Here is a 288,358-nt window from a genome sequence, read left to right as displayed (position 1 = left end):
CATAATTATGTGATGCTAAGCCTGTCCCATAGGCCTCTGGGCTGGAATCCATCTTGGAAAAAAGTTCAGCGCGCGTGTTGGGGCGGCTCCGAGGGCAGGTCAGGTGTGGAAAAAGAAACCAGATGATTGGCCAAAGGTAAACAAAGACCCGGAAGACCTGCCCTATATAAATGACCTAACCGCCTCTTTACTGCACTCCTCCTCATTAGGGAGGACGCCCACACCCTTTCTGTCTGGGTGTGCATCTCTGCCCTGCTTCTGTCTTAACTAAACAAACTGTTTCTCTGTGTGCTCTCCCAGTTTTTGCCTCCGTGAGAAACGCATTTTTCACTGGGGGCAAGGGCCAGGGGGTGCAGTGGCTAAGATTCCTGGTTTTCATCCAGGCTACCCAGGTTCAACGCCTGGGCAGGGAATCAAGATCTCGCTTCAGGCCACCACTCACTGCTGCCTCTCCAAGATCACAACGGATAAGCCTCGCCTTGGATAAACCACCTACGTGATCCTGGTATCTCCCCTGCCAGGTCAGTATGAACCGAGGTTGACCCCAGCACTACCCGCGGCTGCGCACACCACCATAAGGCCTGGGTCACTCCTGAAAGGACTCCAATTGGCCTTTATCTTAGCGATCCAAGTAAACAGATTTTCGAACTATCTTAGTACTAGTAATAGATAATCAAGCACGTCTTTCCAGGAAACGCGGTTCCGAATGCCCTGTGTCTTTCATGGACCTACTCCACCTCCCGCCTTAGGTCCCGCGCAGCCCGGCAGGTCCGAGCCGGCAGCCGTGCCTCCTGTGGGCTGCTTCGGGAGGCCGCTTCCTCCAGCAACCAGCCCGACCAGGATACTTTCCTGACACAAACCCACCCCTCTCCCAAAGCTGGCGTAACTGAAGGTCACCGGATCTCCTTGTGTGGAGTCCCCTGGAGCAAACGGACGCGACAGAGCTTTTTAGTCGCCAGCCGACTTCAGCCGGCGTCCTTGCCTGGATCGCAACGCTCCATACCAGCCCCGCACCATTTCCTCCCGTTCCAAGAGCGGGAGGAGCAGAGCATGAATTCGAGAATATCCTGGCTACGTGCTAGCGGTTGGACTCCAATTCATGCTCACACTGCACGATTCGAGATAAGCTTCTAGCCTCTGAATCGGCTCCTCAGTTTGTACAGAATGAAGAGGAACCATCCAGTCAGATCTCCCACTCAGCTCAGCGCCCCGCCCCCGCCCAGGCTTTGTCTCCTGCCCCTGCTCCTGCCCTGTTAACACGCACCCACCCCACCTTCTGAGAATGGACAGTGTCCTCAGCGAACAGACAGGGTCCATTACTACCTTTCCCTCTGGAGTTTTTCTTTCTCCTGATCTCTGTGAGTTTCTCTTTTTCGCTAAGAGATATATGTGAAAAACCTGTTTTGTTGCTGTTCTATTCTCCCAGCATTTTATGTTTTGAACCAGGATTAAGTTTCTGTTAGCCTCCTGTCTACTTATTGCCAGAGAGGGCCGTCTGACCTCTCAGTTCACTAGACTCTTCACTCAAGATCCCATTTGACTCACTAGCCCCTCATCCACCCCCCCCCGGCCCACCATGCTGCAGCACAGCACACTTGCTCCGCCTGGCCCTAGATCCAGGACTCATCTCCTCTACACCCATTCTCCCCAGCACTGCTGGAGGAAGTTGTGATTCTCCCACTCCAGATTCATGCAAACTGCACCCACATCTTCACTGCTACTTGGCTTTCCTTTTATACATATCTTTTAAATTCCCTCAACCCTGATGTTTCAAACCTCTACCTAAACCAGTGGTTCTCAGTGACCATGCCACCACTCCCAAGGGGTAGTTTTGAAAATCTGTGGGGACATTTTTGTTTCCTTGTGTTGCCATGCCAAGCATTTACATATTAAAATATTTTACTGTAACATTTTATTTTTATTTCTCCTTTATATTACAGTTAGGACATTTATATCATTTGTGGGGGAAGTATATGTAGTTATATTTTCTAGGAACATCTTGAACATTCGTATTTTCTACGAAAATACTATGAATAATAAAGGAAACATTACTACTCGCCAAAGGGGACCCTAGGTTTGACAGAATTGAAAACCACAACTGTAATCCAATCATACCCATATATCCTCTTTGTAGGAGGGAGAATAATTTAGCTTCTTTTATTTCAAAAGTACAAATGAATGCTCTTTCCCATCATCTACTGAATCAATGTCTGGGTATGAGACCTGGGTGTGTGCACGTTTAACATGCTTTCCAGGTAATTCTTACACTGAAGTTTGAGAGCCACTGGGCCCAGCCTCTCTGTTGTGTCAGAGAAAGAGACATCGCCTTTCTTCTTAAGCCTCCCATTCCACATATGCTCCCAATCCCATCCTCTCTGATCTCAGCCCTTTCCATTGCCCTGGGTTTAGCACCTCTCCTTTCAAACATACAAAGGTGTCCCTTTATCCAGAAAAGGACAGACCCCCTACAGTACTATCCTCTTGCTTTCCATAGTCCCCCTACAGTACTATTCTCTTGCTCTCCTTTCTTGGATCTTAGGAGTTAATTCATTGGTTTAACATCACATTTATGGAATAGCTCCTACATGTCAAGACACTATTTTGTGGCTTTACAGATGTTATCTCATTCAATTCTCAACAATTCCTTTTTAGGTTGTGCAGACAAAAGAAGAGCAAAGAGTGTTTTGCTCAACATCGAATTCTGCAAAGATTAACCTGCTGCAGTCACTGACCAACAGTGCACTCTGTGCTTCAGACAGAAGAGATTAAGGCGATAAAAGGATGAAGCACTCTGTGCTCCAGTCTGAGGAAATTAAGACAATAAGAGGATGCTCTGTGCTTTGGACAAACAGGCTCTTAGATAGTTAGATGTATCTCAGGAAGAATTTTAATGAACCCAGCTTCTTGCATCTTCCCATACAGGGAAAAGAACTAAAATCATTAACTTGTGATGTATGTTCTTTGTGACTAGCAGTAACCTTTTACCAAGTTACATACCTGACTGCATGTGTTCCCCACCAAAAAAATCATATATAAACTAGCCTCTCCCTCACCTCTTCAGAGCAGTTTCTCAGAGCTACTGAGAGGCTATCTCCTGGGCTATAGTCCTCAGTAACACCCTGAAGCAAACTTAACTCACAATGTTTACATTGTGCATTTTTCTTTCTATTGGCAGTTGTCACTATTATTCCCCATTTTAGAGATGAAGAAAATGAGGTACAAGACAGTTAGCTAATTTACCTAAAACCACCCAGTTAGACAGTAGCAGAACAAGTGAGAGTCTATGTTCTTAACCTCTACACTCAGTGGCTTATAGACTGATACACAGTTGACCATTGATCAACACGGGTTTGAACTGCATGGATTCACTTATATGTGGATTTTTTTCCATAAATAAGTACTACAGGATCCAAGGGTGCAGATACAGAGGAACTGCAGATACAGAGGGCCACCTATAAATTACACACAGATTTTTGACTGCATGGAGGGTTGGTGCCCCTAATCCCCGCATTTTTCAAGGGTCAAAGCCTCATTATAGTCAGAGTCTACTAACCTGTGGAGAAAACATCAGGTTAGAAAGACTGGGAGAATTAATCTCCCGAGAGCAAAGCTGGAAAATCCTCCGAAACAATTAAAATCTCTTTGGCATCAGGGAACCTAAGAGAGCAAAGGATTAGGACCCTCTCAGCGTGATGTGGTCAAAGAAATAACGGAAGGTGTTCTCAAGCCCTGGAACTATGGGGAGTTTCCGAGATGTACTGATTGTTTAATTTGTAGACTGATTTCTTCTTCAGCTTCAAACTGAGCAACTTGGTCTTCTCCACTCCATTCACTAAAAGTTACTAATGTGGCCAACACATATTATACTTGTTTTCTTGCCATTTCCCCCTACTGCATCAAAAGCAGAAAATGACTGCAGTTTTTCAAAGCTCACTAATGACTACTGACTATGAAAGTGCTCACCTCTGCTCTCTCTCCAGCTTTTTTCAGGGGGGTTCCTTTTCCTTTCTTGTTCTCTAATTGAGGCAATTCTGCAAAGCCCAGTCCTTGACTGCTGTATTTTTCAGCTTGCATGCTCTTTCCTCAAAAATTGATCCCACCTTCCTGATGCCAAATATGATGTGAACTCAACTATTCAACTAGGCCCGTTCTATAGCTTGCTTCCAAATCTTCATCTCATACCTTTATGTCTCAACCCCAGCAGAAATTTATAAATAATACTCATATCCTGGGCTGCTGATTAACTGAATGGCCTGTCATCTCTCCAATATAAACAGCCAGTAGTAGACTCCAGACAAATGTGAGTTACTGGTAACTAAATACTGCTGGGAGTGGGAGTGGCAGAGCATCTTCTGGACTAGACTTTCGGTAGACCACAACAAAAAGAGAGCCTCTGCTGCCACAAACTATAATTGGAAGAGTCAGGGGGTGAGCTGCAAACTGGGAAACCAATTCTGTGATCTCTTCACAGCCACAGCTGCATGATCTGGGCTTTTACTACGTAACCTCCTCAGTAATCACCATACCTTGCCTATACTTTCCCCTCCATCCCCATTTACTCCTCACTTCCCAAAATACCTGTTGTTGGATTTACTTCTCCTTCAAGTAGCACAACCCCTTTAATATAGTAGCACATTTGATTTTTAAAGTAGAGACGTCATCCTAAAAGTAAAGGCTTTTAACTCACACAGCCTTTCATTTACATAATTACATCACAAGCTCCCAGCTGACACATAGTTCCCCCCAACCTCAAATTTAAAAGATAGGAAAACAAAAAAGCCAAACAAAAAAACATGTTTTGGGAAAGAAGTTCTGATTTTAAAAGTAACCATTCAGCCTTTGGGAAAACTGAAGAGTACAAAGGAAAAAAATCACGGCAAATTCTACATTTTATGGTGTTAAGTCTACCCGCCCGCTCCCCGCCGTGGTTTGTTCATTTATTGCCATTTCCCCACCCCCCCGGTTTTTTTTTTTCGGTACGCGGGCCTCTCACTCTTGTTGCCTCTCCCGTTGCGGAGCACAGGCTCAGCGGCCATGGCTCACGAGCCCAGCCGCTCCGCGGCATGTGGGATCTTCCTAGACCGGGACACGAACCCGTGTTCCCTGCATCGGCAGGCGGACTCTCAACCACTGCGCCACCAGGGAAGCCCGGAGTATTTGTCTTTATCTGACTTACTTCACTAACCATAATATGCTCTAGGTCGAGACTTCCCTGGCAGTCCAGTGGTTATTTTTGTTGTTGTTGTTAATATTTATTTATTTATTTATTTGGCTATATCAGGTCTTAGTTGCGGCACTCGGGATCTTCGTTGTGGCATGTGGGATGGATCTTTCATTGCAGTGTGCCGGCTCAGTTGCTCTGCAGCATGTGGCATCTTAGTTCCCTGACCAGGGATCGAACCCACATCCCCTGCATTGGAAGGCGGATTTTTAACCACTGGACCACCAGGGAAGTCCTGGTCCAGTGGTTAAGACTTCGCCTTCTAATGCAGGGGATGCGGGTTTGATCCCTAGTCAGGGAGCTAAGATCCCACATGCCTTGTGGCCAAAAAGCCAAAACATAAAACAGAAGCAATATTGTAACAAATTCAATAAAGACTTTAAAAATGGTCCCATCAAAAAAATTTTAAAAAGATTATAAACTTTAAAAAAATGCTCTAGGTCTATCCATGTTGTTGCAAATGGCAGAAATGCATTCTTTTTTATGGCTGGTTAATATTCCATTGTGTGTGTATATTTATATCTATATATCAATATATCTATATATCTTCTTTATCCATTCATCTGCTGATGGACACTTAGGTTGCTTCTATATATTAGCTATTGTATTAAACAATGCTGTTATGAACAACGGGGTGCATGTCATCTTTTTGAATTAGTGCTTTCATTTTTTTCGGATATATACTCAGGAGTGGAATTGCTGGATCATGTGGTAGTTCCATTTTTAATTTTTTTAGGACCCTTCATACTGTTTTCCACAGTGGTTGCACCAATTTACATTCCCACCAACAGTGTACAAGGATTCCCTTTTCTCCACATCCTCGCCAACATTTGTTATTTGTGGTCTTTTTGATGATAGCCATTCCGACAGGTATGAAAATCGTGGTTTTGATCTGCATTTCTCTGATGATTAGCAGTGTTGAGTATATTTTCACATGCCTGTTGGCCATCTGTATATCTTCTTTGGAAGAATATCTATTCATGTCTTCTGCCCATTTTTAAATTGGGGTTTTTTTTGATATTGAGTTGTATGAGCTGTTTGTATATTTTGGATATTAACCTCTTATCGGTCATACCATTTGTAAATATTTTCTCCCATTCATTAGGTTGTCTTTTTGTTTTGTCGATGGTTTCCTTTGCTGTGCAAAAGTTTGTAAGCTTAGTTAGGTCCCATTTACTTATTTTTGCTTTTGTTTCTTTTGCCTTAAGAGACATCTTAAAAAATATCAGTACGATTTTTTTTAAAGCATTTATTTATTTATTTGGTTGCGCCGGGTCTTAGTTGCGGCTCACGGGCTCCTTAGTTGTGGCATGCGAACTCTTAGTTGCGGCATGCATGTGGGATCTAGTTCCCTGACCAGGGATTGAACCCAGGCCCCCCACATTGGGAGCACAGAGTCTTAACCACTGTGCCACCAGGGAAGTCCCTCACTTATGATACATGCCAAAGAGTGTTCTGCTTTGTTCTTTTGTAGGAGCTTTATGGTTTCAGGTCTGAAATGACAGTTTTGAATGGATCAGCCTTAGGTTCTGAAATGGTTGTTTTTAAAAGGGGGGATTAAAAAAGCACACAGATTGAGTTGTTTCCATACTCTAGCAAAGTTAAACATCTATTCCCAGTAGTACAAGAGACTCCACCACAACTCAGAGAAAAAGTCTCTACAGACTGCAGCCTCTCTATTTTGTGCATGTGTGTGAAGTTTTTTACATCAGGCCATGAGCCAACACCTGCCTCAATCACTGGAGCCTAAAGTCACTTCTTTATCACTGCTTATCCATGGAACTAAGGGGATTGATTATAAACAGGGTGAAAAGAAGCCACCAGAACGACTAAGACAGCAGTATAACCCCGGTAAAATCATTTTGGAGTTGTACCAGAGATTGGCCTGGTTTCTGTCAGTCAGTTTTAGGACAGAATAACACCCGTGTGTGACCCTGAGCACAGTCTAGACTGTGCCTATATTACTGCCTCACTTTTTCTCTGCCTGGCATTCAGAGCTACTTCACCTACTAGACTGCAGGCCTCTAGAGCAGGGTTTTTCTTTTTTTTCTTTTTTTTCAGTAGTAATGATTTTGTGTATTTCATTCTATCTTTTTATTATTTTTTTAAACATCTTTATTGGTATAATGCAGGGCTTTTCTTGTTTGTTTCTTTTAAAATAGTTGGAATATGGGAATTCCCTGGCAGTCCAGTGGTTAAGACTCCGTGCTTCCACTGCAGGGGCCTGGGTTCGATCCCTGGTTGGGGAACTAAGATCCCACAAGCCACATGGCATGACCAGAAAAAAAAATAGTCAAAATAACACAACATATAATTACTACATATATTACTTTACCCATTAACTTCATACTCTCTTTAAAAACTTACAGGAAACATAATTTTATTATTATTTTTTTTTATTTTTTATTTTTTTTGCAGTACGCGGGCCTCTCACTGTCGTGGCCTAGACCGTTGCGGAGCACAGGCTCCGGACGCGCAGGCCCAGCGGCCATGGCTCATGGGCCCAGCGCTCTGCGGCATGTGGGATCTTCCCGGACCAGGGCACGAACCCGTGTCCCCTGCATCGGCAGGCGGACTCCCAACCACTGCACCACCAGGGAAGCACTAGGAAACATAATTTTAAATTTCTGCATGACAGTCCATCTTATGACTGGATTGTAATTCATATAATCATTCCCCTTATTACTGGACATTTAGGTTGGTTCAATTTTTCACTACTGTAAATAATTCTGGGCTCTGGATAGAGATGGTACATTGAACATCTATAAATTTCACTCCCTTCCAAAACCCCACAAAAACTTCGGAAAAGAAATTTTTAAAAGGCAACAACTTTCAAGGATGGAGAGGACAGAAGGGACATGAGCAACATATTTTTGACAGTTATAAATGAGAACTGACTGAACTAGACCAGGGACCCCCAAATCTTAAGCCAGTTCTGGGGAAAGCTGAAAACTAACCCAACTGACACTGCAGAGTACTCAAAAAACTCCAGATTTAACAGTGCCAGAACCTCTAGAACCAGGTGAAATGAGAGAATACTAAGAAACCAGGCTGATGGAAAGCTGTTTCAAAAGAGATGTCCAAACCCCTCTCTCCCCATGCTGCTGGATAACCGGCCCACCCTGGCACTATCTAGAGTGGTGAGAAAGACAGGAGGAAGGTACAACTGAGGTCCTCTGGAGAAGACCTGAAGCTCAGGTAAAAGTTTAAACAGTTACTGAAAAGAGGATGTACATATGCATTCCAAAGGCTAAATGCTGAGACCTCCTCCCTCTCATCCTCCATTTAGTTTCCAGAATGCTGGCAACCAAGCCTTTACCTTCCAGGATACTGAAAGATTCCTCTGAGTAATGTGAACACCCTAGAACAAAGTCCCAAAGATGTTGACATGGGCTTCCTCTACAAAGGTATAGGGAGATCACTGCAGGGAAGCAGAAAGACCGTACAGCCTCACCTTGGCCAGCTCCCTAATTGTTAAGAGGAGGAGACAATCATAATAGCAGCTCAACCAAACAACCAAAAGAAGACAATATGGAGGAGACAGACGATGCAAAAGGAAAAAAACTAAAAAAGAAAATAAAACACAATCATTAAACTCTTCAGAGATATGAGAAGATTTTGCATCTGAAAAATAAGTACAAGAAGTTATACAAAGCAGAAACTAAGAACAACAAAAAAAGAGGTCTTAAAGATATGATTGTAGAAATAAAAAAACAGAATACATGGGTTCAGCAAAAAAGATGAATAGATGGAAAATAGATTTTTTTTCCTAATTAGAGGACCATTGTAGGAGTTCTAATAACCAAATATGGAGAGTTCTAGAAAAATTAAAAACCAAGGGGAGTGGACTTCCCTGGTGGCACAGTGGTTAAGAATCCGCCTGCCAATGCAGGAGATTCGGGTTCGAGCCCTGGTCTGGGAAAATCCCACATGCTGTGGAACAACTAAGCCCATGTGCCACAACTACTGAGGCTGCGCTCTAGAACCCGTGAGCCACAACTACTGAGCCTGCATGCCACAACTACTGAAGCCCACGCACCTAGAGCCTGTGCTCCACAACGAGAAGCCACTGCAATGAGAAGCCTGCACACCGCAACGAAGAGTACCCCCCACTCGCCACAACTAGAGAAAGCCCGTGCACAGCAATAAAGACCCAATGCAGCCAAAAATTAATTAATTAATTAATTAATTTAATTAAATAACTATAATAAAAACCAAGGGGAGGAAATCACCAATGAAATAATTCAAGACAATTTCTCAACATGGAAGACTTTCTGGTCAAAAGGGCCAAGTGCCCCATACAATGAATGGCTATAAGATACACATCATTAGGAAATTACAAAAAATGAAAATAAAGAGATAATTCTTCAACTTTTCTGAAAATGAAAAGATCAGTCACATATGTCATGTAAACAGTATAAGGAATTAGAAAGTCTTCTCAATAGCTTCTAGAGGCTATAAGTCAAAAAAGTGATGTCCTTCAAATCATGAAGAAAAATTTAACTCCAACCTAGAATCTGATACCCATTTAAACTATTACACCTATGCAGCAATCTAAAAGAACAACGGGTTTAGGTAGAAGAAAAATAGAAGTAGATAGATCTCCAGAAGAAAAAAAAAACCCTGCATTTAAACTAATAAGACTACCTGATATGATTTACCCTATGGAAAAACCAGAGGCTATTGGAAAGTGTGGGAAGAATTAGGAATAGGTAAAAGAAAAGTAACCAAATGAAAAAAGGTAAAATTAAACAGAGGGGGAGAATTCCCTGGTGGTCCAGTGGTTAGGATTCCACGCTTCCACTGCAGGGGGCACAGGTTCAATCCCTGGTGGGGGAACTAAGATCCTGCATGCTGCACTGCATGGCCAAAAAAAACAAACAAAAAAAAACCACCAAAAGGGGAAAAAAACTAACCAGAGGAAAAATAAAATTAAAGGAAACAATGACATTCAATGACAATGCTCTGCTGTGAATAATGTTTGCCTAAGAATAATATGAACACTGAATACTGATTTAACCAAGTGATTTAACCAAATGGTTTTTAAACTAAATTAGGAAAAATAGAGAAGAAATGGTGGTGCAAGAGAGCTAAATCTTCATTTACATTATCAAAAATAGGCAATGTCAAAAATGGATGCATTAAAGGATAATATTTTAGATATTATTTAAATATCTAATTAGATATTATCTAAATATCTAGATATTTCTGGTTTAGAAACACAGAGGTTCATAAATTTCAGAAGAATCAAATTTTAGTTGTTTTTAGAGTGGAAAGTGTCTCCGTCTGAAGGGGACCTGGAGAACAGGAAGAAGTAGGCAAAGAACTTAGTTTAGAAACCTAAAAGGACTATTTGATTTTCTAAACGAAGTATATGTGTTATTTGGATACAAATTTTAAAAGCATGCTGCAAAATATCTGTACTTTGTGTCTCTCATGTTCAGTTTTAAACAAAGGCCCCAGAACAGCACTCAGGTAACTATCTTTATCAGGTGAGTACTTAAACTTAGAAGCCAACTGAGGGATCATATTTTTATATTTCAGGCCCTGGTCAGATTGCTGAGGGTCAGGAAGTGACTAAGTACAGATGGACAAGGATTTGTTCTAAAAGAGAAGCAGCAGGAACTGCTTTTACAAGACAGGTAAACATGAGTGTGAAGATCACTAGAAATCCTCAGAATAGCTAGATCTGGAAACTAGGAAGAACCAGAACACACCATACCCTGAAACTGAAACGCAAGCAATCAGCAGCACATACAGGAATAGCAGCTGTTTGCAGATATATTCTAGTTTACAGCAATCGATTCTCAAAGACACTAGTAGGGGACCTTTAAAAATACCCACATCCAATCCAGATGAAGCATTCATTATATAATAAATGAGAGACGGATCTATTAAAACGGTTCAAAACTCCCAAATTCAGGTACTGCAAAGAAAAATAGCTACTTAAGAGAAAAACATCCTGGTTATTTCAACGCCCTCAAGAACCTAGTTTTCAAATTGAAACTAAACCAATCAGAATTAAACCTTAATTCTCGTTTCTCACCGTACACAAAATCAGGAAAAAACCAAATAAAATTAACATTCATTTCACTGCCACAAGCTAAACGGGTCTCCTTGCTTTGAAAAAACACCGCGGAGCGTAAGTTAATCATCCCTTTGCCCAAAAGCGTAAAACTCACACTCTCCACCCTCATACCTCACACCAATATAAGACCCCATTAACTTGGACTCTACCTGCCTAGGAGACGTGGGTACATTCTAATCTCAGCGCCCTCTCTAAGAAACCACCAACTCCGATTTTTAACAATCACAGGCAAAGTAAGAAAAGAAATCTCCCCAGAGATAGAAAAACTGAAACAAATTTTTCCTTAGAACACTACCCCTAGCATGCCAGAAACTCCCCAACCCATAGAATGAAAACTCTACGATACGAAACTTCCTTTAATAAACAAAAGAAACAGGGGAGAGCGCGAACGCAGTCCCCCACTACCACAAATTATGCAGTCGAGTTTCCCACATTTGGGGAAATCGCAGGGGTCAGCACATCCGGAGTGCAATGGATAAGCCTCGCCCTGGGAAAACCACCTTCGTGATCATGGTGTCTCCCCTGCCAGGTAAGTATGAGATGCTAGCATTCGCTGGTACCTCACCCTCAGATTCAAATCACTCTAAAGATAGGGTCACTTTTCTCATGCATTTTACAACCCAACCCCCACTGCTGGAATACAGTTTCCAAACTATAATTACCATGCAGCAATATTTTGTATATCTAGATATTGCCAAATCTTAGGAAATACAATGCCTAGTGTAAGAATTACCGGCAGCCACTGCTCTTATCTACATGTTCCACACCCCTTTTGATGATCTCATTCACAGCGTCCTTTTCCTGGTATAGTTAGTGGAATGAAAAAGGCAAAGACGCTCTACGGATATAAAGGTAACAAATTCGTTCCTTCCTTCAAGGGCTTGGAGCTAATGACGTCGCTGTGATTCTGGCGCAGTTCAGCAAGCCGATATTCACGTAACAGAAAGAGCAAGTCTGAAAAGATGAAATTTGGCAAAAGTACATTAAAAAATTCAGTCCAGGAAGTGCTAAAAATAGGCTGTCAGTTCAAAGCTTCAAGCAAAAGTACAAAATATGCTCTTTCAAATATGCAGCATATGATCACCCTCACTTGCAAGAGCAGTTACACAAACACTAATTCTAAACCAAGTAAGTGGAAAACTCACAAAACGCTCCCTCCTACAGCAGGTATTTGGATAAGCCGTAGGGGGTCTGTTCAGCTGGAGTGTGATGACCCTCACCGTTGGAAATCACTTTTGTGATCAAGAGTGTCTCCTCTCCTAAGCAAGACTAAGTTGTGTTTCGATTTATCCTTAAACCCTGTTGTGCCCAACATTACAAGCACAGGGTCATTCGTTTGCTTTTTCATGGGTGTCTGAAATCCAAAACAAGACTACTGAAGAATCAATCTATCCTACAAGAAACTCTGGGGACTTCCCTGGTTGCACAGTGGTTGGGAACCCGCCTGCCAATGCAGGGGACAAGGGTTTGATCCCTGGTCCAGGAAGATCCCACATGCCGCGGAGCAACTAAGCCCGTGCACCACAACTACTGAGCCTGCGCTCTAGAGTCCTTGAGCCACAACTACTGAGCCCACGTGCCACAACTGCTGAGCCCGCAGCCACAACTACTGAAGCCCGCACACCTAGAGCCCGTGCTCTGCAACAAGAGAAGCCACCGCAGTGAGAAGCACGTGCACCGCAATGAAGAGTAGCTCCTGCTCGCTGCAACTAGAGAAAGCCCACACACAGCAACGAAGACCCAACGCAGCCAAAAATAAATAAATAAAATAAATTTAAAAAAAAAAAAAGAAACTCCTGGGCCCTCCTACACTATATTAGCCGCTTCAAAAAGGGCAAATCCCGTCTCAGGTAGTGGTTAATGTATCACATATTCCACATCCACATAATCAATATTATCATTCTTCTTAATCCTCTCCTTCCTGCGTCAGTGTATATTAGAATTGGAGTTTCCAAGTTTAACTGTTCTTCAGTTGTCTCTCCAAAATCACACTAGAACCACCCTACTTCCCAAGTCTTTTTATCCTACAGAAGGACTCTTCTGGTATTCTCTCCTCCATCAAAATAAATTAACCAGAGTTTTATATCTTTTTTTTTTTTTTTTTCCACCTGCGCCACACAGCTTTTGCAGGATCTTAGTTCCTCCACCAGGGGTGGATCCTGGGCCCACCGCAGTGAAAGCACTGGGTCCTAACCACTGGACCACCAGGGAATTCCCAAGTTTTGTATCTTTAAAACAGAAAGAAATAACACTATTTGTAAAAATTATCTTATTAAAAACCAGCAAGCAATAACTGAGAACACATAGGTATCTGAGATGGAAAGAGAAAAAAATACTGGGGTGGGTGGAAGAAGGAGGTCATGATGTGAACTGCAGCTATTCCTGAAGTCTGTCTACCAGTTTGATTTTTATAAACTCTCTCCTCCAAAGAAAGTATTATGTAACATATATACTCATATACACATATACATAAACATACATGCATATGTAATCTAGAAACAAAATATCTGCATTTTGTTTTGTGAAATAGAAGTTAGACATCTTGAAATCTGGTTGGGAACCACACACATAAGGGAAAAAAGTGGTATCTATGAAGTAGACTACTGTTATCACCAAACAACTCTTAAATTCAAAATGCCATTTTCAGAAGATCTGTGAGTAGCAGTGCTTTCTTTTTATTTATTTATAAAGTATAGTTGATTTAAAATATTGTGTTAGGTTTGGGTGTAGAACAAAGTGATTCAGTATATATATATATATATATATATATATATACACACACACACACACATATATTTTTTAGATTCTTTTCACCATAGGTTATTACAAGATATTGAATTTAGTACCCTGTGTTATATAGTAAGTCTTTATTGCTTATCTATTTTATGTATAGTAGTTTGTATCTGTTAATCCCATATTACTAATATTTCCCTCCCCCTGCCTCCTTTCCCCTTTGGTAACCATAAGTTTTCTATGACTGTGAGTCTGTTTCTGTTTTTTACATAGATTCATTTGTATTATTTTTTAGATTCTGTATTGTGATATCATATTGTATTTGTCTTTCTCTGTCTGACTTACTTCACATAGTATATTCTCCAGGTCCATCCATGTTGTTGCAAAAGGCAATAATTTCATTCTTTTTTATGGTTGAGTAATATTCCATTATATACATACATACATACATACACACACACACACACACACACACACACATACACACACTGACCACATCTCAAACCAGTCATCTGTTGATGGGCACTTGGGTTGTTTCCATGTCTTTGCTATTGTAATAGTGCTAACAGTGCTATTTTATTTTACTTTTCATTTCATTTCATTTCATTTCATTTTTTGGCTGCTCGGCTTGTGGGATGTTACTTCCCTGACCATGGAACAAACCCAAGCCCTTGGTGCAGTGAAAGTAACCACTGGACCACCAGGGAATTCCCTAGCAGCGCTTTCTTAAATAACAGAGTCCTTCCCAAGGCTAGTTTCAGTATTTCATGAGAACTTCATTGTTACTGACCTAGTTATCAAAATGTCTGTCCAAGACAGTCTGCCTTAGGGCAAAAGGTGACTGTCCATTCTCTTGTAGCTCAAGCACATTAAAACATTAATGCTACAATCCTCACAGAAGCCCTGCAGAGCTTAACATCCTTTGAGGAGAGCCACAACATTTCTTTGATGAGAAAAATATAAGGAAATACATGAGTTTATGTTAAATACTAACATAAGTTAGCATAGAAAAAGTAGAGAAGCTTCTTAGTTCATTTTACAAAGGTTGCAAAACTCTGCTGCCAGAAAGAGTATTATAGATGTAATCATCTCACAGATTAATCTTACTTATGAACAAAAATGCAAATCTCTTAACTAAGCCTATAAAATCTTTATGACCCGAATCTAATAGAATATTAAAAGAACATACACAATAACTAAATAGGTTTTATACCAGGAATATAGGACCTACGTACATAAAAGTATATGATAGGGACTTCCCCAGGTGGTCCAGTGGTCAAGAATCCGAGCTTCCACTGCAGGGGTTCGGGTTCGGGGAACTCAGATCCCTCATACTTTGCAGCGCGGCCAAAAAAAAAAAAAAAAGTATATGATAAAGGTAGCATTCCATACAGGTAGGGGAAAAGCTCAATTACCTAATAAAGAATACTTAGAAAATTGGCTCACCACTGGAAAGAAGGAAAAAAAATGCTTCCTTCCTTCCTCCTACTTTACATTTTAAAAAATCAGATAGATTAAAATATTCAAATTAAATCATAAACCATATGTAGAAAAAATACAGATGATTATGCTTATAATAATTTTGAAGAAAAGAAAGACTATTTTTTGGCTGAGCCTAATGGCTTGCAGGATCTTAGTTCCCTGCACCCCCTGCAGTGGAAGCCCAGAGTCCTAACCACTAGACCACCAGGGAATTCCCAAGAAAAGAAAGACTTCATAAGCATGTTACCAAAGTAAGAATTAAATGTAAGTTTGCATATACATAACCTCAATAAAATAGAAAACTTCATAAAGTTTAAATACACATGACAAAGTGGGAAGATATCTGCAGTGTACAGATTAGGTAAATAGCCTGTATGATACAATACGCATGTGAGAGAGAGTTGGCAGCATATGGATTTTGGTTTTTTGTGTTTTTTTCTTTTTGGCTGTATTGGGTCTTCTTTGCTGCACGCGGGCTTTCCTCTGGTTGCGGCGAGTGGGGGCTACTCTTCGTTGTGGTGCGCGGGCTTCTCATGCAGTGGCTTCTCTTGTTGTGGAGCACAGGCTCTAGGCGCGCGGGCTTCAGTAGTTGTGGCGCGTGGGCTCAGTAGTTGTGGCTCGCGGGCTCTAGAGCACAGGCTCAGTAGTTGTGGCACACGGGCTTCGTTGCTCTGTGGCATGTGGGATCTTCCCGGCCCAAGGCTCAAACCCATGTCCCCTGCCTTGGCAGGTGGATTCTTAACCACTGCGCCACCAGGGAAGCCCTTCTGTGTTTTTTTTTAAATTTATTTTTGGCTGCATCAGGTCTTCATTGCTGTGCATGGGCTTTCTCTAGTTGTGGCGAGCAGAGGCTACTCTTCATTGTGGTGTGAGGGCTTCTCATTGCGGTGGCTTCTCTTGTTGCAGAGGGCGGGCTCTAGGTGCACAGGCTTCAGTAGTTGTGGCACAAGGGCTCAGTAGTTGTGGCACGTGGGCTCTAGAGCACAGGCTCAGTAGTTGTGGTGCATGGGCTTAGCTGCTCTGCAGCATGTGGGATCTTCCTGGACCAGGGCTCGAACCCGTGTACCCTGCCTCGACAGGCAGATTCTTAACCAGTGCTCCACCACAGAAGTCCCTGGATTTCGGTTTTTAACATCAGACAAAACTGAGCAGAATGCTTGGCCTTTCATAATAAACATTAATTATTGTTTCTAATAATAAAAACATAGACCTATTACAAATACATATTTTAATTAAAAGTAGCCTAGTTAGAGACTTCCCTGGTGGTCCACTGAATTGCCAGAGAATTCCCAAAGATGGTAAATTTTATGTTATGTGTATCTTGCCACTATTAAAAATTAAAAGTGGGCAAATGATATAATGAGACAGTTACAATGATAAAATACACTTGGCTAATAAAATTATTATATGAAAAGATTTTTAACCTCTCTTAGTCATAAAAGATAATAATAACCATTTAAAGTCAATTATACCTCAATTTAAAAAAATCACCATTTAAAGACTGCTAAAGGCCAGTGCTAGGGTGGAGGCAGGAAAACCAGCCCTCATACACTGTTAGTAGGAGTGTAAGTCGTGCAAACATTTGGCAATGAGATTCAAAATGGGGAATTCCTTGGCGGTCCAGTGGTTAGGACTTAATGCTTTCACTGCCGTGGCCCAGGGTTCAATCCCTGGTCAGGGACCTAAGATCCTGCAAGCCATGCGGCCTAGCCAAAAAATAAAAAAAAGATTCAAAATGAAAATGTGCATACTTTTTGACCTAGGAATTCTACTGCCAGAAATGTATTGAGAGAGAGACAGAAAGAGAGCACGCGCTTGAGAGTAACCACAAGGGCACACATGGGCATCCTCGAAAAAGCGAGCACACAGTACCTCATCACAGCAAAAAACTGGAAATAATTCCACTGTCTTTATAGGCTACTGATTAGAAAGATGGGCCTTAGGACTGAATAATATCCAGCCATTAAACTTAATTTTAAAATAGTTTTTAATCATATGGAGAAAGTTTTTGACAAAATATTAAGTGAAAAACAAGATATATACATTTCTTCACAATTTGATCACAACTATCATAACTCAAATAAATGCATTATATGAAGTTATAAGAAGATTAAAATAAACCAAAATGTTAACACTATTATCTCTGAGTGAAACTGAGTCCCCTTAAAACTGAGTTCCTCTGCTGAGTTTATGATTAACCTCTCAATTCAGAACTTTATTCCCTTTCTTGTCCTGCACCTGTTTCCCCTCAAGACTGTGGGGTAGCAAAGAAAAGGGGGGGATTGTAACTGAGCAGGACCCTATGGGGCCTTCCCAGGACAGAACCCCTGTCCCCATGTCCTCTGCCTGCCTTTTGTTTGTAGAAAAACTTTAGCCTCCTAGGTCTTCCAAGAGTTCCAAAGAGTGAATTTAATCAGAGAAGTGAGAAAATGCAGAAACAAAAGAAAACAATCAAGCAAAACAAAATAATAATAGTTAATAGCCATTAAACAAAGTCAAGGAAGTTCAGCTCCTCCTTAAGGGCTATAGATAATATTCTGAGCCATATTCTTGGGCTGTTTTGCAGATACTGAAACCCCCACCAGGTGAAAGAAGTTAACTGCATGCTGACCACAAGTACATTGACCCCAGACAGGCTGGAACCAGAATGCTGATGATGTTGACTCTCAATGACCTCAGCACCAACCAATCAGAAGAATGTCCATGAGCTGATCAAGCACCCCACAACCATCTCTCTCATCCTGTCTTTAAGCCATTGGGGAGTTTGCGTCTTTTGATCATTAGCTGCCCATAGTCCTTGCTTGGCTTTACAATAAATGCTGTACTTTCCTTCACCACAACCCAGTGCCAGTAGATTGGCTTTACTGTGCATGGTGAGTCAACCCAAGTTTGGTTCAGTAACATGAACTGAAGAAAAGATCTATGAACATGGAAGCACCCTAAATGTCCATTGACAGACGAATGGATAAAGAAGATCTGGTATATATCTACACACACACACACACACACACACACACACACACACACACACACACACACATACACAATGACATATTATTCAGCCATAAAAAAGAATGAAATAATGCCATTTCCATGGATGGACCTAGGGATTATCATACTGAGTGAAGTAAGTCAGATAAAGACAAATATCATATGATATCACTTATATGTGGAATCTAAAAAATATGATACAAATGAACTTATTTACAAAAACAGAAACAGACTCACAGACATAGAAAACAAATTTATGGTTATCAAAGGGAAAAGGGCAGGGGGTTAAATTAGGAATTTGGGATTAACAGATAAACACTACTATAAATAAACTAGATAAACAACAAGGACCTATTGTAGAGCACAGGGAAGTATATTCAATATCTTATAATAGTGTATAATGAAAAGAATCTGAAAAAATATATATATATGTATAACTGAATCACTTTGCTATATACCTAAAACATTGTAAATCAATTATACTTCCATTAAAAAATGTTTAAATAACAAAATAAAATAAAAAAGAAAAGGTCTATAAATCAGTTTTATATTCTTTGTATTTTTGGTATTTTATTTGTTTTCTACTTCCTACACGTATATATTTCCCACCTACTTAAGAGTACAAAACAAAACAAAAATGAGAGAGGTCAATCACCTAATCATCCATTCTTTTAACAAATATATACTGAGCACCTCCTATAAGCCATACACTGGGCTAGGGGCTCTAGGAAAACGAGTAAAATCCACATGGTCCCTGTTCTACTGAATCTTTCATTCTAGTTGGGTAGACATATGCTAAATAACTGATCACACAAAGACATCTGGTGTTATGAGAGCCTTAAAGGGGAGATCTGACCTAGTTTCAAGGGGGCTTGTTGGAGGTAGAGGTTCAGAGTCAGAGAAGAGGTCAATGAATGCTGAGATTTGAAGGATAAATAAATAGTAGTTAATTGGGTGAAGCAGAGAGGCATGTTGTGGCACACACATGGAATTAAGACCAGAGTGGCTGGAGTGTAAAGAGTAAAGGTGAGACAGGACTTCCCTGGTGGTCCAGTGGGTGAGATTCCACACTCCCAATGCAGGGGGCCCAGGTTCGATTCCTGGTTGGGGAACTAGATCCTGCATGCATGCCGCAACTAAGAAGACTGCATGCTGCAACTAAGACCCGGGGCAGCCAAAATAAATAAATAGATAGATAGATAGATAGATAGATAGATTTTAAAAAAAAAAGAGTAAAGGGGAGAGGGAAAGGATGCAATTAAAGAGGTAAACAGGAGCCAGAACATGCAAGACTTTTTGTAAGTCTTATTAAGAAATTTGGTCTTTATCCCCAGAGCAAAATAGAGAGTTACAGGAAATGAAATATACTCTAGAAAGGACCCTGTCTGCAGCATGGGAGAACAGACTAGAGGGAAGGGGAAGACAAGATGCAGAGAGACCTGCTAAAAGGCTCTTGCAGTACCTATAAGAGAAATGGTGGGGACTTCCCTGGAGGTCTAGTGGTTAGACTTCACCTTCTAATGCAGGGGGTGTGGGTTTGATCCCTGACCCCTGGTCAGGTAACTAAGATCCCACATGCCTCACAGCCAAAAAACCAAAACATAAAACAGAAGCCGTACTGTAACAAATTCAATAAAGAATTTGAAAATGGTCCACATAAAAAAAATCTTCAAAAAACAAAAAAGAGAGAAATGGTGACAGCTTGGCCTAGAAAAAGAGACATGGACATGATCGAGATATTTTAGAGAGAAAATTGATAGGGTTTGCGGTTATAGTGAACATGGAGACTTAAAGGGAAGGAGGTGTGGAAGATTCCTAGGTTTCTGGTTTGTGCAGATGGAAGGATGGATATTCAGTTCACGGAGGTAGGGAATGCAGGAAGAGGACAAAAAGATTTTGGGATGGGCTGAAGATAATGAGTTAGGTTTAAGATAGGCTGAGTTGGAGATTTAGCACTGTGCTGTATGCTATTAGATATTTGCATCTGGAGGTCAGAGAACAGGTTAGAGCTAGAAAAATAAATTTACAAATTATTGGTGTATAGTCACTGAACTGTGAATGTGAATAAGAGAGGCAGAGAGAGAATGAAAGAACCAGAAAGGAGAGGAGACAACAGAACTGGATAGTCAGTGAAAGGTCAGCTATGGGGCCTTACAGTAACATTTCATGCCCTGGTTATGGAGGATAAAATTGTAAGCGAGTCAGAAAAGCCAGATGCCTAGGAATGAAATCAGAGATGTGGCATCACAGAAGTCAAGTGAGAACAATGTCTAAGAGTTTGGGGACAACAAATATTTTGAGCTCCCATTATGTACAAGGCCTTGTGAAATTGATATTGTTATTCCAAATATACATGTTTGAGGTCTTAAGCTTTATCACAACCATCTCTAAAGCTAAACCTTGATTCAGAGGTTTTTTCTTAGTCCAAACAGCACTCATTTATCTTTCCCATTCTCAAATTCACTTGAACACGCAAGGTCACCAGTTTTAAAAGTTCTATGTTCTTATGCTAAAAGAAAATAAACTTCTCAGCTATAACAGAAATATTCACATTATTCCTCTCCCACAGCTCTAGAAAATAGCCCACTCAGCATGAAAATGTGTCCTTATTTGAATACTTAATTATAGATATTGACAGCATATCGGTAACTCACGCCTACCCTTAGTATTGTATCTAGATTACAACACAAGTCAGAAAGGCAACACACTTCAATAATAATCCTGATTGATTAAGGCTCCATGAGGGCATAGATTCTTTTGTTAGTCCTGTCACCCTGCACAAAACTAGTGGTTAAATATTTAATGTTGCTTAAGTGATCCAATCTTCAATGTGCTAGTTTTAAATTGGGACCTGGGTAAACTGTTCACAGGATTACTATAAGGATCAAGTCAAATAAAATAAAATACGTAAAAGCACTTTTCTTTGGCACTTTACAACTGTAGGCATTGTTTTTCTTTTAAAGGCTCATAGCATTGGCACTCTGAGCTAGGTGTTCAATAAGGCTTTATTCGACTGAATATACATATTATATTTTTAAGTGGAGAAAAAACTTAAGATTTATTATGTACCTTTTCTGTGCTAAACACTTCATATTTGTTCATTTAATCTTTCTTACAACCCCTAATGGAAGAAATATTATCTTCCATTTGCAGGCGAGGAAACTGAGTAACTTGCTGAAAGTTTCACAGTTGGTTATTTCCCAAGATGTGATACAAACCCAAATTTGTATGACTCCAAAGCTCATGCTAGTTTCCCCATAACAGTACTTCTCAAAATCAAGTAACCCTAAATTGCAAAGGAAAATAATAACATACTCGCAGGAAAATCTAGGAGACTACTGAAATATCCAGTTTAAACTGGATCTTTCTTCAAACTATTATGTTTATCTTAAAATTTATACTTGCATTTTACTCTACAATATATTAATGCTTGTTTAACAGAAAATGTTTTAAATGGCTCACCACTTAACTCATTCAATTCTTCCCTCTCTAAAGAAATATTTGAGGAAACCTGACAGTATAGGAAGGTGCACCTTCCGTAAAAATCCCACAGCATTATTTCCTGGTGCCTGACCTCATAAAACTGGATCCCAGTTTGAAAGCCTGACTATAGAGCAAACTGCATTAAAGATATCTTAAGAATGATGATGAAAACAATAATTATTATAGCAGCTCAAGGGTCAGGATAAGATATTAATGATGCGTAACAGTATAACTACAGATAGAGTCGACTAGTTTAACTCCTCACTGCTAATGAAACAAAATTCTAACACGACCGATTCCACTGCGTTTCACTGAACGACCTGAAGAGCTATCCCTGAGTATGTTAACACCATCTCTTCTTCACCCAGGACCCTGGTTACTTGATAAGTATAAGCATGAATTCTCCCAGTGGAAAACATTTATGTAATGTTCCCTGTATGTCCAGATGTGTAACACACTAGAAGATAAGTAACGTACAGAGTGGCAAATAAACCACATTTTGACTAGTCCTACCAGACTTCTCCTGCCCTATCAAATGGGGGACACATACTTCTAGAATTTTCCCCCCACCCCCACTCCAAGAGCTACCTCACAATTTGGAGGTAGCTCAGGGAAGAAAAAAGGGTACTAGGTTTTAACTTTGGTTTCAAAAAAACTGCTCTGAGATTCCACGTCCTTATGCTCCTTGCGGCATGGCTGTGAGCATTGGAAATGTGTAGGATTTGCTAAAGCGGTCAGCACATTTCCTTCCTTAGAGCTTATGTACTTAAAGGGCTCTGATTTGCAATATTTAGGGAGTTCCTTTAAGCTAGGAAGAAAGGTCAAGGCTAAGAATCGTCGCCTAAAGGAACGGAATGAGTTTCTCCCTTAAATTATACTCTCCTGGGCAAGGAAAGACTTCACAAGCCACCTTCCAAACCGCCTCTCAATTCCCCCCCAAATTCTCTATTTTAGAAGTGGTCCCTTGCCAACTCAGTACCAGAATAGGAGCTCTGGCGTAGCCCAACTCCTCCCGCTCAAGGACCGGAGGAGCCCACGCCCAGCCCACTATGGGGACTATACTTGCTTACTTATCCAGCTACTTCTAGGCAGGCCGTGAAGAACTAACGGTCTCAAACCATCACGCTCCAGACTCGATTCGCGCGCGGCAAGACGTGGGTGGCTGCGGGGATTCGGCGCCGACCGCGCCCAGAGGCTCTGGGGGGCTGTCCCACAATCCCTCGCGAGAGCGAAGGCGGGAAAGGTGAGGGGGCCTAGCAAGGGGGACATCCGGCAAGAAGACCCAAGACCCTGGAACCCTATTACGACGATGGAGAGTATTCTTTATACGACTGTTCCGTACCCCAAACCGGTAACATGCCAGTGTCTGTGCGTATCTTAGCTCCCATTCGGGGAGATCATTCCTACTAACAACTCTGAGGCCTCCACCCAACAGGTCAGGGTGGAGGTGAGGAAATGTGGTAAGACCCACTGGGCCCGGCATTGCATCTTGCGGTCTCCATCCATCTTTTTATTGTCAGGATGCACGTTTGATATGCAAACTTTAAATGGGATTTGGAAGAATCACGATGGAAACGGGGCAACGTATGTAAGAGTGACCAGACTTCCGCACAGCCGCAGAGCCGCAGATCCCCAAAGCCCAAGGCCGCGTGCAGCCACGCCGCGGACCCCACCCTTCCGCCTTACGTCTGACGTCACGTGGCGTGGCGGGTGCGCGTGCGCGGGCTTGGCCGCTTCTGCGTCTGCGCAACTACGGGCGTAGGTGTTCGGCTTTGAAATGCAGCGGGATTTAGTGAGTTTGCCCTTGTCCCCAGCGGTGAGGGTGAAGTTGGTGTCTGCAGGTTTCCAGACTGCTGAGGAACTCCTAGAGGTGAAACCCTCCGAGCTCAGCAAAGGTAACGGACTCCCATTACAAGCTGAGGCACTCTGGCCACTGTCGGGGCCGCCTCCATCCCCGTTCTCGGCCAGATTTTGCCGCCGCCCACCGCCGCGTTTACACCGTGAAATAGCTCCTTGACTCCACTTAAGTGTGGTTTGAATGGTTAGAACTGTGGTCTTGGAAACATTCACCAGTTGCTTTCTCTGCCAGTGGCTGCTGAAGCCTCTGAGGATTATCTCATTTATACTCAAAGGAACCCTTTTAACGTGGACTATTATGTTCAGTATATAGATGAAGGAACTGATGCTTGGGAGGCTAAGTAACTTTTCATTATGAGTGGGCTAGGAAGTTGTGGAGGCAGGATTGAAATCCAGACAGGCTAATTTTCGCTGTTACAAAATCCAAGGGGCAGGGATTAAATTTAAGAAATGCACTGTTCGTGATAGGATGAGGTAAATTAAGAGTGACAAAGGGAGTAGAATCCCCAGAACCTGGAGAAAGCAGTAGAAAGAAGACATCGCTTCTCTTAATGTAATTCACTGAAAAACCCCAAACTCACATTCCAGAGCACTGTAGACTATATGTTGGTGGGAACCACTTCCTTTTGAGGTACACAAAAATGAAGCTGTCTGCAGTCACTCTCACTGTGCACATTACACTACAGTATGCCCAGAACTGTGTTATTAAGATAGAACAGAATTTTAAGTCATTTCCCTTAACGATTGAAAATAAGGTTTCAACTCTCCACTCAAGAACAAATGTTGTAAAGCCAATGTTAACTATTTGTCTTAAGTCTTATGCCAAAGACTGTATCCCCCAAAGTTTGATGGGCTCATTTTCTTTCAACAGGTTGGTTTTACAAAAAAGAAATGAGAGAATCTGAATGATAATAGTAGCTAACAATTATTAAGCATTTTGGATGGGCTTAGTGTTCTACCAAGGTTTTTATGTGTGTTGTTTCATTCCCATTTTGTAGAAGAAAAGTCTGAGGCATAAAGAAGTAACTTGCCCATGCGTAGTAACTACATAGTAAGTGGTGCGGTCAGGAATGAGAAACCTAGGTAATCAGACGAGTTAAGGCTCTTACATTGGATGGAATTTTCATTTCCTTAGCACCATTAATGTCTTTTGTTAGCACCAAATTTATAGTTCATATCCTTACCCAATCAAGCACTGATATATCAAACTCATAAGTAATATCCTCTCCATTATTTCTTCCATAAGCAGCTTGTTTTGTAATTTCCATTTTACTTCTTAGGCCATGTTGTCAGGAATGAAATTGTATAGTTGAGGAAGCATAAGTGTATTGTTTAAGCTATCGGTGCATCAAATAATTTTTCTTATTAAATAGTTTGCAGTGATCCATGAATTTTTCATTCCAATGTTTTCATGAATAATACATGCACATGCACTTCTTAAATCTGCATCTTGTTTTAGGCAGTTAAAGAGGCCATTTTTCATTCTTTTCTAAAAAATAATTTGTATACCTTATGAGAGCAAGTTTATTATGGCTTCATAAGACCAAAAGAGATAGTAAAAGACCAAAAGAGATAGTAAAAGGACCAAAAGGAAAAAAAAAAAGGACATTTTCATTTCTACCTTCTGAGATAGATACTCTTGTAGGTACTCAGAAATGCTTTAGAGGCTTAGGTTTCTCAATTCTGTTTCTGAGGCAATAGATAAATCTTTTAAGTATGTGAAGACTAAGAAAATATAGATAAATGCCTTTATTAGCTTGAAAAATTAAATAGTTAATCGAATGTTACATTTTTATGTTTCTGTACTCTTGGCATCATTCTTGTTATTTAAAAATTAAAGCTAATGAAGACAACTCAATAACATATGACTTTTAAATTTCTAAAATCAGATGTTTTTGTTTCTGTTTCTTACTTTCAGAAGTTGGGATATCTAAAGAGGAAGCCTTAGAAACTCTGCAAATTATAAGAAGAGAATGTCTCACAAATAAAACAAGTTATTCTGGTACAGCTGAGTCAGGCAAGAAGTGCACAGCACTGGAACTTCTTGAGCAGGAGCATACCCAGAGTTTCATAATTACCTTCTGTTCAGCACTAGATAATATTCTTGGGGGTGGCATACCCTTAACCAAAACAACAGAAATTTGTGGTGCACCAGGTGTTGGAAAAACACAATTATGGTAAAATAAAATGTTCTCCTCTTACATTTATGTAAGTAACAGAGTATTGTGTTGTGGGTATACAGTTAGGAGACCAAAAAAGGCATGTATGTGCTCTTAATTTTGTGTGTCTGTATGTGTGCATCAAACAAATCAACATTTGCCTTACTTCACCCCATCTTGATAAATTGATACAATTATTTTGATATTCAAAAGTGTTTCTTTTGCAACAGTATATTGTGGTCAGTGGGGTCAATAAGCAGTCTTCTACTTTATTATAGAATTAATTCCTGAGAATATATTTGAAAGCCAAATGTTTGAAGGTAGATTTTTGTATAATAAAGGGTTCCATTCCCAGAAGCCTAAAAACCACTAAAGAGTCCTTAATTGTGGTTTTATAGGCACACCCTCCCCCTAATCCATTCATCAATTGATTCACATATGTTTGGAGCCGTGGAGAGTCAACCATCTCTGTTACTTTGCAGAGTATATTTATACCTATAAAATATTTAGTGGTATCTAATGGGTTGTGATTTGGAGTTTGAAAAACACTGCCTTAGATGATCATGATAATGATTTGGTCATTTCAGTTCTTTCTCTTGACAGTATGCAGTTGGCAGTAGATGTGCAGATACCAGAATGTTTTGGAGGAGTGGAAGGTGAAGCAGTTTTTATTGATACAGAGGGGAGTTTTATGGTTGATAGAGTGGTAGACCTTGCTAATGCCTGCATTCAGCACCTGCAGCTTATAGCAGGAACACATATGGGAGAAGGTAAGTTGGCAAGTGCTCTTTTTTCTGTATAATAAAAGTAATTTTCATTTGTATCCATCTCAAGCAAGAGACCATTTGGAACGTGAAGCTTAATGACCGTGTACTAGTATTAAACTCTCATGCTTCTCTTACAAATTGAGAAATGCCACACCTGGGCTGGCCTTTTTGTCCCCTTTTATGGCCCTCACTTTTTACTGCAGGAGCTCTGGGACAAACCTATATTTCAATGTATGACTTCAAATCATCATGCTCTGGCCTGCCAGGTGTTAGCTAATGTTACTGGACACCTTACTGTGAGTGTTAAATGTTGTGTCAATGCATTCAGTGTATATTGACTTTCATACTGGTTTTTCCAAAAACCAAGGGTGGCCTTGAAAAATCATGTCTGGAAATGTTTGGAAAATTAGGCTGATTGACCTTATGTGGCTCTGAGTAGTAAGTAATTGACTTCACAACTATGTTAATTGTATTGTTAAAAGTGTTGGGAAGTTTTTCTGCGCTTATTATGTGGAAATAAAGTGTTAGATTAAAAAAGTTTTTTTTAAGGTAATTTGTTTTCTAGTTCTTGTCCTTCAGTTACTCATAAAATTAAATGGTTTCCGGTTTGACTGTTTTCTTTTGCTTTTCTTTTGCTTTATTGTATTTTATTTTTTGGATGTGCATTTTTTCTAGAAATGTTAAAAAACATAAAGCTTTTCCTAAGATGTTTGTATTCCCTTTAAATGAATATAATCAGCTGAATATTTTTATTTTCATTGTAGTACTAGGTGTCCTTTTTAACCAATGACCAGTATATCTATTGAAAGTCCTGTAAGCTATCCATGTCACAGGTGTAATTTGTAATAGTGTCTTAAGATCTTGTAAATATTGTGGATGTAGCACTGGAATATAGTTTTTAATGAGTGGTGTGTGATTAAGCTGTTGTTTTTTGGTTAAAAATGAACTGGTTAAATGTATATTTGTAATAGGAAATATTTTCTGAAATTTAATTTCTTGGTTTTTCTTTCAGCATTAAAACTTAAGTACGTTTTTAAATGCAATGATTTTTAACTTGTTTCTCTCTGAAATATGTCCACTTAAATACCAAATTATACTGTGGCATTTAAGGGAAAAATATGCTGCTTTTCAACATTTTTCCTTTTAACTTTTAATTTGGAGTCTTATGAAAAAAACAAGAAAGAAGTTCCATTGTGTTACTTCTATTCAATGGAAGCCAATAACTAGAAATATGAAAAGATAGACATTAAAACTCTAGTTGTGTATGTGCCTAAATTTCTAGTCTAGTATGTAAGGAAACAGTGGAAAAGGTGAAAATAAGAGGTCAGGAATTATGAAATGATAGTTTGTGAAATGACAGGTAAAACTATTTTAAAATTGTTTTGTTGTTTATTTCAGAGCACCCAAAAGCTTTGCAGGATTTCACTCTTGAAAATATTCTTTCCCATATTTATTATTTTCGTTGTCGTGACTACACAGAGCTACTGGCACAAGTTTATCTGCTTCCAGACTTCCTTTCAGAACACTCAAAGGTATGGCTCAATGTTTATCAGGTTGAGGAGGCTCTCTTTTATTCCTAATTAGTTGATTGTTTTTATCATGAAAGGTGTTGGGTTTTGTCAGATGCTTTTTCGGAATCAACTGAGACGATTATGTGGCTTTTTTCGCCCATCATTCTATTAATCTGGTGTGTTTCATTGATTGATTTTCATATTAAACCACCTTTGCATTCCTAGGATAAATCCCGCTTGATCATGATATATAATCCTTTTAATATACTACAAGATTCAGTTTCCTAGTATTTTATTGAGGATTTTTGCATCTGTAATTGGTCTGTGGTTTTCTTTGCTGGTGATGTCTTTGTCTGGCTTTGGTATCAGTGTAATGGCTTCATAAAATGAGTTAGGAAGTTCCCTTCTCTACTTTTCAGAATACTTTGAGAAAAATTGGTGTAAATTCTTTAAACATTTTATAGAATTCACTGGTGAAGCCATCTGGTCCTGATTTTTTCTTTGTTGAAAGGCTTTTGATTACTGATCCAATCTCTTGTTATAAATCTATTCAGATTTTCTGTGTCTTCAGTCAGTTTTGGTAGTTTGTGTCTTTCGATGAGTTTGTCCATTTCATCTAGGTTATCTGATTTTTTGGCATACAAATGTTCATTATATTCTCTTTGTTTTTTATTTCTATAAGATTAGTAGTAATGTCCTTACTTTCATTCCTGACTGGAGTGATTTGCACCTTCTCTCTTTTTCTTAGTCACTTCAGTTAAAGGCTTGTCAATTTTGTTGATCTTTTCAAAGAATCAACTTTTTTTCTTTTTCTTTTTTTTAAAAATCTCTCTCTTTTTAAAAAAACTAATTAATTAATTAATTTTATTTTTGGCTGCGTTGGGTCCTTCATAGCCGCGCGGGCTTTCTCTAGTTGTGGGGAGCAGGGGCTACTCTTCGTTGCAGTGCGTGGGCTTCTCATTGCGCTGGCTCCTCTTGCTGTGGAGCACGGGCTCTGGGCACGTGGGCTTCAGTAGTTGTGGCATGCAGGCTCAGTAGTTGTGGCGCACGGGCTTAGTTGCTCCACGGCATGTGGGATCTTCCCAGACTAGGGCTTGAACCTGTGTCCCCTGAACTGGCAGTCAGATTCTTAACCACTGCACCACCAGGGAAGTCCCTCAAAGAATCAACTTTTGATTTCAGTGATGTTTCCAATTGTTTGTCTCTTGTCTGTTTTGATTATTTCCACTTTAATTTTCATTACTTTCTTCTACTTTATTTGGGATTAGTTTGCTCTTCTTTTTCTGGTTCTTTTAAGTAGAATTTTAGGATATTGGTTTGAGATCTTTATTTCTTTTTAAAAAAACATTTATTTATTTGCTGCACCATGTGGCTTGTGGAATCTTAGTTCCCCAACCAGGGATTGAATCCAGGCCCTTGGCAATGAGAGTGTGCAGTCCTAACTGCTGGACTGCCAGGAAATTCCCTTTTTTTTAAAAATATAGTTGTTTAGAGCTGTACATTTTCCTCTGAGCACTGCTTTTACTGTATCCCATAAATTTTGGTATATTATTTTCTAATATTCATTTATCTTTAAGTACATTCAAATTTCCATTTTGAGTTCTTTGACTCTTTGTTTATTTAAGAGTGTGTTGGGCTTCCCTGGTGGCGCAGTTGTTGAGAGTCCGCCTGCCGATGCAGGGGACACGGGTTCATGCCCCGGTCCAGGAAGATCCCACATGCCGCAGAGCGGCTGGGCCCATGAGCCATGGCCTCTGAGCCTGCGCGTCCAGAGCCTGTGCTCCGCAACGGGAGAGGCCACAACAGTGAGAGGCCCACGTACCGCAAAAAAAAAAAAAAAAAGAGTGTGTTGTTTGATTTCCACATATTTGTGAATTTTTCACATGTCCTTTTGTTGGTTTCTAATTTTATTCCATTCTGGTCAGAGAAGATAACAATGATTCCATCTTTATAAATTTGAGACTTATTTTGTGACCTAACATCTGGTCTATGCAGGAGGACGTTCCATGTGCACTTGAGAAGAATGTGTAGTCTGCTGTTGAGTGGAGTGTTGTATGTATAGATCTGCTAATTCTAGTTGACTTATAGTGTTGTTAAGTTTTTTCTTTCCTTGTTTATCTTTTGTCCAGTTATATCCATCATTGAATATGAGCTGTTTGAAATTGCCAGTTATTACTGTAGAACTGTCTTGTTTCTTTCTTTGATTTAAAAAAAATTTATTTTTAAAAATTATTAATTAATTAATTTTTGCCTGCATTGGGTCTCCTTTGCTGCACGCGGGCCTTCTCTAGTTGCAGCAAGTGGGGGCTACTCTTCATTGAGGTGCGTGGGCTTCTCATTGCGGTGGCTTCTCTTGTTGAGGAGCACAGGCTCTAGGCATGCGGGCTTCAGTAGTTTTGGCTCGTGGGCTCTAGAGCTCAGGCTCAGTAGATGTGATGCACAGGCTTAGTTGCTCCAAGGCATGTGGGATCTTCCTTGACCAGAGCTCAAACCCATGTCCCCAGCATTGGCAGGTGGATTCTTAACCACTATGCCACCAGGAAAGTCCTCTTTCTTTAATTTTATCAGTTTTTGCTTTATATATTTTAGGGCTTTGTTGTTAGGTCTCTATATATTTATAATTGTTATATCTTCTTTTTGTTTTTTTTGGCTTTCGGGATCTTAGTTCCCTGACCAGGAATTGAACCCAGGCCATGGCAGTGAAAACACCAAGTCCTAACCACCGCACTGCCAGGGAATTCCCTATAATTGTTATATCTTCTTAATGGACTGACCCTTTTATTATTATACAGTGTCCTTCTTTGTCTCTTGTAACAGTATTTGTCTTAAAGTCTCTTTTCTCTGGCCACTCCAGCTCTCTTTGGTTACTGATTGCAGGGAATATCTTTTTCCATCCTTTCACACCTAACTTATATGTATCTTTGGACTTAAAGTGAGTTTCTTGTAGAAAGCCTACAGCTGGGTCATTTTTTAAATCCATTCTGCCAATCTCTGCCTTTTAATTGGAGAGTTTAATTCATTTACGTTTAACGTGCTTGCTCATAGGGAGGTACTTCTGCCATTTTGCTGTTTTTTTTTCTATATGTCTTATACCTTATTTCTCAATTTTTCCATTACTGCCTTCTTTTTTTTATTAGATAGTTATTTTCTAGTATACCATTTTGATTCCCTTGTTTCTTTTACTATATATTTTTTAATTATTAGTTGCAAAATTGCTGGATCATATGGTAATTCTATGTTTAACTTTTTGAGGCCTTGCAAAATTGTTTTTCACAGTTGCTGAACCATTTTACATTCCCACCACCAATGCAGTGGTAAATGGGATTGTTTCCTTAATTTCTCTTTCTGACCTTTTGTTGTTAGTGTATAGAAATGCAACAGATCTCTGTTTATTAATTTTGTATCCTGCAACTTTACCAAATTCATTGATGAGCTCTAGTTACCATTTATTTCTGGTTATAAATTATTTTCTGGGGAATTCCCTGGTGGTCCAGTAGTTAGGGCTCTGTGCTCTCACTGCCAAGGGCCTGAGTTCGATCCCTGGTCAGGGAACTAAAACCCCACAAGCCATGCGGTGTGGCTGTATATAAATAAATAAATTTCTGTATTTTCCTCAAAATATGGACCATAAGGTTGACTATTACAGAATTTTCTTGCATTTTGTTTACATCAGGATTTTTCCCTAAGAGGTTTTCATCAATTTGAACTTTGCTAAACTTATTTATCCATATCTGACCTATGCCATTATTTGGCAAAATTAAGCTACCAATAAGCACTTGATGGCTGTCCAATTCAGCAAAGAAGTTGCTCCCCTCACTGAGGAACAGGTACTGTTTTAACATAAACGCTGGTTGCTATTTTTGCTTACATTAACAAGCATGATGAAAGTGAAACAACAGAGGTGTATTTTTTTGCTGAATTGATTAGCTTCCTGTGTTACTGTTGTTGAGGAATTTGATGAATTTTTACCATTTCTGTTTTTCCTTTTTTTCTTCCCCAACCTCCTAATTTATCTCTCTCCTCCCACCTTTCCCCTTTGGTAGCCATAAGTTTGTTTTCTAAGTCTGTGAGTCTGCTTCTGTTTTGTAAATAAGTTTGTATCATTTTTTAGATTTCACATATAAGCGATACCATATGATATTTGTCTGTCTGGCTTACTTAGTATGGTAATCTTTAGGTCTATTCATGTTGCTGCAAATGGCATTATTTGATTCTTTTTTATGGCTGAGTAATATTCCCTTGTATATATGTACCACATCTTCTTTATCCATTCATCTGTTGATGGATATTTAGGTCGCTTCCATGTCCTGGTTATTGTAAATACTGCTCCAGTGAACATTTGGTGCATGTAAATATCTTTTCGAATTTTGGTTTTCTCCAGATTTATGCCCAGGAGTGCAATTGCTGGATCATATGGTAGCTCTATTTTTAGTTTTTTGAGGAACCTCCATATTGTTCTCCATAGTGCCTGTAACAATTTACATTCCCACCAACAGTGTAGGAGGGTTCCCTTTCCTCCACACCCTCTCCAGCATTTATTGTTTGTAGATTTTTTGATGATGGCCATTCTGACTGGTGTGAGGTGATACCTCACTGTAGTTTTGATTTGCATTTTTCCAATAATTAGCTATGTTGAGCATCTTTTCATGTGTTTGTTGGCCATCTGTATGTCTTCTTTGGAGAAATGTCTGTTTAGGTCTTCTGCCCATTTTTTGATTGGGTTGTTTGTTTTTTTGATACTGAGCTGCTTGTAAATTGTGGAGATTAATCTCTTGTCTGTTGCTTCATTTGCAAATATTTTCTCCCATACTGAGGGTTGTCTTTTTGTCTTGTTTATGGTTTACTTTGCTGTGCAAAAGCTTTTAAGTTTCATTAGGTCCCATTCATTTATTTTTGTTTTTATTTTCGTTACTCTAGGAAGTGGGTCAAAAAAGATCTTGCTGTGATTTATGTCAAAGAGTGTTCTGCCTATGTTTTCCTCTAAGAGTTTGATAGTGTCTGGTGTTACATTTAGGTCTTTAATCCATGTTGAGTTTATTTTTGTGTATGGTGTTCATTCTTTTTCATGTAGCTGTCCAGTTTTCCCAGCACCACTTACTGAGGATTTTTCCCTAAGAGGTGAAAAGACCAGAAATCTAGATGACTGGTTGTGACAGGAAGTACGTTCTTAAGTGCTTCTCACAATTTTTATGTTCTTATATTCTTTCTTTATGGGGTCTTTTTTTTTTTTTTTTGTGGTACTTGGGCCTCTCACTGTGGTGGCCTCTCCCATTGCGGAGCACAGGCTCTGGACGCGCAGGCTCAGCAGCTATGGCTCACGGGCCCAGCCACTCCGCGGCATGTGGGATCCTCCCGGACCGGGGCACGAACCCATGTCCCCTGCATCAGCAGACGGACCTTCAACCACTGCACCACCAGGGAAGCCCTATGGGGTCTTTATTGAGCCTTATTTTGTGAAAATGGAAAATATGGTTATTTTGCTGACATTACAGTATTTTGATACATCCTCAGTTTTTTCATTTTTCTACACTGAACAATTTATCTGTGATATGGGAAAGACCTCATATCTCTAATAAACCACTCTTAGTGTCAGTGAATAGTAAGAAAAGAAGGAATATCAAATGGAGTCATCCCATGATCCATTTACCCAAAATTTCTTCTTTGTTAGTTGCACAAAGGAAAGAACTGCTGGCAGAAGGGAATTACACTACACAAAATGTTTCTGAAACATAAAGAGTTTAAAACTCTCTTGGATTCCTAATTTTTATTTTAAAAAATTCACTTTGGAGGGAATTCCCTTCCAGTGGTTAGGACTCTGCACTTCCACTGCAGTGGGCATGAGTTTGATCCCTGGTCGAGGGGAGCTAAGTTTCCTACAAGCCACAGGGCATGAACAAAATAAAAATTCACGCTGGTAACTTTTTTTCTTTAAGATTTTTTTTCTTGATGTGGACCATTTTTATTTTATTTTATTTTACTTATTTATTTAAATGGTTCTTTTCTCATTTTTAAAAAGATTTTTATTATTTATGGCTGCGTTGAGTCTTCATTGCTGCATGCGGGCTTTCTCTCGTTGCAGTGAGGGGGGGCTACTCTTCGTTGCGGTGTGTGGGCTTCTTGTTGCAGTGGCTTCTCTTGTTGCAGAGCACAGGCTGTAGATGCGCAGGCTTCAGTAGTTGTGGCTCTGGGTCTCTAGAGCACAGACTCAGTAGTTGTGGCACACGGGCTTAGTTGCTCTGCGGCATGTGGGATATTCCCGGACCAGGGCTCGAACCCATGTCCCCTGCATTGGGAGGTGGATTTTTAACCACTGCACCACCAGGGAAGTCCCTGATATGTACCACTTTTAAAGTCCTTATTGAATTTGTTTCAACATTGCTTCTGTTTTATATTTTGGTTTTTTGGCCGCGAGGCATGTGGGATCTTAGCTTCCCGACCAGGGATCAAACCTGCACCCCCTGCATTGAAAGGTGAAGTCTTAACTACTGGACTGCAAGGGAAGTCCCATGTTGGTGACTTTTTAAGTTCAGCTTTTATGAGTTGAATGACAGTGCTTGTTTTTTGGTTTTTGTTTGTTTGTTTGTTTGACAATGCTTGTTTTATTCTACCCACTCAAACTCTGTACTTCATCGACTTTCTGTCATTCGGTATAATCTGCCTTTTGAGAGACCAAGGAAACTCACCAGAGAATATTCAGGAGCTTGCTCCCTAAACTTGGAGAAAAGCCATGAGTGTGACAGTTACCACTTAACAGAACGTCCAGATCTTTGTATTTCAGCCACTTTCAGTAAAATTTGTACTGTAGAGAGGAAAACAGCCTATTTCTATTCTTGCATTATAGGTTAGGCTGTATAGCTCCTCTGGTTTGAGCAGAGAGGTCCTTGGATGCCCTAGGTATTTGGGACTCGTTGCAAATACCCTAGGACCAAAACTTGCAATTATATAGTGTTTTCCCGTGGAGTATTCTTCTTCTTTTGATTTGAGTTAATGATCATTCCTAGTTATTGGATTCATTTTCCAAAAGTAGAAGCATATTTCCTCATTTTTTTGTGTAGTTCACAATGCGATGGATACAGACAGAACACTTCTAAAAAAATTTATTAAAGTATTGGTGATTTATAGTGTCTTGTTAATTTCTGCGGTACAGCAAAGTGATGCTTCCCTCCTTCACCCCCCTCCCCCTTGGCAACCACAAGTCTGTTCTCTACAGACACAACACATTTTTAAGGTCAATCTGATTATGACATTTTTTTCCCATCACTTTATTAAAAGTCTAGACAACCAGCAAAACAAATCAAGTCCTGATCTGTAACTGATTTGCTTGCTGATTTCCATGTAGTAAATACTAATATCGGGCTTCCCTGTTGGCGCAGTGGTTGAGAGTCCGCCTGCCGATGCAGGGGACACGGGTTCATGCCCCGGTCCGGCAGGATCCCACATGCCGCGGAGCGGCTGGGCCTGTGAGCCATGGCCGCTGGACCTGCGCGTCCGGAGCCTGTGCTCCACAACGGGAGAGGCCACAACAGTGAGAGGCCCGCATACCGCAAAAAAAACCCCCAAAAAACACAATGTTTGCACTATAAAGGTAAAATAGATGTAAATAACCTTAAAAGCATAGATAATAGTAAAATGTAGTAGGAATGAGTTTTCAGTATTTATTATCCATATTTTAATGTATATAGCTTAATTTTGCTAATGACTGTATTTAATGATGGATTTGTAAAATTTCTAAAAATTTAGCACTTGGCTCAGGAGCTTGTAGGATTTGGCCTCAGCACACCACTGATTCTTTCTGATGTAATTTCCTGCTGTTCCCCCTCACTACTTTTTTTCTGACTCTTTAAACATGCCAAACTTGTTTGTGTCTTACGGCCTTTGCCCTTCTTCATCCTTGTATGTGGGTTGTCTTTCCCTCCTAGAGGTTCTTATCCAGGACTCAGTTCTATTGAGTCCTTACGGATGCCTTCCTTACATCTAGTCTAAGGTAGCTTCCCTCTACCCCTTCACCTACTTATTCTTTGTCATTTCACCCAGTTTTAGTTTCTTTTTTGCTCCTATCATCATCAGAAATTACCTTATTCAGAGCTTCTGAGTTGGTGAACCCGTTGGGGTGCTAGGAGAATGGCTCTCGGAGAGAACATGGAAGCTCCGTGTCCCTTCCCCATACCTTCTCTATGCATCTCTTCCATCTGGCTGTTCCTGAGTTATATCCTTCTTTTTTTTTTTTTTTAATTGAAGTGTAGTTGATTTACAATGTTGTGTTAGTTTCTGGTATACAGCAAAGTGATTTGGTTATACATATATACGCATATTCTTTTTCATATTTTTTTTCCATTGTACTTTATCACAGGCTATTGAATATAGTTCCCTGTTCTGTACAATAGGACCTTGTTGTTTATCTATTTTATATATAGTAGTTTGTACCTGCTAATCCCAAACTGCTCATTTATCCCTCCCCCATCCCCTTTCCTCTTTAGTAACTACAAGTTTGTTTTCTATGTCTGTGAGTCTGTTTCTGTTTTGTAAATAAGTTCACTTGTGTCATATTTTAGATTCCACAGGTAAGTGATATCATATGTATTTGTCTTTCTCTGTCTGACTTACTTCACTTAGTATGATAATCTCTAGGTCCATCCATGTTGCTGCACATGGCACTATTTCATTCATCTTTATGGCTGAGTAGTATTCCATTGTGTATATATACCACAGTTTCTTTATCCCTTCATCTGTTGATGGACATTTAGGTTGCTTCCATGTCTTGGCTACCGTGAATAGTGCTGCTATGAACATTGGGGTGCATGTATCTTTTGAATTATAGTTTTCTCCAGATATATGTCCAGGAGTGGGATAGCTGGATCCTATGGCACTGAGTTATATCCTTTTATAATAAACTTGTAATTCATTGAATAAAAAAAAAAGAAATTATCTTATTCATATATTTGTTTGCACATTAATTGTCCCTTACTTCACTAGAACATAAGCTCCAAGAGAACAGGGATCTTATTTCTTGTTCCCCAATGCCTGGAACAGTGACTAGCGTATAGTAGGTGTCAATAAATATTTGTTGAATGAAGGAATGAATAAAAGATATAAAAATGTCTTACTAAAACAGTGCTTCACAAAAGCTTGTTCTTTAGCTTAGTCCTTATTAGGTAGAAAAATATATATAATCTTATAGTATTTTGTTCGTTTACATTTAGATTAGTTTCCAGATTCTATTTGTTCTTGGATCTTAGGTTATATATTATACTAATTTCACCATAGGAGCCATTATTTAGATCAGATTAGAAATGAAACTGTCATGAAAATGTTTATCATCTGTAAGTGAACTTTCTTGATTAGAATTCAAGACAAACCTGCCTCTTCCTGAACTCTGTCTTATGACAGATTCTGTAATGGTTAGTTGCCCTATAGTATGTTTTAAATTAAGAAGAAAAAGTATATCAAAAATTAAGCTTTTGGAAAAAAAAAAAAAAATGGAAGGGCTTCCCTGGTGGCGCAGTGGTTGAGAGTTCGCCCGCTGATGCAGGGGACACGGGTTCGTGCCCCAGTCCGGGAAGATCCCACATGCCGCGGAGCAGCTGCGCCCGTGAGCCATGGCTGCTGAGCCTGTGCGTCCGGAGCCTGTTGCTCCGCAACAGGAGAGGCCACAACGGTGAGAGGCCCATGTACCACAAAAAAAAAAAAAAAAATTAAGCTTTTGAAAAAGGTTTTATAATTTAATATTTGAGCGTTTGTTCTTTTTTTTCAACATAAAAAGAACCCTGAAGGTAAAATTGACATTTAGTTGAGAAATTGGTTTTGCTAAGATTTCAAGTGCTTTTCATCAATACACCTCTGTAAAGACTGGGTGTAGTGGCAAATTGCAAGAAAATTGTAATTGCCCCTTTTTCTTTTGTTGAATTACTTTTTTAAGATGATAAATTATCAAACCAGAGTACATTTTAACTTTTGGTGACTAGTGCAGAAAGCATTGAACAGATTTATACCTGACCAAAATGAAGCCTTTGGAGAGTTGGAAATAGAACCCTGGATTTTAAGGTTTTTTGTTTTGTGTTTTCCTGTGATGGACTCTGCTTTTTGGTTGCCATTTATTATTTTATTTTAAATACCAAACCTAATATCGTTATCTCTTCTTTATTTAGGTTCGATTAGTGATAGTGGATGGTATTGCTTTTCCTTTTCGTCATGACCTAGATGACCTATCCCTTCGTACTCGGTTACTAAATGGCCTAGCGCAGCAAATGATCAGCCTTGCAAATAACCACAGATTAGCTGTAAGTATTACTACTAAAGGGAGTTTTATTATAAAGTCAAGATTATATAAAATGTTAAAGTCTAGGGAATTCCCTGGCAGTCTAGTGGTTAGGATTTCATGCTTCCACTGTAAGGGGCACAGATTTGATCCCTGGTCGGGGAACTAAGATCCCGCATACCACACAGCATGACCAAACATAAATAAATAAATAAAAGTAAAAAAATAAAATGTTACAGTCTAGAAATAGCAAAAATAGAATTTGCTTGACTAAAAGCAAATAATACAGATATACAGTTCTGAATGTAGTTTTGTTTTGGTTTGGTTTCTATAAAAAATATTAAATCCAGTCATAAGTGTTGTATATCAGTTTTCCTGGCAAATGAAAAGCATAATCAAGATGCCATATTATAAAAATGGACTTTGATAAAGAAATGCCATCTTTGATAATTGCATTGTTTTCTTTGTAACATACGTAACGTTTTTCAGGTAAGCTCTTCCAACATCCCCATTTTTCTTTTACTCTTAAGGCTTTGATTATTACATAGTGTATAATCACAGACTCGGATAGAAAAATTACATAGTGTAAACAACCTAGATGTTTAGAGGTGGAGCTAACGCTTCTAGATTTGTAGTGTGAGGAGAGACATAAAGATAAGTTCAGAAGTAAAGAGATAAAAGGAGTGAGGTAGGGGATTCCCTGGTGGTCCAGTGGTTGGGACTCTGCACTTCCACTGCAGTGGGTGTGAATTCGATCCCTGGTCGGGGAACTGAGGTCCTGCGTGCTGTGTGTTTGTGGCCAAAAAAAACCAAAACGAAAACAAACAAAAAAAAGGAGTGAGGTAAAAACTTTTTTTTATTGCCTGTTTTCACTTCTCTCTTTGCAACCTCATCCTACCACTGACAAAATATACACACTTGTCTGGGAGGGAGATGGGAGAAGATCAAACTGCTTACCTTGATTTTCTTGTCTTCACTGCCAATTAGATAGAGTCCTTTGCACAAGGCTGTAATACATCATATGTAAATAACTCCTCAATAAAATAATTTCAAAACATACATTTTTTCTTTTGAGTTTTTAGATTTTTTTTGCCATATGCTGAAAACATAGTGTCCTGTCTTTGAATTATTTCTTGGCATTAATTTGTAATTTAGCATTCTGTTAATATCAGTGAAGAGTCCCCAGTAGGGGGCACTCAAGGCTAATGGGTTGCATAGTTCCTTAGGTTTTTGTTTTTTAACAGAAATAGCTTCATCTTTTCTGATTAAAAAAGTAATCTAGGGAGTTCCCTGGTGGTCTAGTGGTTAGGATTCCAGGCTTTCACTGCCATGGCCTGATTGGGGAACTGATATCCTGCAAGCTGTGCTGCACGGCTCAGCCAAAAAAAAAAAAAAAGTAATCTAAATAACAACATGGAATACTATGCAGTGTTTAAGAAGAGTAATGTAAATATACATGCACTAACATGGAAGAAGATATATCCAGATATATGAGTAAGTGAAAAAATTCAACTTACATAATAATATATTTAGTGTGATCCCAATTTTTTTTTTTTTTGCGGTACACGGGCCTCTCACTGTTGTGGCCTCTCCCGTTGTGGAGCAGAGGCTCCTGACGCGCAGACTCAGTGGCCAGGGCTCACGGGTCTAGCCACTCTGCGGCATGTGGGATCTTCCCGGACCGGGGCACAAACCCGTGTCCCCTGCATCAGCAGGCAGACTCTCAACCACTGCGCCACCAGGGAAGCCCTGTGATCCCAATTTTTGAAGAAAACAGAAGTTATATATGTGCATTTATATTTATACATATGAAGAAAAAGATCTGAAAGGACCAAAACATTTACAGTAGCTACTTCTAGAGGTAGGACTTTGTGGGTTGAGTGTATACTTTCTCCTCTTAGTTTATAAATTCTTCCTTACTTGATTTTTAATTTCCCAATTAGCATCTATAGAAGCATGTATGACCTTTGCTAATAAGTACATTTTACAATTTTAAGTTATATTTGCTTGCTGTAAAAAAAGTTTTAAGCAATCGAAAGTGTAGAAAGTAAGCAATTATATTATCTATTACCCAGAGTTGATTATTGTTGAGTTTGTTGTATATATTTTTCCAAACTTATTCTGTGTAAACATATACATATTTTTTAAGTGAAATCATATTAAAATCAATCAAGCAAACAGTTGTTTTGTACTTAATATACTATGAACCTCTTCCCATACATACTACTTTATAAATGTACCTTACCTTAACATCTGTATAGTATTCTACTGTATGGTTGTGGCATAGTTTTTTAACCACCTCTCTCTTTATTGATCGTCTTTAAAGTTAGCTCCAGTGTTTCACCGTGTAAAACACCATGTAAAACACTGGAGTCAACAACCTTATATATGCTTCTTTGTCCGTGTGTCCAGTCATTTCTGAAAGTGTTAAGCCAGTGAGATATCCCTATTTTTAAACTTTTTGTAATATATTATCAAATTGCCCTCAGAAAGCGTATCCCAAAGTATATTCTCTACAACAATGAATGGGAATCTTTTCTTTTTTTTTTTAGTTCAGTGGGAAAAAGATAGAATTTTATTTATTTTGTTGATTTGAATAGTATAAAGAACTCCCATATAACCTTTCCCAAGGTTTGCGTTTTCATTCTTATTCTCTCTCCCCACTCTCTTTCTATACATACACAAACACACACACAGAGTTTATGTATATATTTTTCTGAACACTTTGAAAAGAGTTGCATATATCATATCCTTTTATCTGACAATATTCAGTGTGTATTTCCTAAGAACAAGAAATATTCTCACATGTGTCCACAGTATAGTTATCAAATGTAGGAAATTTAATATTGATACAGCACTTTAGTATATAATCCATATTCCTGTTCTGTCAATTATCCCAATGATGTCCTTCACAGCAAATTTTTCCCGTTCTTTTTGCCAACTGGAATCGCATATTGCCTTTAGATGTTGTATCTCTTTAGTTGCCTTTCTTTGTTTTTGTGACATTGCTGTATTGAAGAATAGAAGCCAGTGATTTTAGAGATTATCTCTTAATTTTGGGTTTCTGTGGGGACTTCCCTGGCCGTCCAGTGGTTAAGACTCCATGCTCCCAATGCAGGGGCACAGGTTCAATCCCTGGTTGGGGAACTAAGATCCCACATGCCACATGGCTTGGCAAAAAAAAAAAAGTTACAATTTTGGGTTTCTGTGATGTTTCCTCTTGATTAGATTCCAATTATACTTTTTTTCTAAAATAGAAGATAGACTTTTTTTTGAGATATTTTGATTTACAATATTATGTTAATTTCATGTGTATAACATGCATGAGAATTCTTGTTTTCCCACTTCTTTACCAACTTTGAGTCTTTTAAGTCTTTGCAGACTGATATGGAGAGAGTCCTTCTAGAGATGCATTTATTTGATTATTATCAGAAAAAAATTTAACAGCTCTATTAGATATAATTAACATAGCATAAAATTAACCCTTTTAAATCATAGTTCAGTGCTTTTTAGTATATTTGCAGAGTTGTGCAACCATCACAGCTATCTAATTTTAGAACATTTCCGTCACCCCCAAAAAGAATTCCCTTACCCATTAACCATCATTCCCCATTGCACCCTCCCTTCAGCCACTAACAACAACTAGTCTGCTTTCTGTCTCTATGGATTTGTCTTTTTGGATATTTTATATAAATAGAATCATACAATATGTGGTCTTTTATGTCTGGCTTCTTTTTTTTTTTTTTTTTGCACTGTATGAGGGCCTCTCACTGTCGTGGCCTCTCCCGTTGCAGAGCACAGGCTCCGGATGCGCAGGCTCAGTGGCCATGGCCCGTGGGCCCAGCCGCTCCGCGGCATGTGGGATCTTCCCAGACCGGGGCATGAACCCGTGTCCCCTGCATTGGCAGGCAGACTCTCAACCACTGCACCACCAGGGAAGCCCACAGAAGTATTTTTAAAGCAGTGAAGTTTATAATTTTAAAGTGATTATTACTTCACTATTTTTTTTTAATTAATTAATTTATTTATTTTTGGCTGCGTTGGGTCTTCCTTGCTGCGCGCGGACTTTCTCTAGTTGCGTTGCTGTGCATGGACTTCTCATTGCGGTGGCTTCTCCCGTTGTGGAGCACCAGCTCTAGGCGTGCAGGCTCAGTAGTTGTGGCGCTCGGGCCTAGTTGCTCCGTGGTATGTGGGATCTTCCCAGACCAGGGCTCGGACCCTTGTTCCCTGCATTGGCATGCAGATTCTTAACCACTGCGCCACCAGGGAAGTCCCCACTTCACTATTTTAAGACCCATTTTTTTTTTTTTTTTTTAATTTTTTATTTATTTATTTTTGGCTGTGTTGGGTCTTCGTTGCTGCATGCGGATTTTCTCTAGTTGTGGCTTGCGGGCTCTAGAGCGCAGGCTCAGTAGTTGTGGCACACAGGCTCAGTTGCCTCGCGGCAAGTGGGATCTTCCCGGACCAGGGCTCGAACCCATGTCCTCTGCAATGGTAGGTGGATTCTTAACCACTGCACCACCAGGGAAGCCCAAGACCCATTCTTTTTTAATTTCTTTCGCCGTGCTGCGCAGCTTGCGGGATCTCAATTCCCCGACCAGGGATTGAACCCCGAGCCATGGCAGTGAAAGCCCATAATCCTATCCACTAGTCCACTAGGGAACTCCCAAGACTCATTCTTTAGGAGCTTGGAGTAATCACACAGTAATTTTCATTTATGTCATGGTAAACCCAACATTTTTGCAGAAATACTGTTAATTATAAGTATATGCTAACAATGCAAATTCTTATTTTGGGATTTTGAACAACTAGTAAGCCAGTATGTCTATTTACAATTTCCTCAAGATGTGTAATGGATAATGTGTAAGATGTGTAATATTCTCTAAGCCAATGCTGTCTGGTAGAGCTTTCTACAAAGAAGAAAATGCTCAGGACTTCCCTGGTGACACAGTAGTTTAGAATCCACCTGCCAATGCAGGGTACACGGGTTTGATCCCTGGCCTGAGAAGATCCCACATGTCATGGAGCAACTAAGCCTGTGTGCCACAACTACTGAGCCTGTGCTCTAGAGCCCACAAGCCACAACTACTGAGCCCACGTGCCGCAGCTACTGAAGCCTGCGCGCCTAGAGCCTGTGCTCTGCAACAGGAGAAACCACCGCAATGAGAAGCCCACCTACCGCAATGAGGAGTAGCCCCCGCTCGCTGCAACTAGAGAAAGCCTGAACACAGCAACAAAGACCCAATGCAACCAAAAAAAGAAAAAAAGATGAAAATGCTCAGTCTGATATAGTAGTTCCATGGGTGTTGAGCACTTGAAATGTGGCTAATGCTGCAGAGGAAGTGAATTTCTAATTTTAATTAATTTAGTTTTAAAAAGCTATATGTGGCTCATGGCTGCAGAATTGAATAGTGCACCTTTAACCAAAAAGTGTTGGTGTAAGTAAATATCCCAGTTGCTAAAGATTAAACACTTGACAGTGTGTAAAGAGTATTGTTCAACATGTTGTGGATGCCAGTAAGACATATATTTTAGTGAATTACCAATTTAAATTCCTGCTTAGCTTGTTCTGAGATACCTGGAATAAGGTAACACATGGGAAAACCACTATGGCACTTAAGGGGAGAGGAACTAAGAGGAAGTGCTGTCATCCAGTTTGTGCTTGACTGAGATCTAGATGGATCACAGATTTCTCCTTTGTAGATAAACAGAAACTTTAGGGTGTTGACCACTGTGGTGGGAACAGCCAAACAGCCTTTTCTTTTCAGTTTTCTTAAGAAATAGATGACTTTTTTAGAGTAGGTATCTTTTCTTATTGCTTTTCTTAGAAGTTCTTTATCAGTTTCAGCTTGAAGTAGTATCTGTCTTATTTCTGGAGGGAAGATCTGTATTGGAACAATATTTAAAATAACCATTTCTGGAGAATTTTAGATGAGAAGGTGCCAGATAATCTGACTTTTACTATATTAAGGTAGCCTTAAACACTTTCTTTATCTCTACTCTAAAATTACTATCTTTCGGTACTTCCCCGGAGGTCCAGTGGTTAAGACTCCGTGCTTCCACTGCAGGGGGCACGAATTCGATCCCTGGTTGAGGAACTAAGATCCCGCATGCCATGCGGTGTGGCCAAAGAATAAGTAAATAAAATAAAATTACTATCTTTCTAAACATGGAATCTTTTCTATAGCCCACTATTTAATCCAAAAGAATTAGCAATATTTTTAGCCTTGAGGGCATCTATGAGTAAGGCAACACCTATATCTCTATTACCAGCAGACTAGCATAGTCATAATTTTTGGGTCAGTTGATCTGTTACTGGGTTTTATCTTTTTCCAGTTCTTCTATTATACTGTGCTCTCTTTATGATTTTAGATCTCTTCTCATAATTCTTTGCCTCAGTTTTTTTTTTCTGTAAAATCATAAATGGTAATACTGTCTCTCCCCTAAAAGTATAAATATTGAGTTATTTATTAAGGATTTTATATTCCTTTGAGTAAATATATTCTAGAGAGGCAACAGTGGTAAAGAACACAGATTCCCATGTTTCCTGTGCTCCTAGTTACGAAGTTTTTACACATGGTCTCTTTAGACCTTTATGTATTATCTACTATATTTTTTTTCTTCCATTATCACAATAAGAACTTCTTTGTTCTAGTCTGTTAAAAAATGTTTTATATTCTGTAGAATCATGTATTCAGATAATTTTACTCATTTTTATGGGTAATATCTAAAAAATATATGAGAAAAGTTTTCATTACCTACATATATCTTTCTTTAAATTAGATTATATTCAGAATACTAAAATCACGTGACTATTTACTTGATAAATTTGGGAGGAGACTCACCTAATTTTCTCACATTTTGTTTTTGTAGGTAATTTTAACCAATCAGATGACAACAAAGATTGATAAAAATCAGGCCTTGCTGGTTCCTGCACTGGGTAGGCAATTAATCAAATAAACATTTTTAGTTAAATACATTTTTTTCTACCTCTTTCATTTGATGCTTGTTGAGTACTGTAAGCTCCATGAAAGTAGAGAAGACTGTCTTATTCACTGATAAATCTTAGTGTGGAGCACAGTGCCTTTAGATACTGACTCATCCTTTCAGTTGTTTAACATTACTGAGCATCTACTCTCTGGCAACTCTTGTGTCAGGTACTTAGCATATAAATATTCATAAGATGACTCCCTCAGAAAGCGCAGTCTTAGGAGGAGTGGTGAATCCATTTAAATACAAATCAAACTGTAATGAATAGGCTTATGACTCTAACCTTACTCGTGGCTTTGTTAGAACACAGTGCTTCAAGGTTTATTTGAACTAAAATCTTCAAGAATATTCTGTCAGAGCTTTTGCTTTTCTTCTGGTGGTCTGAAATATGTTAGTAAGCCTGCTGATAAGGAAGATTGACAAATATGTTGACTCAAACTACAAAGTTTTCTAAAAGCAAATAGAGGATAGTGATAATGATCTGCAGTATTGCCACAGATAGGTGAAAATCTATTAATCTCAGGATGTTACCCATGTACCAGGTTTTTTGAAACCAGATATACTTTTGTTATGTTAAATTAAGCAAAGTAAAACTGTATTTGGTCAGAGGCATTCTGAGAGACTTATAACTCAGTCAGTTACCATGTTCTTTTTCCCTCAGGGGAAAGTTGGGGGCATGCTGCTACAATACGACTAATCTTTCACTGGGACCAGAAGCAAAGGTCAGTATAGAAATAAGTTAAAAATTCTGAGTATTGGGTTAATTACACTGAACATTTATCAGTTTCTTAGAGCTAGTCCAGTGGATGAGATCTACAGTGCCCCATGAACTAAAGCTTTTGTTGCCTTCATTACCTAGAGCAAACATAGAAACATGTTGTTATACTGCACATTTAACTACCTAGGAAATTCTTCGGAATATTGAAATGATGGGGTGCTCCTGAAATGAGTAGGTGGCCAAAGAATGCTACCTTCTAAAGCTCTTTGAAATCAAGTACCATTTATTAACCATGCAGAGGGAGGTAGGTACTCTGTGTTCCTGGAAGGGATTGAAAGAAGAGTAAAATCAGGACAAAAGGAAAACTTTTGAGGTTATGTGGAAAATAGGATGGTTTTTCTTAGTTTGTTAATATATTTCCTGTGTGAAATTGTGTCTGTTTTTGTTTTCTTTTATATTTTCCTGTCCTACTTTTATTATCCAGTTACTTACTTGCCTTTCACAAGTATTGTTCTTTAAAATAAAACTGTGGCAGCATGAAACCTTTGTTTTTAAAGCTGCTGAGCAAGTGAACAAACCACCTTTCATTTTTTTTAAATAGGCAATTGAAAGCCGTGGAGTCTTTTATTCTATACTTCTAGAAACGTCAGATTTATGCCAACATCTCTGCTTTGAAGTTAATTGGTATAACCTAGAGAACTTGGTTTGGAAATACTCCAATAAAATATAGGGAAATTGAGACAGCATGTGGGCAAAAATGGAAAAAAGGATTGCTTAAAGATATATTGGGTCTGGTCAGAGATACTATCTATTTCTTTTTCTGCATTTCTTCATTCTTGTACAAAGTGAAAAAAATCAAGCCTGACCAAGTTAGGTTTTACTGACCCTGAGCTCATAGCTGACCCTATTATATTTGTATACATCTTTTATAACTAGTTAATGTAGTTTGTGTCTCTTTTAAAGCTGGCATTTCCAAAGACCTCAGGTAACTTTTTTCCTCCATAATACATAGTGCTTTACATTCAACTCCCATCCCTCCAATTCTGTAAATAAGTCATTGTGTACTGGATTCACAAAAGCAATTCTTTTCTCAGCAACAAACCCTATTGTAAAGATTGGCAGCAGTTCTCCAGATGAGAGTCTTTTGAACATATCGCTTATATTTTCCCAGATTTAGGTTTCTGGAAAGCACATCCCACTATTTAAGTGTTATTAGAAGTTCCCCTTGAGCTAGTATACAGTAGTAGTCTTCCACTATTATTCTAGTATTACATACTCACTAATAGAATACATCTAAGAAGTGAGAAAAATAATAGGAGCAGAGAAAGATGTTTCTTTCATCTTTTTATGCATTCGTCAGAAGGAGAAGTTTGCTGCCTTTGTCAAATTCTAGAAGTTAGCATTGGTTAGGCACCCATGAGATCAGAAAATCATGCTTACTTTCTTAAGAGTTAACCATTTTATGACTTCAGCTTCTTACTAATCTTTCCCAAGAAATTAGTGGCGTAGAACACTGACATTGAATAGATAGATTTAGGGGAAATGTGCAGTTCTATTAATTTTTACCTGTATTCCATACTATCATTTTAATAAGTGCTTGCTTGTGCTAGGTATTTAACTGGGCACCTTGTATACAACATTTCATATAATCCCTTCAACAACTATTTAAAAAAATTAAATATAGTTGATATACACTATTATGGAAGTTACAGGTATACAGTATAGTGATTCACAATTTTTAAAGGTTATGCTCCATTTATAGTTATTATAAAATATTGGCTATATTTGCTGTGTTGTATAGTGTATCCTTGTAGCTTATTTTATACATAGTAGTTTGTACCTCTTAATCCCCTACTCCTGTATTGCCCGCTCCTTCTCCCCACTGGTAACCACTAATTTATTCTCTATATCTGTGAGTCCTTCAATAACTCTTAGAAAACGCTGTACCAATTATCACTAGCAGTGAGAAGATCAAGGCACAGAAAGATTAAAAAGTAGTAAATAATAGCTACTATTTTTTTAATATTTATTAACTGTTCTTTATTATGCTAAGTGCTCTGTGTATGTATATATATAATTTCATTTTATTTTCCAAATAACTATGAAATAGGTGGTAGTATCCACATTTTTTAGCTGACTTTATAATAGAGTCCATTCCTTTTCTCCTATAATTGCTGTTTCTAGAATGTTATTATATTATTGCATTGATTGCCAGCGAATCTGAAGGTATAGCTCTTATCCTCCTTTTTAGGTAAAAACCTTTTCTCCAAACTGCTTTTTTCCCTAGGCTGTAGATATATGATAAGTAATGTACATACTTTATAGAATCAGAATAAGTTGACCTCATTTAATAAAATCAACATAGTTTTGTTCTTCATTGTTTGAAATCTGATATCTTTAAGTTATTAAAGTTGTATGAAATCTTGTATGTGTTTTAAAATTTAGTTTACCTTGAAAGGATGGAAATAGAAACTCATGCTGGGGGAAAATAGTTATAAAAATGAACACTTATAGTTTGAGCAGAAAACTAAAGACCTTGACTAGCCAAATTTACATGGAGAATTGAATTTAAGTGTTCCGCCTCATGCCCCAGTCCCCATCTTCACTAGAAACGCCTGATTTTTACCCTTTGATTAATAATGGAATAACATTCCAATAGTTATTAAGAGAAATACTTTTGTCTCTGTCCGGTATGTTGTGTGGGTTTTCCTCCAGTTTGCATATTCATGATAAGATGAGGCCAAGATTGTTCAGAATTATACCACTGTTTGCCAAGGAGATCTGGTGGTAGAGTGGAGTAATACATCAACACCCCCGCGCAGTGTTTCATATGTGTCTCAGTTTTAAAGCACAAATTGTGCTTCTGTCTTGTTTCTTCCTGACCTAAACTATGTAGTTCAGCCATATGTTAAGCTTCATCTCAGCTGGGGCCATGAGCCAAGTTATTCTTTGGTTTAGTTTGTTGTTTAAAAAGATCTCTTGAGGGCTTCCCTGGTGACGCAGTGGTTGAGAGTCCGCCTGCCGATGCAGGGGACACGGGTTCGTGCCCCGGTCCAGGAAGATCCCATATGCCGCGGAGTGGCTGGGCCTGTGGGCCATGGCCGCTGAGCCTGCACATCCGGAGCCTATGCTCCACAACGGGAGAGGCCACAGCAGTGAGAGGCCCGCGTACCACACACACACAAAAAATCTCTTGAGATGCAGACGTGAAATATAAATTTTATTTTTACCTAGAAATTTGAGGAAGATTTTCAACCTTAATACTTAATGCCCATTTGATGTTAGGATTATTAATAAACATATAAATGCTTCTTAAAATCTTATTTGCTTTTAATAATTTTCTCAGAAAAGTTGGATGTACTGGGTACATTTTTGGACATATGGTGATATGAGGTGATTTAGATACTACTTTTTCAGAAGGTTAGCTAATTTTTGTTTCATTGAATCAAAAAGTGTGATTTTTTTTTTGGGCTTCCCTGGTGGCGCAGTGGTTGAGAGTCCGCCTGCCAATGCAGGGGACACGGGTTCGTGCCCCGGTCCGGGAAGATCCCACATGCCGCGGAGCGGCTGGGCCCGTGAGCCATGGCCGCTGAGCCTGCGCGTCCGGAGCCTGTGCTCCGCAACGGGAGAGGCCACAACAGTGAGAGGCCCGCATACCGCAAAACAAACAAAACAAAAACAAAAGTGTGATTTTTTTAATAAGATAGATTTAAATACTCCATGCCTCTTTTTTCTGTTTTATTTTGCGTTAAAGATAGACCATCAGCCCTAAAGCATTGTAAAAGTTGATGATTTCACTCCCTAACACAATTATTCTTATATTACATATTACTTAACAGTTATTTTATTTATGCAGACAGTTGCTATTACAAAGATATGACATTTTGGATTCTTCTATTCTCATCCTGAAAGAACAAACCTAAAAGCTAATGGATGATGGTCTCTGATTGCTTCTCTTTTGAATTATGCCTGAGTAGGGGCCAATTTCAAAATTAAGAGAGTACCATCATAAACCAAGATGTCTTTTTGAATTATTTTTGAAAACAAATCAACATTATATGACATTTAAAGAAATGATCCGTTTAACTCTGAGAGGCTATGATTTTTCTCTAAGTTAGAATCCTTATTTTGTACAGTTATATCAGTTGTTTAAAATTGTGGTAAAGTAGGGAATTCCCTGGCGTCCAGTGGTTAGGACTCTGCACTTCCACTGTAGGGGGGCACAGGTTCGATCCCTGCTCAGGGAACTAAGATCCTGCATTCTGCGTGCTGCGGCCAAAAAAAAAATTGTGGTAAAGTATAGGTAACATAAAATTTACCATTTTAACCATTTAAGTGTACGATTCTGTGGCATGAAGTGCACTCATATTATTTTACAGTCATCACCACCATCCATCTCCAGACCTTTTTCATCTTCCCAAACTGAAACTCCATGCTTATTAAATACTAATTCCCCATCCTCCCCTCCTACCAGCCCCTGGGAACCACCATTCTACCTTCTGTCTCTATGAATTTGACTTCTCTAGGCACCTCATATAAGCAGAAGCATACAATATTGGTCCTTTTGTGACTGGCTTTATTTGACTTAGCGTAAAGTCTTTAAGGTTCATTGTAGCATATGTCAGAATTCCTTTCCTTTTTAAGACTGAGCAATATTCCATGGTGTGTATATACCACCTTTTGTTTATCCATTCATTCATCTGTCAGACACTTGGGTTGCTTCTACCTTTTAGCTATTGTGAAAAAATTATATCAGTTTTAAAGTAATTTTTAAAAGACACTTTAAAAGTTTTTGCTTAGGGACTTCCCTGGCGGTCCAGTGATTAAGACCCCATGCTTCCACTGCAGGGGGCGCGGGTTTGATCCCTGGTCAGGGAACTAAGATCCCACATGCCACATGGTGCGGCCAAAAAAAAAAAATTGTTTTTTCTTATACAGTTGACCAGTGAACAACAAGGGTTTGAATTGCATGGGTCTACTTATAGGCAGATTTTTCTCAATAAATGTAGTATCTGTATTTTCATTTTACAGATCTTTTAAATGTGGGGAAGAGTTTTTTTGTGTTCAATTAGAGATCAGAGTATGTGGAGTTAAAAGAGCTAGGGTTTGAGTCCTGATTCTATCTAAACTGTTTCAGCTTCCTGCCCTTGGGTGACTCATTTATCAATTCCTTTGTTTTTGAAGCAGAGTATTTGGATTTTGGACTGCACAGGGTTGGTGCCCCTAACCCCTGCATTGTTCAAGGGTCAACTGTATTTGTTGCTGTTACGGTATTTGAGCATAGTTAATAAGAGTTTAGAATTTTATTTCTCAACTACTTTCAGCTTTCAGTTTTATATTATTTACTTTGTAGAGTACACAATAAAATCATACCTAAACAGACCTTGTCCTGTTTTGACAGCGATTTTTCTGAACATAAGCATTTTGAAAGAATGTGTTTTCCTAGATTATTTGTATTCGTATAATATGAGTATGTGTTCCTCATTTAAATACCAAGAAATTGTCTTAATAATTCCATTATAACACGTAAAAAAATACACAAGTACTGTAGAAAATTTGAAAGATGTAGATAACTAAACAAAAAAACAACTTTTACCTTGTAACAACAACTTAACTTTTTGATTGTAGTTTTTTTTGGTTTTGTTTGTTTTAATATTTATTTTGGCTGCGCCAGATCTTAGTTGCAGCATGCATGTGGGATCTAGTTCCCCGACCAGGGATCGAACCCAGACCCCCTGCATTGGGAGCATGGAGTCTTACCCACTGGACCACCAGGGAAGTCCCTTTGATTGTAGTCTTTTAGTAATTTTTCTATATAATGTATATGTACAAACATTCATAAATGTGGGCTCATACAGTATAACTTATACTTCATATATTATTAATATTTTCCAATCTCATTAAATATTTTCTTCCACTTTATTTTCTTAAGTGTAAATAGCATCTTGTCATGTATAAAATAATTTATTTGAATCAGTCATTGGCCTTTTTGGTTGTTTTAAAATTTCACTTATGTAAACAAATCTATTGTGGTTTTTTTTGGTTTTTTTAAAATTTATTTTTATTTTATTTTTGTCTATGTTGGGTCTTTGTTGCTGCACGCGGGCTTTCCCTAGTTGCGGCGAGCGGGGGCTATTCTTCGTTGCAGTGCGCGGGCTTCTCACTGCAGTGGAGCCTGGGCTCTAGGCGCGTGGGCTTCAGTAGTTGTGGCACACGGGCTCCGTAGTTGTGGCTCGTGGCTGTAGAGCACAGGCTCAGTAATTGTGGCGCATGGGCTTATTTGCTCCGCGGCATGTGGGATCTTCCCAGACCAAGGCTCGAACCCGTGTCCCCTGCATTGGCAGGCGGATCCTTAACCACTGTGCCACCGGGGAAGCCCGTATTGTTATTATATGTAATAATTATTACATGTATACATATAGCTCTTGTTCTAAGGGAGTATTTTTGATATTTCTTTGCTTTCTGTGTTCTTAGCGAACAAAATAATAGAATTATAGTAAAAAACTATGAATTTAAATTATTAAATCAGTTGTCTGAACTAATTAATTAAGATCATGTGTTTGTGTATATTTATTCTTTTTCTTTAAGCAGGTTGGCAACATTGTACAAATCACCAAGCCAGAAGGATGCTACAGTACTATTTCAAATCACAGTCAGTATTATTTGGTTAGAGTGGGATTTTGGTGTTAGTGGGCAGTAATTATCTCAAGAGAGCGTTTACAAATTGCTTCTGTTAACTTCTGTAGGCAGCAAGCATATTTGAGGACAGCTTTTGACGCTTAGAACATTATCCCCAAAATAGTAGTATATGTAAGAATTCTCTAGTCACAATTAAACTGAAATTTATTCTTAAGAACAGAGGAAATACTTATTTATAGGGGAGTGTGTTCCGTGCCATGTGTAATGTCAGGATATTAGATTTTTAAAGTGAAAGTCGTTAAAGATTTTCAGAAAAGAAAAAAATACCAGCATTACTCATTTTGATAGATCTATCATAGTCATCAAATATATCCCACTTTTTTCTTTTTTTATTGAAGTATAGTTGATATGTAAAATTATGTAAGTTACACGTGTACATTATAGTGATTCACAATTTTTAAAGGTTATACTCCATTTATAGTTATTGTAAAATACTGGCTATATTCCCCATGTTGTACAATAATATCCTTGTAGTTTATTTTATGCATAGTGTTGTAGTTTGTACATCTCAATCCCCTACCTCATTATTGCCCCTCCCCACTTTCCTCTTCCCACTGGTGACCACTAGTTTGTTCTCTGTATCTGTAAGTCTGCTTCTTTTTTGTTGTATTCGCTAGTTTCTTGTTTTTTTTTAGATTCCACATATAAGTGAAATATATCCCACTTTAAAGTGTTAATTTTCCTGTAATTTTACATCATAGAAAATAAATTTTTGGCTAAAATAATGCATATTTATCAATAGTGTTGAATCAGATATATTCTTAGCGTCTCATTTTTTAAGGACAAAAACAGAAATAGAAGGAGATTCTGAAACTGAATTATCTACTTAGTCTTTGCACTGCCCAGGTGCATTTAAAGTATCTAATCGGGACATTTTATTTTAGAGTATTTATTTTTATTGGGGTATAGTTGTTTTACAATGTTGTGTTAGTTTCTGTTGTACAGCGAAGTGGAGTTCCCTGTGCTATACAGCAGGTTCTCATTAGTTATCTGTTTTATACATATTAGTGTATATATGTCAATCCCAATCTCCCAATTCATTAGAGTATTTAATTGTGAAAATATTTCTAAAGTACCTAAGTAATTAGTGCATGTTAATTCCTTTCACCTCTTCTAATAGAGCCACTGTAAAGTTTGTTAGGATTGACTTTTAGAGAAGATTTTTATAATGTACTATATTTCTGTGTATGTGTATGTATAAGTAAAGACATACACATACTCTAGATAAAAGTTACCCTATTATAGCCCTGGCTGTCTTTGAGGTTTATCCTCTTCATTCACAGTGGTTGATAACTTTTATCCCAAGAATAAAGTAGCTCTTTTATCAATTACTTTAAAATATTTGGAAGACCAGTTGTTATTTTAGATGTTCTTAAAGCATACTTGTATATTTTTTCATTTTGCAGCCTCAGGGATTTAGAGATGCTGTTGTTGCTACTGCATGTTCATTGCAAACAGAAGGTTCATTGAATATCCGGAAGCGGTCACGGGACTCAGACGAAGAAAAGGAATCCAAAGACTAGTCTCAGAGTATACATATGTATTGATGCTGTGAGAGATGCAGTGCTTACAAGTAGTAGACTCGTTACTTTAGAATATAAACACTATGGCGTGAATGAATCCAGTGTGTATTAAGTGAATGGTGAATGAATGGATCAGGTCTATATTAAGTGAAAATACTTAACAAATAGGATTCTCTGAAAGAGTTTTTCTAAACTAAGCAGTGTTCTACAGTTGTATTTAACCCTGTTTTCATTTTCAATAACATTCAGTAGAGATGATACAGTTATTGTATTTTGCAAATGTGGAAAGCTGATTGCTTGTGGCCAATCTGAATTTAATATTCAGACTGTTTTCTCCTTTCTTTGCCAATTGCCTAGACATTTCTAGGAAGAAAAGATTTTTTTCACATTCCTATTGTGCTCTCCTCTTTAAACATAGCTTTGATAATTCTTAAAAATGGCATGTTTCTATTATGAAGAAAAGCCAGCACCATGAGTCAGCATATCATTACATTCAGTTTATGAGTAGGATACACATTTTGGATGACCAGTCTGATTTTAGTGACCCCAATCCTAAAATCTAAGTCATTTGTTCATTTTTTAATGTTATTTTGTAACATTAAAGGAAGGACTTTAGAGTTGTTATCCCATCTAGAACATTGACTGGAACATATATCTATGTTGTCAAGTTGATAAGCTCACAGTCATTTATTTCTATATTTTTGAAACATGGTGTGATCCAGTTCTAGGTGTATTGACATTTTTCCTTTGAATAATCTTAATACTGCTTGAATAAATTAAAAATTTGGATTCTTGAGTGGTTTCAAAATTTAAAAATGTTTTGGTACCTGGTTCTTAGTGCTTCTTAATTCATTTACAAAATTTACTTTGACTCCCAGTGGAAGAAAATTATTTAAGTAATTGAATATTATATACCGTGACAACCATATTTTCCAGACTTCAGTGACAGTTGGTATTTCCTGTCCCAGACTGAACACTAAATTCATAAAATTTAAAAAATGTAATTATTCTGTAATTGATTATACATAGACTAACCATAGTTGGCAAGGACTTTTTAAAGAATGAAAATAGGCACTGCTAACAATTATACCAGGACATAAATCAGGACTGTCCCAGGCAAATCAGGCTTATGGTCATCCTAATTATGTAAGACTAATTTCAAATGACTACTTTAGTATAGGATAACTAATTGTAACTATCTTATTTTTGAGCGCTTTAAGGCATATGTTTTTTTTTTTTTTTTTTTTTTTGTGGTACGTGGGCCTCTCACTGTTGTGGCCTTTCCCGTTGCAGAGCACAGGCTCCAGACATGCAGGCTCAGCAGCCATGGCTCACGGGCCCAGCCGCTCTGTGGCATGTGGGATCTTCCCGGGCCGGGGCATGAACCCGCGTCCCCTGCATTGGCAGGCGGACTCTCAACCACTGAGCCACCAGGGAAGCCCCATATGTTTTTATTATAATTAATGCAGTCATTATAAAAAATTACCTGTCATTTTATATTCTATCTACTCAAATCATAACGTCCAGAGAGTAAGGGGGTTGTTAAGTGATAAATATCAGTGTTACCAGGCATCAGATACTGTTAAGAGGTCATTTTATAAAGCATTATAACACTGTACTTTAAAAGAACTATGAGACCCCAAAATGGATTAACGACCTAAATGTAAGGCCAGACACTATCAAACTCTTAGAGGAAAACATAGGCAGAACACTCTGACATAAATCACAACAAGATCCTTTTTGACTCACCTCCTAGAGAAATGGAAATAAAAACAAAAATAAACAAATGGGACCTAATGAAACTTAAAAGCTTTTGCACAGCAAAGGAAACCATAAACAAGACAAAAAGACAAACCTCAGAATGGGAGAAAATATTTGCAAATGAAGCAACTGACTAAGGATTAATCTCCAAAATTTACAAGCAGCTCATGCAGCTCAGTATCAAAAAAACAAACAACCCAATCCAAAAATGGGCAGAAGACCTAAATAAACATTTCTCCAAAGAAGATATACAGATTGCCAACAAACACATGAAAGAATGCTCAACATCATTAATCATTAGAGAAATGCAAATCAAAACTACAATGAGATATCATCTCACACCAGTCAGAATGGCCATCATCAAAAAATCTACAAACAATAAATGCTGGAGAGGGTGTGGAGAAAAGGGAGCCCTCTTGCACTGTTGGTGGGAAAGTAAATTAATACAGCCACTATGGAGAACAGTATGGAGGTGCCTTAAAAAACTAAAAATAGAACTACCATACAACCCAGCAATCCCACTACTGGGCATATACTCTGAGAAAACCATAATTCAAAAAGAGTCATGTACCAAAATGTTCATTGCAGCTCTATTTACAATAGCCAGGACATGGAAGCAACCTAAGTGTCCATCAACAGATGAATGGATAAAGAAGATGTGGCACATATATACAATGGAATATTACTCAGCCATAAAAAGAAGTGAAATTGAGTTATTTGTAGTGAGGTGGATGGACCTAGAGTCTCATACAGAGTGAAGTAAGTCAGAAATACCGTATGCTAACACATATATATGGAATCTAAGGAAAAAAAATGGTCATGGAGGACCGAGGGGCAAGACGTGAATAAAGACACAGACCTACTAGAGAATGGACTTGAGGATATGGGGAGGGGGAGGGGTAAGCTGTGACAAAGAGAGTGGCATGGACATATATACACTACCAAACGTAAAACAGATAGCTAGTGGGAAGCAGCCGCACAGCACAGAGAGATCAGCTCGGTGCTTTGTGACCACCTAGAGGGGTGGGAGGGAGGGAGACACGAGGGAAGAGATATGGGAACATATGTATATGTATAACTGATTCACTTTGTTATAAAGCAGAAACCATTGTAAGGCAATTATATTCTAATAAAGATGTTAAAAAAAATGAGACCCTGAATATTGACAAAGCCAAGTGTATTTTGTTTTGTTTGCAACTCTTTAAATAAAATTTTCATATAGCCTTTCAAAGTTGTGTTGCTGAAAAGATATTTATTTTTCTAGTTATAATATACACTTAGTCCGCTTGGGCTGCAGAAACAAAATACCATAGACTTACACAACAGAATTTTCTCATGGTATTTTCTCAGTGTCCCAGTATGGTCTGGTTCTGGTAAGCGCTGTGGTCCTTGCTTGCAGACAGCTGCCTTCTCACTGTTTGCTCACAAGGACTTTCCTAGGTGAATGCGCAGAGATAGAGACCGTTCTCTCTTCCTGTCTTATAAGGCCACGAATCCTGTGAGAAATCCACCCTTATAACCTCATTTAACATTAATTACCTCCTAAAAGCCCTATCTCCAAATAGTCACATTGGAGGTAGGGCTTCAACATATGAATTTTGAGAGGACACATTTCAGTCCATAGCATTCTGCCGCTGGTCCCCGCAAATTCATGTCCTTCTCAAATGCAAAATACATTCTATCCCAACAGCCCCCAAAGTCTTAACTCATTCCAGCATCAACTCTAAAGTACAAAGTCTCATTAAAATAATCTCTAAATCAGATACCAGTGAGATTCCAGGTACAGTTTTTTTTTTTAATATTTATTTTTATTTGGTTGTGCCGGGTCTTAGTTGTGGCATGTGAACTCTTAGTTGCGGCATACGTGTGGGATTTAGTTCCCTGACCAGGGATCGAACCTGGGCCGCCTGCGTTGGGAGTGGGGAAGTCCTCAGGTACAGTTCTTTCTGAGGCAGAATTCTTCTCCAGCTGTGAACCTGTGAAATCTGACAAGTCTTTCCGAAATACAATGGTAGGATAGACATTCTCATTCTAAAGGAAGAAATCAGAAGGAAAAATGGAGTGATGGGTCCCCAGGAAGTCCAAAACCTAGCCAGGCAAATTCCATTAGATCTTAAGGCTTGACATTAATCCTTTTTGGTTTGATACTCTGCCTTCCAGGCCCACTGGCATGGCAGCATCACCCCACAACTCTAGGTGGAGGTTCTGCCCCTGACCTCTGGCAGAGGCCATCTGGCCTGTTGAAAATGAGGTAGTATCCCTGATGACCTCTGAATGGCCTTCAGGGTCATTTTTCCCTCTTCTTGAAGAATAGCTGATGTTTGCGGCAAAATAGCTCTCCAGTCCTTTCAAATCCAAGAAGTCGGTAAGCCTTCCTTCACTTTGTCCTGTCTCTATCCCCTTCAGTTCAAACTGGCATTGTTTTGGCTCTTATAATACCATAAGCTTTTTATGGAGTGATGATCCAGCCACACCCTTGATGTCCTTTTCAGAACATGCTGTCTAATTTGCAATATAGATAGGCTGAGAATTTTCCAAATTTTTAGGTTCCGGTTCCTTTTTGCTTAACAATTTCTTCATATATCTCATTTTGCATTTTACTATAAACAGGAGGAGCCAAGCCACTCCTTTAGTACTTCACTTAGAAACCTCAGCTAAATAGCCAGTTTCATTACTTGGAAGTTCTATCTTCCACGGAACACTAAATTCAGCCAGTTCTTTGCCACTTTATAACAAGTGTCACCTTTTCTCCAGTTTCTAATAACATGTTCCTCATTTCCATTTCAGATCTCACCAGAATCACCTTTAATACCCATATTTCTAGCATGCCACCTCCAAACTCTTCCAGCCTCCACCCATTACTGTTCCAAAGTTTCTTCCACATTTTTAGGTATTCCTTAAAGCAACACCCCGCTTCTCAATACTAAAATCTGTAGTAGTAGCTTGTGCTGCCATGGCAAAATCCCATAGATTGGATGGCTTAAAAGAAGTTTATTTTCTCACAGTTCTAGAGGCTAGAAGCACAAGATCATGGTGCTAGCAGGTTGTTTCTGGTATAATAGGAGGTCTCTTCCATGGCCTCTTCTCACTATGTTCTCACATGATGGTTAGAGATTGAGAGCATGAGTGAGCAAGCTTTCAGGTGTCTGTTCTTATAATGGTGCTATTCTATCATAAAGACCCTGCTCTTCTGACCTCATTTAACCTTAATTACCTCCTAAAAACCCTGTCACCAAGTATAATCACATTGGAGGTTAGAGAATAAGAATAACATAAGAACTTTGGGGAGACACAATTCAGTCTGTAACACTATAGGAAACAAAATACACATAATTTTAAAAAATTATATAGTATTGTAACCTGCTTTTTAAAATTCTTAATATATCCTCATGTATTCCACATAACTAAATTTTTCTTTGACTTTTTAAAAAATAAATAAATTTATTTATTTATTTATGGCTGCATTGGGTTTTTGTTGCTCCGCGTGGGCTTTCTCTAGTTGCAGAGAGCGGGGGCTACTCTTCGTTGTGGTGTGCGGGCTTCTCGTTGCGGTGGCTTCTCGTGGAGCACGGGCTCTAGGCGCACGGGCTTCAGTAGTTGTGGTGTACGGGCTCAGTAGTTGTGGCTCATGGGCTCTAGAGCACAGTCTCAGTAGTTGTGGCGCACGGGCTTAGTTGGCTCCGCGGCATGTGGGATCTTCCTGGACCAAAGCTCGAACCCATGTCCCCTGCATTGGCAGGTGGATTCTTAACCACTGCACCACCAGGGAAGTCCCTCTGTGATAGTTTTTAATGGTTGTGCATACTTTTAAAACTTCTTTTTGGAGTTTTAGTTATTACTGTATTTTTAGTGTTATAAACAACACTTCTAATAAGCATGTAAGTTCCTTTTTAAAGAAATCGAAATTATGATTTGTATCATAATGTATGATTTGTATTAATTTCCTCTTGCTGCTTGTAATAAATTACTATAGGTTAGTGGCTTAAAAGAGCACAAGTCTGGGGAGTTCCCTGGCAGGCCAGTGGTTAGGACTTTGAACTCTTACTGCAGAGGGCCCAGGTTTGATCCCTGGTTGGGGAACTAAGATCCCAGAAGCCATGTGATGTGGTGCAGCCAAAAATAAAATAAAAATAAAACAAGAACACAAGTCTGAAATCAGTTTCAAAGGGCTAAAATCAAGGTGTCAGCAGGCCTGCATCCTCCTGGAGGGTCTTTGGGAAAATCTGTTTCGTTGCTTTTTCTAGCTTCTAGAAACTGCCTGCATTCCTTGGTTCATAGCCCATCTTCAAAGACTGCAGCGTAGCATCTTCCAGTCTCTCTCTATGTTTCCATCACCTTTTTCTCACTCTCCTCCTGCCCTCCCTTTAAAAGGACACTTGTGATTACATTTAGGGCCCAGTCAGATAATCCAGGATAATATCCCCATCTTGAGGTCTTAATTTAATCATATCTGCAAAGTCCCTTTCGCATGTAAATTAGGATTCACAAATTTCGAGGATTAGGATGGAAACGTTTTTGGAAAGCCACTATTCAGCCCCTCAAATCATGTGGCAACATGATTCAAGAAATAATGATCTTTGGGTAATTCATATGTAATATGCACATTAAAGTTCGAAAAGCACTGGGACAGATATTTTACCATTTTTCAACTTTTCATAGATGGTTATTCCCATTTATGAAACAGAAAGAAAAAAGAGGATAGTTCCTTAGCTTTTTGCAAGCTTTATTTTTTTAAAGAGTATATTTTTTCTTAATTATAAAATATGTAGAACAGGCATACCTCAGAAATAGTGTGGTTTGGTACCAGGCCACTGCAATAAAGCAAATATTAAAGCAAGTCACACAAACTTTTTTGGTTTCCCAGTACATATGAAAGTTTTGTTTATACCATACTGTAGTTTATTAAGTGTGCAGTAGCATTATGTCTAAAAAAAAAGTACATACCTTAATTAAAAATACTTTATTGCCTAAAAATACTTTATTGCTAAAAACTGCAAGCTTTCGTTTTTTAAAATATAGCACTCTTTTTATATATATATATTTTTTAATTTATTTATTTTTGGCTGCGTTGAGTCTTAGTTGCGGCGCACGGGCTCCAGAGCGCGTGGGCTCTGTAGTTGCAGCACGCGGGCTTAGTTGCCCTGTGGTACGTGGGATCTTAGTTCCCTGACCAGGGATCAAACCTGCGTCCCCTGCATTGGAAGGTGGATTCTTAACCACTGGACCACCAGGGAAGTCCCTAAAAGCTGCAGGCTTTCAACGAGTCATAATCTTCTTGCAAGAGTAACAACAAAGATCGTTGATCACAGATCAACATAACAAATATAACAATAATGAAGTCTGAAATATTGCAAGAATTACTAAAAATGTGACACAGAGACATGAAATGAGCAAATACTGTTGGGAAAATGGCGCAATAAACTTGCTCAGTAAAGGGTTGTCACAAATCTTCATTTTGTAAAAAATAATATCTGTGAAGCAAAATAAAATGAGATATGCCTGTAATTTTTAAAACATGCAGACACTTTTTAAAAGTAATTCTTCCTTGGTTTTACAAACATTTTATCCTTTATTGAAACTGTATTTTTTCCCAAAGTATTATCACTTTTAGCTTCAATTTTGGAGATATGTAACACAAAATATACTTATATAGTGCCTTATGATTTTGAAACACTTTTACATCATTTAATTTGATCTTTCTAGCAACTCTGTCAGTTAGCTGTGATAGGCTGGCCTGTATGCTTTCATTCTTTTCATCTATCCATCCCTCCATCCCTCCATCAATCCATCCATCCATCTACTGCGTAACATGTACACATTTAACAACGGCTTGTATGAATAAATATTTCAAATAAGATTTAGAACCTTTGGTCATGCATAGGATGGTGTTTCTGAACATTTTTTATTATAAAATAAATATAGGTAATTTAATAGTGGTCTTTTAAATTTTTTTTTTAAGATTGGGATAAAATAGTACTTAAAATTTGCCATTTTAACTATTTTTAAGTGTATAATTCAGTGACATTTTTAATTGTTGTAGGACCATCTCCACTATTTAATTTATTTTTTGGGGGTGTGTGTTGGGTCTTCGATGCTGCACGTGGGCTTTTTCTAGTTGCGGCCAGCGGGGGCTACTCTTCGTTGTGATGCGCAGGCTTTTCATTGCAGTGGTTTCTCTTGTTGTGGATCATGGGCTCTAGACGCGCAGGCTTCAGTATTTGTGGTGCATGGACTCAGTAGTTGTGGCTAGTGGGCTCTAGAGCACAGGCTCAGTAGTTGTGGCACATGGGCTTAGTTGCTCCGCAGCATGTGGGATCTTCCTGACCAGAGATTGAACCCGCGTCCCCTGCATTGGCAGGCGGATTCTTTACCACTGTGCCACCAGGGAAGTCCCTCCAGTATTTTAAAAACTTTTCATCACCCCAAACAGAGACTCTGTACCCATTAAGCAATAACTCTTCATTATTTCCTCTACCAGCTCCTGGTAATCTCTACTCTACTTTCTATTTCTATGAATTTGCTTATCATATATATTTCATATAAGTGATAAGACTCATACAATATTTTTCCTTTTGTGTCTGGCTTATTTCGCTTAGCATAATGTTTTCAAGGTTCATCCATGTTGTAGCATGTAGAAGAACTTCAGTCCTTTTCATGCCTATGTAATATTCCATTGTGTGTATATACCACATTTTGCTTATCCATTCATCTGTTGATAGACATTTGGGTTGTTTCTAATAGTGTTTTTTTTTTTTTTTTTAACATCTTTATTGGAGTACAATTGCTTTACAATGGTATGTTAGCTTCAGCTTCACAACAAAATGAATCAGCTATATATATACACATATTCCCATATCTCCTCCCGCTTGCGTCTCCCTCCCTCCCACCCTCCCTATCCCACCCCTCCAGGCGGTCACAAAGCACCGAGCTGATCTCCCTGTGCTATGCGGCTGCTTCCCACCAGCTATCTACCTTACGTTTGGTAGTGTATATATGTCCATGCCTCTTTATCGCTTTGTCACTGTTTACCCTTCCCCCTCCCCATAGCCTCAAGTCCACTCTCTAGTAAGTCTGTGTTCTAATAGTGTTTTAATATAACTGTATATGAGTAAACTTTTTGTTTCTTGAAACTTTTATTGATTTTTATTTATCAAGTTTGGGACAGTTGATTTGTCTTTGGAATATTTTCAAGCTATTCCTAGTAGCTTAAATTTTAACCCTAATAGACTTATTTTCATTTCCCAGATCAGCTATTTTAATTTTCTCTCTAATTACTGTATTTTGTTTTTCTTGTTAATAATGTTCTTACTAAAATGTTTACAACTAGTTACCAGTGATAAAATTAAAATAAAATGTGGTAGAGAGAAGATAGGACTAGAGTCAGAAGACCTGGATCCTAATTCCAGCCGAGACATTAATAAGCCATGTCAATTTAAACACCTTTATTTTCTCATGCCCTTCTCTTATAAAATTTATAAAATAAGATAGGACTGAGAGGAGCTTCAAGATGGCGAAAGAGTGAGACGCAGAGATCACCTTCCTCTCCACAAATACATCAGAAATATCTACATGTGGAACAGCTCCTACAGAACGCCTACTGAACGCTGGCAGAAGACCTCAGACCTCCCAAAAGGCAAGAAACTCCCCAGGTGCCTGGGTAGGGCAAAAGAAAAAAGAAAAAACAGACAAAAGAATAGGGACAGGACCTGCACCTCTGGGAAGGAGCTGTGAAGGAGGAAAGGTTTCCACACACTAGGAAGCCCCTTTGAGGGCGGAGACTGCGGGTGGCGGAGGGGGGAAGCTTTGGAGCCACGGAGGAGAGCATACCAACAGGGGTGCGGAGGGCAAAGCGGAGAGATTCCCGCACAGAAGATCAGTGCCGACCAGCACTCACCAGCCCGAGAGGCTTGTCTGCTCACCCGCCGGGGCGGGCGAGGGTTGGGAGCTGAGGCTCGGGCTTCGGAGGTCGGACCCCAAGGAGAGCAGTGGGGTTGGCTGCATGAACACAGCCTGAAGGGGGCTAGTGCGCCACAGCTAGCCGAGAGGGAGTCCAGGAAAAGTCTGGAACTACCGAAGAGGTACGAGACTTTTTCTTGCCTCTTTGTTTCCTGGTGTGCGAGGAGAGGGGATTAAGAACGCCGCTTAAAAGGAGCTCCGAGATGGGCGCGAGCTGCGGCTATCAGCGCGGACCCCAGAGACGGGCGTGGGACGCTAAGGCTGCTGCTGCCGCCAACAAGAAGCCTGTGTGCGAGCACAGGTCACTATCCACACCGCCCCTCCCGGGAGTCTGTGCAGGCCGCCACTGCCAGGGTCCCGTGATCCAGGGACAACTTCCCAGGGAGAACGCACGGCGCCTTAGGCTGGTGCAATGTCATGCTGGCCTCTGCCGCCTAGGCTCGCCCCGCACTCTGTACCCCTCCGTCCCCCTGGCCTGAGTGAGCCAGAGCCCCCGAATCAGCTGCTCCTTTAACCCCATCCTGTCTGAGGGAAGAACAGACGCCCTCAGGCAACCTACACACAGAGGCGGGGCCAAATCCAAAACTGAACCCCAGGAGCTGTGCGAACGAAGAAGAGAAAGGGAAATTTCTCCCAGCAGCCTCAGGAGCAGCGGATTAAATCTCGACAATCAACTTGATGTACCCTGCATCTGTGGAATACCTGAATAGACAAGGAATCATCCCAAATTGAGGAGGTGGACTTTGGGAGCAAAGATATATATATTTTTTTCACTTTTTCTCTTTTTGTGAGTGTGTATGTGCATGCTTCTCTGTGTGATTTTGACTGTATAGCTTTGCTTTTACCATTTGTCCTAAGGTTCTGCCTGTATGTTTTTTTGTTTTGATTTGGCTTTTTTTACTTCTTAAAATTTTTTTCTTAATAATTATTTTTTATTTTAATTATTTTATTTTATTTTACTTTATCTTCTTTCTTTCTTTCTTTCCTTCTATATTTTTCTCCCTTTTATTCTGAGCCACGTGGATGACAGGCTCTTGGTGCTCTAGCCAGGCGTCAGGGCTGTGATTCTGAGGTGGGAGAGCCAAGTTCAGACACTGGTCCACAAGAGACCTCCCAGCTCCACGTAATATCAAACGGCGAAAATCTCCCAGAGATCCCCATCTCAACGCCAAGACCCAACTTAACTCAATGACCAGCAAGCTGCAGTGCTGGACACTCTATGCCAAACAGCTAGCAAGACAGGAACAGTGTACAAAAGGGAGACCCCAAACACAGTAAGTTAAGCAAAATGAGAAGACAGAAAAACACACAGCAGATGAAGGAGCAAGGCAAAAACCCACCAGACCTAACAAAGGAAGAGGAAATAGGCAGTCTACCTGAAAAAGAATTCAGAATAATGATAGTAAAGATGATCCAAAATCTTGGAAATAGAATAGAGAAAATGCAAGAAACGTTTAACAAGGGCCTAGAAGAACTAAAGAGCAAACAAACAGTGATGAAGAACACAATAAGTAAAATTAAAAATGCTCTAGAAGGGATCAATAGCAGAATAACTGAGGCAGCAGAACGGATAAGTGACCTGGAAGATAAAATAGTGGAAATAACTACTGCAGAGCAGAATAAAGAAAAAAGAATTAAAAGAATTGAGGACAGTGTCAGAGACCTCTGGGACAACATTAAACACACCAACATTCGAATTATAGGGGTGCCAGAAGAAGAAGAGAAAAAGAAAGGGACTGAGAAAATATTTGAAGAGATTATAGTTGAAAACTTCCCTAATATGGGAAAGGAAATAGTTAATCAAGTCCAGGAAGCAAAGAGACTCCCATACAGGATAAATCCAAGGAGAAACTTGCCAAGACACATATTAATCAAACTATCAAAAATTAAATACAAAGAACAAATATTAAAAGCAGCAAGGGAAAAACAACAAATAACACACAAGGGAATGCCCATAAGGTTAACAGCTGATCTTTCAGCAGAAACTCAGCAAGTCAGAAGGGAGTGACAGGACATATTTAAAGTGATTAAGGAGAAAAACCTACAACCAAGATTACTCTACCCAGCAAGGATCTCATTCAGATTTGACAGAGAAATTAAAAGCTTTACAGACAAGCAAAAGCTAAGAGAATTCAGCACCACCATGGAGAACAGTATGGAGGTGCCTTAAAAAACTAAAAATAGAACTACCATATGACCCAGTAATCCCACTACTGGGCAAATACCCTGAGAAAACCATAATTCAAAAAGAGTCATGTACCAAAATGTTCATTGCAGCTCTATTTACAATAGACAGGACATGGAAGCAACCTAAGTGTCCATCAACAGATGAATGGATAAAGAAGATGTGGCACATATATACAATGGAATATTACTCAGCCATAAAAGGAAATGAAATTGAGTTATTTGTAGTGAGGTGGATGGACCTAGAGTCTGTCATTGAGAGTGAAGTAAGTCAGAAAGAGAAAAACAAATACCATATGCTAACACATATATATGGAATCTAAGAAAACAAAAATGGTCATGGAGAACCTAGGGGCAAGACGTGAATAAAGACACAGATCTACTAGAGAATGGACTTGAGGATATGAGGAGGGGGAAGGGTAAGCTGGGACAAAGTGAGAGAGTGGCATGGACATATATACGCTACCAAATGTAAAATAGATAGCTAGTGGGAAGCAGTTGCATGGCACAGGGAGATCAGCTTGGTGCTTTGTGACCACCTAGCTAGAGGAGTGGGATAGGGAGGATGGGAGGGAGGGAGACGCAAGAGGGAAGAGATATGGGAACACTTGTATATTTATAACTGATTTACTTTGTTATAAAGCAGAAACTAACACACCATTGTAAAGCAATTATACTCCAATAAAGATGTCAAAAAAAAAGATAGGACTAAATGATTGCTAAATTCATTGGTCAAAATTTTGTGGTTTCTGTTTTTGCAGAGGCGTTTATTAAATATTCACTTTAAATGAACAATACTGGAAATATGGAAGAGTGACATTTACACATTTTTAATTTTAAAAATCAATAATTCTAGGGTTTCCATTCCAATATATTGCATTTCAATTTTGAGACATGATGTTGAAATGTTCTATTACGTTTTAGAAAAACCCACTGAGTTGCAGGAGAGAGGCTGGCTTAACGTCAGTGCCTAAATTTACTGTTACTGTTAGAATTTACAGAACATTTTGCTCCCTTAGAACTGATTTTGGCATAAAACATGTTGACAAGATTTCATGTGTTTTCGACCACAATATATTCCTTTGCCTGTTTTCAGTTTTAGTTCACCATTGACTTAGGCCTTTTTTGCTTCAGCTATCCATTTGACTCTCGTTATGTATAGTAAGATGTGAGTTTTTAAATACATCGATACTCAGATAGTGATTTTACATATAGCTTATTTTATGGGAATGTAAAAGTTGGGGTCACTCAGAAGAGTTTGAGAACTTATGGAAATTATGTTCTACCTATTTTCAAAATTTAAAAATTAACACAGATAAGAAAAAGTAAAGTAGCAAAGTAAAGAGAATTTATATTAAGTTATATAAACCAAGGCAAAGAGGAAAACACAATTGATTATATAACTCTTGGTCTAATAATGGGAAACATAATTGCTATCATTAGTTCTTCAAGAGCAAAATGTTTTTCTGGTCTTTGTTTTTTATTTTATTTTTTAATTATTTTTTTTTTACTAAGCAATATTTGCACAAGATTTGAAATTCAGTGAAAAGTAAGTCTTCTTTCCTCCCCTGTACCTTAGTCACTCAGTTCATTTTTAGGGGGCAATCATCATTACCAGTTTCTTGTGTGATCTTCTAGAGCTATTCCATGTATCTAAAATATAAATATAATTTTTCTTCAACACCTAAATCTTAACCCAAACTGCACCTTATTTTTGTATTGGTACATAGAGAATTTTCTCAATTAAAAAATTACTGTGTGATATTCCATTGTACCAATATCGTTTTATTTAATCATTCTTAAATTGACGGATATTTAGATTAATCAAATTTTTTGTGAGGATATAAGGAATTGGTCAGAGTGTATGTGCATTTAGAATTTTGAGGGCTTCCCTGGTGGCGCAGTGATTGAGAGACCGCCTGCCAATGCAGGGGACACAGGTTCGTGCCCCGGTCCGGGAAGATCCCACATGCCGCGGAGCGGCTGGGCCCGTGAGCCATGGCCGCTGAGCCTGCGCGTCCGGAGCCTGTGCTCCGCAGCGGGAGAGGCTACAACAGTGAGAGGCCTGCGTACTGCAAAAAAAAAAAAAAAAAAAGAATTTTGATCGATGTTTCCCACATATCCTCCAGAGATACTACCAATGTATACTTCCACCAATGTTCTTTGAGAGAGGCTGTTTACGCCCTTAACATCATATTTTATCTTTTTTGCCAATTTGATAAGTTTATTAAAATGACATCTCATAGTGTGATATTAACATTTTCTTGTTCTTTTCTCTTTTTATAAGTGAGTTTGAATGTTTTTTGATTTGCTTACAAGTTACTCTGTTTCCTTTTCTATGAACTGACTGTTCTTATTTTTTGTCCATTTTTTTATTGGGTGGTTGGTCTTTTTAATCTGTGAGAGTTCTTTACATATTAAGGAAGGTATTAGGCCTTTGTGATATGGCAGATATTTTCCCCAGTTTCTCTTTTTTTTTTGTCTCACAGAAATTAGATGTTTATGTTGTCAGTTTTTCACTTTTGTTTGAGTTGTGTGTCCTATTTAGACCTTCCCATTCTATGATTATTAAATAATCCCATTTTTTCTTAGAGAACTGTAAACAAATGTAATTTTATGTTTAAATCTCTCCATCTGGAATTTATTTGTATGTTAACCATGGCCTTGAGTTTTGAATTTGACAAAGGGCCCCTGAGTAAGAGGTGTCTCAGAAGGCAGTTAGATGAAAAATGCCAATGTATTCTATCTTATATCAGCCAAACTCTAAAGGCAAGTTCTATGTAGGACAATTAGTGAAATATGGTAGTATTATAGCTAATGCATTTTTCTTCATGAATTTTGGGGTTTCTTCATTCATTTATTTAATAAATATTAATTTTTTTTAATCAGCCAGAATTGGATTCTGTTTGTAGTGACAGAATCCGGTTGAATGTGCACTTTTCTCTCTTAACCTCAAAAGAATTATTCTAGTCCTTATTTCAGTCGTCATGTTAATCCTCTTTTGTGTCCCAAATCAACATGTTAAGCTCTATCACCCATGCTCCAAATCCACTGCAAGCTGTTTTAAATTAACAATGTCATAGTTTTATCAAATATTTGACATATATAAAACCAAACCCATTTTTCCCCAAATTGGTTTCCTTTTTCTACTTCATTTCTCTTAATGTCAGAACCTTTCTCAAGGACTTACTCTCATAATAACTACATATCTAGTCAGTTGCCAAATTATTAATTCTATAACACGTACGCTCAAGTGTCAGCAAGTTGTACTCTAAGAACTTGGAAATTAGAGAAATAAGTTTTTGTTTTTTGGCTGTGTTGGGTTTCATTGCTGCACGTGGGCTTTCTCTAGTTGCAGCGAGTGGGGGCTACTGTTCATTGTGGTGCATGGGCTTCTCATTGCAGTGGCTTCTCTTGTTGCACAGCATGGGCTCTAGGCATGCGGGCTTCAGTAGTTGTGGCACACAGGCTCAGTAGTTGTGGCACGCAGGCTCAGTAGTTGTGGCATACGGGCTTAGTTGCTCTGTGCCATGTGGGCTCTTCCCAGACCAGAGATCGAACCCGTGTCCCCTGCTTTGGCAGGCGGATTCTTAACCACTGCACCGCCAGGGAAGACCCTAGAGAAATAAGTTTGCTCTCAGGATTAAACTATGGAATCTTCAAGACCCCTTACTAATAGTAGCTAACATTTACTGTATGTTACAGAAATAATAGGAAGGCAGAAAAAGCCAGCTTGGAAATGCATAACCTAGTTAATTAGTTCCAGAGCCCCAGACAGCAGGGACCATAGGAATGGTCTCATGGTAGGAGCCCACTGAGGTGAATGAACTATCACCCTTCTCTATCCTTATTACTTGGTCAAGATTCAAAGTCAGGGGAGAGAATATTCTACTGACCTAACTTAGGTCAGTGTCTGACCCCGGAATGTGGTAGCATCTGGGGGAAAACGTCAGTACAGTTATCTGTGGCTTCTGCAAGAGGAGGCCTACCAAAACTGCATACAGTGTAGGAGAGGTAATTCCCTCAAAGAGATTGAGATGCTGCTAGCAAAGGGGTATAGCTGCCGGGCAACCAAAAACAAGGAATGTACATTGTAATTTATGACTTGCTCAAAGTCATACTACTAGGAAACAGCCTATCCGAAAGTCAAAATAAGTCTAACTGCAGAGTCCACGCTCTTATATTAATGAAGTGGTTCTCAGCTTGGGGTGATTTTGCCTCCCAGGGGACATTTAGCATTGTGGCGATATGTTGCTCATCACAATAGCTAGGGACAGGTGCCACTGGCATCTAGTGGATAAAGATCAGGTATGCTGCTAAACATCCTAAAATGTACGTTACAGCCCCCCATAACAAAGAATTACTGGGCCCAAAATATCAATTACGTTTAGGTTAGAAACTCTAACCTGGGAAAATATGGCATAGGGCCATATTCTTTAAATGTGTCAATCAGAAGTGTTGGCAAGCAATAGAGTATGGTAGAAAAAGGATCAAAATGGAGCTAACTTTGGTTTAACCACTCAAGCCCTGCTCAAGGGAACGAGGGTTCTTCTTAGATTGGTCCTGATAGCTGATCCTGATTGTGGAAATGGTTGCATGAGGCTCTCTCGGTTTGATGCTTTAAATATGAAATGAACTCTTGTCTGATCCCATGCACGTCAGTTATCAATTTGTTGATAGTTTGATTTCCCAGGTACTTTGGTTATAGCCAGATTGATACAATTGTCTGGTCTCAATGGAAGTAGTAGTTCTCATTGTAAATTCATATGTTGTCATTGTGATTTTTATACATCAGTTTCTTATGAGATTTGTTAGTGTCAGCTAAGATACTTCCGTGTAATTAAGTTTGGAAAACTCAAATTTCTTTTTTTCCCCCAGTTTATTGAGACATAATTCAAGGTGTACATAATGGTTTGACTTACATATATTGTAAAATGATTACTGCAATAAGTTTGGTTAGCATCCATCACCTCATATAGATACAATTAAAATAGAAAGCAAAAAGAAAAAAATTTTTTTCCTTGTGATGAGAACTGTTAGGATTTACTCTCTTGACTTTCATGTATATCATATAGCAGTGTTAACTATAATCATCATGCATGTATCCCTGATACTTATTCATCTTGTAACTGGAAGTTTGTACTTTTTGACCACCTTTCTCCAATTCCCCCTTCCCCAACACTCTGCCTCTGGTAACCTCAGATCTGATCTCATTTTCTATGGGTTTGTTTGTTTTTGATTCTATAAATATGTGAGCTCATACAGTGTTTGTCTTTCTCTGTGTAACTTACTTCACTTAGCATAATGCCCTCAATGCCCATCCATGCTGTTGCAAATGGCAGGATTTCCTCATTTTATTTTTTTTGGCCACACCACGCAGCATGTGGGATCTTAGTTCCCTGACCAGGGATCGAACCTGTGCCCCCTGCAGTGGAAGTGTGGAGTCCTAACCACTGGACCTCCAGGGAACTTCCCAGGATTTCCTCATTTTTTTTGTGGCTGAATAATATTCCATTGTATGTATGTATGTATGTATGTATATGTATATATGCTTATATATATATATATGTATTCCACAATTTCTTTATCCAATAATCCATTGATGGACACTTAGGTTGTGGAACACTCAAATTTCTGAGCTTCCAAGTTTAAGTTGCTAAACTTTGTCATAAATTCATGCAGGTAAATGTCACTATGGTAGTTTCAAGATGAATTCTTTGACACTCCTCCCATCAGGAGGTTGGGGTATATTATGTCCCCTTCTCTTGTATCCACAAGTGCCTATTACTGCTTTGACCAATAGAGTACCACGGAAGTAATGCTATTGATTTATGACACCAGGTAACACCTTCTGTCTTATTCATTGAAACACTCAATCTTGGAACTCTAAGCTACCATGTAAGACCTCTGATTGCCCTAAGGCCATTGGAGACGTTATGTGTGGGCATTACAGTTGACGGTCCCAGCTGAGCTCCCAGTTAACAGCCAGCCTCAACTGCCAGTTTGGCAACACAATCAAATTAATATCCTGAAAATAATTTACATATTAGTCATTTTATTGCTTAATTTTTTTTCAATATAAATGGAAAAAAGTAGAATATGAGTGAGTCTCTTGGACATCTAGCCATGATTTTATCCCTAACCAACTGCTATCAGACTGCAACCTTACTAGACCTGCAAGTGAGAACCACCTAGCTGAGCCCAGTCAACCTACAGAGCTGTGAAATACAGTAAAGTGCTTTTTGTTTTATTTACTTATTTATTTATTGTGCTGTACACTCAACCTATAATGTTCTATTTTAATTGTCCTAGTTGTTTTCAAATTTGTCTCCCAGTTACAGGTAGTGTTGTTCTTTTTTTTTTTTTAATTTTTATTGGAGTATAGTTGATTTACAATGTTGTGTTAGTTTCAGGTGTACAGCAAAGTGAATCAGTTATACATATACATATATCCACTCTTTTTTAGATTGTTTTCCCATACACACCATTATAGAGTATTGAGTAGAGTTCCCTGTGCTATACAGTAGGTCCTTATTAGGTCGTTTTTGTTTTAGCCACTAAGTTTTGCAGTAGTTTGTTTTGCAGCAATAGATAGCCAGAATAGCCACTTGAGAGCCTCTCTGGGTGGGTTACTGGCTCTTCCTAAGTTGCATCTTCAGGTGTCTTCTTAGAATTTCAGATCTTCCTGTAGAGTGTCTTTTAGTTTCTTGTGTTCATCTTCATTCCCACTGACACCATTCTCTTCTGTACTCTCATTATCTTCCATTGCCCAACTGATCTTTCAGCCTTCAGTGTTTCTTCTGAAAGAATATTTGTATATTAATTTTCTTAAAACACAGTTTTCATCATGTTTCTTTCAAAAATCAATATTTTTGCCAATATTTGGAACAAATGTAATTCCATCTCCCAGTACAGTTTAGATCTAATCTTGAACTTTTGCCATGACCATAAACTTTATACCTTAAACAGTCATAAAATTATTTTTTCAGAGATACAAAATTCCAGGATTTTATGTGACACTTAAAAAAGATACTTGAAAAATAATTTTATATATGAATGACCCAAGTTTATTTTGCATAAATATTGATTTGCTGCCTTTGTGCAAATAACTGCAATGCATTGTGCAAATAACTGCATGCATTTAGGTATATGGAGGTTCTTCAAATCTTAATAGCCCCCAACTTGCAAAATTACTGGAAACCACATGTGCTATATTGGTGCCAGATATGTCATTTATAGATCACTCTTTCATAAGCCAGAAAACCAATTCATATGCCCAAATCATTTCCTTTCTGGAGAAGCTACATTGTATCAGCATGGTTACCATGTGTGGTAATTGGTAATGTCTGTGCCACATGGCTTACTTTACCCTTGTCCAACCCAGCTATTCTACCACTTATGATTACCATATGTTACAGCACTCTAGGTTAATGGAATCGTTTCCATCTTCCCCTCTAGTCACAAATGTCACTGTGGCTCAATTCCATCAGCTCCACACTCAATGAAGAATAAAGTGTCTGGTATTATCTGAGCATAGGAGACACCTTTGTGTGGAGTTTTCATATTTAGTTGTCTGCTTCTTTTTCATTTAAAAAAGCAGTTGGCAAAATAAAATAAAATAAAATAAAAAAGCAGTTGGACTTTTTGATGAATGCTCCAGAGTGGGTAATAGGCATCTGCTGACTAAAAGAGAACATGATCAATATCACTCAATTCTTGCATGTATTTATTCTAAGTAAATATATAAAGGGAATTAGGGCTTCCCTTGTGGCGCAGTGGTTAAGAATCCACCTGCCAATGCAGGGGACACGGGTTCGAGCCCTGGTCCTAGAAGATCCCACACGCTGTGGAGCAGCTAAGCCCGTGTGCCACAACTACTGAGCCTGTGCTTTAGAGCCCGTGAGGCACAACTACTGAGCCCGCGTGCTATAACTACTGAGCCCACGTGCTATAACTACTGAAGCCTGTGTGCCTAAAGCCAATGCTCCGCAACAAGAGAAGCCACCGCAATGAGAAGCCCATGCACCGCAATGAAGAGTAGCCCCCACTCTCCGCAACTAGAGAAAGCCCACGCACAGCAAGACCCAATGCAGACAAAAATAAATAAATAAAATAAATAAATAAAAAAAATTAGATAATATAGGTTTTTTTAACCACCATAAAGTGCTTTTTGGTTTTTGTAAAGTGAAAACTAGGAGCAAAATGTTGAAGTGGATTTTTTTTGAGTCAACTCGTTTTATTTTTTAAATTTTAAAAAATTTATTTATTTATTTGTCTGTGCTGGGTCTTAGTTGTGGCATGCGGGATCTTCGTTGTGGCGTGTGGGATCTTTAGTTGTGGCATGTGGGATCTTTTAGTTGCAGCATGCAGGATCTTTAGTTCTGGCATGCAATCTCTTAGTTGCGACATGTGGGATCTAGTTCCCTGACCAGGAATCGAACCCAGGCCACCTGCATTGGGAGCATGGAGTCTTAGCCACTGGACTACCAGGGAAGTCCCTGGAGTCAATTCATTTTAGAAGAACCATTTATTATAGAAGGAATATATTACATCTTTGCCATTTATAGTATCCTCATCAGAAATTACCATCAACACCTGCCCTCTTCCTATTTCATAAGCATGTCATAATAAGTTAAATTTTTTTTTATTCCTCAAAGAACTAAGCAAGATTAAAAAAAGATTGTTATCATTAATGGTAAAAACATTAAGAAAAAAAGTTAGAACCTGTTTTGGGGACTTCTTTGCTTTTTAAAACTGATGAAAATAGTGCATGTGGACCTGTTATTACCTGATGTGATTTTTAATTTTGACATCTGTGGACTCTTGCTGCAGTATGAACATATTAGCCATCAAGAGAAGAGGAATAAACAGTAATATAGCAGTAATATTTTTGGCAGCAAATGGATATGATTTAAAAGTTATAATATTAATCTAGGATGTAGAGGATGTAGGTAGGGTATATTGAGAAGAAAGGAGGAAGATGTTCTTATTTGAAAACATTTATGTGCTCAGTTTTTTCAGTTGACAGGTATTCTCTTGCTCCCTACAAGTCAGTTTGACAACACAATCGAATTAATATCTTTAAAAGTGGGCTTCCCTGGTGGTGCAGTGGTTAAGAATCTGCCTGCCGATGCAAGGGACACGGGTTTGAGCTCTAGTCCGGGAAGATCCCACATGCTGCGGAGCAACTAATCCCGTGCGCCACAATTACTGAGCCTGAGCTCTAGAGCCCGCAGGCCACAACTACTGAGCCTACGTGCCACAGCTAGTGAAGCCTGCGTGCTTGGAGCCTGTGCTCCACAACAAGAGAAGCCACGATGATAAGAAGCCCGCGCACTGCAACGAAGGGTAGCCCCCGCTCACCGCAACTAGAGAAAGCCCGCGCAGCAACAAAGACCCAAAAAAGCTAAAAATAAATTTAAAAAATGTATATCTTAAAAAGTACTTATATATTAGTTATCGTTCCATCAATTGAAAAAATATGAATGAGAAATTACACAGTTTTATATTTACAATATAACATTCGTCATTAGGCCTAGCCTTAAACATTTGCCTAGGCACTAGACCAGAGATATATGTAAGTCCCTCTCACAGTTTCCCCAATTATTAACATCTTACACTAGTGAGGTACGTTTGTTACAACTGATTAGCCAATATTGATACATTATTATTAACCAAAGTACATAGTTTACACTAGGAATCACTCTGTGTTGTATGTTCTACGGCTTTTGACAAATGTCTAATGATTTGTATCCACCATAGTAGTATCATACAGAATAGTCTTTGCTTCCCTAAAAATCCCATGTTCTACCTATTCATCCTTCCCTCCTTACCCTTGAACCACTAGCAGCCTATTCATAATTTTTAATTCCAGGAAATCATTTACTGCTGACTTCAAGTAAACTCAGTGTTCGAGTAGTACCTTTGAAGACCTAAACTTGCTTTAATGTCAGCTTGGTCCATTTATAGTTCTTTTATATATATATTTTATCATTCTTTAAAGTATTATTTGTTATTGTATCAATTGAGATCCAGTTAAGAAAACAGAGGGAATAGAATACAGGAAATTGGTTACACAAGTGATAGAAGAGCTAAAAAGCCAAAAGGGGAAGGTGAGGCAGTGTCTTAGTCTGGTTGGGCTGCTAAAACAAAAAAACCATAAATATGGTGGCTTATAACAACAGGAATTTATTTCTCACAGTTCTAGAGGCTAGGAGTTCCATGAACAGTGTTCTGGCAGATTCAGTGTCTGGCACAGACGGCAGTCTTTTTACTGTGTTCTCATATTTAGAAAGGAGAGGGGTCTCTCTTGGACCTCATTTTTTTTTTTTAACATCTTTATTGGAGTATCATTGCTTTACAATGGTGTGTTAGTTTTTGCTTTACAATAAAGTGAATCAGCTATACATACACATATATCCCCATATCTCTTCCCTCTTGTGTCTCCCTCCCTCCCACCCTCCCTATCCCACCCCTCGAGGTGGTTGGACCTCATCTTTAATGGCACTAATCCCATTCATGAGGGCTGTGCCCTCATAACCTAATCACTTCCCAAAGGCCCCACCTCCTAATACCTTCACTTTGGGGGTTTGGATTTAAACACATGAATTTTTGGAGAACACAAATATTCAGTCCATAGCAGGCAAGATTAGGAAGCTAAAACCAGCTACCATCTCTAGGCTGATGGACAAATGGAAACAGATGATGTTTCTGGAGCTCAGGGACTGGTGTCACAGACAAAAGCTGGAATTCCAATGGACAGGTTCAGAGGGAGCAAAGCTATAAAGGAGATGCAGCAAGCATTAGGACTGAGGTAGGGGACAGGGAAGAAATATCTTGGCTTTTTTCCTTTCCTTCCACCTTCAAATTTCCTGCCGATGTCGCCCACTGGGCAAATCTCAGCTGGAAGTCAGCTGTCAAGGAACCTGGTGAATGCAGCTTGAAAGAGTCAGTATCTCTACAATACAGAGGAGAGCAAGGTAGGAGAAGGAATGGATATGAGAACAAAAAGACTAAACAGTAGTCAATTCTTTTTAACTTTAAAAATCAACTTTATTGAGGTATAATTTACATACAATACACTTATTTAAAATGTACACTTTGATTATTTTTGACAAATACACCTATATAACCACCCAGTCAAGACATCAAACATTCTAATCACCCCCACAAAATTCTGTCTTAATCCTTTGCCATGAATCATCCACCCCACATCAGTCCTAGGCAATCACTAATCTGCTTTTTGTTACTATAGTTTTGCCTATTCTAGAATTTCATATAAATGGAATCGTGGAGTATGTACTCTTTTGCGCCTGGATTTTTTTTACTCAGCATGTTTTTGAGATTCACCCACGTTTTTGTGTTTATCAGTAGTTGATTTTTTTTTTTTTGCTGAGTTGTATTCCATTGTATGAATATACTCTAATTTGTTTATCCGTTCATCTACTGATGGACATCTGGGTTATTTCCAAGTTTGAGCTGTTATGAATAAAATAAAGTTATTGAAAACATTTATATACGAGGTTTTTTTGGTGATGTGTATCTGTGTATGTGTTTGGTGGATATGTTTTCATTTCTTTTGGGTAAATATTTGGGAGAGGGATTACTGGGTCATATAAGAAACTGCCCAACTCAACAATTCTCTTTAATCTTTTTATTTTTTAAATTTTTATTCTTTTGGCCGCACTGTGCGGCTTGTGGGATCTTAGTTCCCCGACCAGGGATTGAGCCTGGGCCCTTGGCAGTGAAAGCACTGAGTCCCAGTCACTGGACCACCAGGGAATTCCCCTCTTTAATATTATAAATATCATCATTACAATGAATGTCCATGAAAGAACATGTGCATTTCCTCCAAAGAGCTAAGGGTTAGAGGGAGAACAATTCTTATGACAAATCTCAAAAAAAAAAAAGCTTAAAAAAATTAAAAACACTTAATACATATGTTTTTTATAGCTCAATATTTTAAAATAGACAGCAAGAAAGGGGATTAGGGAAGTATAAGAGGAGAGGAACTGAAGAGGAAAGTAAAGCAATGCAAAATAATGACTAAAAAGACTTCTTGACGATGGCAAAATCATCTTACACAGCTGCTCTGAGATCCCAGCACTGCTGTCAGCAACCTTCTGGCAAAGCTACTCTGTCAAATGGATGCAATAGGATCCATACTGATCTTTTGTAAAGAAATATCTTTATTAAACTAAGCAAACACACCTCTCATTTATAGTAATGTGGAGGTGTAGCCTTTTTCTTTTAGTAGTAATGTTTCCCCAACATATAACACTTCCCTTTGATATGTGGGTTGAGTCATAAATTAATGTCACAAATGAATGTCATCTAGGTGAGGGGGGCAACTACATTACAAAATAGGAAGGTGTAGCTTGATGTGAATTGTTACAGTTGACAGCTATGTACTCTTGAACTAAATGTCATCATGTCAAATTCTGAGATATTAAATAGTTGCTGGAATGTAAAATTGTGGACATTTTGATGTTTTGCAGCCTTATAAGTTTTGTCAATCTTTTCTAGACATTCTGAAACGGAAATGAACAGGTGGATTGAAAACAAAGACAAATGAGGAATTTAGAGACTTTCTTGGCATCTCATAAAGAAGTTGCTCTACACTGGTGATGTTTTAAACAAAACACGTATAAATACATTTAGCTTGTCTGGAAACAGACTTATTTATTAGGTCTTTCCATTTACTTTTGAGACAAAAATAAGTAGTTACAGAGGACTCGTGCATTACTCACTATACGCTTTCTATCGTGTATTAATTAATCTCAAGCTAGGAGAGAATGGATGTCTATTTTACATGATGCCATAATGTACATTAGTGAGATCAACCCATTTACTCTTAAAATAATGGTATCACGTCAGGGATTTAGAATACAGTATTATATGAAAACAGTTGGCAGGGAGACTCCTTCTGCCATTAATAACTGACTAGAAATGGTATTTCAGACCCTAAATCCAACTGAAACCCAGAAACAATAAATGGAGAGGATGGGGTGGCTATTTTGTGAACATGTTTTTAAAAGTAGAGAAAGAATCACTATATTTTTGCTGAATTGTATGTTGCCGTGGACATGGCAGTATGCAGTAATGATGCTGTCATCTATACAGCTGTATAACAACACAGCTTCTCCCTCTCCCACCCCCCTCAGTAAGGCTTAAAAATAGTAGGTTTGTGTGTAGTTTGGTAAGAAAATTAGAATAATTTAAAGTTCTTTCAGTTTCAATCTACAAAAGAAAAAGGCTCAGGGGGATGGGGAAGAAGAGCAAACAAAATGTACCAAAAAATACATTTTATGTAATAAAGTCTAATATATATTACACAGACACTAAAGAAGGGTGTCTTGGTATGCTGGAAAACTGATGGCTTTGCAGTGGAAAGACCTGGATTTAGTCCTTGTTACATCACTTGCGTGTGACCTTGAGCAAAGTCGCAATGTATTTAAGTCTCAGTTTTCTCATCTATAAAATGGAATCATGGTAGTATCTTCTAACTTGAGGCACTATTGTAAGGATTAAAGGGATGAAAATGACTCATAAACTATAAAGCCTTTTAAAAATAAGGCTTTATAGACGTATTATTACACTGTGGAATCTTCAGAGGCAGAGAAGAGTACAGGAAAAAGGGTCTAGACAGGCTTTGGACGCTTACAACCTGGGTTCTAATTCCAATGCCATGGCTAGTAGCTTTGACACCTTGAAAAGAGGAAATGTACTTAGGGACTTCCCTGGTGGTCCAGTGGCTAAGACTTCATGCTCCCAATGCAGGGGGCCCGGGTTCCACTCCACCTGCCGCAACTAAAAGATCCTGCACGCGACCGGGCAGCCAAATAAATAAATAAATGTTAAAAAAAAAAAAGGAGTGTACTTAATCCTGTTTCCTCTTTTTGAGAAATGAGGATAACACCACTTTCTTCACAAAATCAAATGAGAGAATGTAGGCAAAGGAAACTACCACTTGGTAGGTGTTGGATGCCTTCCCCCCCCCCCCCCCCGCAAACTATTAAATTAGTGTCATCAACAACAAAAGGTGTTCACACTGTGGTATCTTTCAACAGATAAGCACCCTAAAGCAAGGCAGGACAGATAAGGAAAACTGAATACAAGTGGGAACCAACAGCTAGAAGTGGAGATGTCTTAGTTCGGTCTTATCCACTTGAGGTTAGGATATCCATACAATGAAGACATTCAGAGTTGGAGAGGGGACAAGTCGAGTGCCCTTTCGACTCCGCGGACTCGACGGGAGGGAACCTGAAATTCTTAATTAGAGCCGGTTGCCATGGCGACAGTCTCTAGGCAGCGTGGGCTGAGCTCTTCGTAGGGCTAGAGGGTGGGCCGTCGCTGGACCCCGCGCGCGCGCCCGCGACCAACTTTCCCTCCAGACCAGAGAGGGGCAGCGCGCTCCGCCCCCGCCCCCGGGCCGCGCACGTCCGGGCTCGGCGACGCGCACGCCTGCGGGAGCCCTCTCCGAGGAACCTAGTGCTGATCGCTCGTGCCGGTGCGGCAGTTAACCGCCCTTGCAGGATCCCGAGGCTCGCGAGCAGCCCCCTCCCCTTCCTGGGCTTCCCCCACCCACTTCCCGGTCGGCTCCGGGGCATGAGCAGCGATGGCCGGCTGCAGCCCCGAGGAGAAAACTTACCGGCGCTTCCTGGAGCTATTCTTGGGCGAGTTTCGCGGACCGTGCGGCGGCGGCGAGCCCGAGCCGGAACCCGAACCCGAGTCGGAGCCCGAGCCCGAGCCCGAACTGGTAGCGGCTGAGGCGCCCGAGGCTTCGGTTGAGGAACCCGGGGAGGAGGCGGCCACTGTAGCCGCGACGGAGGAGGGGGAGCAAGAGCAGGAGCAAGACCCCGAGCCCGAGGAGGAGGTGGTGGCGGCGGAGGGCGAGGAGGAAGAGGCGGCGGCAGCCCGGGGGCAGTCGGCCGTGCCACCGCCGCCGCAGCCCCAGCTGCCGCCGCTGCCCCCGCTCCCGCGGCCGCTGTCGGAGCGCATCACCCGCGAGGAGGTGGAGGGCGAGAGCCTGGACCTGTGCCTGCAGCAGCTCTACAAATAGTTAAGTAGCGGGGCTTGGTTGGGGGTGGGCCCGCTGTCCCCGCCTCGCCGGCCTCGACGCGACTCCCTCGGCCCCTCAAACTGCTCTTTCCGCTCTTCATGCCCCCCCCCCCCCAACGCTGGCGCCTGGCGCGGTTGAAAGCGCCCCCGCTGCTCGGACTTGGGCTGTTGTCTGCGAGCTGCCCACGCCAGCCGCGGCCCCCGCGCCTCCTACCCGGCCCGGGAGCCGCCCCCCGCGCCCTTCCGCCGGGCGCCGTCCCCTGCTTCCCGCTTCTCCCCTGCCGCCCACTTCTTGCTCCACTTCACACACCCTTTCCCCTTCGTGCCTTGGAAGGTCCTTCCTTCCAGCCTTGAGAGCTCCCTCTTCCCAGCTCTCTTCTTCCTCCTGGAGGTTTCTTCCCACCCGGGTCTGCCTTTTCCCAGCCTGAGTCCCGTGTTGTTTGGCGGCGGAGAGACGGGACTCCTTTCTAGGCAGAGCTGCTAGGTGCTTCCTGCGTAACCGCAACAAAGATGATAATCCCAGCCCCAGATCCACAGGAAGAGAGACTGGAGTAGATTTTCTGTCGGGCTCTCGGTGTTGAAAGTGTAGATGGCTTAATACATGGAAGCCTAGTATCTTCGTCTAACGACATTTGATAACTCACAGTTGAGGGAGGTGGGAAGGAATTGGGAGGGACGAGTGAGCAAAATTTTACATGCGAGCCTTCAGGTGAAAGACAGTTGTAATTCGTTAAAGTGGAAAACTCTGGCTGGTTTGATAAAATTGCAATTAGGTGCAGTATTTTCAGTCCATTAAGTAGATGGGGTAGGGGAGAGAAAGCAGGTGGCTTAGCTACACAGATGAAAGTCTAAAATAGAAAGGTCAAGGCTTTTCGTTTCATCCCAGTTTTTATGGGCTTGAAATAAAAAGTTTACAATTGCTTTTCTTTCTAAATGGAATTGTTCTGAAATAATGGCAAAGGAGAATACGAACAAGTTTCCGAGAACACTGGTAAACCTGGGGAGTCTTTCCCTATTCTGCTGATAGTTGTAATGAAAGGTGTTACTCTGTACCCCTCAGAAAGTTTACTACTGCAAGATTCATTGCAGTTAAATTCACTTCTTGGATCTTCTCAAAAACTTAGATTAAGAGAAGGACCTGGAAAGTAAATGTTTTGTCTTTATCCAACCTAACAGACACCTGATCAAATCACTCTTCTTGTTAAAACAGAGGCTTGTCAGTAGGGAAAAAGTATTTAAATGTCTGCTGTACAAGTGGACTGTGTTGATGTCCCACACTTTATACTCTATTTAAAATTTAATTTTAAAATACTATCTGGTTACCAAAGTAATAATGCTTTTGGGGAAATGTAAAAGATAAAATGGCATGTAATACCGCTACCCAGATATAAACAGTATTAACATCTTAGAGTATTTCTTCCTAGTGTTTGTAAAGTATCATAGAAAAGGGCGTATGAAATGTCATTTTTAATACTATATAAAGACACTTAAGACTTCCTGCTTAAAATAAAACGGAAACGTTTACCAAAGTGGAAGGGTGTATCTCAGCATCAGACTAATTCTATTTTGACAGTTCTTACCTTTACAAATGCAGTTGCAGAATTAAAGAAACACACATTTAAATATTAGAGAAGGTCCATTTTTAAAAAAAGAGTCATTACTTTAGAACAACTTTGAACATGTGCCAAAGTTTTTTAAAAAATGAAATCTATATAAAGATGATGGTAAGTAGATGTGTGTTTTTCCACATGGAAAGGAAGCAAGATTTTCAATACATGTATAAACTAGAAAAGTATTTAAATTATAAAATGGCCATCTAATTGAGAACAGAAGTTTAGATTTGAAGTAAAACTAGCAAAATTAAAGTTGGAAAACATTATTTCACCTTAAATCAGAGATTTCATCATATATACTGTTTTGTGCAGAAGCTATTAACCTATTTTTATTCAGATATAAAATGGCTGGCTTGTTTATGTAAAGTATCTTCAAGGTCCTTAACAGATTAAAAACAAACAAACAAACCCCAAAGTCTCACAGTTTAAAAACACATACTTTTAATGCTTTTATTTTTTATTTTATTATTTATAAAGGAAAATCATATCACTTAGCCACAAGAATCGAGACTGGAACATTGGAGAGAGAGATCATTTTCCTGTTCGCTTTATTTTACAGATGAGAGAACTGAGGATCCAGATTCAGAAATGACAAATTATGTACAAATGATTCCAACATTTCCATAATCTCTGAACCTCAGAACTCTCCGACATACTTGAAATGTTGGGTTGTCAAATTTCCTAGGAAATACTTTGAAATAATTCTGATTAGGGATATGTTGGAATTGCTAATTTGGAGAAGGTGAAGATTTTTTTTTCCCAAAATATTTTCTCAAATACCCACTCTGTTTATTTTGGGAATTCTTAATATTCTTTAAAAGCTCTGTCATGCTTGTCAAATAGTGCTAAAATTCTTAAATGAAGTTACCTGAAATATATATTCACCAATTTCACAGTTGGGACTAATGTAAGAAGGAAATAACACTGCATATAATAACAGTTTCATAAGTCTCTAGTGTGTTTTTTTCTGTTAGTATTTTAGAAATATACAGTATGAAACTGCTAAACAGACTGAGGTTCGCTGAAGAAAAAAAGGGTGCTTACCTTCTCAATACTGTTATGTATACACTGGCTGAAATTTTACTTTTAAAAATATAGTGCATGTTTTTCTCACTATTTTGCTTCTCTCAGAGTTTTTAGAATAAGAACAGCAGATATATTTATCATTCTTCATTTTGGTAAACACAAAGTTTAGGATTAGCTTGAGATAAGCAGTTACTTAGATAAGTAAAGGATCAAGGTTTGAATGGACAAAATATGGTTATAATTAGCAACTTAAAAGTTTTTCAGTGTTTGGGATAGAATTTTGCCGTTAGCCTTCAAAATAGGAAATATGTACTTAGATATTTCTCTGCTAGATATAAACATGTAACATTTTGAAAGAAAAATAATTCAAAATGGTAAAAATCCCCTTGGATGAGAAAGATGTCTGTTGTGGACTATAAATACTTTTTTTAAAAAAATTTATTTATTTTTGGCTGCGTTGGGTCTTCGTTGCTGTGCCTGGGCTTTCTCTAGTTGCTGTGAGTGGGGGCTACTCTTCGTTGTGATGCGCGGGCTTCTCATGCGGTGGCTTCTCTTGTTGTAGAGCACGGGCTCTAGGCGCACGGGCTCTAGGTGCGCAGGCTTCAGTAGTTGTGGCCCGCGGGCTCTAGAGCGCAGGCTCAGTAATTGTGGCACACGGCCTTCGTTGCTCTGTGGCATATGGGATCTTCCCAGACCAGGGCTCGAATCCGTGTCCCCTGCACTGGCAGGCAGATTCTTAACCACTGCGACACCAGGGAGCCCCCCTAAATACTTTTTTTAAAGGACCATTTAAACAATTTTGTTTCAACTAATTAAACCTTAAGAATCAATAATAAATTCATGCAATACTTTAGAACTGTATCACTGAATTAGTCTATTACTTGTCAATAAAATATTCCAATGATTTGGAACCTTTAGCTGTTAGTATAAAAATTATCTCCTTTACTCCTTTAAACTAAAATGCCCCCCAAGAGATTAAAATAAATACTTTCTAATGATATAATATTAGGATTTCTGAGGTTAATGAATCTCTTTGAAAAGGTGGAGGTGAGATATTTTATAGCTTTGAAATAATTTGCCAATAAAATTTACAGCTGATCTTGTAGCAGATATGAATAACCTTGGCTAGGCTACATGGGTCAATACTATATTCTGTTTCTCTATATTTTACTGGGGATAAATCTATTTGTTTTAACCCAGAAGAAACAAATACTCTGAAGTCTTTATTAGAGCTATATGTCATTACGTTTTTAGAGCAGTTTTTTCCTCAGTTATTCATTTAGTCTGGGTTGGACTTCTCAAGGGGGGAGACAGATGTCCCAGCAGCCTGACAAAGTTAAGTACTTACAGAAGGTTTACAGTAGTAATGAGGGTGGGCACTTTAAAAATGGCTTGGAAAAGAAAATCATTGTTTATAGATACTAATAATTCAGTTATATTGAGTTATGTGACTCATTAATGACTTTGAGATAGGTTAGAAAACCATTAAGCTTTGTCTATGTATATATATGGAAAAATACATGGATGCAAGTTATACTACTCATTTAGAGTACCTTTTTTTCTTATTAAAAAGGAGTAAGAAGTAGCAAAAAGAAGAAAATAAATACCAACCATTCAGTGTAAGCCATACTTTTCAGGTTTTTCTTCTACCTCTCAGGCTGCCACTTCTCTGTGAGCTTTTAATACTCTGCCTAACCCTTTTATATTGGTATTTGGTCCTTGGTCTTTTCTTTCTTTCTTTTTTTTTAAAAAAAATATTTATGTATTTGGTTGCACTGGCTCTTAGTTGCAGCAGGCAGGCTCCTTAGTTGTGGCACTTGGGCTCCTTAGTTGCAGCTTGCCAGCTCCTTACTTGTGGCAAGTGGGCTCCTTAGTTGCGGCATGCAGGCACCTTAGTTGTGGCATGTGAACTCTTGGTTGAGGCATGCATGTGGGGTCTAGTTCCCTGGCCAAGGATGGAACCCGGGCCCCCTGCATTGGGAGCGCGGAGTCTTATCTACTGCGCCACCAGGGAAGTCCTGGTCCTTGGCCTTTTCAAGTGCAGTTGACTTATTTGTCTATAGTCAACATCAATCTCTCCCATGATTTTGGTTATTGTAGTTATGCTAATGGCTCCTGACTGTCTCCGTCCCTGCTTTGACTGCTAATTGAATGGCTCTATCTAGATGTCTAAGTATCTTCTCAAACGGTCCAAAACTGAATTTAATCCTCCAACTCCCTCTCTCTCCCCTGCAGAAGACAAACCTAAAACCTAATTCTCTTTTTGGTCGGTTCATCCCTGATTTCTCCTTCTCTCACCCTCACATTCAGTCAAATTTTGCCTTATAAATATCTCATAAATATGTCCTTCACCATCCCCACTGTTATTGTCATCTCTTCCCAGTCTTACTCTTCTCCAATATATTCTCCCCAGTGTAGCCAAAGTGATTCCTCTAGAGTCTAGATTATGTAGATTGACTAATTATCACCCACTGCTTAAACATTTTTACTCTTTCCGTGGAGTTAGCCAAACTGTGAGGTCAAAGGCACAGTCCTCCAGAAAGCCAGGTCTGCCTGAGGCAGAAGTTTGCAAGGAGTTAGGGTCTAAATACAAAGTTAGAGGGAAGAGTCCACACAAGACCACCCTCACTTCTGACACTGACTGTAAGTTTGGGGTTTCTCAAAAACACCTCCAGATTTGATAATTCACTAGAAAGAACTCGCTGAAAGCTATTATATTAATGGATTATGGTTCATTATAAGGAAAAGATACAAATTAGAACCAGCCAAAAGAAGGGATGCATGAGGTGCTATCTAGAAGGGTTTCAAATGTGAAGCTGCCATTGTCCTCAGCAATGTGTTTCTCTCTCATGGAGTATTGCCAACCCAAGAAGCTCACCTGAGCTGCAGTGTCCAGAGTTTTTATTGGGACTTACTGATTGATTGCTCACATGGGTGAACTTAGTTTCCAGTCTCCCCTCAGGCTGATACCATGTGATCCAAGGGGCCCACCTGAATAACAAAGACAATCCTATTACTTTAGAAATAGGGATTTAGAGGTTACTCCCAGGAGCTGAGGAGAAAGGCCAGACCTCTCTTTGGGCAAAGCCAATTATTTACTGTACACCTTCATCACCTATTTCTCCATTGCCCTCCAGATAAAATCCAAACAAAGCTTTATAATCTTATCAGCCTCATCCCTGAATCACTATCCACCCAGTCCATCCCACCTCTAGTAGCTACACTTCAGCTGTTTTAGACTATTAATATATTAGTTTGAATGTGTTGTGTTTGCTCTTACCTCTGCACCTTTGGACATAACATACTATTCCTTCTTCTTGATCTACCATGCTATCCCACCCTCACCTCACCCAGTCCAATCTCTTACCCATTCTTTAGGTCTCCATCTAACATCACTTCCTTTGTTCACCAACCTCACACTCAAAATGAGTTAGGTGTCTCTTCCACATCCTCTTACAGAATACCCAGTGCTTACTCCTTTTGTAGCACTTGTTTATTATTTTTTTGTCCACGAATATTTATATATCTTTTACTTGACTAATGGTCTTCAAAATAAGGTGTACCCGAAATAATCCATTTCAGTGAAGGAATAAAATATTAAAATCTTTTTCCTTGTATACAAAATATGAACTTAAGGGAATTCCCTGGCTGACCAGTGGTTAGGACTCAGTACTTTCACTGCCGTGGCCTGGGTTGAGTCCCTGGTGGGGGAACTAAGATATCCTGCAAGACACACGGTGTGGCCAAAAAAAAATAATGAAGTTAGCTGCTAGTAATACTTGATATATTGATTGAGGTTGGCAGCTTGTTCTGTACGACAACTGACTTCATGTCAGACATGGTAAATGAGGTATCCTGATGAAGTGCAAGTTTCTTAGCTTAGAAGAGTTGACAGTGGCACCCTTACTCCAATTTTCAGAACATTATGAATTATTTCAGTTTACCTGCTCTCATTAAATTGATTCATTGATTATATTTACTGGTTTTAACAAAATTAGCCCTTACAAAATAGACAGTTGACTTTAAAGATTCCTGCAAAGCGCTCGCTTTGACAGCACATATACTGAAATTGGAAGGATACAGAAGATTAGCATGGCCCTGCACAAAGATGACACGCAAATTCCTGAAGCATTCCTGAGGAGACTGTTGCTCGCCATGGCCGACGAAAAGCCCAAGGAAGGAGTCAAGACTGACAACAACGATCATAATAATTTGATGAGGCAGGGTGGTTCTGTGGTGCAGTTTAAGATTAAGAGGCATACACCACTTAGTAAACTAATGAGAGCCTATTGTGAACAACAGGGTTTGTCAATGAGGCAGATCAGATTCCGATTTGATGGGCAGCCAATCAGTGAAACAGACACACCTGCACAGTTGAAAATGGAGGATGAAGATACAATAGATGTGTTCCAGCAGCAGACAGGAGGTGTCTACTAAAAAGGGAACCTGCTACTTTACTCCAGAATTGTTCCTCCAGACCAAGAAGACATTCTCAATTAGAAAACCGCAATTGGGTTCCATCACATCCTGACTCCTGCTATATAGTTTCTCTATTCTTTCATTTTCCCCTTCTCCATTCCTTTATTGTACATAAAGTAAACGGTGTACAAGCATATTGCATTTTTTTTAAAGTAAATGACCAATGGTATATTTTGATCGACATCAGATGGAGATGGAATGGGGAAAAATACTGGTTCTGTGAAGATACCCCCTTTTCTCCATTAGTGGCATGCTCATCAGCTCTTTATATTCCAGTAAGTTATTTTGCTCTCACTGTTTAACAAAAAAAGAACAACATAAAAATTCTTGCATACCTTGTTCGATTGGAGAATTTTAATGTTTTTCATTTATCATTGTAAAACAAAGGACAACTTTACAACTTCTTTGTATGTAGCTGTTACATGTTACATGTTACAATCTGTCTTTAAGTAGGGATAAATTACTCTAAAAGAAATGAATCCTAGGTAGTTTTCCCTTCAAGTCAAGTTTAAATAAACTTCTTGTTTAAAATGAAAAAAAAAGATTCCTGCAAAGAAATCATGGGTTGAACATAATATTTGTAATGCAAATGTAAAAAGGAACAAAACTTAAGAGTCTATATTTCTCCCATCTTTACTTATATTAGATTTTTTTAAAGGTGATTATATTTGATGAGAAATCCACAAAAATGGAACTATTAAGTAGATTATGTGGAATACAGCTTACTCAAAGAAATACTAATATATTGCTGGTGAGAGTGGTGTGTATGCATGGATGTGTATGTGTGGAATTTGTATTTGTATATATACACACATGAGAAATGTGTATCTGCATTTGGGGTGGGGGTATTTATGATGCTCCAAATTTTTTATTCTTTTTTTTTTTTTAACATCTTTATTGGAGTCTAATTGCTTTACATTGTTGTATTAGTTTCTGCTGTATAAGAAAGTGAATCAGCTATACATATACATATATCCCCATATCTCCTTCCTCTTGCATCTCCCTCCCACCCTCCCTATCCCACCCCTCTAGTTGGTCACAAAGCACCGAGCTGATCTCCCTGTGCTATGCGGCTGCTTCCCACTAGCTATCTGTTTTACATTTGGTAGTGTATATATGTCAGTGCCACTCTCTCACTTTGTCCCAGCTTACCCTTCCCCCTCCCTGTGTCCTCAGATCCATTCTCTACGTCTGTGTCTTTATTCCTGTCCTGCCCCTAGGTTCTTTAGAACCATTTTTTTTTTTTTTTAGATTCCATATATATGTGTTAGCGTACGGTATTTGTTTTCTCTTTCTGACTTACTTTACTCTGTATGACAGACTCTAGGTCCATCCACCTCACTACAAATAACTCAATTTCGTTTCTTTTTATGGCTGAGTAGTATTCCATTGTATATATGTGCCACATCTTCTTTATCCATTCATCTGTCGATGACGCTTAGGTTGTTTTCATGTCCTGGCTATCGTAAACAGAGCTGCAATGAACACTGTGGTACATGACTTTTTTTTTTTTTTTGCGGTACACGGGCCTCTCACTGTTGTGGCCTCTCCCGTTGCGGAGCACAGGCTCCGGACGTGCAGGCTCAGCGGCCATGGCTCACGGACTCGGCCGCTCCGTGGCATGTGGGATCTTCCCGGACCGGGGCACGAACCCGTGTCCCCTGCATCGGCAGGCGGACTCTCAACCACTGCACCACCAGGGAAGCCCCATGACTCTTTCTGAGTTATTGTTTTCTCAGGGTATATGCCCAGTAGTGGGATTGCTGGGTCGTATGGTAGTTCTATTTTTAGTTTTTTACGGAACCTCCATACTGTTCTCCATAGTGGCTGTATCAATTTACATTCCCACCAACAGTGCAAGAGGGTTCCCTTTTCTCCACACCCTCTCCAGCATTTATTGTTTCTAGATTTTTTGATGATGGACATTCTGACTGGTGTGAGGTGTTACCTCACTGTAGTTTTGATTTGCATTTCTCTAATGATTAGTGATGTTGAGCATCCTTTCATGTATCCGTTAGCAATCTGTATGTCTTCTTTGGAGAAGTGTCTATTTAGTCTTCTGCCCATTTTTGGATTGGGTTGTTTGTTTTTTTGATATTGAGCTGCATGAGCTGCTTGTAAACTTTAGAGATTAATCCTTTGTCAGTTGCTTCATTTGCAAATATTTTCTCTCATTCTGAGGGTTGTCTTTTCGTCTTGTTTATGGTTCCTCCAAATTTTTTTGATAGAGTGCTTGAGCAAGTGTTTGGAGACAGTTGCATTAGATTATAAGCTACATGTTTGCCATCACATCCCTAGGTCAGTAATGACAGGGACATATACAACACACAATAAATATTTGCTGATCCAATGAATGAGCCAAGAGATTAAAAATAAGATATTATTCTTACTACTTTAAACTGCTTTTTAAAAAACTTAGTAAATTTTGCGATTCTTATATTTTAAAAACTTTTTATTATAGGAAATTTAAAGTATATAAAAAATAGTGTCCTTACCACCCAACCTCAGCAATGATCAATTTGTGGCCAATCTTTTTTCATCTGTATCTTCACACATCTCACCCTACCTCCCATTATTTATATTCTGTGTAATTTTTAAATGAATACACAGTAATTTGATCACAATTCTATTAAACATTTTAGGTGTTACCAATTTTTGGTTGCTCTAAGAATATTTTGATGGTCATCCTTTGAGCACACCTTTGGTTTTCTTAGAGTGTATTTATATGTAGTATATAGTGTTGGGATTACATTAAATATATTCACATATTTAAGGCTTTTGGTACATAGTTTTTAAGCGTCTTCTAACAAGGTTTTACTAGTTTACTCTCTAAGCAGCTATATATAAGAAAAAGATTATTGGTGTTACGAAATGATTTAAACATTTAGAAAATAACAGAAAATAATAAAAATATCCATATACCCACCATTCAGTTTCAACAAATTGTTTAAGATTATTTTAAGGAAATAAAACATTTCATAAGGAATTGAAGACTTTGTTGTCACTGTCTTCTATGAACCCATTCCCTTTTCTTTCTTTCCAGAGGTAATCTGGGAGTTTGGGGAATGTATCCTTCTGCTCTATATTTTTATATTTTTACTACACGCATATTTGTATGGTCAGTATATGGTGGGCTTTTTTTGTTTTTGTTTTCATAAGTAGCTATCTTGAGACTGACCTTTTTAAAAAAGATTTATTCATATTGATACACATAGATATAGTTTTTTCATTTTAGCTACTATATAGCATTCTATATGAGTGTATTTTATTTATCCAATTTCCTATTGATGGACAGTTGAGTTGTTTCTAATTTTTACATGTTATGCACTATAATGGTTAAAAATAGCTGCTCCAGTGGGTAAATCCTGAAATCTCAAAAGCTTAACATAATGTTAGTTTATTTCTTGCTCATAGAGTACCTTCAGTGGAGAAGGTGCTGTGTTCTATGGAGTGATTAAGGGACTCAGGCTAATAGAGAGTCTGTCGTCTTCAATTTGTGGTTTCCAAGGTTGCTCTAGGCATCAAAATACATCCAGCAAACATAAGAGTGGAGAATGGTATTGGAGGTTTTTAGGGGCCAGTCCTTGGAAGTGGCATATATAATTTTGTTCACTTTCCATTGACTAGAATTCCAGTCACGTGACACCACCTAGGGCCCACAGTTCCCAGCAAACAAGACTGGGAAATGTAGTCACTGGCTTGGCAGTTAAGAAACAACTTCATACCATGTAGAAAAAAACCACATAACTTTGGTGGATAGCTGGTATTCTCTGCTTTACAAATAATTCTACAGTTTGGACATGTCTCTTTGTGCATGTGTTCATAGATTTCTGGAGTATATACCTAGAAATGGAATTGTCAGGTTGAAGTTACATACACTTTTACTTTGTTAGATATTGACAGATAACTTTGTCCAACAGCACTGTATGAGAGGTCTGGTTTCTCCATGTTCTCACTAATATTTGAATTGCAGTACTGCTTGGCTTGTCTTTCTACACAGCTGTGTGCCATTAATGCCACTGAACTCTGTTGGAAAGAGGAGAATACTTATAGGTGACTGTGGTCTTGGTTTAGGGCATTTTGGAGGAGGATACTTTCCTAAAAGTCTAGACCAGTGCTGTCTAATAGAAACATAATTGAGCCACATATATAACTTAAAATTTTCTATTAACCACATTTTAAAAATGGAAAGTGAATTTAGTTTAATAATTTATTTTATTTAACCCAGTGTATCTAAATATGTTATCATTTAAACATGTGATCAGTATTAAAATATTATTGAGATATTTTTCATTTTTTATAGCACTTTTCAAAATCCTGTTTGTATCTTACACGTAAAGCAGATCTCAATTGGAATATCACATTTAAAATATTCAGTAGCCACTTGCGGCTAGTGGCTACCATGTTGAATGGCACAGGTTTAGATTTAATAACAAAAACTTTAATTCTGTAACACATATCTGACATTTAATTTCAAAGTCATATTCATTTATTTATTTAATATTTATTTATTTATTTGGTTGCCCCGGGTCTTAGTTGCGGCAGGCAGCCTCCTTAGTTGCAGCTTCAGGGCTCCTTAGTTGCAGCTCACTGGCTACTTAGTTGAGGTATGCAAATCTTAGTTGTGGCATGCATGTGAGATCTAGTTCCCTGAGCAAGGATTGAACCCAGGCCTCCTGCATTGGGGGCGCGGAGTCTTATTCACTGTGCCACCAGGGAAGTCCCTCAAACTCATATTTAAATGGATGCTCACTCCACCCAATTCATATTTATCTAGCCTTTAGAGAAATAGCAAGCTGAGTTTGTTTTTCCTAGATTTCTTTCTATGACTAGAGAACTACACACACACACGCGCGCACACACACACACACACACACACACACACAAAGAGCTTTTAGTTATTTATTTTGGCCATGCTGTACGGCATGCAGAATCTTAGTTCTGTGACCAGGGATCGAACCCATGCCTCCTGCAGTGGAAATGCAGAGTCCTAATAACCACTGGACTGCCAGGGAAGTCCGGAGAATAATATGATTTAGATTTAGATTATCGAATTGTTAATTTCTCCTCACATAGTTTATAGTGTGGTAGTTTTCTATTGCTGTGTAACACGCTACTGAAACTTAGTGGCTTAAAACAACATCCATTTACTATCTTACAGTTTTGTAGGTCAGAAGTCTGTTAACGTTCAGCTGGGTTCTCTGCTGAAGGTCTCGAGTCAAGGCTGAAGTCAAAGTGTTGGCCAGGCTGGACTCTTATCTGGAGACTCAGGGGAAGACTCCACTTCCCAGCCCATTCAGGTTGTTAACAGTCTAGAACTTTGTTATAGATCTGAGGTTCCCATTTCCTTGCTGGCTGTGGGGTGGTGATGAGGTGGGCTGATTATCTATTGGTAGAAACCACCCACTTTCCTTCTCATATGACCCTCTCTGTCTTCATACCAGCAGTGGCACATGCTTCCTCATGCTTCAGTCTCTCTGGCTTCCCCTGCTATCAGTCAGAAAGCTCTATGCTTGTAAGGGCTCATGTGATTAGATCAGGTCCACCAAGATAATCTCCCTCTCTTAAGATCAACTTGCCATATAGTATAACACAATCACAGGAGTGATATCAAATTAGTATTCACAGATTTTAGTGAGCATCTTTGGGAGACCATTTTAGTAATTCTTTGTGCTACAGTAGAGAAAGAAGATGGAAGAACATTTTAATTATTTTGTTTAGAGGTCTTTTAATTTCACTTCTAAATGAAAGAAAAATACTTTTCCCGTTTCTTTTTGTCTCTACTCCCAACAGTGTGGTCCAAGCTTCCATCACCTCTTGGCTGGCTGTAGCGGTACTCCTAACTGCTATTGCTTTTTCCACGTTTCCCTCCCTTCAGTCAGTTTTCCGTATAACAGTTATCTTGGTCTCACCTTGCTCAGCCACTATGCTTTAGTCACAGTGGTCTTGATTTAGTTCCCAGAAACTGCCATGCTCTTTCCTGCCTCAGGGACTCTGTATTTTTGTTTTGTTTGCCCAAGCACCTTGCCCCCTTCTCCACAACTGTCCAACTCAACCATTAGGTCTTATCTTAAATATCTCTTTCTCATAGAGGTGTTTCTTTACCTATGGTCTAAATTAAGTCTTGGTTTTTGGTTTCCATGGTATCCTTTACTTTTTCTCTATATCCACTTATAATTTATACATATATGTATTCATGTGTTAGTTATTTGATGTCTCTGTCCCACACTGAGGGCAACAGATAAAGAATGTTTTGTTTACCTTCGTGTATCCAGCACCTAGTACAGGTCCTGGCACATAGTAGGCACTCATTAAATATTTATTGAATAAATGAATGAATCTTCAACTTTTTCTCTGCTCGGTCCAGGTTGTTTCCTTTCTACATTTTTTTTTTTGTTGGTACGCGGGCCTCTCACTGCTGTGGCCTCTCCTGCTGTGGAGCACAGGCTCCGGACGTGCAGGCTCAGTGGCCATGGCTCACGGGCCCAGCCGCTCCGCGGCACGTGGGATCCTCCTGGACCGGGGCACGAACCCGCGTCCCCTGCACTGGCAGGCGGACTCTCAACCACTGCGCCACCAGGGAAGCCCTCCTTTCTAGATTTTTAAAGGCCTATTCTCATTACCTTCTTTCTCTTTGTTATTATTTTCTTCCTTTGCTCTACTCTGAATGGTGGAGGAACGTGGCTTCCTGTTTTATGTTATTGTTGGTATGTATTAACATTTTCAACTAGTGGCAGAAATATGTTTGCAGGTTTTTTTTTTTTTTTTGTGGTACGCGGGCCTCTCACTGTTGTGGCCTCTCCCCTTGCGGAGCACAGGCTCCAGACGCGCAGGCTCAGTGGCCATGGCTCACGGGCCTAGCCGCTCCGCGGCATGTGGGATCTTCCTGGACCAGGGCACGAACCTGTGTCCCCTGCGTCGGCAGGCGGACTCTGAATCACTGCGCCACCAGGGAAGCCCTGCAGTTTTTATTACTGATTAACACTCCACAATTTTGTAAATGAAAATTTTTGTGGGCTTAGAAGAGTAGTCTTATGTAAATTCTTTGAGAATATTGTGAACAATGACAATTTTAAAGCATAATAATACTTTGTAGAGAGTAATGAGCTAGTTAAAAGGTTGAGAGTATTCTTAATTCCTTGTGTGTATTTTCACTTAAGATTTTACCTTCTGGTGTATAGCTCGGAGGAAAACCAGTCCATTACTTCCTATCTTAGTTTAAGTCATCAAAGAAAAAGAACCAAAAGACTTTAACACAATACTGTAAATCAACTATACTTCAATTAAAAAAAATAAATTAAAAAAAAAGAACCAAAAGACTAATCTGCTGGGTTAGAAATAGCAAAGTTAAGTTTTTTCCTAGTGACTTGATTTCATAATGAATTATAAGATTCCTACAGAAACATTACAGTTTTTGTCTTTTATAGATTTGAAGCATTTGACCTGCTTCTACCACAAGGCACAGCCTCTGATCTTTGATATTTATTCACATTTTTCTACTTTGTGAATCTAAAAACAAAAACTAAAATAAAAACCGGTTTTTAATAAGTTTGTTTCTTGAGAAGTATATTGTGCTACAGCCAGTTTTCACATTTGCATATAAAAATAAGCAACAAAAATGTAATGCTTTTAAGTTGATATATATATATATATATTATTTATAAAATTGTCTTTGAGGTGTGTGGTATGTAAAATTCTTTCTTAGGCTAAAACTCTAGAGGGCAAGAATCATGCTCTAAACATGTTCTTCATTGAACCGAACAAGTTATCACATAAATATGAGAGGTGATAGGCATTAAATCAGGCTATCACTGCTTTTGCAATAGGAATGACCTCTGAAGTTTTGGAATTTGATTTCTGGCAACACTGAATATTTATTAGTTCATATAGTCTTGGTTTAGGCAGTTTATAAATAATCTCATATATTACTTAGAAGGAGACTTGTATTATTCACAGTCTACTTATACAATCAGAGGAACATAAATATTTTCAGTTTTTCAAGGTCATATGGAAAGTTAACTGTGCATTTAAAAATAATTTTCAGTTTTTTAAGGCAGATAAATACAACTTTGCATTTAAATACCCTTTACCAGGGTAGTCTCTAATCATAAATATCTTTCTATAAGACTTGGTTAGCAGTGTGAACCAGAGGTTTACACCTCTGCACCTGAAATAATAATTGTAGAGCTAGTAGTAGTAAGCTGCTCCTGTTTCTTTTGTTGCTACTACATTTATTGAGAGCTTGCTCAGGCACTGTTTTATATTTAATACCTCAATTAATCCTTGAAAAAACTGTTTGATGTTAGGTTCTATTATTAGCCCATTTTGCAGATGTGAAGACCAAGGCACAGAAAGTTTAAAGAACTCAAGTTTCCACCATCGGTGGTGTCACTAGGACATGAACCCAGGCAGACTGATTCCAGGGGTTATAGCTATAAAGTTCATTTTATAATTTTCATGCTATGTTAGAAACATGTTTCTATAGGGAAAAATCACAGTGAAGATGCAGTTCAATTGTTTGAATTTTGAGCACTGCCATTTCTGAGTTTAGGCTCTTATTTCTTTCCTTGATTACTTTGGTAGCCTTCTAACTAATGTGCCTGCCGTTAGTCTCTTTTCCCTCTAATCTAGGCTCCCTGGGTTTTCTGACATAATTGAATTTTCTCTAAAGATATCAAATTATTTCTTGCCTCTCTGCCTTTGTAGATGCTATTTCTTCCTCATGGAACATCACTTTCTTGGCTAACTATAACTAACCTACCTTTTGAGGGAGAGAGGGTGGTTGGATTTTTACTATCTTCAACCATAAAGTGCTATAGTATTAACTATAAATAAAGAACATGCTAAGGTTTTTGCATCAAGTATTTTTCTGAACTCTGGCCTCTCATGAAAGACAAGAAAAAACTAAAAATTCATGCTGCTTATTGAAAACACAATTGAAACCCAGAAATTCTTTAAACAGTAGACTGACAGAAAGTTCACAACTTGGTATATAGCTCGTAAGGTGCCTGGAGATTATTTTTTTCCATTTTGTACTTGACTAATCCTGTAATCTATTTCGATTTTTTTTTTTTTTTTTTTTTTTTTTTTGCGGTACGCGGGCCTCTCACTGCTGTGGCCTCTCCCGTTGCGGAGCACAGGCTCCGGACGCGCAGGCCCAGTGGCCATGGCTCACGGGCCCAGCCGCTCCGTGGCATGTGGGACCCTCCCGGACTGGGGCACGAACCCATGTCCCCTGCATCGGCAGGCGGACTCCCAACCACTGCGCCACCAGGGAAGCCCTATTTCGATTTTTTAACTTTGGTATTAATTGTTGAAGTAGCCAAAGACACCTATTTTCTATAGATTTTTAATGCCTAATATAATAGCCATCTACTCAACACAGTGTTTCTTGGAAAGAAATCCTTAAAAATTTTTTAAAATTAAGTATAAAGAGAAGTATTCTTTTGTTCAATTAGTTTGCAGTCTATATTAATGTCATATATTCAGTATGTTATCTTTTAGAAGCCAGTAAAATACATACTGGTCATTAATAAGCAGTGGATTATGGATTAAAGCAGTGATCACTTATATTCTAGAAGTGTATTCCCATCATTGGGTCCTTATGCTGTAACATAGTTTTGGAATCATTATCGTTGTAAAATCATTATTTCTTTGCATAATGCACTCAAGAGTGGCTCAAAATAAAGACTGTCCTTTAGTCAGAATTCCATTTTATATATTAAAATATCCAGTTTATGTTCAGCATATACATGATATTAAAGTAAAACTATCCTTGACTATCAAGGAGAGGAGGAAATAGGACAAGTGATATCACCTTCTAATGTAGGTCTGTACAAATATATTGAAGAAGTGCACAGGCGCGCAGGTCCGGCGAGTGCAGGCGCAAAAAGGGTGCAGCTGGAGCGCAGCTGGGTGTCTGGCTTGCGGGTGTCCGAGCTGCTGCGGTCGGAGAGGAGTGGCCGGAACTGCTTGAATATCCACATTTCAGTTTCTGCACCTATCAAGAGTTTTAATTCATCATGGATAATCTGTTAGCAGAAGAAATTCAGCTGAGGGCTAACCAGGTTACTGATGAGTCTCTGGAAAGTACAAGGAGAATCCTGGGTTGAGCCACTGAGTCTCAGGATGCAGGAATCAAAACTATCACTATGCCGGATGAACAAGGGGAACAAAAATGCAAAGAAGAAGGCATGGACCAAATAAACAAAGACATGAGAGAAGCAGAGAAGACTTTAACAGAACTAAACAAGTGCTGTGGCTTTTGTCTATGCCCATGTAATAGGACAAAGAACTTTTGAGTCCAGTAAAGCCTATAAGGCAACATGGGGAGATGTTGGAGACAACTCTACTAGCAATGTAGTATCTAAGAAGCCAGGCCGAGTGACAAATGGTCAGCCTCAGCAAGCAACCACAGCAGCAGCCAGCAGCTGATACATTAAATGTATAACAAATGATGCCAGGGAAGACGAAATAGAAGAGAACCTGACTCAAGTGGGCAGTATCCTAGGAAATCTAAAAAACATGGCCCTGGACATAGGCAATGAGATTGAGGCTCAAAATCGACAAATAGAACGGATCACAGAAAAGGCTGACACCAACAAAGATCGTATTGACAATGCCAATGCCAGAGCAAAGAAACGCATTGACAGCTAAAGCTACTGCTGTACTTTATCATTTATTCACCTCCCTAGCTCCTACTTCAAAGCCATTACCTTTCCAGAGTTTGAAATTTTGGTTCCACACTCTTCTAATCGGGAGATGATGTGGAAGAAGATCTAGGAATAACAGCCCCCCTATTCTTTTATTTTCTCCTTTTCCCTTGAGGGTAGGCTGCTGCTTAGTTTTCCTTCTAGTATTTTCTTTCTTGGTCCATACTCTTAGGTTGGTTTTCATACATCATGTATAGTGTTATTTTTCATTCTCTCCATTTACTTAGCAGGTTCTCCTGCTTTCACAATTTGGAAGCATTGCCAAAGGCAGTCATGTAAAAGGCAGTGGGGGCAGGCACAAGGAGGAAAGGCAAGAGATAAGAAGTTGTTACCTCAGTAAAACCTGCAGACCCTAAAGCCAAAAGTTGCATAACCACAGTGAAGATGTAGTTGGGTTTAATTTCTGTTTAAGTTGCAGTTATTGCCAATTTAGGCCAATGCTTGGTTTTGGAGCCTGTATATACAGTATTTTTGTTATACATCACAACTTTGCAACCTCTGCTTCAAAAAAGAATAGAATGAGTTTTCTTAAAGTGAGCTTAATTTCTGAACTCCTGGTGATTCATCTATGTACATAGATGCTATGGTCCCATTTCATATTGCACCATATAGGAACACATGGTATAAATGAATGGCTTTTTATTTTCATATTATTAATAGTATCATGGTCCCTATTAACCTATTACAGGCCTATTAACCTCATAAATTTATTAGTCTTTGAAGAAAAAATATGTAAATATGTATATATAATATGAGAATTTCTCTCTACAGCAGGGCTTAAAATTTTTTGGAAAAGTTTGACAAAGTACATCACGTGAATTCAGATTTACCTCAATGCCAAGAATTATGTTTGGATAGGAAAAAAGAAAGTTGTTTTGATCTCAGGTAGAAAATAGTTAGATTGCTTTGAGTTTTATGTAGCTTTAAACTGTTTTTAAAACTAGAATTTATTCTGTTTAACTAAAAATGATTCAGAAAATTATGTCTTTGGTTTACTTATTGATGATTGCACTGTGATTCTCTTAGCCTTTTGTATTCAACTTCCAGAATCACATTTGTTTAGATCCTGAACAGTGTTATAAGAATCTGATTGGTATTTGTCACCTTTATTTAAAAACTAGCTCCTGCACACTTCAAAGCTATTAATGTCGACTGGTTTGACCAATAACCACTGTTTGATCCTTACAATTAAATTTTGTAACTAAAAAAAAAATATATATATATATGTATAAGATCAAAATACATTGAAAATCAAGTATAAAATAAAAGCATTCTCTCAGAATGAGGCCTTATAAATACTCAAACCAATTAAACATTACAGTGGAAAAGTTCATTAAATATTACATTAAGTAATTAGTAATTTTTATATTCCTACATAGGTCAAAATTACCAAACCACGAAACTGAATTTCTTCTCATTTCCCCAAGGATTATGAAAGAGATTTTAATTAAGCTTTGCTATGTTAAGAATTTCCTTGATTTTAGGGCTTCCCTGGTGGCGCAGTGGTTGAGAGTCCGCCTGCCGATGCAGGGGACACGGGTTCGTGCCCCGGTCCGGGAGGATCCCACATGCCGCGGAGCGGCTGGGCCCGTGAGCCATGGCCGCTGAGCCTGCGCGTCCGGAGCCTGTGCTCCGCAACGGGAGAGGCCACAGCAGTGAGAGGCCCGCGTACCGCAAAAAAAAAAAAAAAAAAAAAAGAATTTCCTTGATTTTAGAAAGCTGTTTGTATGTTACTACAGCTTTTGTAAGTGACTGTCTACATAAAGATAGCCTTATGTGTGGCTTGGTAATTTTGTGGTTAATGTATACCATGAAAAAGTTATTATAGGAATTCAATTCATGAAGCATATATGATCAGCTGTGTTCAAGCAAGGTATTGAATTATTTGGTATTTTGTAATATGTATAATTAGTAGTAAATCCTAAAAAGAATATGATTAGAGTTAAAGACAGTGTCCTTTCGTGAAACTAATGTTAATGGCGTTTGTTTTCTTATTCACGTGTTTTTCACGTGTTTTTCACCTCATTATAGAAAGGATTTCAAGTGGCAGATTAATTTTACTATAATGGGAGTAATTATTTAGTCATCAAAAAAAGTTAAGTGTCTACCATATGCTAAGCATTGTGGTAAATGCTGCTTATACAGAAATAAAATACATGTTCCTTTCCTCAAGAAGTGTGTGGTTTAGAGAAAAAGTCAGACAAGTTAACCAGCAAGTACAGTACAATGTGAGTACAATAAAAATTATTAACTGATATGTAGGAGGTGATATACTAAGTGCATTACATTGTTATTCTCTATTTTTAAATCAGGAAATTAATATTTAGCAACATTAGTTAACTCATCTAAGGTCACACAGTAAGTGGTAGAATCAGAATTTGAACTCAGATGTGTCTGACTCCAAAGCTTTTTATCTTGCTGCCTCCCTATACTGGTAAGAGTTAAGACAGAGTGATGCAGAGGATTTATGGGGACCGTAAGGTGGGTGTGCCAATGTAGGCTATTAGGTTCTGGAAGAGGATGCTTAAATTGAGTTTGAAAGACTAAATAGGAATTAGCCAAGAGGAAGAGGGAGCTGAAAAGCTTTCCAACGGAGATACTAACTTGTGCAAAGGCATAGAGATGAGAAAGCATAGCTCATTTGGGGCTTGTAAGCCCTTATTTCTCTGAATAAAGGAGAGTAAACCTGCAAAAAAAAACTGGAGAAATGGCCCCCCAATCATTCATTAATTCATTTATTCAGTCAATATTGGGCACTGTAGACTCTATTCACTGCATCTCTGGGATGATATTGGAATTTTTAAAACTACAAGTCATAGAAATGCCACTAATGTTAACAAAATGCCACATAATCAGGAAAGAGAAGAACTTTATGCTCTTCTGTCCTCTAATTTGTTTTATTTGGCTTTTAGAACAATGGTTTCTAAATTGTAAAATCTCTCTCTCTCTCTCTCTTTTTTTCTTATCATTTCTCTCATCATACTACCTGATGCCAAACTGTGGAGATTTTAGAACTGAAGGCTGCCTAAAGTGTTCTCAATTCAACTATGCTAAATTCTGTTTACTTCCTAAAGATTTAAGAAAGGCTAAGTATGTTTCTCTGTAGCAGTATCCCCTGTATGACCTTATCTTTCAGGGGATAAATGTACTAAAAGTACTAAAGCAGATCCTTTCAAGGACATGTTTGGAGAGATAGATGCACATCAAGCTGCTAGGTGGATATACAGGACAACGCAAGACCATGACCCGGATAGAAATCAACATATAAAATCTAGGAGGTAGGGAATGGTTTTTCTGAGTTTGAAGGAGCGATGTTTATCATTAGACACATTCAACATTCAGTGATGTGATTATTAGTTTGTTTTCTCCATCTTTACAATCCAAAGAGATAGTCTTCAACATTCATTTCAAATGCTGTGTCTTCTAGTAGAAGAATTTCCCTGAGATCAGCTGGAAGTAATTATTCCCTCTCCTGAACTTCCCAGCATTTTATCTGTATCTTTTAAAAATACATCCAATAATTCCTTCCTTTTTATAATGTCATTTATATGCATGTCTCATCTCCTCATTTAAACTGTACATACCTTCATGTTTGACCCCCGGCACTAAGCTTTGTACGTATAAGGCATTGAGCTAATATTTAATGAATTAAAGCATAGCATCCCTGTCACAAGCTAAATCATTAGGGCAGTGTTTCTTAAAGTGTTGGACATTAATTACTTACTTCAGGATCACCTGGAATGTGTTGTTCAAAATGCAAGTTCCTGTGCTTCTGCCCACACCTACTGAATGAGAATTTCTGTGGTTTCCAGTAATCTTGTTTTGAGTAAAAACACTAGATAATTATGATGTACACTAAAGTTTGAGAACCCACTGCCTTAGGGAGAATGCAAGAATCCAAATTAAAATTGAATTTACATTGAATTGCAGATGTGCTTAATGTTAAAAATAATAAAGTATAAACCATAATGGAAAAGAATATTAAAAAAGAATGTATATATGTGTATAACTGAGTCACCTTGCTATACAGCAGAGATTGGCCCAACATTGTAAACAAACTATACTTCAATTAAAAAATAAAATAAAATAAAGTAGCGAGACTTCCCTGGTGGCGCAGTGGTTAAGAATCCGCCTGTCAATGCAGGAGACACGGGTTCGATCCCTGGTCCAGGAAGATCCCACATGTTGCAGAGGAACTAAGCCTGTGCACCACAACTACCGAGCCTGTGCTCTAGAGCCCATGAACCACAACTACTGAAGCCCGCGTGCCTAGAGCCCGTGCTCTGCAACAAGAGAAGCCACCGCAATGAGAAGCCTGCACACCACAACGAAGAGTAGCCCCCGCTTGCTGCAACTAGAGAAAGCCCGCGTGCAGCAAAGAAGACCCAACACAGCCAATAAATAAATAAATAAATTTATATTAAAAAACGGTAGCATTTTGTACATAGTATATAAGATGAAAATATAAGAAGAAAGAACTGAACAGGAAGATATTTTCAGTGAAGTTTTTCTGTATGTCAGGAAAGATCAGTGTTCAGTATTCTGGAACTTTAGTCTTAAAAAGCATATTTAGATGTAAATAATTTAGAATATTGATGACCATTTTCTTTGAATGCATTTGAAGTAAAACACCATGGTTTTATAACTAAAGACTAAGAAAAGATGCTTTGAACATTCTTATTGGCACGTTCTTGTATTGCTGTATGCATAGATGTCTTTTAAGGCATGATTTCCTATAATATAGTTTGTGACTCATAGTTTTATTGTAAGAAATAGTGTGGTTTAGATACCATTTAACCATATATGCTTCTCCTTATCTTTAACAACACATTGTATTTTAGATTTACTTGTCTGTGAATGTTTTTATCTGTGACTTTTAAAAATATGAAATTGTTGATAGAATGTCAACTATCTTGACTTATATATTGTTTAAATTGATAAGGGCTAGGATAAGCGGTAGCAAGCAACTCCAATATAGATCTTCATCATCCAGGTAGTTCTTTTATTTCTAAAATATAAATTGTTGGGCTTCCCTGGTGGTGTAGTGGTTAAGAATCCAATCCGCCTGCCAGTGCAGGTGACACGGGTTCAATCCCTAGTCTGGGAAGATCCCACGTGCTGTGGAGCAGCTAAGCCCACACACCACAACTACTGAGCCTGCACTCTAGAGCCTGCGAGCCACAACTACTGAAGCCCGTGCGCCTAGAGCCCGTGCTGTGCAACAAGGGAAGCCTGAGCACCTCAACGAAGAGTAGCTCCCGCTCGTCACAACTAGAGAAAGCCCATGCGCAGCAACGAAGACCCAACACAGCCAAAAATAAATCAAAAAAAAATTAAAATATAAATTGTTTTATAAACTTAAGCTGTTCTTATAATAGTAGTAAAGATAAGAAGTGCTTAAAAAGTGCTTATAATGTAGAGAACTGGTCCAGATACTATGTATATATTAATTCATTTAATTCTCACAACAACCAAATGAAGTAGGCAGTGTTATCAACCACACTTTGCAGATAAGGAAGCTAAGGTATTGAGAAAGAAATTTGTCCAAGTTCACATAGCTGGTAAGTGGCTAGGATATGAACCCCTACAGAGTAGCTTCAGAGTCAGCACTCTTAACCACTCTGCAATAATGTTATTATTTTTTTTAACTAGCACATAACTTGACTTTGTCTTAGTCACTATCAGGAGCATTTTCCAGCAATAGTAATAATAATTGGCAAATGTTTCCAAGTAAAAATTTTAAACAAATTCAGCGTATATCTAAACATCATCTTTTTTGAATGGTCTTAATGCTATTCTTACTTTTACTGATTTTACGTAGTAATATCAAGATTTCTTACTTAAAATTAGTTGGCTGTCAAAAGATTGTTTTGGCAGTCTGATTGACACAAGTGAAAGTCCAGTAAGTTTATTTTATTAATTTAATTTATTTTTAAAATTTTATTTGTTTTATTTTTTGGCTACGTTGGGTCTTTGCTGTGCACGGGCTTTCTCTATTTGAGGCGAGTAGGGGCTACTCTTTGTTGCGGTGCACAGGCTTCTTATTTAGGTGGCTTCCCTTGTTGAGGAGCATGGGCTCTATGCGTGCGAGCTTCAGTAGTTGCAGCATGTGGGCTCAGTAGTTGTGGCATGCAGGCCCTAGAGTGTGTGGGCTTCAGTAGTTGTGGCATGTGGGCTCAGTAATTGTGGCTCACGGGCTCTAGAGTGCAGGCTCAGTAGTTGTGGCACACGGGCTTAGTTGCTCCGTGGCATGTGGGATCTTTCCAGACCAGGGGTTGAACCCGTGTCCCTGCAGTGGCAGGTGGTTTCTTAACCACTGCACCACCAGGGAAGTCCCAGGTCCAGTAATTTTAATTTTCAGAAGCTATTGGAACACTTAACAGATTTTTAAAAAACTATATTTATTTATTTATTTTTGGCTGCATTGGGTCTTCGTTGCTGCGTGTTGGCTTTCTTTAGTTGTGGTGGGTGGGGACTACTCTTCATTGTGGTGTGCGGGCTTATCATGGTGGCTTCTCTTGTGGAGCATGGGCTCTAGGCACATGGGCTTCAGCAGTTGTGGCACGCAGGCTCAGTAGTTGTGGCTTGTGGGTTGTAGAGCACAGGCTCAGTAGTTGTGGCGCATGGGCTTAGTTGCTCCATGGCATGTGGGATCTTCCTGGACCAGAGCTCAAACCTGTGGCCCCTGCATTGGCAGGTGGGTTCTTAAAAGCCACTGTGCCACCAGGGAAGCTCCACTTAACAGATTTTTAGAAAATAAAAAAGCTAGATAAATTTTCATACTGATCATTTTTTTAAATTATATATACAAGATGTTTAGTAATATATATTCTTTTTGATAAAGCACTGAAGTTTTTCTCTACAAAAAGTACATTTTTTTTAATTAATTTTTTTGACCATCCTGCTGCAAGGAATGTGGGATCTTATCACTAGTTCCCCAGCCAGGGATTGAACTCGCACCCCCTGCATTGGAAGCGTGGAGTCTTAACCACTGGACCGCCAGGGAATTCCCAAAAACTACATTTTTTAAATTGGTGTTTCTGTGGTACACATGAAAATATCTGTCCTTGGTCTGTGTCATTTCCTCATTTTTAATTCTACAAATTGGTCATTTTAGGTGTCATTAATTGTTTTGTTTCAATAAATAAATACTGAAGGTGATTTAACCACCTTGTAAAAATAGCTAACTTATGAATGCTATATATTAGGCTGTGTTTTAATATGTTAATTGTTTTTAAAAATCTGTCCCATCAAAACACTAACTTGTTTAAAAAGTTCAGTTTTAAAATATCACCAACCTCTGTTATAATCAGGACAGCTCAGAAGAAGAGGAGACGTAAATTAGAGAAACCCAGAATGGAAAATAAAGAAGAGAGATTTTTTTACCCTTAGGATAAAGGGTTCCACAATGAGGAGGTGGGCTCTAAGAATCTTGAATAAGAAGATCATAGGTATGCCCAATTAAGTGGCTCTTAATAACATTATTTTTATTTTTTCAGTGCAAATTTACATGTTTATTTTTATTTTTTTTGGCTGCACTGTGTGACATGTGGCATCTTAGTTCCCTGACCAGGGATTGAACCCACGCCCCCTGGTTTGGAAGCGCCAAGTCTTAACCACTGGACCACCAGGGAAGTTCCAATCAGTGAGTTTCTGAAGGAAGTTCTGATTTTGTTAAAATGCTTGAATTGATGGTAAATATAGTTGGTTTGAGCATGAATCTAAGCTTTATAAGGAGTTGGAGTAAGGGTAGATATTTTTTGGATAGGAAAACGTTTGAACAAAAGTGCAGATTTCTCAGCAGGCTTCACAGCCAATCAAGTTCATTTGAAACATAACAGTAGGTTATTTGACAAATTGTTGCCTTGCTGACATTTTCTCTCTTAGACTATAAGGGGAAAATATTTATATATTTGTATGAGAAAAAATCTTGAAAGGTATACAAAAATTATTAGCAGTGATTTTCTCTGGATGGAGAGATTTCAGATATATTTAATTTTTTTTTCTACTTTGTTTTACATTTTTATCACTAAAACTGTTATTTGTTTAGGGACTTCCCTGGTGGCACAGTGGTTAAGAATCCGCCTGCCAATGCAGCGGACATGGGTTCGATCCCTGGTCCGGGAAGATCCTGCATGCTATAGAGCAACTAAGCCCATGTGCCACGACTACTGAGCCTGTGCTCAAGAGCCCATGAGCCACAACTACTGAGGCCACATGCCTAGAGCCCGTGCTCCACAACAAGAGAAGCCACCACAATGAGAAGCCCGTGCACTGCATTGAAGAGTAGCCCCCGCTTACTGCAACTAGAGAAAGCCCGTGTGCAGCAACGAAGACCCAATGCAAAAAAAAAAAAAAAAAAAATTTATTTGTTTAGTAACAATAATATAGCCAGGAGGTAAAGAATGCAATGAAGGATACTGCTACTCTGGATCTATTTATAGCCAATAAGGAAGAATTGCTTGGTGGATAGAAATGAAAGAAACCTTTGGAGACAACGTGACCATATCATTATATAGTTTGTTATAGCTGGGGTAGAGATTTCTAGAAGTGGTCACATATATACATACTCTAGATTGTAGGAATAAAACTTATAAAAAGTAAACAAAAATGTATATTGTCATGATCTTATGACCTGAGACTAGGAAAGGTGGGAAGAACACAAAAATAATTGTACAATTATACAGTTACAGATTATAACGAGTTTTTTAAAAGGCAAAAGCAAATAAAACTACTTTGACTCCACTTGGAGCAATCTTAGCTTAGGTTTTAAAAAGACATTTATAGAAGATGAATATATAAAAGTGACACAAACATTTAAGTGTGTCAGAAAAGCTAAAATCCGGAAATCACAGATGTGAGGAATGTACTAAAGATAATTATAAAATCTTAGTTATATTCAGAAACAATAATAAGGAAGATACATGCTTACTTAATATTAACAGCTCTTATTTGGTTTCCATATTTTCTGTCAAGGAGAACAATCTTTATGCTGTAACAACAACAAAAAATTACCTAGTAAAGGAGAATTAAAGTCCAGTATAGGTGAAATTAATTAAGGAGGCATCTAACTGCTCAATAGGACTTTTTTCATAGCCTGAACTAGTTATATCTGAGGATGCTGTGCATACTTGTAGGTGAGAAAGCTAAACTTTGAGGAATTATTGGGAATAAGAATGGAAGTGAGCAACAGGTGAGGACATTGGCAGCACGTTGATCAAATTTAGAAATGACACAAAGCTTGTTGGACTTTTATGCAAGAAATGAAAACAATTTGTAAGTCCATAGCAACAAGCACTTAACATATTGGTTTAAATAAGAAATTTAGTATAACTGAATATATAATCCTGCATTTGGGTTAAAAGAAAAATGAGTTGAAGAATTGATGAAAAAGGATAAATAGCCTAGCGGGAGTATTTATGACAAAGGGAATTTCCCTGTTGGTAAACTTAATATGAATCAGCAGCATGATTTGCCTGCCAAAATTTGATTATTATGGTTTTCTGAACAAGGGATGTTAGGCCACACCTAGCCTGTATCCAGATTGAGGTACCACATTTGAGGAAATTAGCATAAGTCCCAATGACAGCAGTATCAGGCATTTGTGATGTAGAAAAAGAAGTAGACTTAATGTGAACCATAAAGTAGCTCAGGTACCAAAGATTATAGAAAAACAACTTTCAAACCAACAGAAGGAAGAATTTTCTAGTGCTTAGAAAATAACAGGCTGCCTTGAGAGGCAGTGGTTTGTGTGTGTAGAGTTTGAGCAAGGCTACTTTACTACCCAGGTAAAGGTGATACAGAGGGTGTTAAAATTTAAATGACTTTTTTTTTTTTTTTTTGACTGTGTTGGGTCTTTAGTTGCTACGTGGGGCTTTCTCTAGTTGCGGCAAGCGGGGGCTACTCTTTGTGTGGTATGCGGGCTTCTCATTGCGGTGGCTTCTCTTGTTGCAGAGGGCGGGCTTCAGTAGTTGTGGCTCGCGGGCTGTTGAGCGCAGGCTCAGTAGTCATGGCGCATGGGCTTAGTTGCTCTGTGGCAAGTGGGATCTTCCCGGACCAGGGCTCGAACCCGTGTCCTCTGCATTGGCAGGTGGATTCTTAACCACTGTGCCACCAGGGAAGTCTTTAAATGACTTTTGAATGTATTGGTTTTGCATTTTTTCATATGCTATTCATCATTTGTATATCTTCCTTGGAGAATATCCACTCAAACCCTTTACTATTTTTTACTTGGGCTATTTGTCATTTATTATTGAGTTGTAAAAGTTTTTTATATATTCTGGATACAAGTCCCTTATCAGATATATGATTTGTAAATATTTTCTCCCATCCTGTGGGTGTTTCACTTTCTTGATGGTATCATTTGCAGCACAGAAGTTTAAAATGTTTTATATAGTCCAATTTACATATGTACAGGCATACCTTGGAGATATTGCAGATTTGGTTCCAGGCCACTGCAATAAAGCAAATATTTCAGTAAAGCAAGTCACATAAATTTTTTGGTTTCCAAGTGCATATCAAAGTTATGTTTATACTACACTGTACTCTATTTATGCAATAGCATTATATCTAAAAAACAATGTACATACCTTAATTAAATACTGTATTGCTAAAAAATGCTAACCATCATCTGAGCCTTCAGCGATTTTTAATCTTTTTGCTGGTGGAGGGTCTTGCCTTGATGTTGAGGGCTCCTGACTGATCAGCTGGTGGCTGCTGAAGGTTGGCGTGGCCATGGCAATTTTTAAAAATAGGACAGCCATGAAGTTTGCCACATCAGTTGACTCTTCCTTTTACAAACAATTTCTTTGTAGCATGCAGTGCTGTTTGATAGCATTTTATCTATGGTGGAACTTTTTCAATTTTGGAGTCAGTCCTCTCAAACCCTGACACTGCTTTATCAACCAAGTTTACGTAATATTCTAAATCCCGTGTTGTCATTTCAACAATCTTCACGACATCTTCACCAGGAGTAGGTTCCATCTCCAGAGTAGGTTCCACTTTCTTTATGCATTCATAAGAAGAACTCCTCATCACAGTTTTATCATGAGATTACAGTAATTCAGTCACGTCTTCAGGCTCTACTTCTAATATCGTTCTCTTGCTCTTTCTACCACATCTGCAATTATTTCCTCCACTAAAGTCTTGAACCTGTCAGAGTCATCTCTGAGGGTTGGAATCAAGTTCTTCCAAAGTTCTGTTAATGTTGATGATATTTTGACATCTTCCCATGAATCACACATGTTCTTAATGGCATCTAGAATGGTGAATCCTTTCCAGAAGGTTTTCAATTTACTTTGCTCAGATCCATCAGAGGTATTGCTATCTGTAGCAGCTATAGCCTTAAGAAATGTATTTCTTAAATAGTAAGACTTGAAAGTCAGTATTACTCCTTGATTCGTGGGCTGTAGAACAGATGTGTGTTAGCAGGCATGAAAATAACATTAATCTTGTGTATCTCCATCAGAGCTCTTGGGTGACCAGGTACATTGTCAAAGAGCAGTAATATTTTGAAAGGAATCGTTTTTTCTGAGCAGTAGGTCCCAACAGTGTGCTTAAAATATTCAGTAACCCATGTTGTAAACAGAAGTGCTGTCATCCAGGCTTTGTTGTTCCGTTTATAGAGCACAGGCAGGATAGATTTAGCATAAGTCTTAAGGACCCTAGGATTTTAAAGGCTACTGCAAGGTTATGAATTGGCCTATTTTCAATATTCTCATGTCTCAGGGAATTAGGAGGCCCAAGGAGAGTGGTGGGGGGGGGGGGGAGAGAGGGGACCGGCCAATTGGTGGAGCAATCAGAACACACACAACATTTAATAAGATTGGTGTCTTATATGGTTCATGGCACTCCAAAACAATTACAACAGTAACATCAAAGATCACTGATCACAGACCATCATAACACAATATTAATGAAATATTGCAAGAATTACCAAAATGTGACAGTGACACGAAGCGAGCATATGCTGTTGGAAAAAATGGCACTGATAGACTTGCTTGACTCAAACAAGGTTGCCACAAACTTTCAATTTGTAAAAATAAGCAATATCTGGGAAGTGCAGTGAAGCAAAGCCCAATAAAGTGAGGTATGCCTGTATATTTTTTTACTTGCGCTTTTGGTGTTGCCTAAGTTAAGTTCACAAGGATTTGCTCCTATGTTTTCTCCTAAGGGTTTTATAGTTTTAGCTCTTACATTTAGTTCTGTGATCCATTTTGAGTTAATTTTTGCGTATGGTAGGGGTAAGGGTCCAACTTCATTCTTTTGCATGTGGATATCCAGTTGTCCTAGCACCATTTGTTGAAAAGACTATTCTCTTCCTCATTGAATTGTCTTAACACTTGAATTTTTAAATAGTATAACTTTTATTTTTAGTAAGAAATATCAATATAATAACTATGGAAGATGAGAAACTAATGCATAATTCTACCACCCTTGCACAACTTCACTATATTGTGTATTCCCTTCTAGTCCCCACCCCATAAACATACACATTTTATACAGTTGCAATCATAATGTGCTAATTATATATAGTGCCTTTTTCACTTAGTACATGAATATAATACACACTTTCCATATTGCTGTATAGATTTCCAGATTATTTTTTGTTGTTGCCTAAATGTTCCATCTGCAGGCTCTTACATAATTTAATAAATCAGTCCCTTATTTTAGATATTAGGGTTTACTCTAATTTTTTATTACTTAAATAACATTGTAATGATAATCTTTGTGCATAACCTATTAGGCTACTGTTGGATAGTTTCCTTAGATAATTTTCTGGAAGGATTTCTTCCAACAAATACTGAAAACCAACTAGAGACTAGCTATATAACTGATTTGGGGAATCCTGGGTTGCATGTGTTGTTGTAGTTGTTGGCTCATTTAAGATAACAATAGCAGCTGATACCTCTGACTGTGGTTCAGGCAATGTGCCAAATAGTTTGTGTGTGTAGTTGTATTTAATTATCCTACAAATTCTATTAGATAAGGTATTCAAGGCCAAAGTTTGATAACTTGTCCAAAATTGTATAACTAATAAATGGCAAAAATGGCATACAGGACTTTGTGGCTGCAAAACTCCACTGGCTCCCAGACTGGACATAAACAATTATAATGGCAAGATTCTTACAGAGTAGGCTCTATTAGATTAGGTATTTTGTGCAGAAGTTCTCTGAATACACATGACTTGTTAAGTACGAATGCATTATTGGCCCAAAGGTTGCTTTTGGTTTTTTTGAGGTACGGGGGCCTCTCACTGTTGTGGCCTCTCCCGTTGTGGAGCACAGGCTCCGGATGCGCAGGCTTAGCGGCCATGGCTCATGGGCCCAGCCGCTCCGTGGCATGTGGGATCTTCCCGGACCGGGGCACGAACCTGTGTCCCCTGCATCGGCAGGCAGACTCGCAACCACTGCGCCACCAGGGAAGCCCCGAGAGGTTGTTTTTAAAAAATAGGAATTAAGACTGATTTTTCTCTGTAGATTTAATGATTCATTATTCTTGGACCCCATGAACTAATCATTTTGTATTATTTCCATTTGTGTAGTGTTGCCATTCCAGATGGTCTAGAGAGCATGCATAATCAATATAGAAATTGTTTCTTGACTCAATGTAATAAAAAAGAAAATGGAAAAGGAATTAGAAATCTTTGATACTTAAATGTAAATCAAAATTTACTGATATCTTATATATATAAATTTTAGTATTTGGGGGAGAATATACACAATAGCATTTCTGATCAAGACATCTAAGTCCTATATAATGTATATTTAATTAATAGTGTTCAGCTGTTAGTAGCTATTTCAATTGTAGAATTATTAAATGTGTTTAGTAGTTGAAATAATTGCCTACAACTCATAATTATTGCTCTAGCCTGAAATATAAAGAGGAAAATCAGAATTATAAGAATAAAATGATGCTTGAAAAGAAACAGTAATTTTGAAATGCTAATAATCTGAAAAAAATGGCTCTGCTACGTTCAGAGATAAGTTTTCTTCAAAGCATGAGAATGCCACTTCTTTATAGAAACTTTTGTTGCAGGTTTCTATTTTCACAGTCTTTCAGTACATCAAACTACATAAACTCTCTTTCCTTGATTTTCATCCAAAGAGGCTCTTTGCTTAAGATGGCGACTGGAGTAATTTGTATGCCCTAGACAGAAGAATGAGCCTCTTCAGTCTGGTGGGATAGTATTTTCATCAAGGTGTAGCTTCAAGAGGGATCACATATAACTGTGAGGGAAGAAGGGTACATTTATTTTGCTGAAGAAGTCCATTTCCCCAAATGCCAATTCCCTGAATTTGCTTCTTTTTAACTAGAGTTAGTTGATCGGTTTTCATATTTTTAAGTAACATTTCAAAGAATATTCAATTTGTTTCTCCTCTAATTCCTTGCTGCTATTAAGGAGGTGGACAGAGAAAAACTTTTCATATTCAAGAATATAATTGCAATGAATATATTCTTTATCAGTGGAGAATTTGGAGACTTCAGGCCTAGTCCTCTTCCTTTCTCTGCCTCTCAGTCTCTGGTGGCATTAGCGGGGATTTAGGGCAAACAAATTGAACGTTCCTTTAAATGCTGTTATGAAGACAAATCCTATCAACTCAAGACTTAAGGTGAGTTCAGTGAATTGGCCTTTAGATAAAATGATTTTTGGTAAATTTACTTTTGGCCAGTGACTCAGAGCTCACCTAACCAGCCAGATCAACTGAATTAATCCTAATAATGACATGGCAGATGCTTCAGGTATATTATTCTCATATCCTCAAGATTGAGAATTTTCATGACAGATCACAAAATGGGCTATCAAACTTAACATGAACAATGGCCTAGTAAAAGCAATTAGATGACCTTTTCTATCTTTTTTTTTTTTTTTTTTTTTTTTTGGTACGCGGGCCTCTCACTGCTGTGCCTTTTCCTGTTGCGGAACACAGGCTCGGGACGTACAGGCTCAGCGGCCATGGCTCATGGGCCCAGCCGCTCCGCGGCACGTGGGATCATCCCGGACCAGGGCACGAACCCGTGTCGCCTGCATCGGCAGGTGGACTCTCAACCACTGCGCCACCAGGGAAGCCCCTTTTCTATCTTTTATGATGATAGACTTCTACACCTTGAGCCTCTCACTCTCACTGGAGCTCAAGCCCATGTTTCTAAGAGAACATAGGAAGCATAGTCACTTTTCTTTTTAGTACATCCAGATCAAGATTCTGCCTCTTTCCTCACCAAATAGCACCTCTTTAGAATTTCTAAAGACTCAGTCATCTCATTCTTTTCCATCCCCACTTCTATTCAGTTATTCCCCACTTTCATTCTGTCATTTTTTTGAAATGTCTCAGAGTCTCTATTCTTATTGCAGCCACCTTAGTTCAGGTCTTCATTTTTATGCCTTTTAGTTGTTATCCTGCTTACATCCTTCTCTCTGGTAGTAGGTTAAATTTACACTGCTTTCATCATGTCTCTCTCTGAGGTAATCCGAGGAACTCTGCAGAATTCACTAGCTAACCTCTCCGTCTCAATGTGTAGGATGTTTTATCAGAAGAGCGATGATCCAGTAGTGCTTTTCTTGTTAACTTGACATCTACCTGCTGTCTGAACAAAAGGCATCTTATTCTCATTTTTTCTACTTAGATGACTTCTAGATGTGACCCTTTGCATGGTACTTGTGATCCTAGCCTATTGCCTTCTCCTGATGTGATACACAAGAACTCTGTTGCCTATTTCAGACATTCAGCAAGCATTTGCTTTTTATCTAATTCCATGCTCTCAATTTATCAAGTAATCTGTTTTCTCAGGCTTCAGTTAGATATCATTAAGATCTCTTCCCTGACCACTGGCACCATCACCCCCTCCCCCTCAAGATTGGGTTAGACATCTCACCCATGTTCAGTACAGTATGTATCTCACTATTTTGAAATAGCTAGTTTTTTTTTTCAGATATAATTGACATATAACAGTTTCAGATGGACAGCGTAATTCAATGTTTGTATATATTGAAAAATGATGACAGTAAGTCTAGTTAACATTCATCACCATACATAATTACAATTTTTTTTTTCTTGCAATGAGAACTTTTAAGATCTACTCTCTTAACAACTTTGAAATATACAGTATGGTACTAGTACAGTCACCATGCTGTACATTACATCCCCCCGACTTTATTTTATAACTGGAAGTTTGTACCTTTGACTCCTTTCACCCACTTCTTCCGCCCTCACCCCCAGCCTCTGGCAACCACCAAATCTTTTATGAGAGTTCGGTTTTAAATTTTTTTTTAGATTCCCCGTAAAAGTGAGATCATATGATTTTTGTCTTTGTCTGACTTATTTCACTTAACATAATGCCCTCAAGGTCCATTAATATTGTTGTAAATGGCAATATTCCTTCTTTTTTATGGCTGAATCGCACTCCATTATATATATATATATATATACACACATACAGACACACACACACACACACATATATATATATATATATATATACACACACACACATACATACCACATTTATCCATTCATCCATTGATGAACACTTAGGTTACTATCATGTCTTGGCTATTGTAAATCATGCTGCAGTGAACATGAGGGTGCAGATATCTTTTTGAGTTAGTGTTTTCATTTATGTAAGTTCCATTTTTATTTTTTTGAGGAATCTCCATGCTGTTTTCCATAGTGGCTCTACCAATTTACACTCCCACCAACAGTGCACAAGAGTTCCTTTTTCTTCACATCCTTGCCAACACTTGTTATTTATTGTCTTTTAGATAATAGCCATTCTAACAAGTATAATACCTCATTGTGGTTTTGATTTGCATTTCCCTGATGATTAGTGATGTTGAGCATTTTTTCATGTACCTGTTGACCATCTGTATGTCTTCTTTGGAAAAATGTCTAAGATCCTCTACCCATTTTAAAAATCACATTTTTTTTTTGCTATTGAGTTGTATGAGTTCTTTATATGTTTTGGAATATGAACACCTTGTCAGATACGTGATTTGAAAATATTTTCTCCCATTCAGTAGTTTGCCTTTTCATTTTGTTGCTGTGCAGAAGATTTTTAGTTTGATGTAGTGCCACTTGTTTATTTTTGCTTTTCTTGCCTTTGCTTTTGGTATCAAATCCAAAAAATCATTGCCATGACCAATGCCAAGGAACTTACTGCCTATGTTTTCTTCTAGGAGTTTTATGGTTTCAGGTCTTATGTTCAAGTCTTAATCCATTTTGAGTTAATTTCTATGTATGGTATAAGATAATGGTCCAGTTTCACAGTTTTGTTTTTTTTAAGTTTTTCCCTTAAAAAAATTTTTTTTTTATTTTTTGGCTGCACCATGCAACATGTGGGATCTTAGTTCCCCGACCAGGAATCGAACCCACACCCCCTGCATTGGAAACATGGAGTCTTTAACCACTGGACCGCCAGGGAAGTCCCAGTTTCAGAGTTTTGTTTGTTTTTATCTTTGCCACCAGAAAGTAAAGTTCTTGAGGGCAGGCACTACGGAATTTTCAGTCTAGCACAATGTGTGGCAGTTCTTGTGTACTTGTGAAATTGTTATTGAATAAATGAATTAACTCAGCAAACATTTATTGAGGACTCAACTATGTGACAAACACGGTGATGTACATGTCATTGAAAAAGGCAGATCTGGTTTCTGCCTTTATGATCTAGTGGGAAAGGCAAATGCTAAACAAATGGCTGCTTAGGGTAGTCTGGTAGACACCATCAATTCCTTCCCTTTATATCCATGCATACTATTTTTCATGTCAAGAAGTAGAGTCTAGTTCTCTTCACCTTGAGTCTGAACTGGGCTCAATTCCTTGACCAAAACATTGTGGCAGAAGTGATGTTTTGGAACTTTTGAGACCAAGTCTTAAGAAGCCATGCAGTTTCTACTCGGGTCTCTTAGAATGTTTTCTCTTGGAATGATCCCTCTCAAAACCCAGCCACTATATTGTGAGAAACTGAAACCACATGGAGAGGTTTTGTGTAGGCACTCAGTCCTAGCTGAGCTTTGATAACATCAACTTGCCATGTGAGAGAGCCCTCTTGGACAGCTAGTCCAGTTGAGCCTTTAGATGACTTCATTCTCCAGGACCATCTGACTACAACCACTTGTGAGAAGGTCAGGTGAGAACTACACAGCTAAGCCTTGTCAACCCACAGACTCTTGAAAGAGAATGAATTGTTTAAAGCAGCTAAATTTAGGGGTGGAGATGAACAGGAATAAAGGGAAACCTAATTTAGATGATCAGAGAAGCCAACCTATAATTGTTTAATAATGTTTTGTCTTTCCTGCTCAACTATACATTTCATGAAGGCAGAGACTATGTCTGTCCTGTTCTTAACTGTATCCCCAGTACATTGGCATATATGCTTAATATCTGCTGAAATAATGGTGAAGAACTTTTACTAGATTCTCAAAGTAGTCTATAACTACAAAAAGGTTAAATTTACTTCATTAGCAGAAAAACATTCCTCCTTGTCCATCTTGTATAGCAATGCTTCATTCTATTCAAGCACACAATTCCAGGTTTTCTGGACTGACTAAATACCCTACACCCAGGACTCAGGTGATTGGGGCATTGTTTTCCTTCCAGAGATTATGGCTGAGCACTAGGCCTTTGAACAACTTTGGGAACTTAATCATGGTGAGGCACATCACATACATAGATGAGGTTAGGCAGATGATGGGAGGGACTGATGCCAAGGAGCGCAGAAGTGGGCCTACTTTCTGGAAGAAAACTAAGGCTCAGATGAAGTCTGTTATTCTATCAATATCCTCTGTAACCCTTACCTATTTTATTTTCTATTATTCCCCACATGAACTGTCTGCCTAATTTCATTTTAGTATGGTCCAGGAAGTAATTCTTTACTCAGGTTTTACTTAACATTGCTTCTTCCTCACACACCATTCTTATTCCTACCTTTGTGTCTTTCTTTGCATGTGTCCTTCCCCTTCCTTTGATTTGCCTTTCCTCTCCTTTCTGCTTATATATATCTTTTGGGAGCTATTTTAAGTCCACTTCCTCTCTGAAAAGTTCCTGGAAGATTCCAATTTAAGTATATCTCTCTTCCCTGAGATTTTTTTTTTTTTTTACTTTACATGAAGTTTACTACCTTTTTAAAAAAATTAATTTGTTTATTTATCTTTGGCTGTGTTGGGTCTTCGTTGCTGCGCGTGGGCTTTCTTTAGTTGAGGCGAGTGGTGGCTATTCCTTGCGGTGCGCGGGCTTCTCATTGCGGTGGCTTGTTGTGGAGCACACGCTCTAGGTGCACAGGCTTCAGTAGTTGTGGTGTGCAGGCTCAGTAGTTGTGGCGCACGGGCTTAGTTGTTCCATGTCATGTGGGACCTTCCCAGACTAGGGCTTGAACCCATGTCCCCTACATTGGCAGGCAGATTCTTAACCACTGCGCCACCAGGGAAGCCCTAGCATTTCTTATAGTGCTGCAGAAACAAATTCTCTCAGTTTTCATTTATCTAATCATTTTCTAGTTCTTTTGTCATTATTGAAAGATATTGTCGCTGGAGATGAATTATGGGTTAGCAGGGTTGTTGTTTTTTTTCTTATATTACTTTAAGGATGTCATTTCATTGTCTTCTCAGTCAGCTAAATTGTGTGATTTTTTTCTGGCAGGTTTTAAGAGTTTCTCATCATATTTGATTTTCTTCAGGTTGACTGATGTGCCTTGATGTGGTTATCTATGTATTTCTCCTACTTGGGGTTCACTAAGCTTTTGAATTTGAAAATTTATGTCTTTCCAAAATTTGGGAAATTTTTGGTCATTATTTCTTCAAATGTATTTCTGCCTCATCCCTGTTTTCTCTTTTTGAGATACTAATTTGGTTATATACCTTTTGCTATTAGCCCGCCAGTGACTGAGGATATGCCCTCTGACTTCCTGTTTTATTTTCTTATTCCTACGAAAACATTTCTCTCAGACTAGATTTAATTCTCAGTTAGCCAGATTTTAGTGAATTATCCATATAGTTTATCAATATTTTATAGATCTTTGGAAGACATGGAAGTAGTAAGAGAAGGAAGATGGCATTTCAAGTGCATAAAAATAGTTTTGACTTCACATGTTGTGATTCACTTGTTTCGTTATTGTAATAAATTTGATTGAACTTTTAAAGATAGGCTGTCTATTTTGTACAGTTTCCAAACATTATAATCAGGTATAATAGTTCTTTGATACTCAAAAATTGTTTGAGAAAATATTAGTTAAAATGTACCCGTTACAGAATCTTTTTGCTGTTGCTCTCAAATGGTGCCATTATCCTCATATAAATACATAGATCCACTTGTATGTACTGATATAATTTTATTCCAGATATTCTGTGATAATATGTGACTTCACCAAAATAGCCCTGAGTGGGAGGAAAATTAACATACTAGTAGTGTTATAGGTATCAGAAAACAAACTACTCTCATTTTCTGATCGTTAAGGATCTGGAAATATTTTTTTCTTTTAATATGAAGAAAGCAAATATGCTATCCTTGCGTCTGTGTAAAATCATTGCACCTATAAGAACAGGTAACCTAAAGGTATATGATTTATTAAAATATGGATCCAGAGAAGTTCTGGTAACTTTTTAAGGTGAGGCTCAGACTGTTCTGCTCATATATATTAATATATTGATTTTGATGTAGTCTTTTTATAACAACAAGTTCAACTTGTTAAACAAGAGGTATGACTCATATGATCCCATTCACTAAAGAAGTATGACAGATTATGGTGTTTTAGACTTATGAAACAAAATAAGCATTAGAAAGGGATTCTTTTTTAATTTATTATTTATTTATTTATTTTTGCGGTACGCGGGCCTCTCACTGTTGTGGCCTCTCCTGTTGCGGAGCACAGGCTCCGGACGCGCAGGCCCAGTGGCCATGGCTCACGGGCCCAGCCGCTCCGCGGCATGCGGGATCTTCCCGGACCGGGGCACGAACCCATGTCCCCTGCATCGGCAGGCGGACTCTCAACCACTGCGCCACCAGGGAAGCCCAAGGATTCTTTTTTTAAATAATTAATTTACTTTTGGCTGTGTTGGGTCTTTGTTGCTGTGCGTGGTTTTCTCTAGTTGAGGCTAGTGGGGGCTACTCTTCTTTGCAGTGCATGGGCTTCTCATTGTGGTGGCTCCTCTTGTTGCGGATGGGCTCTAGGCATGCAGGCTTCATTAGTTGTGGCACTCGGGCTCGGTAGTTGTAGCTCACAGGCTGTAGAGCACAGGCTCAGTAGTTGTGGTGCATGGACTTAGTTGCTCCGCAACATGTGGGATCTTCCCAGACCAGGGATCGAGCCCATATTCCCTGCTTTGGTAGGTGGATTCTTTTTTTTTTTTTTAATTTATTTATTTATTTATTTTGCGGTACACGGGCCTCTCACTGTTGTGGCCTCTCCTGTTGCGGAGCACAGGCTCCGGACGCGCAGGCTCAGCGGCCATGGCTCACGGGCCTAGCCGCCCCGCGGCATGTGGGATCTTCCCGGACCGGGGCAGGAACCCGTGTCCCCTGCATCAGCAGGCGGACTCTCAACCACTGCGTCACCAGGGAAGCCCGGCAGGTGGATTCTTAACCACTGCACCACCAGGGAAGTCCCAAGGATTCATTTTTTTTTTCAACATTATATTCTCTTCTATATTCTGTCAGGTGCACAGAAATTACCTGACTCTCTGTGTAATGTGTATGTTTTGGACTCTGCAAAGGCAACAGCATACGTATGAAGGAAGAGTTGTTTTACAGCTTAGGATGAGAATTGATAATTAATTTTTAATGTATTGACTTTGATTTTCAATGAATAAGTTGAGTTCAGATACTCAGTACTTATACTATTACATTTTCTTCCGTATTCATTATCTTATTTCATACTTGCTTGTCTTCCCATCTATGGAAGAGTCAACAGGATCCAAAATTGTGGTTTTATGAAGGAAAATAATATTTATGTGTAATATGAACAAAATATTTACCAGTATTAATGTTAAGTCCTCTTTTCTAGCAGGTATGTAAAGAAAATGCTATAAAAAATGTAAAATTATTCTCCCCTTTGGAAAGTTAGTCCTCACTAATTATTATTTACATAAGAAAAAGGTAGAATTTAAAACACATAGGACACGTTTTCAGTAAAAAAAAAAAAACCAACTATTTAAATCAAGACCATTTTTTCATATGTTTTTTTGTTTCAAACCCCTAAGTACTAAATGTAATAATTTTTGACAGCAGCAGTTCATGTGTTAAGTTTTGGAGTTTAGAAATATTATTCACTAACCATGAGTAAATCTCAACAAGGAGTCATCTAGGTAAGAAGAATGCCATTTCTGTAAGAAAGGTGCATTTAATCTAGTGATACTCTATGATGTCAAATGGTATAAAACATTTATTAAGCTGTGTAATAGATAGGACTCAGTTCTACTATATCCCTGGAGCTCTAATAAATTTTTAACAAGGAAAAGTAGGAAAACCAGGGGTGTCTTCCCTTCTACAGTGCCCTAGGCATTTTTCTATCTTTGAGAAAGCCAGAAAAACATGGGCTAACTTTTCAAAGCCTCAGTTTCTTCATCTATGAAATAGTGGTAGGATTATTGTGAGCATCAAGTGATCAAATTATATGCAAAGCACCTAGCACAGTGCCTGGCATATGGCAAGTTCTTATTATTAAAGATTTAAAATATACCATACTTTATTAGTACTAAACTAAACATAAGAGAGTTGCTGTGTTAATTTTTAAAATTAGCTCAATTAATGGTTTTCAGTTTTATGTGCTTCATGTTAATAAAACATAGAAAATGTAAAAAATGTAAAGATAATTCTAGTGATGTTCTTAATGATTCAAAGATGATGCTTTTGTCATTTATATATGTATGCATGGTTAGAGCAAGATGAACTGTTCATACCAAGCAGGGAGAATTTTTATATAAATTGGTCAAGGAACGTGCCACCTGATAGGACATTAGAGGAAAAATAAATTGGTAAGACTTACTATATGTCAAGTGCTATATATACTCTGTCTTGTTTAACTTCTTTAACAGCCCTCTGAAACTAGGAAGTATTTCAGTTTTGCAGGTAAGCAAACAGGCTTCAGGAATTAAAATAACTTGCTAAGGTCACGCAGCTTGTAGCGTCAGAATTGGGATTCATACCAATCGACTGCAAAATCCATGTTCTTTATTACTATCATTTTGCTGAGAAAATTAATAGGATCAGAAATGTAAACTATGTAGAAAAGAGGCTAAGATGGAAACAGTTAGTTGACAGTATAGGGATTTAGTTGAAAGAGTAATTAGATCCCTTTTCTAACTAATAAATGGTAAATAATATGATGGGAAAAAACTCAGTGTGTGAGAGTTTTTAGCTTTCTGCTCTTCCTCTGTGTGTTAATGTCAGTTCTGCCTTTGCTAATTCAATTTTCTCCATTTTCCCCTCCCTCCAAGGAGGGCTTAGCATTTGTCAGACTACGTCTTTGCTGATTTGTAATGTAGAATTGAGAGACAGGGATGAGGTAAAAGGAATATGAAAGTAGCCACTGCAGGATAGTCTAATCATATTATTCCATGTTTTCTGCTTTGTACCTTGTCACAGTTGCATTAAAAAAAAACAAAAAACTTTTGGGGACTTCCCTGGTGGTCCAGTGGTTAAGACCCCATGCTTCTACTGCAGGAGTTGCAGGTTCGAGCCCTGGTCTGGGAACTAAGATCCCACATGCCACATGGCCAAAAAATTAAAAATAAATAATTAATACATTAAAAAAGAGTTTTCAGTGGAGTTCTTCAAATCTCACAGTGAATGCTAGTAGCTCCTAATTGTAGCAGTGTTAGAAAATGTTTTATGTTGATAATACTCAAACAGATACAGGTACTTGAGTTTACTATGTTATTCTCTCTACTTTTGTATATGTTTGATATTTTCTATAATAAAGAAAATGTCTTAGTGATTATACTTGATTGTTAGGATCCTTCTGTAATCCTGGAATGTCAGAACTATATCTTGTATATTGTTTTTTTCTTTTTTCTTTTTTTTCTTTTTTGCGGTACGCGGGCCTCTCGCTGCTGTGGCCTCTCCCATTGCGGAGCACAGGCTCCGGACGCGCAGGCTCAGCGGCCATGGCTCACGGGCCCAGCCGCTCTGCGGCATGTGGGATCTTCCCGGACCAGGGCACGAACCCGTGTCCCCTGCATCAGCAGGCGGACTCTCAACCACTGAGCCACCAGTGAAGCCCTGTTGTATATTTTTGAGTGCCTTACATGTAGTAGCCACTCAATAAATAAACATCTGAGTTGAACTGAATATAATACTTTGTTGCTCAATTTTTAAAAATTTTATTTATTTATTATTCTTGGCTGCGTTGGGTCTTCATTGCTGTGCACGGGCTTTCTCTAGTTGTGGCAAGCAGGGGCTACTCTTCATTGCATTGCACGGACTTCTTATTGCGGTGGCTTCTCTTGTTGGGGAGCGTGGGCTCTAGGCATGTGGGCTTCAGTAGTTGTGGTACACGGGCTCAGTAGTTGTGGCGCGCAGGCTCAGTAGTTGTGGCACATGGGCTTAGTTGCTCCGTGGCATATGGGATCTTCCCGGACCAGGGATCAAACCCATGTCGCCTGCATTGGCAGGAGGATTCTTAACCACTGCGCCACCAGGGAAATCCTGTTGCTCAATTTTAAATGTAATGAATATTTAAGCAGTGGTTGATATATAAAGTAAAAATGGGCTTTTTGGTTAATACTGTTAAGGTGAGAAAATGTTCTGAAATTAGATAGTGGTGATGTTTGCAGAACTCTGTGAATATACTAAAACATTGAATTTTGAATACTTTAAATGAGTACGTTTTATAATGTGTGAATTATATCCCAATTTTAAAAAAGAATATAAAAATATGCAGAGACAAGATGTAAACTCAGAGAAGATAGTTGTAACACATATAACTGATAAAGCAAAGAACTCCCACAAATCAATAAGGAAAGACAACTCTATAGATAAATAGACAAATTACAGGAACAGGCACATCGCAAAGAGGAAACAAGAGTAGCCAAGAAATACTAAAAAGATGCTCACCGGGCTTCCCTGGTGGCGCAGTGGTTGAGAGTCCACCTGTCGATGCAGGGGACATGGGTTCGTGCCCCGGTCCGGGAAGATCCCGTGTGCCGCGAAGCGGCTGGGCCCGTGAGCCATGGCCGCTGAGCCTGCGCGTCCGGAGCCTGTGCTCCGCAACGGGAGAGGCCACAACAGTGAGAGGCCCGCGTACCGCAAAAAAAAAAAAAAAAAAAAAAAAAAAAAAAAAAAAAAAAAAAAAAAGATGCTTACCCTCATTAGAGATCAAAGAAATGCAAGTGGTAAATTCAATGAAACAAAATTTTTACACTTACCAGATTTGTGGAAATTAGAGTTGGATCATCCCAAGCATTGACAAAGATGTAGAGAAGCAAGAAGGCTTATATGTTGCTGGTGGGAATGTTAACTGGTACAATCACTTTTTTTTTTTTTTTTGCGGTACGCGGGCCTCTCACTGTTGTGGCCTCTCCCGTTGTGGAGCACAGGCTCTGGACGTGCAGGCTCAGCGGCCATGGCTCACAGGCCCAGGCGCTCCGCGGCATGTGGGATCTTCCCGGACCGGGGCACGAACCCATGTCCCCTGCATCAGCAGGCGGACTCTCAACCACTGCGCCACCAGGGAAGCCCTACAATCACTTTTGAAAATATTTATCTGGTAAAATTGAAGATGCACATATCCTTTGATCCAGCAGTTCTACTCCTAGGGGAGGGGTATGTGTATGTGTGTGTTTGTATATGCACCTATGTATGTGTATTCTGTCCTGTCCTCATTGAACTGTAATGCTACCTTTATCAAGTCTTCACATTTTCACGGGCCTATTTCTGGGCTTTCTATTATTTTAAATGTGTTTGTTTATCTATGCACCAATTTTGTTCTGGCTTAATTACTGTAGTTTTAAAATAAGCCTTAACATCTACTAGGGTCACCTTCTTCAGAAGTGTTCTTCAGGAATGTTTTGACTATTCATGGTCCTTTGCTCTTCCATATAAACCTTAGGATCAGCTTGCAAGTCTTATGAGAAGTCCTGCTGGATTGTTATTGAGCTTATATTTAGTTACTTTGAATTTATGGGTCATTTTGAAAAGAATTTTCATGAAGATAATATATTTCTCCATTTATTTAGGGCTTTAGTATCTTTCAGTCAAATTTTATAATTTTCTTTATAAAGATCTCATACTCTTGTTAGATTTATTTTTAGGGGTGTGTGTGTTGGAGAGAGAGAGAGAATAATGTGAATTTAAAAAGCAGCTTTATTGAGGTATAATTTACATTCCATAAAATTCACCCATTTTAAGTGTATAGTACAGTTCAGTGCTTTTAAGGAAATTTTCAGTTGTGCAGCCATCATCGCAATCTAATTTTAGAACTTTTTCATCACCTCAGAAAGAAACCTTGTACCCACTGGCACTCTGTACCCACCCCTGGCCCCAGGCAACTACTAATCTGGTAAACACACCAAAAAATCTTTTTATTATGGACATTTAAAAATAAATACACAGGGCTTCCCTGGTGGCACAGTGATTGAGAGTCCGCCTGCTGATGCAGGGGACACAGGTTCGTGCCCCTGTCCGGGAAGATCCCACATGCCGCGGAGCGGCTGGGCCCGTGAGCCATGGCCGCTGAGCCTGCGCGTCCGAAGCCTGTGTTCCGCAATGGGAGAGGCCACAACAGTGAGAGGCCTGCGTACCGCCAAAAAAAAAAAAAATTAAAAAAAAAAATAAATAAATACACAAAGTCAAGAAAATAGAACAGTAACTCCAAAACAGCCAATTTGGTCAATCTTATTTTCCGTTTCCTCCAAATTCTGTCTAACCTCTCCTCTGGATTATTTTAAAACCTATCTCAGACATAATTTCATTTCTTTCATAAGTTTGTATGTGTCTCCAAGATCTAAGGTCTCTTTTTAATTTATTTATTTATGGCTGCATTGGGTCTTCGTTTCTGCGTGTGGGCTTTCTCTCGTTGCGGCGAGCGGGGGCTACTCTTCGTTGTGTGTGGGCTTCTCATTGCGGTGGCTTCTCTTGTTGCAGAGCACAGGCTTTAGGTGCGCGGGCTTCAGTTGTGGCACATGGGCTCAGTAGTTGTGGCGCACAGGCTCTAGAGCACAGGCTCAGTAGTTGTGGCTTGCGGGCTTAGTTGCTCCACGGCATGTGGGATCTTCCTGGAGCAGGGATCGAACCCGTGTCCCCTGCATTGGCAGGCGGATTCTTAACCACTGTGCCAACAGGGAAGTCCCAAAGGTCTCTTTTCAAAAAGCTTAACTACGATACCATTTTCACACCTAGAGAGATTAACAATAATTCTTTAGTGTCATCTAATATTCAGTCAGTTTTCAAAGCACTATTCAAAGCAATCTGTACTTTGCATTATTTTGATATGTCTCTTAAATCTCTTATAATCTGCAACAATTTCCTGACCCTCCTTTTTTTTCTTGCCACCTATTTGTTGAAGAAACCAGATCATTTGTTGGTAATCTATAAAATGTTTTTTGTAAAATGGTAGGTAGTTCTGGAGCAGCACATGCTGTGCAGGAAAAATACAACATTGAAACAAAAATGCAAGCCACATAATTAATTTAAAATTTTCTAATACCTGCATTAAAAAAGAAAAAGGTGAAATTAATTTTGACACATTTTAGTCAACCCAAGATATCAAAAATATTATATACTCAATATAAATAATTATATTTTACATTCCTTCTTATTTTTTGAAACCTGTTGTGTAATTTACACTTACAGCATATCTCAATTCAGAGTGGGTACATTTCAGGTGTTCAGTAGCCACAGGTGACCAGTTAGTGACTACCAGATTGGGCAGTACAGCTCGAGAGGCTTGATCTGACTTAAGTTTGAGTCTTTGTCAAGAACAGTTCATAGGTGGTGCTTTGTATTTTATATTGCATTCCAGCAGTATGCAAATAATGTCTTTTTTTTTTTTATGTTAAGCTTGGTCCAAAGTTTCAGTTATTGTCAACCTGATCATTTAGACTTTTTCACCTAATGGTTTTAACTGCCATTGATGATAATTGCCTATGTTCATATCTCATTAATTATTGAAAATGGTGACTGTCTAATTCTGTCATTACTTCTGCATCTAATAGCTGAATTTTTCTGTAAACAATTTTCCCTAATCAATTGTTTGCTTACTTCTCTATTAAAGTATTCTCTATCATAGTTATACTTTTTGTTATTAATTTTTAACTTAATTGAGTAGTGGTCAGAAAATATGGTCTGTATATGATACAATTTTTGAAATCTATTGAACCTTGCTTTATGGCCTATTGTATAGTCAGTTCTCAAAAATATTTCATATGTGCTTGAACAGAATGTGTATGCCCTAGTTGTTGGGTACATTGCTAAATATGATTATAAAATAAAACTTGTTAATTATATCATTCACATTTTTAGTATCTGTACTGATTTTTTTTTCGATCTAATTACTGAAAGAGATGAGTTATAATTTCTTCTATTATGATAGTGAATTTATTGATTTATTCATATAATTCTATTGGTATTTGCTTTATATATTCTGGTATTTGGCTATTAGTTACACACAAGTTTAGAACTGTTATGTCTTCCTGGTGAATTGAACCTTTCATCATGTAGTGACCCTCTTCACTTTAGTAATACTTTTTGCACAAAAGTTTATCTTGTTTGATATTAATATTGTCTGGTACAACTTTACTCATCCTTTTACTGTCAATCTCTTTTCTTATATTTTAGATGTCTCTTGAAAACATATATAGTTGGATTAAAAACAATTTATTTATTTGGCTATACTGGGTGTTAGTTGAAGCATGCGGGATCTTTGTTGCCACGTGCAGGATCTTTGTTGAGGCATGCGGGATCTTTAGTTGCGGCATGTGGGATCTTCGGTTGCTGCATGCAAACGCTTAGTTGCGGCATGTGGGATCTAGTTCCCTGACCAGGGATTGAACCCGGGCCCCCTGCATTGGGAGCGTGGAGTCTTAGCCACCATTGAGCTACCAGGGAAGTCCCTGTAGTTGGATTTTAATATTAAAAAATCTAGATTGACAGTCTTTTTAATTATAGATGTTAGTCCATTTACACTTTCTTTTATTACTGACATAGGTTTATTTCTACCATCTTTTATGTTTTTTATTGTCACACTTTCTCTGCTTGTTGTTGTTGTTCTTATGGTTCTTCTCCTCTCTTCCTCCTCCCTTCCTCCTCGTTTTCTTTTTCTTGTCCTTCTTTGGAATATACACACAATATATTTCTTTTACTGGTTATTCTAAAAATGTTAACACGCGTATTTAACCTAAAACCCAAAGTTAATCAATATATTTACCCAGTTTCCTTATATGACAAGGGCTTCTGAATGTTTAAATGCTGATAAATTTTCCTTAAGGATGATTGTTTGTTGTCTGATATTTTAGTTCTATTTTTAAAAAATTTTAATTCTACAAAGTAGACATCATTGTTATCATTTTATAAATAGATGTTTGTTTAGATTTATTCATGTTTATCTTTTTGTTGTTGTTAGAATTCCTGCATCTCAAGATAGACCTTTCTTCCAAATTCCCTCTTACTAAAGTACATAATTTAGAAGTGCATTTAAAGGTCTCTTAGGGGACTTCCCTAGTGGTCCAGTGGTTAAGGCTCCATGCTCCTAATGTAGGGGGCCCGAGTTTGATCCCTGGTCAGGGAACTAGATCCCACATGCATGCTGCAACTAAGAATTCCATGCCGCAACTGAAGATCCTGCATGCTGCAACTGAAAGTTTCTGCATGCTGCAGCTAACGAAATCCCATGCCCCAACGAAGATCTGCAACTAAGACCTGGTGCAGCCAAATAAATAAATAAATGTATATATATATTTTTAAAAAGGTCTCAGTACTTAATCCTATCAGTTTTTGTTTGTTTGATCATGTCATTATTTGCTCTCACACTTTAAAGACTGTTTTATGTATTTCAAATCCAGGTTGGTGGTTATTCTTTTAGCTCTTTTATAGTTATTATTCCTCTGTCTTCTGAGTTTTATTGTTGCTGTTGAGAAATCAGCTGTCAGTCTGTTTATCAGGTATCTGTTTTTTCTGTCTTGTGGCCTCTAAAATATTTTCTTTGCCTGTGGTTTTTCCAGTTTCCCCCACACTGTATATAGGGTGGTTTTCTTTTATTATTATCTTGTTTGTGATTTGCTGGGCTCCCTGAATGTGAGAATCTGTGGTTTTCATCAAGCTTGAAAACTTAGCCATTATTTCTTCAAATATCGCCTCTTGTCTAGTCTCTCTGTTTTCTTCTTCTGGAACTCTAATTGGATTAAACATTAATTAGATTCTTAAACATTCTTACTTTTTCCTCTTTGTCTCTTAACTCCATCTCTATTATGTCTCCATTTTGTATCTGAGTAAATTCTTTGGCTCTCTCTTCTAGTTCAAACTGAATTTTCACTTTAGGTTCATCTATCCTGCTGTGTAACCGTCTACCAAGTTTCTAATTTTAATTATCCAGTTTCTAGAAATTCTGTCAGGTTCCTTTTTAAATCTGCCTGCTTATTGAACGGAGTTTGTTCCTTATTCATATTTTTATATCCTTTCTTGTTTCTTTAAATGTTGTTCGGCAGCTGTTAATTTTCACTGTCTTTGTGGGCATGAGTCTCATGTTTATTATTTTTGCTGACCCTTAATCACAGTGGCTTGTTTCCTATGTTTTGTGATTTTGATTGTGAGTTTATGTTAATTTATCTCAAGATAGTTTTCATAGTTTAGCCAGAATGTTTAGGTGACTTATAAGGTTTTTTTTCAGGGTACATTAGTGTTCTTTTTGCCTGAAATGGAAGATATAAGATATTTTTAGTTAATTAATTAGGAAAAAAATAGGAGAAATAATATATCTACAGCAACATAAAATGAGACTCTGTCTTTTAAAATAGAAATTTTAGAATTCATTCTTTGCACTGTCACATCTTTTGTATTGTTAACTGTTGTCTTAAACTGTAGGCATCTAAGTGTGAAGTGTCCTGTTTTACCTGTCTCTGTAAGATATTACTAATTATTGATTAGCAGGCATAAAGTGAATGCATTTGTGCTGTTCCTCTAATGTACATTTTCTTTCTTTTTTTTTTTGTTTTTTGCGGTACGCGGGCCTCTCACTGTTGTGGCCTCTCCCGCTGCGGAGCACAGGCTCTGGACGCGCAGGCTCAGCGGCCATGGCTCACGGGCCCAGCCGCTCCGCGGCATGTGGGATCTTCCTGGATTGGGGCACGAACCCGTGTTCCCTGCGTCGGCAGGCGAACTCTCAACCACTGCGCCACCAGGGAAGCCCATTTTCTTTTTAAACTTCATATGATTAGCTGGAGAAGAGAATACAATTCATGAAGTGGAATACAATTCATGAAAAATGAAAATAATCTCCTTCTTTCCTTCAGTTTCTGTGGCTCAGTCTTAGGACCAAATAACGTATGGGTTATTTAGGGCAGCGGTTCTAATCTGTGATGTAGCAGTGAGATGAGAGAAATATTTTGAATCATCAGCATTAAGATATGATATTCATTATTATTCTGAAGTTATTTCATATGTTTCGTATGTTTTCTCCCCCAAAGAAAACCCAGGCTCTTTTATGGGAGAGACTGTCTTCTATATTTTGTCTATCCGTATCTTCTTTATGTCAAACTTCAGGCCCATATAAATCTCCAGCTTATTTAAAATACTTTTGTCTTGACTAGCTTGTACAATGGGATCTTTTTATCCTATTTCTCATGAAAACCTCATATTCTGGCATTTTTCTTACTATCACAGAAAAAGTGTGCACATGGTGGAGAAAAACCCAATTTAAGTCAACTTAGTGGGACTTCCATATCTGTGGAAAAATCCTAAGATGTCTTTCTGGGCCATTTGCTTTTTGATATATCCATATTGTTCCTTATCCCAGTGAAAACAGATATGAGAGACTGTACTAGTCCTGTAATTAGCTAGTCCTGTAATTCTTGCCAGGATAGTAGGGGTTGCTCATCGTGAACACATTCTGCCGCCAACAGCTGAGTTGGAACATTGTGTTTATTTGTGAGAGGATTTAAGTATGAACAATTTGGTATAAAGAGTAAATGAGGGAATAAATTCTACTGAAAAACCTGATGAAATCATTAATCTTTTAAAGAAACATTACTAAATTATAGGGAGGAGTTCATATTGAATATCACACTGAACATTGTAGAAATTGAAAAATCTTTGTATATTTCATTTAGAAGAGTTTTCTAGCTTTATTGTTGCCTTTTTTGAGCAGTGGACAGATGTGCTGGAGGCAACCTAGCTTGGTGTAATAAGCAACAGATTAGAATATAGGGCAGAACTAGGTATATAATGTCAGGAGTCCAATTCAGTGTATATCTACTATGTACAAGAAACTTTTTTTTTTTAACTTATTTTTGCTGTGTTGGGTCTTCTTTGCTGCACCCGGGCTTTCTCTAGTTGCGGCGAGCAGGGGCTACTCTTCGTTGCGATGTGTGGGCTTCTCACTGTGGTGGCTTCTCTTGTTGCGGAGCATGGGCTCTAGGCGCTCGGGCTTCAGTAGTTGTGGCACGCGGGTTCAGTAGTTGTGGCACTCAGGCTCAGTAGTTTGTGGGCTCTAGAGTGCAGGCTTAGTAGCTGTGGCACACAGGCTTATTTGCTCTGCGGCATGTGGGATCTTCCTAGACCAGGGCTCGAACCCATGTCCCCTGTATTGGCAGGTGGATTCTTTTTTTGTTTTCTTACCTCAAATTATATTTCATTATATTTTGAACATATATCTCAAATATATACTTTTTTTAAAACATCTTTATTGGAGTATAATTGCTTTACAATGGTGTGTTAGTTTCTGCTTTATAACAAAGTGAATCAGTTATACATATACATATGTTCCCATATCTCTGCCCTCTTGCGTCTCCCTCCCTCCTACCCTCCCTCTCCCATCCCTCTAGGTGGTCACAAAGCACCGAGCTGATCTCCCTGTGCTATGCGGCTGCTTCCCACTAGCTATCTATTTTACATTTGGTAGTGTATATATGTCCATGCCACTCTCTCACTTTGTCCCAGCTTACCCTTCCCCCCTCCGTGTCCTCAAGTCCATTCTCTAGTAGGTCTGCATCTTTATTCCTGTCTTGCCCCTAGGTTCTTCACGACCATTTTGTTTGTTTGTTTTTTAGATTCCATATATATGTGTTAGCATACGGTATTTGTTTTTCTCTTTCTTACTTCACTCTGTATGACAGACTCTAGGTCCATCCATCTCACTACAAATGACTCAATTTCGTTTCTTTTTATGGCTGAGTAATATTCCATTGTATGTATGTGCCACATCTTCTTTATCCATTCCTCTGTTGATGGACACTTAGGTTGCTTCCATGTCCTGGCTATTGTAAATAGAGCTTCAGTGAACATTGTGGTACATGACTCTTTTTGAATTATGGTTTTCTCAGGGTATATGCCCAGTAGTGGGATTGCTGGGTCGTATGGTAGTTCTGTTTTTAGTTTTCTAAGGAATCTCCATACTGTTCTCCATAGTGGCTGTATCAATTTACATTCCCACCAACAGTGCAAGAGTGTTCCCTTTTCTCCACACCCTCTCCAGCATTTATTGTTTGTAGATTTTTTGATGATGGCCATTCTGACCGGTGTGAGGTGATACCTCATTGTAGTTTTGATTTGCATTTCTCTAATGATTAATGATGTTGAGCATTCTTTCATGTGTTTGTTGGCAGTCTGTATATCTTCTTTGGAGAAATGTCTATTTAGTCTTCTGTCCATTTTTGGATTGTGTTGTTTGTTTTTTTGATATTGAGCTGCAGGAGCTGCTTGTATATTTTGGAGATTTGCAATTTGCAAATATTTGCATTTGCAAATATTTTCTCCCATTCTGAGGGTTGTCTTTTCATCTTGTTTATGGTTTCCTTTGCTGTGCAAAAGCTTTTAACTTTCATTAGGTCCCATTTGTTTATTTTTGTTTTTATTTCCATTTTCTAGGAGGTGGGTCAAAAAGGATCTTGCTGTGATTTATGTCATAGAGTGTTCTGCCTATGTTTTCCTCTAGGACTTTGATAGTGTCTGGCCTTACATTTAGATCTTTAATCCATTTTGAGTTTATTTTTGTGTATGGTGTTAGGGAGTGTTCCAAATTCATTCTTTTACATGTAGCTGTCTAGTTTTCCCAGCACCACTTATTGAAGAGGCTATCTTTTTTCCACTGTATATTCTTGCCTCCTTTATCAAAGTTAAGGTGACCATATGTGCATGGGTTTATCTCTGGGTTTTCTCTCCTGTTCCATTGCTCTGTGTTTCTGTTTTTGTGCCAGTACCATACTGTCTTGATTACTGTAGCTTTGTAGTATAAAGTCAGGGTGCTGGCAGGCGGATTCTAAACCACTGCACCACCAGAGAAGTCCCTGTACAAGAAACTTTGATAGACACTGTAGGCAGGGAGGGAGGTGGAGGTGGATGTAAGGATGAATAAGAAATAGTCTTTTAAGCAATGTAAAATCCAGTGGGAGAAATAGGATCAGTAAATAATAGAAAGTAGAATTAAACGAATGTTAAACAGAATTTGCAGTAATATGCCATAGGGGAACATAGGAAAGAGCAATGAAGATTGATTAGAGAATCAGAGGTGTCAGGAAGAATGTGGCATTTAAGTTGATTCTGGAAAAGGAGTAGTATTCAGATAGATGGCAGGTGTTGAGAATAGGAGTGTGAGGATCTCACTTTGGGGGATTGGTAAATGTGAAGGCATGCATGGTTAAAGCCCTGATTTTATGGAAGGGTAAAGGAGAATGTAAGGCCAAACTATATGAGTATTTAACTTTTACTCTGTAATGTTAGTAACAACTAACATTTCTCCAATATTTTCATGTACTTATTTGAGACTTATAAGAACAGCTATGGGAGGTATTATTACTAGCCCCAATTTATACATGATCTTGTGTGATTTAGTGGAAATATCTGGATTTGTTATTTATTTTTTTAAATTGAATTATAGTTAGTTTACAATGTTGTGTTAGTTTCAAGTGTACAGCAAAGTGATTCAGATATACATATGTATATGAATATATATATTTTTTCAAATTCTTTTCCATTATAGGTTATTAGAAGATATTGAATATACTCCTTGTGCTATACAGTAGGTCCTTGTTGTGTATCTATTTTATTTTATTATTTTTAAAAAAATATTTATTTGGCTGTGCTGGGTCTTAATTGCAGTACATGGGATCTTCATTGCCATGTGCGGGACCTTTGTTGCAGCATGCAGGATTTGCAGTTGCGGCATGTGGGATCTTTAGTTGCGGTATGCGAACTCTTAGTTGTGGCATGTGGGATCTAGTTCCCTGACCAGGGATTGGACCTGGGCCCCCTGCATTGGGAGCGCAGAGTCTTAGCTACTGGACCACCAGGGAAGTCCCTATCTATTATTATTATTTTTTTGGCTGCATTGGGTCTTAGTTGCAGGATCTTTGTTGCAGTATATGGGATCTTTCGTTGCATGGGCTTCTCTCTAGTTGTGGTGCGTGGGCTCCTCTTCAGCTGTGGTACCTGGGCTTCAGGGCTTGCGAGCTCAGTAGTTGCGGCAGGCAGGCTCTCTAGTTGTGGCACGCAGGCTCTAGAGTGCCCAGGCTTATTATTAGTTGCCCCGTGGCACGTGGGATCTTAGTTCCCTGACAAGGGATTGAACCTGTGTCCCCTGCATTGGAAGGTGGATTCTTAACCATTGGACCACCAGGGAAGTCCTGCCTATCTGTTTTATTTATAATAGTTTGTATCTGTTAATCCCAAACTCCTAATCTGTCCCTCCCCCTTCCCCTTTGGTGACCATAAGTTTGTTTTCTTTTTCTCTCTTTTTTTAAAAATTTATTTGGCTGCACCAGGTCTTAGTTGCGGCACACAGGATCTTCACTGCAGCATGTGGGATCATTTTAGTTGCGGCATTTGGGATCCTTTAGTTGTGGCACGTGGGCTCTTTCGTTGCAGCATGCGGGATCTAGTTCCCTGACCAGGGATCAGACCTGGGCCCCCTGCATTGGGAGCGTGGAGTCTTAACCACTGGACCACCGGGGAAGTCCCAAGTTTGTTTTCTAATAGGTTGTTTCCAGGGATGCTAACATAAGCTGTGCACCGCATTATTATAGGGGCAGCATTCACACAGACTAGGGATTGGCAGTTTTTTTCTGTAAAGGGCCAGATAGTAAGTATTTTAGGCTTTCCAAGCAACAAGGTATCTGCCTCAACTGCTCAGCCCTGCTGTGGTAGCACAAAATCAGCCATAGGCAGTATGTAAAGACATGGGTGTGGCTGTATTCTAATAGCATTTCACTTACAAAAACTGGTGTTGAGCCAGATTTGGCCCACAGCCCAAAGTTTGCTTACTCCTGACATAGACTGGGCACCCTTGAGCTCTGCACTTACGTGGTATAGGTTGTTTTAAGGAATAATACATGAGTTATAGGAATTATTTACAGCATGGTAATAGTTCTAACTTAGTGCATGTGGATGTTCAGTGGTAAAAGTCCATCCACCTTCCTCTCTTCCTTTTTAAAGTTATTGCCCTTAAATTCTTGGGTAAACCACTTAAACCTTTGCCCTTAACTTCAGAATTCTCAGTTAGTTGTGTAAGTCAGAGTGAAATCTTGAATGATGTTTTGAACTCCTTAAAATCAGTGTTAACTGGAAATTATGGCTGAGACATTGTTATAACTGAGTGCCACTTTATCCAGCAGTCTTAAACACAACATGATAGGAAGCTGGAAGTTTAAATTGACGGTACTGTTATTCAGTGTCTCATGTGATTTGTGTTTGTGTAAGCTAGGATTTTTACCTGGAGAGTGTATACTGCTTTGGCTCTCTTCAGAATTAGCATATGGAAGTAGTGCTGTCCTGATTTTGATCCCTGCCACATCAGACCACCACTGTATCATTCTTGAATGCAGTTAATAATTGGGAAAAAGCATATGTTCTACTAGAGATACCCAGAAGGGGTGAAGTGAATATGGGCTTTCTCTTGACTGTACCTAGTTATAGCTTTGTTAATGCTGTTCCTTTCAAGGCTTTTTTTAAAAAAAATAATATTTGGAGATTTTTATCTGTCGTTTTTCTGCAGTTATCATGGTTTATTTTATTTTATGTATTTATTTTTGGCTGCATTGGGTCTTCATTGCTGGGCGGGCTTTCTCTAGTTGCGGTGAGCAGGGGCTAATCTTCTTGTGGTGCACAGGCTTCTCATTGCAGTGGCCTCTTGTTGCGGAACACGGTCTCTAGGCGTGAGGGCTTCAGTAGTTGTGGCATGCGGGCTCAGTAGTTGTGACTCGCGGGCTCTAGAGCGCAGGCTCAGTAGTTGTGGCACATGGGCTTAGTTACTCCATGACATGTGAGATCTTCCTGGACCAGGGCTCGAGCCTGTGTCTCCTGCATCGACAGACGGATTCTTAACCACTGCACCATCAGGGAAGCCCCTCAAGGCATATTTTTTATTTTTTTGTGTTTTTCTCAGTGCTTTGAAGAGTTTTCTTAATCAGATTATGTAAAGCAAATTTTGATTATCTACTAGGGATGATTTTTTTTTTTTCTTTGCCGTACGCGGGCCTCTCACTGTTGTGGCCTCTCCCATTGCGGAGCACAGGCTCCGGACGCGCAGGCTCAGCGGCCATGGCTCACGGGCCCAGACAATCCGCGGCATGTGGGATCTTCCTGGACTGGGGCATGAACCCGTATCCCCTGCATCGGCAGGCGGACTCTCAACCACTGCGCCACCAGGGAAGCCCTGTTTTTTGTTTTTTTGTTTTTTTTTTTTCCTGGCCATGCTGCACGGCTTGTGGGATCTTAGTTCCCCCACCAGGGATCAAATCTGGGCTCTCAGCAGTGAAAGTGTGGAGTCCTAACCAGTGGACCTCCAGGGAATTCTCTATTATCTGTTAATGGACACTTGTGCTATTTCCACTTTTTGACTATTGTAAATAATGCTGCTATGAACTTCGGTGTACAAATTATCTGAGTCCCTGCTTTCAGCTCTTTTCGGTGTATACCTAGGAGTGGAATTATTGGATCATATGATAATTCTGTGTTTGACTTTGAGGAATCGCCAAACTTTTTCACAGTGACGGCACCAGGCGTTATGTTTTAAAAGATAGTTTTGGAAGGCTTTTTTTGAAAATATAGTATTTTCATTTTAACATATGAAGATGGCTTAGAATTTTATAAATGTGTTTTTTATGGGCAATAACATTTCTAGATTTGCCTTTTTAGTACTTTGCGGTTTTTCATTTCTCTAAATTTGAAGGAAGTGTTTTTTTTTGTTTGTTTGTTTTGCGGTATGCGGACCTCCCACTGCTGTGGCCTCTCCCGTTGTGGAGCACAGGCTCTGGATGCACAGGCCCAGCGGCCATGGCTCACGGTCACAGCCGATCCGCGGCATGTGGGATCCTCCCAGACCGGGGCACGAACCTGCGTCCCCTGCATCGGCAGGCGGACTCTCAACCACTGCGCCACCAGGGAAGCCCGAAGGAAGTGTTTTTTGTTGTTGTTTTGTTTTGTTTTTTTAACATCTTTATTGGAGTATAATTGCCTTACAACGTTGTGTTAGTTTCTGCTGTATAACAAAGTGAATCAGCTATATGTATACATATATCGCCATATGCCCTCCCTCTTGCGCCTCCCTCCCACCCCTCTAGGTGGTCACAAAGCACCGAGGTGATCTCCCTGTACTGTGCAGCTGCTTCCCACTAGCTATCCATTTTACATTTGGTAGTGTATATATGTCCCTGCCACTCTTTTGTTTTGTCACAGCTTACCCTTCCCCCTCCCCATGTCTTCAAGTTCATTCTCTACATCTGCATCTTTATTCCTGTCCTGCCCCTAGGTTCTTCAGAACCATATATATTTTTTTAGGTTCCATATATATGTGTTAGCATACGGGATTTGTTTTTCTCTTTCTGACTTACTTCACTCTGTATGACAGACTCTGGGTCCATCCACCTCACTACAAATAACTCAATTTCATTTCTTTTTATGGCTGAGTAATATTCCATTGTATATACATGCCACATCTTCTTTATCCATTCATCTGTTGATGGACACTTAGGTTGCTTCCATGTCCTAGCTATTGTAAATAGTGCTGCAGTGAACATTGTGGTACATGTCTCTTTTTGAATTATGGTTTTCTCAGGGTGTATGCCCAGGAGTGGGATTTCTGGGTCACATGGTAGTCTATTTTTAGTTTTTTAAGGAACCTCCCTACTGTTCTCCATAGTGGTTGTATCAGTTTACATTCCCACCAACAGTGCAAGAGGATTCCCTTTCTCCACACCCTCTCGAGCATTATTTGTAGATTTTTTGATGATGGCCATTCTGACTGGCGTGAGGTGATACCTCATTGTAGTTTTGATTTGCATTTCTCTAATGATTAATGATGTTGAGCATCCTTTCATGTGTTGGTTGGCAACCTGTATATCTTCTTCGGAGAAATGTCTATTTAGGTCTTCTGCCCATTTTTGGATTGTGTTGCTTGTTTTTTTGATATTGAGCGGCATGAGCTGCTTGTATATTTTGGAGATTAATCCTTAGTCAGTTGCTTCATTTGCAAATATTTTCTCCCATTCTGAGGGTTGTCTTTTTGTCTTGTTTATGGTTTCCTTTGCTGTGCAAAAGCTTTTAACTTTCATTAGGTCCCATTTGTTTTTGTTCCCTTTCTCTGGAAGGTGGGTCAGAAAGGATCTTGTTGTGATTTATGTCAAAGAGTGTTCTTCCTATGTTTTCCTCTAGGAGTTTGATAGTGTCTGGCCTTACATTTAGGTCTTTAATCCATTTTGAGTTTATTTTTGTGTATGGTGTTAGGAAGTGTGGTGTTAGGAAGTGTTCTAATTTCATTCTTTTACATGAAGCTGTCCAGTTTTCCCAGCACCACTTACTGAAGAGGCTGACTTTTCTCCATTGTATATTCTTGCCTCCTTTATCAAAGATAAGGTAACCATATGTGTATGGGTTTATCTTTGGGCTTTCTATCCTGTTCCACTGATCTATATTTCTGTTTTTGTGCCAGTGCCATACTGTCTTGATTACTGTGGCTTTGTAGTATAGTCTGAAGTCAGGGCCTGATTCCTCCAGCTCCGTTTTTCTTTCTGAAGATTGCTTTGGCTATTTGGGGTCTTTTGTGTTTCCATACAAATTGTGAAACTTTTTTTTTCTAGTTCTGTGAAAAATGCCATTGGTAGTTTGATAGGGATTGCATTGAATCTGTAGATTGCTTTGGGTAGTATAGTCAATTTCACAATGTTGAGTCTTCCAATTGAAGAACATGGTATATCTCTCCAACTGTTTGTATCATCTTTAATTTCTTTCATCAGTGTCTTATATTTTTCTGCCCACAGGTCTTTTGTCTCCTTAGGTAGGTTTATTCCTCGGTATTTTATTCTTTTCGTTGCAGTGGTGAATGGGATTGTTTCCTTAATTTCTCTTTCACATTTTCTGTCGTTAGTGTATAGGAATGCAAGAGATTTCTGTGCATTAATTTTGTATCCTGCTACTTTACCACATTCACTGATTAGCTCTAGTAGTTTTCTGGTAGCATCTTTAGGATTCTCTATGTATAGTATCACGTCATCTGCAAACAGTGACAGTTTTACTTCTTGTTTTCTGATTTGGATTCCTTTTTTTTTGTGGTACATGGGCCTCTCAGTGTTGTGGCCTCTCCCGTTGCGGAGCACAGGCTCCGGACGCTCAGGCTCAGTGGCCATGGCTCACGGGTCCAGCCACTCCATGGCATGTGGGATCTTCCCGGACCGGGGCATGAACCCGCATCCCCTGCATCGGCCGGTGGACTCTCAACCACTGCGCCGCCAGGGAAGCCCTGGATTCCTCTTATTTCTTTTTCTTCTCTGATTGCCATGGCTAAAACTTGCAAAACTATGTTGAATAATTGTGGTGAGAGTGGGCAACCTTGTCTTGTTCCTTAATAACTAAAGGAAATGGTTTCAGTTTTTCACCGTTGAGAATGATGTTGGCTGTGTGTTTGTCATATATGGCCTTTATTATGTTGAGGTAGGTTCCCTCTGTGCCCACTTTCTGGAGAGTTTTTATCATAAATGGGTGTTGAATTTTGTCAAAAGCTTTTTCTGCATCTGTTGAGATGATCATGTGGTTTTTATCCTTCAGTTTGTTAATATGGTGTATCACATTGATTGATTTGCGTATATTGAACAATCCTTGATTTCTGAAGGAAATGTTAAGTAGCCATTTCTTTGATGTACATTCACTGAGAAGCTAGAAAAATTCTTACATTCCAGCAAGTGAAACATGCTATAAATAAATTATGCCACTTCTCAAACTAGTTAACACTCAGGGTTTCCAAGCATTCTGAAACTTGTATGGTAAGAAAACTTTCTCCTAGAAAGTACTTGAGTTTCCCAAGAGGAATAAACTCTCTCTTTGTTTTTAAAGTTAAATTTGTACTGGATCTAGTCCATTATTAGTACCTTAGTTAAAAAGTAAATAATATTAAACAGGGTGAAAAAGAGACAGTATTTAATAACTGATAAATTTTATTGAATACTTGCTGTGTCCAGACTCTGTGCTGAGTACTTTAAACACATTATCTAATTCAACCCTCACAGCAACCACCAAGTAGGAACTCTTTATTGTCTTTATTTTACAGATGAGGAACATGAGGCATACAGAGAGGTTAAATAAGTTACCTAAGGCCACTCAAGCTAACAAGTAGTAGATTCATATTTAATTCAGGACATCTTTACCCAAAAGCATATTTTAGTGACTACTTGTTGGCACTAAGAAAGATAATAAATGTATCTTTATTCCTATCTTAATGAATTTACAGTAAAGGTGAGCCCAAACCTCTTCAGATTACTATTGTAAGGATACAGGGAAAAAGATAGTTGATTTTAATTATAGATATTTGCGGGCTACTTATTTCCATATACAGACTTCAATTAGTATAAGCTTTTATTTAATATAGTCCCCAAGTTCAGTATCTTCTTGGTATCTCATGCATTAGCAATCCATATATAAGCCAGTGACACTAGATTATGTAGATCCTGGGTAAAATTTACTATTGATGGTTACCGTCTCCATTTTGTACTTTGTCATTTTGTAGTGCCTCTCTCTTACTTTCTTGAAACTTTCTTGCTTCCTGGAAATACCTCTTTATATAAGCTCCATAATGACAGGAATCTTTGAACAATGCCTAGTATATACTAAATGCTCAATAAGTCTTTGGTGAATAAATTTGTAAAGCTCTGTTTTCTCTTTATAAATCCTTATCAAATAAGATGATGAAATCTTGTCCTATAAATGTTGTTATGGTTGTTGACTCTCCATAGCCATACTTCTATTACATGTTTTTTCTTGAATAGATGAGAAACAATAAAACACAGTGATAAAGGGCATGGATTTCAGTATCAGAAGGACTTGGAATTAATTCTGGCTCCACTTACTAATTATGTAACCTTGAGCAAGGCACTTAACCTCTCAAACCTCAAGTTTCTTATCAGGAAAATAGAAATCCTAACAGGATTGCTAGGAGGATTAAATAATAGAATATGTGTGATATGCTAAACTAAATCCAGGACCCATTTGAATGTGCAATAAATGTTATTTTTCTGTTTCAGATTACTTGGGAATCAACTATATAAGACATGATCAGTGTCTTAAAGGAATGTTCCTTTTATGCTGTAAATAGAAAACACATATACATAACTTTAAAACTCTGACAAAATATTTGAATAAGTTCGAATGAATAAAATGGAGACTGAATACACATTACTATTTTTAAAATTAAAAAAAATTTGTGTATTTTTGACAAAACATATGTATTTAAGGTATACATCTGATGTTTTGATATATGTATACATTATAAAATAATTACCACAATCAAACTAATTAACATATCCATCACCTCCCGTAGTTACTATTCTGTGGTAAGAACACTTGAGATTTACTCTCTTAAAAAATTTCAAGTGCAATACATTATCATTAACTATAGTCACCATGCTGTGAATTTATTCATTTTATAACTTGTACCCTTTGATCAATATTTCCTGTTTTCGCCTACCCCCTGGTCTCTGGTAATTACCATTCTACTCTCTATCACTGTGAGATTGACCTTTTTTTTTTTTTTTTTTTTTAAAGACTCCACATATAAGTGAGTTAATGTGATATATATCTTTCTGCATCTGGCTTATTTCACTTAGCATAACATCCTCCAGATTCATCCATGTTGTCACACATAGTGGGATTTACTTCTTTTTTAAGGCTGAATAATAATTATATATATATATATATTTTTTTCATTATCCATTGATCAGTCCATGAACACTTAGGTTGTTTCCTTATCTTGGCTACTATGAGTAATGCAGTGAACATGGGAGTGAAGGTGTCTCTTCAAGATAGTGATTTTATTTCCTTTGGATATACACCCAGAAGTGGGATTGCTGTATCATATGGTAGTTCTGTTTTTAAATTTTTGAGGAACTGCCATATTGTCTTCCATAATGGCTGTAGCAGTTTACATTCCCACCAACAGTGCACAAGGGTTTCCTTTTCTCTACATCTGAGCACTTGTTATCTTTTGACTTTTTGATAATAGTCATTCTAACATGTATGAGGTGGTATCTCATTGTGGTTTTGATTTGCATTTCCCTGATGATTAGTGATGTTGAACATCTTTTCATGTACCTGTTGCCCATCTCTTTGTATTCTTTGGAAAAATGTCTCTTCAGGTCTTTTGTCCATTTTTAATCAGGTTGTTTTTTTTTGTTTGTTTGTTTTGTTTTGTTGGGTTTTTTTTTTGCTATTTATTTTAGATATCAAAGTATGACTTGCAAATGTTTCCCCCCCCCATTCTATTAGTTGCCTTTTCATTTTGTTGATTATTTCCTTTACTGTGAAGAAACTTTTTAGTTTGATGTAGTGCCACTTGTCTATTTTTACTTTTGGTGCCTGTGCTTTTGGTGTCAAGTCCAAAATGATCATTGCCAAGACTAATATCCTTTTTTCTCCATATTTTCTTTTAGGAGTTTTATGGTTTCAGATCTTACATTTAAGTCTTTAATTCATTTTGAGTTCCCATCAGTTATTTCATCATAGTGTCCAAATTGTGCTCAAAGCTCAACAGAATTATTGTCTATGTGCTAAGTTATTTCATTAGGTATGCAAATTAAGCTATTTCATTTAGGTATACAAATAAGTGTTTAAAAATAAATACATTTAAAGTATATCATGAATAGGGCTTCCCTGGTGGTGCAGTGGTTGAGAGTCTGCCTGCCGATGCAGGGGACACGGGGTCGTGCCCCAGTCTGGGAAGATCCCACATGCCGTGGAGCGGCTAGGCCCGTGAGCCATGGCTGCTGAGCCTGTGCTCTGCAACGGGAGAGGCCACAACAGTGAGAGGGCTGCGTACCGCAAAAAAAAAAATAAATAAATAAATAAAATAAAGTATATGATGAATAAATGAAATTACTTGTGGGAATAAGTCATAATTAGGAGTTAGTAGCAATAGTCCTACTGATTACTGTGCTGTATGAATAACAAACTATGATACTAAATTTTGTGTTATAATAAAACAAAACATGACTTAATCTGAAACACTTATTGGTGTACTTAATTCTAACTGTAAGCTATGATGTTTCAAGTGTAACTGGTAAGCAGTCCCTATAAGTGATTATACTCTCTCTCTATACATACATAGGTATATATATAAAAAATTAATATTAATGTCCTTCAGCTAAACTTTGTGTTTTTATAGTCACCTGATTAGGAGGAAGGAGTTCACTAGAAAAAGAAGAAGCAATTTCATTTTAATGTGAAGATTCCTACACTCAAGCCTCTTTTCCAGTGGGTGCCACTCAGGGACCAGAATAATCATATATCTTTGTATAAACACTTTAGGTGTTTGATTTAACTTAGCTTAGAGCAAGCGTGTACTTTCCCAATATGATAGAAATGGACTCCTCATTGTAGAGCAAATATTAGGGCCTCAGGAAACTAGAAGAAGAGATGGAAGTAGAATGATAACTAAAGTGTTGAAAGGAACTTATTTTAAGAACTGATGGGATTGGTGAAAGGGTTTTCTTAGGCTTACTAACTCCATTATTCTTTGCTAGAGGCAGGGATGGGAGTGAGCTGAATTGTGTGAAATCTGTCCTTTCCTAAGTTTCTCCCCTCATTCCATCTGTAATGACACCAGTTATTCAAGAGTTATGCACCTTTTAGTACAAACTACTTTAATCAGTTAGCTTTTCTAATAACTATGTGAGATGTATCAAGGTAAAGATTTTGAAAGGTGATCAAGGAAAAAGTAAGATAATTTTAAAACATTTTAAAGCATGAGTTGGTGAAGGCAAAGCTTTAAGTGGGAGTTGAGGTGGCAGCATCAGGGAGGAATCTGGCAGGCAGAAGATAAAGACTGCCCAGTTAGAGATGAGGATTACTAAAAAGAGAGATGGAAAGAAAGATATAATAATGGAAGTGGGCAAGTAACAACAGCAAAAACAAAAACAAAACAAAAAAAATGTGGAAAATAGATCAAAGAAAGGAGGCGCTGAAACAAGGCACTGAATGAGATAAACAAGTATGTGAACAGGAACAGGCGTTATAAAATGTGAGCAGTGGTGCGTTGTTTACTTAGAAGGATAGTTGCTAACACTCTCTCTCTCTCTCTCTCTCTCTCTCTCTCATTCTCACTCTCACTCTCACTCTCACACTCTCACACCAGTCCCCCTCCTCCCCTAAAGCAGGAGAGAATATGAGCTTGCCTCTGATTTTGTTATGGGTTTAGCTAATATTTAGGGTTAGAACAAATTAAAACTATTTGTGGGAATTCCCTGCTGTCCAGTGGTTAGGACTCGGTGCTTTCACTGCCATGGCCCAGGTTGGATCCCTGGTCAGGGAATTAAGACCCCAAAAGCTGCATGGCACAGGAAAAAAAAAAAAAATTAAAAAAGGAAAATATATTTAAAAAAAAGCATTTGCCGTATTGTTAGCTGGTAGGAAGAGTGTCAAAGTTGGACATTCTTCTATTTCCATTTTCTATTTCCATTTTGTTCTGGCCTCATACTAGGATTTAAGTGTTTCCTAAAATTAGAGTGTATTCACATTCCTAAAGGTGTAGCCCATAGGCATTTATAAACTTGCTCTTTGATTAAGATAATTCCTATTTTAAACACTGATTGGCCATGAATAGAAAATGTGAAAGTTTGGGTCTAATAGGTGGTTCTTTTATGGAATACAGTGTGCTTTTTTTTTTCCCTGCGGGAATTCTGATTATAACAAGCATAAGTTTAAGCCTCTGGTTGATAAAGCTGTGATATCAGACAGGTCTGCCATACTGCCAGGACTTGCTGCTGAAGAATATAGATTGTAATTGATTTTGTTGTTCAGGGTCTGTAACAACTGCAGGCTGCCAAAGTCAGTTGCACCACTCTTTCCTCCTTGTCACCTAAAATAGGAAGGCAGCAAAGTGTTGTGAAAAAGGTATGTCAGGAGAGCTGAGTTCTAATTATTCTTGCTCTTCTTGTTTGACCTAGGGCAAACCCTTCTAGCCTATTTTTTTCTGATTTTCAAAATGAGAATAATATCTCTCTTACCTATGTCAGCGCATTATTTGTACAGCAGATTATACAGTGTATGTGAGCACTTTTTAAACTATAAAGGCAAAGTATAAGAATAAAGTCTTAATCTCATTTTTGTCACCCAAGGAAAATTGTATCTAGTTGAAGAGAAGCTTAAATGGACATATTTCTGCCATATAAGCACTTCTGATAAATTGTTCAAGGAATGGAATGGGCAGGAAAGGAACTGTAAAAGTAACAGGAAAATAATCATGTGGGTACTTGCATGAAAGGCAGACTTACTTGAAATTCCAGGCACAGGAATAGTTTCTTAGAATTGTAATTATGCTGTTCTCCAAAAGATTTAGGTGAAAGGGAAAAGGCCTCATTTAATAATTGGATATGTTTTATATCAAAATACAACAGAAATGAATATAGGAGAATAGTTCTTAATGCCTCTCTTGTTAACCGATGAAATTTGGAAATAACATTGCTGCTGCTGTTTGGATTGCCCATTGTTTGGTTCTTAATTTTATTTCCTTAGGAAATTGTCTTTTGTACATTCTTTAATTTTGTAAAATTAAGCATGGATTATGTTAAATATAGACAAGGTGGAAATTTAATTTTCATACAAATTAATAGACTATCCCCAAATATGCTGATGTCTAAGATACTATATTTGCTTTTAAAACATATGAATTATAATTGGAGAAAGGGGTTTGAAAGGAGATGAGCACATAGATAAAATCTCAATCCAGGGTAGAAAAATGTATGTAACAATATCAGTCAAAATTTTTATTTATACGTAATTTAAAACTTTTTTTCCCTGTGATTAAAAACTGTAGGTTGACCTAAATATAGAGGTCTTAATGTGAGTGATCTATTGAGCCAACACTTTGTGAGACTGTGTAGCATGGGGACCCTGTGTAAGAACTGCTAATCAACTGCTACATGCTGAAGAATAAACCTTTTATTTTTAAATCGTGTGTACTCAGAACCTCATGTCAGAGAAGATAGACATTTCTCCAGTCTAAATATTATTAGTAATTTTAATTAAACCAATATAATCATTTTGAAAAGAGAAAGGATTCAGCAGTAAAATGTTTATTCTATTTTTCTTAATGAATTTAATTTGCCTTAGCTGCTGATAAATGTTGTTTTATGTGAATGCTAATGTTTACTTCTTTGTGGATTGTCTCACTTTTTTTTAACTATGGAGAGAAGAAATTCATTTAAAATATCTAAGCATATTTCAATTCAGGAAAAGGTTGACAGTTTAAAAGCTTTGTGTTTATATTGATATTTCTTTAGGAAACAATGCTGGCAGGCATTTTCTGACTTATTCTATATAGTTTATAGTATATTTTAAAATATAAAAATGTTTTACTTTTAATGGTCCCTGACACTTTTCTCAAGTTTATTCAGAACAAATGAAAACTCCTTTTGTGTCTTATAAAAGAATTTAGCTGGACAGATCCAGCTGTTGCATTTATAAATAGCTACAGATAGCTACAGCAATAAAGGGTTTACTCAGGTTGTTATGGCAACTAAAATTCAGCAGAACCTCAAAGATAAGCTATATTGAAGGAGGAGAGTACTTTAAAGGTACATTTAATCCAATTATATGATAAAATTATTGCTTACTATCTATCATTTTAGATTGCAAGAGAGAAATTAGTTTTTTTTTCAGTTAAATGCTCATTCAGTAAACACTTATTAAGCACTTACTGTGTACCAGCATTGCAATATGCTCTCCCAAAGGATACAAAAATGAATGGACATAGTCCTTGCTCTGATAGAACTCACACTTTAGTGGGAAAAATGTCATATACGATAGATAATGATGTGATGGAAATACTAATAGATAAATTACAGAGGAAGGAGCCGTAAACTTCACCTGAGGTAGATGAGGAAGACTTCATTGGTATCACCGTTATTATTTCTGATTTTTATAAATGTTATTTCTGATTGTTTTAAATATTTATAGGAGTTTAGGTTATTAGACCATTGCTGAGATTTCTTATTGTTTCCTCTGTATTACATAATGGTTTTATAATTGGATTTTATAATTTTGGATTATAATTTTATAATTTTGGATTAAGGGCGTAGATTATTCTCATCAATTACATGCATGAAAAAAATGACATTAAATGTATTTTCTTCTGGAAACAACAATATTAGTAACATCATCAGCCTACATTTATTGAGCACTTCCAAGGTGCTGTAAGCATTGTCTTATTTAATCTTTTTAAAATAGCTTTATTGTTGTATAATTCACTTTCAATACAATTCACATACCACTTAAAGTATACACTTCAATGGCTTTTAGTATATTCACAGAGTTGTGCAACCATCACAATCACATTTTCATCACTGCGAAAGGAAACCTCACATCCTTTAGTTATCTCTCCCAATCTCCCCCACCCCCCAGATGGAGGCAACCACTAATATACCTCTGTTCCTGTGGGTTTGCCTATTCTGGGTATTTCATATAAATGAAATTACACAATAGATGGTTCTTTGGGAATAATTTCTTTAATTTAGCATAATGTTTTAAAGGTTCATCCTTGTACATATATCAGTACTTCATTTCTTTTTCTTTCTGAACAATATTACACTGTATGGACATACCATATTTTGGTTATCCCTAAAAGAATGTTTCTTTTGGTTCGGAGTATAATGAAACCTTTTTGATGCAATGCTAAATGTCCTTCCTGCCTGTTTGACTGCCTTTAGTATTTCTTACTTTTCCTTTGGTCTTACTGTTGCTGTCCTAGTCTAGACCATCTACTAAAACGGCAATCTCTTTTTTTATTATTAAATTTTACTGGAGTGTGGTTGCTTTACAGTGTTGTGTTAGCCTCCACTGCACAACAAAATGAATCAGCCATACACATACAGATATCCCCACCCTTTTGAACTTCCCTCCCATTGGCAATCTCTTAGTTGGTGTCAGTGGCCCTAATTTCTTTGAAAGAAAGACAATAAGCAGTTATTGAGCACCTACCCTCTGCAAGGCACTTTATATTATATCTCATTTAATCCTTACCAGACAGGTTTTCTCATCACTTCAAGTTGAGGAAGCTGAAGTTCAGGGAGGTTAAGTAACCTGTCCCAGCTTTACAACTAGGACTTGACAGAGTCAGAGTTTATGATTCAAAAATCTATGTTTTTTCAACAATACATGGTTCCTTCCAGTACATTTTAGAATTTTATCATATCTAGTTCAGTGATGGGTACATAGTGGGTGGTCAAAAATGCTTGCTTACTTGTATTGAATTCCTGTTTTTTTTTTTTTTTTTTTTTTTTGCAGTTCACGGGCCTCTCACTGTTGTGGCCTCTCCCGTTGTGGAGCACAGGCTCCGGACGCCAGGCCCAGTGGCCATGGCTCACGGGCCTAGCCGCTCTGCGGCATGTGGGATCTTCCCGGACCGGGGCATGAACCTGTGTCTCCTGCATCAGCAGGCGGACTCTTAACCACTGCGCCACCAGGGAAGCCCTGAATTCCTGTTTTAACACATCCTTACAGCATTTAAAAGCCAGAGAAGGACTAATGATCCTCTTACTATAAAATAATGATGCCTAAGGACTCACTCCACACTTCCATCTTAGAGTAGACCTCTGTCCCTGGTATCTCTGCCCTTGAGTGTGTGGTGGTGTTTTTTAAAATCACTATATACCCTGTGCCAAGCACAGGCCTGGCACATAGTAGGTGCTCGATAAATATTTGTTGAAAGAATAATGAATGAGTTAGGTTTTAGTGGTCTCGAGTCCATCAAAATTGAAAACAAAGGTCTTTAATTCACATACCTTGAGGGTAGTTGTTCTTCCAGTGGTTGTTTCTGGATCTGTGTTTGCAGTCACCCCAGAGACTACAGAGAATCTATGAATCTAATGTAATAATATATTCACATGCAGAAAATAGAGATCTTGAGGAGTTACAGCTTGCATGTGAAGAAGGAGCCTTCACATCTTGAGAGTCTTGCTGTCTTAGAGCAAGCTTGTTTATTCAGAAGGAAAAAAAAAAATACAGGGAGAAACTAAAAACAGACAAAAGCTAAATGGACAACTCTTAGTAATGGGATGATATCCTGGATTCTGTTCCCAGCCTGGCAGCTGATTTACTTGGCTGCTCCCAGCCCCTGGCTTGCTCCCCCAGTAGTCTCATTTGCTTTACTAGTATAGGAGAGGGCTGTGGTGAGGGCATGGAGTGAGCATTGTGAAACCTTGATGACATTGATAGGCTGATGAGTTACCACCATAGAGACCAGCGGTATGCTCATCCTCTGGCAGTCTTGGTTTATTGGAAGTTGGAAGGGCTCTGGAAATACCTGTGAGCATAGTTTGAAAAGTAAAATTTTCTTGAGAATGAAGGAATATAGGGTGGGTTTTTGTTTTATGAATATTAACCGTTGATCCCTTTTCTGGGGTTTTTAGTCATGGTCAGGAATATTTGGAGATGAAGGAATGCTATTCTTTTATCTTTTGTTTCTTTGTTTGTAACTGCTTAATATTTGGGAATTGAACAGATCCAGCTGTTGCATTTATAAATAGCTACAGATATCTACAGCAATAAAGGGTTTACTCAGGTTGTTATGGCAACTAAAATTCAGCAGAACCTCAAAGATAAGCTATATTGAAGGAGGAGAGTACTTTAAAGGTACATTTAATCCAATTATATGATAAAATTATTGCTTACTGTCTATCATTTTAGATTGCAAGAGAGAAATTAGTTTTAAGTTGTCAACGTAAATTATTTTCCTTAACGTACAAAGATTCTAACTTACTGTCTGACTTTTTTAAGGCTTTGGATTGTGGTGATGTAGTGGTGATGGATTGTACTGACTCATTTAAACTTGTTCTTAGCTCTCTTTGTAATGAGTTGAATGCTTATTTAAATCTACTGTCTAGGATTGAGAGTGTGTTTTCGAGTCCATGGAATATGGCAAAGCCTGCATTGGGCTTTAAGTCCGTGATCTTACACTAATGGTTTATCCAACTGAACTAACCAGTTAAAATTTTTTAAGGCCATTGAAATATGTATCTATTCGTTTATTATTACATAGTAGGTCTGGGAGTAGAACATTGGAAACTGTAGATTTTAAAAATAATTTCATTTTTATTGGATGTAACACCTGCAGTTTTTTAGGGTAAAGTAAAATAGTATACTGTAAAGCTTATAATAAAAAAGAGCAATCTCTTACCCTTTTCTTCTCTACCCACAGTTCCTCCTCAGAGGCAACTTTTTTTTTTTGGTTGCACATGCGGGATCCTAGTTCCCTGACCAGGGATCAAACCCTGTGCCCCTGCAGTGGAAGTGCTGAGTCTCAGCCACTGGACCACCTGGGAATTCCCTGAGCCAACTATTTTTAATTCTTTAAGTTCTTTCTGGGATATACCTCTATGTCTCTAAAGAATGTTTCTATTGCTGTTTCATGCTTTTTCAGTTTTATAATCTTTGTTTCTTATTCTAGAAGGTAAAGATTTAACAGTCACAACTCCCGCTACCACTTACCCCCATCCCCCAGTATAATTATACTACAACTTTGGGTTGTAGGTTGAGAGTTATAATAAAGTAAAAATAATTTAAAACTTTTATTTTGAAATAATTTTAAACTCACATAGAAGTTGCAGAGATAGTAGAGAGTTCACATGTATTCTTCACCCAGTAGAAACAACTGTCTCCGTAGGACTGATACACAGATTGGATGTCATTAGAAAAGTGTGGAAGAAAGGTGAGGCAAATATGCTTTCTTTGCCAAGTCTCTGAAGCATACATTTCTACCAACAAATAAATGCAAATAGCAGGAATAAAAAGCCCAAAGCCAAATTCATAATATGAGTATAAATGGATGAAAATTTATTACTACCTGGATCTGTGTGTATATATTTTGTTAAGATACTGAAAGAGAGAACTATAGGCTAAACTATATAACCATCGTATAATTATCACAACCAGAAAACTAACATTAGTACAATACTGTTTATTAACTAAACTACAGACCTTATTTGGATTTCACCAAATTTTACATTAACTCTTAAAAACTTTTTTTCTGCTGTATAGGTCTATGAAATTTTATTACATGTATAAATTCATATAACCATCACCACAATTCGGGTATAGAACTCCCGGAGAAACTCCCACATGCTCTCCCAGCCCTAACCTCTAGCAGCCACTGATCTGTTCTGTATCACTGTAATTTTGTCATTTCGAGAATGTTACATAAATCATATAATATGTGACCTTTTGAGATTTTTTTTCACTCAGCATTGTGCCCTGGAGATCCATCTACACCATTACATATATCAGTAGTTCGTGGGCTATTCCACAGCTTATTTTTCCATTCATCCATTGAAGGATATTTGTGTTGTTTCTAGCTTTTGACTATTACAAGTAAAGCTTATTATGAACATTCATGTGGAGGTTTTTGTGTGAACATGTTTTAATTCTCTTGGGTAATACCCAGGAGTATGATTGTTGAGTTGTGTGGTGTTTGTTTAACTGTATGAGAAACTGCCAGTTTTCCAGGTGACAGTACCATTTTACGTTCCCACCAGCAGTGTATGAGAGATCCTGTTGCTCCACGTCCTTACTAGCACTTGGTATTTATATTCGTTTCCTAGGGCTGCCGTAACAAATTATGTAAACGGGGTGGTAATTTATTCTGCCATAGTTATGTAGGCTAGAAGTCAGAAATCAGTTGTTGGCAGGGCCATGCTTTGAGGAAAAAAACCATCCCATGTGTTTGCCCTATCTTCTGGTGGTTGCCAGTAATCCTTGGTGTTCCTTATGCTGTGGCAGTGTAACTCCAGTCTCTGCCTCTGTCTTCATATGGCTGTCTTCCTCTGTGTATGTATCTGCTCTATTTCTGTATGTTCACGTATGTTCTTCTTATAAGGACATCAGTCATTGAATTGAGGGCCTATCCTGCTCCAGTATAACCCCATCTTAATTAATTACATCTGCAAAGACCCTCTTTCTAAATAAGATCACATTCTGCATTCCAGGTAGATATGAATTTTCAGGGGGCACTATTAATCCCAGTATAGTATTGTCAGTATTTTTTATTTTAGCCTTTCTAATACATGTGTAGTGGTATCTCATGGTGGCTTTAATTTGCATTCTGTGATGGCTAATGATGTCGAACATCTTTTCATGTGCCTGTTTGCCATGCATGTATCTTCTTTGGTTACATTTTTGCCTATTTTCTAATTGTTTATTTACTGTTGAGTTTAGAAAGTCCTTCGTATATTCTGGATATAATTACTATGTCAAACATGGGATTTGCTAGTACTGTTTTCTCCCAGTTTGTGACTGGCCTTTTTATTCTTTCAACAGTATCTTTCACAGAGCAAAAGTTTTTAATTTTGATAAAGTCCAACTTTTTATTTTATGAATTGTACTTTTGGTGTCGTATCTGTGAACTTTTGGCCTAAATTTAGGTCACAAAGAGTTTCTCCTATATTTTCTCCTAAAAATTTTATAGTGTTACATTTAGATCTATAATCCATTTGGAGTTAATTTTTGTATAAATTGTGAGGTTTTGGTCAAGGTTCATTTTTTTGGATATAGATCCCTATTTGTTAAAAAGACTGTCCTTTCTTGATTGAATTGCTTTTATGCCTTGCCAAAGATTAGTGTGTCTATATGTGTGAGTCTATTTCTAGCGTCTTTATTCTGTTTTATTGATCTCGGTGTCTATCTCTCTACCAATACCACTATCTTCATTACTTTTATCTACAGTCTTTTTTTTTTTAAATTGGAGTATAATTGCTTTACAACATTGTGTTAGCTTCCTCTGTACAGTGAAGTGAATCAGCTATATGTATACCTATATCCCCTCACTCTTGGACCTCCCTCCAACCCCTGCCCCCCATCCCACCCTTCTAGGTCGTCACAGAGCACTGAGCTGAGCTCCCTGTGCTGTATAACAGGTTCCCACTAGCTATCTGTTTTACACATGGTAGTGTATTTATGTCAAACCTCATCTTCCAATTCGTCCCAGCCTCCTCTTCTCCCACTGTGTCCACATGTCCGTTCTCAATGTCTGTGTCTCTATTCCTGCCCTGCACATAGGTTCATCTGTACCATTTTTCTAGATTGCACATATATATGCATTAATATATGATATTTGTTTTTCTCTTTCTGGCTTACTTCACTCTGTATGACAGACTCTAGGTCCATCCACATCTCTGCAAATGACCTAATTTCGTTCCTTTTTATGGCTGAGTAATATTCCATTGTATATATGTACCACATCTGCTTTATCCATTCATCTGTCATTGGACATTTAGGTTGTTTCCATGTCCTGGCCATTGTAAATAGTGCTGCAGTGAACCTTGGGGTACACGTGTCCTTTTGAATTATGGTTTTCTCAGGGTATATGCCCAGTAGTGGGATCGCTGGGTCATAGGGTAGTTCTGTTTTTAGTTTTTTAAGAAACTTCCATACTGTTCTCCATAGTGGCTGTATCAGTTTACATTCCCACCAACAGTGCAAAAGGGTTCCCTTTTCTCCACACCCTCTCCAGCATTTATTGTTTGTAGATTTTTTGATGATGCCCATTCTGACTGGTGTGAGGTGATACCTCATTGTAGTTCTGATTTGCATTTCTCTAATAATAAGTGATGTTGAACATCTTTTCATGTGCCTCTTGGCCATCTGTATGTCTTCTTTGGTGAAATGTCTATTTAGCTCTTCTGCCCATTATTTGATTGGGTTGTTTGTTTTTTTGATATTGAGCTGCATGAGCTGTTTGTATATTTCGGAGATTAATCCTTTGTCCATTCCTTTATTTGCAAATATTTTCTCCCATTCTGAGGGTTGTCTTTTCATCTAGTTTACGGTTTCCTTTGCTGTGCAAAAGCTTTTAAGTTTCATTTGGTTTCATTTGCTTATTTTTGTTTTTATTTTCATTACTCTAAGAAGTGGGTCAAAAAAGATCTTGCTGTGATTTATGTCATAGGGTGTTCTTCCTCTGCTTTCCTCTAAGACTTTTATAGTGTCCAATCTTACATTTAGGTCTTTAATCCATTTTCAGTTTATTTTTCTGTGTGGTGTTAGGTAGTGTTCTAATTTAATTCTTTTACATGAAACTGTCCAGTTTTCCCAGCACCACTTACTGAAGAGGCTGTCTTTTCTCCATTGTATGTTCTTTCCTCCTTTGTCATAAATTAGGTGACCAAATGTATGTGGGTTTATCTCTGGGCTTTCTATCCTGTTCCATTGATCTATATTTCTGTTTCTGTGCCAGTACCATACTGTTTTGATTACTGTGGCTTTGTAGTATAGTCTGAAGTCAGGGAGCCTGATTCCTCCAGCTCTGGTTTTCTTTATCAAGATTGCTTTGGCTATTTGGGGTCTTTTGTGTTTCCATACAAATTGTGAAACTTTTTTGTTCTAGTTCTGTGAAAAATGCCATTGGTAGTTTGATAGGGATTGCATTGAATCTGTAGATGGCTTTGGGTAGTAGAGTCATTTTCACAATGTTGCTTCTTCCAATCCAAGAACATGGTATATCTCTCCATCTGTTTGCATCATCTTTAATTTCTTTCATCAGTGTCTTATAGTTTTCTGCATAGAGGTCTTTTGTCTCCTTAGGTAGGTTTATTCCTAGGTATTTTATTCTTTTTGTTGCAGTGGTAAATGGGAGTGTCTCCTTAATTTCTCTTTCTGATTTTTCATTGTTAGTGTATAGGAATGCAAGAGATTTCTGTGCATTAATTTTGTATCCTGCAACCTTACAAAATTCATTGATTAGCTCTAGTAGCTTTCTGGTAGCATCTTTAGGATTTTCTGTGTATAGTATCATGTCGTCTGCAAACAGTGACAGTTTTAGTTCTTCTTTTCCAATTTGTATTCCTTTTGTTTCTTTTTCTTCTCTGATTGCCATGGCTAGGGCTTCCAAAACTGTGTTGAATAAGAGTGGTGATAGTGGACATCCTTGTCTTGTTCCTGATATTAGAGGAAATGCTTTCAGTTTTTCACCCTTGAGAATGATGTTTTCTGTGGGTTTGTCATATATGGCCTTTATTATGTTGAGGTAGGTTCCCTCTGTGCCCACTTTCTGGAGAGTTTTTATCATAAATGGGTGTTGAATTTTGTCAAAAGCTTTTTCTGCATCTACTGAGATGATCGTATTGTTTTTATCCTTCAGTTTGTTAATATGGTGTATCACACTGATTGACTTGTGTATATTGAAGAATCCTTGCATCCTGGGATAAATCTCACTTGGTCATGGTGAATGATCCTTTTAATGTGTTGTTGGATTCTGTCTGCTAGTATGTTGTTCAGGATTTTTGCATCTATGTTCATCAGTGATATTGGTCTGTAGTTTTTTTGTGTGTGTGATATCATTGGCTGGTTTTGGTATCAGGGTGATGGTGGCCTCGTAGAACAAATTTGGGAGTGTTCCTCCCTCTGCAATTTTTTTTGAAGAACTTCAGAAGGATAGGGATAGCTCTTCTCTAAATATTTGATGGAATTTGCCTGTGAAGCCATCTGGTCCTGGACTTTTGTTTGTTGGAAGATTTTTAACTATAGTTTCAATTTCATTACTTGTGATAGGTCTGTTTATACTTTCTAATTCTTCCTGGTTCAGTCTTGGAAAATTGTACCTTTCCAAGAATTTGTCCACTTCTTTGTGGTTGTCCTTTTTACTGGCATATAGTTGTTTGTAGTAGTCTCTTATAATCCTTTGTATTTCTGCAGTGTCAGTTGTGATTTCTTCTGGCCTGAGAGTTTCTGCTGAAAAATCAGCTGATAGCCTTATAGGGATTCCTTTGTATGTTATTTTTTGCTTTTACCTTGCTGCTTTTAATATTTTTTCGTTGAATTTAATTTTTGTTAGTTTGATTAATATGTGTCTTGGTGTGTTTCTCATAGGATTTATCCTGTATGGGACTCTATGCACTTCCTGGACTTGGGTGACTATTTCCTTTCCCACGTTAGGGAAGTTTTCCTCTATAATCTCTTCGACTATTTTCTCAGACCCTTTCTTTTTCTCTTCTTCTTCTGTGGCCCCTGTAATTTGAATGTTGATGCGTTTAGTGTTGTATCAGAAGTCTCTGAGATTGTCTTCAATCCTTTTTTTTTTGTTCTGCTCCTCAATAGTTATTTCCACCTTTCTGTCTTCCAGCTCACTTATTCGTTCTTCTGCCTCAGCTATTCTGTTATTGTTTCCTTCTAGTGTATTTTTCATTTCATTTTGTGTTGTTCATCTCTGTTCGTTCTTCAAGATCTTTGTTAAACATTTCTTGTATTTTCTCAATCTGTGCCTCCATTCTATTTCCAAAATTCTGGATCATCTTTACTATCATTACTCTGAATTCTTCTTCGGGTAGGTTGCCTACTTCCTCTTCATTTATTTGGTCTTGTAGGTTTTTACCTTGCTCCTTCATCACTGACATATTATTTTGTCATCTGATTTATTTTTTTGCTGGGTGAGATTGTGTTACTTTCTTACTGGTTGTTTGGCCTGAGGCTTCCAGCACTGGAGTTTGTAGGCTGTTGGGTAGAGCTGGGTCTTGGTGCTGAGATGAGGACCTCCGGGAGACCTCACTCTGATGAATATTCCCTGGGGTCTGAGATTCTCTGTTAGTCCAGTGGTTTGGCCTTGGAGCTCCCACCACAGGAGCTTTGGCCCGCCCCCTGGCTTGTGAACCAAGATCCCGCAGCTGTGCAGGGTGGCAAAAAAAAAAAAAAAAAAAGCAGAACAGTAACAAAGAGTAAAAAATAAAGTACGTTTAGAAAACTAACAGATATGTTAGAAGAAATTTAAAATAATAAAAATATAGGTGAAACAACAACTGGAAGGTAAAACAGAACCACAGTAGTAAAAAAGAAGAGAAAAAAAGAAAAACCCCGGAAAAGGCCTTGCCTGTGGGGGGCAGGGCTTACGCAGGGGCGGGGTTTAGGTGGCAGGTGGGGTCTCTGCTTGGGACCCACAGGGCAGGAAAAGGCCCTGGGGTGGGATGGGTGGCTTAGGCTCCTGGGCCAGGAGGGGCCCGGGAATGCCTCTGGCCTAGGAGGGTGGAGGACCACCAGGTCCAGGACCGCAGCAGGCTCCCTGGGCCCAAGTGGGCAGGGGAAACACCCTCTGCACCTCCCCTGATCCTCCAGTCCTGCAGGGTCCCTCCCACCATCTGCTTCTCTCTTTCCCCCTCCTCCCTCCCACACCCCTAGGACCCACACGGCCCAGAGGAGGCCTTGGAGGGCAGAGGACCTGGCTCGGGAGCCCAGCAGGCTTCCCAGGGCCTGACTGGCCAGGGGTAACGCTAGGCACGCTCCCTCCGATCCTCCAGGCCCCCAAGGGTGTCTCCAGGCATGGGTACCCCTCCTTTCTCCCAGCCATCCTTCAGGGGCACTGGTCCTGTCCGGCCTCCACTTCTCCTCCCCCACTTACTTCCTCCCATGTCCTACCCAGTTGCTCAGGGGTTCCTCCCATCTCCTTGGGCATCGAGGTTCCCCACCAGCGTTAGGCAGGTACCCTAGTTGTGGGGAGATGTGAACCCTGCGTCCTCCCACACCGCCATCTTGACTCTTTCCCCCATACATAGTAAGTCTTAAAAAGGATAGTGTGATACCTCCCATTTTCTTCTCTTTTTTTTCAAAATCATTTTAGCTATTCTGCCTTCTTTGCCTTTCCATATAAATTTTAGAAATAGCTTGTCTAAATCTACAAAAATACCCTGTTAAGATTTTTATAAGAATTGCATTAAACCAATTTCAGATAGACTTTGAGAGAAATTTACTACGTTAAGTCTTCCAGTTCATGAACATGTTATGTCTCTGCATTTACTTAGGCTATTTTTTATTTCTTTCATCAGCATTTTGTAGTTTTCAATACACATATCCTATATGTATGTTTTTAGATTTATATGTAAGTATTTTTATGGGAGAGCCAACCTCTACAGTGGCCCCCAGTGACCCTGGGGTCACTATGTTCTATGTTTATGCCTTTGTCTAGTCATCTTTCACGTTTTATTATGGTGGGTCTATATAACCAATAGAATATGATAGAAGCATATGACTTCTGAGGCTACCTCGTAAAAGACATGTGGCTTCTCCTTGCTTTCTGTCTTAGATCACTTGTTCTGCCAGCTGCCATGTCATGATAACACTTAGGCAGCCCTGTGTAGGGGCCGGCATGGAGAGGAGCTGAGTCCTTCTGTCAGCAGAGGCTTCTTGCTAACAGCTATGTGAGTGAACCTGCTTGGAGGCAGATCATCCAGCCCCAGCAAAGCCTTTCGATGACTGCAACCCCTGGTCAACATTCTGACAGCAGTTTCATGAGAGACCAAAGTCAGAACCACCCAGCTAACCCACTCCCAAATTCCTGATGCACAGCAACTGTTAGATAATAAATATTTGTTTTTTTTAAGCCACCAAATTTTAGAGTAATTTGCTATGTAGCAATAGATAACTAATACAACACCCAGTCTACAAATCATGAACACAGTTTTTCACAAGTGAAAAGTTATTGGTAACATCTCTTATGCCAATGAACAAAACCTATGGCATTAATTTAGATAAAGATGGCTGAAGAACTTACAACTCCCATTTAGACTGTAGACTTTCTTTAATTCTAAACTCAATCTCTACCTTCCAGACCAGTGCTGTCAGTTAGAAATATAATGTGAGCCACACAGGTAATTTAACATCTTCTAGTAGTTACACTTAAAAAGGTAAAAAGAAATTGGTGAAGTTAACTTTAATAATATGTTTATTTAAGCTAGTATATTGCAAAATATTGTGGTTTCAATGTGTAATCAGTATAAAAAGTTTTGAGATATTTTATATATATTTGTACTAAAACTTAGAAATTCACAGTATTTTTTTTTTTTTTTTTTTTGCGATATGCGGGCCTGTCACTGTTGTGGCCTCTCCCGTTGCGGAGCACAGGCTCCAGACGCGCAGGCTCAGTGGCCATGGCTCACGGTGCGGCATGTGGGATCTTCCTGGACTGGGGCACGAACCCGCGTCCCCTGCATTGGCAGGCAGACTCTCAACCACTGCGCCACCAGGGAAGCCCTGCAGTATATTTTATACTTACAATATCTCTCAATTTGGACTAGCCACCTTTCAAGTGCTTAGTAGTCACAAGTGGCTAGTGGCTACTGTATTAGACAGTACAGCTCTAAACTTTAAGGTGCAGGGGACTTCTGGGTATGGGAGAGTGAAGAGGTCAGCAAATATTCTCCCCAAAAGCAATTGTAAACTGGACAAAATTTTCAAAAACAACTATTTCAGTGCTCTGGAAAAGGCAAAAAATTGAGAAGTATTTATTCATGAAAAGCTGCTGTAATTTCAGGTAAGAAAACAGTGGGAGCCTGTGACCTTTTCTGGGGCTGTTCCCATTCCTTTACCAGCTTTGTCAGCATGGTGGTTTTAGCAAGATGCAGTTGGCCTTGAAAACCAGAAGCTTTATTGCTAGAGGGGGCAGATATGATTTTGAGCTGAAGATGAAAACCCTGGCAACATTATTGGTAAAAGTAGCAAATTTGATAGGAAATGAAAATCTGAAACTGTGCTAGCCTGAAGTTGCAGTCCCAATTAGGGTGAATGGAAGACCAGCCAGAAATCTGATGGGGAGACACTGGAAATGAGAAAGCCATAAAAGGGCTAGATAAGTTTTCCCCCCAGTCTCTGGAAGGCTGAAAGAAAGCAGAGGAGAGAATTGAAAGAGCCCAGCAGAAACTCTGGATGCACACCCCTCAGCCTATCACAGAAACATTAGAAGAAGGTGGAAACCTAATGGGCTTGATATGTTTGAGCACAATCTCTGTTCAGTCGTTGGCTGATCACTAAGCTATGCAGTCAGTGGGGTGATTCCTGGGAAGCAGGCTAAAAAAGAAAAATAATACAAGAATGAAAAGCAAACAAACTGAGCAGTAACAGCTGCACATCACGGGGAAGACAGTTTCTACAGATTAAGTCCAGGTAACCACAACAACCTTTTGGAAAAAAGTGGGAATTCGGAGTTGCTACGGCATATTATTTAAAATTTTCAGTTTTCGAGAGCTTCAAGATGGCGGAGGAGTAAGACGTAGAGATCACCTTCCTCCCCACAAATATATCAGAAATACATCTACATGTGGAATAACCCCTACCGAACACCTACTGAATACTGGCAGAAGACCTCAGACTTCCCAAAAGGCAAGAAACTCCCCATGTACCTGGGTAGGGCAAAAGAAAAAAGAAAAAACAGACAAAAGAATAGGGACAGGACCTGCACCTCTGGGAAGGAGCTGTGAAGGAGGAAAGGTTTCCACACACTAGGAAGGCCCTTCGCGGGGGAAGACTGTGGGTGGCGGAGGGGGGGAAGAAGCTTCGGAGCCACGGAGGAGAGCGCAGCAGCAGGGGTGCGGAGGGCAAAGCGGAGAGATTCCCGCACAGAGGATTGGTGCTGACCAGCACTCACCAGCCCGAGAGACTTGTCTGCTCACCCGCCGGGGCGGGCGGGGGCTGGGAGCTGAGGCTCTGGCTTAGGAGGTCAGATCCCAGGGAGAGGACTGGGGTTGGCTGCGTGAACATAGCCTGAAGGGGGCTAGTGCGCCACAGCTAGCTGGGAGGGAGTCCGGGAAAAAGTCTGGTATTGCCTAAGAGGCAAGAGACCATTGTTTTGGGGTGTGGAAGGAGAGGGGATTCAGAGCACTGCCTAAACGAGCTCCAGACACAGGTGTGAGCCGTGACTATCAGCACAGACACCACAGACGGGCATGAAATGCTAAGGCTGCTGCTGCAGCCACCAAGAAGCCTGTGTGCAAGCACAGGTCACCATCCACACCTCCCTCCTGGGAGCCTGTGCAGCCCGCCACTTCCAGGGTCCCGTGATCCAGGGACCCCTTGCATGGGAGAAGATATGACATGCCTCAGGCTGTTGCAACGTCATGCCGACTTCTGCTGCCTGCAGGCTCGCCCTGCATTCCATACCCCTCCCTCCTCCACCCCGGCCTCAGTGAACCCTAATCAGCTCCTCCTTTAGCCCCATCCTGTCTGAGCAAAGAACAGACACCCTCAGGCAACCTACATACAGAGGCGGGGCCAAATCCAAAGCTGAACCCCAGGAGCTGTGCGAACAAAGAAGAGAAAGGGAAATCTCCCAGCAGCCTCAGAAGCAGCGGATTAAATCCTCACAATCAACTTGATGTACCCTGCATCTGTGGAATACCTGAATAGACAACGAATCATCCCAAAATTGAGGTGGTGGACTTTGGGGGCAACTGTAGACTTGGGGTTTGCTTTCTGCATCTCATTTGTTTCTGGTTTTATGTTTATCTCAGTTTAGCATTTAGAGTTTATTATTATTGGTAGGTTTGTTTATTGATTTGGTTGCTCTCTTCCTTTCTGCCTTTTTCTCTTTTTGTGAGTGTGTATGTCTATGCTTCCTTGGGTGATTTTGTCTGTATAGCTTTGCTTTTACCATTGGTCCTAGGGTTCTGTCTGTCCTTTTTTTTTTTGTATAGGTTTTAGCACTTGTTATCATTGGTGGATTTGTTTTTTGGTTTGGTTGCTCTCTTCTTTCTTTCTTTTTTATTATTATTTTTCAATTTTTTCTTATATTTTTAATAATTTTTAAAATTTTTTATTTTAATTATTTTATTTTATTTTTCTTTCTTTCTTTCTTTCTTTTTTTCTCCCTTTTCTTCTGAGCCATGTGGCTGACAGGGTCTTGGTGCTCTGGCCGGGTGTCACGCCTCTGCCTCTGAGGTGGGAGAGCCAAGTTCAGGACATTGGCCCACCAGAGACCTGCCAGTTCCACGAAATATCAAATGGCGAAAGCTTCCCAGAGATCTCCATCTCAGTGCTAAGACCCAGCTCCACTCAACAACCAATAAGCTCCAGTGCTGGACACCCTATGCCAAACAACTAGCAAGACAGGAACACAAGGCCACCCATTAGCAGAGAGGCTGCCTAAAATCATAATAAATTCACAGACACCCCAAAACACACCACCAAACGTGGCCCTGCCCACCAGAAAGACAAGATCCAGCCTCATCCACCAGAACACAGGCACCAGTCCCCTCCACCAGGAAGCCTACACAACCCACTGAACCAACCTCACCCACTGGGGGCAGATACCAAAAACAGCAGGAACTACGAACCTGCAGCCTGCGAAAAGGAGACCCCAGACACAGTAAGATAAGCAAAATGAGAAGACAGAGAAACACACAGCAGATGAAGGAGCAAGGTAAAAACCCACCAGACCAAACAAATGAAGAAGAAGTAGGCAGTCTACCTGAAAATGAATTCAGAGTAATGATAGTAAAGATGATCCAAAATCTTGGAAATAGAATGGAGAAAATACGGGAAATGTTTAACAAGGACCTAGAAGAACTAAAGAGCAAACAAACGATGAACAGCACAATAAATGAAATTTAAAATTCTCTAGAAGGAATCAATAGCAGAATTACTGAGGCAGAAGAACAGATAAGTGACCTGGATGATAAAATAGTGGAAATAACTACCACAGAGCAGAATAAAGAAAAAAGATGAAAAGAATTGAGGACAGTCTTAGAGACCTCTGGGACAACATCAAACGCTCCAACATGCGAATTATAGGGGTCCCAGAAGATGAGAAAAAGAAAGGGACTGAGAAAATATTTGAAGGGATACTAGTTGAAAACTTCCCTAATATGGGAAAGGAAATAATCAAGTCCAGGAAGCACAGAGAGTCCCATACAAGATAAATCCAAGGAGAAACACGCCAAGGCACATACTAATCAAGCTGTAAAAAATTAAATACAAGGAAAAAATAGTAAAAGCAGCAAAGGAAAAATGACAAATAACATACAAGGGAATCCCCATAAGGTTAATAGCTGATCTTTCAGCAGAAGCTCTGCAAGCCAGAAGGGAGTCGTAGGATATATTCAAAGTGATGAAAGGGAAAAACCTACAACCAAGATTACTCTACCCAGCAAGGATCTCATTCAGATTCAACGGAGAAATTAAAAACAAAAGCTAAGAGAATTCAGCAGCACCAAAGCAGCTTTACAACAAGTCCTAAAGGAACTTATCTAGGCAGGAAACACAAGAGAAGGAAAAGACCTACAGTAACACCCAAAACAATTAAGAAAATGGTAATAGGAACATACATATTGATAATTACCTTAAACGTAAATGGATTAAATGCTCCAACCAAAAGACAGACTGGCTGAATGGATACAAAAACAAGACCCATATATATGCTGTCTACAAGTGACCCACTTCAGACCTAGGGACACATATAGACTGAATGTAAGTGGATAGAAAAAGATATTCCATGCAAATGGAAATCAAAAGAAGAGTGGAGTAGCAATTCTCATATCAGACAAAATACACTTTAAAGACTATTACAAGAGACAAAGAAGGACACTACATAATGATCAAGGGATCAATCCAAGAAGAAGATATAACAATTGTAAATATTTATGCACCCAACGTAGGAGCACCTCAATACATAAGGCAAATGCTAACAGCTATAAAAGGGGAAATTGACAGTAACACAATCGCAATAGTGGACTTTAACACCCCACTTTCACCCATGGACAGATCATCCAAAATGAAAATAAATAAGGAAACACAAGCTTTAAATGATACATTGAATAAGATGGACTGAATTGATATTTATAGGACATTCCATCCCAAAACAACAGAATACACTTCCTTCTCTAGTGCTCATGGAACATTCTCCAGGATAGATCATATCTAGGGTCACAAATCAAGCTTTGGTAAATTTAAGAAAATTGAAATCATATCAGGTATCTTTTCTGACCACAACACTATGAGACTGGATATCAATTACAGGAAAAAACCTGTAGAGCTTCCCTGGTGGCGCAGTGGTTGAGAGTCCGCCTGCTGATGCAGGGGACGCGCGTTCGTGCCCTGGTCTGGGAAGATTCCCACATGCCGCGGAGCGGCTAGGCCCGTGAGCCATGGCCGCTGAGCTTGCGCGTCCGGAGCCTGTGCTGCGCAACGGGAGAGGCCACAACAGTGAGAGGCCTGCGTACCGCAAAAAAAAAAAAATCTGTAAAAAATACAAACACATGGAGACTAAACAATACACTACTTAATAACCAAGAGATCACTGAAGAAATCAAAAAAATACCTAGAAACAAATGACAGTGAAAACATGACGACCCAAAACCTATGGTATGCAATAAAAGCAGTTCTAAGAGGGAAGTTTATAGCAATACAGTCCTACCTTAAGAAACAGGAAACATCTCAAATAAACAACCTAACGTTACACCTAAAGCAATTAGGGAAAGAAGAACAGAAAACTCCCAAAGTTAGCAGAAGGAAAGAAATCGTAAAGATCAGATCAGAAATAAATGAAAAAGAAATGAAGGAAACAATAGGAAAGATCAGTACAACTAAAAGCTGGTTCTTTGAGAAGGTAAACAAAATTGATAAACCATTATCCAGACTCATCAAGAAAAAAAGGGAGAAGACTCAAATCAATAGAATTAGAAATGAAAAAGGAGAAATAACAACTGACACTGCAGAAATACAAAGGATCATGAGAGATTACTTCAAGTAACTATATGCCAGTAAAATGGACAACCTGGAAGAAATGGAAAAATTCGTAGAAAAGCACAACCTTGCAAGACTGAACCAGGAAGAAATAGAAAATATAAACAGACTAATCACTAGCACTGAAATTGAGACTGATTAAATATTTTCGAAGAAACAAAAGCCCAGGACCAGATGGCTTCACAGGCGAATTCTCTCAAACATTTAGAGAAGAACTAACACCTGTCCTTCTCAAACTCTTCCAAAATATGGCAGAGGGTGGAACACTCCCAAACTCATTCTATGAGGCCAACATCACCCTGATACCAAAACCAAAGATGTCACAAGGAAAGAAAAGTACAGGCCAATATCACTGATGAACATAGATGCAAAAATCCTCAAGAAAATACTAGCAAACAGAATCCAACAGCACAGTAAAAGGATCATAGACTATGATCAAGTGGGGTTTATCTCAGGATTGCAAGGATTCTACAAAGTACAGAAATCAATCAATGTGATACACCATATTAACAAATTGAAGGAGAAAAACCATATGATCATCTCAATAGATGCAAAAAAAGCTTTCGACAAAATTCAACACCCATTTATGATAAAAACCCTCCAGAAAGTAGGCATAGAGGGAACTTACCTCAATATAATAAAGGCACTATATGACAAGCCCACAGCCAACATCATTCTCAATGGTGAAAAACTGAAACCATTTCCTATAAGATCTGGAAAAAGACAAGGTTGTCCACTCTCACCACTGTTACTCAACATAGTTTTGGAAGTTCTGGCCACAGCAATCAGAGATGAAAAAGAAACAAAAGGAATCCAAATTGGAAAAGAAGAAGTAAAACTGTCACTGTTTGCAGATGAAATGATACTATACATAGAGAATCCTGAAGATGCTACCAGAAATCTATTAGAGCTAATCAATGAATTTGGTAAAGTGGCAGGATACAAAATTAATGCACAGAAATCTCTTGCATTCCTATACACTAATGATGAAAAATCTGAAAGAGAAATTAAGGAGATACTCCCATTTACCATTGCAATAAAAAGAATAAAATACCTAGGAATAAACCTACCTAAGGAGACTAAAGACGTGTATGCAGAAAACTATAAAACACTGGTGAAAGAAATTAAAGGTGTTGCAAACAGATGGAGAGATATACCATGTTCTTGGATTAGAAGAATCAACATTGTGAAAATGACTCTCTACTACCCAAAGCAATCTACAGATTCAGTGCAATGCCTATCAAACTACCAATGGCATTTTTCATAGATCTAGAACAAAAAAGTTTTACAATTTGTATGGAAACACAAAAGACCCCAAATAGTCAAAGCAATCTTGATAAAGAAAACCAGAGCTGGAGGAATCAGGCTCCCTGACTTCAGACTATACTACAAAGCCACAGTAATCAAGACAGTATGGTACTGGCACAGAATCAGAAATATAGATCAATGGAACAGGATAGAATGCCCAGAGATAAACCCACGCACATATGGTCACCTTATTTTTTAAACCCAAAAATAAACTCACAATGGATTAAGACCTAGAGTAAGGTCAGACACTATAAAACTCTTATTAGAGGAAAACGTAGGCAGAACACTCTGTGCCATAAATCACAGCAAAGATCCTTTTTGACCCACCTCCTAGAGAAATGGAAATAAAAAGAAAATAAACAAATGGGACCTAATGAAACTTAAAAGCTTTTGCACAGCAAAGGAAACCATAAGCAAGATGAAAAGACAACCCTCAGAATGGGAGAAAATATTTGCTAATGAAGCAACTGACAAAGGTTTAATCTCTAAAATTTATAAGCAGCTCATGCAGCTCAATATCAAAAAAACAACCCAATCCAATAATGGGCAGAAGACTTAAATAGACATTTCTCCAAAGAAGATATACAGGTTGCCAACCAACACATGAAAGGATGTTCAGCATCACTAATCATTAGAGAAATGCAAATCAAAACTAAAATGAGATATCACCTCACAGCAGTCAGAATAGCCATCATCAAAAAATCTACAAACAATAAATGCTGGAGAGGGTGTGGAGAAAAGGGAACCCTCTTACACTGTTGGTGGGAATGTAAATTGATGCAGCAACTATGGAGAACAGTATGGAGATTCCTTAAAAAACTAAAAATAGAACTACCATATGACCCAGCAATCCCACTACTGGGCATATACCCTGAGAAAACCATAATTCAAAAAGAGTCATGTACCACAGTTTTCATTGCAGCTCTGTTTACAATAGCCAGGACATGGAAGCAACCTAAGTGTCCATCAACAGATGAATGGATAAAGAAGATGTGGCACATATATACAATGGAATGTTACTCGGCCATAAAAAGAAATGAAATTGAGTTATTTGTAGTGAGGTGGATGGACTTAGAGTCTGTCATACAGAGGTAGTAAGTCAGAAAGAGGAAAAGGAATAGCGTATGCTAACACGTATATATGGAATCTAAAAAAAAAAAAAGGTCATGAAGAACCTATGGGCAGGACAGGAATAAGGATGCAGACGTAGAGAATGGACTTGAGAACACGGGAAGGGGGAAGGGTAAGCTGGGACAAAGTGAGAGAGTGGCATGGACATATATACACTACCAATGTAAAATAGATAGTTAGTGGGAAGCAGCCACATAGCACAGGGAGATCAGCTCCGTGCTTTGTGACAACCTAGAGGGGTGGGATAGGGAGGGTGGGAGGGAGACGCAGGAAGGAGGAGATTCGGGGATATATGTATATTTATAGCTGATTCACTTTGTTATAAAGCAGAAACACACCATTGTAAAGCAGTTATACTCCAATAAAGATGTAAAAAATTTCCAATTTTCAACAAGAAATTATGAGCCATACTCAGGAGAAAAAGCAGCCATTAGAAATTAACTCTGAGTGTGCTTGGATGTTGTATTTAGCAGTTAAAAGATTTTAAAACAGGTATTATAAATATGTTCAAGTAATTAAATCAGTAAACAAATAGAAACTAACTAAAAGAACTAGATGGAAATTCTAGATTTGGAAAGTACAATACTGAAATAAAAATTCAGTAGATGGGTAACAGAAGGTTTGAGATGGCAGAAGAATGAGTTCGTGGATTGAAATATAGATCAAGAGAAAGTATCCAATCTGTAGAACAGAGAACAAGAGACTGAAGGAAAATGAACAGAACCTTAGAGACAAATGTGTACCCCTCTAAGTGTAAGAGGAGTTCCAGAAGGAGAGAAGAGAAAGAGGCAAAATAAGTATTTGAACTTATAATGGCTGAAAACTTTCTAAATTTGATGGAAAAACATTAATCTGCAGATCTAAGGAGGTCAGTAAACACCCAAGACCCAAAAAGATAAGCACAAAGAGAACCATGCCTAGATACATCATAGTCATAATCAAACTACTGAGAGAACCAAAGGCAAAGAGAAAATCTTGAAAGCAGCAAGAGAAAAATGATTCATTGTGTAAAAGGAAACAAATTGTATAACTGTTTCAGTGGAGGCCAGAAGGCAGTGGAATGCTGGGGGGTAAAAACATTGTCAGTCAAGATTTCCATATTCAGCAGTACTGTGAGGGTGAAGTAAAGACATTCCTAGATAAATACTGAGAAAATTACAAGATATACCAAAAGAAGTACTTCAGGTTAAAGGGAAATGACACCAGACAATAACTCAAATACACAGGAATAAGAACACCAGAAATGGTAACCATTTGGGTAAATGTAAAAGATAGTATAAACATTTTTTTTCTTTAATTTTAGTAGTAGCTTTTCAAAATACAAGATTGTTGGGCCTTCCCTGGTAGTCCAGTGGTTCAGAATCTGTCTTGCAATGCAGGGGACGTTGGATCAGTCTCTGGTTGGAGCACTAAGATCCCACATGCCACGGGGCAACTAAGCCCTCACGCCACAACTAGAGAGCCTGTGTGCCACAACTACAGAGCCCATGAGCTCTGGAGCCCACGTGCTACAACTAGAGCGAAGCCTGAGTGCCACAACGAAAGATCCTGTGTGCCACAACTAAGACCCAATATAACCAATAAATAATATTTTTTAAAAAAAGATTGTATAAAGCAATAATTATAATACTGTTTGTTGGGCTTATAATGGATAGAAGTATTGTATAGATAACAATACTAGGACAAAAGAAGGAGAAGAAAATGGAGCTATATTATAGCCAAGTTCCTGTATTTTACCGGAATTAGTATTAGCATTAAGTAGATTGTGATAAGATACGTAGTTTAATCTTTAGAGCAACCAATTAAGAGAAATATACTAGAATGTAATCCAAAATTATAGTTTAAAAATAAGAGAAATTAAAATTGTACCCCCCAAAATTGTCTAACATAAAAGAAGGCAGTAAAAGAAGAATAGAGAAACTAAAAAGCTGTAAGACGTACAGAAAACAGATAGCAAAATAACAGACGTAAATCCAACCATATTGGTAATTGCATTAAATGTGAGTAGACCAAACTCTAAAATTTAGAGGGTAGGATTTTTTGCTTTTGTTATTTATGTGTGTGTGCATGTATGTATGTAATTCAAATACCTTGGAATGGATATTCCTGAATTATGGTGATTCAAATATTAACTAACTACCCTTAGATTAGGGATGCTGTTTGTCATAATGGGGACAGGTGGTGAGGAGAATGTTCTTTTGGTATTTTGAGCAGGACAGTTTTTCATGAGGCAGGGTATCTTATGTGTTACAGGATATTTAGCATCCCTGAATCCTGCCCACAAATGCCAGTGGCAGCCCCACCCTCACCCCCAGGTTATGTTGTAGTAACAAAAGCTACCCCTCCACACAGACCTTTCTAGTATTCCTTGTGGGAGCATGCCACCTCACCTGTTACCATCCCATCTCACCCCTAACCTTATTGAGAAACAGTAGAAGAGATTTAAACAAACCATCTCACAGTATACTAAAGTATTTTAAAGTATTTTTTACAGATAATATAACAAAGGAGAAAAGAACATATGCAAAGATCCTGAGGACAATATAGCTTGTCATGTTTGAGGACCTGAAAGGAGACTGATATTACTGGGGAATTAGTGAGTAAAGAGGAAGGTGGCATATGATAACACTGAAAAGAGAAGCAGAGTTCAGTATGGGGCCTTTATAGATCATGGTAAGGTTAGATTTTATTTTAAGTGAATTAGGAAGGTACTGAAGAATTTTAGGCATGTGAGTGACATGATCTGATTATTGCTTAGGTAGACATATATAGCAATGCTTTTAATCTTTTTTAAACTTCAATCCACAGTAAGAGATGTATTGTGACTTACTACACTTCAATTCACAGTAAGAGATGTATTGTGACTTACTACATACATGCACTCACACACACACAAATACAACCTGAAATCAAAGTTTTATGAAACTTAATACAATAATGAACTCTGATATTTCTATTCATTTTTTAAAAACGTTCACTCGTAGATTGATTTTACAACCCATAAAACAGACCCTCTGTTTGAAAGACCTGATTAATATGGCATATATGAAGAATATACATTTTTTTAGCTTTAGGGAAGACAGCTATGAAAAGTTATGAGTGAGGGGATTTTGAAGATAAATAAGGCAATTGAAATATAAAATTGAGTTTTTGTGTCTGTATGGTGTTAATACCTGATACATTGTTAATTTGTTCTATTCTAGAGCAAAGGCTATAGGCATTGAGTAAATTCTAAAGAGGAATGAGGTGAGAATGTTTTTCTTGTCAGTAGGAAAAATTTTCTGGGCCAGATATCTTTAATTCTGCCCAAATAAGGGAATTGTCTCTGAAAACAAGAGTTGACCCACTATTTTCCAAGTCTGTAAGGGTACAATATTTGTTTAGATTCTATATTAGTATCCTTCCCTCCTGACCTAATAGAGATCTTGTATATAATATAAACACCAATAAATTACCTGCATTATATTAGTGACTTTATTTAACACTTTCTTAATTTGAATACTGGTAGGAAATAATATTTTTTCTTTCCTGAGTGACAGTTTCTATAACTGCATTTACCAAGGAACTCATTCTCATCATATATTCATCTCAAAAATATATATGTATTAAATATTTAAGATTAGACTTGAAGGAGTTGAGAAAGATCTAACCACATGAAGAGTGTTGGGGACAGGGGTCCAGACAGAAGGGTAAAAGCCATGAGGCAGTTGAGAGCCACCATCATGGCTGAAGCTTTGTGGATGAGGAAGAGGGTAACCAGATATAAAGTTGGAAAAGTTAGGCGGGAGTCAAGTCAGACCCTCATAGGGCCTTTGTGACTCCTATAGGGAGTTTGAATTTTTTTCTTAAGCAAAGAAGTACATGATCATATTTACTTTTTTTTTTTTTTTTTTTTTTTTTTGCGGTACGCGGGCCTCTCACTGTTGTGGCCTTTCCCATTGCGGAGCACAGGCTCCGGACGCGCAGGCTCAGTGGCCATGGCTCATGGGCCCAGCCGCTCCGCGGCATGTGGGATCTTCCCGGACCGGGGCACGAACCCGTGTCCCCGGCATCGGCAGGCGGACTCTCAACCACTGCGCCACCAGGGAAGCCCCATATTTACATTTTAAGAAGATAACTCTGGCTGCTATGTGGAGAAAGGACTGGAAAAGGGTAAGAATTGAAGTAGGGAGGCCAATTGAGAAGCTGTTGCAGTAGTTTGTGTAGGCTAGGAATAATAGTCATTGGACTTTGGTGGTAGCCGAGGAGATGGAAGTGGATGGATTCAGGGTATATTTGGGGGATAGAATCAACAAAAGTTCCTGATAAATTAGATGTAGGGATGAGAGAAAGAGCAGAATCAAGAACTCCCAGGTTTGTGGGAGCAACTTGAGCAGCTGGTTGAATGTGGTACCATTTACTGTTTGGGGAAAATCATATAGGGCAGGGGCAAAGTTCAGGTGAATATACTAGTTTCCTAGGGCTTCCATGACAAAGTACCATGAACTGTTTGGCTCAAAACAACAGAAATTTATTCTTGCACACTTCTGGAGAGTAGACGTCAAAATCAAGGGGCTGCTCTAGACCTGTAGAGGAGAATCCTTTCTTGCCTGTGCCTAGCTTCTGGTGGTGTGCCAGCAATCCTTGAAGCACTTCAGTCTTCTTCCATCATTACATGTCATTCTCCCCTTGTGTGTATATGTCTCTGTGTGTTGTGTGTCTGTGTTTCAAGGATTGGAGCAAAAAATATACAGTATCAGCCTGGAGCATCTTGTAGTGGCAGAAAGTAAGGAAGGGCTTAAAAAAAAATAAATACCCCCCATTAGTGGGGGTATGCTTTAAATTTTTGAAGCATTTAAGGGCTTTAAAAAAAAAAAGCATTAGGAACAAACTGAAAGCGCTCTTGATGGGCAAGCGTGGAAACATTTGAACAACAAAAAATAATATAGTATAGTTTAAAATAAATATCTGTGAGTCTGTACTGATATAAATGAATAATTGGGTAAATTAATAAATGGAGATGAAGAGACAAATCTCTTCATACAGAATAATACCAAATTATGCAGGGGAGCATAACTCCCCACTCCTTAAGTATGGGCTGTGTATAGTGACTTCATTCCAAAGAATACAGTGTGGAAAGTGGGAACAGGGAGACACAGAGAGTAAGTTTATGGGAGAAATCTGATGAACACTACTTCAGCCAGATGATCAAGGTCAACATCAGTAGTCATAAATCATTATAAATAGTATGTACCTTTGATATGATGTGATGAAAATGGTACTTAACCTGTATGACCTTCTTCACAAAAGTCCTTAATCCCAGTCTAACCATGAGAAAAGCATCACAAAAATTCTAATAGGGAAGCAGCCTACAATTTACCTGACCAGAACTACTCAAAACTGTCAAGATCCTAAAAAGAAACGAAGGAGCTAAGAGGAGCCTAAACAGATATGGTGACTAAATGTAAGTGGTATCCTAAATGGAATACTGGTACAGAAAGAGGCCATTATGTGAAAACTAAGGAAATCCAAATAAGCCATGGACTGCTTAATAACGTTTCAATATTAGTTCATAAATTGTAAGAAATGTACCATACTAATGTAATAATAGGGGAAAATGTGTGTATGTGTGTGTGTGGGGGTGATGATAAACTCTGCTTTATGCCCAGTTTGTCTTTAAATCTATAACTGTAAAAATATTTTTTGATTAACTAAAAGATAGTCCTGTGGAACAAAGAAGATCATAGGGAAAATGGTATGTATGAAGTGATTAGTCATAACTAAGAGCCCCAAGCATACAATTTAAACAAATGTTAGACCTTCAAAGGAAGGGGCAGGGTTTGTTTTGCAAGTATTTGTTTTAGGCAAATCACTGTAGTTTCTGTCACAGCATTTTCATGCGTTTCTGTATACCGTATTACGGTTGAATATGGAGATGCATTATTTGGGGGATTCATTCCATAAGAATTAAATACTACTTTTTGAGAAGTGTGTTCCAATATTATTTTACCTTATATACGTCCTGAGATATAAGAGAATTTTACTCATTTTAGAGATTAAAAACAAACGATCCATATTTACAAATGTATTGAATTATTATCTGAATTTATTGTGAAGATTTTCTAATATGATGAGTTGATTTAAAAAGTTACTGGGAATTCCCTGGCTGTCCAGTGGTTTGGATTCCACACTTCCACTGCAGGGGACCCAGGTACGAACACTAGTTGGGGAACTAAGATCCCACAAGATGTGTGACGTGGTCACAAAAAATAAAAGTTACCAAGATTTCTGGTATAAAATGATTTACAGGTAATTGTAATTTATATTACAAATGGGTATATGGACATGAATGATAAGGAAAACTTTAAAAGGAAGAAAGTAAAGTGTTTTAATAAAGATGAGAGTATAATGTTTATAGATTAAAACAGTGATGTCAGGTATAATTTTTCAGTTGAGATTAAAAACTATGAAGAAAAATGTAAATAAACATTGTATGAGTGCTGGCCTATATAATATATCCTTCATTTAGTTTGAAAAGAAATACAATTTTTTTTTTTTTTCGGTACGCGGGCCTCTCACTGTTGTGGCCTCTCGCGTTGTGGAGCACAGGCTCTGGACGCACAGGCTCAGCGGCCATGGCTCACGGGCCCAGCCGCTCCGCGGCATGTGGGATCCTCCCAGACCGGGGCACGAACCCACGTCCCCTGCATCGGCAGGCGGACTTTCAACCACTGCGCCACCAGGGAAGCCCAGAAATACATAGTTTTTAAAATTTAATTAATTAATTAATTTATTTATTTTTGGCTGTGTTGGGTCTTCGTTGCTGTGCCCGGGCTTTCTCTAGTTGCAGCGAGCGGGGGCTATTCTTAATTGCGGTGCGAGGGTTTCTCATTGCAGTGGCTTCTCTTGTTGTGGAGCACAGGCTCTAGGCACGCGGGCTTCAGTAGTTGTGGCACGTGGCTTCAGTAGTTGTGGCTCATGGGCTCTAGAGCTCAGGCTCAGTAGTTGTGGTGCACGGGCTTAGTTGCTCCGCGGCATGTGGGATCCTCCCAGACCAGGGCTCAAACCAGTGTTCCCTGCATTGGATTCTGAACCACTGCGTCACTAGGGAAGCCCCCCAGTGTGGGCTTTAAAAGATAGTTTATCACCTCTCCACATGGGGCTTTTGAAGGCTGTCATTAAACTTATTTCCATAAAAATGTGTTAATGGAATTTATTTCACTGTTGATTCTTATTTCTACCTAGAGTCTTTTATAGAGGCAGTATATTTTATAAGGATTCAGTGAAAAAAAGACATCAGCAGTCAATCTTTGGAATATTGGACATTTGCAAAAATGTGATTTTTGTGATATTTGCACCTGAATAAGAAAAACATACTAACTGGCATATCACATGATCCTACAGACAATTTGGTTTGAACTAAGACCAATGTTATTTAAAGGTTAAATTTTTTAAGTTAAATATTTCTGCTGATAATCTTTTATTCAAGTATTATTGGATGTTATCATTTTTCATTAGATTATTAGACTGGCTTCTCATACATGCATAGCTCATTTTATTGTCCTTAGCTTTGTTGTACTTTGCAGATGCTGCATTTTTTACAAATTGAAGTTTTGTGGCAACTGCACATTGAGCAAGTCCATCGGTGCCATTTTTCCAACAGCGTATGCTCACTTCATGTCTCTTTGGCACATTTTGGTAATTCTTACAATATTTCAAACTTTTTCCTTGTATTTTTTGTGGTGATCTCTGATCAGTAAATCTTTGATGTTACTGTTGTAATAGTTTGGGGGCGTCATGAGCTGTGCTCATATAAGATGGCAAACTTAATCAATAAATGTGTGTGTGTTCTGACTGCTTCAGCAACAGGCCATTCCCCCACCTCTTTCCCTCTCCTCAGTCCTCCCTATTCCCTGAGACAATATTGAAGTTCAGCCAATTATTAACCATACAGTGGCCTCTAAGTGTTCAAGTGAAAGGAAGAGTTACATGTCTCTCACTTTAAATCAAAAGCTAGAAATGAATTTCTCTGCAGGAAATAGCAAGAGAACCAGAATTAGAAGTGGATCCTGAAGATGTGACTGAATTGCTGCTATCATGATAAAACTTTAATAGATGAGGAGTTGCTTCTTATGGATGAGCAATGAAAGTGATTTCTTGAGATGGAATCTACTCCTGGTGATGATGTTGTGAAGACTGTTGAAATGACAACAAAGGATTTAGAATATTACATAAACTTAGTTGATAAAGCAGTGTCAGGGTTTGAGAGGATTGACTCCACATTTGAAAGAAGTTCTGTGGGTAAAATGCTGTCAAGCAGCATTGTATGCTACAGAGAAATCATTCACGAAAGGATGAGTCAGTCAGTGCAGAAAACTTCATTGTTGTCTTATTTTAAGAAATTGCCACGCCTCCCCCCCCACCCCTCCCGCAGCCTTCAGCAACCACCGCCCTGATCAGTCAGCAGCCACTAACGTGGAGGCAGGACCCTCTGCCAGCAAAAAGATTATGACTTGCTGAAGGCTCAGATGATGGTTAGCATTCTTTAGCAAAAAAGTGTTGTTTAATTTAGGTAGGTACATGGATCTTTTAGATATAAGGCTATTGCATACTTAGTAGACTGTACAGTATAGTGTAAACATAACTTTCATATGCACTTAGAAACGAAAAAATTTGTGTGGCTCACTTTATTGTGACATTCATTTTATTATAGTGGTCTGAAACCGAAGCTGCAGTATCTCCAAGGTATGCCTGTACCTTGAGGTATGCCTTGATCCTTGAACAAAACCTGTTTGGACTGCATGGGTCCACTTATACACAGATTTTTTTCAATAGTAAATAGTACAGTACTACGCTATCCATGGGTTGGTTGAGTCCTTGGATGTGGAACCTCAGATATGGAAGAACTGTGGATACGGAGGTAGGCTATAAGTTAGTTATGCGTTCAAGGAATGATGTGGTCGCTTTGCCCATTATGATAGGCTTTGTCTATGTATGAATGCCCAGTCTTAGTGTAGCCAATCATATAGGAGAATTGTGTGACGAAATAGGAATTTACTAGAATTTTCTGACATAGTACATATCTGGGTATGTTCTGGTAGTCATCATTAATTAGCATTTTCAGGAAGGACCCAATGGTAGCATATAGCAGCCTAGCAACTAGATTTATTTTACAGATTTATTCCTCTATAATTCAGGTCATGGTTCACGATTTTCAACCAAATGGGATTAGTTCTTTAAAATGGTATATCACTTCATATAATACAGAGATCATCTTCTGGAATAACAACACTCCTTTCAAATGTGAACCATAAATCAATCTTTTGTCTCCTAATTGGAGCTACTACTATCCTACAGTTGAGGCTGTGGTCTTTTGTTCATCAATATTCAACACTTAGACGAAGCTATCAAGATAATGAATGCAACTGAAAGAAATGGGTTTGTCAGATAGGGCAGTGAATCTTAGTAGAAATATTTAGTAGAAATTCTTATTCAGATTACTCTGCTCTTAAGAGTTAGTAATGGAATTTCAGATGAACTTATTTCTGAAGGGGCTATTTATTTTTTTAACAATATAGGAATATTTTCTCAAAATAATGACATTAAAATTCAAATTGTAAACTATATAGGAGAAAGCCTAGAGTTCTACTCCGAAGCTCTTCAGAACAACTTCCTGGAATAGCACATGATAGAAGTTTAAAAAAGATAAATAAAAATTGAAGTCAGTAAATTATTCAATTCTCTGGCCACTTGTGGTTTAAAAAAACATTTGATAAAACTTCTGTTCTAATAATTTGTGGAAGCTCCTCTATCATAGCAAATAATTTATGGTAAAACTTCAATATGTTTACTATAAACACTACTTCCTACATATTATACTTCATTCCTCTAACAAATATTTTGAAATTTTTTTTCAGGTATATAATATCACACAAAGAACTGAGAACATTTTGGAGTTTTGTTTTACTTCCTTAAGTAATTACATTATTACCAAATCTCAAAGATGTGATTGAAAATATAATGCTCTTGATTTTTCATTCTTAACCTTTTATTTATAAAGTCATTAAAATTTCTACTCACATTAGTTATGCCATTGTAGCTGTAAACTCACGATTTACCCAAAACAACTTCAATTTACTACAGGTAAATTTTCATAACTCTTTGTAGGTTGCTCTGATTTACCATTTCAATATCAACAAAATTTAGGGATCACCCTCTGATATTTTCTGCAGATATATTCACAGACTGACAGCAGATATTTTACCGCACTATTTAGTTCTAAGTTATACCACCAGCATTATTGTTTTTCTAAAATATAGCACAGTCTTTTCTTAGGTTATTATTTTCAAGTGATCACAGTTCTCAAGAAAGAAACTGTACCAATGTGAGTCTGAAACATCAAATATTGAAGTAGAATTCCAGATTTGTCTTTCAAGTGATGAAAAACCATTTATCAAAAGAGATAAATTGTTTCTGGTGAGCTGATTGGCAAACAGAACAATAGCTAACAGCCAGATTGAAGTGTGATCTTAACCGGATTAGAATAAAATGCTCATAATGTTAGTTTTCTTTTTGCAAGATTTTTGCACTACTGTGGAAAGAAAGACCACCCAGAATGAGAACAAACAGGCTATAAATTCAAAGAAATTGAATAACAATTGGTAACAAGAAAATTACCACCATCACTTGCATTTGGCAGATTCACATGGGGGGGGGGCAAGTTTTATGGTGAAAAAGAGAGAAGATACGCTGATTGGAGACTGTTTGGCATGGGGAAGCTGAAATGCTAACTGGAAGCCAATCATCTTAGGTAATTGGTTTGGGAAGCATATTTGTCTTTCTCTGGTTGGTGCTGAGTTGAAAGTGTGTGGTGGGCTGTGGAGGGGGAAAAAAAAAAAAAAGGAAGCTGGCAGTCATTGACCAAATCCTAACTTCTGAAGTGATTGCTGCAGAGACTGTGATTTGACTTCCCAGGTTGTTTGCCCTCCAAAGAGACTGTGTGTCAGAGTTGTATATGATCTGGTCATTGTCTATTTGTATAATCAGTCTCTCACTACTGAAGAACAAATAGACTTAATGTTTTATGATTTTATCACTGATTATATTCTTGTAGCTTTGAGAGTTCTATCAGGATTCTAATAGTTATAGAAATCTTCCCAGATGAAAATAATATTTCATGTCTGAGAATATAAGATGAATTATGCCAGAGTGTTCATGCTGTAAGATGTCTATATGAAGATGTCATTACTCAGGTAGAAGTGGATTCTGGACCTCAGAGATACCAGTTAACAATAATAATATGTGCCTATGTGGGTCTTTTGAGAAGTTAGTGAGAATCTGGTTTGGACTACCTCAGAGAGTGTTTGGGTATTTTCTCAGTGACTTATTGGATAATTGGGACTTTAAAGATGTGTGGGAGAAAGTAACTGGCCTTTCCCCATCGGAAACTCTGCACATTGTGATTTCCTATACAGCCTATAGAAAGGAGATTGGTTGGCTGTGATGAGGAGTATATATGAGTTCCTACACAGTTTTTTAAAATTTTTATTCTGAGAAATTACAATATTTAAAAATTTTAAATAAAAGTAATAAAACATGACTATATAAAGCTAAATTACCCTTTGTCCTCTCCCCACCCCATCTTTGTCTCATTTCTGTCTCTTTCCATGAGAGGCAACCTGTCGTGAATTTGATGTGCTTAACTCATAAAATTATTATTTCTAAAAACAATAAAACTTCTGTCTACTTAGCTAATTATAAATGTAAAAACAGAAGGTCTGAAAGACTGCTCTACAGATTTCTTTTAGATTAGTAAATTAATATAGCATAATGAACTTGAGAAACAACATTTTCTACCAAGTAGCTCTATAACCAAGTAGCTCTGTATTATATGTTACATAATATATGCTCTTTGTATCAGTATCAATTTGTCTAATTAGCAGCAGACAACTAGGAAAGAAAAGGTTTGGAGAAAAGAACCTTGTGAAAGAAAGTAAGGTTTAAATTGATGCCTTGAGGAATGTGGACAAAAGTGAGTCAAAGGGTGTCCTCTCTTGATCTTGGCTGAACCTGTAGTTAGGTCTCATAAATTTACTTTGATCTTTCTTTGCTTGGCTCTTATAGAAGCAATTCTTTGTTTCAAAATGAACAGGCAGTGCTCGCTTCAGCAGCACATATACTAAAATTGGAACGATACAGAGAAGATTAGCATGGCCCCTGTGCAAGGATGACACGCAAATTCGTGAAGTGTTCCGTATTTTTTAAAAAGAAACGGAATTGAGTTGTTTGTAGTGAGGTGGATGGACCTAGAGTCTGTCATACAGAGTGAAGTAAGTCAGAAAGAGAAAAACAAATACCGTATGCTAACACGTATATATGGAATTTAAGGAAAAAAAATGTCATGAAGAACCTAGGGGTAAGACAGGAATAAAGACACAGACCTACTAGAGAATGGACTTGAGGATATGGGGAGGGGGAAGGGTAAGCTGGGACAAAGTGAGAGAGTGGCATGGACATATATACACTACCAAACGTAAAATAGATAGCTAGTGGGAAGCAGCCGCATAGCACAGGGAGATCAGCTAGGTGGTTTGTGACCACCTAGAGGGGTGGGATAGGGAGGGTGGGAGGGAGGGAGACGCAAGAAGGAAGAGATATGGGAACATGTATATGTATAACTGATTTACTTTGTTATAAAGCAGAAACTAACACACCACTGTAAAGCAATTATACTCCAATAAAGATGTTAAAAAAAAAACGAACAGGTACAATATACACAGTGGTCCCCCTTATCCTCAGTTTTACTTTGCGAGATAAACAAATTCATGCTAGTTTTACGGCCACAGTGCTTGATACAATGCTTAGTTAAGATGGAAAAGGCATTAAATTTGTACAGTATTTTGAGAGAAGAGACCACATTCACATAACTTTTATTACAGTATATTATTATTGCTCTATTTTATTATTGTTGTTAATCTCTTACTGTGCCTAATTTATAAATTAAACTTTATCCTAGGTGTGTATGTATAGGAAAAAGCATAGTATATCTAGAGTTCACTACTATTCATGGTTTTAGGCATCCGCTGGGGGGTCTTGGAACACATCCCACGTAGATAAGGGGGGACTCCATACTGTACTTGTAAATCTCAGTGTTTCAGGTATTGCCATTTTGAGACCCATATGCAGAACAGAGTTCACTTTCCTAAAATTGTAATGAATTCTCCAAATATAAGTTATCTCATAAATTCCCATATAAGTAAAGCTTTGGTCCCAGACATAATTTAATAGACTCCTATTCATCTTGTTTTTAAACACTCCTGTAATTTTCATGGGCAATCACAGTTGACTGAACAAAGAACTATATTCAGTAACTTATTTGAAATGTACTGTAATTAAGTCTGTTTTAGTTCTAACCTTACTAACATCATGGATAATACAAAAGGGGGGAAATGCAGCTTATCAAAGAAGAGACTCCGGAGATGGGATACAGTGAGTTTGAATCTCAGTGAAACATCCTGAGGATGTCAGCACATCCGCACTGTCAGTAATGAGAGAGATTTTACAAATACCTCGTCTGAAGAGAATTACTCCATGGAATACATATGAGTATATATCTCTTCAGTGGATAAAGAGTTTATGTTTTTCTGTTGTTGGGATGGTACATTTTTTTAAACTGCATGATGAACACAAGATTTTATTTTGCTTCAAGTTTCATTTTTGCCCTTAAGAAGCACTCAAAATGCTATTCATACAGTAGTAGGTGTATTTGTAGTTTGTAGCATGCTTTCTTAGTTTCTCTTTCTGATAGTTTGCTGTTAGGGTATAAAAATGCAACCAATTTTTTGCGTATTGATTTTGTATCCTGCAACTTTACTGAATTTGTTTATTCTAACAGTTTTTAAATAAGTCTTTAGGGTTTTCTACATATAAGAGGATGTCATGTGCAAACAAATAATTTCACTTATTCTTCTCTAATCTGGATGATGTTAGCTGTGGGCTTGTCATATATGGCCTTTATTATGTTGAGTATATCCCCTCTATACCTACTTTGTTGAGAGGTTTTTTTTTTTTTTTTTTAATCGCAAATGGATGTTGAATTTTGTCAAATGCTTTCTCTGCGTCTATTAAGATGATCATATTTTTATCCTTCATTATGTTAATGTGGTGTATCATATTGATTGATTTGTAGATGTTGAGCCATCCTTAAATCCCTGGATTAAATCCCACTTGATTATTATATGTAATCCTTTTAATGTATTGTTGAATTTGGTTTGCTAATATTTTGTTGAGGATTTTTACATCCATGTGCATCAGGGATACTGGCCTGTAATTTTCTTTTCTTGTGGTGTCCTTGTCTGGCTTTGGTATCAGGGCAATGCTGGCCTCATAAAATTAGTTTAGAAGTGTTCCTTCCTCTTTTTATATTTCTCTTAAAGTTTAATTTGTTTTAAGTATCTCTTGGAAATATTTTTTTTCTTAAAATTTTCTTTGCATGATTTCTTTCTACCTAATTGCTTTGTATTCTCTTATTGATTTTGGTCTCTGTCTTCCATATATAGACTTCCTTTAGGTTATCTTGTCATCTCAGCTGGCTGTTCTTTTTTAAAAAAATATTTATTTATTTATTTGGTTGTGCTGGGTCTTGGTTGCGGCAGGCGGGCTCCTTAGTTGTGGCAGGCCAGCTCCTTAGTTGTGGCATGTGAACTCTTAGTTGCAGCATGCATGTGGGATCTAGTTCCCTGACCAGGGATCGAACCTGGGCCCCATGCGTTGGGAGCGTGGAGTCTTAACCACTGGACCACCAGGGACGTCCCTCAGCTGGCTGTTCTTAAGATTGGGAGGCCTAAGCACAAGAATAGGAGTTTTGAGTTTCATTCTAGTATAACCTGGTTGCGTCATTTGTTAGGGAATCTTCTGACCCTAACCCAGATTCATAAAAAAACGTTTTCTAATTTCTCTGGCTAAATAGAATGGAGGAAGAGGACCACTAATCTTAGAATTCAGCATTTACTTATGCATGAAGTCATTTAATCCCTTTGTTTTTCGCTATGGTACTTACGCCCTTAACTGCCTGGTGTCCCCTAATCAAGAATCCCTGTTTTACCCTCTCCAGGGGATAAGTGGCAGACTTCTGCCAGGATTAGGGAACTAGGGAGAGGCAGTCACCTAGGCATGTAGAACAGAGAGAGGGGACCTAGGGATCTAACAGCTTCTTAAACCGTTTTCACCCAGTTCTTATTTTATCCATCTCACCCCCCACTTACCTGCAGTTCTACAGGTACCTAAGTGTTGCCAGGTCTTGTTTGTTGAGAGGATTCTGTGGTATATATTGAGTTTGTTCTCAGCTTTCCTCACTGTTGGTTTTAGACTTGGCTTTCATCTGCTAAATCAGTTACCACTCTATCATCTACTTTCTGGTATCCGAAAATCTGTTGTTGTTGTTTTCTTTTTCTCTTTGCCTCCTCACTCTTTGGGATTATGTATTTTAAAAAATTCCCCGTACTGGTGTTTTAGTGGAGTTTCTGGAGGGCGTAAATTGAATGTTTACGTTCAGTCTGCCGTCTTAGCCTGCCCTCTTAATATGATTTCTTTGGTAGAGAGGCAGCAGTACATAGTTGCTGAGAGTGTGAGTCATGGCACCAGACTGCTTGGGTTTGAACCCTGGCTCTGATACTTACTAGCTATTAGATTAACTTCTACATTCCTAATTTTCCTCATCTATAAAATGGGGACAATAATAATACCTACTTCATAGGCTGACTGGAGAATTAATTAGTTAATTAAAATTAATTTACTTACAGCACTTAGAGCAATGCCTAGCACATATACTCTGCCTTTGATAAGTATTTGTTATTATTTTCTTCCATCTCTTTTCTTTGTCCTCTTTTCCTGGAACTCCTGTTAGTCAAAAGTAATCTCCCTAGATTGGTTCTTTAACTATCTTTTCTTTCACTTTTCCATTTCATATTTAGTTCTACTTTCCTGAGGATTTTCACAACCTCTGTTTTATGCCTTATTTCAGCAGTTATGTTTTAAGTATCAAGTATCTCTTTTGATATCTGATTTTAATCTTTCATGATTTCCTTACATTTCTGATGACTGTTGATGGTCTGTATATATTTGTTTTAAACTGATTAGAAGCTTTTTAGGAGTAAGAAGATTTATTGTGGGCAGCCTCATTTGGGGATGGAGACTTGGCCATACATCACTATGAGGAAGACTTTTCTCTAGGATTGCTCCGTGCCTCCAGAAAAAGACCTTACAAATTTCTTGCCTGGGCAATAAAATGCAAGTGTTTAAGGGTGGGGCGGGGTGGCTGGAGGAATGGTTAGAGGAATTAAAGTCCTGCCATTTGATATTTCGATAAATCCCTTTCTTTTTATTCTGTCTCACTTCTAGTCTCTACCTTGCCCAGTGTCTCCTAATCTAGAACACTCCTTTTCAATTTCTCTAGAGGTAAACTTTCATTCTCTTATCAGGGCTGGAGTATGTGCATTTAGCTGCTGGCATTCTATATGTGGGAGTGGGGAGGGGAATCAACAATTCACATACATACACTTTTTAAAAAAAATTTTATTGGAGTATACTTGATTTACAGTGTTGTATTAATTTCAGGCACATACATACACTTTCATCCTGTTTTTTCATTTTGTCCTTCCCCTCCACCCACTTGGTACTTCAAAGTCTGAGTGTTTCCCAGGTTCTTTGGGGGTGAATTGGCTCTCTTCTCACCAGTGACCCCCTGAGCTTATAGTTTCTTCCACCTGATAAATCACATACCACTCCTCCATTTGTTCTCCCTTTTCCAAAAGTGTATTGAAATATTTTATCTACTGTTGCCTTCTCTTTGGTTGCTTTCTCCTTGTGGATTTAAATCTTTTAATTTACTTTGCTGTCATTTTATAAGGAGAAGGGTTAAATGCATATACCTGATCTGCCATTTTTTAACCAGAAGTCATCAGATGAATGTTATTTTAAAAATATTTTATACTTGCTTTTAGTTATACTGCTTAATTATATAATGGATTGGCGATCTCTAACACCAGGAAAGAAAAGACCAATTTTCTTCTTATAGATGTAGAGGGTGGCTGCCATGACCTCACCTTCCTCCTTATAGCAAGCAAGTAGTAGTGAACAAACTCAGGTCATAGGATCCAGTGGAAAGAGTTTGAATTCTTACAGCCAGGGCAGGTTCCTCTACCTACAGGTAATTCACTGGAGCTTGACTTCTTCATCTCTGCTAGGAACAGGTTTTACTCAACCACAATTCTATTTCCTTTACTTCCCCTCTTCCTCTCATCAATTCTAATTCTTGGCATTCATTGAGGGCTCCTCTTTTCTGACACATAAGAAAGATAAAGTCCCACCTTGGCAACTCCATATAATAGACTACTATTTAGCAATTAAGAGGAAAGTGGTATGTCCATGTAATGTAATACCATTTATCAGTAAAAAGGAACAAACTATTGATACATACCTCAACATGAAAGAACTTCAAAAATATTATACTAGGGACTTCCCTGGCAGTTCAGTGGTTAATACTCTGCGCTTCCATTTCAGGGTGCACAGGTTCGATCCCTGGTCCGGGAACTAAGATCCCACATGCAGCGCAGCCAAAAAAATAAAAGAGTTGTTTTCCAAGGTGACCAATGAGCTATTTTTAAAAATTAAAAAAGCTTTTAATTTTTTTTTTTTTTTTTTAATGGTACGTGGGCCTCTCACTGTTGTGGCCTCTCCCGTTGCGGAGCACAGGCTCCGGACACGCAGGCTCAGTGGCCATGACTCATGGGCCCAGCCGCTCCGCGGCATGTGGGATCTTCCCGGACCGGGGCACGAACCCGTGTCCCCTGCATCGGCAGGCGGACTCTCAACCACTGTGCCACCAAGGAAGCCCCCCAAAGGTTTTAATTTTTAAAAGCTATTCTTTCACTAGGTGAAAGAATCCAGATGCAAAGGATAAATAATTGTGATTATGTTTATATTAAATGTCCAGAAGAGACAAATCTAGAGAGAATGGATTGACTGTTGGTGGGGGAGGCTGTGTGTGTATAAAGGCAAAGGGTGTGAGGGAGCTCTTGTGCTGTGAGCCTAAATTGCTCTAAAAAATAGTCTGTTAAAATGTAAATTCGAAAGGTCTTAAAATGGAATTTACACTTTAAATTATAGAAATGTAACCATTGCATATATAAAGCTCTTTGTATCCTGGCTAGCAAATTTAAACAAAATTATTATAGCATATAATTATTAATTTTTAGATTAACTTGTAGAGGTTTAGGTTTATTGATCTTATAAGTGAGACCTTCTTTTAATATAATTATTTGGGGACTTCCCTGGCGGTCCAGTGGTTAAGACTCCAATGCAAGGGGCACAGGTTCGATCCCTGGTTGGGGAACTAAGATCCCATGTGCCACACTGCCGGGGTCAAAAAATAATTATTATTTGAATTCATTTCATTCATAATTCATCAAATGTTTATTGAGTATCTTTTATGTGCTAGTACTAGTCTAGATCCTAAGGATATAGCCCTGAACAAAAACAACGCCTCTTCTTTCCAGGAACTTAAGTTCATTCTAATGGGCAAAAGACAGAAAATAAACACTAAATATTTCAGTCAGGTGGTTTTCATAAGTGCTATAAAGAAAAAAATAAAGGCAAGATAAGGAACTAGAGAATGATGGGGTAGGGGTGCATAGGGAGTTTGATTATTTTTTTGTAAGTTAATCAAGGAAACCCTCTCTGATAAGATCAAGTAGATATCTGAAATAAGTGAAGGTGTGAGTGATGTAGGTATCTGGGTGAAAAGCTTTCTAGGCAGAAGAGTCAAGGAGTTCAGGGACAGTGAGGTGAGAGAATGCTTATTAGCAGGTTTGAGGAACAGCAGAGAGATTTGTGTGACTTAGAGTGAAGTGAAAGAAAGAGTATAAGAAGACAAGGTCAGAGAGGTGGCAGGGAATTAGATCAAATAGGGTCTTATAAACCACCATCAGAATTTTTCCCTGAATGAGATGGGAAGGCAATAGAGGGTTTTGAGCAGAGGAAGAACATGATCTGATTTATTTTTTAGCGAATCACTTTGGATGCTGTGTGGAAACTAGAGTATGAAGGAAAAAAGGTAGAAAAAGTGAGAGCAGTTTATAGGCTAACACAGTTGCCCAAGTGAGAAATGATGGTGGCTTAGACCAAGGAGGTAATCTTGGATGCAGTAAGAAAAGGTCAAGTTCTGCATATATTTTGAAGGAAGAAACAATAGGATTTGTTTATGTGGTATATGAGAAAGGAAAAGAGTCAAGGATAAATCCAAGGAGTTTGGTTTTAGCAATTTGAAGAATGAAATTGCCATTTACTAAGATGGAGAAGGCTTGGGGAAAAAGCAGGCTTAAATTTAAGGGAAAATCAAGAGGTTGGTTTTGGACACATTCAGATGTGGCACCTATCTGAGTAGAAATACTGAGTATGTGTGGTTGGATATAAGAACCTGAAGTTCAGAAGAGAGGTATGACGGGAGATATAAATTTAAGCATTATCTATAAGTGAGTGAAATCCATGGAACTGGCTTTACAATTACTATCTATACAAAAATGAAAACTTGTACTATTTTTTCTTGCATTATGGGATGTTGATCTCTTGTTCTCTTCTGACCTCTTTAAACAGTGATTTTCATCCTTACTGCTTTTCTGTATTTTTAAATACAATTTGAAATTATCAGAAGACTTTTATCTGTTAGCATTGTCAATCTCATTAGCTTCTGAAAACTATCTACCCAAACTATAAATGAATATTTAAAATGTGTAAGATGTAGCTCTTAGTTGTAGAACTGTTGAATATAATTTAAAAGATGCAGGCCATTTACCAAAGGTGGAAAACGTGGCATTATAAACTTAAAATATAACATTTTTCAATCAGATAAGGATTTATGACATCATGACCCAAGTGTGTGTGTGTTCTTTTAGGTTCATTTTGGTTTTTCGTTTTCTTTATTCTAATGAAAGAAAATGTGAATTTTTAAAGTATGTGCTTCAAAGCTATTGGTATAATTAATTACATGAAATGTAAATGTTAAGAAAAGTCTTCATAAAGTATTAAACAGTACAACTCACTTGTTCTACCTTTCTGTAAAGATTAACCTTATAGCAACAAGACTGTTAAAGGATATTACCTGCTTCTTTTTTATTATAATGAGCTACTTTGTATTTGGGATCATCTATGTTTTTTGCTCATTGGAATCACTTTGGGAAAGTAATAGTTCAGTTCTGTTAACTGATTGAGGAAACTGTTAAAAATAATCTTGGGATTTTTCTAATGCATAGTTTTTACCATACTGCTTTTGCCATTATCCACAATAATACCTTGTAGAAATAACTAAATCAGTAAAATTATGCCACATCTGCTTCTGTAAATTTCTACTCCATCTCTTAAGTGGTTGCAAATATTTTAGCTATCTTTAAAGCAAGGTCTTTTTGCCCCCTACTAGAAACTTCAAAATGCCTCATAATATCTATGCTATTTAAAGTCTTTAAAGACTGTAAGTATGCATAATAAGCTGTCAGTTATCTTTATTATAGTTAATTATTCATTACTTATTCAAGACAAGGTACTATGCTATGTGTATCTAATCAAAGTAGTCAGTGGTTCCTATAAATAACTTTTATTCAAAGAAATATTTTGTTAACTAATGAATACACGCAAATGCACACACACACTGTTGATTCTCATTATTCACAGTAGTTATGTTCCATAAAGTCACCACAAACACTGAATTAGTGAATAATGAGCCATATTTCCTAGGGGAAATATAGAGTTAGGTTCCTGTGAGCCTCTCACAACGTTTTCATCAACCATTCGATACACCTCATTTTATGTGTGTTTGTGTTGATTCATTAACATTGAACTTACAGCCAACAGCACTATAACTCACGCCTGAATGAAGGTTATCGAATACACTTGTTTTCTCCATAAGCACAACACAACCTTCCTGTGCTTAGGAACACTAGTTAGCACTTCAGCACTATGCTTGAGGACCATTTTAAACAGCAGAATCACCAACACAAAGCACAAAAATGAGACAGATGTGGCAGTAAGTAGACTGTGAAAAGAACACTTTTTTAACAGTATGAAAGCTGAAACAAGAAGGCAGAGTAGTGAGTATTGCCTTGTTTGACCTCATCTTGGAGTGTGTGCTTGAGGCAACTCAAATTTGTTGTCACTCTGTGTATGTCCATAAATGACTGAGAAAATAGTAACTTCAGGGTTACAAATAAATTTTAGTGAGTACATAGGTGGATTTGCAAATAGAGACTCTGAATAATATGGACCTAATATATATATATATATATATATTTTTTTTTTCATTCCTGCCTGAAGCACATCTTCCTTTCTTTTCTATCTCTTGACCTTCTACTCATTATTCAAGTCCCATCTTAAAGATTATCCTATCTCTGAAACCTTTCCCAGCTCTCTCAGACAGAATTAGCCTTCCCTCCAGTACTCATTGAGCGATCTCATATCGCCTTGTACATTTTTATAACATCTATTACATTTTATGTTAATATTTTTCAGGATTCTTTAGGCTATGAGCTCCTGAAGAACAGGGATCCTTTCTCATTCATTTCTGTATCCTTAGTACTTAACATAGGGTCTTTCACATAGTTAAAATTAAATAAATTGTAATTGAATAACTCAATTAAATCTCTCTGCAGATGGGTCTGTCTTAATTCAAAATTGCAGACTATATTGAAGTGGAAATCGTTACACATTTTATACCAGTGAATATCTCTTCTTCTCTCTATTTTTATTGGTTCTTTTTTCATTTGGATGAAGCTGCTTTATTTGGAAAGGCATGTATAATGAACCAATCAGGTTTTTTTTTTATTACCTTTTAAAGTTCTGTGCAAACATGGACTTACTGAGCACAGTAATGCACTAGGCTCTGTATCAAACTATCCTGATTCTAAACTGCAGAGGAGAAAGATTATACTCAGGAAAAAATTAGGATACATGCTTATGCTAGATTTTGATTTTGAAATTTCCAAAAATACAGACTAGTATTGAAAAATGAACAAAGCAAAACCCCATAAACCCATGACCCATATTTAATGTTTTGCTATATTTATTTAAAGATTTTTTTAAAACTAAGCCTTACAAATCTAAGTTGAAGGTCCTCTACATACCCTTCCTTAATCCTGCGCCTGCCCCTTCCCTCCCACTGAAGCACTTCCCTGAATTTTGTATTTATCTTTCCCGGATAAGCCTTATATATGGGTAGATTTTAGGATGCTAGGGATCCTTCAGTGGTTTTTTGTTTGTTTGATTTTTAACAAAATATCATTCATTTAGTCTAGCATGTGGGATGAAAGTAGTCTTGTCGTCAGTTTCTATGTATACGCCTTTCTAGGGAACACTTAATGAGATTGCTTTTTTCTCCCACGCCTTCAGATGTTTTGTTTGTAATCCCTTAATCTAAATTATAAATTTATCTTGCAGTATTATACTTCTTATGATGATGAACTTTTTATTAACAGCCATAATCAGTTCTGCTCATAAAGCCATCATTGTTTTGCTTCCAAAAAAAAAAAAACTTTTTAGACTTCCAAAATGCAACAATTTCAATCATTCCGCTATAGGGGCTGTGAAGCACAAATAATACAAAAATGAACAATGAAAAATGTATACGAAAGTATATTAGAAACATACAGATTCATATTGTCATGTTTAGTTAGATAATTTATACCAAAAATTCATATTTTAAAAAATGTAATATTATTTTATTTCTGATAAATCTGACTTTGAATTGCCCAACCTGGTAAGATGGTGAGTCATATTAGTCATTATGGGAGCCCATGGAGAAGAATGAGGCTCACTTTCTTTCCTTCCTTTCTCCTCCCCGACCTAAGAATTTAAGGGCCTTTTAAAAGAAAACAAAGTGGGATGGGCTCACTTGTCTGCAGTTTATCATGATCCTAACTGCTATTCTTTTTTTTTCCCCTAACCTTTTAAATTTATTTTTGGCTGAGTTGGGTCTTTTGTTGCTGCGCGTGGGCTTTTCTCTAGTTGCGGCGAGCGGGGGCTACTCTTCGTGGCGGTGCACTGGCTTCTCGCTGCGGTGGCTTCTCTTGTTGCGGAGCACGGGCTCTAGGTGCATGGGCTTCAGTAGTTGTGGCACGTGGGCTCAGTAGTTGTGGCTCTTGGGCTCTAGAGCGCAGGCTCAGTAGTTGTGGCACATGGGCTTTGTTGCTCCGCGGCATGTGGGATCTTCCCACAGCTGGGCTCGAACCCGTGTCCCCTGCATTGGCAGGCAGATTCTTAACCACTTCGCCACCAGGGAAGCCCCTAACTGCTATTCTTATTTAAAAAGTCCATATGTTCTTTAAAGTAAGACGACATTACTGCTTTTCGGCCAAGTTTGTGCATGAGAGTCTCTGCTGATTTTGAGCTCCCCCAGGACCTAGAGTATAGCCTCCCAAGGTGCTCCGTGTAGCCATTCTTCTTGGTGGTCTTGCTATTTCCTTGAAGCACTGCTATGCAGTAGGATTCAGGTATCTGCTGTGCCTGATATTGCTGAACCTTTTCCATTCTGGGGAAATTGCCTTTGGGAGGCTCTTTCCCAGTCTCCCTGACAGGCCTCAGAAGCTTTGCCTTTCAATCAAACTCCCAAAAGTGAAAGTTAGAAGGCAGATCATCCATGAGTAACTTCTATTTTCCATTCAGTAAAGATCTTCCATTAAATATGGAGCCCAAAGACCTGGTTCCCTATTTAGAATGGGGAAGGAAGAAATAAATGGCGAATAAAATGCAAATGAAAATCTTAATAAGTTACCCTGAAACTCTTACATGTTCATCCATAGATGTACAGATGCCACCCCATCCTTCTGCCTAGGGTTAATTATTAGCTTGTTCAGTTTTTGTTGAGCACTTATGAATAATGGAAACATGAGTAATAAAATGAGTAAGTTGTATATTGTATTTGTCTTGCTGTAAAAATCAGAGTAAAGCATCCTGTTACATAGGCTTTTTTCCCTCAGTTATTTAGAAGGCAAATAATATCTCCCAAATAAAATATTATTGTATATTTTAATAGACATTAAGGAATGATAAAGTACCAAAGATCTATAATGAGTCCATAAAACCCAGATCTGTTAAGTATCATTATGACTTTTACTTGAGCTTGAAATAATTTCAAGAACACTCAACAGGGACTTCCCTGGCAGTCCATTGGTTAAGACTTTGCGCTTCCACTGCAGGGGGCATGGGTTCAGTCCCTGGTTGGGGAACTGCGGAACTAAGATCCTGCATGCCTTGTGGTGTGGCCAAAAAAAAAAAAAAAAAAAGACTGGAGAATTTAAGAACACTCAACAATCATTATTGAGGCCTATACAATTCTGAGAGCTGAGATAGAATAAATTTGAGTACAATATGTCTTTACCCTTAAGAATCTTACAGACTAGTGAAAACTATACAAGCAAATAAATAATTCTAGTGTAATAAATGAAAAAGATGCTATGAAGGTATACAAGTAGAAAGAAAGGAGTCAAAGAAGTTTCCTGAAGCAGGTAATGCTTTAAATGAGTTTTGTAAAGCCCAGTAAGGGTTGTTGACTAAGTGAAGAAGAAAAGAAAGGTGGTTCAAGCTGAGGAAATGACATCTATGAGTTTGTGTTAACATAAAAACAACAACAACAACAACACATAGTTATGGCTGCCTCTACTGTGTGAGTAGTTCCATGTGACTGGAGCAAAGGGTGCATGAGAGGGATAGGTTGAAGGCAGAGAGCATGGACCAGATATGATACATTAAGGTGTCTGGGGGCCTTTTGTCTACTTCTCCAGTAATCTTCCCACTGAAGACCTCCTTAGAGAAGTAAAGCTGGAAGAATTTTATTAAACTGCCTTCCTTTACTATTTTGTTAAGTTTACCTTAACTCTTAGGTAGCTACCTGTAAGTTCCTAATACAGTGCTACCCCATGGAGGAGCTATCTCTTAGCACCATAATGACATACAAGTAAGAGCTACCTTGATATTTTATTATCTTGTTGCTAATTATCTATTACTTTTCACTATACATAATTTAATTCTCTCAAACCACTACTGGCAACTGTGTTATTGAGTATTTGAAGTAATGGTGTTGTTACTCAGTAGAATGGAATAAAGGAGAAGAAAAAAGTGAAGAAAAGCAGTTAAAAGAATGGTTTTTATTAAACAGCAAGATCAGTTATAAACCTACACTATGAAAGTGACAACATTTATGTGAATACTTGAGGATAATTTTGAATAATCAGTCATTCTGCACTAACAATTTGTTTTCTCTAGCTAGCAATGAAGTACAGTTTCTTTGCAGTTTATTCTAAAGGTAGCTCTAGTAACCAGATACAGCCAAATGTCATACAATAAAAATCAATTACAACTAGGAAGTATTTAAAAAACTTCAGCCATTGGAAAAGCTAGTATAATTGTAACTATTAGTCTGCCAAGAAGTGTACTAATTAGCCTCTGCCCTCATTGAAAGCAAGCAGGGTTAATGTCTTTGGCTTCATTAATTAATGTTTATAAATGGTATGCCTACTTTTCTGATTATAGCTAGAGGGAAGGTAAGGGAGACCATAGCTATGATGTTGCTTTAACTAGATAAAGTGGTTAACAATTGAGATAAGGTGAGAAACTATTAAAATTCTTAGAGAACTGAATAAATTTTGATACTCATCTATATTTTTAAGAAATGTCCTTCATTTTACATTATGTATGTCTTACCTATGTGTATTTTATTATTTTATATAAAACACCAACAGCTAGAGTTTTAATTCTTATTTTTACTATGATTTTTTTTTAACTTTTTGTTTTTTGGCTGAGCCTCCTGGCTTGCAGGATCTTAGTTCCCCAACCAGGGATTGAACCCGCACCCTAGGCAGTGAAAGCACGGAGTCCTGACCACTGGACCACCAGGGAATTCCCTTTACTATGATTTTTATAATGAGCATATTAATACTTTTATAATAAAAAACAAGATATTTCCATTTTGATAAAAAAGATGACAGTTTAAACTGAGGCGAAACTTTTCAATTCGCTACATAAATCAAAACTTTAAAATTATATTGTTGAAATTCAATAAGATAAGTTGGAGTTGAGACATTTCTCACTAGTTCAGCAAGTAAATATAAAATTTGCATTGCCAAAAATCCTAGTGCCTCTGTTTTAATTTTTATTATTATTATTTTTTAATTGAAGTATAGTTGATTTACAATGTTGTGTTAGTCTCAGGTGCATAGCAAAGTGATTCATATATATATATTTTTCAGATTTTTTCCACTATAGGTTATTATAAAATATTGAATATAGTTCCCTGTGCTATACAGTAGGTCCTTGTTGTTTATCTATTTTATATATAGTAGTGTGTATCTGTTAATCCCAAACTCCTAATTTATCCCTCCCCCTGCCCCGCCTTCCCCTTTGGTAATCATAAGTTTGTTTTCTATGTCTGTGAGTCTGTTTCTGTTTTGTAAATAAGTTCATTTGTATCATTTTTTAAGATTCTACGTATAAGTGATATCATATGATATATTAGTTTTTCTCTATCTGATTTACTTAGTATGATAATCTCTATGTCCATCCATGTTTCTGCAAATGGCATTATTTCATTCTTTTTTATGGTTGAGTAATATTCCATTGCATATGTATACCACATCATCTTTATCGATTCATCTGTCCCTGGACATGTAGGGTTGCTCGCATTGTCTCGGCTACTGTAGATAGTGCTGTAATGAACATTAGGGTGCATGTATCTTTTCGAATTATGGTGTTCTCCAGATACATGCCCAGGAGTGGGATTGCTGGATCATATGGCAACTTTATTTTTAATTTTTTGAGGAACCTTCATACTGTTTTCCATAGTGGGTGTACCAATTTATTTTCCCACCAACAGTGTAGGAGGGTTCCCTTTTCTCCACACCCTCTCCAGCATTTATTTGTGGACTTTTTAATGATGGCCATTTTGACAGGTGTGAGGTGGCACCTCATTGTAGTTTTGATTTGCATTTCTCTAATAATTAGCGATGTTGAACATCTTTTCATGTGCCTTTTGGCCATCTGTATGTCTTCTTTGGAGAAAAGTCTATTTAGGTCTTCTACCTATTTTTTGATTGGATTGTTTGTTTTCTTGATATTGAGCTGTATGAGCTGTTTGTATATTTTGGAAATTAATCCCTTTTTTTAAAATGGCATTGGTTGGGGCTTCCATGGTGGCGCAGTGGTTGAGAATCTGCCTGCTCATGCAGGGGACACGGGTTCGAGCCCTGGTCTGGGAGGATCCCACATGCCGCAGAGCAACTAGGCCCGTGAGCCACAACTACTGAGCCTGCGCGTCTGCAGCCTGTGCTCCGCAACAAGAGAGGCCGCGATAGTGAGAGGCCCGCGCACCGCGATGAAGAGTGGTCCCCGCTTGCCACAACTAGAGAAAGCCCTTGCACAGAAACGAAGACGCAACACAGCCAAAAATAAATAAATTAATTAATAAACTCCCACCCCCAACATCTAAAAAAAAAAAAAAAAGGCATTGGTTGCGGTGACTTGTTAGCCAGCAAACACCCTTTGCCACATAGTGAGGAACAAATAGTAATGATCACTTAAACTTGTAGTGCTTGAGGTACATCAGATATAACTTAGTTGTTTTTTGTTTGGCTGCACTACATGGCATGTGGGATCTTAGTCCCCTGACCAGGAATCGAACCTGTACCCCCTGCAATGGAAGTGCAGACTCTTAACCACTGGACCTCCAGGGAAGTCCCTAACTTTGTTTTTATTATATATCCAAACTGGGAGAGGGTGACTATCAAATTTTAATCATTATAATATGAGAAAGAGATGTCATACAGGTGAGTTGAATTCAGATATAACTGGATGACTTTATTTCCCCTTTTTGTATCAGCCTACTCTTATATGTTGCATGTCATTAACTGGTCTAGTATATATTTACAGATCAACCTTGAATTTGCTTCTGTAGGAATATAGTTGCTTAACTATGCTTAGCATATGGATTTACCTTCCTCTAGGCACTCTCATGAGAAACAGCAGTTTAAGGAACTGCTAATGAGCAAATATCCTCTTAGCCCCAGTTCTTACCATTTTCTGCCTCTCAGCTGCCAAAGTGTTACCTCTGTCCAAAGATCTTGTAATTACCCGAAATTGCCCTGCCTCCAAAATTGTTAATTCAGACATTCCATTCGTCAACCACATCCTCCTATTCTCCAAATGCATTTGTTCAAGCACCCTACTGCAACAGTTCTTTGATTTCATTAACACCTTCATTCAATTGGTTCCCTTTTATTTTTACTCTCAAATTTATTCAACTTAGATTTTACCATTCTTCATTATAATCATGCTCTTGTATATACGATCAGGTCCTTTGCCCTTCTCTCTTTGTATACCATCTGCCTAGCAAAACCCTACCCCCGCTTTCTCTGTGACTGCTTGCAAACAACTGAGCCATGCTCAAGAAAAATCCATAACCAGGCTTGTGGGCTCACTGTAAAATCATGATAAACAACCTCAGCTGAGTAGCTATTAACTCATTTTCTCTAGTAAGTTCACTCTTGCGCACTGCATATTTTCTATTTCATACTTTTTTGTCTGCTTAGACTTCCTGATGCCCTCTCCCTCCTTACCACAGCTTGTCTCATAATTCATAGAGAAAATAGGAAAGACTGAATGAAAATTTCCTTTTCTCACAGACAGGAGTTCTACAGGCTCATCTGCATCTATCTTCTCCTCCTGTCCTCCTGTCAAAGACTGACCTCTCCACCTGTGACCTAAATTACATCTTTTTCTGCTTGCTTAGAGAGAGGTCTAATTCCATATGCTACTGTCTCTTCTGCATCTTTAGCTTCTCCTTTTTTTTTTTTTTTTTTTACACTGGCTCTTTATTATCAGTATTCAAAGATACCACTTTAGTCTCTCCCATCTTTAAAAAAAGCCGTCTTCTAATTACTATTATCACACTTTTTTCTTCTTTATAGCCAAACTTCTCAAAAGATTCGTCTCCATATCCTCACTTCTCACTGTTTTAACTTTTTTGAAAACAATTTTTAAAGTTTTATTTTGACAAACAGTTTTTAACTTTAATATAATCAAATGTGTGAAACCTTTAAGATTAGAGTTTTGTGTGTCCTGTTTAAGAAAACTGTCTACACCAAGGTTCTGAAGATTGATTTTCTAATTTTAAACTACTGTTGTTTTCTGGAATAATTTTAACTTAGTTATGGTGTATTATTTAATTTGCTAATATTTTCTTTTGTACTTTTACAAAAATAGCCTGTATTTCCTTTTCTTTTACTGTCTTCTAATTTTGTTAGATTTTTGGTATCTAAGTCGTCCCTTTATAAAGAGAATTGGGATTTATTTCCTCTTTTTCTATTCTCTAGAATAGTTTGTGTAAGATTGGTGTTAATTTTTTCCTAAATGTTAGATTTAATTGTTGAAGCCACCTGGACTGGAATTTTTCATGGGAAAGTTTTAAATTATGAATTCAAATTCTTTAATAGATTAAGGTCTATTCAGAATTTCTGTTCTATTTCTTCTTACAGAGTTTTGATAGGTTGTATTTTTCTAAGAGTTTATTTACTTTACCTAAATTTTAAAACATTAGCACCAGTTTTTCTTAAAATCCTTTTGGTTATTTGTTAACCTGTATGATTTATAATCTATACTATTTTTCATTCCTGTTATCAGTAATTTATGCTTTCTTTCTTTTTGCCACACCAGGGTTGATAAATTTTATTAGTCTTTTTTTGAACTAGACTTTTCATTGTCTTAGTTGATCTTTGTTGTTGTATGTTTATTTTTTTCATTCATTAATTTCTTTTTTCTTTCTAATATATCCATTTTATGAATTTCTTCTTAGTGTGGCTTTAACTGTGTCCCACAAATTTTGACATATAGTGTTTTCATTATCATTAGTTCAAAGTATTCTCTGTTTTCCACTGTGATTACATTTTGACCCATGGATCATATAGAAGCAAATTATATAATTTTCAAACAAATGGTGACTTTCTAGTTATCTCTTAAAGACTGATTTTTAGCTTAAGTTCACTGTGCTCTGAGAACATATTCTGTGTGATTTCTAACACAGGTTGTTGGAGCCTAAGTGAGGTGAGGAGAGTATCCATGTAGAGGAGCAATGTGATGTCAGGTTTTGAGGGTATCTGCATTGGTGGGGGGAAATCTATGTAGAGAGGTGATCCAAGTGGAGTAAGGAGAGCATCTGTGTGGGAGGGTGGCCTAGAATACGGAGAAACATGTTTGTGTGAGATCATGGAAGCAGTAGCTCTGTCCCATTGTGGAATGTCAAAGCCCAAACAGCATGAGGAAGGTGTCCACGTCAGAGGCGTCTTGGCACAGGTTGTCAGAACTTGAATCAGGTGAAGTGGGTATCCACATAAAAGGGCATCCTGGCATTGATTGTTGGAGCCCAAGTGAGGTAAGGAGGGTGTCCATAAGCAGGGGAGAGGGCCGTTGGTGGATGGTATGGTGGGGTATATAAGAGCCTAAAAAGAGTGAAGAGGGATTCCACGCAGGAAGGTAATAGTGTCATCACATTATGAGTGTTAGAGACTAACGTAGGGTTAGGAGAGTATTTGCAGAGAGTGGAGGCATCTTTGACCAAGTGAGGGGCATTGGTGTCCAAGCAGGATGAGGAGAGCAAACACTGGAGCAAGGTAGGGGTGGGATAACGGTAATGGGGAATTGACTGCGTACGAGAGGATTGTTCATATTAAGGATATATTAAAGATAATAGGTAAATATATTAAGGATAGTAGGAGCCAAGTTTCTTACTGTCGGAATAGAGAATTAGACATATGGAAAGGAAGAAACCTAGAATGAGCTTTGTAGTGTTAAGTTGGAATTAGAGATTATCAGTGTGAACACATGGTTTTCTGTATCTGTGGACATATATATAGAAATAGAGATGAAATGTGTATATGGGTGTGTTCGTGTGCACACAGATATACATGTATATTTTTTCATACATATATTCTCTACTTGTGTCTACTGAGAAGGCCTGGAGGTAATTATATCCAATATCAGTGAGCACAACTAGTGCCAAAATAAGAGTTTCTGAATACTGTTACCCACTAAAAGGAACCAGAGTTATCTGTAAGAGTTGCTGATTCCAAGCTGGGGAAAGGATATAAAAGTCGATCCTAGAATATGTTGTGCCTGAAAATAAGAAGATGCTCAAAGAATGATGGAAAGATGTCAAAAAGACAGAAATAACCATTTTGAAAAAAAGATGAAGCAGTTTCTTGTGAAAGTAATCATATATACACCTACCCAATACTCAGTCTTTATATCTTCAAATATTGCCTCTTCCTCATTGTTTCCTCTCTCCCTTTGGAAGTGTGATTAAATGTTAGACCTGCTCTTTATATCTTCCATGTCTCTTAACTCTCTTACTTTTTTTAAATTGAAATATAGTTGATGTACAATATTATGTTAGTTTCAGGTCTACCACATAGTGATTTGACGTTTGCATGCATTATGAAAAGATCACAACAATAAATCTAGTACCCATCTGTCCCCATACAAAGTTATTACAGTATTATTGACCATGTTCCTTATACTGCATATTACATCCCCATGGCTTATTTATTTTATAACTGCGGGTGTGTACTTTTTTTTTTAAATTTTTACTTATTTATTTATTTGGCTGCGTCAGGTCTTAGTTGCGGCATGTGGGATCTTCATTGCGGCATGCAGGATCTTTTGTTGAGGCATGCGGGCTTTTCATTGCAGCATGCGGGCTTCTCTCTAGTTGTGGTGCACGGGCTTCAGAGCGCACAGACTCGGTAGTTGTGGTGCGCGGGCCCTAGAGCACGCAGGCTTAGTTGCCCCACGGCATGTGGGATCTTAGTTCCCCGACCAGGGATCAAACCTGCATCCCCTGCATTGGAAGGCATTCTTAACCACTGGACCACCAGGGAAGTCCCCAGGTTTGTACTTCTTAACCCCATTCATCTAACTCCCCACCGCCAACCTGCCACCCCTCTGGCAACTACCCATTTCTTCTCTGTATCTACGAGTCTGTTTTCATTTTGCTTTGTTTATTTTGTTTTTTAGATTCCACATATAAGTGAGATCATATGGTATTTTTCTTTCTGTGTCTGACTTACTTCACCTAGCATAATACCTTCTAGATCCATCCATGTTGTCACAAATGGCAAGATTTCATTTTTTACGGCTGAGTAATATTCCATTTTCTTTATGCATTCATCTGTCAGTCAATGGACACTTAGGTTGCTTCCGTGTCTTGGTTATTGTAAATAATGCTGCAGTGAACACTGACGTGCATATATATATTTTTGAATTAGTTTTTGTTTTCTTTAGGTAAATACTCAGAAGTGAAATTGTTGGATCTTGTGGTGGTTCTATTTTTAATTTTTTGAGGAACCACCATACTGTTTTCCATAGTGGCTGTAACCATTTTACAACCCCAAACAGTGCAAGAAGATTCCCTTTTCTCCACATCCTCACTAACACTTGTTATTTGTGGCCTTTCTGATGATAGCTACTCTGACTGATGTGAGGTGGTATCTCTTTGTGGTTTTGGTTTGCATTTCCTTGATGATTAGTGATGTTGAGCATCTCTCCATGTGCCTTTTGGACAACAGTATGTCATCTTTGGAAAAATATCTATTCAGGTCTTCTGCCCCTTGTCTAATCAGGTTGTTTGCGTTTTTGATGTTGAGTTGTATGAGTTCTTTGTATTTTGGATATTAACCCCTTATTGAATAGATCATTTGCAAATATCTTCCCTCATTCAGTAGGCTGCCTTTTCATTTTGTTGATAGTGTCCTTCACTGTGCAAAAACTTTTTAGTTTGATGTCATCTCATTTATTTAGTTTTGCTTTTGCTTCCCTTGCCTGATGAGACGGATCCAAAAACTATTGTTGAGACCAGTGTCAAAGAGTGTACTGCCTGTGTTTTCTTCTGGGAGTTTTTTGGTTTCAGGTCTTACATTTATATCTTTAATCCATATTTGAGTTTGTTTTTGTATATGGTATGAGAAAGTTGTCTGCTTTGATTCTTTTGCATTTAGCTGTCCAGTTTTCCCAACACCATTTATTGAAGAGGCTGTCTTTTCCCCATTGTATATTCTTGCCTTTTCTGTAATACATTAACTAACCGTATAAGTGTGGGTTTATTTCTGGGCTCTCTATTCTGTCCCATTGATCTATGTATCTGTTTTTATGCCAGTACCACACTGTTTTGTAGTATAGTTTGAAATCAAGAAGGATGATGCCTCCAGTTTTTCCTGCTTTCTCAAGACTGCTTGGGCTCTTCAGGGTCTTTTGCATTTCCATACAAATATTAGGATTCTTTGTTCTAACTCTGTGAAAAATGCCCTTGGTATTTGGCAGGGATTGCATTGAATCTGTAGATTGCTGTGGGTAGTATGGTGATTTTAACAATATTAATTCTTCCAGTCCATGAGCACAGCGTGTCTTTCCATTTGTTAGTGTTGTCTTCAGTTTCTTTCATCAATGTCCTGTTAGTTTTCAGAGTACACGTCTTTCACCTCCTTGGTCAGATTTATTCTTAGGTATTTTATTCTTTTTGATGCAATTGTAAATGGGACTGTTTTCTTTTTTCTTTTTTTTTTTTTTTTGCGGTACGCGGGCCTCTCACTGCTGTAGCCTCTCCCGTTGCGGAGTGCAGGCTCAGCGGCCATGGCTCACGGGCCCAGCCGCTCCGCGGCATGTGGGATCTTCCCGGACCGGGGCACGAACCCGTGTCCCCTGCATCGGTAGGCGGACTCTCAACCACTGCGCCACCAGGGAAGCCACGGGACTGTTTTCTTAATTTCTCTTTCTGATACTTTGTTATTAGTGTATAGAAATGCAACAGATTTCTGTTGTATTTGTATCCTGCAACTTTACTGAAAGTTGTATCTTGCAACTTTACTGAATTCATTTATTTTAATAGTATTTTGGTGGTGGCTTTAGGATTTTCTATATATAGTATCAAGCTATCTGCAAACAGCGACAGTTTTACTTATTTTGTTCCCATTTGGATTCCTTTTATTTCTTGTCTGATTGCTGTGGCTAGGAGCTCTCTTACATTTTTCATCTCTTGCTTGTCTGTTGCATTATGGAGAATTTTTTTCATATTTATATTCCAATTTACTAGTATTCATTTTAATTGGATTTATTCCCCTCTTCGTCTGATCCATTGAGTTTATATATATATATATATATATTTTTTTTTTTTTTAACATCTTTATTGGGGTATAATTGCTTTACAATGGTGTGTTAGTTTTTGCTTTATAACAAAGTGAATCAGTTATACATATACATATGTTCCCATATGTCTTCCCTCTTGCGTCTCCCTCCCTCCCACCCTCCCTATTCCACTCCTCCAGGCTGTCACAAAGCACTGAGCCAATATCCCTGTGCCATGCGGCTGCTTCCCACTAGCTATCTACCTTACTACGTTTGTTAGTGTGTATATGTCCATGACTCTCTCTCGCCCTGTCACAGCTCACCGTTCCCCCTCCCCATAACCTCAAGTCCGTTCTCTAGTAGGTCTGCGTCTTTATTCCTGCCTTACCCCTAGGTTCTTCATGACATTTTTTTTTCTTAAATTCCATATATATGTGTTAGCATACGGTATTTGTCTTTTTCTTTCTGACTTACTTCATTCTGTATGACAGACTCTAGGTCTATCCACCTCATTACAAATAGCTCAATTTCGTTTCTTTTTATGGCTGAGTAATATTCCATTGTATATATGTGCCACATCTTCTTTATCCATTCATCCGATGACGGGCACTTAGGTTGTTTCCATCTCCGGGCTATTGTAAATAGAACTGCAATGAACATTTTGGTACATGACTCTTTTTGAATTATGGTTTTCTCAGGGTATATGCCCAGTAGTGGGATTGCTGGGTCATATGGTAGTTCTATATGTAGTTTTTTAAGGAACCTCCATACTGTTCTCCATAGTGGCTGAATCAATTCACATTCCCACCAGCAGTGCAAGAGTGTTCCCTTTTCTCCACACCCTCTCCAGCATTTATTGTTTCTAGATTTTTTGACGATGGCCATTCTGACTGGTGTGAGATGATATCTCATTGTAGTTTTGATTTGCATTTCTCTAATGATTAATGATGTTGAGCATTCTTTCATGTGTTTTTTGGCAGTCTGTATATCTTCTTTGGAGAAATGTCTATTTAGGTCTTCTGCCCATTTTTGGATTGGGTTGTTTGTTTTTTTGTTATTGAACTGCATGAGCTGCTTGTAAATTTTGGAGATTAATCCTTTGTCAGTTGCTTCATTTGCAAATATTTTCTCCCATTGTGAGGGTTGTCTTTTGGTCTTGTTTATGGTTTCCTTTGCTGTGCAAAAGCTTTGAAGTTTCATTAGGTCCCATTTGTTTATTTTTGTTTTTATTTCCATTACTCTAGGAGGTGGGTCAGAAAGGATCTTGCTGTGATTTATGTCATAGAGTGTTCTGCCTATGTTTTCCTCTAAGAGTTTGATAGTTTCTGGCCTTACATTTAGGTCTTTAATCCATTTTGAGCTTATTTTTGTGTATGGTGTTAGGGAGTGATCTAATCTCATACTTTTACATGTACCTGTCCAGTTTTCCCAGCACCACTTATTTAAGAGGCTGTCCTTTCTCCACTGTACATTCCTGCCACCTTTATGAAAGATAAGGTGTCCATATGTGCATGGGTTTATCTCTGGGTTTCTATCCTGTTCCATTGATCTATCTTTCTGTTTTTGTGCCAGTACCATACTGTCTTGATTACTGTAGCTTTGTAGTATAGTCTGAAGTCAGAGAGCCTGATTCCTCCAGTTCCTTTTTTCGTTCTCAAGATTGCTTTGGCTATTCGGGGTCTTTTGTGTTTCCATACAAATTGCGAAATTTTTTGTTCTAGTTCTGTGAAAAATGCCAGTGGTAGTTTGATAGGGATTGCATTGAATCTATAGATTGCTTTGGGTAGTAGAGTCATTTTCACAATGTTGATTCTTCCAATCCAAGAACGTGGTATATCTCTCCATCTATTTGTATCATCTTTAATTTCTTTCATCAGTGTCTTATAATTTTCTTCATACAGGTCTTTTGTCTTCTTAGGTAGGTTTATTCCTAGATATTTTATTCTTTTTGTTGCAATGGTAAATGGGAGTGTTTTCTTGATTTCACTTCCAGATTTTTCATCATTAGTATATAGGAATGCCAGAGATTTCTGTGCATTAATTTTGTATCCTGCCACTTTACCAAATTCATTGATTAGCTCTAATAGATTTCTGGTAGCATCTTCAGGATTCTCTATGTATAGGATCATGTCATCTGCAAACAGTGACAGCTTTACTTCTTCTTTTCTGATTTGGATTCCTTTTATTTCCTTTTCTTCTCTGATTGCTGTGGCTAAAACTTCCAAAACTATGTTGAATAAGAGTGGTGAGAGTGGGCAACCTTGTCTTGTTCCTGATCTTAGTGGAAATGCTTTCAGTTTTTCACCATTGAGGATGATGTTTGCTGTGGGCTTGTCATATATGGCCTTTATTATGTTGAGGAAAGTTCCCTCTATGCCTACTTTCTGCAGGGTTTTTATCATAAATGGGTGTTGAATTTTGTCAAAAGCTTTCTCTGCATCTATTGAGATGATCATATTGTTTTTCTCCTTCAATTTGTTAATATGGTGTATCACATTGATAGATTTGCATATATTGAAGAATCCTTGCATTCCTGGAATGAACCCCACTGGATCATGGTGTATGATCCTTTTAATGTGCTGTTGGATTCTGTTTGCTAGTATTTTGTTGAGGATTTTTGCATCGGTGTTCTTCAGTGATATTGGCCTGTAGTTTTCTTTCTTTGTGACATCCTTGTCTGGTTTTGGTATCAAGGTGATGGTGGCCTCGTAGAAGGAATTTGGGAGTGTCCCTCCCTCTGCTATATTTTGGAAGAGTTTGAGAAAGATAGGTGTTAGCTCTTCTCTAAATGTTTGATAGAATTCGCCTGTGAAGCCATCTGGTCCTGGGCTTTTGTTTGTTGGAAGATTTTTAATCACAGTTTCAATTTCAGTGCTTGTGATTGGTCTGTTCATATTTTCTATTTCTTCCTGATTCAGTCTTGGCAGGTTGTGCATTTCTAAGAATTTGTCCATTTCTTCCAGATTGTCCATTTTATTGGCATAGAGTTGCTTGTAGTAATCTCTCATGATCTCTTTTATTTCTGCAGTGTCAGTTGTTACCTCTCCTTTTTCATTTCTAATTCTATTGATTTGAGTCTTCTCCCTTTTTTTCTTGATGAGTCTGGCTAGAGGTTTATCTGTTTTGTTTATCTTCTCAAAGAACCAGCTTTTAGTTTTATTGATCTTTGCTATTGTTTCCTTCATTTCTTTTTCATTTATTTCTGATCTGATTTTTATGATTTCTTTCCTTCTGCTAGCTTTGGGGTTTTTTGGTTCTTCTTTCTCTAATTGCTTGAGGTGCAAGGTTAGGTTGTTTATTCGAGATGTTTCCTGCTTCTTAAGGTGGGCTTGTATTGCTATAAACTTCCCCCTTAGAACTGCTTTTGCTGCATCCCATAGGTTTTGGGTTGTTGTGTCTCCATTGTCATTTGTTTCTAGGTATTTTTTGATTTCCTCTTTGATTTCTTCAGTGATCACTTCATTATTAAGTAGCGTATTGTTTAGCCTCCGTGTGTTTGTATTTTTTACAGATCTTTTCTTGTAATTGATATCTAGTCTCATGGCGTTGTGGTCAGAAAAGATACTTGATACAATTTCAATTTTCTTAAATTTACCAAGGCTTGATTTGTGACCCAAGATATGATCTGTCCTGGAGAATGTTCCATGAGCACTTGAGAAAAATGTGTATTCTGTTGTTTTTGGATGGAGTGTCCTATAAATATCAATTAAGTCCATCTTGTTTAATGTATCATTTAAAGCTTGTGTTTCCTTATTTATTTTCATTTTGGATGATCTGTCCATGGGTGAAAGTGGGGTGTTTAAGTCCCCTTCTATGAATGTGTTACTGTCGATTTCCCCTTTTATGACTGTTAGTATTTGCCTTATGTATTGAGGTGCTATGTTGGGTGCATAAATATTTACAATTGTTACATCTTCTTCTTGGATCGATCCCTTGATCATTATGTAGTGTCCTTCTTTGTCTCTTTTAGTAGTCCTTATTTTAAAGTCTATTTTGTCTGATATGAGAATTGCTACTCCAGCTTTCTTTTGGTTTCCATTTGCATGGAATATCTTTTTCCATCCCCTTACTTTCAGTCTGTATGTGTCTCTAGGTCTGAAGTGGGTCTCTTGTAGACAGCATATATAAGGGTCTTGTTTTTGTATCCATTCAGCTAATCTGTGTCTTTTGGTGGGAGCATTTAGTCCATTTACATTTAAGGTAATTATCGATATGTATGTTCCTGTTCCCATTTTCTAAATTGTTTTGGGTTCGTTATTATAGGTCTTTTCCTTCTCTTGTGTTTCTTGCCTAGAGAAGATCCTTTAGCATTTGTTGTAAAGCTGGTTTGGTGGTGCTGAACTCTCTCAGCTTTTGCTTGTCTGTAAAGGTTTTAATTTCTCCATCAAATCTGAATGAGATCCTTGCTGGGTAGAGTATTCTTGGCTGCAGGTTTTTCTCCTTCATCACTTTCAGTATGTCCTGCCACTCCCTTCTGGCTTGTAGGGTTTCTGCTGAGAGATCAGCTGTTAACCTTATGGGGATTCCCTTATGTGTTATTTGTTGTTTTTCCCTTGCTGCTTTTAATATGCTTTCTTTGTATTTAATTTTTGACAGTTTGATTAATATATGTCTTGGCGTATTTCTCCTTGTATTTATCCTGTATGGGAGTCTCTGTGCTTCCTGGACTTGATTAACTATTTTCTTTCCCATATTAGGGAAGTTTTCAACTATAATATCTTCAAATATTTTCTCAGTCCCTTTCGTTTTCTCTTCTTCTTCTGGAACCCCTATAATTCGAATGTTGGTGCGTTTAATGTTGTCCCAGAGGTCTCTGAGAGTGTCCTCAGTTCTTTTCATTCTTTTTTCTTTATTCTGCTCTGCAGTAGCTATTTCCACTATTTTATCTTCCAGGTCACTTATCCGTTCTTCTGCCTCAGTTATTCTGCTATTGATCCCATCTAGAGTACTTTTAATTTCATTTATTGTGTTGTTCATCGTTGCTTGTTTCATCTTTATTTCTTCTAGGTCCTTGTTAACTGTTCCTTGCATTTTCTCTATTCTTTCCAAGATTTCGGATCATCCTTACTATCATTATGCTGAATTCTTTTTCACGTAGACTGCCTATTTCCTCTTCATTTGTTATGTCTGGTGCATTTTTATCTTGCTCCTTTATCTGCTGTGTGTTTTTCTGTCTTCTCATTTTGCTTATCTTACTGTGTTTGGGGTCTCCTTTTTGCAGGCTGCAGGTTCGTAGTTCCCGTTGGTTTTGGTGTCTGTCTCCAGTGGCTAAGGTTGGTTCAGTGGGTTGTGTAGGCTTCCTGGTGGAGGGGACTAGTGCCTGTGTTGTGGTGGATGAGGCTGGATCTTGTCTCTCTAGTGGGCAGGTTCACGTCTGGTGGTGTGTTTTGGGGTGTCTGTGGCCTTATTATGATTTTAGGCAGCCTCTCTGCTAATGGGTGGGGTTGTGTTCCTGTCTTGCTAGTTGTTTGGCATAGGTTGTCCAGCACTGTGGCTTGCTGGTCGTTGAGTGAAGCTGGGTGCTGGTGTTAAGATGGAGGTCTCTGGGAGATTTTTGCCGTTTGATATTATGTGTAGCTGGGAGGTCTCTTGTTGACCAGTGTCCTGAAGTTGGCTCTCCTACCTCAGAGGCAGAGCCCTGACTCCTGGCTGGAGCACCAAGAGCCTTTCATCCACACGGCTCAGAATAAAAGGGAGAAAAAGTAGAGGGAATTAGTAGAAGTATGAGGAAAGAAAGAAGGAAAGGAGGGAAGGAAGGAAGGAGGAAAGAAAGAAAGAAAGAAGGAAAGAAGGCAAGAAGGAAAGAAAGGAGGGAGGGAGGAAGGAAGGAAGGAGGGAAAGAAGGAAAAAAGACAGAAAGAAAGAAGATACAGTAAAAATAAAATAAAGTATAATAAAGTTATTGAATTAAAAAATTCTTATTTAGGAAAAAAAAAAAGGGACGGATAGAACCTTAGGACAAATGTTGGCAGCAAAGCTATACAGACAAAATCTTACACAGAAGCATACACATACACCCTCACTAAAAGAGGTTAAGGGGGAAAAATCCTAAATCTTGCTGTCAGAGACCACCTCCTCAATTTGGGATGATTCGTTGTCTAAAGGAGGGAAGGAAGGAAGGAAAGAAAGAGCGAAGGTAAAGTATAATAACGTTATTAAAATTAAAATTAATTATTAAGAAAAAATTTTTTTAAAAAACCGTGGACGGATAGAACCCTAGGACAAATGGTGGAAGCAAGACTATACAGACAAGATCTCACACAGAAGCATTTATTCCCCTCTTAGTCTGATCCATTGAGTTTATATTTTTAATTTCTAGATGTTTGGTTTGATTTTTTTTGGATCTGCTTGTTTTTTTTACTTAGATTTTTCGGGTCTTTTGTTTTTTAAAACATAGTAAACAGAATGATTTTATAGCCTGGCACGGTAGTTCACATATCTGATTTTGAAGTTCTGTTATCTTTTGTTTCTGCTGACTGTTGCTCATGGTGACTTCTTTCCTTGTGTCCTTTGTACTTTTGACTATGAGCTATAATTTTCCTTGAAACTTTATGTGGAAAATTATTTGAGGCCTAGAATGAGGTTTGGATTCATCCAGGCAGGATTTTGAGTTTGCTTCTGTTGGGTGCCCTAAGGGTATTACCAGACAACTTTCAAGTAAATTATTAACATAAATTTTCTTGGACTTTACAGATAGTATGATATGGGTTGCAATCCTTTGTGTGAGCCACATTGAGGTTACGAATTCACAGGATTTTTTTTTCCATCTCCACTCAATGCTGTGATTTAAAACAGGTTTTTTTCTAGCATTTGAAGTTGGGAGGGTGGCATTTCCAGTTTACCTTTACTCTGAGATGGGTGGTTTGGGAAGTCCATGCTTTATGAGGGTATCATTTATTAGATTTCCTGTTTGGGAATACTCTGGGCTTTGTCTCTTGACCTCCAAATCAACCTAAGCTCTGAAAATCAAAGCTTAGGTCACCAGTTAGCAAATGTCCTCAAGACAGAAGCTAGCTTCAGTGTTCATCTTATATCTCTGGGGGCTCCCTGCCTTCACTTAGTTTTTTGGTGAGTATTGCATGATTTTTGCTAACTCATGGATATGTTAAAGAAGATTTTTAAATAGCATTTTTAATTATTTTCAGTGAAAGAGTTACTGTAAATACGTAGTCTCATGCCAGAAGTTGAAGTTTACATAAAATATTTTTAAAAATTATTTTTAATATTGCACATGATACAAATTCAAAAGATACAAGTCGGGGGACTCCCCTGTTAGTTCAGTGGTTAAGACTTTGCCTTCCAGTGCAGGGGGCACAGGTTCAATCCCTGGTTAGGGAACTAAGATCCCACATGCCTTGCGGCCAAAAAACCAAAACATAAAACGGAAGCAATACTGTAACAAATTCAATTAAAAGAAACTTTAAAAAACAAACAAAAAGATACAAGTGGGTATACAGTATAAAAGTATGTCTTTCTCTCACCTCTGTCATTCAGCCTCTAATTCAGTTCCCATAGGAAGGCATTGTTATGTTTTCTGTAACTGAATTAAATATACTTACTCTATAATTCAGTGTCAGTTGGTTATTTTACACTAAAATAACCCAAATTAGTTTGTTATTTTCAAATTTCCTTTTTCAGGATCATCAGTGTTCCCTCTAGTTTTCTAAGCTGTAGCTTTTTTTTTGTATAAAAGTGATCTTTTATACATGAAATGACCAAGAATGTTTCAGAATGAATTTCAATTTGTGAACCTAACTCTGAGAATTTTTATTTTATTTTTCATCATGAGAACTGCTAATGCATGAAAAGCATAAGGATGAAGATAATAGATTTATTTCTAAGGAAAAATATGTGGGTTCCTCTGTCTCCAGTTTTTCATTTTAAATTTTGTAATAGAGTTCTCTTCATGGATATTCATTTAAATTAATCAGAAAACAATTTATGCTGCCCCCAAAGTTTTTGTTATTCCTTTCTTCCTTCAGGTAACAAATATTAGTTATTTTACTACTCTGTGCCAGATATTGTCCTTTGTGCTAGGACTATAGCAGTGAACAGATTAAGTCCTGGCCTTCATGGAGAGCACTACTTTGGGGGAACAGACAGTGAACAAAAACAAACATGTATGATGTGTAAGGTAGGATGAGTTTATGGAGAAAAATAAAGGAAAGTAAGGGTCCTAGAAAGCACGAAGGATTGGGGAAGAGACTGCGGCATAATATAGGGTTAAGGTAGATTTGAGTCTCGTATGAAGTAAGGTTATACTTTTTTCAGATAGAGGAGAAGTGCCTGGTATATTTGAGAAACACGTGCCAGTGTGTTGTAAAGGAGTGGATAGTGGGGAGAGTTAGGGCTAAGAGTTGGTAGTGGGGAACAGACACAGATTATTCAGGGCATTGTAGACCATTGTGAGAACTTTGGCTTTACTTTGAATGTAATGGGAAGCCATTGGGTTTTGAGTGAGACATAATTTGACCTAAAACATTTTTCTTCCCAACTTTTTATTATGAAGTTTTCCAAACATTTAAAACAGTTGAAAAAATACTAAAATGAGTATCCAGTTGCCCACCCTCTGATATCAGCAGCTCTTAACCTTTTGCCTTAATTGTTTTGTCTGTCTATCTATCTATTTTTGCTGAGCCATTTGAAAATTACAACACTTCATACTTAAAAAATAAGCATATTCGGGCTTCCCTGGTGGCGCAGTGGTTGAGAGTCCGCCTGCCGATGCAGGGGACATGGGTTCGTGCCCTGATTCGGGAAGATCCCACATGCCGCGGAGTGGCTGGGCCCCGTGAGCCATGGCCGCTGAGCCTGCGCGTTCGGAGCCTGTGCGCCGCAACTGGAGAGGCCGCGGTGGTGAGAGGCCCGCGTACCGCAAAAAAAAGCATATTCACTTACATAACCACCGTGCCACCATCTCATCTATTGACTCATATCCATTAATCATTCTTGCCTGAATTCATCATTTCACTAGAGTTTGACTTCAGTTTGGAGTTTGATCTGTTTGGTTACAGTGTGGGAAATAGACTGTAAGTTTGTGTGGAGGCAGATTCCAGCTATTCAGCTATCACAGAAGATGGACTAGGGTGGTATCTGTGGTGATGGTGAGAAGTGGTCACAATCTGGATATATTTTGAAGAAAAAGTCACCTGTATCTGCTGATGTAGGACTGAGAAAGAGGAGTCAAAGGTGACTTGAAGACTTTTATCAATAAATGGAATTGCCATTTGCTGAAATTGGGAAGATGGTGGGAGGATCGGGTTTGGGAACTGGGAGTCAGGAGTCTGGCTTTAGTCATGTTAAGTTCAGAACATCTATCAGACTTGCAAGTTGAGTTATTGAGTAAGCAAGAGGAAATGGAGGCCTGGGGTTCAGATGAGAAGTTTGGGCTAGAAGTAAATATTAGGGGGTCATAAGGAAATAGTGGTATTGAAAACCACGAGATGAGGTAAGATCATTTAGGGAATAAATATAGACAATAGTAGAGGTTCAAGGACTGACCCCTGGGGTACCTCAAAGTTTAGAAGTCAGAAACGGAGGATGAACCAGAAAACAAGACTGAGGAGGACATCACTATTTATTTAGAGAAACCAAGAGAGAGAGAGGTGGCCTAGAAATTATATCAAGAAGGAGGGGAGAGATTATGTCAAATGCTACCAATGGGTCAAATAAAATAAGATATGAGAAATTATCATTGGACTGGTCATTGGTGACCTTGTCAGAGACAGTTTTGGTTAACAGTTGGTTCAAGAGAAAATGGGAAGAAAGGAATTAAAGACAGTACGTACAGACATTTCTTTCATGGAATTTAGTTGTGTAGGAGAATAGTTAAGTGAAGGAATAACAGCCTTTAAAAAAATATATTGGAGCTATCATAGCATGTTTATATGCTGATAGGATACCCTATTTAGAGGGGGAAAAATTATGATAGAGTAGGGGCAGTTCCTGGAGTGCTGTCTCTCTTACCAAGGACAAATTGTGGTTGGCAATGAGCATGTGGAAATTCTCTATAAGACAAAAGACTGACTGGTGGAGCCAGAAATCCCCTTTACTGTGGGAGTTGTGTTATATATATAGCCAAGGTGAACTCCCTTGTGAGTTCAATGATAGTAGAATTTTAAAAACCAAGGTAAATGACATTTAAAATTCTTTATTCTCTCGTTGAGTACTGTGAGTATGTACTAAAAATTTCATCGACATAATATTTTAAATCAGGCATTCCTCTTTAGAGACTATATTGAGATAAAAGAATAATGTGGAAATTGTGAATTGCAGAATTATTATAGTGTGAAAATAGCATTGGGTAAGAACTTACCATTCTTCAGAAAATGAGAGGCCTATAGCTAGGTACTTTTATATCTTCACAGTTTGTATACCTTTTATTTCCTTTTCTTGCCTTGTTGCATTAACAAGGACTTCCAATAAGATGTTGGAAAGGAATGGTGGTGGGGGGGGACATACTTGCTTGTACATGATCTAAATGAGAAAGCTTTGAGTATCTCACCATTAAGTATGATGTTAGAGGTGTAGGTTTTTCTTAGATATTCTTTATCAAGTTGAAGGAAGTTCCCCTATATTCCTGGTTTAGAAGAGTTTTTATCATGAATGGGTGTTGGATTTTGTTAAATGCTTTTTCTGCATCTATTGATATGATCATGTGATTTTTCTTTTTTAAGTTTGTAGATGTGATAGATTACATTAATTGATTTCAAATGTTGAATGAGCCTTACACACCTGAGATAAATCCCAGTTGGTCTTTGTGTGTAATTCTTTTTATACTTTAAAAAATTTGATTTGTTAATATTTTATTGAGGAGCTAGGTTCTTAATCCATAGTATAAATTCCTTCCTTCTGGAAGAAAAATCTCGTTATAAAGCTACTGTTGTGTTCTTCCATTAAAAAAACTATTTTGATTGATTTTGAGAGACAACTTATTGAAGTGACTAAGAGCAAAATGCCCAATTTTGAATCATGTGACTCTTGGCAAGTTACTTATACTTTCTGTGCTTCAGTTTCTTCAGCTATCATAGTATCTATCTCACAGGATTGTTTTGAAGAGTAAATGAGTTATTAAATCGAAAGCACTAAAAATAGTGCCTAGAATATTGTAAATGCTGAATAAATATTGGCACTTTTTTTTTTTTTTTTGCGGTACGCGGGCCTCTCACTGTTGTGACCTCTCCCGTTGTGGAGCACAGGCCCCGGACGCGCGCAGGCTCAGCGGCCATGGCTCACGGGCCCAGCCGCTCCGCGGCATGTGGGATCTTCCCGGACCGGGGCACGAACCCGTGTCCCCTGCATCGGCAGGCGGACTCTCAACCTCTGCGCCACCAGGGAAGCCCTTTTTTTTTTTTTTTTTACCTTGAGGAAAAGAACAAGCTGAACTTAAGAAACAAAGTAAAACATATGTTAACGTTTTGTTACCCACCTGTTACAGGAAACTGTCCTATAGCCGTCTTTTGGATTTCTATTGCATCTAACATGTAAGTCTGTCTTAATTTTGTATAAAGATTATCTAACTAGGGTATCCTCCCCAGAAGTCTCTGATATTCTGAAGAGAAGAGACCATGTCCTTTTCATTCATTCAGCCAGTCAACAAATATTTCAGTTCTATTTACCAGACACTATGGATAAGCAGTGAATAAAAGATAATGTTTTCACTGAGTTTGCATTCTAAAGCAGGAAGCCACCATATCTTGGCTATTGTAAATAGTGCTGCAGTGAACATTGGCGTGCATGTATCCTTTTGGACCATGTTTTTCTCCAGATATATGCCCAGGAGTGGGATTGCAGTGTCATATGGTACCTCTATTTTCAGTTTTTTAAGGAATCTCCATACTGTTCTCCATAGTGGCTGTACCAGCTTACATTCCCACCAGCAGTGCAAAAGGGTTCCCTTTTCTCCATACCCTCTCCAGCATTTACTGTTTGTGGATTTTTTGCTGATAGCCATTCTGACTGGTATGAGGTGATATCTCCTTGTAGTTTTGATTTGCATTTCTCTAATAATTAGCGATGTTGAACATCTTTTCATGTGCCTCTTGGCTATCTTTATCTCTTCTTTGGAGAAATGTCTATATAGTTCTTCTGCCCATTTTTTTTTTTATTTAAATAAATTTATTTATTTTTGGCTGTGTTGGGTCTTCGTTTCTGTGCGAGGGCTTTCTCTAGTTGCAGCGAGCAGGGGCCACTCTTCATCGCGGTGCGCGGGCCTCTCACTGTTGCGGCCTTCTCTTGTTGCGGAGCACAGGCTCCGGACGCGCAGGCTCAGTGGCCATGGCTCACGGGCACAGCCGCTCCGTGGCATGTGGGATCTTCCCGGACCGGGGCACGAACCCGTGTCCCCTGCATCGGCAGGTGGACTCTCAACCACTGCACCACCAGGGAAGCCCAAGTTTTAATTATTTTAATGGACTGTAAACCACTTTTTTTTTAAAATTTATTTTCTTTATTTTTGGCTGCGTTGGGTCTTCCTTGCTGCGGTCTGGCTTACTCTAGTTGTGGCGAGCAGGGGCTACCCCTCGTTGTGGTTCATGAGCTTCTCACTGCGGTGGCTTCTCTTGTTGCCAAGTGCGGGTTCTAGGCGTGTGGGCTTCAGTAGTTGTGGCGCATGGGCTCAGTAGTTGTGGCTCGCAGGCTCTAGAGTGCAAGCTCAGTAGTTGTGGCGCATGGGCTTAGTTGCTCCGTGGCATGTGGGATCTTCCTAGACCAGGGATCGAACCCGTGTCCCCTGCATTGGCAGGTGGATTCTTAACCACTGGTTATGTATTTTTCTATGCCCCACAGCACAAAAAGGGATCATTCTATCATGTTTTGCAGGCACTTAGTAAATATTAGTTGAATAAATGAATGATTAATCAAGCTTTTCTCTCATTTTAATAACTTGGAATATGTGTGCTGGCACAGATTTGTTAGTAATTCCAGTTATCTTGATACCTTTGAGTTCATCTGAGCTGTACTATATCTTGGACCTTAATTGTAATGAAGACAGTTGTAACTGGACCTTAACTGTAAACCTTAATTGTTTCTGAGAACCCATTTTAGTTCATTTTTAGCATTTTGCCTGATGCGTAAACAGTTTGGCAGAGAGTGGGAATGTGATATAGTGGAAGCAGTTGGCTTGCTGATGCAAGAACACTTTGAGTTTGTGATGCTTAGCTGTAGGTGCAGATGAGATACAATGCCACATGCTGTACAATATGCGTTAGAAACAGGTAGATTTTAATATGACCATCTGAACTAAAACTAGCTTTTAGGCTTTTGTCATCCAAGTTAAAATCTGACATTAAAGATTTAATTTTAACAAATTAAAGAAATTTAAGAATATAATATAATTTGGCACCATTATTGTCTGAATAACGTACTCCTATCAAATCTGAGAAATTAGTTTTAGATATGAGCCCTTCATATTGAAACATATCACTGTCCCAAAGTTATTTATTTGAGGGTATCCTCTCCATAATGTACATATTCAGAAAAACAGCTTTAATTTCCTGCTTTGGCTCTGATCATGTTAATTTAAATGTCTCTCTACATTTCTTCCCTCAATTTTCATTGTAACACAAGAATAGCGGATAACCTTTAACCACTTCCTGTGTACTAAAGAATAGTGTGGGCCTTAGGACCAGATGAAGTAAGCAACAATCTATGCGTGATTTCAGGGGGTGGTTTGAAGGCTGTTCTATTTTGAAATACTTCTACTGGTTAATAATGATATCTGAAATTACAGCACAAGAGGTTTGTTCCTTTGATTTAAGGTTTTGTTCTTGTTAAGAGGCAGATACCCATGAAGGATTTTTAAAACCTGTTTTTAGGTACTGTTCTAGGTAATGGAGACAAAAGCAGTGAACAAAACTTACTGTGTCCCTGTGGACAGACAATACGTTCACAAATAAGTAATAAGAAAAATGGTAAGGAGCTGTTTTTTTCATACAGAGTGGGTAAGAAAACTCCCCTTTAATAATGTTACATTTGATGGTGACTTGAAGGAAGTCAGGGTATGAGCCATATGAGTATCTGAAGGATCATTCCAAGCAGAGGAAATGATGCAAGGAACAAAGGGCCTGAAGTGACTGCATGATGGGTATGTTTGAGAAATTACAAGGAGGCCAGTATGACTAGAGTGGACTGAAGAAAGCGTAGAATTGTAGGACACGGTCAGCAAGGTAATGAGTGAGCTTATAAGTATGTAACCTTGAGCAGATTGTTTTTTAAATAAATTGTTTTGTTTTTAATAATTTTAGATTTACAAGAAGCTGTTAAGATAATATTACCATCTACCTCTTACTCAGTTTTCCCTACATCTTACATAACCATTATACCTTTGACAAAACTAAGAAACCAGAACTGGCACATTGCTATTAAATAAAATCCAGATTTAATATGAAGTCCACTTCATAGTTTTTCTGCTAATGTCCCTTTTCTGTTCCAGGACCCAATCCAGGCTACTGTATTACATTTAATCATCATGTCTCCTTAGTCTCTTCTGGTCTATGACAGTTGCTCAGTCTTTCCTTGTTTCCTGTGACCTTGACAGTCTTAAGGAACTCTGGCCAGGTGTTTTATAGAATGTTCTTCAACTGGATTTATCTGATAATGTTTTCTAAATGGCTAGACTGGTGTTACAGGTTTTTTAGAAGAATACACAGAAGTGAAGTGCCCTTTTCCAGGAGGTGAGTTAACCCTGTCCCTGCCTTGAGGGCTGACTCACGTCCAAATGAAAATGTACGGGGAAACCTGGCAAACACTGTCTTAACCAAGTGGTCAAGGTTAATGTTACCAGTGATAAGTCATGTTGATAGGATGTAATCTGCTCAAGTCATGTTGAACAGATTTTGATATAGAGATAACATGTGAACAAAACCTGATTTTTGAGAAAGCTTTGTCCACTTTATGATTTTCTATAGACTGTACTCACTAAAAGTACACATAATCTGTGACAAAGTTAATTTAAATCTGGATTTTTGACATTTCTCCGTATCTTCCATGATTATTCACTGTTCAGCATCAAAGCTTGTCATTTTGTGGTGTGTGTATATGAGAGAGAGCGGGGAGGAGGGACGAAAAGAGAGAGAAGGGACAGGGAGACAGGCTTTGTTTATGCCTGAGTTTGTAGTAATCCACAAGTATATCGTATCAGTAGTTGCAATGACCAAAGACTGTATTGAATCACGTATGGCCACTAGGTAGTTAATTTGAGAAGCCCTGAGCTTCACATCTTTATAACTCTCACTCAACTCAGAGTTGGCTGTGTTAAACACTATTATTATATCCCAAATAGTTTTATTTTTGTTGTAAATTCAAGGGACTTTAAAATGTTTATCTCTATTAAAATGTATTGTAGTTTATTTACTTTGCAATATGGAATGGAATAGTATTGGACTAGTGGATTGAAGATCTGTGTTCTAGGTTCTGTCCCATTACTTTGTAAGTGTGACTAATTTACCTAACTCATTTTTCATATCTATAAAATGGGAATAATCATATCTTATCTCCAGCTATGCCTGCTGTTCAACATGCATTCTCAGAGATACTCCATTTAAATAGATTTTAAAGGCCATTAAATAGTTCGGGAAAAAATAATTTCTAGCAAAATATTTCAATTAAGCAGTTAATAGCTGCTCCTTACAGGTTGTTGTAAGGATTAAATGAGATCATATACATAAAGACAATGCCTGGCACATAATACATTCTCAATAAACAGAAAATAGCTGATAGAGGTAGAATTTTCTATTGCCCTGTTTTCCTGATCCTATTTAAGTAAATATTCAGTTAAGCCTTGTTCATTCTTCGTAAGCCTTTGATAATTCCCTGTTGCTAAATAAATTTTATAATAGAAGCTAACTAATCAGATGTTATGGATACTATAGAAAGAATTCCTACCTAAAAATTGAAGGTTGACTACATAACTTCTATGCTTCCTTCTGATTTTATGTTTTAATACCTATTATACCTACCCCACAGGGTTTGATAAGGGATAACCAAGATAATACATGTGAAAACCACTTTTAAACGTAAAGTAGGATACAAATATATGATATACCACTAATTAGCTAGTTGACAGAGATTCCTTCAGTAACTATAAGAACTATCTATATTCACTGGAAATTAAAGGGTATACCTGATGTGTTAAGATTCTTTTTTTTCTCGTGAGACCTAGAGTTTATTATTACTATTGTAATTGTTGCTATTGTCTATTTGTTTATATTTGTTATCCTAGCTAGAGAATTATAGCACTTTTTAAATATAGCATCCATTCAGTCCATTTACTTCTACGATAGTTTTTCCTGAGGCGATGCCGAGAGGTGCTGCTATGGTTAAGGTTATAAGTCAGCATTTCCATTAAGGAGATGTTTTTCCAAAAACCATTTTAAAATAGGCAGTAGCTCTCTGCAATCAGATTCGTTCAGCTTGATGCCACTACTCTTGGTTTAACTTAAACAGCACAGACCGATTTTATGGTGACTTCAGAAGGGAAGCTATAGCTGGAAAGCAGAATGATTTTGAGCCCTGCTCCAGTGTCTAGTGCCAATTATTTCTTCTTCTCGTTATGAGAATAACACATGCTTTGTACTGTTACGGTTCTTCTGCCAAAATAAAAAAAAAAAATTATGACCATGTTTTTTTTTAAGTTTTTTCAGTTTTCATTTATTGACCTTACCAGATCATTTCAAATTCAAATTATACCACTATGAACAAAGGTTTTTTCCTAGATGTTTTTCATGTAATTCCTGAAAATAATTTCTCAGATCTTTCTCAGTACCAAAAGCCAGTGTGAGATTGTCATTTTGTCGCTGGTTGCTATATTTTGTTACTTCCCCCATCAACATTGCTATTTCTTTTCTTTTTTCTCCTTCTTCCCTAGTTTATTTTCTGAATTTAACAGTGGGGAATCCATTTGACTGTGCTCACAGCAGGTAATAAGTACTATAGTCACTGGATTGGTTTCTTTGGATGGTTAAAAGAATAAGGGTAATTAAGCTTTTCTGAAGCTGCCAACTGTCTTGGGGTTTGGTGCATATTTAAGGCTTATTTAAAATTAGGTCCTTCAGAAATTGAACTATTTAAACTGGTAGAATTCCTAAGGGCATATTCCTTTATCAGGTAGAGATTACTTAGATGACTGGAATTTGTGTCAAGTAAAAGAAAATCCTCTTTCACGTAAGGCTAGATTTAATGCTGTACTATCTCATTATGACTTATCATGTTTAATCTACAATTTTAGTTTGGTGCTTTTTACCTACCATAAATTTCCTAAAATAGCTTTTTACAAACTGAATAAGAAACATTTATTTAGATACTTTCAAAGATTCGGATTCAGGTGGATCTTTGCTTCTTGAATTCAAGATCTAAATCTAGATAAAATATAGAAAAGACATTGTTTTGGGACTTCCCTGGTGGCGCAGTGGTTAAGAATCCGCCTACTAATGCAAGGGACACGGGTTCAAGCCCTGGTCCAGGAAGATCCCACACGACGCAGTGTAATTAATAAGCCCGTGCGCCACAGCTACTGAGCCTGCGCTCTAGGGCCCACAAGCCACAGCTACTGAAGCCTGTGCACCCTAGAGCCTGTGCTCTGCAGCAAGAGAAGCCACCATGATGAGAAGCTCATGCACCGCATAGAAGAGTAGCCCATTCCCAACAACGTAGACCCAACGCAGCAAAAAAAAAAAAAAAAAAAGACATTGTTTTTATAAGCTATAGTCATGAGATCTAAATTTTATTCTAAGTAAACTGGGATGTTGGTATCGTTAAGACCCCAGGCATTCTAACGGAGCCATAAATAAGAGCAGAGCTACCGCTATTTCTAGTCAACATAGCACTGCTCACTTTCACCACTTCTATTCAACGTAGTACTGAATGTTCTAGTCAGAGCAATTAGACAAGAAAAGGAAATAAAAGACATTCATATTGGAAATGTAGAAGTAAAATGATATGTTTACAGATGATATGAGCTTATATGTAGAAAACCCAAAAGATGCCACCAAAAAAAAACCCCAACAACCTGTTAGAATTAATAAATGAATTCTGCAAAGTAGCAGGATACAAAGTCAACACACACAAAAATCAATTGCATTTCTATATGTGAACAATCTGAAGAGGAAATTACAAAAACATTTTCATTCACCATAGCATCAAAAATGATAAAATACCTAGGAATTAATCTAACCGAGGAGGTGAAAGACTTTTATAATGAACTACAAAACATTGCTGAAAGAAATTAAAGAAGACATATAAATGGGAAGAAATCCCATGCTTGTGGATTGGAATATGTAATATTATTAAGATATCTACCCAAAGTGAAATACAGATTCAATGCAATCCCTATCAAAATCCCAATTATGTTTGTTGCAGAAATAGAAAAACCTATCCTAAAATTCATGTGAATCTCCAGGCATCCCAAATAGCTAAAACAAACTTGGGGGAAAAAATAGAACAAAATCAGAGGACTCATATTTCGTAATTTTAAAACTTACTGTAATGCTTCAGTAATCAAAATGGTGTGGTACTGCATAAAGACAGATATAAAGACCAATGGAATAGTATAGAGAGCCGAAAAATAAACCCTCACATATATGGTGAAATTATTTTGGAAAGGGTGTCAAGATCATTCAAAAGGCAAAGGAAAGTCTTTACAACAATGGTGCTGGGAAAACTGGATATCCACATGCAAAAGAATGAAGTTGGACCCTTACCTAACACCATAGACAAAAGTTTACTCAAAATGGATCAAAGGGGACTTCCCGGGTGACACAGTGGTTAAGAATCTGCCTGCCAATGCAGGGGACACGGGTTCGAGCCCTGGTCTGGGAAGATCCCACATGCCACAGAGCCAATAAGCCCATGCGCCACAACTACTGAGCCTGTGCTCTAGAGCCCGCAAGCCACAGCTACTGAAGCCTGCGCACGTAGATAGAGCCTGTGCTCTGCAACAAGAGAAGCCACCGCAATGAGAAGCCTGCGCACCACAACGAAGAGTAGCCCCCGCTCGCCGCAACTAGAGAAAGCCTGAGTGCAGCAATGAAAACCCAACGTAGCCAAAAATAAAATTAATTAATTTTTAAAAATGGATCAAAGACTAAAATGTGAGACCTAAAACAGTAAAACTCCTAGGAGAAAATCTAGAGCAAAAGCTTTACAACACAGGATTTTACAATGATATGTTGGATATGACACCAACAGCATAGGCAACAAAAGAAAAAACCGACAAATTGGACTTTATAAAAATTAAAAATCTTGTGCATCAAAATATACTATCAACAGAGTAAAAAAGCAACCGACAGAGTGGAAGAAAATATTTGTAAATCATCTGTCTGATAAGGGATTAATATCCCGAGTACATGGAGAACTCCGAAAACTCAACAACAACAAAACAAACCCAATTCAAAAATGAGCAAAGGACTTGAATAGACATTTCTTCAAAGAAGATAAGCAAATGACCGATAAGCACGTGAAAATATGCTCAACATCACTAATTATTAGGGAAATGCAAATCAAAACTATTAATGAGATACAACCTCACATCCATTAGGATGGCTGCTATTGAAAAGAAAACAAAAAATAACAGGTGTTGGTGAGGATATGGAGAAATGGGGACCCTTGTGCACTGTTCATAGGAATGTAAAATTGTACAGCTGCTGTTGAAAACCGTATGATAGTTCCTCAAAAAAATTAAAAGTAGAATTACCATATTAGAATTACCCAAAAGAATTGAAAGCAAGGTCTCAAAGAGATATTTGTGCACCTATGTTCATAGCAGTATTTTTCACAGTAATTAAAATATGGAAGTAACCCAAGTGTCCATCAACAGATGAATGGACAAGCAAAATGTGGTAAACAATGGCACATTGTTCAGCCTTAAAAAGGAATGAAATTCTGACATGCTACAACATGGATGAACCTTGAGGACATTATGCTAAGTGAAAAGTCAGTCACAAAAAGAGAAATCTGTATGATTTCCCTTATATGAGGTACTACTGTAGTCAAAATCATGGTGACAGAAAGTAGAATGGTGGTTGCCAAGGGTTGGGGGAGGAGGGAATGGGGAGATAGGAGATTTGTTGTGGGGCATTTTATGAGTATAGAGTTTCAGTTTTGCAAGGTGAGAAGAGTTCTGGAGATTGATGGTGGTGATGATTGCATGACATTGTGAATGTATTTAATACCACTGAACTGCGCACTTAAAATGGTTAAAAATTTTAATGTTATGTGTATTTTAACACAATAATAATTTTTTAAAAAGAGACAATGGAATAGAGAAAGTAGAGACAGCAAATACAAATTGCTCTTTCAAATTTGGTTGTAACAGGCAGCAGAGAAACGGAACATTGGCTGGGAAGGTGAGATTTTGGTCAAGAAACTTGTATTTTAACATTGGAGGTACTTTATACTGTTGGGGCTGATTTACAGAGAGAAAAATTGATAATATGAGAAGAAAATTGCAGGAGTAATATCCTTGGTGGTTTTAGAGGGGATGGAATCTGGTAGATAAGTGGAAGAGATGGCCTTATGTAGGAGCACGGACAGTTTTATCATTGTAATAGGGAGAAAGCGCTTACAGTTACAGGTGTACATAGTTTATGCGATGGGAGCTTATGTGAGTTCTAATCATTTGTTTTCTCAGTGAGAATGAGGAGAGGGAAGGAAGAGAGAGTAAGCTGATTTAGAAAATATATAGTAAGTCGTTAAGCAACATTAAGGGCCCTCTTAAAGTTAGTGGTCATGAATTACAGGAAGACAAGTCAGTATGTTTGAATTTTACTTTTGTCACATTTGGCTGTTTGTGTGATGGCTGGAGTAAGGAGAGAGTTGGAGTTAACCAGGATTTTACAAAGTGGGTTTGGCAGAAGGATAAGTGACTTGAGAATTTACGCGAGGGGGTTATTATAAGGATGCACCGAGAAAGGAGAGTAGTGAAGACTGGAGGGAACATGGATTAAAGGTCCTGGTGGAGTTAAACTGTTGACGTCCATATTCTGTAGGGAGTGACTTGGAAAGGTAGGAGCTGGTAGATGGAGAGTGGGATGCTTGAAATGGGTATTATGAAGGTTCTTAGTAATGACATGGCCTAGGGGATGAGCATGGGACTGACTTGAAGTGGAGGACAAGATCATTGGAGGTGAGGAGGCCCATCTCAGATCTCTGAATGTTGGGAGGATCATCTTTGTAGACACTGAAATCACTAAAAACTTACAAGAGCTGTGGTGGAAGGACAGTAATGTAGGTGCTAAATATTTGAGTAATGAGACCATATGATATGGAGGTCTGCTGAAGACTCTGATGGTAGTAGGTAGTGAATGAAATAGTCCAACAGCGTAGTTGTAAAGGGTTTTAGGGAGAAGGTAGGTGGCAATGACAAGCAAGAAACACATCTAACCTATCTCAAGGCCAGGTGATACAAGGGATGAAAGAAAAAACTGAGAGGGCTCAAGGAAAACAGTATCTTCAAGGGAGTCAAGTATCGGTAATGCAAGAAGGTGAAAGGAATGGAATACTCAGAGAAGAGGCTGAAGGTATGAGATTTGTTAACGATAGACCTTTAGTTCCAAAGAGCACAGTGGAAGCGTTGGGGAGGTTGAAGAGGAAGGATATGAGTCTGGATTATTTTAAGGGACATACAGAGCTTAATGGAGATGAGAGACTGTGATATAAGGGATTACCTGGGAGATGTTGGCTTTTTGAGGTGACTGAGATATAGGACATGATTGGATTGATTCTTGGAGGAGATGATTCTCAAACCCTAGCCACTATGTCACCTAGGACTTCTAGATAGTTCATATAATAAAAACTGTCAGGCTTCCTGGTTATGCCATTGATTGATTTATTTCTAAAAGTAATATTATGTTATGATTACAAATTCAAATAATACAGAAAAGTGAAACTTTTCATTTCCTACTACTGCTGTCCAGTTATTTAGAAGTGTGTGTACATGTCAACACCTAAATCCCTTTTTAAAATACTGATTCTCTTACTTGCTTCTTTCTCTTAACAATATATCTTGGACATCTGTCTGCAGCAGAATATATAGGTTTACCTTATTCTTTTTACTGGCTTTTTTTTTTTTGCTGTGCCACGCAGCTTGTGGGATCTTACTTCCCCAACCAGGGATCGAACCTGTGCCCCCTGCAGTGGAAGCACAGAGTGCTAACCACTGGACTGCCAGGGAATTCCCTGGCTTTTTAATGCATTGTGTTCCATTGTATTTAACCAGTGCCCTATTGATGGGACAGTTGGATTACTTCTAGGTTATCTCTGATTGACTAGAACTAAAAGAGGAGGGAAAAGGACTGCTGCTTTTTATTATAAGTCCTTTTGTATTTTTGATTTTTTATATAGTTAAAAATATATTTATATATGTTTGTACATGTATTTTTGGTTTTTATATATGCTATCTAAAAGTTATAATGAAGAAACACAAATATTAATTCCCTTAGAGACCACAACCAATTAATTGTGCTGCCAGATAATTTTGTGTTTGTGTTCATCTCCTAATAAACTTTGCCACTTGTATTTAATTGAAGAGTAGCTTGAGATTTTAGAAGAAGCCCATTTAAGGAAAAACTGTTACCATTTACATGGTAAATGGACTATTTACATGGTCAAAATTGGATTGTCTTCAGTACAACATAACAAAAACAAAATAGAATAAGAAAGCTAGATATCAAGGCTGATAGAACATTGCAACAATATCTACAACTTCAGGTTTAAAGTATTTACATTAATTAAACCAACTTCATTTTCTAATGGAATTGACTTTTTATTTATTTATTTATTTTTAAATTTTTGGCTGCTTTGCGTCTTAGTTGCTGCGCATGAGCTTTCTCTAGTTGCAGCGAGCAGGGGCTACTCTTCATTGCGGTGCGCGAGCTTCTCATTGCAGTGGCTTCTCTTGTTGCGGTGGCTTCTCTTGTTGCGGTGGCTTCTCTTGTTGCAGAACATGGGCTCTAGGCAGGTGGGCTTCAGTAGTTGTGGCTTGCAGGCGTACTTGCTCTACAGCATGTGGGATCTTCCCGGACTAGCGATCGAACCCGTGTTCCCTGCATTGGCAGGCAGATTCATAACCAGTGGGCAACCAGTGAAGTCCCTGGAATTGACTTTATAATAGTAAATGTTATAAGTTCAAATGTATAAAATAAATGTGTACTTAAAACAAGTTATTCAGGGACTTCCCTGGTGGTCCAGTGGCTAAGACTCTGCGCTCCCAGTGCAGGGGGCCTGGGTTCGATCCCTGGTCAGGGAACTAGATCCCACATACTGCAACTAAGACTTCGCATGCTGCAACTAAAGATCCCGCATGCCGCAACTAAGACCTGGCACAGCCAAATAAATAAATAAATATTAAAAAAATAAATTTATTTATTTATTTTATTTTTGGCTGAGTTGGGTCTTCATTGCTCCGTGTGGGCTTTCTCAAGTTGTGGCGAGTGGGGGCTACTCTTCGTTGTGGTGCGTGGGCATCTCATTGTGGTGGCTTCTCTTGTTGCAGAGAACAGGCTCTGTAGGCACACGGGCTTCAATAGTTGTGGCACGCGGGCTCAGTGGTTGTGGCTCGTGGGCTGTAGAGCACAGGCTCAGTAGTTGTGGCACACGGGCCTAGTTGCTCCGTGGCATGTGGGATCTTCCCAGACCAGGGCTCGAACCCATGTCCCCTGCATCAGCAGGCGGATTCCCAACCATGTGGGACTGCACCACCAGGGAAGTCCCTATTTTTAGTTTTTTTGAGAAACCTCCATATTGTTTTTCACAGTGGCTGCACCAATTTACATTCCCACCAAAAGTGTACGAGGATTCCCTTTTCTCCACGTCCTCACCAACATTTGTTATTTGTGTTCTTTCTGATGATAGCCATTCTGATAGGTGTGAGGTGATATCTCATTGTGATTTTAATTTGTATCTGTCTGATTACTAGCGCTGTTGAGCATCTTTTCATGCACCTGTTGGCCATCTGTATGTTTTCTTTGGAAAAATTCTATTCAGGTCTTCTGCCCATTTTCTTATTGGGTTGTTTGTTGTTTTGATGTTGAATTATATGAGCTGCTTATATATTTGGGATATTAACCCCTTATCAGCCACATCATTTGAAAGTATTTTCTCCCATTCAGTAGGTTGTCTTTTCATTTTGTCAGTGGCTTCCTTTGCTGTGCAGAAGCTTTTAAGTTTAATTAGGCACCATTTGTTTATTTTTGCTTTTCTTTCCAGTGCTTTAGGGTGTAGATTCAAAAAAATATTGCTATGATTTATGTCAAAGAGTGTTCTGCCTATGTTTTCTTCTAGGAGTTTTATGGTTTCCAGTCTTACATTTAGGTCTGTAATCTATATTGAGTTTATTTTTGCATATGGTGTTAGAGAATGTTCTAGTTTCATTCTTTTACCTGTAGTTGTCCGGTTTTCCCAGCACCACTTATTGGAGTCTGTCTTTTCTCCATTGTAGAGTCTTGCCTCCTTTGTCATAGGTTAATTGATCATTAGTATGTGGACTTACTTCTGGTCTCTCTGTTCTATTCCATTGATCTATGTCTCTGTTTTTGTGCCAGTACCATACTGTTTTGATGACTGTAGCTTTGTAGTATAGTTTGAAGTCAGACAGCATGATTCTTCTAGCTCTGTTCTTCTTTCTCAAGATTGTTTTGACTCTTCAGGGTCTTTTGTGTTTCCATACACATTTTAAAATTACTTATTCTAGTTCTGTGAAAAATGCCCTTGGTATTTTCGGTAGGGATTGCATTGAATTTGTAGATTGCTATGAGTAGTATGGTCATTTTAGTAGTATTAATTCTTCTAATCCATCAACACAGTATATCTTTCCATCTGTTTGTGTCATCTTCAGTTTCTTTCATAAACTGCTGTATATTAACACAATGGAAAACTTCTCAGCAATAAAAAGGAATGGACTGTCAATGTACAATAATATGGATGAATCTCAAAAACATTTTGCTGAGTGAAAGAAGACTTACATAAAAAAATACATGGGGCTTCCCTGGTGGCGCAGTGGTTGAGAGTCCGCCTGCCGATGCAGGGGACGTGGGTTCGTGCCCCGTCCAGGAAGATCCCACATGCTGCGGAGCGGCTGGGCCCGTGAGCCATGGCTGCTGAGCCTGTGCGTCCGGAGCCTGTGCTCTGCAACGGGAGAGGCCACAACAGTGAGAGGCCCGCGTACAAAAAGAAAAAAACCCAAAAAACCAAGCCAAACAAAAAGTACATGGTTTTATGAGTCTGTTTATATTACGTTCAAGAAGAGATGCAACTAATCTGTGGTGTGAAAAGTGAGACTAGTGGGAAGCTGAGGGTGGAGAATAACTGAAAAGGAGCATGAAGGAACTTTCTTGAGTACTGATGATGTCCTGTAGCTTTGTAGGAGAGTTACATAGGTACATGCACTTGTTGAAATTCAGTGAAAATACATATAAGATTTGCGTATTTTATTGTATGTAAATTTTGCTAGAACAAATATTGAATTCTAGTTAGTAATATGCATATTAGAATATTTAAGGGTAAGTATACTGATATCAGCATGTTGCTTTAAAACATAAAAAATAAGATGGATTGATGGATTGATCAGTAAATAGATGGGTAGCAAAATATTAATGGAAGAATCTAAGTGATGAGATTGTGAATAGTTACTGTAAAATTCTTTTAACTTTTCTGTACATTTGAAAATTTTCATCATAGAATACTGAGAAAGCAAAAAGCATTTAATACCCTCAAAAGTAATTGCTTCCTTATTTACTTCACAGAGTGAAGCAATATAAGCAATTACCTTTGAAAGTTAAGTTACTTATTATGTTTCTGGCTGGATGTAAGTTGTCACAAAACTAATATGAAACACTGCTGGATTTATTTATGTTACCATGTTATTTTGTTTATGTATGTCATTGAGATATTAACTTATCTAATCTCAACTCGTCATTTCAAATTCTGGTAAGTTTGGAAGATCTTAATGGGATAAATCGTCATTATTTTCAGTATCAGGAAAATTTCTTCCTACCTCTGTCCTAAGAATTTTTTAAGGTTCGATCACAATTTATAAGAACCACGTACGGGACTTCCCTGGTGGGGCAGTGGTTAAGACTCCACGCTCCCAGTGCAGGGGGCCTGGATTCAATCCCTGGTCAGGGAACTAGATCCCACGTGCATGCCGCAACTAAGAGTTTGCATGCCACAACTAAGGAACCCATGTGCTGCAACTAAGGAGCCTGCAAGCTGAAACTAAGGAGCCTGTGAGCCGCAACCAAGGAGCCCGCCTGCCGCAACTAAGACCCGGGGCAACCAAATAAATAAATACTAAGAAAAAAAGAAGCAGGTATTCGCAAGACTATTTGTTGGAATTTCTGTATAATCATGTGGATTAAAATAAAGTAGGAAAGTAAATTACAGCTTTTTCTCCTTGGTGATTTATTTAAATTCTGGTGAATGCAGTTGGTTTTGCACATATGTTAGCTGTACAGACTAGAAAGAAGGAATCTACAACCTGCTACAGATTTTGCCTGGCTTCAGTTTTCCTTGGGCTTATTGGAATAATTTAGAGGGCAGGAAGGAGAATAAAAGGTAATTATAAACACTTTATAAATTTTGGTTGATTTGATATTTACTCTCAGTATTACTCAGTTGCTACAAATTTATATTTAAACAGGATCTCAACATTCCATCCAAAATACATGCAACAAATAACTAAAGATTTTAAGTTTACAGAGAAGAATCTGAGGGCAAAATGCCTAATACAGGGTCATAGCATAAATTAAGTAGCATAGAATAGGAGTTTAGAATTACAGGTTTTTCTCACACATCAATTTTCCTTCTGGAATCATTTCTTTGCCTAATTTATTATGCTTCATAGTTGAATGTATTTGATTCAACTCATTGAATATGCACTCCTCAAGAAAGTATTATTTTGTCTTGTTTGCCATAGTCAAGAATCAAGATAGACTTAATGCATGTGCCTCAGTATTATGTGAGTAATTATCACTCTGTCTGAAAAGCAGTTCAGAGAGTGATAAAAAAAAAGTAAGGGCTCATTACAGACTTTAAAATAGTAGAATAACAATGACATTGTCTGCTTCTCTCAGAAATCGCCAGGAAAAAGAAGAAGGGGGATGAACAAGAAAGAAAAATACAAACTCCATCTTCAGTAAGAGTAGGATGTATCTGTTAACACCAAATCAGAAAATTAAGGGCTACCAAATGCAACAAAGACCAAGTGGGTTTCAGAAAATGATGAGATAGAATGCTTTCATCTGAAGACCTCAGTGAAAGCCAGTAAGGTGTATGCTCCAGAAAAGGTGGTATTCTTTGTGGGGGCAAAAATAATTTTGGAACCTTTCACAGGCTACCAGCAGGGACTCCTCAATACCTAGTTTGGCACCAAGAAAGAAAAGAGGATAAGTTGAGTGAGGAATTGGAAATACACCGTATTTTTTAAAAATGTATTTATTTGTTTTTATTTTTGGCTGTGTGGGTCTTTGTTGCTGTGTGCGGGCTTTCTCTAGTTGCGACGAGCGGGGGCTACTCTTCGTTGCGGTGCGCGGGCCTCTCATTGTCGTGGCTTCTCGTTGCAGAGCACGGGCTCTAGGTGCACAGGCTTCAGTAGCTGTGGCTTACTGACTTAGTTGCTCCACGGCATGTGGGCTCTTCCCGGACCAGGGCTTAAACCCATGTGCCCTGCATTGGCAGGCGGATTCTTAACCTCTGCGCAGCCAGGGAAGTCCCAAGAGACTCTGTATTATTAGCAGCTTTGTTGGCTAGGGAGAAGTCAAGAATAAAATAACTCCCTCACACAACGTTGGGTCCTCAGGAACTTCATTCTGAGCTACATGAACGTCTTATGAAGAGCTGGTCCAGGAAAAACGTACTTCATTTATAGATTATTATCATAAAGGAACCAGCAGGGATTTTATATAAAGAGATTACAATTTTAGAAAGTTGAAGTAGGGACTTCCCTGGTAGTCGAGTTGTTGAGACCCTGCACTTCCACTGCAGGGGGCATAGGTTCGATCCCTGCTCAGGGAACTGATCATGCATGCGGAGCAGCATGGCAAAATAAATAAATAAAAAATTTAAAAAGTTGACATAAACAAAAATAAAATAAATGGCAATTGAAAAATATTCCTGATGAAAGTTGCAATAAGATATATTGTCTTGAATGATAATTTTAAAAAATTAATCTTGCAAGTTCTTTGATAAAACTAGAACTCAAAGCAGAGATAGGTCAAGGAAGGGTTAGTGCAAAAGGTGAAGTTTAGCTAACAGAGCTTGAAAAATAAGGGGAAGAGAAAAATTAAATTGTCAATGAAATGAGGGGCATATTGGAAGCAGGAAAAAGAATAGACACTTCTGGAAAACACAGTAAGGTACATGGAGGGTAAAATTGAGGAAAAATGAACAAAATGAAATGGAACTTAACCACATGTCTAAAAGGAATAAAGACCCAGTGTTAGATGTGGCACATGGGTAAAGGAGAATAATTGTTGTCCTTGAAGAATAAAACTCAAGTAATACAATATAATATTTACAGGTATTTTTCAAAGAAACTGCTCAAAACAAATGCAGATTTGAATCTATAGATTGACAGGGCACATAATGAGTCAGGAAGAATTTACATAGAACAATTAACGTTAAGGCATAATCTAGTAATGTTATTGTACTGCAAAAAAAACCTTTTTTGATGATTCCAGAGTAAAAGAATAAACATGACAGGGAGAAAGATTCAAATTGGTTTCAGAATTCTCAGAAAAGTTCAGTGTCAGAAGACAGTAGAGCAATGTAAAGTCCTCAAGGACGGGAAGTGTGACCTAAGAATTTTATATCTACTCAAACTGTTGTTCAGGTGAAAAGGCAATGTTTTTAAACATGCAAAAACTCAGAAAATATAATTTCCCTAATGCCTTCTTGAGAAACTACCGGAGGACATACTTTAGATAACCAAGTGATGAAAATATAGCAAAAGACTTGATATGAGCATTGAATCCATAGGATTAATGGGGGGCTTACTATTCTAGGACAGAATTTATATATTATAAACTCTGACATGTAGATATTATATGACTCAGAAGCATTGGGAGGATAAGGGGGGGAGATAGTAGAAAGCTGTAAAACTACAGAGGATGTACTCTAGCAAAATCTAAAAAGCTAGTTGATAAGAAAAGAAGGTGAGGGATCTAGGAAATGGGAAACCAAACACAGAAGAGCTCCATAAGAAAGTCCCAGGGTGTCATTTGTACAGCAAGACTGTAGAGTCCAGGGTTTTCCAGGAGAAAAAAATAGAAACTGATTTGCTCGAACATATGGAAAATATCATTGAATTGTGTGCCACAATGTTGTTGGAGCATTGGGAAAGAATTACTGATAGGTATGTTGAAAACAAATCAAATGGGAAAAAGTGAGGCAGTCATCAACTCTAGGAAAAAAAAGTTGTACAAGAAAGGAGTTGTGATCTTAGTATACGCTTCAGAAATTCACACTTTGTATACCTGGAAAAAAAAAATATATATATATATTTTTTTGCTGTATGCAGGCCCCTCACTGTTGTGGCCTCTCCCGTTGCGGAGCACAGGCTCCGGACGCGCAGGCTCAGCGGCCATATCAATATTGTATTCAGAATGTGTATGTAACAGCTTATGACCTAAAGTAATATCTAGAAATAGTGATGTGGATTAGTAGAATCATTAAACAGCGTTCTATTTCTGGTTGTGTTTCAAAGAATAATTGTGTTTCATCTTAGTAAAGCCCCTGTTTTTTTTAAAAAATATATATATATAGTTGGATATATAATATTATGTTAGTTTCAGGTGTACTACAGAGATTTGACATTCGCATACATTATGAAATGATCACCACAGTAAGTCCAGCACCCATCTGTCCCCATACAGTTATTACAATACTATTGAAGAGTATTCCTTATGCTGTGTATTATATCTCCACGGCTTATTTATTTTATAACTGAAGGTTTTTACCTCTTTATCTCCTCCACCTATTTTGTTCCCCAGCCCCACCCCCACCCCTCCCCTCTGGCAACCACCTGGTTGTTCTCTGTATCTATGAGTCTGTTTTCATTTTTGTGTTTTTTGTTTTTTAGATTCCACATATAATTGAGATCATACAGTATTTGTCTTTCTCTGTTAGACTTATTTCCTGAGCATAATACCCTCTACATCCATTCATGTTGTCGCAATGGCAAAATTTCAATTTTTTATGGCTGAGTAATAATATTCCATTGTATATATACACCACATCTTCTTTATCCATTCGTCTATTGACAGACACTTAGGTTGCTTCCATATCTTGGCTATTGTAAAAAGTGCTACAGTGAATTTCAGGGTATATATATGCTTTCAAATTCATACTTTTTTAAGGTATATACCCAGAAGTGAAATTGCTGGATCATATGGCAGTTCTATATTTAATTTTTTGAGGAACCATCGTACTGTTTTCTGTAGTGGTTGTACCATTTTACAATCCCACCAACAGTACACCAACAGAACACACAACAGTACACACAACAGAAAAGATTCCCTTTTCTCCACATCCTCACCAACACCTGTTATTCGTGGTCTTTTTGTTTGTTTTTTTTTTTGCGGTACGCAGGCCTCTCACTGTTGTGGCCTTTCCCGTTGCGGAGCACAGGCTCCGGACGCGCAGGCTCAGTGGCCATGGCTCACGGGCCCAGCCTCTCCGCGGCATGTGGGATCTTCCCGGACCGGGGCACGAACCCATGTCCCCTGCATCAGCAGGCAGACTCTCAACCACTGCGCTACCAGGGAAGCCCTCATGGTCTTTTTGATGATAGCCATTCTGACAGGTATGAAATGGTATCCCTTTGTGGTTTTGATTTATATTTCCTTGATGATTAGTGATGTTGAGCATCTTTCCACGTGTCTGTTGGCTATCAGTATGTCTTATTTGGAAAAATGTCTATTCAGGCCCTCTGCCCATTGTCTAGTCAGGTTGTTTGTTTTTGTTGGTGTTGAGTTGTATGAGTGCTTTGTATACAGTAAGTCCCCTACATATGAACCTTCAAGTTGCAAACTTTCAAAGATGTGAACGTGGTCTTCAGCAACTTAGTGACCCTCAGTGACAAGCTGGAGCTAGATCTGCAAGAGGATGACTTCATCAAACTCCTTGCTGTGTAACACGAGGAGCTTACTAATGAAGACCTGGTGGAATTGGAGGCCCAGAGAAAGGACACAGAAACAAGAGGAAGAAGTAGTAACTGAAGAACCGAAGAGACTCACGATGCAGGAAATGACAAGGGGATTTTCTTTATTTGACCAGGCACTGTTAGTTTTAGAGGCACAGGACCCGAACGTAGAACGGTACATGAGGGTTGCAGCCGCCGTTCAGAATGCAATCCAGTGCTACTGTGTCATCTATGATGAGAAAAAAAGAGCTACTACCCAGACATCACTGGATCATTTTTTCAGGAGGGTAGATAGAATTGAATCCAGCAAGGAACCAGAACCTGTGCCATCACCGTCAGGTGTGAGTGAAACTGCAGCTTGCCTGCCCTCCATCTCCTATTGCTGACGATCCTTCAGCTCTACCATCTCCCACCTCCTCTCCCTCCTCCAGGAAGTCTTCTTGCCTGTTCACTTGATGCCAGCCCCTGTATGCCAGCTGTTGTACTGTACTACTGTACTTTTCAAGGTACTGTACTGTAATATTAAAAGTGTTTTCTTTATTTTTTGTGTTTTTTATGTATTATTTGTGTGAAAAGTATTATAAACCTATTACAGTACAGTACTATATAGCCGACTGTGTTAGTTGGATACCTAGGCTAACTTCATTGGACTTATGAACAAATTGGACTTATGACCGTGCTCTCGGAACAGAACTCATGCGTATGTAGGGGACTTACTGTATTTTAGTGGTGGCTTTACGATTTTCTATATGTAGTATCAAGCCATCTGCAAATAGTGACAGTATTACTTCTTCCTTTCCAATTTGGATTTATTTTATTTCTTTTGCTTGTCTGACTTCTGTGGCTAGGACTTTCAATACTATGTTGAATAAAAGTGGGGGCAATGGGCATTCTTGTCTTGTTCCTGATCTTAGAGGAAATGCTTTCAGGTGTTCATCGTTGACTGTGATGTTGGCTGTGGTTTGTAACTGTTGGCCTCTATTATGTTGAGCTATATTTTCTCTATACCTACTTTGATGAGGTTTTTTTTTTTATCACAAGTGGATAATGAATTTTGTCAGAAACTTTTATGCATCTATTGAGATGATCATATGATTTTTATTCTTCAGTTTGTTAATGTGGTGTATCACATTGATTGATTTGTGTATATTGAACCATCCTTGCATCCCTGGGATAAATCCTACTCGATCATGGTGTATGATCCTTTTAATGTGTTGTTGAATTCAGTTTGCTAATATTTTGTTGAGGATTTTTACTTCTATGTTTATCAGTGATATTGGCCTCTAATTTTCATTTTTTGTGGTGTCTGGTTTTAGTGTCAGGGTAATGCTAACCTTATAGAATGAGTTTGGAAGCATTCCTTCCTCTCCAAATTTTTGGAATAGTTTGAGAAAGATAGGTGTTAACTCTTCTCTAAATGTTTGGTAGAATTCACCTGTGAAGCTCTCTGGTCCTGGACATTTATTTGTCAGGATTTTTTTTTTTTAAACTGATTTAATTTTGTTACTAGTAATTGGTCTGTCCATATTTTCTATTTCTTTCTGATTCAGTCTTCAAGATTGTATGTTTCAGCCTTCCCTGGTGGCGCAGTGGTTGAGAGTCTGCCTGCTGATGCAGGGGACACGGGTTCGTGCCCCGGTCTGGGAAGATCCCACATGCCGCGGAACGGCTGGGCCCGTGAGCCGTAGCTGCTGAGCCTGCGCGTCCGAAGCCTGTGCTCCGCAATGGGAGAGGCCACAACAGTGAGAGGCCCACGTACTGCAAAAAAAAAAAAAAAAAAAAAAAAAGATTGTGTTTCTAGGAATTCACCTATTTCTTCTAGGATGACAAATTTATTGGCATGTCATTGTTCATAGTAATCTCTTATGATCCTCTGTATTTCTCTGGTGTCAGTTGTAACTTCTCCTTTTTAATTTCTGATTTTTTAAATTTGAGCCTCTTTTTTTTTCTTGATGAGTCTAGCTTAAGGTTTATCAATTTCGTTTATATTTTTAAAGAACCAGCTCTTAGTTTCATCAGTGTTTTCTACTTTTTAGTCTCTATTTCATTTCTGCTCTGATCTTTATTATTTCTTTCCTTCTACTAACTTTGAGTTTCCTTTGTTCTTCTTGTCATTTCTTTAGATGTAAGTTTAGATTGCTTTTTTGAGATTTTTCATGTTTCCTGAGGTAGGCTTGTGTCACTAGACTTCCCTTTTAGAACTGCTTTTGCTGCATCCCATAGATTTTGGATCACTGTGTATCCAATGTATTACTGTCACTTTCTCCCTATATGTTTGTTAATATTTGCTTTATGTATTTAGATGCTTCTATGTTGGGTGCATATATATTTACAATTGCTATATCTTCTTGTTGGATTCATCACTCTATCATTATGTAATGTCATTCTTTGTCTTTGTTATAGCTTTGTTTTAAAGGCTACTTTTTTAATATAAGTATTGCTACTCCAGCTTTCTTTTTGTTTCCATTTGCATGGGTTAACTTTTTCCATCCCCTCACTTTCACTCTGTGTGTATGGTTTTTATTTATTTTAAAGAAATTATTATTGATGTTCGAAATTATTTAACTTCAAGGATATTAGAACATGAATGAAAAAACCTCCACATGATTTTAAGAGTCTCCTATAATTTTTCTAATAGTTTACTATGTCTATTTTATTTTACATTTAGATCCTAATTCATTAGGATTTTATGTTTGTGTGAGGTATACAATACAAAGGGATTTCCCCCGTTCAAGTGGAAAACCAATTGTCAGCCATTCATTGAGTAGTTCTGGCTTTCCCAGCTGACGTGAAATGCCTTCTTCCTCACTAGCTGAACCCCCTTTCCTGAGATGCCTCGTGAGTGTGCCCTGAAGTGAGTGAGGTAAGCTCACCAACCTGGGCTCCTCTTCTACAAGGCACAGCTACTGTCATAGCCTCTGCGGAGACAGCAGGGAGCATGCAACACATGGAAGTGCTCAGAGGCCATCAGCAAGAACCCCGCCCCATAATAACCAGGCAGTGTGGGAGCCTCAAGGCTCTGGTACTGACCACAGGGTGGGGGCTAAGGGGACGGCCGCCTGCTCAGCTAGGGGAAGCTTGCTCTCTTCAGCTGGTCCCGCTTCTCCTGCAGCTTGCACGCCTGGCTGTCCAAGCAGCTGACCCTGTGTTGCAGGGTCTTTAGCTTGCTGTTCTTCTCCTCCTGCTCCCATAGGAAGCACATTTTGTTCTTGTTCTGCCAGGATGAGAAGCAGCAGGACTGCAACAAACTGACGAGTTTGTAGGCCCCCAATGCTGCCAGGATGCTCTCCTTGATGAACATGGGGCTGGTGTCTCTGTGCTCACTTAGCACAGCTTCTGTGCCTGGCTTCAGGGTAACATCTGTTGGAGGGGTGGAGGGGCTCTGGGAGGGCTTCTGAGGCATTGCTGTGAGGGACAAACTTGTGGGGCTCTGTGCCAAGCCCTTGTTGGGCCCCAGGCTGGTTTTGCTGCAGTCAGGCTCCATGTCTCTCTTCAGCCTCTGTCGGTCAGCAGGCTCTCAGGGGACAGACAGCCTCTTTCCAGCATGCTTGGAGGAGAAACTGTAAGAATGAAGCGAGCCAGTAAATTTGCAAGCCCCAGGTACTGGGGGGATAAAGTCATCCATGGAAATGCCACTCTTATCTTATCTACCAGGCCCCCATCAGGGGAGGTGGTGTTCTGATTGCCAGCATCTACAGCAGACATGTTTGCTTCTCCCTGGCTGTCTAATGCTGCGCTAGCCAGATCGGCTTCTGGAGTACTTCCAGAGGCTGCTGCACCAGTTTCTGACTGGTGGCTTCTGGGCTGGCCCTGTGTGCAGTTTTACCCTACAGCGCAGCTCACTTCAACTTGCAGGACTCCAGCTTGACCACTGGGTTTTCACTTGAGGATGTTGATGACCCTGCAGCTCCTTGCCTGTCTGCTTCACTCACATGTCCCCTCAAGCCCCCTGAGGACTTTCTGGTATCCGTTCTCCTGGTGCATCCACGGCCTCCAGCTCCCTTCTTCTCAGTGAGGTGGAAGACGGAAGTCATGGCCACGATCTTGAGCAGTCAGTGCTTATCCTCCAGCCCCGTGGAGAAGCTTTCTTTGGTGAAGTGTTCACTACTGTGGAAAGACTACTTAGTGGGGGTCCAGTTATCCTTCTGAACAGCCTTTAATAACTGAATCAGACATTTTGAGTCCCTTAGGGGGAAACCTGTGGCAAGAGACAGCGTGCTTCTCCCCCTTGCCCTGTCAGTTGGAGTAATTTACAGCTGCACAAAAGATCACCATCTCGGGCCTTGGGCTGTCCTGCCACTGCCAGGCTCCAGCCCTTGCCTCGTTGAGCCCAGACCAGGGCAGGACCGCCCTGAGGGGAGGGTGCAAGGCAACATGGCTGCAGGACATGGGAGCCAGGCACACAGCTCCCACTGTATAGCAAGATGGCAAGATGGCGGCACCCAGCTGCCTGCCACCTGGGCAACCGGCCCTAGGCCTGTCTTTGTGTGTCTTTAGACCAGAAACGAGTGCTTGTAGGCAGTGTATATATGGGTCTTGTTATCCATTCAGCCACTCTATGTCTTTTGATTGGCGCATTTAGTCTATTTACACTTAAAATAATTACTGATAGGTATGTACTTATTGCCATTTTGTTTTGTTTTTTTTAGTTCTTCTCTGTTCCTTTCTAATTATTTTGCTCTATTCCCCTGTGATTTTTTTTTTTTTTTTTTTTTTGCGGTACGTGGGCCTCTCACTGTTGTGGCCTCTCCCGTTGCGGAGCACAGGCTCCGGACGCACAGGCTCAGCGGCCATGGCTCACGGGCCTAGCCGCTCCACGGCATGTGGGATCCTCCCGGACCGGGGCACGAACCCGTGTCCCCTGCATCGGCAGGCGGACCCTCAACCACTGCGCCACCAGGGAAGCCCCTCCCCTGTGATTTGATGACTATCTTTAGTGATTTGTTTGGATTCCTTTCTATTTTTTCTATATGTATCTATTGTAGGTTTTTGGTTTGTGGTTACCATGAGGTTCATATATAACAGTATATATATATGTATGTATGAATGATTATTTTAAGTTGATTATCTCCTAAGTTCAAAGGCATTCTAATCGCCCTACATTTTTACTCCCCTCACCACATTCAATGTTTTTTTGTTTTAATTAATTAATTATTATTTGTTTTTGGCTGTGTTGGGTCCTTGTTGCTGCACGTGGGCTTTCTGTAGTTGCGGCGAATGGGGGCTACTCTTTGTTGCAGTGTGGGGCTTCTCATTGTGGTGGCTTCTCTTGTTGCGGAGCAAGGGCTCTAGGCGTGCGGGCTTCAGTAGTTGTGGCATGCGAGTTCAGTAGTTGCGGCTCGCGGGCTCTAGAGCGCAGACTCAGCAGTTGTGGCGCATGGGTTTGGTTGCTCCGTGGCGTGTGGGATCTTCCCAGACCAGGGCTTGAACCCGTGTCCCCTGCATTGGCAGGCAGATTCTTAACCACTGCGCCACCAGGGAAGTCCCCACATTTAATGTTTTTGATGTTATATTTCACATCTTGTTGTTTTGTATATCCCTTAACTACTTGTAGATATAGATGGTTTTACTACTTTTTTTTTTTTTTTTGGTATGCGGGCCTCTCACTGTTTTGGCTTCTTCCATTGCGGAGCACAGGCTTCGGACGCACAGGCTCAGCGGCCATGGCTCACGGGCCCAGCCGCTCCGCGGCATGTGGGATCCTCCCGGACCAGGGCACGAACCCGTGTCCCCTGCATCGGCAGGCGGACTCTCAACCACTGCGCCACCAGGGAAGCCCTGTTTTACTACTTTTGTCCTTTAACCTTCCTACGAGCTACATAAGTGATTGATCTATTACCTTTACTGTATGTTTGCCTTTACTAGTGAGATTTTTCTTTTCATAATTTTGATATTTCTAGTTGTGGCCTTTTCTTTCCTGTTTAGAGAAGTCCCTTGAACATTTCTCTTAAAGCTGGTTTAATGGTGCTAAATTTTTTAGCTTTTGTTTGTAAAACTTTTTGTCTCTGCTTCAAATCTGAATGATAACGTTGTCGGGTAGAGTATTCTTGGTAAGTTTTTTCCTCTTATCCCTTTGAATATATCATGTCACTCCCTTCTGGCCCGCAAAGTGTCTGCTAAAATGTCAGCTGATAGTCTTATGGGAGTTCCCTAATACCTCACTAGTTGCTTTTCTCTTGCTGCTTTTAAGATTTTCTCTTAAAAAAAAAAAAAAAAAAAAAAAAAGATTTTCTCTTTAATTTTTGCCATTTTCATTATAATGTGTCTTGGTATTAATCTCTCTGGGTTCATCTTGTTTGGGCTTCTCTGTGCTTCCTGGACCTGGATGTCTGTTTCCTTTCCCAGGTCAGGGAAGTTTTCAGTTATTATTTCTTCAAATAGTTTCTCTGCCCCTTTCCCTCTCTCCTCTCCTTCTGGGACCTCTGTAATGTGAGTGTTATTATGCTTGATGTTGTCTCAGAGGTTTCTTAAACTATCCTGCTTTCTTTACAATTCTCTTCTCTATTGAGTTTGGGTGATTTCTACTACTCTCTTTTCCAGAGTGCTGATCCATGCCTCTGTATAATCCGATCTACCATTGATTACTTCTGGTGTATTTTAAAATTTCAGTTACTGTATTCTTTAGCTCTGTTTGGTTCTTCTTTATGTTTTGTCTTTGCTGAAGTTCTCGCTGTTCCTCCATTCTTCTTCCACATTTGCTGAGCGTCCTTACGATCATTACCTTGGACTCTTTATTGGGCAGATTGCTTATCTCCACATTTGTTCTTTTTCTGAAGTTTTTGTCTTGTTCCATTGTTTGGAACATAGTCTTCTGTCTCCTCATTTTGCCCAATTATCTGTTTATTTCTATGTGTTAGGTCAGTTGATTATGTTTCCTGATCTTGAAGAAGTGGCCTTTTTTAGGAGACATCCTGTGGGGCCCCACAGCACACTCCCCTCTGGTCACCAGAGTTATATGCTCTAGGTGTGCTCCCTGTGTGGGCTGCATGGTCCCTTATGTTGTGATGAGCTGACTGCTGTAGGTGCACTGGTAGGCAGGGCTGGCCCCTGGTCTGGTTGGCCGTGAGGCTGTGTCTTGTGCAGTGGCTGTGCGCCCACTGGAGGGCAGGTTGACTCTGCAACCCAGGAGGTACATGGGGCTGCTGCTGGCCTCCTGGTTGTTGGGCTGGGGCCCCCCATGGCTGTCTGCACAGCCTAGGGGGTTTGGAAGCCCCCGCTTTCTTAAAACTGGTCAATGGTTTAAAAATATTGGTTGAATTAAAGTTCCTACTAAAAAGCCATACATATTTTAAATTTTTGAATACATTATCTCTTAGTGAAAGGGAATAGAGATAGCATAAACCAGTTACTTGAGTTGACAACAAAAGTGTAAATATGACCATAGTTCCTGTTTGCCAATGGTTATCACCTGTTTACTAATACTAGCCCAAGTTTCATAGCCTACATGTAAGAACTCAACATCATGTTATGTGACATACTCTTATGTAAATGTATTGATTTTCTCCTCTTAAGGAACATTCATTCTAAGAAGTTAGGGAATGGCTTAAATATATATCAATATAAATCAGAAAGACAGAAGTTTATTTATTCAGCAAATACTTATTGATCACTGTGTGCCAGGCACTGATCTGAGCATCAGACATCAATGACCAAAAGTAGACAAAAATATCTGCAGTCTAGGGGGAGAAGGAATGCAGTCATAAAATAAATGATAAACATAATAAGTAAGAAATGCATATTGTATACAAGAAATTGATGAAGGCTATGCAAAAAGAAAAAGACTTACAACATGATAAGAGGAATTCCAAGGGCAGGAAGAAGAGAAAGAACCATCAAATGAGATTGAGAAGACAGAATCCTGTGAGTGACAGAGAAGAGTGTGATGTTCTGGAAACCTAGAGAAGGGAGTTTATCAAAGTAGAGGGAATAATCAGCAGTCAGATGCTTCTAAGTGAGTCAGATCTGAGAACAGGGTGTAGGAGTTAGCAACAGGAAGGTACATTGATGATGTTGACAAGTTTCAGTTAACTTGTGCAGTTTCCTTTTGGTCATGGAAGAATAATGACGAAGAAGAGTTACTGCTAAGCTCTCTTCTTTTTTTTTTTTTTTTTTTTTTTTTCCGGTACGTGGGCCTCTCACTGTTGTGGCCTCTCCCGTTGCGGAGCACAGGCTCCGGACGCACAGGCTCAGCGGCCATGGCTCACGGGCCCAGCCGCTCCGTGGCACGCGGGATCCTCCCGGACCGGGGCACGAACCCGCGTCCCCTGTATCGGCAGGCGGACTCTCAACCACTGCGCCACCAGGGAAGCCCTAAGCTCTCTTCTTTTTGTGGTCTTATGACACTAGTGGTAGTTTGATCTTTGGTAAATGTGTAACATCTAGGTTGCCATTCACAGAAAACTTAAGATCCTGCTGGCTATGCTTCAGTATCAACCTGGTCAGAGTGAACAAATGATTGTTAAGATTACACTGAGAGCAACAGTAGGGAATGAAATTTCTGTTGTAAGAACCCCAAACCCAGCACCTCAGGAGACAGTCATTTGGTAGTTGGCATTATATATATTCAAGGCTAACTAAGAGAATCTGTGATGTGTGGGCATTATAATCAGCTGACTCCAGGTGGCGTTCCTGGAGGCTGCTATAGAAAGAAAGAAAATAGCTTAATGAGGAAGGAATTCAACCCTGAGTTTAACTCCATTTGGTCCACTAAGAAAAAGAATACCAAGTCTGGTGGAGAATTTGCCTTCTTTAATTTAATGTGTATTCTAGATTTAGAATACATATGATTAACTTGGGGGAGGGGAGTGATCAGAAACTTAACATTTACATGTTGTCACCCTAGCAAGGGCATATTGAGTAGACAGCATCATCGTGATATGTGGGCTGAGGTGAGGCTGCTCCAGATGAGTTTCTCTCAGAGTTAATTGACGGAAACTACCCACCTTCAAGAATTTTTATTACCTTAGGAGTGCTATGCCAAGACTGAAACACAGCTGTGGGTGCTGTGCTCACGCCCACATTGCCAGTGTCAGGAAGGATGTACTTTTAAACCTCTAATTTCTCTAATAATGTCTTTAGTGATTTGTGTAGGTTTGGCATTGTGAGGAAAATGCTTCCTGGCTTGGTTTATAACAAGAATTCAGTTTGCAGTCTTAAAATGTGTATTGTCTTAATATGCATGTGGAAGATACTAACAAGTTAGAAAAAAGATCTGACTAAAATACTGTCCTGTCCATCTAACAAAACTTACCCACCCATGATATATGAAAATAAATGAAAATTACATGTTTTATGCTAGAATAATCAATTTATCTATTGGTTCCTGTTTTATACCAAGATGGCAATATATAGTGCTGAAAGAGAGCCAGCTTTCATATTCAATTCCAATCTGACTCCTTTCCTTTTCTCTAATGGAAAAATTGGATTGGACTCATGTCAACCTATAGAGTGGAGGAAGAATAAGCTTTTGTAAATAAATATTTCTAAAGAGGTAAGAAATAGCACTCTTTTTAAAAATTTATTTATTTATTTATTTTCGGTACGCGGGCCTCTCCCTGTTGTGGCCTCTCCCGTTGCGGAGCACAGGCTCCGGACGCGCAGGCTCAGTGGCCATGGCTCACGGGCCCAGCCGCTCCGCGGCATGTGGGATCTTCCCGGACCGGGGCACGAACCTGTATCCCCTGCATCGGCAGGCGGACTCTCAACCACTGCGCCACCAGGGAACCCCAAAATAGTACTCTTTTGCTTGAAATATAAAGCTTCATAACCAGTTGGTAACTATATTATTTTATAGATGTTATGGCATGTTTCTTTTAATATATAAAATCTGAGGGATTCTTTCCTAACTGGTAGATTCACTGCAAGGATTGATTATATTTATCAAAATAAATATACATTCAGCTTTTAAGTAGACACTAGTACATAAAGCAGAATATCCCTATATTGCTTACAAAAGGAATATATAGAATTTATTTCCATTCTGCTGGTGTATATAAAAACATTTGTTTGTATCTGAAGTGTGTTAATTTTTACCTTTACATTGCCTTTGTCCCATCTTACAAACTCAAAACCTTATTGGAATAGAATCATAGAATTAGAATTTTAAACCTGGAAGAGACTTTAGAGTTATTTTATTTCAATTTCTTAATTTTTCTATTGAGGAACTAAAATCCAGAGAATTTAAGAGTCTTTGTTCAGGTTACCCAGCTAGAATTAGAACCCAGCTTTCTAACTCCTTATATTTATGCTATAATCTGTCTCCAACAAGTTAGTTGAATAGCAATTAAATAAGTTGGCAGAAACTTTAGGTCTTGCTTGTGTTTATGTCCAGGCTTCAAAGTGATCCCTAATTATTCTTCATCACTTAAAAAAATTCTTGCAAGCACATTAGGTGAAAGTAATGCTAGGGATTCTCCTATGACTTGGTCCTGTTATGAAATCTAAAGAAATCAATGCTCATCTAGAGCAAAAAACATGAACATAGTACTGAAGTTTTCCTTCTTTGTGCTCCACTAATTATGATAATGATTTGAGTAGTTCCATAATGATTGTCTTAGTCTATTTGGGCTGCTTTAACAAATTACCATAGACTGGAAGGCTTATAAACAACAGAAATTTATTTCTTACATTTCTGGAGGCTGGGAAGTCCAAGATCAAAGCCTGGGCAGATTTGGTATCTAGTGAGAGCATGCTTTCTGGCTTATAGATAATTGTCTTATCCTTGTGTCCTTACCTGGTGGAAGGGGCAAGGGAGCTCTCATGGGTCTCTTTTTCATAAGGGCACTAATCTCATTCATGAAGGCTCCACCCTCATCACCTAATTACCTCCCGAAGGTTCCACCTCCAAATACCATTACACTGGGGATTAAAATTTTAACATATGAATCTGGGTGGTGGGGGGGACAAACTTTCAGTCTGTAACAATGATTTAACATCCGCCTCATCCTTAAATACTGCTCCCAGATATACTCTATGGCTTTTTAAAGGACTAATTTGGGAAAATACTGATTAAAATAAAATAGTATAAACACTGATAAGTACTGAACTGTTCAAGGTCACTAGGATACAACTGTATTTTTATAATTCAAAATCTTCCACCAGGCATGTTTTGGGTTGTGGTTATTTCTGAAATAGAATTGAGGAGTCGAGACTGACCTACTCAGATAAATAGTCTGAGGATAAAGATGACACTAGCCAATTTGAGCAGCAGGGAAGAAGAGTCAGAACATTTATGAATCTGAGTTTTATTTTGTGTGTCTGAAGAACTATTGTTAGCTTAAAGCAAGACCCTGTGCTTTGTTTATAGAGTTCAGTGTATGAAGTTTAATAGAGCTGGATTTCTGCTTCACGATACATAACATTGAAAAAGTCAGTATCCACAGAAATCCAAATATGCATTCATGTATTCATTGACAAATAGCTTTAATGAAGTGGAATTTTTTTTCTTTTTTTTTTTTGTGCTTGTGGGATCCTAATTCCCTGACCAGGCATTGAACCCAGGCCCTCACCTGGGCCCTTGGAAATGAGAGCAAGGAGTCCCAACCACGGGACCACCAGGGAATTCCCGTGAAGTGGAATTTTTTTATGTATGTCACTGAACTTAAAAATTAAAACTAACCAGGGAATTCACTGGTGGCGCAGTAGTTAAGAACCGCCTGCCAATGCAGGGGACATGGGTTCGATCCCACATGCCACGGAGCAACTAAGCCCATGCGCCACAACTACTGAGCCTGCGCGCCTAGAGCCCGTGCTCCACAACAAGAGAAGCCACCGCAATGAGAAGCCCATGCACTTCAATGAAGAGTAGCCCCCGCTCACTGCAACTAGAGAAAGCCCGCGTGCAGGAATGAAGACCCAACACAGCCAAAAATTAATTAATTTAAAATAAATAAATAAAATTTAAAACTAACCAGACCCCTAATGATATCTCAACATTGTTCAAAAGGTGTTTATGCATATAGTTCGTATATGACTTAGACATAAACTAAAGATTTTATTTTTATCTATGACTATATAAAGTCTGTACTTGTATTCCCAAAACAAACAAGAAAGTAACAAATTGGTATGTATGAAAACGTATTTCCGTTTGTTTGCAGGATGTGAATTGCTTGAAGATAGGAATGGTAATAAGCACTTATAAATATCTGTTAATATAAGTAAATAGCAAAAGAGTGTTCTTGGACTATATTTGAAGGGCCTTAACAAGATTAATTTGATTTTAAAAGAGCCAGTCCCCCAAAATGACACATACTGCAAAAGTTAAAAAATTTCTAATCATACTCTTCTTCAGCAGTGTTCTCAACATAGTAACATTTGTAATCCCAGTTCCCCAGATTGCCTTGATTACTGGCCCTCCTCTGATATTTTCTATGTAATACATTTGCCAAACTTTAAAACTCTAAAACCTGCTGTATAGGGATCTTTCAAGTATTGTATGAGAAATGATGAAAGCAAGCAGTTTGCTATGTTATTATCATGTTAGTTTCTCTTGGTAGTTCTCTTAGAAATGACAAGCTTTAATGATAAGCTTTCATTTGAGTTGATCAAATATTCTCTGATGTGACTATGTTTTAAAATATATTTGCAATTCTGATTTTTCAGAAATAATCACTTTCAATCAGAGTCAAAACCATAGGAACTTATTCATGCTAAGTGTTGTAGCTTTTTGACATGTAGGAATAGCTGATGTGGGTGAGGTGTCTAGCTTGATGTTTTATCTCTAGCTGTTCATCAGCTAATCCTCCTCCCTACTTCACTGAAAATATTTTCATTCTGTCTGACAAAAAGTAAAAAATTACATTAACTGCGACTAAAAATGTATTGCAGATGACACATTAATGAGACTAATGGTTCTTGCCTTATTCTCTGAAGTTTTCACATTCTTACCTTTGGTGAACGAGATCCAGATAGTTTAAAAATTATACAAAAGATATCCTTTCTGGGGGCAACTCTTGGGAACAAGGTTGCAATAAAGGTTTTCAGGTTTTTTTAAACATTAATTTTAAAACAGCAAAGGGACCAAGTAAATGTTATAACTATATACTAAAAGTCCACTTGGGCAAAATATCTGGATGTGTCCAGTTAATCAAAATAAAGCGTGATGAAAGGTAAAAGACAGGCAATGCTGACAAAGAGTTTAGGTCTATGAAGGAAGATTTTGACTCATCAAGAAAAATTCGGTTAACTTAGCATGAAAGAAATGGCAATATTGTTTATAAAGCATTTGGATTTCAAAGGATGCCATCAATTTATTTCATAATTGTTAAAGGGTAGTAACTTTCAAAATTTTTTCATCATAATCAGGATTCAGTATATACTTAATATATATCTGGAATACTTACCTTTACCTCATGCACCTTATTCTATTTCCTTTTTTTAAAAAAAATGCTCACAGTTCATAAATTGAGTTACCCACTAATGGATCATAATCTACAATTTGAAGAATACTGATGAATGATAAACAGAATTTTCTAAGTTTTTTATTTTCCCTTGGGGACTTAGAACATAAACATTTTAATTTTATCTCTTTCTAAACCACTCACTTTCTTGGTCCCACCTAAACCCTGTTATCACAAAAATTGCACCAGCTCCAAAATCATACACACAGGTATCCTGTTCTCAGACTACAGCACTCCATCCTTTTAGGTTATATGCCCAAGTTCTACCACTACCACTAAAATTCTTTTTTTTTTTTTAATATTTCTATAGTGTTATTTATTTTATTTTTTGGCTGCGTTGGGTCTTTGTTGCTGCTTGCGGGCTTTCTCTGGTTGCGACGAGTGGGGCCTGCTCTTCGTTGCGGTGCGCAGGCTTCTCATTGCGGTGGCTTCTCTTGTTGTGGAGCACGGGCCCTAGAGCGCGCGGGCTTCAGTAGTTGGGGCTCACAGTCTCTAGAGCGCAGGCTCAGTAGTTGTGGCGCACGGGCTTAGCTGCTCCGCGGCATGTGGGATCTTCCCCGACCAGGGCTTGAATTTGTGTCCCCAGCATTGGCAGGCAGATTCCCAACCACTGCGTCACCAAGGAAGTCCGGCATAAAAGTTTTTAATTTTGATGTAGTTCCGTTTAACTCTTTTTTACTCTTGCTGCTTGTATTTTTGGTGTCATATTTAGGAAAGCCATTGCCTAATCCATGGTCTTGAGGTTTTACTGCTGTGTTTTCTTTTAAGATTTTTATAGTTTTAGCTCTTATAATTAGGTCCATGATCCATTTTGAGTAAATTTCTGTATATGGTGTAAGGAAAGACACTAACTTGATTACTTGTGTGTGGATATCCAGTTGTCCCAGCGCCATTTGTAGAAAGTACTATTTTTTTCCCCATTGAATTGTCTTGGCACCCAGTCAGTGATGACTTATTTATAAGTTATTAAATTCAGTATCTGATTTTTCCCTTATCTTGTTTGACTTCTCAGTAGTATTGACACAGTTGACCATTCTGTTCTTCAAATATTCTACTCTCTTGGTTCACCTTTTACTTATCTTGCTGTCTTTTCAGTATTTATAGGTTCCTTATCTTCCACCAAGCTTCTCAGGGTTGGGTTTTCAGTTATTATGACTGTGTAACAAATTAGCACAGAACTTAGTGGCATAAAACAATCATTTATGATGCTCATAGTTTCTTTGGGCCAGGAATTAAGACTGGGCAAAGCAGGGTCAGCTTATCTCTGTTCCAGGATGTCTGGGGCCTCAGGCTGGGACTGGTATCATCTGAAGGCCTTTGCCACTACATGTCAGGCAGTTGATAATAGCCATTGACTGGGAGCCTCAGCTGACACCCACATGAACCTGTCCATGTCCCAGAGGGAGGGGAATGGCAGAGGAAGGGGAGGAAGAGAGAGGAAGAGAGAAGAGAAAGCCAAGGGGAAGTCTTGTAGTCTTTTATGACCAAATCCCAGAAGTCACAGCATCACTCTTGCCACTTTTTTTTTTTTTCCGTCAAAGTCTCATTCACATTCAAAGAAGGGAAAACAGATTCTGCCTCTTCACTTGGAACGGTAAAGTTCTTAAAGAGCATGTAGGACCAGAAATATTGCTGTGACCTTTTTTAGAAAAACAATCTGCCACCGTCTGTTCTGGCCGCACAATTCACATCCTTCCCACATGCAAAAAAATCACTCACCCTCCCCACAAAGTCTCCCAAAGTTTCATCCCTTAATGGCATCAGGCTCAGGCTTGAGGTTCAGGATCTCAGTGAGGTCAGGTCCAGGTGAGATTCCTTGGGTATAATTTCTTGATGACAGCTCCTTGAATATAGTTCCATTTGATTTGAAAACTTGGGGACTAAAGAGGCATATTATCTACCCCCTTCCCCACTACTACCCAACATACAATGCGTATGTTGGGAAGGTACTTAATATTCCAAAAGGGGGAAAACAGGAGGCACATAGAAGTCACTGGTCCATAGTAGTTCTCTTTTTATGTTTTCTCTATGTGATCTATTCTATTTCCATAGTTTAAAAAAAAAAATTTTTTTTTTTTTGGCCACAGTTCGCGGCTTGTGGGATCTTAGTTCCCCCGCCAGGGATGGAACCCATGCCCCCTGCAGTGGAATTGCGGAGTCCTAACCACTGGACTGCCAGGGAATTCCCCTCTATTTCCATAGTTTTAAATACCATCCATACATTCATGACTTCCAAATTTCCTGACATCTCTGAGCTCCACACTAAAATATATAATTAGCCATCTGACACCTTCACAAGGATATCTCACAGATTTTTCCATCTTAACATGGCTAAAATTAATTCTTATTTTCTACTTTACCCTTTTCCTCCACAAATCTGTCTTTTCCTGGTTTCTCCATCTAGGTGAATGATGCCACCATTCACCGAGTTGCTCAGACCAAAACCTTAGGACTCAGGCTCATTCCTTTCTGTCTCTCACCTCTACATACAGTAATCAGCAAGTTCTATATTTTCTTTCTCCAAAATCACTTTTTTAAAAAATCTCACCTGGATTACAACAGTCTCCTTATTGGTCACCCTCCTTCATTCTTGCTGCCGTCCAATTTTCTTTGACACAGCAGTCAAAGTAATAGTTCAATTAGTATGTCTGGTTATGACACTGTCTAGCTCACAATCTTCAGTTACTTCCCCCTGCATTTTGAGTAAAAGATCCATGTAACTGGCCTGTTCCTGTTCCTCTGACCTTATTCCTCACTACTTTCCCCCTTACCCACTATACTTTATCTTCTTTGGGCTTCTTCCGGTTCCTCAAACATACCAAGCTTTCAGAAAGGGCCTGTACATATGCTGTTTTCTCTGTCTGGAATATTCTCCCCCAGCTTCCCACTTCCACATAACTGCGTCTTTCTCATCCTTTGAGGTATGGCATTCCTGACTATTCTGAGTAGGTACTTCCCTTTAATACTTTCAATCCTATTTGTTTCCTTTATAAAACGTATCGCAATTTTAAGTTATCTCCTATCTGTTTACTTATCATCTGTCTCCCTAAGCCTCCCCAGGTCAGGGGCCATATCTGTGTCATTCACCAGTGTATACCCAGTGCCTAGGCGACTGCTTACCATATTATATGCTCTCAACAAATATGTAGTGAATATTGTTTAAAGGTATAATTTTGTTTTGAGACAATGTTAATAATTAATAAGTAATTAGTAATAATTTAAAATGTGATGGTTCCTAATTCTTACTGAAATAGCCTTTTCTTTTTCTCTTTTAGTAACTGCCCTTCCTTTTTGGCTGCTGCTTTAGCCAGAGCCACATCAGATGAAGTCCTTCAGAGTGATCTTTCTGCACATTATATTCCAAAGGAAACCGATGGCACAGAGGGGACTGTGGGTAAGTACTTTTCTGCATTATTTGTTTTAAAATCTTAAAATCTTCTCCTGTGTAGTGATTCACAGAAAATGTCTACAAAATACTATATCTAATTATGTTTACCCACTGGTTGATTTTAATAGTAGTAGCAAGAGAAAAAAAAAGCAAAAAAATTTTTTTCAAACTAATCAATAAAAGTAGGGAAAAGAGGGAAAAATACAGGCATATTTTGAAACCACATGAAGGTAACTGGAGTGAGAGATTATCGTAACAGTATGTTATCATAAATAATACCTAGATAAATGGAGAGGTGACAGTTATGTAATGTGATTTAATTGCCTGGATCATTGTACATCTTTTTTCCAGGTAAATTATGAGGCTTTAATTATTAACGAAGGCATGTTTATTAATGTGTTAGGCTTATACATATTTGACAGACTAAAAAAATACCAATTGTTGTAAAAATTAGGGAATGGCTACTCAAAATTGTTGGGAATTTTAATATTTCACTCTGTTTGTTCTATTTTAAGCATTTGCCTTTAAACATGGTGCAGAAGGAACAAAGCGTATATTAATGAATCAGGACAGCTGGATTCCAGAGAATGTGAGGCAGATATAAAAATAAACATTCTTATTCTTCCTTTATCTCTCTAGATAATTTTTGACAGAAAACTGGCAAAGAAGGAATTCCTCTGCTTGTTTTTACTGAGAGTAATTGATTCACTTGGAACCAAATTGTTCCAGAGTCAAGTTGGATGGAATTCCTGCTGCAAAGCATTGGTCTTTCCTCTTGTACTGATGCATGAAGTAAAAGCCCTATAATGAAAAGATGAGGGAGATTAAATTCTGCTTCACTGCAGCCAGGGTGATGGCTGACTCAGCTCCAGCTCAGTACAGTGACATTAACGACTGATGAGTAATTTACAGCTGTGAGGGGGTGGACTGCTACTTTGGACAATTTTCTCTTTTTCGCACCCTTTTTAATTTAATTTTATTTTTCCATTTCAAGCAGCAATTATTTATATACTGATGTTCTTACACCACTTCCTGCAGGAGAATACTTAACGTAGCAAGATGGAAGTGTTGCCCTACGTGCCTACTTTGGAAGAATTTTCTGAACCCCCATAAGATAGCGAAAGTGTAATTAAGGATTATTGTTTTGGTGGATATCATTGGTCATTCAGATTTCATATTTTCCCAAGAGACTACCCAGTAATGTCTCCATGCCACTGCTGTGATTCAGAATGATCTATTATAGTTCCAGACTGTTTGCACGTCCTTCCTCTATTTAACCCAAATCACTCAGTGTGAACTGCACTGAGGAGAATCTCTACAGGGCGTATTGGGTTTAGCCATACATCAGAGTGGGAAATGAGCATACTGAATAAGGCCTGCTGTCATTGTCTTAAAGGCACTGAAGTCCCCACTGAAATGCCCTTTGACTTTTCTCTTAGGTGTTTCCAAAAACAGACTTAAAGAAGAAAAATCCTTACCTTAAAGTTCTTTTTAATGTTTATGTCATCCCTAACAATGTTTGTTAAACAACCTTGCATTTCTGTTGGCAGACATAACTCCTGTCCAGAAAACCTAAAATCAATTTAAAATATACCAATGTAAAAATTAAAAACAAGAAGGTGAAAATGATCACTAATACAGAGGATATTAAAAGAAATTATGAAAACTTTGTGAAAATAAATTTGAAAACCTGGGTATTTTCTAGAAATATACAAGTTAACAAAACTTTACCTAAGAAGAAAGAAATTGAGAAGATTGTCAAAAAGGACAAAAGGAGTAGGTGATTCTACAGGTGAGCATTTTCAAACAAAGACAGATAATTCCATTGCTTTTTAAAATGAATTATCCAATTGCATAGGGAAAGAAGGAAAATTTGCACAGCATAACACTGATACCAAAACTTGCCTAAGACAAAACTAAAATAAGGAATGTGAGATAAGTCTTAGTAATCAATGTAAAAAATCTTAAGTGAAATATTTGTATATTGAGTACAACAATTCATTTAATGAGTATTTTATTGAGGGCTTACTATAGCTTAGCACTGTCCTGGGGAAACAGCAGTGAAAAAAAACAAAAATATTGGGACATTTATTACATAATTTGTATATTAATAGGTCAAAAGAAAAAAACAGAATAATCTCTAAGGATGCCCAAAGAAGCATTTGATAAACTTCAATATTCATTCCTAATTTTTAAAATACACTTAATAGAGTAGAACTAGATGGATACATCTTGGACACTGTAGGACCAGATTTGGCTCAAACCAAAAACCTAGCAGGTATGCTTAAAGTATATACTAAAGAATTTTTTAGCTGCAAGTGACCGCTGGCTTCAGCAAAACAGAATTTACTGGCTCCCCTTCAGGTAAGGGCTACACAGCTAGATTCAAGGCTTCACATGATGTCATAAAGACCTGGCATTTCTCCAACCATCAGCTGTACTCTTTTTCATCTTGATTTTATTTTCAGGTTCTGTGGGATGGTAAAATGGCTGCTAGGAGCACCAGATGTTCATCTGCCCAGGTTCAAAACAAGCAGGAAAATAAGAGTGACTTTACTCAGCTGCTCCTACATAAATCACAGGATTCACTGTAATCAGCCCAGCTTGGGTTATTTCCCTTTCCTGAACGAATAACTATGGCCAGAGGAATGTGGTTCCTAATTGGCTAGAGCTGAATAACGTTTTACCCCTAGATGCACATGGACTGAGAGTAGAGAAGGAAATGTTCCTGGTAGAAAGAGGAATGTTTGCTAGGTGGCAAATAACACATGAAAACAAAGCTCTGACTCAGAGTAGCAAATAAATAAAATAACTAGGAATAAATTCAGTAAGAAATAAGAAGGACCTATGTTAAAACTATTGAGCAACATACAAAGGATTTAAATTTATGAAACAGTATAACTTGTTCCCGAATAAGACTTAATATGAAAAAGAAGTCAGTTTTTTCCCAAATAACTCTGTAAATTCAATATGATCCCAAACACAATGGCAACACAGTTCCCCCTCAAACTTTGACAAAATAATTAGTTCATCTGGAAGAATAAACATGTCAAACCACCCAAGTGACGTCTTTTAAAGTTAAGAATGATAGGAAAATTAGTTCTCCTCATATTAAAGCACGTTATAAAGTTATAGTAATTTTTAAAGAATGGCGTCATTGTAGAAACAGTTGGAGAGATCAGTGAAGAAGAATTAACAACCAAGAAGCATACAAATATTTTAATATTTTAGTGGTTATTAAAGTTTGCTTATTCATTTATTTAGTCAACATCTTGTGAGCTCCTGCTATCTGCTAGGTACTTACTATGACTGATCCAGGACAATGAAGACACAGTGTCTATCTGCAATCTAATTTGGGAAAAGTAGAGCATGGGTGTGAGTCAGAGAGACTCACAGATAGACTCACATAGACTCACCGGCAGTACTCATTGAGAATGGTATTGCCTGTTTGTGAAATGTTCCAGAAACATAGAATGTAGCAGATAGTCAATAAATGTTATACATTGTTTAAAACTGTGGTAAGAGCTATAATAGATGGTGTGATCAAAGACAGATCTAGTGGTCTACTAAATATTAGAGAAAGCTGGTATTGCTTCCCTTGATCAATTTAATCTGTCTACACCAGGGCTGTCCAGTAGACAGCACAATGATGGAAGTGTTCTCTACCTGCATTGTCCAATGTGGTAGCCAGTGGCCATATATAGTTACTGAGTACTTGAAATATAGCTAATGTGACCAAAAAACTGAATTTTAAATTTTATGTAATTTTAGTTAATTGAAAGTTAAATAGCCACATGTAGCTAGTAAACTACCTGAATGGACAGTAGAGGTATATATACTAAGAGTCATATAAACAGTAATAATCAAACCAAAGTATGATATAATGTTTTATATTATTATCTGGGAATCTGGGAACTATCCTGGTAGTTAATATCAGTTATTTGTTTCACCCCACCCCATGCTCCCTCAAAGTTTCTGAATTCACTTATTGTTTTGCAGTCTTCTGTTGTGATTGAGTCAAATGCACACCCAAATGTAGGGTCTGGATTTGGGGGGATATGCTGTTGCAGAGACCAGATGGGTTGGAGAGATACAAATAGGTAATTGCTGGCTGAAAGAGACAGTCTCTGGTAACTGGTGCTTTAAACAAACAAACAGAAAGATTGGAGTTGCTAAATGTTGGGTTGTCTACTGGCCTCAGTTTTTCCCTCTTATACACACCTCCTCAGGTTGTGCATGCTCTTTGAACTTCTTTTCTCTTTCAAATGTACCCTTGACTTTCGGTTATATAAAAATGTCAAAGGGGACAAAGTCACAAACATGGTTTGCCACCCTGTACTATGTTAATGAGAAAAAGAAAAGCAACAAAAACCTTGAGACCAGATTTCTGAGTATAGTCACTGAAAGAAGAATTCTGAATAAGAAAACAGGTAAAGTTACAGATTAAGGCAACAGCAGGGTAAAGAATAAAGAAATGGGAGTCTAAGTTCCCAGACCATTCTAGAACACGTAATCTCTCTTCTTTGAGATTTGTGCTCTAGATCAGAAGAGGTATGTGCAACATGTGTGCCAGTCTGGCACACGTTTTCTCAGGCTGTCAAGCTATATCTGATTGAGTAAAGTTAAAAAAAAATTTTTTTTGGAGAATTCTAAATTTTTTTACTTGGGATGTAGGGGGACCCTCTAAAATACTGGCCTGAGATAACCTAATCTTCCCTTGGTTATTTCAACAGCTGCAATTTGAGTAGAGGACCGCTTGAGTGGAGATGATGTGAGATACAGTCTCTTCAGTACTATTCAGTGTTGCTTGAAAGGCTTACACACCTGTCCATCCACTGAGGGATGCAAGGGAGCCTCAGAAGTGAGCTTAGTCTACTCCACTTAATGGGTCAAGTAGTAGACTTAATAGTCTAGGGTGAAGAATCGTCTGATTGCTATCTCCTTTCTTCTGTCTAGGGTTATACACATAGACAGAATGTAAGCATGTTTTCCTTAGAGAAATATCAAACTTTTAGACTCATTTGTTAACCTCTTGGTTAAACTATTTAAGCTATTGCCTACCACTTTAATGTAAAAATACATCAGATAACAAAAATATATAATTTAGTTCTGAATTATCATCAGTTACAGCAAAGAAAAGTAAGGGAACTGGAGTGAGGTAAAGGAAAAGGTCAGGAAGACAGAGACTTGAGACAAATGGTGACCAAAGTAAACTCTTCTTATCCCTGTTGTTTACAAATGAACGGCCTGTTTCCATAAGGCTCTCATATTCCAATTAGTTGGATGACCACTGTTCATATTTCAGTCATTCTTCTAAGCACAGGGGGCTTGGGTTTCCAGATGATAACCTTGGCAGCCAAACAGCAGTGCTCTGAACTAGATGGTGTTGCCAGAGCACTTCACCGGCTGGAAGAACTCCAGCCTAGGAATAGATCAGCCCTGCTCAGAGGTTTCCTCCTCATGACATAAGGATATCTTAGTGGCAGCTGCTGGCTGATGGTTTTCTGCTAGATAGGTTGTCATTTTCTCTCTTCAGCAGCAACATTTCACTTCTCTTGAGAAGGAGGAACTTCTTCTATTAAGGAGGAGCTTGACCAAGGTGACCTACTTTGGTCTTTACCAAGCAGGCAAGTGAAAAGCAGTTTTACAAGGGTCTTCACTGGGGGTTTCTGTTTCTTTCACAGAGATTGAGACAGTGAAATTGGCCCGTTCTGTCTTCAGTAAACTACACGAGATTTGCTGCAGCTGGGTGAAAGACTTCCCTCTCCGCAGGAGACCCCAGCTTTATTATGAGACATCAATCCATGCCATCAAAAACATGCGCAGGAAAATGGAGGACAAACATGTCTGCATTCCTGACTTTAATATGCTCTTCAACCTAGAGGTAAAGGGCACTTCTGAAGTGTCAGTGAGATTTGGAAAGCAAAACACCACCACAGGCCTGTTTTCTACCGAGAGAACTTCTGATATGCTGTAGTAATATCTCTGATAGGTTCGAATAGGACTAAGGGCAAAGTGGCACAAATTTGCTTCCATTAGTTGAAAGGAAAGGAACTGTTTTACGTTATTTTGAATCGGTAATGCATTCACATGGTTTAGAATTGGAAAATAAAAACCCCTCTCTTATCCTTGTCTCTCAGACACTTCATATCCCCTCCACGGAGGCAAGCAAAGTGACCAGACCTTGTGTAACCTTCCAGAGACATTCTAGAAACATATGAACAAAAAAGAAAGCTGTTATATCTCAATAAAGCTGTTTTTAAAAGGAACCTATTTCTATAGTATAATCAAACGTTGTCTATTAAGTTCCCACATTACTATGTTTCTGAAGCAACACAAAACACAAACATAAAAGAATAAATTTAAGACTAAGACAGTTTTCGGATCTCATGTGACTTTACTTTTTAAATCTTGGTTTCTGAGGTAGGAAAGTAGCTGGAATTGCATTTCATGAATCTCTGTGACTGACAAATTGGATCATATGAGCCTTGTCAATTTAATAACCATTTTCTTATCTTCCTCTTTTTTTTCTATTATGTTAATGCAAACAGATGTAGGTTTGTTTCCTATGCCTGTCACTTGCCGCTTTTCCTCACTCAAGTCCATAACTTAAAAATTACAATGTAGTGATTTATACAAAGCACACTGTTTCCTTCATTTAGCAGCTAACTTTAAATTTTAGCTGACTGTCAAGGTCTGATAAGCAGTGATGGTGGGCTGGTAATTGGTGCTTACGTTACAAGAAAGATCAGCTAATACCACACGCCTGCAAATGTAACCCCTAAAGGCTGTACTGTGATAAACAGCCCTTAAACCACTGCACCCACTTGAAGATTATACTCAGGTTTGAGGGCATCACGGCCGTTTGTTGACCTGGTTGGTTTTCATTTTGCCTCAAAAATCAACCCAAAGGCCTCACTCAGAAAGGAGCACTTTGCTGTAGTGAAACAGACCTTGAGGGCAATTTGGGAACACATATTTAGACCCTTATAAATTTTCACACCCTTTTTAAATTTATTTATTTATTTATTTTTGGCTGCGCATGGGCTTTCTCTAGTTGCGGCGAGCGGGGGCTGCTCTTCGTTTTGGTTTGCCGGCTTCGCGGGCTTCTCATTGCGGTGGCTTCTCTTGTTGCGGAGCACAGGCTCTAGGCGCACGGGCTTCAGTAGTTGTGGCGCATGGGCTTAGCTGCTCCACGGCATGTGGGATCTTCCCGGACCAGGGCTCGAACCCGTGTCCCCTGCATTGGCAGGCGGATTCTTAACCACTGCACCACCAGGGAAGCCCCTCACACCCTTTGATTTGATAATTTCACTTTTTAAAAAAAAATATTTTATGTATTTAATTTTGGCTGCATTGGGTCTTCATTGCTGCGCACGGGCTTTCTCTAGTTGCGGCGAGCGGGGGCTACTCTTCGTTGTGGTGTGCAGGCGTCTCATTGCGGTGGTTTCTCTTGTTGTGGAGCACAGGCTCTAGGCTCACAGGCTTCAGTAGTTGTGGCTCACGGGCTCTAGAGCGCAGGCTCAGTAGTCATGGCGCATGGGCTTAGTTGCTCTGTGGCAAGTGGGATCTTCCTGGCCCAGGGCGCGAACCCGTGTCCCCTGCATTGGCAGGTGGATTCTTAACCACTGCGCCACCAGGGAAACCCGATAATTTCACTTTTACTTTTAGAAGGTAAAAGAAATGCAGGAAATTCTTACATGTTTTGTTTGACATAAATGTTTTACACAACATAGTCAATAATAAAAAACTGGAAATGATCTAAGTCATATATAGGAAATGATTACTATGATATGCTCGTAAGATGTATTAGTACTTATCCATTTAAATACTTAATGACTTGGGGGAAATGCTAATGATAAGGCAAATAACAAAAAGCAGGATATAAAATTTTATGTACATTATGATTCTAATTTTATTTTATTAAAAATTTACATTTATAGAAAAAAGACTGGTTATCTGTGGATGGTGGGATTAGAGATATTTATTTCCTTCTGTACACTTCTTATTAGTCCAAGTAAACATACATTATCTTTTTTTAAAAACTGAAGTACAGTTGATTTACAGTGTTGTGTTAGTTTCTGGTGTACAGCAAGGTGATTCAGTTATTTTATATAAATATATATATATATATATATATGTATTCTGAAGAATACATATATATATTCTTTTTCACATTCTTTTCCATTATGCCTTATTATAGGGTATTGAATATAGTTCCCTGTGCTAAACAGTAGGACCTTGTTGTTTATCAGTTTTATGTATTTTAGTTTGTATCTGCTAGTCCCAACCTCCTAGTTTATTTTTCCCCACCCACTTTCCCCTTTGGTAACCATAAGTTTGTTTTCTATGTCTGTGAGTCTGTTTCTGTTTCATAAATAAGTTCATTTGTGTCATATTTTAGATTCTACATATAAGTGATATATGGTATTTGTCTTTCTGTCTGACTTACTTCACTTAGTATGATAATCTCTAGGCCCATCTATGTTGCTGCAAATGGCATTATTTCATTCTTTTTTTTACGGCTGAGTAATATTCCATTACACACAACACTCACACACATACCACATCTTCTTTATTCATTCCTCTGTCGATGGACATTTAAGTTGCTTCCATAGACATACATTATCTTTATAACAGGGAAGACATCAGTATTTTTTTTAAAGAGATCCACTTGGCTCCTTTGTTTCTCCTGATGTTATATTGTTTAAGAATCTCCTCACCAATCTCACATTGTTTAAAGTTACATTCTCATGCCCACATAAAGCTATTATTGCCCTCTTCCTCTTTGTGATGATCCCATATCAGCCCACTCATCATTTAAAAACTGCTTGGATGAATTGGGAGATTGGGATTGACATATATACACTAATCTGTATAAAATGGATAACTAATAAGAACCTGCTGTATAAAAAAATAAATAAAATTCAAAAATTCAAAAAAACCCCAAAACCAAAAAAACTGCTTGGACATGCAGTTTTTCAATTTTACCCTTATCCTGCCAATTGAGCTATTTAAAAATGAGTACATTAAAAAGAATTTACTGCTATTTATTTTAAATAAGAATTTTTTATTGAGGTATTTTGATTTATAATTAGTTTCAGGTGTGCAATATAGTGATTCAAAATTTTTATAGATTATAGTCCATTTAAAGTTATTATAAAATATTGGCTGTATTCCCTGTGCTATACATTATATCCTTGTAGCTTATTTATTTTATATATAGTCATTTGTGTCTCTTAATCCCCTACCCTTACATTGCCCCCACTTCCCTCTCCCCTTGGTAACCACTAGTTTGTTCTCTGTATCTGTGAGCCTATTTCCATTTTGCTATATTCATTTCTTTTATTTAGATTGCACATACAAGTGATAACATGCAGTATTTGTCTTTCTCTGTCTGACTTGTTTCACTAAACCTAATGCCCTCCAAGTCTATCCATGTTGTTGCAAATAGCAAAATTACATTCTTTTTTATGGCTGAGTACTATTCTATTTTGTGTGTGTGTGTATGTGTATACATACACACCACATCTCTTTATCCCTTTTTAAAAAATTGAAGTATAGCTGATTTACATTATAATGTGTTTCAAGTGTACAGCATAATGATTCAGTAGTTTTACAGATTATGTTCCATTAAAAGTTATTAGAAGAATAATGGCTATAATTCCCTGTACTATATAATATATCCTTGTTGCTTATTTATTTTATACACAGTAGTTTATATCTCCGAATCCTATATCCCTATCTCACCCCTCCCCTCTTCCCACTCCCCACTGGTAACCACTAGTTTGTTTTCTATATGTGTGAGTCTGCTTCTGTTTTATTATATACGTTTGTTTGGTTTATTTTTTAGATTCTACATATAAGCGATATCACATAGTGTTTGTCTTTCCCTGTTTGACTTATTTCACTAAGCATAAATATTCTCTAGGTCTATCTGCGTTGCTGCAAATGGCAGAATTTCTTTTTTATGGCTGGATAATATATATCTATTTCACATCTTCTTTATCCACTCATCTATTGATGGACACTTGGCTTGTTTCCTTATCTTGGCAATTGTAAATAGTGCTGCTGTGAACATTGAGGCGCATGTATCTTTTTGAATTAGTGTTTTTGTTTTTTCTGGATATATACCCAGGAATGGAATTGCTGGATCATACGGTAGTTCTATTTTTAGTTTTTTGAGGAACATCCATATTGTTTTCCACAGTGGCTGCATCAATTTACATTCCCATCAACAGTGTAGGAGGTTCCCTTTTCTCTACATTCTCTCCAGCATTTGTTACTTGTGTTCTTCCTGATGATGGCCATTCAGATAGGTGTGAGGTGATATCTCTTTGTTCTTTTGAGTTGCATTTCTCTGATAATTAGCGATGTTGATCGTCTTTTCATATGCCTGTTAGTCATCTGTGTATCTTCTTTGGAAAAATGTCTGTTCAGGTCTTCTGCCCATTTTTTTTGATTGGGTTATTTGGGTTTTTTTGATATTGACTCGTATGAACTATTTATATATATATATATATATATATAAATATATTTATATTTTATATATTTAATGTTTTTAACATATTATATATATTTTAATATAGTTTGGATATTACCCCCTTGTCGAAAAATGAGTACTTCTTTAGTACAAGGTAGAAATTCTACATGTCAGAGTTTTTTCCTAAAGAGTTCTGTTTATCAATGGCATCTTCAGTGGCATTATAGATGGTTTGATTATATTGCTAAATTAACTAGTTGTAATAATCTGTATTAGATATAGATTTCATAATATTAGGTTGTATCGTTACTCTATGGACATTTATATTTGGTACTTTTGTAAATGTAATAGTTCGTTTCAAAAGAACTTTTTCAAAGCACAAATATACCTGTTGTTTTAGTATATTTTAGTAGTCCTTCCAAATCCCCATGAGATACCAACTCATCCCTACCTAATAGATGAAAAAACAAGCACAAGAAAATTATATGCTTTACTTTGTATATTTTATTCACTTTGAATGACAGGGCCTGGACTCAACTGAACTCTCCAAGAGCCCAAGGAAGAAGTCAAAGCTTCCAAATGAAAATTATTACATAGTGTTGCCTAAAAGGAGCCCAGAACTCAGTGAGAGTTCAGTGAGTTACAGATCTCCTAAGTGAGCCAGAGCTGAGATTTAAACACTTGAGTTGAAGAGAAAGAAAAAACTAAGTACTTAATGAGTTAAAGGTACTCTTGTGATTAGGCTTCCATTGTCAAGACAAATCACAGGTTTGGAAGACTCTCTTCTGGCAGTTGCCATAGGGCTTCAAGCAGAGGGTGAGCTAGGAAATGTGAAGTTACATCTTGAATTAGGGGATTAGGTAAAGACATAGACATCTGATGTGGTTCAAGTTTGGGTAACCAATTTAGAGACTGTGTTATTTATTTATTTTTTTTGGCGGTACGCGGGCCTCTCACTGCTGCAGCCTCTCCCGTCGCGGAGCACAGGCTCCGGACGCGCAGGCTCAGCGGCCATGGCTCACGGGCCCAGCCGCTCCACGGCATGTGGGATCTTCCCGGACCGGGGCACGAACCCGCGTCCCCTGCATCGGCAGGCGGGCTCTCAACCACTGCGCCACCAGGGAAGCCCGAGACTGTGTTATTTATGGTGAGAATACAGTGTGACCATGAATGATTTATGAAGGCGATGATATAGTTTAGAAGTATGTGTATGCTCTCATTTTCTCTGTGTATTTTAAACAATCTAACATAATTGGCCTTGTGCTTGGAAGGCCAGTTATTTCCTATTGTTCTCAGTTTCTGATTTTATTAAAGTACTTTCCTTTTGACAAAAATCCTCAATCCAGAACAGCCTTTGCTTTAATTCCTCCTCATATCTTCTCTTTCTCCCCCTCCCCACAACTTGTAACAGCAACTTTGAAGCCAGTGTATGTAGGTGGTTTCCATGGTACAAGACAACAGCTTTCACAGTGAGAGAGGGCGCTTCAGCCTGAGCTAATTGGGCATGATGTGTTCCAGTGTTCTGGTGTGTAAACACAGATGCCCTAATGTTGCAGGTATTTTAGCATTTGATCAGGCACGTCAGAAAAGGGAAACATTTAGTCTCATTATCTGGGTGACAAAGCAGTGGAGGAGGATGGGCAGCAGTGCGGGGGACTGGCTCATTTGAGTCATGCTATACCTAACTCCCTTAACTGTTTCTGTGTTCCTATTGACAGGACCAGGAAGAACAAGCTTACTTTGCAGTGTTTGATGGCCATGGGGGAGTGGACGCTGCCATTTATGCCTCCATTCACCTGCATGTTAACTTAGTACGCCAGGAGATGTTCCCCCATGATCCTGCTGAGGCCCTGTGCCGGGCCTTCCGGGTCACTGACGAGCGGTTTGTACAGAAGGCAGCCAGGGAGGTATGCCGTTTCCACATAAATTCCAGCCATGATGCATTAGCGGAGATCTACTTGTTCTGTGGTTAAAAGGCTATTTTGGATTTTCTCTTGTGGTAGACATTATTTAAAGCTCTCTTCCAAACTATATTCTTTTTTTTTTTTTTGCGGTACGCGGGCCTCTCACTGTTGTGGCCTCTCCCGTTGCGGAGCACAGGCTCCGGACGCGCAGGCTCAGCGGCCATGGCTCACAGGCCCAGCCGCTCCGCGGCACGTGGGATCTTCCCGGACCGGGGCACGAACCCGCGTCCCCTGCATCGACAGGCAGACTCCCAACCACTGCGCCACCAGGGAAGCCCCAAACTATATTCTTGACACACAGTATTGGATTGTTGTAGTTCTGACTCTCTCTTTAGGAATAGATTTAGTGGGGTGCTAAGATGTACTGTATAGAAACTCCCAAGCTATAATTTTCTAGAAAGCCAGTCCACTGCTGGATTTGGCAGGTGACTTTTATCTTATTCACCATTGCCTGTCAGGTTCACATCAGGACCATCTCTCTAAGCAGACTTTTGCTGACAAAATCTGGATATGGTGATTAAAACAGTGGTCTGTAAAAGAGAAACAGAAGCTGGGATTTCTCGAAACAGCTGGTTCTAAATGGGTCGGCAGTGTTTTGCTGTGTATCTCTTGAACAAAGTTTTGTTTGGAGAGAGTAAATCCTTAGATGATCCTTGAACTGATTTTCTCTTAACAGGAAGAAAGGTCAGAGCTCATGTCCTCATTTCTTACGGTTAATCAGACCTAAGGTTTTACTCTGAATGAACGACAGGGGCTCTAAATTAAGATCTAAAAGTAAAAATTTTAATCTATTATCATTCTGGGCATTGGTACACAATTAACTACAGGACTCTATCTTCATTTCCAACTAGGGACTAACAGAAAGAGAATAACTTTTAATTTTAAAAAGTAATTGCAGAATTGTATACACACAGAAAATAAGACTCCTGCCCTATGACTTAAACATTATTAACTCTTTCTGAAATGGACTTGGAGAGAACTGGGTAATCACTGAATCTTTTTCTTTGATCTCATAGTTATGCTACACAGCAACAGTGGGGTTTGGAATTAATGAAGCAATAACTCAGAACTACTTGGTGTTAAGCAAGGGCAATATTCTCTATCTCCCCACCTGCACCCCAGGTTTAGATTAATATGCAGATCCAACAATAGTAACCACTGTGGTCTGCAAATAGAGGTGGGGCTAGAAAACAAAATACAGTTGTTGACCTCAGACTTTGCCAGTCTTTGGAGGGCCGGCATTGCTTGGTTCTGCCTGTCTTGGAGCTGCCGGCTGTCATCATTCTGACTGAGGACAAGACCTGGCCCCTGAGAGGTGATCTGTAAATCATGAACGTGAAACTAAGAGAATCACCTTGTCTTCTTCATCCTCCGTCCTATCCCTTTTAAACTCTGTGTCCTCAAAATCATGGCTTTTTTTTCTGACCGTGTTCACCTCATTTGCTTTGCCAATGATCCTAGTGTCTCTTAGTCTTGCCAACAGTTCTCGTGAATAATTTAGGTTTGTCTCAGCAGTTACTTTTCTCCTTGTGCTTCCATGTGCTGCTAACTGCTGGGAAGAAAGTAGCTATTCCTGTTGTGCAGCAGCCCTGCCTCCTGTTCTCTCAGGGGCATATGTACTGAAGTGTCTTTATCGTGTGTTCCAGGGGGCTGAGGTTTTGAACATTCTGTGTGGGAAGACATTTTATTGGTGGGTGAGGATTTATAACAAACTTTCCCTATATAGGGAAAATGAGAAGTTGTTTTCTTATTGGATACAAGGGGCCTTCTACCATCTTGACGCATTGGTTCTAATTTAGGCCAAGTCCTTAGTAACAGAAAGTCATGCTCGTTTGGTAGTGACTCATGTCAAATGGAGATGTCATTTTAGGACAGTAGTATCAAGTACATTAAGTACAGTGGTACTGAGCTATTGTGATGCAATTCCAGGCTGTTTGTTTTTTTATGCAATGTTCTGAAAGCAAAGGTCCCTAAAATTATTGTAGGAGATTTTATTTTTGTTTTTTAAAGGTACAAGCAACTTAGCACTCCAGGGAATGTATGTAATCTCTTGGCTCCTGTTTTAATATCCAGAGTATGGAAGCATTTGTTGTGTACACACCAGATGCTTTGTATGTTATTTTGTGAAGTCAGGACTCCCCCCCCCCGAACAAAACAGAGACCAGAGTATGGAAATCTTTACTCTAAGGATTGATATAGTGGCTTAGCACTGGACTAGGGGGAGAAAATTTCAGTTCTGTTCTAATCAGTTACCTGATCTTGGGCAAGTCACATAACCTGCCACAGTACCTGTGTATAAAATGGAATTGATAATTGTCTCTGCCTTGCACATCACAGATAAAATGGATCTGTATGTGTGTGTGCACATATAAATACATACAAGCACATAAGAATGCACTGAGAAATGGGAATTGCTATTTGTGAAATCGAGTTATTAGCAGTCTAGCTTCCAACTGAAAAGTTTGTATTACCTATAAATTGCTTCTCAATGAGAATTTGCTGTCTACTTATTTTTAGTGACTCTTATTTAAATTACTTTCAGAGCTTAAGATGCGGGACCACAGGAGTGGTGACTTTTATCAGAGGCAACATGCTACATGTGGCCTGGGTAGGTGATTCCCAGGTTATGCTTGTGAGAAAAGGCCAAGCTGTTGAACTAATGAAGCCACACAAACCAGACAGAGAGGTAAGTATGGTCTGTTCTGTTAGGGCACGTGCCACAAAGGCAGTCTTCTAGTCACGGATTTTCACTTATAATTATCACCATTATCTCAGTAACCATGCCCACCTTCCAAAGGAAAAATAAAGAGAACCCTTTCCAGGAGCTGATGAGTATTATATCTGTTGTTTACTGTTAAGGTAGATGAATAAATCCTGAATCCAGTTATTTGCTTCTTTCTATTACATTACTGTACAGGACGAAAAGCAGCGAATTGAGGCCCTTGGAGGTTGTGTAGTCTGGTTTGGTGCCTGGAGGGTGAATGGAAGTCTGTCGGTCTCCAGAGCTATTGGTAGGAAAAACCGATTAATTTTTGTTTCTCCAAACTTCCTTTACCAGAACACTGTCTTATATTAATCTGATACAACAAGGGAACCTGAGAAAATAACAGATTTTCAGAGTGCTTATTACTGTTCAAAATAACATTTGGATAATGCTTCTTTTAATTAATTATTTAACCTACTCATTTATATAAATTCCATTCTTAAAAGAACTATATTAAGAAATGTTCTCTTACAAGTTTCTTTTTTTAATGGAAGCCTTTAATCTTTAGCATACAAATCTGCTTAAAACCACAGTGATTTTCATTCCATTTTGGGTCATACTTAGCTTAAATCAGTACTTTCCATAAAATAGAAGCTTCCCCCCCATATTTTACCTTGCTTATATCTTTAATTTTTTCAATGAATTCTAAAATAACATAAATAATGTGCTTTTAAGATGAAAACAATTTTTACTATATTAAAATTAGAAAACTAATTTTACTATATGTGGAATATAGTAATTTGTCAGATAACCCTGGGGTTTCAGCGAATCTGCTTCCCTGGACCTAAATTCTTTAAAAGAAGGGGAAGTCGATAAAAATCTTTGTCTAAAATTGAGAGAGTAAACAGCTAAGCTGTTTGGACAGAATGCAAAGGTGTAGTTCAAAGAATTGGGCTATAGTACTGTTTCTGTCTGTTTCACTTTTGCACCTGGGTCTGTTGCTTTAGGCTTCATGGCTCAGCTCCACTTTATGTTTTTTTAAAAAGAACAAATCAATGTGCATGTGTCTATATGGGTGGTATGCATATATGCATATAAACTGCAGTTCTCAGTCACTGCCTCCTAAATAAATGAAGTAGTTTGACATAGGGATAACATGGACAAATGGAATTGAGGTCTAATCCCCAAATTTTGCTTATCATTACCAAAATATTCCAGGAACATTAACAAAATCTCAAAGGACTGATTTCAGTTTCACCACTGATGTGATGTCCCTCCTACTCTTGGGGAAGGTGCTGGCAAGCTGTGAAGTGGCCCAAATGGGAGCAGCAGAGGCTGAGAGAGAAGGAGGAAGCTCAAAGATTCTGCAGTACCTCTTGAAAAACTGAGAGCTGGCTTTACCTTAGACTGAGGGAGTTATTAGGAACTCTGGAATAAGGCCAAAAGGGAGAAATTTCTGATTTCTAAAACACACCCTCAAATAGAATTATTTTTGACAACTCCAACCAAAGACCTCTTCTCTTGATCTGTCTTTGTCCGAGTATTTAGAAGTAACTTTAATGCTTGTTATAGAACCAACTTTATACTAGAGGATACTTATCATTTCTTGCTTCTAAAAATATGACACAAGGGGGAAAAGCAGGGAAAGAATGTCCTTGAATAAGTGACAATCTAAGAGAAAACCAGGCTGACTTCATAGAGGAAGTGACTTCTGAAGTGGACATGGAGGATAGTATGCAGAGAAGGACATCCCAGGTATGGCAAATACAAACACATGGGCATCTCAAAGGGCACGTCTTGTTTTAGGAACAGTGACAAGTGCAGGAGGCTGGGGCAGAGGGTGGGAGTGGGAAGAGATAAGTGTTGGCACCAGAGTACAAAGGGGCTTAAATGCCAGGCTAAGTGTCTGGTCTTTGTCAGGTGAATAAGACGAGGGCCCATGTGGTCAGGTTTGTATTTATAAATATTTGTAATAATTACGGAAGACGAACTAGAGTAGAAAGCCTAGATGAGAGGTCATTCAGGAGGCTGTTGATACAACTTGTTTCAGAGATAGGACAGCTAAAAAAGGGATACAGAGGAGGGTATAAATTGCTGAGACAGAAACGACAGTTTGTGGGGGAAGAGGAAAGTTAACTTCCAGGTTCCGGACTTGTGTGACTGAGAAGACGATAAAACATTTGTAATAAAGCAGCAGCAGCAGTTTGGGAGTGGGGAGGAGGGCAGATAATGAGTTCATTTTGGACATATTTTATATTCTAGGTGCCTGTGGGATGTCTTGGAAGAGATAATTTATATGTAATTGGAAATACAGATCTGGACCTGAGCAGAGTTCTGAGTTAGAGATAGAGATATGGGAATTCACCCCATTTTGGCAATAATATTAGCAACCTGTGAAGTGATATATGTGTGTGTGTGTCTGTGTGTGTGTGTGTGTGTATATATATATTAGTTGAAACTACAGGAATGGATGACATTGCCCAGGAATATTTAGTGTGAAGAGAGACCAAGGATGAGACTCATTACTTGTAGAATAACATGAAGTCATGCTCTCTGGGTTTGTATCTTGGCTCTGCCACTTTACCAGCTGTGGGTCTTGAGAAATTTACCGCACTTCTCTGTATCTGTTTGTCCCTTTGTAAAGCAGGAATAGTAACAGTATCTAACTCATAGAGTTTCTGTATTAAATGGCATAATACACACACCACACTTAGAACCCTGCCTGGCACAGTCTTAGCACACAATGATTTTTGGTGATTTTAAGTGAAGGAGCCAGTGAAGAAAATCAGGAAGGGATCAGAGACATAGAAATGGGGTATCACAGATGCTGGGGAAGGGGGTTTCTAGGAGTATGTAGTCAATAGGGTCAAATGCTGCAGAGGTCAAGTCATAGAATTTTGAAAATAGAAAATGGTTGTGGATATAGGTGAATCACTAAAGTTTTTTTTTAAGTCGGAGGGAGGAATTGAGGGAATTCGGGCCTGATAAACTTAATTTTCTTTGAAGTAGGAAATTAGGCCATCTACCAAAATCCAGTAACTTAATTGGAAAGAGTTGAAGAATGTGAGAAAGATTTGGAAAGCTCATGGAATAAAATAGGGGCTAAATAAGGACAAGAAAAAGGACTCCTGGGACTTCCCTGGTGGTGCAGTGGTTAAGAATCTGCCTGCCAATGCAGGGGACACAGGTTTGAGCCCTGGTCCGGGAAGATCCCACATGCCGCGGAGCAACTAAGCCTGTGCGCCACAACTACTAAGCCTGCGCTCTAGGGCCCGTGAGCCACAACTACTGAGCCCACACACGCCTAGAGCCTGTGCTCCGCAACAAGAGAAGCCACCGCAATGAGAAGCCCATGCACCGCAACAAAGAGTAGCCCCCGCTCGCCGCAACTAGAGGAAGCCAGGGCGCAGCAATGAAGACCCAACACAGCCATAAATAAATAAATTAATTAATTAATTAAAAAAAAAGAAAAAGGACTCCTGAGCAGAGTTCAACTCTGCTTAGAAAGTAAATAACACTTAACACTCTAAAAATACAACGCTTTTCAACTGTTTCTCCCCATGAGCCCTTCAGAGTTGTGATCCAAAGTTGACAAGAGGCATATGTTATCTAGCATATGGAGAGAGAAAGTTTTAGACAAAAGGATGTTGCCATTTCTACAATGAAATGGATAGTCATGCCCTCCCACCAAATTTGGGGGCAGAGTGTCATGAATTTGACATCCAACAGTAGATCAGGTGAAAAGCCAGAATTCTGGCAGCATTTTCTCTGTGCAGATCTTTGTATGTTCTGTTCCAACCTAACAGTTGCAGTAGCCTTTTAATTGAAGCACTAAGATTTTTGGGAACAGTATGACTCAGAACACATTTATTTTTAGAGTTGGAATTCAGAAAATAATGATGATAATAATGCAGTCAGGTGGAGTAGGGAATGGGGAAATTTAGTAAAGTGGATTGGTGGAGGACACTGAATCCCCAGTGATTGGAAGTTTTGTTTTTTGGGGTTTTTTTGCGGTATGCGGGCCTCTCACTGTTGTGGCCTCTCCCGTTGCGGAGCACAGGCTCCGGACGCGCAGGCTCAGCGGCCATGGCTCACAGGCCCAGCCGCTCTGTGGCATGTGGGATCTTCCCGGACTGGGGCATGAACCCACGTCCCCTGCATCGGCAGGCGGACTCCCAACCACTGCGCCACCAGGGACGCCTGATTGGAAGTTTTAATTAGCTTTAACAGGCTACTGGGAGGTGCCATAGTATAGCAGTGAAGTTGATGAAATCAAAACCATACTTGAGGAAGATGGTTCTGGCTACCTTAGTCTGTGAAAAAGACTAGTTGCTTACTTTGTAGATAAACTAACCCAGGTAATTAAATATTAAGTAAGTATCTGTTGTTCAGGGTGTCCCGTCATGCAGCCTGCTCGATAGGGTATGTGGGCCTACAGTGGTTCTAGCAGAGTTATCCATAGGGTTCCCATTGAGCTTTTTGGGCCTATTTGAGGATTAAACAGGGATGTGAAATATTGGAGAGAACTTTACTTGGGTAGGAGAGAACCTATAACAGATATCAGAAACAGTGACAATATGGCCACATCGTTTAAGTAAGTATATGTAACTTCATTTTATCTTCCCCTAATCAGATAGTTCAGTTTTAGTACAATAAAATGGACAGTAATTGAAGAGGGTTTGTAAGTAACAAGTGCTAAGATCCGGATGCAGGCAGTCTGACTCCAGGGCTTGCATTGTTAACCACTAAGCTATATGCTACCACTTTAAGAATGATAAAGCATTTTGTAAAAAAAAATTTTTTTAAACTACTGTTTGCCAGTGAATTATGATACCCTAAACTAGGAACTATTGCTCAATACTCCATGTTTTTTTATGTAAAGAAGTAAATGAGTATCCCTTGTAGTAATGTTATTTGGTTACCCAACAGGCAAAGGACCTGTTTGCTAAGGCTGTCTCCAAGTACTAAAGGAAAACAACGAATATAAACAAGCAAGGGATCTGGAAGTGCTCTGGATCTGAAAGTTCCAGAATGCTCTGTAGATGATGAATTATCTCAGTAATCTGGTGACAGAAACCTAGCTTAGTTGGGCCCCAGGTCTCCAGTCTGTTGCCACTCCAAGCACCCAATATTCAAGTACAAATTACTCCCTAACAGTTACCTCTGTGTCTTTGCTGATACTGTTCCCTCAACAGAGGACCCTTCTCTGCTTAGGCCATTTGAGCTGGCCATAAACGTTTTTACATGCAAGATAAACCAAAATCTGACCTATTTTCTAATGCCCACAGGAGATGCTGAACATAAGCCATATATCTGTGGGGATGCAGATTCTGCCTCTACTGTTCTGGATGGAACTGAAGACTACCTCATTCTGGCCTGTGATGGCTTCTATGACACCGTGAACCCTGATGAGGCAGTGAAAGTTGTGTCTGATCACTTGAAGGAGAATAATGGAGACAGCAGCATGGTTGCCCACAAATTAGTGGCATCAGCTCGTGATGCTGGGTCAAGTGATAACATCACTGTTATTGTGGTATTCCTGAGGGACATGAACAAAGCTGTAAATGTTAGTGAGGAATCAGATTGGACAGAGAACTCTTTTCAAGGAGGGCAAGAAGATGGTGGGGATGATAAGGAGAATCATGGAGAGTGCAAACGCCCTTGGCCTCAGCACCAGTGCTCAGCACCGGCCGATCTAGGCTATGATGGGCGTGTGGATTCGTTCACTGATAGAACTAGCCTGAGCCCAGGGTCCCAAGTCAACGTGCTGGAAGACCCAGGCTACCTAGATCTCACACAAATAGAAGCAAGCAAACCTCACAGTGCCCAGTTTTTGCCGCCAGTTGAGAGGTTTGGTCCTGGTGCACCAAAGAAGGCAAATTTTATTAATGAGCTAATAATGGAGAAAAAATCAGTTCAATCATCATTGCCTGAACGGAGTGGTGCTGGAGAGTTTCCCTCTTCTTTTAATTTGGGTTCATCAGGGCAGCAGATATGCAGAATGGAGAGCTTGTCTCCTGTTTGTTCTAGGTTGGAAAATGAACGGTTCAAATTCCTGGGAAAGAGAGTTTCTAGATTGTATCGTTTACACTACCACTACTCAAAGAGGCGGCACGGATTCAGATTTAATCCAAAGTTTTATTCTTTTCTCTCTGTTCGAGAGCCTTCCCACAAAACAGGCACTAGCCTGTCCTCACTTATTCGAAGTGGGAAGAGAAATAGGATGTTAAGAAGTTCTCTGCCATGGAGACAAAACAGTTGGAAAGGGTACAGTGAAAACATGATGGGGAAGCTTAAAAAGAGTAATGCTATTCCATACCCAGCTCTTCCCTGGAGTTTTAAAATATAATAAATAACCTTCTCTTTAAAGTAGGCTAGCTAGCTCTCCCCCAGTAAAGACATCACTATCAGAGTAGAAACAAGGTAGACATTTCTGAAATATTGTGTGCTTCATTATGAGCCATGGATGGCTCGACTCTTAAATGTAAATAGATCTCTAGGAAACTCACTACAGTGTTTTCAATCTAATAAAAAGTACTGGCGGTTTCACTAGCAAAATTATACACCTGGTCCCAGTGACGTGTCTCTGTACCTACGTACCACCCCCACCCCATGACCCTTTCACGTCACTAGTGGAAGCTTGCAAGTTGGTTATTTCAGTCAGGAGATACAGTGTTGAAATCTCACAGCAGGTGAAATCTGTTCTGATGTGCCTAATAGATCTCTGGAAAACTTAATGCAGAATTAGATCTAGTTGGGGAATGTTCCTCAAAAGACTGGGGACTATAAGGGAAAGCCCCTCCCCTTTTTTGGTAGGTAAAAGGCTAAAAGCCACATGGGTTTTAACTGGTAACAATGAAAGTAGAAAACTAGTGTAAAAATGTCATATTCTCAGACTTGTGAGGTGGTATATAGTCAAACAGATTCACTAATTTTTTTCCTGTAACATAGAAGACCAACAATGAAAATTTTTTGAATTAAAAAGTATTTCCTAGGGCTGTAGCTATTTGGGAGTTTCATAACCTGTTATGGTGCTTTTGACGGAATTATTATTATTTTTTAGAAGACTGCTGTCAATTGGTTTTAACCTATGATGCTAATGTGTTTTCCACTGTACCTTCATCTCAGGAGTAAAAAACTTCTTTAATGGAGATGATTTCAGGTACAGATATACTAGAATCAAGTTGCCATTTTAAAAGAAAATCAAATAGTATTTCTATTTTTTTCTGCCTTTTTTTTTTAAAAAAAAAAGTTCAGACAGCAAAGGCATGTACTACGATCAAATAAAAAGTGGTGTTGGAGAATGAAAAATATTAGTTTTAACTTCTATAAAATTGTTTCCCCCAAGGGAATGAAGTAATTGGTGTGGAAGAGGCTGAAAGTACTGCCTAAAGTGAGCCCAGAGGCCAAGTGCAAAGGAGAATGCAGATTACTGCAGCTGAGCTCTGTTCAGTTGTAAATTTGAGTCCTGCAGCGTCAGACCAAATAGTACAGGTTTCTCTTTTCAATATTTATTTACATTTGATACTCTGAAATTGTCTGCTTTTTGTCATTTCTACAGTTTCAAGTCAGAACCATATCTGCAACTAGAGGCGGCAAATAAACTAATAATCAGATTCGTTCAGGGAGGCAGCCTGATTCTTTGAGAATCATGAGTGTCTCCACGTGACATTTTACCCTCCCCCAGTTGAGCATGGAGCAGCCACGCCAATGCACAGGAGCTGCCTGCTGCAGGGCTCACTCCCTCATACTGTTGGGAGGTGCTAAATGCTCTTGCTGGGAAACGTGCACTGAGCAATCCTGTTTTAACATAATACTAACACACTAATTACTTTATGTTCCCCAGACTCATAATGGAGGACCTAGATTCCTGGATCTTAAAAACAGAGGACTGCAGCGTATTTTGGGGTGCCAGTGTAGCTGTATCAAACAAATAAAAACAGATTCACTTTAGCAACAGATTGATAATCTACAGATTTTACTTTTTAAAGTTTGGATGTAAGTAGAGATTTTCAGTATTCGTTTTCCCTTATTTTGAAGTCATTTCTTCTCAAGTCTTGTGACACATGGCTGAAAAGGAGGGAGCACCCATGGCTCCAACCGTAGTACCAGAATCTTTTCACCATCCTGATGCTTTACCCCCATACATGGACCTCACTCACATCTGTCATTTTTGGAAGCCTAGATCTTGTTAACAACCCATCAGGTGCAGTGTCAGTTTCAAATCAAATTATCATCTAAGGAAGCAAGAAAACAGAGGCAGCAGAACACTGGTATATATTATAGCCCAAAGCACTAAGCTAAGTTAAAATTTTTTTAAAGATTTTTCTATAGTTGTCTATTGCTAATGATTTTGATCAGAATAAAGAAGGTGAAAGGAAATAAGGTACAAATGACAGGTTTTTTCAGTGGGGAAAAATGGTTGGATGAAATTGGGACTAAGAGACCACATCTTTAAGGGTCTGAATTTTGTAGGTGTAACTACATAAGCAGTGTTAACTCCATTTCTGATACCAGTAGCCCTCTAGAAAATAAAGCAAAGTAGTTCTAGTGTGGTCACGTTATAAGCCAATATTGTGAAAAATAGCAACTACTATTCATTTGTTCACGACATGCATATTTATAGAATAGTTAGGTACCACTTGTAAGGTAAGTCCTTTAAAATTCTATAATACATATTAAAGTAGTGGTTATTGGTCTGATATATACTGCTCTTGGTTCTATAAACTAGATAAAAAGCAGTGCTTTGTGAAATGCAGTGTTATATCTTAATGCCACTGGTGATAGAAAGTAGTGCCCTTCAGTTCAAATCCTGTGCCCTCATCTGCTGCTTGCTGACGTAAGCAATAAGTCCCCCCTCTTACTAATGGTGTCTACACATTTCTGTAACTTGTATTTAATGATGGTGTATCTGGTGATTGTAAAAATATTAGACAGATATAAAAGTATATAATATATATTAACCGTTAATGCTGAGGTACAGTCTGAATTACGTGTCTTGTACTTTTATTCATTGTGTAATTTAGTGATGGTGGAAGTTCTACATTCAGTCCTTAAGATGGCAGTATCCCTTTTACAGTTTAACATGATCTGCATCAACTTGTTTGCTTGCTCAAGTTTTGTTAGAATAGGAAATAATAAATATAAAAAAGAAAGTGTAGTACTGGTTAGGGAAACAGACCTCAAGTCACTAACTGAAGTCAATACAAACTCCTTGTACATTCACTGTGAGTTTCAAAGGGAATCAGTCCCTAATTTAAAGGTTTCCTTTGTTCACTTTCTGGATGTGTACTTTTGAGGGATATCTGAGGTTAAGCAACATTACAGCACCAAACACTGGGGCTATTAATCCCATTTAGGTCTGTACTGAAAAGGATGGTGGAAATACATGTATATAACTTTTCTTTACCTAAAAGTGCCATCCATTGTCCTTGAATTAATACAAAGTTACTGTTGCATTTAATTTAACTAGGAGGATCCTCGAAAGTTAACACCTTTTCCAAGGACAATGTCAACAACGTCAATGTCAACACTGAGTCTGATTCTGACCACATTTATAGTGGTACTACAATGTCAGCGTGGTGGTATAGTGTCACACTGCATCTTCATGACAACCATACTCCTTTGTTGGAACACTGTGCCAGTAAGAAGCGCAACATCCAACGGGCAGATGAAATGATGCATAAAGAAGTTAAGTGTTTACAGATAAAACTGCTGTGGTTCCAGTACTTCCTTCCCCATCAAAGGCTTGCTGAGGCTTTGTAAGAAAGTGATCTAAATTATTATTTTAATGTTTGTTTAAACATAATTTGTTCACTCAGTGATCATTCACACCGAAGCAATGCCATAAAAGTTTTGGTCATACCATAATTCAGGAGAATTAGTCTTTGGATCATAAATTAGAAAAAGAAAAGAACATGCTTCTTTTCACCTTTTAAAATCACATGACGGTAAAGGACAGATACCCACTTTTCTGTTCTGACCCGTGAATAGCTTAAATGCTTTTTTCCAAAACAAGATACTTCCAGTGTTATGACTATTTCCCAGAAATGGTACTGTGTTGAAAAATAATTGTTAATTCCTCTAGCAGCATTTTATCTTGTTTTAAAGACTATATTGTACTAATCAGAAAATATGAACTAAGATAGGGAGCTCCAGACTGACACAGCAGTTGTTCTGGAAAAGGAAAATACTCTGATAAACTTTGATGTATGAAATAACGTACAGACACGTCAGTGTTACCTCTTACTCTAGGTGCTCTTTGGTGAGAGACAGGCTTTGTTCTCTTGTTCATGACATTTCTCTGCAAAGAATTCTCTATGGAGTGGAGCAAATGAAGTGAATCATTTCTTACCAAGCAAATTTATCAATTTATAAATCTTCTCTACAGCTCACTTTTGAGTTCAGTTGTAATCATGAGTGATCCTTCATATTTTATTAAAACTGTTCATTCAGGTAAGAAGTATGTTGGAATTTTGCCAATATCTTAATAAAACCCAGCAACTTAAAACCACTAGGCATTTGTCTTTTTTATTCAAAGGAAGGTTATTTCGTGCTGGGATTTAGGGTGATTCCCTCAGAGCTGAAAATAAAATCCTGAGGTGGCAGTTTTCTAAACCTCTTAAAGTGGGAACAGTTTAAAAAGAAAGTTTGCTAAGTGCTGCTACAACTGTTATTCTCTCCCCAGAAAAACCAGAAGAGATATAGCTCATCTTACACGTTTCCCCCATCAGTTTAAATGTTGGGGGCAGCGGGTTATCCTAAAAGAGATGAATGAGGAACAGGACCTGCCAACGGCTAAGTGCTGACTCCGCCAATCTCCAACTACTTTATTCTTCAAACTCTGAGTCCAGCCCAAGTTCCTCCCTCTCCCTTAAGTCTTTCCCCTTTTCGTTTCAAACTGGAAGAAAGGAAATAATCAGGTGAATTGTGGCTGAAAGTCTGTCAGGAAGAATGCTTTAAGAGAGTAACAGGAGATAAAAAGAGAAAGAAAGGACAATGTGGGGGACAGAAATAAAGCTGATAAAACAAGACATCTCCGTCTAAGGGAATGGCATTAAACCTGAAAAATAAGTAAACCTAATCAATACACTGCATTCTTACCCTCCTCTCCCCACCATTAATTCCTAGAAAATTAATTTCATAGTTATAACAACCTTAAACTCCTAATTACTTAAATTCATTCAAGTACTTAGTATGACTCTATATAGACCCCAAAGAAAGAATAATTGAGAAAACAAAGTGAAGGTCTGCAAGAATCATGTATTTGCAAGAGTTTGCTAAAGCAGGGAATGAAAGAAAAGCAATATTATGATAAGTATTATTTATACTTTAAAAAAATCCCCTATTAGTATTCTTAGTTCAAAAGGAACATGCCTTTCTGAAGCAGTAGCACACAGCAAGATATTAAGCAAACCACTAAGTATACTGAACTCATTTGAATTTAATAGAAATTTATCTAAATTACCAAATGATCAAGTATGATTGCCTGAAATAAGGTGTTTAATTGTTCATTTCCTTTTTCCATTACAAGTTTGTCCTCTGTCATTTTAACAGCAATTAGTAAAGAACACTTCCGTTGCACTTTAGGAAAACCTACTTCTGCTTGGCCAAGGAATAATCTCATGGAAGATCCTTTTTAATTTATATTTCAGACAAATCTAATTCCTCTCTGAGACCCAAAACTGTTAAGTGGTGATCAGGAGAAAAGTGCTCTCGCCCTGAGCAGCTGAGTTTAGCATCCCTCTTATGCTGAGCCTAAGACCCCCAGTCATGAAACCTCCAGATGAGATGTGCCCTGCTTCATGGTGCAAGCAGGGGCCCTTCACACACAGGTTCTGATTTTTCTTATCCTGCTTTAGGACTAGGGAAAAAATAAATGTGAAATACGTCAGGAATTAGATGTATTTGGAGAAACCATCTTTCAAATGAGTAACTGGAATTTAACCAAAGATGAAAAAGTTGTCCCTGCCAGTTGTTAACACTGGGAGATCCTGGAGCTAGGGCATTCAGGGTGGGCAATTAAGCCAATAAGAGTTGCTGTGGGATCAAATGAAACTGAATGGCAGGGAGGCACATAAGGAGACAGACTTAACTGCCCTGCAGGACTCAGGCAAGGGCTCTGGCTGGGCAGAGGCTCTGCAGGAATGGAAGAGAAGACTCTCTGTAATAGGAAAAAACACATAAATGTGCCAAGTGGAGAAAAAGGTTTTTAGAAACAGAGCAGTCCATATAATTTATGTCCCAAACTATACAATGACAGATGTCACCATTTGCTCTTAACCCTCCCTAGACAGAATTTTAAAACTTCTATGAAACTTCTATAAGACTATGAAGCCATGTATGGCTATATGTTAATATGGGAACTAGCGATAAATGAGGGGAAATCTAAAAATATCACTATGAAAGGACCAAGAGGAACAGAAACACACGCATGGCTCTTTCAGTTTTGTACTTCCCAAACTTTTCTATAATCTTATCACCTTTATAATTAAAAGAAAAATAAAAAATTCTTTTGGATAGAAAACTAAGAATGGCTCATTACTTTCTGAATTGTGAATGTGAAATTAATTACGCTTATGTTTTTAATTCAAAAAATATAATTATATATATTTTGAAAACCACAATACTTCCAGCTTCCAATTCTGAAATGTAGAGCTAAAGGGAATATTGCTTCCACCCTTACAAAAGAAAAAAAAAAAATAAAAGTCCAGATTAACTTCAAATTATGACTTTTTTCAAACCCATCAGAGAGCTGAGGTTGCAACTGGCCCAAATCTAAAGAGGGGCAGGCACCTGCCTGGAAAGACGAGCCGTCGGCACTAGTTTACATAGGATAGCTATAAGCAGACACTGGAAGAAACTGTTCAGCATGAGTTAGTAATGAACTGGTGCTGACAGGACAGTGGGAAGTCCTGGGAGCTGCAGAAATTAGTGGAGTCTGCACTCTCTTGCAAACTCTGCCAGGTGCTCAAAGAAAAGACTGGAAAGGGCCCTAAGGGTCAACTGTGGTTCAGACCCAGCAGTGGGATGTGGGAGAGTCAAGAATCAGACCCTTTCTCCCATCTCTCCTACATAAATGTTATTCTATGGGGGAAAAGGGCCACAAATGCTGCCACCCTTAGGGTACCTATGAAACGTCACTGCAACTGATGAAAGGGAACAGGGGAGAAAAACCCTACTCTTGAGGAGGCAGGAATATCACGGGGCCTACAACTAGCTGTGGAGGGGCAAGTGTATCAAGACACAGTAACCTGAAACACACAGTGTCTAAAGCTTCCCCTTAATCCGAGAATGTCAGTCCCTCCCCTGCCTCCAGTCAAGCTTCAAATAACAGAACTCTTCTGGGAGAAGGACAGGAAAGCAACAACAGCATCAGAGACTTAACAACTCTCTGAGGCACAGTACAAAGGGAAGCCCTAAACTCAAGGTCGGAAGAGACACTGCTCTGGTAATCCATCCCCAATCAGGAATGCAATGTATTGCTATAGGAACTTGAAGCCACTAAGGTTAATCACAGCAACCATGAACCTCAAACCAAACACAACTTCTAACTAGATTAATTCAAATTCTGCAGTAAAGGTCTAAGCAGCAGGAAAGGCCTGCCCATTTTTAGGCAGAAAAACCATTCATCAATCTACTGCCCTACACAAAATGTGCTGCTTTCAACAAAATACACAGATGCATCTGAAAACAAGAAAAGATGCGTTCTTAAGAGTGAATTAACCGGGGTGGTGGATACTGGCAGGGAACCTGCCTCTCCCAGGTTCTCTCCAGGTGGCCTCCCCTCCCAGGCCCTCCTTGGGGACCTTTGTAACTTGAGCCAATTAAATTTGAGCTTGGTGGGAATGTAAACTGGTACAACCACTATGGAGAACAGTATGGAGGTTTCTTAAAAACCTAAAAATAGAGCTACCATATGATCCAGCAATCCCATTCCTGGGCATATATCTGGAGAAAACCATAATTCGAAAAGACACATGCACCCCAATGTTCACAGCAGCACCATTTACAATAGCCAAGACATGGAAGCAACCTAAAGGTCCATCAACAGAGGAGTGGATAAAGAAGATGTGGTACGTATATACAATGGAATATTATTTAGCCATAAAAAAGAACAAAAGAATGCCATTTGTAGCAACATGAATGGACCTAGAGATTGTCATACTGAGTGAAGTCAGAGAAAGACAAATATTATATGATATCACTTATATGTGGAATCTAAAAAAATGGTACAAATGAACTTACAAAACAGAGTTGCAGATGTAAAAAACAAATTTATGTTTGTAAATAGAAAAACAAATTTATGTTTGTAAATACCTATACAGTAGGTCCTTAATTAGTTACCAGTGGAGAAGAGGGTGGGGAGGGATAAATTGGGAGATTAGGATTGATATATACACACTACAATATATAAAATAGATAACTTAATTAAGGACCTACTGTATAGCACAGGAAACTCTACTCAATACTCTGTAATGACCTATATGGGAAAAGAATCTTAAAAATTGAGTTAATAGATGTATATGTATAACTGATTCACTTTGCTGTACACCTGAAACTAACATAACATTGTAAATCAACTATACTCTAATAAAAATTTTAAAAAAAAACATGAACTCCAAAAAATAAACAAACAAAAACAAAAAAACCACACACACAGAGTGAAGTAACCATCAGAACCAGAATCTGATATGCCGAGGATTTTGGAGCTGACAGAATTTAAAATAACTATGGTTAATATGTTGTGGAAATGGTGGGCAACATGCAAGATCATATGGGTGATTTCAGCAAAGAAACAGAAACTATAATAGAAATACCAGAAATGAAAAATACTATAACAAAGATGATGAATGCCTTTGATGGGCTGATCAAGTTGATCTACCATTGCTGAGAAAAGAATCAGAAAATTTGAAGATAAGTCAATAAAAATTACCTTAACTGAAACACAAGAAAAAGAATGAATGAGTAACAAAAGCAAAATAAATCCAGAACAGAACATATAAGAGCTATGGAACAGTACCAGTCTAACATACGCATAACTGGAAACCCTCATATGTTGCGGGTGGGAATGCAACGGCAGTGCCTTCTGGAAGCTCGGCAGTTTCTTATAAGGTTAAGCATATACCTGCCACATGACTCAGTGCAATGAGTTCTGACACCAACGACCTGGAGTTAGGTTAAACTTCACAGGTTAAAGGCAAAGTCAGCCACAAGACTGCTCTCACTTCAGATACCAGCTGCAAGTTTGGGGTCCCCCACCAACCCTCCCCTAGGTGTGATTATTCACTAGAACAACTCACAAAACTCAGGAAAATACTTAAAATTCCAGTTTTATTATAGCAAAAGGATACCAATCAGAACCTGGCAAAGGGAGAGACACACAGGGTGAGGCAGAGGAGGGTTCCAGTGTGAAGCTTCCTTGTGATGAGGGCACGTTACCCTCCCAAAACATCAATTTATGACAGAGTACTGCCAACCAGGGAAGCTCAGCTGAGCTTCAATGTCCATTACATAAGCATTACTGACTCACTAGCAATGAGTCTAAACTATTCAGCTGATAACATGTGACTCAGTGGCCCAATCCTCTAATCACATGGTTAGTCTTTCTGGCACGGCCAGTCCTTATCCTGAGTCATCTCATTAACTAAGCTATCAGGATCCACCATAAGTAACATAGACACTCCTATCGCTCAGGAAATTCCAAGGACTTAAGAGGCTATGTCCCCGGAACCAGGGACAAAGGCCAAATTCCTTATTACATACCCGGCAATCCCACTCCAAGGCAAACATTACCCTAGAGAATGACAACTTATGTTCACACACAAAAATCTACACACAAATGTTTATAAGGTTCATAATCACCCTAAACTAGAAATAACCCAAATGTCCTTCAATGGGTAAATGAATAAATCGTATACATCCATACAGTGAAATACTATTCAGCAGTAAAAAGGAATAAAGTTCTGATTCACACAACAAGGTGGATGTCTACCCCTAGAGGGAATGCCAGACAGATACTTGTTAATTGAACCCCAGAGGTTTACCTCAATGGACTGTGTGAATTTGTATATGCTGCATATTTCTTTTTCTTTTTTTTGCAGTACGCGGGCCTCTCACTATTGTGGCCTATTGTGGCCTCTCCCATTGCAGAGCACAGGCTCCGCGGCCATGGCTCACGGGCCCAGCTGCTCTGCGGCACGTGGGATCTTCCCGGACCGGGGCACGGACCCGTGTCCCCTGCATCGGCAGGCGGACTCTCAACCACTGCGCCACCAGGGAAGCCCATTTCTTACTATTTTTAAATTCACAAACAACAATACTTGAGGTGAGCTGGAGCCCAACAAAACAGACAGGACATGATTTTCTCCATCACAGGAGAACTGCTTTTGAGTACATCCTTTAGCTACCTACGAGTTTGTTTTTTTTTTCATGAAACCTGTTATCAACTTTAATTATAAAAATAGAGAATTTTATGCCAGGAGGGCAGTTACAAACCATTTCTTTAGAAGCTTACATTTTTTGCTTTTCAAGAGATAGACTTTATTCTTAATATAGAATCAGAAATCAGAATATGGTACAAATGGCTTGGGTTTCTAAAATATATGAGAAGATAATATACCAATTAAGTTCAAATAATCTTCCCTACAAAATTTTTGTGCAACCATAAAGAAATACCTTCAAAATCTCCTATAGCTATAACAACCAGAAATAGTCTTGCTGACACAGTGAACTCAAATTCCACCAATGTAAAAGGGTCTCAACCAATTCTCAATTCATCTAAAACAAGGGCAGCACTCCTAATTGCTTTTATACATAACTTGACAGCATAAGAAAAGCCAAATAAAATACTCAAGATCCAAAATGTATTATGGTTCAAATATCCCTATGCCATTATGGGGAATCCATTGACTAAAAAGACCTCAAGGTCATTAAAAATAAGAGTAAAGGTTAAGAACATTTACAATTTAAAAACAAAAAACACAATGGATACTTCCCCCAAATAAAGGACAGAAGAACACCTCAAAATGCTATTGTAGGAGATGGTTCAAAATGGCGGAGTAGAAGGATGTGCTCTCACTCCCTCTTGTGAGAACACCAGAATCACAACTAACTGTTGAACAATCATCGACAGGAAGACACTGGAACTCACCAAAAGAGATACCCCACATCCAAAGACAAAGGAGAAGCCACAATGAGACGGTCGGAGGGGTGTAATCACAATAAAATCAAATCCCGTAACTGCTGCGTGGGTGACTCACAAACTGGAGAACACTTAGAACACAGAAGTCCAGCCACTGGAGTGAAGGTTCTGAGCCCCACGTCAGGCTTCCCAACCTGGGGGTCTGGCGATGGGAGGAGGAATTCCTAGAGAATCAGACTCTGAAGGCTAGAGGGATTTGATTGCAGGACTTCAACAGGACTGGGGGAAACAGAGACTCCACTCTTGGAGGGCACACACAAACTTGTGTGTGCATCAGGACCCAGGGGAAGGAGCAGTGACCCCAGGGGAGACTGAACCAGACCTACGTGCTAGTGTTGGAGGGTCTCATGAAGAGGCCGGGGGTGGCTCTGTCTCACCAGGAGGACAAGGACACTGGCAGCAGAAGTTCTGGGAAGTACTTCTTGGCGTGAGCCCTCCCGGAGTCTGCCATTAGCACCACCAAAGAGCCCAGGTAGGCTCCAGTGTTGGGTCGCCTCAGGTCAAACAACCAACAGGGAGGGGACCCAGCCCCACCCATCAGCAGACAAGCGGATTAAAGTTTTACAGAGCTCGGCCCACCAGAGCAACAGCCAGCTCTACCCACCACCAGTCCCTCCCATTAGGAAACTTGCACAAACCTCTTAGATAGCCTCATCCACCAGAGGGCAGACAGCAGAAGCAAGAAGAACTACAATCCTGCAGCCTGTGGAACAAAAACCACATTCACAGAAAGACAAGATGAAAAGGCAGAGGGCTACGTACCAGATGAAGGAACATGATAAAACCCCAGAAAAACAACTAAATGGAGATAGGCAACCTTCCAGAAAAAGAATTCAGAATAATGATAGTGAAGATGATCCAGGACCTCGGAAAAAGAATGGAGGCAAAGATTGAGAAGATGCAAGAAATGTTTAAGAAAGATCTAGAAGAATTAAAGAACAAACAGAGATGAACAATACAATAACTGAAATGAAAAATACACTAGAAGGAATCAATAGCAGAATAACTGAGGCAGAAGAACGGATAAGTGAACTGGAAGACAGAATGATGGAATTCACTGCCATGGAACAGAAAAAGAAACAAGAATGAAAAGAAATGAAGACAGCCTAAGAGACCTCTGGGACAACATTAAACACAAAAACATTCGCATTATAGGGGTCCCAGAAGGAGAGAGAGAGAGAGAGAAAGGACCCGAGAAAATATTTGATGAGATAATAGTCGAGAACTTCCCTAACATGGGAAAGGAAATAGCCACCCAAGTCCAGGAAGCGCAGAGAGTCCCATTCAGGATAAACCCAAGAGGAAACACACCAAGACACACAGTAATCAAATTGGCAAAAATTAAAGATAAAGAAAAATTAATGAAAGCAAGGAAAAACGAAAAATAACATACGAGGGAACTCCCATAAGGTTAATAGCTGATTTCTCAGCAGAAACTCTAGAAGCCAGAGGGAGTGACATGATATACTTAAAGTGATGAAAGGGAAGAACCTACAACCAAAATTACTCTACCCAGCAAGAATCTCATTCAGATTTAAGGGAGAAATCAAAAGCTTTACAGACAAGCAAAAGCTAAGACAATTCAGCACCACCAAACCAGCTCTACAACAAATACTAAAGGAACTTCTCTAAGTGGGAAACACAAGAGAAGAAAAGGACCTACAAAAATAAACCCAAAACAATTAAGAAAATGGTAATACAAACATACATATCGATTATTATCTTAAATGTGAATGGATTAAATGCTTCAACCAAAAGACACAGGCTTGCTGAATGGATACAAAAACAAGACCTATATATGTGCTGTCTACAAGAGACCCACTTCAGACCTAGGGACACATACAGACTGAAAGTGAGGGGGTGGAAAAGATATTCCATGCAAATGGAAATCAAAAGAAAGCTGCAGGGCTTCCCTGGTGGTGCAGTGGTTGAGAGTCCGCCTGCCAATGCAGGGGACACGGGTTCGTGCCCTGGTCCGGGAAGATCCCACATGCCGCGGAGTGGCTGGGCCTGTGAGCCATGGTCACTGGGCGTGCACGTCCAGAGCCTGTGCTCCGCAACGGGAGAGGCCAAAACAGTGAGAGGCCCGCGTACCACAAAAAAAAAAAAAAAAAAAAGAAAGAAAGCTGCAGTAGCAATACTCATATCAGATAAAATAGACTTTAAAATAAAGAATGTTACAAGAGACAAGGAAGGACACCACATAATGATCAAGGGATCAATCCAAGAAGATGATATAACAATTATAAATATAGATGCACCCAACATAGAAGCACCTCAATACATAAGGCAACTGCTAACAGCTATAAAAGAGGAAATCGACAGTAACACAAGAATAGTGGGGGACTTTAACACCTCACTTACACCAATGGACAGATCATCCAAGCAGAAAATTAATAAGGAAAGACAAGCGTTAAATGACACAATAGACCAGATACAGTTAATTGATATTTATAGCACATTCCATCCCAAAACTGCAGATTACACTTTCTTCTCAACTGTGCACAGAACATTCTCCAGGATAGATCACATCTTGGGTCACAAATCAAGCCTCAATAAATTTAAGAAAATTGAAATCATATCAAGCATCTTTTCTGATCACAATGCTATGAGGTTAGAAATCAATTACAGGGAAAATAACGTAAAAAACACAAACACATGGAGGCTAAACAATACGTTACTAAGTAACTAAGAAATCACTGAAGAAATCAAAGAGGAAATCAAAAAATACCTACAGACAAAAGACAATGAAAACATGACGATCCAAAACCTATGGGATGCGGCAAAAGCAGTTCTAAGAGGGAAGTTTATAGCTATACAAGCCTACCTCAAGAAATAAGAAAAGTCTCAAATAAACAATCTAACCTTACACCTAAAGGAACTAGAGAAAGAAGAACAAACAACACTCAAAGTTAGCAGAAGGATAGAAATCATAAAGATCAGAGCAGAAATAAATGAAATACAAACAAAGAAAACAATAGCAAGGATCAATAAAACTAAAAGCTGGCTCTTTGAGAAGATAAACAAAATTGATAAACCATTAGCCAGACTCATCAAGAAAAAGAGGGAGAGGACTCAAATCAATAAAATTAGAAATGAAAAAGGAAAATTTACAACTGACACCGTAGAAATACAAAGCATCATAAGAGACGACTGCAAGCAACTCTATGCCAATAAAATGGACAACCTGGAAGAAATGGACAAATTCTTAGGAATGCACAACCTTCTGAGACTGAACCAGGAAGAAATAGAAAATAGGAACAGACCAATCACAAGTAATGAAATTGAAACTGTGATTAAAAATCTTCCAACAAACAAAAGTCTAGGACCAGATGGCTTCACTGGTGAATTCTATCGAACATTTAGAGAAGAGCTAACACCCATCCTTCTCAAACTCTTCCAAAAAACTGCAGAGGAAGGAACACTCCCAAACTTATTCTATAAGGCCACCATCACCTTGATACCAAAACCAGACAAAGATACTACAAAAAAAGAAAATTACAGACTAATATCACTGATGAATATAGATGCAAAAATCCTTAACAAAATACTAACAAACAGAATCCAACAACACATTAAAAGGATCATACACCATGATCAAGTGGGATTTATCCCAGGGATGCAAGGATTCTTCAATATACGTAAATCAATCAATGTGATACACTATATTAACAAACTGAAGAATAAAAACCATATGATCATCTCAATAGATGCAGAAAAAGCTTTTGACAAAATTCAACACCCATTTATGATTAAAAACTCTCCAGAAAGTGGGCATAGAGGGAACCTACCTCAACATAATAAAGGCCGTATATGACAAACCCACAGCAAACATCATTCTCAAGGGTGAAAAACTGAAAGCATTTCCGCTAAGATCAGGAACAAGACAAGGAGGTCCACTCTCACCACTATTATTCAACAAAGTTTTGGAAGTCCTAGCCATGGCAATCAGAGAAGAAAAAGAAATAAAACAAATACAAATTGGAAAAGAAGAAGTAAAATTGTCACTATTTGCAGATGACATGATACTATATATAGAGAATCCTAAAGATGCCATCAGAAAACTACTAGAGCTAATCAATGAATTTGGTAAAGTTGCAGGATACAAAATTAATGCACAGAAATCTCTTGCATTCCTATACACTAACGAAAAATCTGAAAGAAAACTTTAGCAGACACTCCCATTTACCATTGCAACAAAAAGAATAAAATACCTAGGAATAAACCTACCTAGGGAGACAAAAGACCTGTATGCAGAAAGCTATAAAATACTGATGAAAGAAATTAAAGATGATACCAACAGATGGAGAGATATACCATGTTCTTAGATTGGAAGAATCAATATTGTGAAAATGACTATACTGCCCAAAGCAATCTACAGATTCAATGCAATCCCTATCAAATTACCAATGGCATCTTTCACAGAGCTAGAACAAAAAATCTTAAAATTTGTATGGAGACACAAAAGACCCCAAATAGCCAAAGCAGTCTTGAGGGAAAAAAACAGAGCTAGAGGAATCAGACTCCCTGACTTCAGACTATACTACCAAGCTACAGTAATCAAGACAATATGGTACTGGCACGAAAACAGAAATATAGGTCAATGGAACAGGAAAGAAAGCACAGAGATAAACCCACACATCTATGGGCAACTAATCTATGACAAAGGAGTCAAGCATATACAATGGAGAAAAGACAGTCTCTTCAATAACTGGTGCTGGGAAAACTGGACAGCTACATGTAAAAGAATGAAATTAGGGCTTCCCTGGTGGCGCAGTGGTTGAGAGTCCGCCTGCCGATGCAGGGGACACGGGTTCGTGCCCCGGTCCGGGAAGATCCCACATGCCGCGAAGTGGCTGGGCCCGTGAGCCATGGCCGCTGAGCCTGCGCGTCCGGAGCCTGTGCTCCGCAACGGGAGAGGCCACAACAGTGAGAGGCCTGCGTACCGCAAAAAAAAAAAAAATGGATAAAAACACATGATCCTAGAGGAAAACATAGGCAGAACACTCTTTGACATAAATCACAGCAAGATCTTTTTTGATCCACCTCCTAGAGTAATGAAAATAAAAACAAAAATAAACAAATGGGACCTAATGAAACTTCAAAGCTTTTGCACCGCAAAGGAAACCATAAACAAGACGAAAAGACAACCCTCAGAATGGGAGAAAATATTTGCAAACGAAGCAACGGACAAAGGATTAATCTCTAAAATATACAAGCAGCTCATGTGGCTTAATATAAAAAAAATAAACAACCCAATCCAAAACTGGGCAGAAGACCTAAATAGACATTTCTCCAAAGAAGACGTAACGATGGCCAAGAAGCACATGAAAAGCTGCTCAACATCACTAATTATTAGAGAAATGCAAATCAAAACTTCAATGAGGTATCACCTCACACCAGTTAGAATGGGCATCAACAGAAAATCTAAAAACAACAAATGCTGGAGAGGGTGTGGAGAAAAGGGAACCCTCTTGCACTGTTGGTGGGAATGTAAATTGATACAGCCACTATGGAGAACAGTACAGAGGTTCCTTAAAAAACTAAAAATAGAACTACCATATGACCCAGCAATCCCACTACTGGGCATATACCCAAAGAAAACCATAATTCAAAAAGACACATGAACCCACCCCAATGTTCACTGCAGCACTATTTACAATAGCTAGGTTGTGGAAGCAACCTAAATGCCCATCAACAGACGAATGGATAAAGACAATGTGGTACATATATACAATGGAATATTACTCAGCCACAAAAAGGCATGAAATTGGATCATTTGTAGAGACATGGATGGATCTAGAGACTGTCATACAGAGTGAAGTCAGTTAGAAAGAGAAAAACAAATATTGTATATTAATGCATATATGTGGAACCTAGAAAAATGGTACAGATGAACTGGTTTGCAGGGCAGAAATTGAGACACAGATGTAGAGAACAAATGTACAGACACCAAGGGGGGAAAGCAGCGGGGTGGTGGTGGTGGTGGTGTGATGAATTGGGAGATTGGGATTGATATGTATACACTGATGTGTATGAAACGGATGACTAATAAGAACCTGCTGTATAAAAAGTAAAATAAAATTCAAAAATTCAAAAAAAAAAAGTTACTGTCTAG

General features: G+C 38.6%; 3 protein-coding genes and 2 pseudogenes across 5 annotated transcripts; 4 read left to right on the top strand and 1 right to left on the bottom strand.

Annotated features, from left to right (window-relative positions):
* Positions 1–23,775: 23,775 nt before the first annotated feature.
* RAD51C (RAD51 paralog C) lies at positions 23,776–55,638 on the top strand (the record flags this gene model as incomplete). Its single annotated transcript, XM_082860293.1, has 9 exons — positions 23,776–23,893; positions 25,774–26,032; positions 26,618–26,784; positions 28,180–28,313; positions 38,438–38,569; positions 45,421–45,487; positions 46,199–46,259; positions 52,847–52,907; positions 54,361–55,638. 9 exons carry the CDS (start codon positions 23,776–23,778, stop codon positions 54,475–54,477), a joined length of 1,116 nt encoding a protein of 371 aa, XP_082716419.1. The 3' UTR covers positions 54,478–55,638.
* A 25,357-nt stretch (positions 55,639–80,995) lies between these two features.
* PPM1E (protein phosphatase, Mg2+/Mn2+ dependent 1E) lies at positions 80,996–271,386 on the top strand (the record flags this gene model as incomplete). Its single annotated transcript, XM_082861427.1, has 7 exons — positions 80,996–81,438; positions 249,774–249,892; positions 255,571–255,770; positions 262,088–262,276; positions 264,876–265,019; positions 265,251–265,344; positions 270,326–271,386. The coding sequence occupies 7 exons, from the start codon at positions 80,996–80,998 to the stop codon at positions 271,384–271,386; spliced, it is 2,250 nt and encodes a 749-aa protein (XP_082717553.1).
* Positions 88,232–88,659, top strand: LOC309976246 (small ubiquitin-related modifier 2-like). The gene has a single exon (XM_082861824.1). The coding sequence runs from the start codon at positions 88,233–88,235 to the stop codon at positions 88,512–88,514; it is 282 nt and encodes a 93-aa protein (XP_082717950.1). The 5' UTR covers position 88,232; the 3' UTR covers positions 88,515–88,659.
* Positions 98,579–99,212, top strand: LOC309975639 (synaptosomal-associated protein 23-like; annotated as a pseudogene). The gene has a single exon. The product of its transcript is annotated as a synaptosomal-associated protein 23-like (transcript).
* On the bottom strand, positions 236,169–237,135 carry LOC309975563 (peroxynitrite isomerase THAP4-like; annotated as a pseudogene). Its single transcript has 2 exons — positions 237,034–237,135; positions 236,169–236,911 (listed from the first exon to the last, which is right to left on the bottom strand). The product of its transcript is annotated as a peroxynitrite isomerase THAP4-like (transcript).
* Positions 271,387–288,358: the final 16,972 nt, after the last annotated feature.

The sequence above is a fragment of the Leucopleurus acutus genome (genome assembly GCF_964270905.1).
Source record: "Leucopleurus acutus genome assembly, chromosome: 19".
NCBI classification, from domain to species: Eukaryota; Metazoa; Chordata; class Mammalia; order Artiodactyla; family Delphinidae; genus Leucopleurus; species Leucopleurus acutus.
Note: the sequence above shows the minus strand (reverse complement) of the source record. Positions and strands in the feature narration are given on the sequence as shown.

What these genes read in the sequence shown, in the direction of transcription:
- LOC309976246 (XM_082861824.1), top strand. Translation starts at nt 88,233, where the DNA reads ATGGCCGACGAAAAGCCCAAGGAAGGAGTCAAGACTGACAACAACGAT.